This window comes from Chanos chanos, chromosome 14, assembly GCF_902362185.1.
Source record: "Chanos chanos chromosome 14, fChaCha1.1, whole genome shotgun sequence".
Classification (NCBI taxonomy): domain Eukaryota; kingdom Metazoa; phylum Chordata; class Actinopteri; order Gonorynchiformes; family Chanidae; genus Chanos; species Chanos chanos.
In genome coordinates, this window is record NC_044508.1 from 6,976,798 (window position 1) to 7,244,297 (window position 267,500).

The 267,500-nt window shown below is 42.0% G+C and overlaps 22 protein-coding genes across 27 annotated transcripts in view; 12 read left to right on the top strand and 10 right to left on the bottom strand.

The window, feature by feature from the left end:
• The window catches only part of emid1 (EMI domain containing 1), a 44,733-nt gene extending 39,462 nt beyond the window's left edge, over positions 1 to 5,271 (bottom strand). For both annotated transcript variants that reach the window (XM_030791641.1, XM_030791642.1), the window contains exon 1: positions 4,671 to 5,271. In XM_030791641.1, coding sequence (XP_030647501.1) covers positions 4,671 to 4,858 — 188 coding nt within the window. In that variant the 5' untranslated portion in view covers positions 4,859 to 5,271. The remainder of the gene's footprint in view (positions 1 to 4,670) is intronic.
• Positions 5,272 to 9,611: 4,340 nt separating this feature from the next.
• LOC115827567 (N-acylethanolamine-hydrolyzing acid amidase) lies at positions 9,612 to 15,397 on the top strand. Of its 2 annotated transcripts, none has more exons than XM_030791449.1 (11): positions 9,612 to 9,855; positions 10,418 to 10,582; positions 10,823 to 10,946; positions 11,212 to 11,302; positions 11,401 to 11,477; positions 11,732 to 11,904; positions 12,305 to 12,367; positions 12,449 to 12,515; positions 13,108 to 13,136; positions 13,702 to 13,817; positions 15,234 to 15,397. In XM_030791449.1, the coding sequence occupies exons 1-11, from the start codon at positions 9,686 to 9,688 to the stop codon at positions 15,290 to 15,292; spliced, it is 1,134 nt and encodes a 377-aa protein (XP_030647309.1). In that variant the 5' UTR covers positions 9,612 to 9,685; the 3' UTR covers positions 15,293 to 15,397. The 2 variants fall into 2 exon arrangements, with proteins under 2 accessions (XP_030647309.1, XP_030647310.1); XM_030791450.1 differs by lacking the exon at positions 15,234 to 15,397 and adding an exon at positions 14,499 to 15,029 and having other exon boundaries at positions 13,702 to 13,768.
• A 2,676-nt stretch (positions 15,398 to 18,073) lies between these two features.
• Positions 18,074 to 28,404, top strand: ppef2a (protein phosphatase with EF-hand domain 2a). Its single transcript, XM_030791798.1, has 17 exons — positions 18,074 to 18,125; positions 18,782 to 18,790; positions 19,551 to 19,678; positions 20,037 to 20,091; positions 20,179 to 20,354; positions 20,580 to 20,694; positions 20,805 to 20,851; positions 20,973 to 21,139; positions 21,502 to 21,538; positions 22,548 to 22,697; positions 23,209 to 23,586; positions 23,928 to 24,113; positions 24,775 to 24,917; positions 25,361 to 25,467; positions 26,416 to 26,579; positions 27,446 to 27,533; positions 28,094 to 28,404. The coding sequence occupies exons 1-17, from the start codon at positions 18,074 to 18,076 to the stop codon at positions 28,402 to 28,404; spliced, it is 2,313 nt and encodes a 770-aa protein (XP_030647658.1).
• A 2,815-nt stretch (positions 28,405 to 31,219) lies between these two features.
• scarb2a (scavenger receptor class B, member 2a) lies at positions 31,220 to 48,115 on the bottom strand. Its single transcript, XM_030791167.1, has 13 exons — positions 47,633 to 48,115; positions 43,538 to 43,698; positions 42,778 to 42,925; positions 42,067 to 42,261; positions 40,869 to 40,960; positions 40,336 to 40,455; positions 40,027 to 40,205; positions 38,377 to 38,495; positions 37,372 to 37,445; positions 37,212 to 37,263; positions 36,949 to 37,101; positions 36,124 to 36,168; positions 31,220 to 35,673 (listed from the first exon to the last, which is right to left on the bottom strand). The coding sequence occupies exons 1-13, from the start codon at positions 47,753 to 47,755 to the stop codon at positions 35,542 to 35,544; spliced, it is 1,593 nt and encodes a 530-aa protein (XP_030647027.1). The 5' UTR covers positions 47,756 to 48,115; the 3' UTR covers positions 31,220 to 35,541.
• Positions 48,116 to 61,012: 12,897 nt separating this feature from the next.
• On the bottom strand, positions 61,013 to 75,698 carry LOC115827362 (lysosome membrane protein 2). Its single transcript, XM_030791168.1, has 11 exons — positions 75,448 to 75,698; positions 70,517 to 70,677; positions 67,325 to 67,472; positions 66,702 to 66,896; positions 65,498 to 65,589; positions 64,684 to 64,803; positions 64,375 to 64,553; positions 62,953 to 63,071; positions 61,457 to 61,530; positions 61,304 to 61,355; positions 61,013 to 61,180 (listed from the first exon to the last, which is right to left on the bottom strand). Exons 1-11 carry the CDS (start codon positions 75,568 to 75,570, stop codon positions 61,127 to 61,129), a joined length of 1,317 nt encoding a protein of 438 aa, XP_030647028.1. The 5' UTR covers positions 75,571 to 75,698; the 3' UTR covers positions 61,013 to 61,126.
• A 3,151-nt stretch (positions 75,699 to 78,849) lies between these two features.
• On the top strand, positions 78,850 to 81,746 carry fam47e (family with sequence similarity 47 member E). Its single transcript, XM_030791799.1, has 7 exons — positions 78,850 to 79,132; positions 79,276 to 79,430; positions 79,878 to 80,046; positions 80,512 to 80,700; positions 80,928 to 81,050; positions 81,435 to 81,512; positions 81,645 to 81,746. The coding sequence occupies exons 1-7, from the start codon at positions 79,121 to 79,123 to the stop codon at positions 81,744 to 81,746; spliced, it is 828 nt and encodes a 275-aa protein (XP_030647659.1). The 5' UTR covers positions 78,850 to 79,120.
• Positions 81,747 to 82,170: 424 nt separating this feature from the next.
• Positions 82,171 to 95,502, bottom strand: LOC115827899 (coiled-coil domain-containing protein 158-like). The gene is made up of 23 exons (XM_030791800.1): positions 95,483 to 95,502; positions 95,000 to 95,139; positions 94,638 to 94,816; positions 94,101 to 94,210; positions 93,623 to 93,953; positions 93,249 to 93,325; positions 92,888 to 92,998; positions 92,668 to 92,782; positions 92,150 to 92,269; positions 91,547 to 91,744; positions 91,058 to 91,174; positions 89,516 to 89,821; positions 88,810 to 88,978; positions 87,672 to 87,824; positions 86,073 to 86,185; positions 85,686 to 85,844; positions 85,345 to 85,437; positions 84,833 to 84,949; positions 84,513 to 84,646; positions 83,799 to 83,861; positions 82,875 to 82,930; positions 82,470 to 82,574; positions 82,171 to 82,313 (listed from the first exon to the last, which is right to left on the bottom strand). The coding sequence occupies exons 1-23, from the start codon at positions 95,500 to 95,502 to the stop codon at positions 82,237 to 82,239; spliced, it is 3,063 nt and encodes a 1,020-aa protein (XP_030647660.1). The 3' UTR covers positions 82,171 to 82,236.
• A 5,864-nt stretch (positions 95,503 to 101,366) lies between these two features.
• On the top strand, positions 101,367 to 106,079 carry dhfr (dihydrofolate reductase). 2 transcript variants are annotated; one of them, XM_030791881.1, is made up of 6 exons: positions 101,367 to 101,559; positions 102,385 to 102,434; positions 102,713 to 102,818; positions 102,933 to 103,059; positions 104,427 to 104,542; positions 105,881 to 106,079. In XM_030791881.1, exons 1-6 carry the CDS (start codon positions 101,468 to 101,470, stop codon positions 105,960 to 105,962), a joined length of 573 nt encoding a protein of 190 aa, XP_030647741.1. In that variant the 5' UTR covers positions 101,367 to 101,467; the 3' UTR covers positions 105,963 to 106,079. The 2 variants fall into 2 exon arrangements, with proteins under 2 accessions (XP_030647741.1, XP_030647742.1); XM_030791882.1 differs by having other exon boundaries at positions 101,367 to 101,553.
• Positions 106,080 to 111,016: 4,937 nt separating this feature from the next.
• Positions 111,017 to 113,191, top strand: ankrd34bb (ankyrin repeat domain 34Bb). The gene is made up of 2 exons (XM_030791964.1): positions 111,017 to 111,219; positions 111,712 to 113,191. The coding sequence occupies exons 1-2, from the start codon at positions 111,017 to 111,019 to the stop codon at positions 113,189 to 113,191; spliced, it is 1,683 nt and encodes a 560-aa protein (XP_030647824.1).
• Positions 113,192 to 114,097: 906 nt separating this feature from the next.
• fam151b (family with sequence similarity 151 member B) lies at positions 114,098 to 117,087 on the bottom strand. Its single transcript, XM_030791960.1, has 6 exons — positions 116,967 to 117,087; positions 116,633 to 116,758; positions 116,186 to 116,345; positions 115,778 to 115,995; positions 115,357 to 115,492; positions 114,098 to 114,287 (listed from the first exon to the last, which is right to left on the bottom strand). Exons 1-6 carry the CDS (start codon positions 117,085 to 117,087, stop codon positions 114,137 to 114,139), a joined length of 912 nt encoding a protein of 303 aa, XP_030647820.1. The 3' UTR covers positions 114,098 to 114,136.
• Positions 117,088 to 117,627: 540 nt separating this feature from the next.
• On the bottom strand, positions 117,628 to 121,873 carry ccdc125 (coiled-coil domain containing 125). Its single transcript, XM_030791801.1, has 11 exons — positions 121,561 to 121,873; positions 120,833 to 120,891; positions 120,277 to 120,363; positions 119,909 to 119,986; positions 119,707 to 119,792; positions 119,505 to 119,587; positions 119,174 to 119,286; positions 118,966 to 119,073; positions 118,558 to 118,711; positions 118,171 to 118,268; positions 117,628 to 118,041 (listed from the first exon to the last, which is right to left on the bottom strand). Exons 1-11 carry the CDS (start codon positions 121,871 to 121,873, stop codon positions 117,628 to 117,630), a joined length of 1,593 nt encoding a protein of 530 aa, XP_030647661.1.
• Positions 121,874 to 122,905: 1,032 nt separating this feature from the next.
• On the bottom strand, positions 122,906 to 129,332 carry rad17 (RAD17 checkpoint clamp loader component). Its single transcript, XM_030791623.1, has 17 exons — positions 129,217 to 129,332; positions 128,647 to 128,733; positions 128,127 to 128,384; positions 127,616 to 127,699; positions 127,258 to 127,420; positions 126,588 to 126,724; positions 126,375 to 126,427; positions 126,130 to 126,255; positions 125,940 to 126,009; positions 125,696 to 125,807; positions 125,197 to 125,394; positions 124,827 to 124,912; positions 124,554 to 124,700; positions 124,121 to 124,267; positions 123,875 to 123,995; positions 123,505 to 123,562; positions 122,906 to 123,247 (listed from the first exon to the last, which is right to left on the bottom strand). The coding sequence occupies exons 2-17, from the start codon at positions 128,686 to 128,688 to the stop codon at positions 122,977 to 122,979; spliced, it is 2,073 nt and encodes a 690-aa protein (XP_030647483.1). The 5' UTR covers positions 128,689 to 128,733; positions 129,217 to 129,332; the 3' UTR covers positions 122,906 to 122,976.
• A 63-nt stretch (positions 129,333 to 129,395) lies between these two features.
• Positions 129,396 to 131,996, top strand: ak6 (adenylate kinase 6). Its single transcript, XM_030791567.1, has 5 exons — positions 129,396 to 129,610; positions 129,989 to 130,081; positions 130,196 to 130,254; positions 130,463 to 130,608; positions 130,836 to 131,996. Exons 1-5 carry the CDS (start codon positions 129,574 to 129,576, stop codon positions 131,023 to 131,025), a joined length of 525 nt encoding a protein of 174 aa, XP_030647427.1. The 5' UTR covers positions 129,396 to 129,573; the 3' UTR covers positions 131,026 to 131,996.
• A 1,507-nt stretch (positions 131,997 to 133,503) lies between these two features.
• Positions 133,504 to 138,606, top strand: marveld2b (MARVEL domain containing 2b). The gene is made up of 6 exons (XM_030791802.1): positions 133,504 to 134,661; positions 135,005 to 135,040; positions 135,142 to 135,323; positions 135,698 to 135,869; positions 136,781 to 136,831; positions 138,487 to 138,606. Exons 1-6 carry the CDS (start codon positions 133,504 to 133,506, stop codon positions 138,604 to 138,606), a joined length of 1,719 nt encoding a protein of 572 aa, XP_030647662.1.
• A 3,344-nt stretch (positions 138,607 to 141,950) lies between these two features.
• On the top strand, positions 141,951 to 147,040 carry oclnb (occludin b). Its single transcript, XM_030791940.1, has 8 exons — positions 141,951 to 141,997; positions 142,354 to 143,038; positions 143,411 to 143,575; positions 144,730 to 144,848; positions 145,928 to 146,026; positions 146,257 to 146,428; positions 146,609 to 146,650; positions 146,942 to 147,040. Exons 1-8 carry the CDS (start codon positions 141,951 to 141,953, stop codon positions 147,038 to 147,040), a joined length of 1,428 nt encoding a protein of 475 aa, XP_030647800.1.
• Positions 147,041 to 148,112: 1,072 nt separating this feature from the next.
• Positions 148,113 to 152,333, top strand: gtf2h2 (general transcription factor IIH, polypeptide 2). Its single transcript, XM_030791502.1, has 15 exons — positions 148,113 to 148,309; positions 148,477 to 148,554; positions 148,715 to 148,751; positions 148,881 to 148,967; positions 149,249 to 149,299; positions 149,412 to 149,466; positions 149,571 to 149,676; positions 149,926 to 150,016; positions 150,216 to 150,303; positions 150,791 to 150,898; positions 151,076 to 151,139; positions 151,416 to 151,525; positions 151,706 to 151,808; positions 151,897 to 151,936; positions 152,064 to 152,333. Exons 1-15 carry the CDS (start codon positions 148,254 to 148,256, stop codon positions 152,181 to 152,183), a joined length of 1,194 nt encoding a protein of 397 aa, XP_030647362.1. The 5' UTR covers positions 148,113 to 148,253; the 3' UTR covers positions 152,184 to 152,333.
• A 524-nt stretch (positions 152,334 to 152,857) lies between these two features.
• erap1b (endoplasmic reticulum aminopeptidase 1b) lies at positions 152,858 to 160,422 on the bottom strand. Its single transcript, XM_030791347.1, has 18 exons — positions 159,905 to 160,422; positions 159,587 to 159,725; positions 159,017 to 159,151; positions 158,703 to 158,823; positions 158,279 to 158,433; positions 157,687 to 157,800; positions 157,373 to 157,504; positions 157,103 to 157,234; positions 156,865 to 156,948; positions 156,439 to 156,596; positions 156,154 to 156,233; positions 155,601 to 155,784; positions 155,010 to 155,166; positions 154,698 to 154,882; positions 154,370 to 154,531; positions 154,012 to 154,152; positions 153,765 to 153,846; positions 152,858 to 153,576 (listed from the first exon to the last, which is right to left on the bottom strand). Exons 1-18 carry the CDS (start codon positions 160,420 to 160,422, stop codon positions 153,364 to 153,366), a joined length of 2,892 nt encoding a protein of 963 aa, XP_030647207.1. The 3' UTR covers positions 152,858 to 153,363.
• A 1,455-nt stretch (positions 160,423 to 161,877) lies between these two features.
• On the top strand, positions 161,878 to 170,146 carry naaladl1 (N-acetylated alpha-linked acidic dipeptidase like 1). The gene is made up of 19 exons (XM_030791401.1): positions 161,878 to 162,160; positions 162,459 to 162,631; positions 163,065 to 163,186; positions 164,691 to 164,810; positions 165,254 to 165,446; positions 165,829 to 165,922; positions 166,044 to 166,148; positions 166,417 to 166,502; positions 166,792 to 166,911; positions 167,236 to 167,321; positions 167,499 to 167,562; positions 167,853 to 167,920; positions 168,036 to 168,127; positions 168,314 to 168,407; positions 168,544 to 168,625; positions 168,741 to 168,914; positions 169,014 to 169,101; positions 169,219 to 169,311; positions 169,582 to 170,146. Exons 1-19 carry the CDS (start codon positions 161,949 to 161,951, stop codon positions 169,757 to 169,759), a joined length of 2,244 nt encoding a protein of 747 aa, XP_030647261.1. The 5' UTR covers positions 161,878 to 161,948; the 3' UTR covers positions 169,760 to 170,146.
• A 432-nt stretch (positions 170,147 to 170,578) lies between these two features.
• trmt2a (tRNA methyltransferase 2A) lies at positions 170,579 to 177,288 on the top strand. The gene is made up of 12 exons (XM_030791565.1): positions 170,579 to 170,667; positions 171,630 to 172,246; positions 172,394 to 172,502; positions 173,102 to 173,283; positions 173,506 to 173,620; positions 173,736 to 173,851; positions 173,948 to 174,059; positions 174,443 to 174,565; positions 174,774 to 174,849; positions 175,202 to 175,318; positions 175,687 to 175,783; positions 176,717 to 177,288. The coding sequence occupies exons 2-12, from the start codon at positions 171,633 to 171,635 to the stop codon at positions 176,889 to 176,891; spliced, it is 1,836 nt and encodes a 611-aa protein (XP_030647425.1). The 5' UTR covers positions 170,579 to 170,667; positions 171,630 to 171,632; the 3' UTR covers positions 176,892 to 177,288.
• Positions 177,289 to 177,927: 639 nt separating this feature from the next.
• dgcr8 (DGCR8 microprocessor complex subunit) lies at positions 177,928 to 187,095 on the bottom strand. Its single transcript, XM_030791624.1, has 14 exons — positions 187,014 to 187,095; positions 185,343 to 186,374; positions 184,696 to 184,858; positions 183,291 to 183,433; positions 182,628 to 182,952; positions 182,061 to 182,258; positions 181,813 to 181,914; positions 181,580 to 181,678; positions 181,356 to 181,438; positions 181,046 to 181,146; positions 180,846 to 180,952; positions 180,283 to 180,410; positions 180,066 to 180,179; positions 177,928 to 179,832 (listed from the first exon to the last, which is right to left on the bottom strand). The coding sequence occupies exons 2-14, from the start codon at positions 186,045 to 186,047 to the stop codon at positions 179,749 to 179,751; spliced, it is 2,352 nt and encodes a 783-aa protein (XP_030647484.1). The 5' UTR covers positions 186,048 to 186,374; positions 187,014 to 187,095; the 3' UTR covers positions 177,928 to 179,748.
• Positions 187,096 to 187,581: 486 nt separating this feature from the next.
• Positions 187,582 to 201,407, bottom strand: tango2 (transport and golgi organization 2 homolog (Drosophila)). Of its 3 annotated transcripts, none has more exons than XM_030791299.1 (9): positions 201,368 to 201,407; positions 199,845 to 199,990; positions 196,640 to 196,728; positions 195,139 to 195,258; positions 194,642 to 194,756; positions 190,275 to 190,342; positions 189,784 to 189,934; positions 189,131 to 189,238; positions 187,582 to 188,766 (listed from the first exon to the last, which is right to left on the bottom strand). In XM_030791299.1, exons 2-9 carry the CDS (start codon positions 199,898 to 199,900, stop codon positions 188,643 to 188,645), a joined length of 831 nt encoding a protein of 276 aa, XP_030647159.1. In that variant the 5' UTR covers positions 199,901 to 199,990; positions 201,368 to 201,407; the 3' UTR covers positions 187,582 to 188,642. The 3 variants fall into 3 exon arrangements, with proteins under 3 accessions (XP_030647159.1, XP_030647158.1, XP_030647157.1); XM_030791298.1 differs by having other exon boundaries at positions 189,784 to 189,931; positions 201,333 to 201,398; XM_030791297.1 differs by having other exon boundaries at positions 201,333 to 201,398.
• Positions 201,408 to 254,685: 53,278 nt separating this feature from the next.
• Positions 254,686 to 267,500, top strand: part of arvcfb (ARVCF delta catenin family member b) — an 85,839-nt gene continuing 73,024 nt past the window's right edge. The window contains exon 1 of the mRNA XM_030791191.1: positions 254,686 to 254,865. Within this exon, the coding sequence (XP_030647051.1) occupies positions 254,686 to 254,865 (180 nt within the window). The remainder of the gene's footprint in view (positions 254,866 to 267,500) is intronic.

Genomic DNA, 267,500 nt, shown 5'->3' on the forward strand with positions numbered 1-267,500 from the left:
GACAAGAAGCTGGGACAGAAAAGCAGGAAAACCCCAAAAAGTGACCACAGAGGCTCTGCCTTATCCTCCCTCCCCACAGCCGCAGGACCCGGCTGGGCTCTCTCTCTCTCTCGCTCTCTCTCTCTCTTTTTTCGGAGAAATGATTCAAAATATCCTTATGTATCTAACTGATCTGTTTATGTATGCTGTAAATATATCTAAATATATGTGCCGCAAAAGACTCTCACGCCCTGACAGGGACACTTAGGTCCATCCTCGCCGCAGGCGTTTTGGACGGAAAATCCATTACCCGTTTACCAAAGGCGCGGCGACGTGTTTGAAAGCGTTTATGATGGAATCACTCCACGTTTATAACAGCAATAATTGAACCTGCTTCAGTTTACATAGATAATAATTTGTATAAACTGCCTATAACAACAACAACTGTTTATAACGTTCTACCATTTTGAATGTGTTTATAAATGTTTATTACAAATATGGAGCATCATAACAGCGTTAGTGTTTAGTGCTCAATCTTTTTAATAACGAATAAAAAAAAAAACATGCTTATAGCCACACTAGCTTATGTTCATACCTACAGGAATTCATGTTTACTCTGCAGCCAGTGATGATGTCACTGCACTGAGGTCACAATGATGAAATCAAAACGATGAAGTCATGACGATGAGGTCGTAGGTGATTATTGCACAGGTGAACCCCTGCTGAATTTCTAATTGGACTGGGTTTCTCTTAAAAATGACTCAATACCTCTTTGGCTCTTAGAGACCGTTAGAGAATCCAGGCCTGTGGAGCCCCTCCCCGCACTCTGACCCCTACAACACAATGCAGGCTGTGGGGGAACATTCTAGAAATGAAACTCAGCAAGATAAAAATCAAAAAGGGATTTCTTCACATATTTTGGCCATGGAAAAAAAAACCAAAACAATATTTTGTAGAGAACAAATGACAATAGGCAGTTGTGGCAGACAGCCAGAAAATGCAGAGAAAAAGAAAGAGAGAAAGAGAGAGAGAGAGAGAGAGAGAGAGAGAAAGAAGGTTTGACAAAGAATGAAAAGAAAGAGGATGAGAAGAGGGGGGTTAGAAAAGTCATTTTGCTGATGGGGCATGAAGGAAGACTCCCTGAGGGTACACCTGGACAGGGGAAAAGGAGGGTGGATAACCCAATTAGGGTGTGTTCAAAGTCCCCAAGCGAACCGTCACACCAAGAAACGAAAAAGACAAACGAACTTGCTGGAACAAATTTTACAAAGTCAGCTTAAAAAAGGAGAGAGGATGAAAGAATTAGGTGACGCGTATAGGTGAAGGTCATACAACCACAGTCCCAAAGGTTACCAAATAAATATGGCAACTCCAAGATAGAAGCTAATAGGGACGTTCTGGTGTATCTCCAACTCAACCAAGGTCAGAGATCAGGTTAAAGGTCACCCAGAATGCAGCGCTGGGGCAGAGGTCTCTTCCAGGGGTCACGCTGAACGTCTGCTCTCAAAGAAACAAACATCCTTGCAGGCGAAAGAGTGGAAACACTCTAAAACGCCTTTTCATACTCCAAGTGCTTGTGTCAAGTGCTGAGGGAGTTTTTTTTTTTTTTTCTCCATTTTTCTTAAGTGCTCTCTGGACAATGCAAACGGATTACCTTACACAGCACTGCGCAATTCAACAATTTTTCTTTTCTTTTTTTTTTCTTTTGGTAGTTTTCACTCGTTTTTTTGGATGAGTTTCTTATTTCGTGCAGAAAGTGTGTGGTATTGATGATTTATGTTTGGTCCTTCTAACACAGAGCTGCGAGAGTTTTTATGCATTAGTTTTTAAGTACAAAGGTCTAAAGTTACATTAAGAGAAACAAATGGCAAAGCCAACATGATTAAAAAAAAAAAAAAAAACAGAAACAGCTCAGTTCATTTAAAGACCAGCAACCATACAGCGTGAGCTCTCACGAAGCGATTACATTTTTACAACCTTTTCAATCTATAAAACTCTCACGTGTCCAAACAGAACCCAAAAGCATTGATCCATCGGGATGTCAGAAGGCGATGTTTGAGCAGGCAGACTGAGAGGAGGGGAGAGGGGCATTATGGGTGCTCCTCTTGTGGGCTCTGGCTTAGCTAGGACAGGAAATAGTTGCTGTTTTCAACTCAACTCTGCTGGGTTTCCACCAGGCCACACATCCTTAACTCAGAGAGAACTTTCTGCTCAGTTAACTACCAGTCTGAGCCCATTCTTTCTTTTTTGACTCTGAAATAAAGCTTGTGTTCCCAAACAGAAAGACCAGTTTGTGTTCCCAAACAGAAATAACAATCCCGATTTGTTTCACTGATTGATTTGACCTGTTTAAACTTGTGTTACTTGGAGGATGAACTGATAACTGCATGATTTTTTTTTTTTTTTTTTAGTTAGAATAAATCAAGCTTCCAGCTTCAGTTTTGCAAGCTGAATTTCTCTGAGGTTATCAGTTCCTCCTCTGCACTTGTTGTAGGGGATAAGTCTGACACAGACATCTCGAAACCTGACCATTGCTTGAATTGTGTTTCACCATTGAATAACGTTTTTGCTGTCCCGAGGAGTATTCCGCAAAGCAAGTTTTCTGAGTTAGCCAGGAAATGTGAGCCAACACTCCGAGAGAGTCCAAGAGAACAGCTGAAGAGGAATATTCTTAGCTGACAGACTTAACTTTTGAATTAAGCTAACTGCGAAATCCCGCTTTGTGGAATAACCCCCTGGAATTATACGAGAGTCCCTCCCCCCCCCCTCTCCAAAAGGATACCCTCTTCTACTGTACGAGGCGAGAGAGTCTGCTACATTATACTTTTGGCGAGTCCGCAGGATAAAATCGGCCACACCCTTAAAATTTCAGATTTTGGGGGTGTGTGTACTCCACGAAAGATGATTTCTCAATTGGCGAGATAACTTGAGCCAAGAGTCAAAACAACAGCAGAAAAGCTGAGGAGCTTTCCTACTGGATAGTCTTGATTTTTGGCTCGAATGATGCGGTGAAAACTGAGACAGCCTGTTACATGGAACCCCCCCCCCCCCCGTCCAAAAACATCATGGACCCCGCCCCCCCCCCCCTTTTCTAAACACCCAGCGCATACCCTCTTCCTCCACCCTGTAAACTGCTCCAGCTGCCTGTGTTTAGTAAACACGACTGCTGGCCACTGAGGGTGATTGACAGAAGAAAAAAGAGAATAAACCTATAGAAAAAAAAAGATGGGAGCACGCATTTGTAACACCTGCGTTTTACCGAAACAGACCGGTCTCTTGACTTGCTGATCCTCCTCCCCCCCGACACACACACACACACACACACACCCCTCCCCACAAACAGCCCCCCACCCCCCCTCCTCACCCCACCCCTTCTCCCACACAACACTCCAAACAGGATAAATATTTGTGAGATAAGAGTCTGACCACAACCTCAACACTCCAGTCTTACTCAAGCTCCGTCGAGACCACTTTGCCTTTGGTCCTAGACAGAGGTGCCTACGTGCACCATAGACTCACAGAGGCTAGACGGTATTAATAAAAGTTAGTTGTCTGTGAGTCAGAGATGTCCTTCCTCCATACACCCTACACAGGTGTCTAATGAAGATGGGGGAAATGCGTCTGAATGAAGTCATTCGGTTTGTTGGCAGCGTTCAAGGACAGGCTGGGACATATGTTTGGGTTTGAAGCTGAAAAATACACTAATTCCTCCATACCTCCCTCCTTGTCTTCAACCACGCCAGACAGCTCACTACACTAAGACCCTCCTAACGGCAATTAAACCCAGTATAGTTAAACTGTGAAGCTTACATAAGCAATTATAATTACTTATTAATCATATAATAATTTATAATTTGTCAGGTCTGCATAAATATTCAATTTATAGTATTATTGCCAGTGGGAATATAGGTCTTTGGATGCATTACATGTGATCCTTCAAAAGCATTGCGATTGCTTACACAGGACGATAAAGCGAAATAGCAACACTCTTTCACTGAAGTGCTATTGAAGTCTTTTTATTTGCGTCTGGCAGCAGAAACTGATATTGATGAGGACCAGTAAAACTGGGCATGCTGTAGTTCTTCGGTGATAGAACTCGAGATGAGGCCAAAAAGGGGCCACACAAGCGGCGGACCGGACTGAGGATGCGACAGTCCTGTGTGTTTCCTCTACAGGAAAGAGGAAACCAGAGGTCAGCGGTGCAGTTCGATGGATAGGTATAAGAACAGCAGGGTGTGCGCAAAGCTCTCTGGCTGAATGAACGTTTGGCAAGATGACATAGACGGTCCAAACACTGTCAATATTTTTTTTCTTGGTTTTTTTTTTTTTAATTTGCAACCAGCATTCCCTCCCATTTACAGGGGTCAACGGGGATTTAATCCCTGGTTTTATTTGACCCAGTGTGAACTGCAACCCACATGTCGAGAAATTATTTTTATAAGGTGGCTGACAGGTATGAAGATTCGGTATTTTCAGCGTGTGTGGACTGTGCCCCACCAGAACCTCTCTCTCTCTCTCTCTCTCTCTCTCTCTCATATAGGTATTTACTCGCGCTTTTTAAGGACACTAACGAACACAAGCACATACGAACAAAAAACGGTTCTGGCATGCCTATATCTGTGCCATGAATACAGGACTGCAACATGCCGATAGACGCCACATCAGAAAAAAAAAATGTAAGTCGATCATACCTTTTCTGATAAAGAGAGGTTTGCGAGGATCCTGCCGTGTCTTTGTGGAGCTGTATCCCGGTTGAGTATTTAAAAACTCCCGTTCCCCACGTCCCCTGTGTGCCAGAGGTGAGGCAAAGCAATAGCACAGTCCATCGGAAACTTTTTCCGCAAACCGAGGACACACCGTCCCCGTGACACGCTCCCATTTCGGCAGCTTCTTAAGCGGTAATACCCCGGTTCGAGATGAGAGTGGATAAACTGGTCTGTTTTTCAGTTTACGTGCAATGAAAAACTGAAAGAGTACTTTTTGACTTCATCGGGGATAAACATCCACCGCACCAGAAAATAATTCAGATATCGATCCTTAACTTAAACATTTGTTTATTAAATAGCTGTCTAATTTTCCGCTGAAGCTTGAAAAACTGGTTGAAAATGTTGACAGCTGTCTTGACGTAGTAATATCTGAGGAGTCTGTGAAAGGTCAGTTCTTCTCTGATAACTGCGAATAATTCTTCAGCTGATTCTTGCCGAAAGTTTGCTCGGCTGTGTTTTAAAGAGAACGATTGTCGCGGTTAATGACAGGTCCCTCTTGACGCTCCTATTTCTTTCCGTTTCCGACCGCGACTGCACATTTCTTGTTGAGACCCACACAATGAACAAGAAGCCCGCTTTATAGTCTCGTCGACTCTATTCAAAGCGCAGACCGTTGTTTCTTTCTCCCTGCCCATTCCTCGTTTCAACCATTCACTGGTGACAAGGCACACTTACTCGCAGTTCTGGCTTCCTTTATTGGCCAGGAATCAGCTACTACGACAGCCAAACCCGACGTCCTTTTGCAGTTCGACTGGATTAAGGACAAATATGATAGACTGAATATGTGTCACTTTTGTTCAGCAATAGCAAAGACTCGTAGCAGTAAGTATGTGTGCTTTTGCTCAGATCCTGCTTAAATCACACTTGATTAAGTTAATTAAGACCGGAATTAGGTGTGTTTGATTAAGAGTGGAAAACATTCCTGTCGCTCCAGGAGGGGATGCTTGATTAACGACGCTTAAAGTAATCTCGAAGAACTTCCTACAATTATTTTAATCTCAACCATGATTGCTTATCAGGAACGTTATAATCAGAGCAATTTACAACAAAAAGATGATCTGAAGTACGCTGTAAAAAGTATTTTGACTTCAAATTGGATGCCTATGGAACGGGGTGAGGAGGAGGGGGGGTCATATTTTAAAAACCTGCAGTGTATCATGTGGAATCTGATAGTCAAGTTGTTTACAGATATAACATATGTAATATTACAGAACTCACAGAGCTTAAGGTCTGGGTAGTGTTTGGGCAAACTTACAGTGGGAACGGGTTTACACTGTCCTCTCATGTGCCCAGTTACAGACGTGGTCAGAACGGTTTCTGAACAAACATTTCCAAACCGCACAACCATGGGGCAGTTCCAAGCCAAACACCTGGTGCTATGAGCCAGTAATCTATATCTGTGGTCTGGGTGAGCACACGGTTATACTCCTACACACCGGTCCCGTAATCTGGAAACTGTGGTTAGTGGATGACTACACAGCGATGACTCTTGGACACACTGCGGCGATTTGTGTTCCTAGCAAATAGATTGACTATGAAATGACAACGGTGCAATAACCGAAGAGACAAAGCAGAAACGTTTGGTAAAGAGTTCAGTTCGTTTCAGGGCATAAGTGCAGTACATTGACATGTGCTTATGAAACACGTAAAACCATCCAACACCTTGTCCTCAGAGAGCAGTATTTTTTTTTTTTTTTTTTTAAGAACAATTAGTTCTGGCGGCATAACTCCCAGCATTGTTGGAGCAAACCTGCTGCCAAGCTGAGGCTGTTGTGGAGGTGAGTGATGCCGATTCCGTGACAGAGGTGATGTAGTGACAGGCAGACAGAGGAGAAGCGGAACCATTTTTCGGGGTTTCCATGAACGGGCGCCGCTGATCTCGTGTGAGTGACAGGGATGCAGAGTGAGGGCGCAGGAAAAGACCCGCCGGGATCCAGATCTTCTAGATCCTCCAGATACAGCCGTGTGGGACGCGGTCGGGGTTTGGCCGGGCCCCATTGTACCTGATTTAAACGACCAAAGCAAAACAAAACAAAACAAAACAAAACAAAACAAAAAAAAGTCTTCGGGAAGCTTAGAAGAGGTGAGCAGATGAGGGATGAATCGGTAGATTGTGTTTAGTGCCCTCATAACATTCCCAAGTTGTTTAAGAGGGCATGAGCAGCAGGCGCAAAATGATGCCAAACAGAACTTGGGAAAGTTTGAAGTCAACACAAATCTTCCCCAGTTCGTGCCCCCCCCCCTCCTACCAACCAACCCTGCCCACCCCGGGCAGCTGAAAACAATCTGGGTCTCAGAGAGAGAGGAGGAGAAGGAGGTGGGGGTCATTTGTGTTCAGAATACCCTTTTTGTCTTGTTACTGTTTTTTTACTCTCTTTCTCTCTCTCTCTCTCTCTCTCTCTCTCTCTCTCTCTCTCTGTATCTCTCTCTCTCCCTCTTCTACCTTTTCTCCTCCCTCTCCCCTTCATGATGTGATCAAACAGAACAACTACCTCATTTACTGTTTCCCTGATATTCAAGAAATTCCTAAAAAAAAAACAAAAAACACCAGACCTCTCTTTTTCCTCTTTTCCTTCCCAATGCCAACACAGACTTTTTATAACCTTGTCCTGTTTGTGTACCCTCATAAAGCAACACCCCCCCCCCCTCCTCGTTCCACATCCCCTTCAGTACAGCTTCTTTTGTAGTGGAGTTACTGGTGCATGTTCTCTCTCTCTCTCTCTCTCTTTCACAAATCCCTTCTTCACTTTCATTGGCACGCTCTCCAGTCACATTGTTCACAGAAATGGGATTATGCGGTATAGACTTTGTACTAGCGTGACTTGAAACCAGTACAGATCGGGGCAGTAGACGCTATGTGTGCAGTTTCTATAGAGTGTGTGTGTGTGTGTCTGTGTGTGTGTGTGGGTGTGTTAGGTTCAGTAATGCTGTAATTCCTTTGTCCCAAATTTAAACACCACAAAACACCAGTCAAATCCCAGTACTCTAAAAACACTTCCTTTCCTTACAGCCTTACCTTTACTTACACCGATTTGCAAAACGACCAAAGCAGTATACGGAGAACTGTAAAGTACCTTAATCGTATTAAAAGCGGTTCCCAGTCTGAGTCTCTTTGGTGCAGGGAAATAGAACGATAGCGTAGAACACCATTTTAGAATTTTGGAACAAGGCCCCAGATTTTTCAGGCTGAACTTGACTTAGAACAGTTCAGAAAGAGGAGTGAACGTTTCGTTTTTACCTCAGCAAACGCAAGACCTGAGGAATCCCAGGTGGAAAAGTTTTTCAGTGCCCCCATTTGTGCTAATGTCTGACACTGACACATATTTTCCACAGACTCCGAGTTTTCCCAAGACGAACTTCTCAGACTCCCTGGGTAGGAAACATATATCAGGTTCTTCAGAAAATTGGGTCTAGATTTTACGAGTAACCTTTGCGTTATGAATCAAAAAACCTCTAGAACATCAAATTCAAACACAAACACATGGAAATCCTTGCTTTTATGAGAGAAAAAAAAAAATCAAATGTGTGAACATAGCGTAGTATTTCAGACGAGTGGATATCTCAACCACTTTGAAAATCTGTGTTGTTGTTTTTTTTTTTGGTTTGCTTTTGGTTTTTAAGGAATCTTTCTTTCCCAGCACATCTACCAGCACAGTATGTTAAAAAATATACAATCTGTAATTAATAGCATTGGGATTGTGGTTAAATGAATATTGTGTGGAATCCCATTCGCCATTAGCTCTGTTGGTTCTCTCTCTCTGTGTGGTTTGACACAGAATGATACATGCAGAGCAAATTAAATAGATATGCAAGACGATGCATTATGAAATGAAGCAGACAGAAGAATTTATGCAGAGATGCTCAGTAAAGGGTATCTTTGAAATGAATCGGGGGGGGGGGGGGGGGGGTATCTTTTAGAAGGGGCATGAGTTCTTTAAATATCAAATTTCACAAATTAAGGACTGCTGATCTAGGATCAGTTTATGACTGTCATAATCCCAGTGCAATGATACGCGCCAAGGGGGAGCTGAGTTTAGATCAGCAATCTCTCTTTGAGACGTTCAATATATATGGGCTCAGATTACCGGCGTTACACAAGCGCCAGTCACATTCTGCCACCTAGGGTTCATAAATGGATTTACATCCAATGCACACTACGTACAGTAAATTACAACTGACAGCTGTAAAAATGTGGTAGATTTTCCCAAATAAACATGTTGTTCATAAGCAGCCTGTTTTATGTCCCTCAAAAGAACAGTCATGTTAAACTGTGATCTTTCCAGTAACTTATTTGATTTATTTGCTGCAAACTTTCCGATCAAAGTTAACTACACAGTAACTGACTGACTTACGACTCACGTAAGTATAATTCTGTTTTACGAAGCAAATAATATCGTCTGTACACATTAAGCAACTGGATATTGTTATCAGCCTATCTTCTGATAAACATTTGATTGCCTTCCTTCTTCACAGTTTGGCTGATATTAACTACTGAGCTAACAATGACATATAGCAGGCCATAATGTAATAATTATATGATGTAATAATTTCACATTGGTCAAATAATTTCAAATGATCAAGTTTTTCTTTCTAAATATAATTCATGAGGAAGTAACTACCTTGGCAGCGAGAGGAGTTGGGTCCCCAGAGGCACGTTTCAGAATAAAACGTCCCGACATGAATCATGACAACCTCTAGCGGTTGCGCTCGCGTTGAAATCGTATTGTGTCATCCGGTGTACATTAAAATTGAAACACCCCCTTGTGGTTAATTTGCAACCATAGTCATGTGAAAGACTGCCCACCCCCTCCCGGATTGCCTATTGCGGAAGTCATTCAGCATTAGACAGTGTAGCCTAATAATGGAATGAAAAGGTGGAGTGACGTTGGTCAGTTTAACTACTCTGTAACAGAGTTCTTGCAACAATTAGCCGTTCAGCTATGAACATTTACGTGCTATTGTTGTTTGGAGCGGCGACGCTCGGTTCAGCAAATTTTTCTCCGCCCCTGGTAAACATCAGTTTGGATGTGCCCGCGGAACAACGATGGGCTCCGCTGGTAAAATTATATGACGTAGATTTTTTGAAAAAGGCAGCAGCGCAAGTGATCGAGTAAGTTTGTTTAATGATGTCGAATTTTGATTGTCTTTCTTGACTGTCAGACATAGTTTTCAGAGAACTCAAATGCACAAGTGAGCAAATAGGCTATGATTTGAAACAGGGAGTTGTAAACTGCGTCCTTGGCAGTCGAGATATCGCGAAGTGGTATCTTGTTGGCTCGCTGTAAAATCTGTATAATTTTATAGTATGCCTATTACTGTAGTTGTTGCAGGGCCATGAATTGTCTGAAATCAGTGCACAGTGTAGGCCTATGCAGTATGTCCGATATGTTCGAGATGTCACTAACTTGATAGAGTTCCCTGTTTTGGAATGCAGCATTACTTTTCAGCAATGCATTTTTTATTTCAACTTCTTGAGAAAACGTGATTTAATCACTTTACTTGAATATACTGATTTAGTAGGCTACCCCTGGATAAATATTCTGACATTTATTTTCAACTCTTGTAGTTTACAGGTAAACTACCCAAATGACAGCCAGTAGCACACGTTAAGGGTCAGAGCTTGAATTAATCTGACTCGTTTTTATTATCTGTACGTTTTTGTCTGGTGGCAGATCCATCTTGCCAAAATGGGTTCATCGGGCCGTCATCCCCATCGTTCAAAAACTGGGGACACACCTTCCTCAGCCGTATGGAGCGGAGATCCGGGGAATGGCCACTTTCTACGATACAGCGATATCGGACATAATCATGCTGAACTTCGCTTATGAAGTGTCTGCGTATGTATATTTTTTCGCATGTCTTTGCAATGCTTCTGTTTAGTGTTGATAGCAGTTTTGAACATGTATTTTACTCATGTATCCAAATTAAGTGAAAAAATAACAGGAAAACGCTAGAAAAAAAAATAGTCTCGGTTGTCAGAGTCTTCTAGTTATCCGGTGCCGTTTTTGAAACACCCGCTAGGAGTAACTGTGAAATGAACCGAGTATTCAGTGCGTGTGTTCTGTTGTCAAACGCAGATTTTGCACCAGTATCGTGGCTCAGGACGCAAAGGGAAATATCTACCATGGTAGGAATCTGGATTACCCACACGACGTTCTCAGGAACTTGACTATTGACGTCCTCTACACCAAAAACGGAGAAGTAAGCATGAGAACAAATAGATGCCGAGACCTTACCGATCTGACAAGCGAATTATATGAAAGGAATATATTATAATTGGTTAATGTATAATAAATGCAGCGTGGCATCTTCATATCAGTGTAATACTATGCAAATATCCCACTGTATTTTTTCAGACGTCTGTTCATATTAGGTAAATCTTATTCATCTCTTAATAGTTTGGTTTCTTTAGACTTCGCTTCAAGTATAAGAAATACCTTCAAGCTGTACACTAACTCATGTCCAGGTAGCATACAGAGGAACTACATTCGCTGGTTATGTTGGGCTGTGGACTGGGCAGAGCGCAAACAAATTCACAGTATCTGGAGATCAGCGTGGTAGGTCATCCATCCAAAATCACAACTCCACGATTTAAAAAAAAAAAAAAAAATTACGTCACATTGACTGTTAAAACAAAATTATCTCTGTTCCGCAGATAAAGGGCACTTATGGGAGAACATCATTTCTGCTTTTCTGTTTAAAAGTTCTCCAGTGAGCTGGCTTGTGAGAGAGGTTAGTAAGCATCCAGTAAACATCAATCACGCAAATGCAAATTCAGTAAAAGCCATAGAATGACTTTATAGCACCAATAATCACTCGGCACCACAAAAAAATACATGCTGCCACACTGGCTGGCTCAGTTAAACATACAGTGACAAAACTGTTGTCATTTTGAAGCAGTTGTCTTCTCCATAACAGGTTCCTTGAATACAGACTCTTGTGTGCTCCTAATGAACAAGGATTTGTATTTTCTTTTTTCTTCTAAGACGCTGGAGGAAGCTGTGGACTTCCAGGACGCAGTGATGCGACTGGCCAAAGTGCCACTCATTACCGATGTGTACTACATTGTGGGTGGCGTCCGTGCGGGTGAAGGAGTCGTTATCACCAGGGACAGAAGAGGACCCGCTGATATTTGGCCCCTGGATACACTCCATGGAGAGTAAGCAACCAAAAGTCAAATGTCTTCTTCAGTCAATCCTTTTCCAAAGTCGGATGTGTAGGAGTTCTGTTCAACTCTGTTGTCCAATATGGATTTTGTAGGAGTCTTGCAGCCCAAAACAATGAAGATACCATATACAACAACAGACACTCAGATAACTCTCAAAATGTACTTGGGAACCTGCTCAGTGTTGGAAACTTGTTCTGATCTTTCAGCCTTTCGACTGGAGCTTTAAAACTGTGGGCATGAATTGACAGAAATGAAACAGTGCTAGGTTAAAGCTTTCATTCGAGATTAATGCAGGACCCGTTGAAAGATATACATTGCTACGAACACACAGAGGTACAAGTTGTCAAACTTTTGAATGCATGTCTAAATGAGTATTTGCTTGTTATGGCAGGTGGTATCGAGTTGAAACAAATTATGACCACTGGCTTCCCAATCCGTCAAGAGATCCTCGCAGGTGTGTGTATTTTTAATTTTATCAGTTTTTACATGAAAACTTCATCTTCAGATGTGTCACTAACTGTCGTTTATCCTGTAGAGAGGCAGCAATGCAAGCAATGAACAGCACTGGTGAAAATGCTATCAACCTGGATTCCCTCTATAAGGTGACTGGTCCTTTGCTGTTTGTGTATTGCAGGGTAAAACAGACTAGATATGTGGATTGACTGGATATATAATGTGTCTGTCTATGTATGTATGTATGTATGTGTCCCTTTGTAATCAACATAAACTGCTTACTGCTGAAAACGGCTACCCAGAAGGAATTCCATCAAAGGGGATTTCTCACTTAGCTTAGATAACTGGAGCCAAACGTTCACTGACTGTCCAATAGGAATGGACCTTGGTTATTCTCCTAGTTTTGACTTTTGGCTTGAGTTCACTGACTGTTCAATAGGAATGGACCTTGGTTATTCTCCTAGTTTTGACTTTTGGCTTGAGTTATCTGACTGTCCAATAGGAATGGACCTTGGTTATTCTCCTAGTTTTGACTTTTGGCTTGAGTTATCTGACTGTCCAATAGGAATGGACCTTGGTTATTCTCCTAGTTTTGACTTTTGGCTTGAGTTATCTGACTGTCCAATAGGAATGGCCCTTGGTTATTCTCCTAGTTTTGACTTTTTGCTTTGAGTTATCTGACTGCTAGAGATACTCTGCTTTGTGACATACCCTTTCATGTTTGTTTTACTTGTTCCCCAGGTTTTGTCATTGCCCCCAGTATGCAACAGGTGAGTTGACGTCTTTGGAACAATTGTGTTGTCTGGCCTTTTGGGCGGTATGTCTGTCACATGAATCTTTTGCAAGACACCATACAAACTTTCTCTTCCTCTTTTTGTAGGGGAATACATTCAGTGTGACGCAATTAGGGGACAACTGCCATTAAAAAAAAAAAGAAAAAAGAAACTGGTTCTCCTTAAAGAGGGGATTGTGCGTCTCAGTGGCTGACAATGCGTCTGGATGAACAGACAGCAGTTGCAGAGACAAAAACACAGTTGTACGGGTTTTAGTGCCACAAAGCCTCTTGGTTCGAAAAAAAAAAAAAAAAAGAAAGGCCCTCTCAAAGCTTAACTGTGAAATTTAAGAACCTGTGTCATCTCTGATTGCGATACAGTTCATCTGGATTTGCTGCGTCTTTGTGATTGTTACATTTATTAGTAGTACGATTTTTTTCACACGGTTAACTACCGGTGACTGATCTGACACCCTTTATACCCTTTATAACCATTCTGAATAACCAATCTGATATGGAATTTTTTTTTAAAATGGGAATTTTTTTTTTTTTTGGGTTCGTAGGATCACTGTGTACACAACAGTAATGTCTGCTGCAGCGCCTGAGAGATACAGGACAGTGGTCCGAGAGGTAAGACCAGGCAAAGTGGCCCCTAGTCAAATACACCACAGCATTTGCAAACAATAGGCTGGATAATGGTCCTATTGACGTGAACTGTTAAGCATTTCTGGCACGTTCTCTTGCCGCTCACAGCTTGAGGGGTAAATATTACTGTGAGTGTTGCCGTCTGATAAACCTAGAGCCAGGAACTTGATTTTGCAATGAGAGCTGTGTCTGACCTCAGATACAATTCTGAAAATCACGCCCACTGTCCGCTGCATAAACTCCTACAGAGAGTTATTTGGTTCAGCAGTTTTACAGAAAGGTTGAAGGGCTCAAAGGGAAGTGAGTACAATGTGGTTAAGTTAGTTCCCTGTAATATGCAATGGTTCTCCAATTCATCATACCTTATATCGTATGCGATAACAGGATAATAATGAGTCATATACCAGTGACTTTCCAGTCTGCACTCACCCAATATCTGAAGTTATTTCAGAAAACTAAAGTCACAGATGTGTTCCGTCTTGGTAAAATCCCTCTCTCTCTCTGATCACTAAGTTTCATTTATTATTAAGTCTTGGTCTGAGCCCATACTTTGAGAGCTTTTTCGCAGCTCATAGATGGGTCCAGGTCTTTATATATATATATATATATATATATATATATATATATATATATATATATATATATATATATATAAACATAACATAAAGTAACATATTGCCCGGCTTACATAGGTTCATTCTTTTTCTCTTCACAGACATGCATAAATTCCTGAAGTCTGTTCCAGCCCATTCTAAACAGACTTACAATTCAGTTTAGAACCAACCATTCCGCCTTTTGATGTTCACACATATATTTTCTGCAAGAAATTGGAATAATTCCTCATTTTCAACCCTAAATTTGAAGATCATAGGATTGTGACTCATGTACGGTGACATCATGCTGTTGATCATGTGACATGTGACAGTTATATGTGAGGGACTATGCATTTTTTACACTGTGAGCCAACAGAATGATTGTAGTCCACTGATATAAACATGCCTTAAATGTTTGATCATGCTGCTGCTTGAAAGATTTCATTTTAAGACTGTTATGTCACTTTTTTAGGGAATTTTAACTGATCATTTTTTTTAAGTTAGTGGGATGGAAGAATGGGTCAAAAACCACTGTTGATTGTATTAGAAACATGTTTTAATTGCTTTGCTGTGAAGTGCCTACACAGGTAACATAATACAGATTAATGAATGAAAAAGCCATGAAGAACAAACTTAATAAATTTAAACCGTCTCAGCACTGTCTGTTCAGTTTAATCTTTACCATCCTCTGAATGCTTTTTTTTCTGCTGTGGAGCCTCAGCTGAGGGCTTATGTTCATTATCAGGTTCAGAATAATCTCTTAAACACTGATAAGATTGAGTAGGATGTTAATAGCTTCCCTGGTTAAGGATCATAGAGCTTTTTACTCAGGCTGATCAATCTATTGCTTCTGAACTGCCGCGACCAAATGAAAAAGGTTTTACTCTGCCCCCTGGTGGCAGTCAGGGTGAACTGAAAAACTGATTCTCACCCAAAATTAGAAGCCAAACTGCTTCTTCATCCAGTCGTAGAGAAAAACTTGAGACATTAGATTACTTACATTTACAAAAGTAGTCACTGAAACAGCTGAGGTTATTGGAGAAAAAAAACTTGAAAGTATACAAATAAAATAAGATATGTAATGGAGACAATACGTGTTTGTATTTCACTCTGTTCTTCTTCTTAATTATTTGTTTTACATATTATTATTTCGTTTATATGTTGTTATGCATACATTTGTAAACAATTCTATCACAGTTTGAACACTTGTCAAAGAGAGCAATGTTTTCCTTCTCAAAACAACAAAATTTTCTTTCTGACAGTTCTACCAGCTCCTCCTCACCTCACACATACACACATACACACACACACACACACACACACACACACACACACACACGCACAACTGAACTGGCAGTTAAACTGGCAAAAAAAAGAGGAATTCCCAAACTGTGTCAGTCAAAATCTTTCTCGTCTTTTACCACTCACCACGCAAACCACATCACATCTTGCCTTTCCTTTAACACATATATCATACTCATATATTTCATACAACATCCATCATCAGCAATAATAAGTTTAGATTCGGTATAATGGTACGGTCCACCTAGACACAGTTTTCTGCCTCCTGTCCTCAAACTGCACCGGCTCTTCCTATAGAAAGCCAGGTCTAGTCGCATCAAGCTATTACCTTAATCCACTTGAGGCTTGTTTTCCTAATTAAGCAAATGACAGGGTCTGTAGGCCGCCAGTGAAAAGCCGGAAAGCCGTCGCGGAGAACAGAGACAAACACCACACTTGAGGGGAACCAGATTTTGATGTATTTCTTTGTTGGTTGGATGGTTGGTTTGTTTGCTTGTGTTTGCCAGTTTTGAGAGGCAGTGAGTGTCTGAAGAAGATGACATGGATGTGCTGTCTTACATTCGTCCTTCATCAAAACCGACTGAAATTCACTAGTTTGTGTTAATGGATCTGAGGATGCGCAGGGAGAGAGAGGGTGTGGAAATTCCTTCGGATGATACGCTGAGGGAATAACGTGAGAATTTTAGGATTTTTCCTGGAGAGTGGGAACACCCTCAAGGTATGCTGTCCGTCCATCCATCCATCCATCCATCCATCCATCCATCCATCCATCCATCCATCCATCCATCTATCCTTTTTAGTAAACTTTCATATATGAAACACTTTTCATTAAAAAAATGGAAAATTTTAAAATATGATTCGATTTTTTTTTTTTTATAAAGGGACTGAGTGTAAAGGGATGCAGGTTTCTGTTAAGGGCGCTCTGTTATGATGAATCAATGAATCAGGTTCTCTCACAGTTAGTAATGCCACTCAGAGCTGTAAGTGTATAATAATAGAATCAAAGACCAGTATATTGTGCCATTGAGTGCTGAATAACGGCATATTTATGACCATTTCCTCCCCTGGTGCGTTATGTTCGGCTTTCTTTCTCATTTATGTAGTATTTGAATCGATTTTCCATTCTTTTCTTAACGATTTCAACCGATTTCTCTTAGCACCACAACTTTAAATACAATGGTTCATATTTTTCTTTCAGGTCTGCTGACAAATGCTGAATGTCAGACCAATAATAAAAAGTGATTTGTGTTTATAGGAGGAACTCTCTTAAATACTCTTAGAAGACAACATCCCATCTGTTCTTAGCCTAGAGAATTTCACTGAGTCAGCTTTTATTTAACTGATTACCTCAGCTGATCGCACACTGACCGCTGATTTGACCTACAAATTCACAAAAGAGACTCCCACACTCATAGTTTTCATCAATAACATCTGCTAACTTAAGCTGAAACATCATATAACAGGACTATAAACTCTTGACAGCTTTCACGTGTCCATGTTATATATATATATATATCACTCCCTTCTACCTAATAATAATAATAATAGTAATAGTAATCCACGTTTGAATTTCAGCTAAGTCATTTTTTGTAGAGTTTGGTATCTAAGCCTTCACAGAAACACAGGTGTGTGTTGACGTCGTCTGCAGTGTACGGCTGAGGATTTAGGCCAATCAGGAAGGTCAGAGCAGGGCTGGAATGAACAGATTATGGGATGTCTGGATCTCATTAGCCTTGAGGAAGAACATGACGTTTGCTGGGATCCCGTATCGGCGTCATAAGGGAATGTTTTAATAGAAAACATGCATGAAAACGTATAAATAAACTATACTCTCGTACTTTTTCGTGGGTTTTTGATGAGGGGACAAAAAAACTCAGTCGTAAATTAGTAACGTTGATAAACATACGGTGCGCTGTCCTCTTAGGCCATACAGCTCATTCATTCAAATGACCCCCCTGTTGTTGTTCAGGTTCGTGAACTGATATTGTTTATGTAGGAAAAAAATCTGATAGACAGTGATTAAAAGTCATTTAAACCACGTCCCTTCATTTCAGAACTGCTGCCACCCGTCTTTGCTCTAACGTGAACTGACGGATAGAGCTAGGAAAGTGTAATAGCTCTGACTGATACGTTCATGGTTTGAGCAATGAACGCAACTCTTGGACTAAGATGAAAAAAACCTTTGACAGCATCTAACTGATGCAGAGATTAACCCTCAGATTTTAGGGCTTCTGCCTTGCAAAGCGAAACAGCTGAACTGAATCATCATTAGCTCACCACTACTTTTATTTGTGTGTAGACAAGAAATTATATTAGAAACTGAAGAGCCAAAGAAACCTTTCGAGAGGAAACTAAAGCTTCTGAAACGTTTGTGTTTCTCATTTAAGGAAGAGCCATGGGGTGTGGGGTGACAAAGGGGAGTGAATTCAGTAGAAGATGCGAAAAAGGTAAGATTTTTATTAACGTTGACTATGACTAGGACTGTATCAGATGTAAAACGTTACTCACATACATATTTGCTGGAGCAAGCTCTCAAGTGCCACCATGCCTCAAGTCTTGGATTGATGTACATTAGTTGGTGATATATGCAATGTGTGCAAGGTGTAATAATTTTAAAGTCACGAGACTGAAGTCACAGATGTGTTCTGTTTTGGTAAAATCTCTCTCCCTCTCTCTTTCTCTCTCTGTAGAAGGACACATTGCCACAGGTAAGACTGAATTTTAAACACATAAGATAAGAGGACACAGGATCAGTTTACATCAAACAGTGCAGACTTTTAGTTTTTTTTTCATTGTTTGCCTTTGAATGGTTTGACCATAATGCATAAATTTGTGATCATCCATGTGCCTATAGCTCCATTATTCAAGGGAAGAATAATCCTCTTTGTTGGTGAAGAACTGAATATTTGAATAGCTTATTGTTACTCTATGTTTGATTGACAATGTAGCTATTAATATTGAATTTCCTTAGGCTTAATGAACATGTAATTTGTAATTTGTAGCAGTCAAATTCCCTTGAATTTCAGTTTCAACTGGTCTTCATCATGACTGTCTTGATTTTACATTCTTGTTTTCCTTTCCCATCATGCACCACTGAGTACAGCAGCCACAAGTAAGCCAGCTATCTTTACTTTGACTGACAGGTTTCCTGAGTTTTCGATTTTGATACAAAAGTTTAATAGTGCATTCCTGTAGTTAACGAGTTCATTTGATTAAGTATAACAAGCACACTGAAGAAAATCTGTTCATTCACGATCAAAATTTGAAATAATGGGGAAGATCGGCGGTTCATTTTAGACGCTGCTCTCGAAACAAATCAAAACAAAGAGAGAATGATGGGGTAAAAAGCTGACCTACAAATCTCTCAGCATGACTGTGAAACTGTTGGCACAGATGGAGTGTTTTTTGGCAGTCAGCACTGTTAGACAGGCTGCAACGCTTTCCAAGTCTTTAGAGAAATAGGACACAGTGCTAGTGAACCTTGATAGTAGACCCCTAGGTCATGTTTTTGTTTTGGGCCTTTTAAAAAAAAAATGTTGAGTTATTTATTTATGTTTGGCTGTCTGATCCTAATGTTACGCGAGAGGCTGTTATTTGTTATGTGTCCTCGGATGCCCCGTGCAAAAAAATACAATTTCATTTTCGTTTTCCTTTGCTTTTTTTTTTTTTTTTTTTCATCAAATGCCGCAACACCTGTACTGCAATTTCACTGACTCAGATATGTTCAGTTCGTGTGTTATGCCTTAGTTATGCAATAATTCTGACTGCACACACACACACACACAGTCGTTCTACAACAATGACACACAAATGTAACATTTATCATGGTTCTAACGAACAAACGAATGTGCCCGTGCTTTCCCTGTGAAAAGCAATGAGAGCTGCGGTGCTGATCCAGCGCTGGTATCGTCAGTACGTCGCCCGCATGGAGATGAGACGCAGATACACCTGGAATATCTTCCAGTCGATAGAATACGCAGGCCAGCAAGACCAGATCAAAGTAAGAATCCTATATTCTCATTCTATGGATGGATAGATGGATGGATGCATGGATGGATAGTTGATTGGATGGATGGATGGATGGATGGATGGATGGATAGTTGATTGGATGGATGGATGCATGGATGGATAATTGATTGGATGGATGGATGGATGGATGGATGGATGGATGGATCTATTCTGCATTAGTAGATGAACAGACTGATAGACGTTTGAGCAATTAATGGACTCACACTGATAAGATGGAATAGTGCGTAGATTTTAAATTTGCTTTTCAGCTTCTAAGAAATTAAAGCAATTAAGTCAGCCAAATATTTAGGATAATTTCGAGCTGTCATATCTTTCTCTTTTCTAAACAGCTGTATAATTTCCTTGGATATCTCGTGGACAACTTCACACCGTCTAGTAATGAACGTAAGGGCCTTCCATTATTCTTACGGGAATTCAATGTGGGGAATTGACTTTACCTTAGTGGCCAAAAACGTGTTTTCTTCCATCCAGGAAATTTGATTTCACATATCTTCAGAGAAAACGAGGTCTGTCGAGATACCGAGTGGGAGAGATACTTCAGTTACCAGAACATTGATGTACCGGATATTTACTCTGGCCCTCGACTAACATTCCCGCTAACTGCCGACCAAGCTACCGACCTGGTGGAGGCATTCAGGCAAAAAAAAGTATGTGAAAAAGAGCTTTCAACCACGTTTTGTCTTATCTTACTTTTCAGTAAGCCTTAGACTATGGTTTGTCATTGGTTGTAACATACATTTCAAAGAACACCGAGAGCAGCTAATGCACTGAACAAAAAGATGACATTTTTATGCATTTCCCTATAGCCAATTGTCTCTGCTTGTTTCTGATACATCGCTTTAACCACCAGTCTATCTCATTTTTCCCAGTAGCAGCTCCATTCACGCTACGTTCTTCAGCTTCTTCTTGAAACGTGGAAATTGCTCCGAGTTCTGCCAAATATCAACCGAGTCTCCACTTGTCATAGCAAAGAAATCACTGTTTGTGGTAAGTCTTTGGTTATGTTAAGAACCTTTTTAAAGAAAGTTTTGAAACTATAAGTAATATCGATATATCTGATATCCATTTTTAAACTATAATTTTCTGGTAAACTGCAGGCGATTTACATGGACAACTGGAAGATTTACTCTTTATATTCTATAAGGTAATCAACACATCAAATATCCGACATTACATTTTACCCTGAGCACCAAATCCTTCAGTGCTATTCCTCACTGGATTTGTGATTTATTCTCTAATGGAAGCATTATACTCGATCCATTTAGAATGGAATGCCGTCTTTGGAGAGGCCCTATGTGTTCAATGGAGACTTCGTGGACAGAGGCCAAGACTCGATCGAGATTCTCCTCATTCTGTTTGCCTTTCTACTGGTGTACCCTGGTGACATTCACCTGAATCGGGGAAACCATGAAGATCACATCATTAACTTGAGGTACTTCAAGTACCATTTCTGTCTTATATAATTATTTAAACAGTAAAGAAATAGGTTTTAACATTGATAGTAGTCACCAGTTAGCATTTAATCTCAGAAATGGGTAAAGATTAAGCTGCTCAGTTGTTTGTTTTGATGTAGTTCCTAAAGTATTAACAAGGTGTCATAAGTATGTAATGTCTCAGAGTGACTGTACTGATCCAGGAACAGTTAACAGCTGTCATTAATCCTAATTAACAGAGTCATATACACGAGATCAGCTGATCCTAGAACAGCTGATCTCAGAGCTCTGAGACCTTGACGTGTGATGAATACTCAACGTACTGGTGATCATCTGTTTATCTTTCTGTCTCTTTTTTGAGGTATGGCTTCACCAAGGAGGTTTTAAACAAGTACAGGGTATGTCTTCATCTGTCTTTATCCCCTACCAAACTGAGCATTTTGCATTTGCACTGTTTACTATTTGCTGTTACTGTCCTATACACCTTCTGAAACAGAGGAGGGCTAGCCGTCCCATTTTGAGTAATTACGCCTGGTTGGATCTGAGACCACATACTGCCACTGTGATGTGCTTATGTTGCTAGAGGGAGAAACTCTGGTCCCTTCTCTGGTGGTTATTTTCACCGTGAATGGATCAGTCTCCTTTAAGGTTAAGGAGATTACTGGGTCATTAGAACAGAATGGTTTCAGAGAAGTCAATCGGCATTTAGCTCCTCTGTGGGCGGCTGGTGCTTAGCTGTTAAATGAACACATGCTGACATAACTAGCCGCTGAATGGTCTCAGAGTGACCTGTATGCGGTCAAGGTTCGAAAAGCGATGTGGGATTTTGACCTTCTCAAAACTAGATTTGAGCCTTTTTCTGAGGAGTGCATGATTTTTAGTGGATGAAAAAAAACAAAAACTCAAAATGTTACCCCACTAGGTCTTCCCTGCGCTAACAAGCTTTTGATTAAAACCTCCCATTGGTTTGTTCTCATCCACATGACAAACCTGCTATGACTTGGCAGTTGGACAGGCAAGCCAATAAGATGGGCTGTTCCCAATCAGTTGACCAATCGTCTCTGTGCAGTGTGAAAAGCCAAAGAGGAAGTGTCTCCCAGAGTTTATGGTTTCACGCAGTCTAAGAGTATTAAGTGTTTACAAGGGGGTGACCGATTTCCTGTCGGGCAAAGGTCACAAATTACATGTACGTACTGACAGACGCATACTTAATCTCCATTATTTCAGGATTAAGCTCTTTAGCTATTTGAATTTCTCTCCAAATTGATATGTCACAAAAGAACCTGAAAACATTATAATACTTAATAAAAACTTACTACAATATTACTATTATTTTACTAATATTTAATAATAATAGTGTTTGTGTCTCTCTCTCTCTCTCTCTCTGTCTCTTGGAACTCTTTCCAGCTGCATGGTAAGCGCATTTTGAAACTGCTGCAGAAGATCTTCAGCTGGTTGCCCCTGGTTACAGTGATCGATCAGAAGGTTCTGATTGTGCATGGTGGGATATCAAACACGACTGACCTGGCTCTGATTGCTAGAGTGGACAGGCACAGAGTGAGTGTAGCACAAGACGGGCTTTTCCTCTGTCATTTTTCCACAAGTCCAGTTAGTCCAGGAACCGTGTTTGATCACAACGGATAGTGCTCATGACCGTAAAAGCTGAAAAATTTAAATATATAAAATATATTTGAATTTAAACAAAAAAAAAGCTTACCAAACCAAAACTATAAATCTAATATAGCACCCACAGATACCTCCATAGATGAACTGGACTAGTTTCCAAAGTAGTGGTCCATCTAATGTACTTTAAGCACCGGTTTAAATTGGACTCTCCAGATCTGTTCCAAACATGTTGGGCAATATATGAAGCATTACCAGTGCCATGTCATAATCTAGAGCAATACAGATAACATTTCACCCAAAAAACTCACACATATTTAACCACTAATTGTCGTGTCTCAAAAACATAACATCAAAATTTCACTTTAAGTTCAAATTTCATGTGAGAAATCTCATGTTCCACACGTTTTCCTTTTCACAATATTTTATGCGACGTGTCTTTTAGTACGTGTCTGCACTGAGACCACCGAAGAAGAGGGGGAGCACACATGGGGGGCAGTCTTCGCTTGACTCGGACATAGAGGACGACGTGACAAGCGTCAAATCCAGCAGTGCAAATCTTCGGCGGGCTTCTTTTGGGATGGCCTACACCAAACCCAAGCCCTTCGGCGACCGAGACAGCTTCCAACGCCGTTCCCTGCAGGATTTCTCCGCCACCGTCAACCGGACGTTGGAGGACGAGCTGGAGGCGCGTCGCCGACGGGCGGAGTTCGTGTGCGCGGGCTACAACCTGTCGCACAGGAACCTGAATTCGTCGGTGTCCTCAGAGTCAGACCAAAGTTCCACCGAAGCCTTCGATTGTCTCAACGAAGAGTGGAAACAGGTAAAGCGTCGAGTCTTTGTCATATCGCCACGCTGGCCACCGACTTAAATTTTATTTTTAATTTTTTTTTTTTAGAAGGCAGCATATTTATTCTTAATTTATTTTTAATAACAATGTGTGTTTTGTCACAGTAAAGCTTCAGTTCTGTTTTCTTTAACCTTGTTTGTGCGAAACTGTTTATTTACGGATACAAAATTGTCTTGATTTCTGACCAGATTTGACAGTGTGAGAAGAAGAGAAAAATACCAACATGTCTTCACTCTCAGCTCACCCTATATATTTAACTTTTGTTATTACGGAAATACAAGGCCATGGATTCAGTCTGTTTCGTCCATCTGCAGATTTTGGATTTGCTGTGGAGCGACCCCATGGCTCAGGACGGCTGTGTTCCCAACGAGGTTCGGGGTGGGGGCTGTTACTGGGGTCCCGACGTGACGGAGGACTTCCTCAACCGGCACCACCTCCAACTCATCATCCGCTCACACGAGTGTAAACAGGAGGGCTACGAGTTCTGTCACAAGAGAAAGGTGACTCCAAAGACAGGCGGCATAATAAGCTCATTTTAGAGATAAGTCCTTTGAACTATGACTCAAACAGTTCCTCACATTGTCTGTTAAGACACAGGTGGCCAGCCTAGCCCGGCGCGTGTTTCAGGATAAAGGATAATCTCTTATCCTTTTGTTGAATTGCAGATTGAAGATTTATAAATAGAGATCGGTTCCTAGTACACATTTGACAGGACATGCCCATTGCTTGTTGTAGATGAAAATTTTCTACTAAGCGTGGTATCCAAACATATAGTAAGATCTCAGAGTTCTGGAAAGGAAGTTAGTTCCATAGACTGCACAGTACATATGTATGTGTGTGTGTGTGTGTGTGTGTGTGCGTGTGTGTGCGAGTCGGTCTTATATTTCTGTTTTGTGGTCATATTTTACCAGATCTAGTATTTAGCATCCAGAAGCCAACTTTCATTCAGAACTGTTGAACATAAAGCATTTCACTTCTATCTAGTCCAGAGCTATATTCCTATTAAACTGAACCCTGGAGTTTCTTGTGTTAAGTACACAGTTATATTCCTGTTATGGTCAACGTTCCTTACAAACAGAACAAACGGTTTCTCGCTTTTTGCCCATAGTTCTATTCCTGTTATGCTCACACTGCAAACCTAAACCTACATTTTCTCTGTAGGTCCTCACACTGTTTTCTGCCTCTAACTACTACGAGGTGGGCAGTAACAGGGGAGCATTCGTTAGACTGGGACCAGATCTAGTGCCTTATTTCGTCCAGTACCAGGCCAGTGATATGACACGTGAACTGAGCCTTAGACAGAGGTGGGTGTCCCTGATCTGGAATTCCTGTAATCCCCCCCCCTTTTTTTGTCAAATTTCTTGCCTTTAGTTCCCAATTGACACATATGTATGTGACCAATAATCATTTCTTAGCCAGCTTAAGATCTATTGCTTAAGGTGGATCTTCAAAACAGTTTTAATACTGGAGGAACAATAGTGTGAATCTGAAGCATTGTGTTGTGCCAGTAAAGTACACTGGGGGGCACTCTAACAACTTTTTCCAACACACCTCTAACTTCTGACCTCTGATGTTGTCTTAACGGAATCTCATATTCTGAAAAATGGCATTCGTTCATCTGTCACTGCGTTGACCTCGTTTGGGTTCATTTTAACGCAACAAGGCTGTTTTTTCTGGTGTCAGCACACAGTCGCTGATGGCATTTGACTCACGTTGTTTTTTTTTTTCGTGTTGCGTCGACCGACAGCGCGAAGCGGACTGAGCACTCCGCCCTGCGCGTCCTACGAGAGCAACTGTTTTCGCACAAGTCCGACCTCCTCAGTGCCTTCCAGGAGTACGATAAGGAGAACACAGGTACCACTGTCTTTTTGTCTCATTCATACACGGGCTTGATTAATGCAAGCGTGCAGACAAAGACATATATTCAGGTCTGGGATGACTGTGGTAGTCAGTTCTCTTTTTCGGGGATGGATGGCCCGGCGGGAATCGGTCCTGCAGGAGATGTAATCTCAAGCAACTTCCACAGTAATTAAGCAAACACAAACAAACAGCAAACAAACTCAAAAACAACATTCTTAAACTGGCATTTACCGTCAGAACGTTCAAGAAAGAACTGCTGTGTTCACACTGCCAAACAACACATTCATACCGCAAATGAAAGACTTTGTCCTAAATAGCAAAAAAGTCATTAAAAAAAAAGATGTATATCATTCTTAAGCATGTAAGTAGGAGTTTGAATATACAGTTAAGACTGTTTTTGCTTTTTGGTATTTTGTGTGTGATTTTGAAAAACGAAAAAAGGTCATCTTCAAGTCTGTTTGGATAACATTAAGCAAAACATTAAGCTGACAGAGGAAAATATTCAGGGAACATTTTCAAGGGAAATATTCTAAAACAAACACAAGCCATCACAGACTGCTTCTGTTCACATCAACCACAGGCCAAAGTTTGTGCATGTTTGAATCGGTCAGTGTAAAAGTTTCCTTAACACACCCAGTTCTAATATTCAGATGCCAAACAAGTCCTTGAGCAGACAAGTCAGATTTGTTAGTTCAGGATTAGAATAAAAATCACACAAAATCTCTAAATGTCAAGGAGTAGATTTGATTACCACTACCACAGGAGAGGAAGAGCCTTGAGAATAGCGCCCCTAGTGGTGCAAATCATTCATTTGGCTTATTTGTATCTGTTTTAAACACACTTGTGATGGAATGACAGGTTTAGTCAGAAGTGAGGGTCTTTTCCCTTGAGCCACTTTAGACTGTGTGATCCTTTGATCTTATCTTTTGCTGCGGTTTGCAGGTCTCATTTCCTTGCATGACTGGGCCAACGCGGTGGGACAGGTACTCCATCTGGACCTGCCCTGGAGGATGTTACGCTCACAGCTGGTCACCAGGACTTCCAACGGCATGCTGGATTACAACGCTTGGTTCCGTGAGCTTGCCATCACTGAGTCGAGCGTTGAGGTGACAGTCTCTTCCCTATCTAAAATGAAATTAAAAAAAAAACAAAACAAAACCCAAAACAACGAAGCTTATCTGACATTACTATTTTTTCTGCATACTTTTGGTCAATTTAAGACATCAAGGAGTACAGCCTTATTGTTGTATTTTACACTAACACCAATAACTAATAAAGTACCAGTCTGTGAGCTCATTCTGCATGAGAATGACTGGAGTGATGTTGCCTGAAATGGGGGAGACATTTTGTCCAAGCCCTCAGACCCTGGAGAGGAGTAGAGATGGAGTCACTCAGACCAGAGTACTCAGCTGATAAGAGTTTGGTACAAATATGTGTAAGGGAGGAGACTAGCGAGAAATAAACTGTATCTTTTCTGACCAGAGCTCGCCCGAAAGGAATAAACAAAACCGCTCGTCTTTCGTACCCCTCTAAAACGAACTACAGAGAAAATTACTGAACGTTCCGGCACATTCCGGATTTATCTCATCACGTCCTGTCAAAACGTTAAAGGTGGTACGTCTTCCAAAGGAAAAGGTTCATTGATGGATCGCCTTCAGCTCTCAAAGTGTATCGGGAACAGGTTACTCACAAAGATGCTGGGAATGCACAAATGCACTTTTCCTCTTGGACAAGCCTTAGCCCCTTAGCTGTTATTCATTGCACTGTGCAACTCCCTGTACAGCGTGTACGGCACCTCACTGCCATCGTAAATTCACTCAGCTCTCTGTGATTAGAGCTGGTTATATTTCCATTACATCATGTGTCCATCGATGCGCTTCTTGATCTCGAAAAGAAAAAATGTATCGGCGTGGCAACAAACTGACGTGGCGTTTTTTTTAAACAGAGCCTCTTTTCTCTTCTGTTCATTCAGCACATAGAGCAGACGTTGCTGGAGACGCTGTACAGACATCGCTCCACGCTAGAGACCATTTTCCGTATCGTAGACACAGACAATTCAGGTGAGTATGAAAGCATATGCTTCAGCAAAGATTACAAATACAACTTTGCCTATGCCCCAGGGAACACCCATGAAGTGTCTTTGGCATGGGAACCACGCATAGAGCACTAACTAAAAGACTAGAATAGCAATGTGCACTGTAAAAAAACGTGAAGGAAAACAGATCTGTCATTTCTAGCTCTATATAGAGCAAGAGTGTCCAAATGTAGTCCTGAAGGGCCAAAAATCTGCTGCTTTTTGCTTTTACCTTCCAATTTTTACCTGAGAAGCAGGCATGTGCGTTCCTCAGCGAATCAGAGAGCACAGTGGTTGGTATAAAAAAAAAGCAAGAGTTCAGCACCTCCAGGACTGAGTCTTGAAAGCATTTGTGTAGACTAACAGATAAGACTATCACTAAACTTTTAAGACTTGGTTGACTTCTTTAATCTCAAAGTTTTTCTCCAAGTACAACACTGCCTTCATAATGGCCTTCAGGCTTTCTGCAGATCAATTAATGCACCTTTCAAGAGCGAGAGGCAGTCCATTTTCTCAAACCCCTTCATCTTCTCCTTCATGTCCCAGGCCTCATATCCTTTGAGGATTTCCGTCAGACCTGGAAACTGCTTAGTGCCTACCTAAAAATGGAGATTTCCGACGAGGCCATCAACGACTTGATCGTCACCATCGACACAAACAAGGACGGCAGCATCGACATAGACGAGTTTATGGAGGCTTTTCGCCTCGTGGACAAAAAAAGCAGACTGGAGCGCGGTCGCAGCATATTCATGGCCCGGCAAGAGGACGCGCCTCAGGAGGAAGAAACGGCGCAAGTGGAGGAAATCCACATCGAGGACGAGGAGTCGCCCTCTCCTGCCGCTGAAACTGGGGAGTAGGACACTTTCGGAACAAAAAACGCCACATCTCGGCCGCTGAACAGTGAGCTGTGTAAAGCAACCCTCTGAAGGACCGGTTTTTATAGGTACAGACCAAGGGAACGACAGACGAAGTATTGAACGTTGAGGTGACGGTCGGTTCGATTGGCGAGAGGAATTAGCTAATATACAAAAAGAGAATAAGTCAAAAGAGTGAAGGGTAATTTCTTGAAAAGAAAAGGCACAGTGGACAGCAACTGATTATTCTACTTTATGACAAAACAGCTATTGGAGTATGGCCTGAAATTATATGTTTAGACAGAGAGGCTCTGGCCATGCTAAGAATCCAACACAGGGAGCTAACCCAGGCAATTAACTGTTGAAGAACATGATCTGTCTCCAAAGCTAATATTACTCTGTCATCCATTCACAAACAAAATCTGCCCCCAGCCAGAGTATGGGCACAGGCTAAAGAAAGACTCGCAGAATTCAGAGAGCAGCAGGTTTTCCGGTACATTACGCAGAGATACTGGGAGACACTGAGAGCAAAATGAATCAAATGGTTGTGTAGATAATGGACTCTTGTTGACATTACAGTCATGTGTTTCCAGGTCATGGGTTACAGAATTTTATCTTAAACAAACGTGTATTAAAAAAGAAGAAGAAGAAAACCACTGATGAATTGTTTCCTACAGATAAGCATTGGAGTAGGAACTGAATTGCACTAAATTCATAACATTCTGAGTCATAATTTTAAAAAAATCAGTGACCATACTGGGAGGAGCTGTGATGAACTGTATCTTTATCTGTTGACTTATTGTTTTGAAATAACAGTGTGTAAATAATGATAACAATATTATTTTGATTCTGGTTTGACTGAGCCGGGCTAAGTGGGTGCTCTTTAGTTGGTAGGCAGAAATTGATATAATTTCTCCTACAGTTGTGAATGTTAAGGATGAATGTATCATAAATAAAATGTTAGGGTTTATTGTGTTTTCTGTACCAGACTCATCCAATTGATCATGCAGTTTTACTTTTGAAGGGAGGGAGGGTTAACTGAATGATTACGTCCCCCCCAAACAAACAAACAGGTTTTCAATGTTTTACATCCTGTCAGAGAACATAAATGAGCCTGTCAACTCCCAAAAAGAGGTATACAAAGAGGCCTATACATGTCACTATGTGTCTTTATATGTTTTTTATAGTCCAGAGAACATAGCCAAGTAGAATATATCCTTTTCCTAAATGCCTGCCATCATAGTTCAGAGAGTAGGAGACAGTTTTTAATGATCTTAAAAGCAATCACTATAAAAATGCACAACTCTTTAAAAGACAAATCGTTCCGTTTCCGATAGCGTCAGTGTTTTTGTAACAGCTTTTTGTAACAAGCGTTACGCTTTTTGGAGCGAGTTGTTGGATTTGATGCGCGTGATATTTGGCCTCAGCCGCGCATCAATTGATTGCCACAATGAAGTATCATGTGAACTTAAGACGTAACACACTAATTATTACGTAGAGCTTAGTGCAGGGTGGCCTGCAGCCCAACGAGAAGACGCAGGTCAAAGGCTTTGACTCTAGGACAAGCCTTCGTTTATTCAAGCGAAACTATGTCTAAATGGTTAGAAGTCACAAGAGGGTGCTATTGTACAAACTCTTGGCTCTTTTTTCCTTGAGGTTTACGTCAAGTGCATCACGCGGGCCTCCGGCAATTTGAACTTCTCATGTCAAAATTTCGTTCTCAGCGATCCTCACAAGTTTGACTGACCATTTATCACAAAAGATACCATAGTGGATTAAGCATGAAAAAATGCCAATCTATTCCACAGTCCAACTCTCGCCTTCAGAAGTTGCTCCCCTTCATGTCCAAAGTCAATCCGTTAATCATTAATTTTGCAGGATATACAACACCAGGTGGGCCATGTTATTGTTGATAATAAGTTCGCTGGAACGGAGAAAAAAAAAACACAGGTTCTTTCTTTAAATCTTACAATCTCTCAGTGCTATTTGGAGTACCCTCACAATCGCCTCCACAAAACTATCAAAGAAAACCCAAGACTTGATGCCTTTCAATTTTTTTGTGCCAAAGTTCCAACTGAACGAGTTAAAACAGGTTATGTTTTCAGCTGAATTGTCCGTGCGTACTAAAACGTTTCCTGGATGCGCAAAACTGCACACATTTTCTGGTGAGCACCTGCTCAGCGAGGTACAGAGTGTGTAGGTGTGTTAGAAGCGGGAAAGCATAAGACATGTGGGGCCATGTGCGTACAGAAGACGTAGTGGGAAACGCTGCTGTAGGGAAAGAATGTGTGCGCCTCTAAATCTCTTCGGTCATCTTAATCCTGAAGTGATCCAAGGAACACTCGTCTTTTAGGATTAGATATCATCGTGTGGACGGGTAATTAAACTCTTCAGTGTTCTCTCTCTTTCTGTTAAAATATGCGCTTTTAAGATTTGTCAACACAGCGCGTGGGCACGATAAAAAGGTCCAGACAAGTCGATTTATGTAATCTGTTAAAACACGTCCAGGAAGTCACCCCTGACTCATTTAGACGCCTAATCATTTTGACTGCAGCGTTCCAGCTGCCATAATCTGTCGGGTTTTTTTCAAACGTTCACTATGGCAACCATCTTGGCACCTAAGTAAAGAAAGACACAAGGGTTTCGTATAGTAAAAATGGCACTTACCGACTGAAATTGCGATGAAACATTTAGAACTTTAGAAGTTTGTGTCTTTTTAAAATTAGACCCAGAATTACCACTTTATAACTTAATAAAAATAAAATAGTTTAATTAAAATGAGTTAATTAAAACATTTTTAAAAAAATGACGCAAGCAATTTGCAGTGATTGCAACTTCTTTATTTCTTTCTCTTTTTTGCAAATAACACTAAAAATGTTTACAAAAAGCACTGTAGAAACATTTGTGCAGTGTAAATTACCAAAACTGAAACAAAAAATGGCAAAATTACTGGGAAATGATTTTGCACCAAATATGACATAAGGATTGTCACTCTCAGCAGCAGAAAACAAAACAAACAAATAAACAAACAAACAAACAAAACAGGAGTGGGTGTCAGAGCCATCTCAGAGGAACACTTAGTGTTTAAGACCATCCTCTGAGACATTAGAAAATTTGCATGGTGAAAAGAAAAAACATGGAAATGCATGGAGACAAAAGACAGCAGGCGAAAAGAAAAAGGAATATCTACACTGCTTAAATACATTGTTAGATGACAAAAAAAAAGCTAAATCATGTAAACAAGGATGGTATGGCACTAGTCACTCATCCCTGCAAGGAGGGCGTCATTCATCCTGACAGAAATGGTTGATTGCATTTTTAAACTTCCCTTGTACCCAGAATTGGCACGAAAAAAAAACAGCAATCTCCCATAAACACTACAAAGAATACTCAGCCTTCCAACAGTCATTCCAACCGGACAGACCAAAAAAAACAAAACAAAAAACAAAACAAAAACAAACAGTGCATCGGTTCCTTGAGATACTTGTATTAAAGAGATTTGATTTTACGACCATCCTCTTTCTCACTTCACTAAACAAGCACAAGCGACTCTTTCAAGAAGCCACGAACTGACAGTCATACTCACACTGCTTGTGAACAGAGAGCGCCGACGTACGATTACTGTCCTGTTCAATTTAAGGGGCAAAGAAAAAAAAAAAAATCAAACAAATAAATTAACAGCACGTGCCCAGTGACCCCCTCTGACTATTACAAAATAATAATTTTACTTAAGACAAAAAAAAAAACAACAAAATCATGAAATGAACAGGACCAGAAAATAAACAAAGCTTTGAAAATTGATATTATACAGGTCATTATACATATGGATACATAAATATTGTTTGTTGGATTACAAAACAGGTTATTTATAAAAAAACTTCCTCTTTTTTTTTTATTTTACACAATGTCATATTGCTGTGTCAATACATAATACTGAGTTTTTTTCCCTCCCAATAGCACATCATGACAGCGGTTTAAATTGTCAGATGTGTGTGTTACACACTCAATGCATTTACAAACTCACGCAATATACTCATGAAATAGAATACATATCGAATTGATCACTTTTTGCCTTTGCCCTTGTACATATACTTGGATCTTGACACTGCTACAGTAAATGGGGAAAATGAGGCTTGAAAAAGGGGGCAGTGCCAACACAACCTCAATGAAGAGTAAACATGACGGGATAACTGAAAAACGGGGATTATCTTTGGTCAAGCGTACAGGGGCGTGAACAAACATAACAAAACAAAACAAATCGACTGGGCTCCAAAGTGTCTATGATGAAAGGGAGTCAGACAATACAGAAATGGCTCAGATTTTGTGGATTTAATAAATTCAAGTCACTGTAAGTGGCACATACCCCAACAGTGGGGCTGATGTGGTCCAGCAAAGTCGGCAGGTGGCCTTGCGTTGTTTTTCGAGCTTTGCGAAAGGCTACAGGTGGCAAATTGGTTTTACATGTGCTGATCAAAAAAAACAAAAACCAAAAACAAAAAAAAAAAAAAAAAACCCCCACACACGTACAAAGGAGAGACACAAAGCAAGAAATGTCATTGGTCTGTAAAGCCGACAACTTAACACGTTTGAATGAACCTCCCTTCCATTCACACCTTGTTTCTTAACAACAGCATAGAACGTTGTGCAAAAATCTAACTAAACCGTAAAGACACGCAATAGGAAGTGATCTAGATTACCGCGATACTCCACACAATCTGAGGAGGTCATTTCGCAGAGGGAATGAAATCCAACACAACAGGTAACAGAGCTGTTGAGCTAAATGTAACACTTGGATGAAAATGTCTGGCTTTTCTGAAGTTACTGTGAAATATGCAGGAGCTTTTGGCATTATCAGGAGACTTAAGTTTCATAAATAAATTTGATGTATGGTCCCTAGCAAACTGAGCTATAATCGTTTATTGATTACAAAAATACATATTCTTGGGTTATGGCATTTTGTTAGCAGCAATTAAAGGTAAAATACCAATATACGGATACAGGTCATGAAAAGCAAGTTATAAAAATGTCCAAAGGATCCCGCCTCGCCCCCCCCCCCCCCCCAAAAACAACAAAAACCACATCCCACGGTGGGGCACCTGAAAAAACGCAAACTTAATATGGGGGCAGGGGGAGAGGTGGGTAAACCTGTGAAATGCACTGACAGACCCACTAAATTAACACAACACACAAAAACGTCGGGTACTTTCTGTCGTTGTTTCAAAAAGTGCAAAGATCACATTTTTCAAGTAGACTTTTAGTCTGATCACTTTTCACAGGCAACAGCAAAAGGCTTTGAAATGGACGAGGACGAGTGACAGGATAACTGGTAGCCGGAGAGGGTGGCGGGACATGGGGTATTTTTAAAGACTAATTTGTGCCTTGCCTCACGGAATTACATTTGAATGAAAGGTACAACAACGATGAAATGTGTGCAAACTCCAGAGATAACCTCTGACCTCTTCGCCTTGATCTGCTTAGCCCTAATCAGGAAGAAACAAATCACTACGATGCCACAAAAGGATAGATTATGCCGGTGTGGATATTGTGCTTTCTTCCAGTTGTGGACCGGACTGATGTCATGACGTCGTCGTAAACAACAAATGTTCCCACAACTGTGATGCGCGAGCTTTTCACTCTACTGGCTGCGATTGGTCAGAGGTAGTCTTACGATTCCCCCCCCCCCCCCCCCAAAAAAAGAAAAGTCCAGATAACTGATCACACATTAACAGCCTTTACAACTGCATCGTTTTGCATCGAAAAAAAAAAAAAATCCGTGTTTTGAGAATCTGTAAGGCAGAAAGACAATTCTTTCAAGTCTCTTTTGTGAGTTTAGTAAGTATTTTGGGGTTTTTTTCCATGTTGAAAAGAAAGTAAAAAGCTATTGTGATTTCTAGAACAACTCGATACTCATTTAGAAGAGGAGACTGGTCTAATGAAATATGGCCACAAAGGTCCCAAAAAAAAAAAAAAACCAACCATAAGAAATATTATTTAAAAAAAAAAGAAAAAAAAGGCGATTAGGTGGTATGGTGCGGGAATGTGAAGTCACTAGTGTCCGATTCAGGCCCTCGCACTGCATTGGCGCGTGGTCCGCCAAAAGCGGCTTCATAGCAGTGCTACCGGCATGCATACGAGCACAGGCATACATGCGCAGACCCACAACCTTATCCATGGACTAATACACGGGTACACATCCACACATATTTCTGTACACACACACACACACACACTCACATACATACACACACACACACTCACATACATACATACATACATACATACATACATACATATATATAGAAATGAGATTAGTTTTAAGTTCTCTTTTTTGTACACAAGGCAAAAAAATGAAAGAAAGAAAAAAATTGCCCCAAATTACTGAAAAGGATATGACATATAAAGAGCTTTGTTAGTCTCAGTCGGTCTAAACAGAATTTGAGGACAGTAGTGTGGAGATGAACTTCATTCAACACTGTAAGAGCTATAGCTTTCCCTGAAGTCTAGCGAGGAGTGTTTTTTGTTTTGTTGTTGTTTTTTAACGGGACACTTGGTCGGTGGTACCACAGCCTCCACGGTGACCTGAATCCCTCTGGAGCTCATCGAACCCCTGGGCTTAGTGAGTTCAAAGTTCATCACAGATGAGTGAGACCGCAAATGAGTATATATTCCTTTCCCTCCAAAAAATTCCTTTTTCCCATTCCATGTGACAAGTGTCTCTGTAAACTCAGGCAGATGTACATCTGTACTGTACTGGATGTTTAGCGTGTGTTACGTTTTGAAGGGAAAAAAACAAATGCTCCATTTATACATACGTATGGCAACCAAAGGGAGCTCAAGCTCAAAAACTGAGAATGAAAATTCAGCAGGACAGAGACAGAGGAAACCATAATGGTCTCTGTAATACCAGTGGCACCTTGACAGATGTTCTTGTGGTGGTTTCAAGAAGGGCTAGCCCAACCGAGAAAAAAAAAAAAACAAAAAACCCCCCCAGAAACAAACAAACAAACTAGATCACACCGTGTCAAAAGACAGAGTGTGGGTAGGGGGAGGGGAAGCACCACAGGTGGGCTTAACGCTGTGTGTGTGTGTGTGTGTGTGATTCCAGTGTAGCCAACTTCTCACCCTTCCCTCCCCCCCTCATCAACACTTCTGTGCCTCCACTGGAGACATGGCGATGTAAGAGCCGTTTCTCATTGGCTGGTTCGCGTGGTTCTCTGGAGAGTCTTCGGCCTTGTCGCTGACTTGAGTGTAGGCCGTGTCGTCTTTCGTCGTCTGTTGGGGGTGGGGGATGGGGGGGGGGGGGTGAAAAACATGAGGCTGCGGAACTGATAACAGCTAAAATGTCAGAACCCATTTTTTAAATTAGAGAATCTAAAAACAGCTGAAGTTTTTCATCAAATGAAAGTACATACTACTAGCAAGTTGAGATAAGAAGATCCCGCGTTCTGAGCAAATGACTTATTACTAATTAGAAATATTACTAGTGTAATTTTGCATCAATTTGCCTTTTCAAAATATTAAACATGCGGGACTAATGAAATGGTGGTTCGTGTACTCAAACCATGTTGTCATTAAAAAAATCAAAAGTCTTAACTTAAGATGTTAAGCAGTATAGCGTAAAAATGAAACTTTCACAACAAATTGTATTGGGAAACAGCAAATGTTGATAAGAACAAGCAAATCAACCAAGCGATAAAAAAAGAGGGAGAAATTAAGACTTACAGTAAAAGAATGAAAAGCCTCTGAGAAATCAATACGTTTTTCATTCTAAATGGAAACAAATTAAAAAAAAAAAAAAAAGAGGGAGGGAAACATGTTACTGCAAATCAAAAAATAGCAGTGGGTCTTCATGCACCGGGTCTCACAGCTTAGCTTAACATTACATTATACTCATCTGGGCTGAATTTTTTTTTTTTTTTTTACAAACATGCCTCTGTCATACACCTAGACCTTGTCTTAAATCCCAGTAATTAGCCTAATGGGAATTATATTGTTTTGCAAACATAATTTAATTCAAACTCTATAAATATACAGGAAAAAAAACACATTAAGGTTAATAGCTACCATCAAACACCTCTACATTTTTAGAAGCTAAAGTTAGAAACTGGATATTTCTTCTTACAGTTTATTATTATGCAGTGCTAAGCTATCACACAACCTAAAAACTGACTGAACTAAAACAAAGTAATTTCATTCTAAATAAGAACAAAGACACTTAAAGAAAAAAAAAAAATTGTTAAATAATTTTATGCATCTCACGTTCCATGCATAGCTACTACATGCAGGTGGTATGAAATGGTTAAAGTCACAGCATTGATGAGGTGAAAAGATGCTTCAACCACACACTGCTTTTACTCAACTACTGCTTATAAACAATACATGTAGACCTTGATTTTCTCCTCAGACAAATATCCATAGAACACATATGCATTCATCTGCTAAAAAAATACTTATTGCGGAGAATAAAATGTTCAACAAACACTTCATCAAATCATAAATGCATGTTTTGGCCTGTATCATTTGACAGAGCATGACAATGCTACTTACCCTCCTTTGACGAGACCTCAGTATGAGGCACAAGAAGACCACAAGCAAAATGACCCCCAAACCAAGAATAATGACAGGGAAGTTGGACACCAGGGTAACAATCAGGAGGAGACCTCTCATTTGGGCTGCAGAGTCGTCGTCAATGGTGGCCGTCTACAAAGAACAAAGTCAAGGTCAACACGTAGGAAAGGTATGGAGCAGAACTGGCGTACACGCGATCCAAGGTCAAAAGCCGACGTCAGAGGTCAAAAAGAAAGTCTCACCTCGTTCACATACATAATGGGGAAGATGGTCTCGTTGAGGAATTTGGTTTTGCTGGAAAGTAAGAGGTAAGGAAAATTAGATGTGAACATGTTTTAAAGATGTGTGTGATACTGTGTTTGAAATGAACTTTAAGCAGAAGCTGTTTGTGAGGTTACTTACGGGAAACCAGGGACTCTCTTCATGATGACGTTAATCTGGGCACGCTTGCAGGCACGGATAGGAACTCCCGTGGTCTAAAAGAATAATCCATTTTTCAGTGTTAAAAAGCTTCCTGCAAAACATTCACACATCATTCAATGATTTTAACTAATGTGCAGGACAGACCCATGGCTTGTACTTATCCCATTTCTAAAGTGCTGATGTGGGATCAGTTTGTCCTTCATGACCCTTAGATATACAATTACATGGACTTGGTAGCTGATCCTAGATCAGGACTCTGACCCTGGGATGTCTGGCTCACAAATGTGTTCTGAAATAGTGTTTTACTAGATCAAAAACTTCTGCGGATCCAGTAAAACTGATTCAGCTAAAGTGAGATGATCCTAACCGACTCAGTATTAACTGTATACATCTCAATACCGCAGTACAATCCAGACTGACACTGCCAACACAGCAAAACCCCAAAGCAAATCTTTGGTCCCGAGTTAAGGAAACAAAACCATGACATCACATCACCACTATGAGACACAACACATTCACTATCTGATATCCCTCCCACTTCTCACTCACGGCTATAAGTCAGAAGACATGACTCATGCACTTCCCTTATTGTCCTTTTACCTCCAAAACAATGGCATTATGCGAAATAATGGCATTACCCAAGAGTTTGTGGTTTGCCCAAAAAAAATGACAAGTAATTTCCACAATTACTCTGACCTAGAGATCAGTCAGTCAGAGGATTACACAATGCTGGTCATAATGCTATAACCCCAAAGATATGTTTATATCGTTTAAAAAAAAAAAAAAAAGAAGAAGAAAAGAAAGAAAGAGAAAACAAAAACCATTGAAACAACCAAAAATAAAGAAAAAAAACAAACCCGCTATGCAAGGTTAGGAAAGAATGTCCTTCTGTTTAAAGAAAGCAACAACATTGGATGTCTTGTCATGATGCTCAACAGAAAACGTTTTTGACCGAGCCGAGTCGATTTTCTCATCGCTCCTTACCGGGTTCAAGTCAAGATACGTCTCGTGCTCTTCTTTATTAGGGCTGAGCCCGTCTATGGCGTTTATGTACTTCTCATCAGCTTGGTAGAAGTGAGGGAAGGAGACAACAACAGGTGCACCTGTTTAAAAAAAAAATCAAATAAATAAAGACATCTTTTTAAAAAGTGTAGGGTATGAGAAAGTGGAAGCTGAACTGTTGTCTTTTATGGGATTAGCATATAAACGAATGCCAATTCAGAAGCTGTTCACATTGCTTCTAAATATAAATTGAGATTGGAATGGAATTATCTAGAACGTTTACAACTGAAAGATAAAGGAGTAATGGGCAAAGTACTGACTAAGGCGACAAAAACAAAGAGATAACAGAATTTATCTGTATCACAACCTCCGCATACAGACACGATAAAACCTCCCACTTGTGAACAGTTTAGACTCATTCAGACCGGTTTCTGAAGTCAATACACCTCTTCAGATTCCATGTCCTCAGTTACTTTAGACTAACATTTTGTTATTGATCGTTTTGAAAAAACAAAACACCAATTCATTTTATTCAGAGTTCACTAGCTAGAGGGCTTTTCAAGGCTTGATGTCTGGGACCATTAGATGTGGTCCAATATCGGTAGGAACGAGACCCATTGGACCGTAACAGGATTTGGCCTGGTTGGTTAATGTTCTCAATGTACCAGCCCCCAAAGCTGAGTCTGTCAAATTTAGGAGTCTTGTCATGAGAGCGTCCACCCAAGCAGCTTAACGTCAGCGGATCAAAGTAGCGCATTTGCAACATTTCGTTCCTCCTTTTCTAAACAGAAGCTTGCGACGCACTTTCGCAATGCCACGAGACGAGATACGTTCAAAATCACGAGAAACGTAAGGCAAACTATGTCACGGTATCGAATGTTGAACCATCAACGGGTAAGTTCACAGGTTGTAAAAACAATAAATTAGCACCATAGAAATTTACAGAGGAAACGATAAGCAGAGGTCATAAGACAGCAATCTGCTATTGAACGGTTTAGCGAGGGTCAAACCATTAGACTGGAGCCGTGAAGCAGAGTTACTCATTAAACAGGAATGGAGTGAACTCTGATTTCTCTCCTACAGTTCAGGACTAAAACAAACAAAGTTAGGTGTGTTGGAGATGATCCTGCATACAGGGGAGGATGGGTTAGCACATAATGTTCTCCCAATGTAATGATAACATAACTTGAAATAACTATATCGATGTAACTGATATACGGTGTTAAGAGACATCTGTGTATGACTGACTTCAGAGGAGCAAATTTGGCTTTTAGGTGCTGCCCCTTTTTTGAAACGCCAAGTTAAATTCTGAAATTCCTGTCGGTTGCCTTTCAATTAATCCATAACTTGATCACGCCCATTTGCTTCCTGTTACTCAGATTCCCGTAAGGTTGTAAGCACTTTCTTACTCATGCTATAATTCTAATGAAACGTCTTGAAGAGACAAACAGTTTTTCCAAAGCTCTTCAAACCCGGTCCTGGAGAACCAGTATTCCCTCCCCCAGAATCGCCTCATATTTAAAGGCTCATTTTACCCCAAAAGATGGGTGCATTCATCTCCAGAACCAGATTTGAGGACCTTTGCTGTTGTGTGCAAAGAGGAACCAATGGAGAACATGGTGAGTCTCTTACCTTCCCTACACACGCTGACCTTGAGTACCCCTTTCCCCAGGCAGTCACCAGCGGGCACACAGAAACCAGCATTGGCAGGGTTCTCCTCTGGGCTTGCCAGGACGTCCTCTGGCGGGGCGAAGCGAAAGGCCGGGATGCCTTTGACCTCTGTATCCTCTACGTAAGCAAGATGGATAGACCTGGGGTCCAAGGCCGAGACAGGCACGTTTTACACGGGAGTCGTTTGAATGAGCCAGTCAAACTTAGAAACCTAATGACTAATAACACACTTGAAATTTCACAGGGCAGAAAACAAACTTGCGTACATACCTGCAGAGATCAGCAGCAAAAATGTAGAGCAGCTCGTCCCTTGACAGGAACGTGTGAAACACGCTGCCGTCTGTCCCGTTAATCATGTTACTCTGATTGGATGACCACCATGTCATTTGTCTGTGACCAAGAAAATAATTCATAGAAAATGAATGAATTATTAAACACTAATCCTAGCCAGTTAACCCTCTGAATTTAATGTGATTCATATAATGGGAACGTCAACATTGTTACAGAGTTCTAACCTTAGCCTGCCATACATGCAAGTTTCTCACAAACAACATTTTACTTTTTTTGCATAATGCCAGTAGTTCACATGTATTTGAGGATGGTTTAGAACTTTCCAGGCCATTTGAGGGTTTTTGGGGGCATTACGGTTGTTGTCTCATAACCAACAGAGGTCATTCCTTGGACTTTACACTTTTCTCACTGACATTGGGCTGCGCCCCAATGTAAGCATGCAGAATGTTCTAACCCCTACGTCACAAGGTTAAGGCCAAAAAAAGTGGGTTTTACGTAAATTAGTGTCTCACTTTATTCCATTCCAGGTGTCGATTTTTCCATAATCCATGTAGTTTTGTTCACCCGTATGGAAGACAAATTCACCTTCGTGGGTTCCATTTTTCTGCAACGAGAGAAAGTTCATATTAAGCTTTATTCACACAGTGGGAAATTCCCAGAGATCCTCTCAATGATTGAGAGTTAAAGATATGGCTACTGCAAACGGATTATTTGGCTGTTTCATGACCAAAAAAAATCTACTATGATCCCTGAAGATTATGTGGGGGAACTTTTTTTTTTTTTTTTTTTAAATCAGTTTGCCTCAATAAAAGCGCCCATGCCAAGGTAAACTGTTTACTGAATGTCTAAATAGCTAACTAGTGCAAATGGACCTAAAATATGTTCTCATTCTCAAACAACGTTCATAACGTATGTACCAATTCCTACTTAATCCCAAGAAAGGGAGTTCTGAAAATGAACGATCCCACAGAAGCCTGTTAAATCTAGAACAAGTCTGGATGTGTACGAATGTTGCTAGTTTAGCCCTCGTGTACAGTTAATCACAGAGACAACACGACAGATATGAAGTCAATAACCTTGTATCTGTTGCCAAACAAGTGATAGCAAAAGATAACCTCTAGCGGAAGAAAAAAACGAAAAGCTCAGGTGTGGCCCACAACGTGATGAAATTTCTCTGAGAAAACGCTGGTCAAAGGTCTGTTTGTCTCCTGCTCATTTGTCAATCAACCACGCTGAGGACGGCCATTCAGTTATTTGAAACGCATTTGATTGAAAAAGCTTTTCAAAAAAACAAAACCGCTGTGAATAGTGAGCTTTTGATGCGGTTCACATTAAAGACAGAACTACTTTCTGGGCTCTGGTGCCATTTGTGAGTACACTCAATGCCCGACTTACCATCACAATAGTGTCCCTACAACCAGAGCCAGCCGAGTTCAGCTGAGGTGAATCTCTCTCCATATTCTAGAAGCAACCCCCCCCCCCCGCCCCCCCACTTGACAAACTATATTTGTTCATGTCTTTGGTTCAAATCAAACTGTACACCATCCTGTCCTAAGTTCTAGTACTTAATAAAGAACCAGTGGCTTAACGTGAAATAATGAAATATGACAAACACACTATGCAATACCACTTTGGCATTATGGCACTTTGGTATCTGTGGCAGCTGTGGCCAGTCAATAGCTGATTGCTAATCTAGGTGGGAGTGCTTACATTGTACATTAGGCCGAAGTTCTCGTCCACCTCTGGACGCATGGCGTGGATCTTAGACAGCAGAGGGTCTTTGAAACCCCAGAGGATCTCGTTGACCGTACGCGTCATGAAGAGGTCAATACCCAGAGTCCCCATCCACAGAGACACGGCCGTACGCAGGAAGAAGGAGTACGAGTGCATTTCGTTCATCACCGCCTTAAGAGAGAGAAAGACATTCTTCACTTCAGAGAGCTCAAGTCTTTTAGTTTCCACAGGCATCTCTTAGCTACGGAGAAGCTCTCACCTTTCTTTTATCTACCCTTTTCTTACACAGAAAATAATCATACCCGCTCAAAAAAAAAAAAAAAGGTACTCCAACACTACTTGATCCCTAACCTAAGCTTTCAGAACTTACAAAAACAATTAAGTATCAACTCTGAATTCCAACGCTCAAGTCAGGCGGTTACAGACAAGAGGAGCTTCGCACAGGTTCTCTGCTTGAGGGAAAAACTCTGCAAGTACATGAATTAACATGAAGTCTTTCATACACGTGTACGTGTGTCTGGATCAGCGGACATATAGTCAGACATGTGATGATAAACAAGTAAACCCTAATACCCTACACACAAATACCTATGGTGCTTCTGGAACCCATGAAGGAACTAAAAATACACAACGTGCATCAATAACAGACACACTGTTCACATGGAGAAAAGTAAAAAACACACTCACAACGACAGGGATGTTGACAGTCGTCAGCAGGTCGACTTCCGGATTTCCCACAGACATCTCGGGGAGAAAAACAAAGCTCTTGGGATTTGTGGCGAAGATTTTGGTCCCGTTCTCCCGGAAAGTGACGTTCTCCCTTGGTCTGTATTCCCTGATCATAGAAAATATTCCAGTTCTTAAGTAAACAGAAGATTCTCTGCATAAATAGTTGACAGACAGGAGAGCATATGCGTTTCTACACTGGAATGAAGAGTCCAAAAGCTACGCAAAGTTCACATAACTGAAGATTACTAACAGCTAAATTTCAACTGTTACGCTTGGCAAGACCAAAAACATGGTGTGACACTCAAATTCCTCAGGCATGTGTTCTACAGCATCTCTTGGTCACCTGTTTTCAGTTAGACCAAAAAACCTTGTGTATGTAAGGGGATACCGTGAAAACATTATTTTACAACGCATTACAAGCTGACCTCTTTTATATGAAAAATGCAAATTATTCTAGTTTAACATGTTTTCTTTTTTTTTTTTTTTTTTTTTTTTTTTTTTCCATTTCACTCACTCTTGCTCTTTTACTTCCTTAACTGTCTGCGTAACTTCCTGAGTTTTGAAATATGAAGGCATGACAACGGATCATAACATTAAAAGTGTGTTGGTCTCTAAACCAGGTGACATATGTACTGTGTTAATGCAGCCTAACACTCGTGGCTAAAGCATATTCTACCCATATCTTTTGCATCTCATTGGCTTACTGTTACCAACATACCTGTATGTGTATGGACCAATCTGGGTGACGGCAGGTTTCGCTTTTCCAGCCACGAACTCATCAGCGTTGGTGACGTTGAAGAAAAAATACTGCATATAGACAGGTGGGGGTGGATCTATCCAACCTTGCAATACTCGACTGTTTGGCGCTAGCGTGACCTCCTGGGAATCAAAGAAGGGTCAAAACATTAAGAGTGAAAAAACCCAGACACTGTTTACCCATATAGTTTCTTGAAGGAGCTCTCTGTATTTCTTGAGTGAAACACTGTGTTACAAACACCCTAAAGCAACCTTTGTGAGGAACAGCAGTAGTATTTTTTTTTTTTTTTTTTTTTACTTTTTTGGGAGGGGGTTCAGGACAAGGCTGCTGACTTAGATAACATATTTGGTGTGTGTGTGTTTGCTGTACCAAAACTGTTTGTTAAAAATAAACCACACACACACACACACACACACGAGAAGAAAAAAAAAAGATGGCTTAGATAAGGGAAAAGTCAAGGTCAGAGGCCAAGGCCTTCAGATACCAAGGCTGATTCGGGAAACAGGGAAAAACACGACGTCAAAACAGTTACTCTCAGCATCGTCACTCTCAGCACTCTGACCGTCATGTCCATCACAGTTGTCTGGGTGTCAAACAGAGAGAGAGAGAGGGAGACTAGTTTGCTCTACCCTCACACCCAAACATTCTAAGGTGAGCACTTACTTCCCTTAATCCTATCTGCTGAGAACTGAATGGCAAAATTTACCCTCAGTAAAAGTTCACACAGGACTAAAGAAGGCATAGTGTGAATTCAACTAAATACAATTCCCTGAGAAATTCTTAGTCATTTTTTTTCTGTTTAAACTGCCACAGGCGTGGAGTTGCCGACAGGCGAAACGCGACAGATCTCATGGTGTCCTGACAAGATTGAAGATGAGATGTGCATCATGTGACGTCGCCTTAGGACATGTCCATACAGAAGCTGCTTTAAAAGATATAAAATCAAATAGAAACGCCACGTACACCCTCAAGTGCCCTTAGCCTACCTCTTCTGTATAGATATCATGTACCATTTAAAAAAAAAAAAAAGGGGGGGGGGGGTGTCCTAAAATGTGCTGATGATATAGGCACAGGGGTAACATCAGGGTTTGTGTTTTTTGGACACTGTCTTTAGCTGCCTACCAAATTGATCTGTGAAAAAGCATTAAGCTCCTGTCATGAGACAGTCTCATTCCCAGAAACAGAATACAAAGGGGAAAGTGTCTTAAGTTAAAAAGTGACTTTAAAAAAAAAAAATAAAACAGCCCAACAGTATTGTTTTAGATACTAGCCCAGAAACACAAAGTAATGCCTTTGTTCAATTAAACAAAACATTTCTTAAAAACGGAACCTTAACTCATGTGAGAAATTTCTCACTTGTGTGTTTTGAGTGCTCTTGCTTTCATGCATGGTTACTGATTACTTTCTCTATACCATGAGTAAAATAAGGGAAAAGTGAGAAAAAAGAAAAAGTTTAGCTTTCATCAAAAAGCTCACCTCTTTAAGGTGAAAACTTGATGTTCTGCCAAATGTATACAGTACTAGATTACAATACACGAGGCAAATAGCACCACTAATACTTCGACATCTCCTTTAAGGTTTTGTCCAAACAGGACTAGTAATTGTAGGTTTTAGGTGAATGAGTGATTCTGGGTGAGGGCTGCTTCCATTTTGACTATCCATTTCCCAGGGAATCACATTTCTGTAAATCACCGTCAAAGGAATTATGGAAAAGGTTTATCAAAAATATGAGCTGTCAATCCAAAGGTAGAATATTTTTTTTTAATGTGACCAATTTAAATGGGAACCCTTTTAATTTACCACCTATAGTATTGTTGTGAACTATTCCTTTCCATGGAGGTCAGTGTTGGAAATGTAGGGGAATACAGAAATAAAATAACAGCTGCTCCATTACACAAATTCACTGTTCATTCACACAAGGCAAATGAACCTGAAGAGGTTTTCCCAAGAACTCTGAGCTAACACAGGACTCAAACCAAACTTAAAAATGATTAATATGACTAGGATTCCATGTTCCTCCGCAACTAATGCAATGTTCTTTACAAATACTGATGTAAAGCTTTAAGTGAAATTATTTGGTTGCACATGCAGTTGGTTTTCGCAGAGCTATCATAAACCAGTAAATAAGTCAATGACCAGTAAGTCAAAGACCAGTAAGTCACAGATCACCATGGCCGTCGCCGTCTCTCTCAGTGAACGAAATGATTCATCAAAAAGAAAGAGAAAAAAAAAAGAAAAGGAAAAAGGGCCAAAAACTGTTAGTGCAACATTTGAATAATTTCTAAAGTAAATCCCTGCTCTCTTAAACCTTGGGGGGAAAAAACACACAAAAAGAACCCACACACACGCACAGAAACAAGGTCATCAAACGGCCTTCATTTGTCATACGCTATCAGCAACGCAAATGTCACAACCTTGATCTCAAATATAAGGGCAGGACTGCAATAACAATAACTTATTTTGTTTGAATACGATCTTTCCAAACTCCAAATATGGCGATAAGGATGTACATCATCATACAAACATTATCACATCTGAACTAGATCAGACATGTCAAAAATAAAAGCAAAAGCAGACTTTCCGGGTACGGAGAACTGCAGTCAATTGACTAATGTTTGAAAAGGAGGTTGAATGGATCTAAACAAGATATTGTTTGACTGCAGCAGATTCAAAACGGCAGCTGTCAACACAGAATTAGACTTCATGTCACCTAATATTACGTGAACTGTCTGACTACATTGAAAACTGTGCTTAAAACAAAGGAATGCTTCTCCTGTTTGATTAACAAAACATACACACATTTTGGACCGCACAAGAAGACTAACGGTAAAGATTCTAAAAGGTAACCTAAGTCGAAATTTCACCCTTTCAAAAATACTTCCTTCAAGCCACGAGATGATCGGTAACTTCCACACCCTGTAAGAGAGGCATGCAAGTCCTCAGGGCTTAAAATAAAAAGTAGTTCTCGCTGTTATGCCGGTTTAGGCTGCTAGGGTTTGAATGATCCGTTAGTGACTGGTTCGTCTTGAAGCTAGAGGACAACATCGGAAAGAAATGTGTGCTTGGTACCATAATTAGTCACATCAATTTGCGGTGACCATGCATAGTCGGAGACTTCAGCTGGTCTACAGATCGTTAAACAGGTATCAAATGTTAACCTTTGCCCATAATTTTATTCAAACTTCTCATCCTTCCTGGCAAGTGAACGACCTATCTTCACGAGTTCAAGACCCATCTCGTAGACCTTTTCGGGGTCACTATAAATAGCGGAAACCACCCGTAGTTTTACCCTACAATGTTAGGGGATTTCAAGAATCCTAAGTATTTTCGAAGGGAGTACTCCTTTTGCATTTAAAACCCTTCCCCCCACACTAACACACACCTCCCCCAACATTTCATTCTGAAGGAGTGTTACCTTAAGAAAGGCGGACATATAGCCTATATTGTGTTAAAGATAATTAAGAGTAACGGCTTTTTGGCCATGTAACTGCAAAAATACAGACCGAATTTCAAGAAATGGAAAGCTACCGGGCGCTGTTACCGTGGGTGAACGTTAGACTGAGAACGCTGAGCGCGTTGCTAGACAGAATGCCATGTATGAATGAGTAAAGTTTATGCGTTAGCCTAGTGTTAAATAGGATTAAACACTACTACTCATGTCGTACACTTTCACGTGGTGTATCATCCACCGCACTGGTTAAACGCCATCTGGTAAAATTTCAGCTTGAGAGACACCGACCGCCGTTCAAATCTCGAGGTAGCTTACGTAGTATTCGATAGCACATCAAGTTAATCGGACTGTCTTACGCGGTGCTTAGTTTGTCAGAGAGACGTTACGTTAATAGGATTCTGCTTTTAGATCAACTTTATCTTAACTGTGCGACAGGAAAAAAACAGCCGGGCATGACGCTCTTAAACTGAATGCCTAACGATGGAAGGTAGCGTTTTCTGGGTGTAGAACATTCACTCCGTTGGCTCTGTAGATAAAAATAACGTTTGAGAATTTGAGATGAAACTGATACATATCGTTATAAATCACATTTATATTAATCTTACCTTTTTTATCCGGCTCTGAATCATGGTTTGGAAGACTTGAGCCACCAGAAGGACGATCCCCGGAATTAGAAGAAGAGCGCATACAATCCCGGTCGCGTATATTGCCCAAGATCTTCTTGTCATGTTGGCGATAGGCTAGTAGATTAGATTATTACCAAAGTTGAGATAAAACTACAATACTGGCGTAGAACAGTTAAGCTAATACCTCCTATTCCCACTCGCTGCTTCCGTTCAGAAGTAACGGTAGGCTACTTTGTTTCCACTTCGACACACTACGATAAACTGGAATCGTCCTCCTCTTGATATGTACTCGCCGTTTTCACTAATCAAGTTTAACACTGAACCTCGTGCTGCTTTATCACTGGAAAATAATCATACTTTTCCTCGGGCTTAAAGGGAGTGACTGCAGCGGCAGCGCATCAGTTGGCAATGCGGTGTAACGGAGGAGGACCTCGACTCCCTCCCAATCATCAGATTCAAATGAACTCAATCATGCGAGAGCTTACGTTTTTGTGTTTGGGGCGGTGGGTGTGTTAAAGTCTCGCTTGATGCTGAGGTCACCAAAAAAAAAAAAAGAAAACCCGTAGAATGGAATGTCTTAGGAAATAAATATTACTTTTCTCTATGCAAGATATACCACATTTTCATCTACGTCTCTCACTCTACTGTAATAAAGATAATTTGTGATATTTCACAAAATGGTAAACTAGTTATTTCACAACAGATTGCTAATCATGTTAATTTTTTATTGTGATGAAGTCACTCAAATTTAGCCAAAATGAGTGGCAGATGTGCCTATGCGGAAATGGGCGTTGTACTGTTTAGTTCACGGACAAGACAGAATTATTGGTAATATCGTAAGTCAGGACCCTGCCAAAAATAATAATAATCAACTCAGTTCACAAGTTAGTGGAAACACAAGGACACAATAGGACACTATGGCTAGGGACATAGACCGTTACATCTTGTGTTCCGCTATCTTCTTTCATAACTCCTTAAAAAAAATAACCATTGAATGAACATGAATAATGCGCTACTCAGAAGGCAAACGACGATTTTCGTAAACCCTTTGTCCACCCAACTAGCAATTCTATTGGTTATTGTTCCCGGACCACCATCCTAAGACCACCCCTAATGGCATATGATTGGTCGAAGCAAGTTGAGTCCGATACAGAATTTGATCGACTGATTTCGGGGCGGGGCTCCTTTAAAGGGGGAATGGTATCCTGTAACACGTTGTGCATCGCATGTCTACGGTAGTTTGACAGCTGAACATTGTGAGAAGTCTGCTTGTAGGAAAGCCGGTGTTAGTTTTTCTTACTTGTTTGTTCGCTAAAGCTTAATGAGCTCTCTGTCACTGTGGGCGAATGCGGATGGTCCATGACAAATTAGGTTTCTCCCTTTTTCTAGTTATCTATCTAAGTGTATGGTTAAAAGCTAAAAGTTCAACACCCCAGATAAAGCGCTGTTTTAGAATGCATTCATGCGGTTGAAATTATATCGAAACAGAGCGGTTGCATGCATATATTGAGGAGTGATAACAGGCCTCTACAGAAGTGGTTTCCATTTTTGCATGTTGTTCTACTTTACTCTGCAGGGGTATTTTCCTGTACTTCAACAGAAGGCCACGTATTAAAGATTTTTTTTCTTTGAAATATTGCAAGAAGTACTGTTTAGCAACACATTTTTGTGCAAAAGATATGCAGCTATTTAAATTAAATACTAAACATACGACAGGAGGTTATTTTTAACCTCGCACGGATTGTCTTTGTAAATGTAAGTAGCCTAGCTTAACAGCTGAGCCACATAATAAAGGCTAAATAAATTTGAACAGCTAAAGAGAATTATGTTGTGATAATTGTTGCTGTGGCGGTTTCTTTCACCAAATATTGATAAGTCAAACTTAAATGTTCTTGTAGATCTCATATTTTTTTCTGCCTATGTTTCTGTTTCCAACTATTATTATTTACCTCCATAGCCCAGGCTCCCAGTTTCTCAGGCATGTTTAAAGTAAGTATGGTGCTGTTTAAAACAAGGACATTTAGTGGCATACTACTTGGCTGGTTGAAAATCACACCCCCCCCCCCTTTTTGTATGCAAAATATCTAGTACTATAATGTCAACACTATTTACTGTCAACAGATTGCAAGTCATCAGGAAGGGCAGCTGAAAGTCAGGTGCGAGTATGTTGATAACTTGGCCAAGTTGAGAACTTGTAATGACTAATAAATATTGATTATTAAATGTTTGACTTCTAATCCACAGGCCAGCTGCCCACAAAAAAAATCGATTTCAACAACTCTTTAAAACACCTGTGAGAAGCTTATACATTAACATCTACAAACACTGCCTGAAAAACATTCAGATAAGTCCTTCACTTTGGTTAAACAAACACATAAGCCTTCTCACTTCCTTTCTCGTATCTTGTCATTGTTTGTTTGTTATGGTTTCCAATGATCAGACATTTTTAACCAGTTGATGGGTTTATTATTTCAGAAAGGAAAATTTAAAAAAAAAAAAAAAATCTGCCTCACATGTTTTTGACAGTAGATAAAGCAGAATCAACACATCCAGGATGGCACGCAAGTTTTACCATCCTCACCTCACCGGTTGTGATGAAGTGTCTCACTTAAGTTTTAACCACTTTTAATCTATAACACTTTGAGAGCTTTCATTTCTGAAGCGCTGTGAGTCAAATGCGAGTGTGTGTAACTAAATATGATGCAGGACAAGGATCTCGAAGGGGTACCAAGATGCAACGGGGGGAAAAAACATCTGTTCAAACAAGGGAACTGAAAACAATCCAGCAAATGACCCCTGTCACTTTACTGTAGAAAGAAACACTTAAATAATACCACAGCTTCATCTCTGGCGTGCAGAGGTTGTATTGTCATTACAACAAAAAGGTAAAAAAAAAGCACTCGCGTTTTTCTGGTATACTAACAATGAACAAACCACATATGATAGATTAGTATTGGAAACATGCAATATGTGAATTGTGAACGGATGAACAACAGAAAAAAAAAAACTATTCAGAGGAGGGCATGTTTTATGGTTTCTCCTTTCAAAGCACAAACATGGGATGACTGAAAGAGCATACGACAGCTGTTAGTGGCACAATGCCAGCTGATATTAAAGGGCTGGTAGATCCTGCTTCTAAATCCTGGTATATGAAGGAAACAAAACATCGCCTGAAACTGCGATGTGCCTTTTTGATGATGGATTTTTAATATGTCCGGGTGCATGAGGAGGAGCGTGTTGTGCTTATTCTTTGAGTTTCCAATAATACTAAAACTATTTCTGCATACGGTCTGAAGGCTGCGTATCAAGACAGTACCGCACCTGAAAATGAAGAAAAACGGTTTGACACCACAAGAATCTAAAGTCTGTCATCTAATCAATCCTTTTCGCCAAGTTCTCAGAAACTCAGCACATTGAAGGAGATCAAGGGCTTTAGGGAGTGAAAATTCTTCTGAAAACTTTTGTCTGGCCCTAAACCAAATATAGCCTTAACTTTAATTGTTCATGTCATACCACACCTAAGTTTCAACCTTAAACATACCTGCCTTCAGGGTAGATCTCCTCCTAGCCTAAGCTTTCATTCAGTTTAACATCAGTGTGCCCAGGGAGAGGTTTCTGATGCTAAATTCTTATAAAGGTACCAGTGTTAAACTGGTGTAAATACTCTTTTCCTTGCAACAGCAATACTTCTATTTAAAAAAAAGGAGAGAGAAAGAATGCTCTGTCAAGTATCATGCTATTTTGTAAATATTTCCATTTAGAGGGTGTGGCGTTTAAGATCACCAGGCAAAAGGATTGACCAATCAGACTCAGATCCTTACTTGGCTCCATCCTTGTTTACAGAACAGACATGTTCGCTTCTCAGGAGGTTGTACGTCACTTTCTCATTGTCAAAGGAACTACTGTTTTGCAGGAACCATTAAACCTTAATTTTGAGCTTCCTTTGGCTGGAATTTCATGGCACACTCCTATCATGTTCTGTCCACTCTTCCTTTTTTTGCCCTCCTGAGTTTGTTATCTTACAATACACGAAGGTCAAAAATGAATACATCCTCTTCCTGAGAGGGATACCCAAATATTCTTGTCATCTTTTGCTTTTTCGCAAACACTGCTGCATTGCCAAGCAGTTGATATGTTTAAAAGCAAATGGGGTCTCTCCATAAACTTGGAGAGATCTCCTTTGGTTCCTTGTGATATATCTTAAAGTATGAGAGTGAATGCAGTTTCAGGATAGGCCCCATCTTCTTACCAAGGATAAGAAAACTGCATGATACCATTATTTAAGATTCCATTCTGTCCTAGTGAACCTATTGTCTTGTCCAGGAGCGAGTGACGCTGTTAAAATTCCATTCTCCAGAGGGTTCCATGTGTGGCCTCTATATAAACAATGCAATCGGAAATCTCTAAATTAGTCCAAATTCATAATTTTGAATGAACAATTCAACTTAATTAGGCATTGTTCTATAATCTATCGCATAAAACATAAATGAGAAGGTGTTTTTTTTTCTGAGTATATTCAAATGTTAGAGGGTTGTCACAAAATAATGCGATGAAAACAAATCTTGATCTCAATTTTTTTTCAGCGCAAGAGAGAGAGCAAACCTTGATGCTCTCTAAATGAATGTAGTGTGTGAATAATGCATCCATTCAAATGTTACAGAACAAGGAAACTTTTCTTTGGTGGGTAAGTAAGTTTGAATAAGTTCCGCTGATCCGTACGTGTATCTTTTTTTTTTCCCTCACAGATCGCTCATTGTTTTCTGGCAACATTTCTGTCCTGACCGAGAGACTGGGCCTAGAGTTCTTGGTCTACAGCTATGACTTAAGGCACTACAGTGCACCATTTTACCCTGACCGTCACTGAGTCATGCGTTTCCAACTAGGCCACAGTCACCACAATCTTTGCACAATTGCTTATTTCTACAGATACTGTTTTCTTGCATGTCTGTAACAAAGCCAACAATATTTAACATTCGATATATTTATCATAACAGGATTTGATAACTAGGCCATATTTTCAAACCTATTGTGAGAACGTACTGTCTAAAAGGTAAACTACACAAAGGGAAATCCATTGTATGGGTGAATTGTTTACTTTGCAGTAGGTGGAGGAGTCGTCTGTATGCACATGCTTTAAATATATAGGTTGGGGCCGTGAGCTATTAATACCAGCCTGAGGTTGTCATGGTAGTCCAACCAATGTGACTTACGAGGATGAGCGTAACCCCAAGACCGGAGGTCAGCTGAAACCTGTGGAATGTTTTTGGGGCCATAACTAGGGTGGGGTCCATGTGTCTTCTCTTCACATTCCACTAGCTGTAGGAAAGAATGCAGACCATGGTATTGCTGTGTCTGAGTGAATATATGGAGCGTATGTTATACACCTTGAGCGTACACTGTCGAAGAGTCCGGTGTGTTTGTAAAGTAGGTGTCATGCCAATGATATATGTTATCTAAATCTATCATTTGCTTTGCAAATGAGCACCAACCAAAGTGAGTCCAAGAATCATGCATGGCTGAACCCTCCCAAAGCCGGAAGACAATGAGTTCTTCGACAAACTGTCAAAACTCCAACAGAAATTTAACCGAAAAACATGAGTGACTGGTTATACTTTACCCAGCTCTACAGTTCAGTGACGTCTTTTTCAGTCCGCCCTAATTCAGAAATACCTGGTATTCTTTCGTGATTATCGTAACTTTTTTATTTGCCAAACATACATTTGCCTGTGCCTTCTGGGTTAATACTCCTCCATCTTGGCTCAACAGGCTAAAGAAAGCATAAATCATTTTCCAAATGAGATTTCTAACAGGAAGGAATGTAGAGGAACACAACCTAGTACAGAATGTAAGCTACGATGTCTTTCTGGATCTTGGCTTTGGGAGTGAGGGTTAAAGATTGATACCCAGGGGTAATCGTGGGAGTGCTGGTCTGTGAGTCGAGCCAGACCTTTTCACGGGGACGTGATGGATGTAGCCGTGAGAAGTGAGGCACAAAAGGGAGGGAACAACCTCCTGAAATTGTATTTATGGAAGTTCACTCCAAGTTCTCCCGGGAGACACCATGGCACGAAAAGGAAGAACTTTTGCCGGTGGACAGAGAATCTTCCTGAGACACGATGTACATTAGGAAAAACTGAGACCGGTTTGAAAGAATTAAAAAGCAAATGTACGAGGAGGTTTGTTTAAAAGCTGTAAAGATGAATCACAATTCTTTAGGAATATGCCGTGGTGATTCTTTGCAGCTGTGTTGTGATTTATTGGTTCAAAACTCCAGGAATTTTGGTTAGACAAATTAAACCTATCCATATCTTTGTTTGACAAACTAAAGCCATGCCCTCACTGTACTTCATGATTCCAGACATGTCTTATCACATTACACTTTTGTGTGAAACACTGGACTGGGCAAGTCTTTTTTTTCAGTTTTTATGATTGCTCAAGCATGATTTTGAAAACAGGGGTCATTTTGTCAAAACACTACACACAATTCACACAACCACACTCACAAGTAGCAGAACACATCAGATCTTTTGTAAAATGAAACAATTCATTCAAAACTATACAATAATTGATAAAAACTCAATTTTGTCACCGTATGGCACACACATGGTTCATATGATCCGATTCTGTTTGAACCAGTTACACTCTGCTGTGCTCAATCTAAAACACTTTTAACATTTCTACTTTTCTTATGATACAGTCTGGGAGTAAATGATACAGTCTGGGAGTACAAATCATGAATATATTGACCGAACGCAACACACGAGACCAGGACTGCACACTAATGAAAATATTTATTTCTCTCCACATTGAAAATCAGTCAATACATCCATGCTTTTCCAAAGGTTGCATTTTGCACTGAAAATCAGAACAGAACATTCTAAATAGAATGTAGTACATACCCTAAACACAGCAGAAAACATTTGTGATGCCAAAAAAGAAAGCATGAATTAAAAAAAAAAATCCCTGAGCATCATCTCTCATCTGGCCACAGCACTTCATCCACGTCACAGGCTATGTACTCTCTCGCAAGACAGCGAGGGAAGAGCCTTCTTGAGTGACACATCCATCCTTGCATGGACCCTGCATCAATTTGGTCGCAGGCCTCCTCCATGGCTTGAATGAGGGGTATCCTGACGTAGGGCAGGGGGTCGTAAACCCTCCACCGCCATGCTGAAAAAAGCTCCTCGATGGGGTTAAGGAAGGGAGAGTATGGTGGGAGGTATTGGAGTGAAAATTGTGGCTGTTTTGGACCAGAGCAGATCGGTGGAAAGATATGGTGTCCCAGATGACAATGTATCTCATCTGCTCTGTATCCGTTTGGTCTTCTGCTTTGACAACGTTTTGAAGTCTGTCCAAAAGTGTGAGTATGTGGACTGTGTTGTAAGCATCCAAGTTGGCATGGCGTTGAAGGACTCCATTCTGCGTGTTTGCAGTGCACGTTGTGATGTTACTACCTCGTTGGCCTGGGGCATACAGATAGCTCTGTGGCCAATGCTCCATTTTTGCCGAAACACCAGGTAAACTCACCCGTTTCCTTTTTAAAGTGCTTATGCCTGATTAGTGAGCTTACAGTAAAGCACCCAAGAGTCTGTACGCCTGACGGCCATGTTTGATCGGTTGGTTCATAAGTGTGGTATTTTGAGAGGCAGTGCCTTGACATGGCAAAGAAGGGACAAATTATGAACTGGTCACATTCACTGTTCCCAAGCAGCCCATTTCTCCCTCCTTTTTGAACCAAGACCTATGATTGGTAGGGACAAAGGGGTGGAAAGCAGCTCTTATTTTGCAAAAAATTACTGAACAGACCATCCAAAATGCTACTGTGCATGTGGAAATATGTTAGATAGGTTTGTTGTGGGACTGTGAGACTGAATTGGAGTTGAGCTGTATTAATTCGAACCTGTTTTCCTCGGTCATTACAGGAACTGACATGGTGCCAGACAAAAAGAACAGATCTTCACCGTGTTATTGTTTTAAGTCAATTAAAGACTGTCAATGGTTTGAAGGCGAGGAAATGGTGACCCTAAGTTCACGGTCAGAGCAACTGGACCTTTGAGAGGTGCTCCTGTTATTTCCTATAAACAAATACAAGCATTCAAGTTCAGTGTCTAGTCCAAATGTTTCCCTCAATTGTGCCTTCAGTGAAAGATAAAATATCTCTGGGAAAATTTCATTTCATTCTCTGAAGCTGCTTCTACCCTGTTGTTTCCTGAAAATTTCCTAAAACTTTAATAAGACAAAACCTGGAACGTCGGTCAGGCAACCAAAATAGAACACATGCAATCTACTGGAAAATTCCAATCCATGAACACAATTTGAACTCCATATATTTTCAAGATCACTGGTAAACTTTTTTTGTCAAATGTTTCAGCAGAGTTCTCACTTAGCACGAATAAAAGCAGCTACAAACTTCTACAATGCTGAATGCTGAATACAAAACGATGCTGACAGCATAGGTGATGTAATGCACTGAGTACACTCTTAATGACATCTGCTGGTTGCTATGCAACTTAGGTTCCCCTTCTTTTTGGTGGGGGTGGGGGCAGGGGGGGGGGGGGGGGGGGGGCGGTTAGGGTCGTTTTCCTTATACTATTGTCCGCACCCCAGCACAGCCCTGCACACGTGTTGAGGAGGGTGAGTACTATCGCATGTGTATTCTAATACACAAAATGTCAGCAACCACGCCCTATCACCTGTCAGTTTACAAGCATGTCAGTGGTAATGACTGCATGGGGGGGGGCACACCATTTTCCTAGACCAGCATCTCCGCCGGCAGCCCATTGACACTAAAAGTTGCTGAAGAGCCATGGGAGAGAGAGCACCCTGTATGGCTGACCCTCCCTGGTCATGGCCAATTATGGTCTTTGCAATGGAGCAGCCAACCAGTAGTTACACTGTGATTTGAATTCGCAACCTCACTGATGGGGGGGTGCAGCGGTCATTATTGTTGAGCTAGCCTGGCAACTGTGGTTTTCCTTTATGAATACATCTCAAGTGCATAATAGTATGCATTCACAGGCTCCTCAACATGGAAGTTTATAAGGAATAGGACAGACTTCTTTTGTCTTTGGTTCTGATTAGCAAATTGTCCAAATGATGCTGCTCCCAACTCACGCCCAACTGACACATCCCACCTATATTTTACTTTATTGTATGTCAATAATTGCAGGTCATATCCTGAGTTATGATCACTACGTGAGTCAGTGTTCCTCTTATGACACTTATGTTCACCAGGTGTTCTCATAAGCTTGTGTATGTGTATATATTTAAATGAGTATAAACGTGTTTCATGATGTTATGTCATATTAATGTTATTGTTATGCAGTTTGTATGTTATATGTGCAAAAACAAATTTCGTGTAGGGGTAATGAGGCAACCAATCATATTAATCCATTAAGAGAGCCTGCACTGAAATCAGACACCATGAAAACTGTGATAGCCTACTGCTCCTAACTCATATAACCAAATGACTAAGACTCAATTAAGTTTGGAGAACATCATAAACTGGGAAATGAATTTAGAGGCGTCTTCTTGATGAGAGAAGCCTTACAAAGCCTTAAACAGCAAAAGAACTTGAGAGAGAGCAAGAAATTTCAGGCGCGCAAGTTAGCATCAACAAGCTAGCATCGGGCGCGCCACATAAGGAAAAGCAAGTGTAAGAATTCAACAACTGTTACATAAACTATGATACTAAGCAGCCCCTTTGTTCCCTACAAAGAACGGAACAGTGGATAATTTCCCCTTTGGCTAATAGCCGTCTGCTCTGGACAGAAACGTTGCCAATTGTGGTCATGAAAAGGTGAAAGACCAGTTCACAGATGTCTTTCAAGGACTGCCAGAACGAGTTCAAAGATAGCCATTCTGAACGAGGAGGAATAGCAGGGGGTCCTTCAGAGCGGCAGATAACTTGGACGTTGGCCTGATCGTAAGACAGCCGCTCTGTCGGTTTCTACATCTGTGGAGAAGACTCTGGACGCTCGGTGTGGTACGACTGAAGAAAAAGCTCTGAAAGACTCAGTTATTATACTTTTGCAGAAATCGAGAGATTCATTCATCATTAAAAGGCCATCCATGTCTTGTTGGACATATGAGTTAGGGATGTAAACTGGTCATTTTCTACATCCATTTGGTACATGAACAATTTTACTCACAAAGGTCATGAGATGGATATTCTGAATGTTGCAGAAAGCCACTGGGCAATGCTTTGTCACTCAATCAACGAAAGAGGGGTTTCACTTTACGTGACATCAAGTGGCATCAAAGAGATCGAAAGTCCCATCGGAAAAGTTTCCTTTGGAAAAAAACAAAACAAAGAAAACCTAAGAGATAAACAAGCTCAGTGGCAATTTTATTTTTTATTATTTTTTATTTTATATTATTATTTATTTTTGGTAAAATTTTAAAATTCAAGATCCGGTTAACCACCAGTAAAAGAGCAGATACACATAGACATTCGCAGTGCATTCACATGTTCGCATAAACACCTACACCGATTGCTTTATTAAAGGGCTTTTCGATGCATCTAAGGAACGAATGTTGATTAAAAATAGCATAGAGAATTCACCCTCTACCACAAAAGTCCTTGAAAAGCCTTTTCCTGAAACATTACAGTCACGTGACAATAAATCACTTCGAGAAATAAACCGAACGCTTCCAAAAACAAACGAGTAATAACACCAAGAGAACAAATGGAGTAGGTATGTTATAAACAGGATGTATCCAAAGACTCAAAACACGGGTGAGAAGACCAGGGGGTGACGACCTGATAATTTAGCCCAGGCTAATGACGACAGTAGGCTGACTAAATTAAGAGTCCTCCTAAGGAAAAAAATCTGTCAACATCTACGAGAGAAGCGATTCGTTTTTTAAAAAACCGACAGACTATTGTTTGACCGCGCCTTGAAAACTCCACGAACGAGAGGAAGAGGAACAAAGATCTGAAAGATAACACAACACACAACTGTAACACATCTCAAGGACTTGTGTTGGAGGAGTGTACATTCGTGATGCACGTAGGAAAACATTATGCTGCATTCATACTCTGATACTTCAGAAAAGCTCTTTTTTTTTTTTATTCTTTTCACACTGCTTGTGTCAGTTTGGGCCATTGAACTGAAACAATTGATGATAATATGATCATTCTGACACAGTGCTATTGAACTAATCTAGTACACTGGTACAATGTGTAGAGTCAGTATCTGGGTACACTTTGTGGTCTACAAGCTGTTTCAGGACACCTGGGTGTTTTCCAGGGCCTACGCCTTCAGAACACACTCAGACTGTGTGTGTACGAACACACACATGCATACACACACACACACACACCAGGTTTGAGCGTCCTGGTACTTCGTTTGTTTTGGAAGAATACAGTGCAAATACAAACTAATTTACATTCAGTTAACATTTACTCTACTGAACACACCAAAGAGGGATGGCCAGACCGGTGTCAGGCCAATGTGCTGCAAAGCCATGTGAAGTGCATGGGCAGCCTCAAATGGGAGGACTTGATTGAAGCAAAGGCATTTCAGATTGCATTCATATAAAGTTCAGGTAACAGAGTCCACGTAAATGAGTTACTTTCCCCGAAGCTTTACTTAACACTATAGCAACCATTACATAACAATCTGTATTCATTTTAAAGAATTATTTTCAGCTCATTAGATCACATTTAGATAACTGAAGCTGACAAGTCGGTGTATTAATTCAGCAAGCCAGGGCCTTGATTCAAACCCACTGCAACTCTTGTCTCTTCCATCAAAATCCCATGACAGAGTCAGATGTCTCGTTGTCACTGTAGCAGTTTTCTGTTAGTTTGTCTCGGGCATATTCTAAATTGCATCAGTGTAGAGTGACAGTGTTAACACAATGGGGGGAAAAGAAACATTTCGGGAGCATTACTAGCCCCTGTGGATGTGTTAGAGACCTGATCCCTTGGAGGCAGTTTATCGTGATAAAAAAACTTGTGCAGGGACGAGAGGGCGTAGGTTGTCACAGCAACCATTCAGCTTTAAGCAGTGGGGTTTTTTTTCTTCTTTTTCTAGATGACATTACTCCCTCCTTTTCAGCACCTTTAAACTCTGATCAGGCTTGTTACTGAGGCGTGGTTTGTTACTGGGTGTGTGAATGAATTGCATGTGTCTCTAGGCAGTGCTAAAATGGAGTGTATATAACCGGTTTCATTTAAATGTGTTCATAATTCATTCAAAATGTCTGTTCATCATTCTGTAATTGTAAGGACCATCACATTGGGTTGGTCTGATTGCACAACACCACAATAAAATCCACGGCTCCCCACAGCTGAGACTGCAGCAATTAGTTACACATTATGACAGTGCGGATAGAAACTACCATAGTTTGCCTACACTTTTTTGATACGTGTGTTTACCATTTCCTCATTTCTTTTGCATCTTAATGATGTCAACAAACAGGGGAGAAAGACTTTGCATATTACACAAACTCACCTTTACAGAGGTATGAGAGACATTTAACATTACATGGGAACAAGTGTTGCAAACATATTTTTGCAACACATCTGAACACACTATCCACTGAATTCCTTTCCTCCAGGCTTCATGTAAATAAACAGATCCAGGGAGAGAGGGATTTCTAGGTAAACACTGCAGATTTTAAGAACAACATTTCTTTTTCCATTCCAACAAAGAGCCAGAAGTGTAGAAAGTATGACTAACCGTGCGGTTTTACTGATTAAAGGTGTTCCAACGCAAAGACATCACAATGGTTTTAATGGGTTGACGTGGTTGTCCTCGTTCCATGGTCATTACAACATAAAATGGGATAAACTGCACACGGGACACAGTCTTCTCTGTTTCTGCTCACACATCCAAATTTACACTGAGTTAGGCCTCACTGTAAAAGAACCACGTGTAGACAGTGGCTACATCAACGCGATTCCCAAAAGAAGAGTTTCACCGATTTCAATGGTTTGTTGAGTTGTTGATAGATTGTAACGCCATTCATGTATCTTTCGGATGCGATGTTATTATCATTACGTCCTAAAGATAAATGAAAAGCAGACATAGCGCTCCGACACATGATGGGGGAGAAAAAAGACATAATGGAAACGTGTGGCTGTTTAAGGCAACTGGATATTCATTTCTAAGGCGACAGGGTCGGAATTCCGTAAAAAAAAAAAAAAAAAATTGTACTAAAAAGGTTTCATGAAAAAATGTGAATAAGTCTTAGTGAAGTTTGCCAGACTCTGGGTGGCTGATAAAAACAACATGTGCCAACACTAATGCAACAAGTGTTGTAATTATTCACAATTATTTGTGATATATCTCCCTCTAGTGGTAAAACATTATAATAATGATATATATATACACATGAAACCACGAGCACTGGCATCTTTGGGCGAGCTTGTTTAATGCCATGGCAGCCACACTATGCTGCTACATACCAACATAAACTGAGTGCAAATGAAAGCGAGACATGTTTTTCAGAGGAAAAGCATTTTTACAGGAGGAGACCTCTCATTTGGGCCGCAGAGTCATCGTCAATGGTGGCCATCTAGAAAGAACAAAGTCAAGGTCAACACGTAGGAAAGGTACGGAGCAGAACTGGTGTACACACGATCCAAGGTCAAAAACCGACCTCAGAGGTCAAAAAGAAAGGCTTGGAAAGCAGTCTCACCTCGTTCACATACATAATGGGGAAGATGGTCTCATTGAGGAATCTGGTTTTGCTGGAGGTAAGGAAAATTAGATGTGAACATGTTTTTCAAGATGTGTGTGATACTGTGTTTGAAATGAACTTCCAGCAGAAGCTGTTTGCGAAGCTACTTACCGGAAACCAGGGACTTTCTTCATGATGACGTTGATCTGGGTACGCTTGCGGGCACGGAGAGGAACTCCCGTGGTCTAAAAGAATAATCCATTTTTCAGTGTTAAAAAGCGCCCCGCAAAACATTCGAACATCATTCAATGATTTTAACTGATGTTTAACTGATTTTAACTGATGAGAATCAGACCCATGGCTTGTAAAATCCCATTTCTAAAGTGCTGATGTGGGATCAGTTTTTGCCCTTCATAACCCTTAGATATACAATTACATGGAACAGGAACGCAATGTATTGTATGTACTGCTCTCAGCATGGCCCAGCATGTGCAGGGAGAACTACGTTTGCCAACTCGACCGCAAACTTTGAACGTGAAACACTCGTAAATCACAACAGCATGAAGCATAAAGTATGCAGGGACAGATACACTGATTGAATAGCGGCGCCTCTGCCAACAGCATTTAGAAGGCAGGAATCTACTAATCGGTCTGAGGAAGAGGCTGAAATGGCAATAGAATTCAATACAGCCTATCACACTGCAAAGGAAGAGCTGTCATTCACTAAATTCAAGGGTCGTGTACTGACCACATACCATATCTTTACATTTGTAAATTTGGTATTTGGTGTTTATGTTTAAAAAAAGCACCATTTAACTTAATGGGTTTTTTTTTTTTCTCTTGAAGCACTACTTCACTTTGTGACTTTTTCTGTTAAAACAAAACAGCACATTATTTCTGTAAATCGTCTATTTACTACCATACAGTTAAATATGAATGTGTTGTGTTGCGTGTCAATTGAAGTGGCGTGTCAATTTTTGTGCTGGTGCTCCTAAAATTTTCAGTGAGGAGCAACAGTGCTACTAGTGGGAAAAGTTAATCTGGAGCCTTTACTAATATATATATATATATTTATATATATATATATATATATATATATATATATACACACACAGTATATCTCAATACCACAATACAATCCGGACTGACACTGCAAACACAGCAAAACCCCAAAGCAAACCTTTGGTCCCGAGTTAAGGAAATAAAGCCATGACATCACATCACCACTATCTGAGACACAACACATTCACTATCTGATATCCCTCCCACTTTTTACTCACGGCTTTAAGTCAGAAGACATGACTCATGCACTTCCCTTACTGTCCTTTCACCTCCAAACAAATGCTAATGGCATTACCTAGGAGTTGCCCCCCCCCCCCCCCCCAAAAAAAACCCACACAATTACTGTGACCTAGATATCAATCAGTTCAAGGGATTACACATCACAGTGTTGGTCACAAAGCTATGACCCCAAAGACATGTTTATATCGTAAAAAAAAAACAAAAAAACACACCCCTAAAAAGTAAAGAAAAAACAAACCCGCGATGCAAGTTTAGGAAAGAATGTCCTTCTGTTTAAAGAAAGAAACAACATTGGATGTCTTGTCATGATGCTCAACAGAAAACGTTTTTGACCGAGCCGAGTCGATTTTCTCATCGCTCCTTACCGGGTTCAAGTCAAGATACGTCTCGTGCTCTTCTTTATTAGGGCTGAGCCCGTCTATGGCGTTTATGTACTTCTCATCAGCTTGGTAGAAGTGAGGGAAGGAGACAACAAAAGGTGCACCTGTTTAAAAAAATCAAATAAATAAAGACATCTTTTTAAAAAAGTGTAGGGTATGAGAAAGTGGAAGCTGAACTGCTGTCTTTTATGGGACTAGCGTATAAACGAATGCCAATTCAGAAGCTGTTCACATTGCTTCCAATATAACAGGCAAAGTAGTGACTAAGGCGGCAAAAACAAAAGAGATAAAATCTGTTATCTGTATCACAACCTCCACATATAGACACAATAAAACCTCCCACCTCTGAACAGTTTAGACTCATTCAGACCACAGGTTCTGAAGTCAATAAACTTCTTCAGATTCTGTACCCTTACTGATCATTTTGAAAAAGCAAAACATCAATTCATTTTATTTAGGGCTCTCTTGCTGGACGGCATTTCAGGGCTTGGTGTCTGGGAACATAAGACGTGGTCCAGTATCATGTAGGAACGAGACCCATTGGACCGTAATTGGACCCATTTAGCCTGGTTGGTTAATGTTCTCAGTGTACCAGCCCTGAAAGCTGAGTCTGTTAAATTTTCATGAGAGCCTCCACCCAAGCAGCTTAACGTTAGCGGATCAAAGTAGCGCATTTGCAAAATTTCGTTCCTCCTTTTCTAAACAGAAGCTTGCGACGCACTTTCGCAAAGCCACGAGACGAGATACGTTCAAAATCACGAGAAACGTAAGGCAAACGATGTCACGGTATCGAATGTTGAACCATCAACGGGTAAGTTCACAGGTTGTAAAAACAATAAATTAGCACCATAGAAATGAATAGAGGAAATGATAAGTAGAGGTCAAGATAACACAATCTGATATATTGATTTTAACATAACTGATTCATGGTGTTAGAGACATTTATTTATAATTGATTTAAGCTGAGCAAATTTGGCTTTTAGATGCTGCCAGTTTTGTAAAATGCCAAGTTGAATTCTGAAATTCCTGGCAGTTGCCTTTCAACTAATTTATAACTTGATTGCCCCCATCTGCTTCCTGTCATTCATATTGTTGTAACACTGTAAGCACTCTCTTACTCATGCTATAATTCTCCTGAAATATCTTGACGAAGAGACACAAAGAATCCTTCCAAAGCATCTACCATCCAGTGAGAAAACATTAAACAGACGTTTAAAATAAAGAGTTAAAGACGCACCACTCTGGGCTGGTGCAGATCTGGGTTCTTCATACCTAGTACTGGAGAACCACTGGAGAAAGGCTCATTTTACCCTAAGAAATGGGTGCATTCATCTCCAGAACCAGATTTGAGGACCTTTGCTGTTGTGTACAAAGAGGAACCAGTGGAGAACGTAATGAATCTCTTACCTTCCCTACACACGCTGACCTTGAGTACCCCTTTCCCCAGGCAGTCACCAGCGGGCACACAGAAACCAGCATTGGCAGGGTTCTCCTCTGGGCTTGCCAGGACGTCCTCTGGCGGGACAAAGCGGTAGGCCGGGATACCTTTGACCTCTGTATCCTCTACGTAAGCAAGATGGATAGACCTGGGGTCCAAGGCCGAGACAGGCACGTTTTACGTGGGAGTCGTTTGAATGAGCCAGTCAAACATAGAAACTTGATGAATAATAACTCGCTTGAAATTTCGCAGGGTGGAAAACAAACTTGCGTACATACCTGCAGAGATCAGTAGCAAAAATGTAGAGCAGCTCGTCCCTTAACAGGAACGGGTGAAACACGCTGCCATCGGTCCCGTTAATCATGTTACTCTGATTGGATGACCACCATGTCATTTGTCTGTGACAAAGGGCATAACATGAATAATGAAACACTAATCTGAGCCAGGGCGGCACGGTGCTGCAGTTGGTAGCGCTGTCCCCTCATAGCAAGAAGGTCCTGTGTTCCTTTCTGTGTGGAGTTTGCATGTTCTCCCCGTGTCTGCGCGGGTTTCCGCTGGGAGCTCTGGTTTCCTCCCACAGTCCAAAGACATGTAAGTCAGGTGAACTGACAATACTAAATTGCCCCTAGGTGTGAATGTGTGTGTGAGAGTATTTGTCTGTGTATCTGCCCTGCGATGGACTGGCGACCTGTCTAGGATGTTTCCCTGCCTTTCGCCCAATGAGTGCTGGGATAGACTCAAGCACCCAGCACTCATTGGGAACGTCAACATTGTTATAGAGTTCTAACCCTAGCCTGCCATACACACACGTTTCTCACAAACAACATTTTACTTTTGCATGCTTTACTTATTTTGCATAATGCCAGTAGTTCACATGTATTTGAGGATGGTATAAAACCTTCTAGGGCCATTTGAGGGTTTTTGGGGGCATTATGGTTGTTTTCTCATAACCAACAGAGGTCATTCCTTGGACTTTACACTTTTCTCACTGACATTGGGCTGCGCCCCAATGTAAGCATGCAGAATGTTCTAACCCCTACGTCACAAGGTTAAGGCCAAAAAAAGTGGGTTTTACGTAAATGAGTGTCTCACTTTATTCCATTCCAGGTGTCGATTTTTCCATAGTCCATGTAGTTTTGTACACCGGTATGGAAGACAAATTCACCTTCATGGGTTCCATTTTTCTGCAACGAGAGAAAGTTCATACAGTGGGAAATTCCTGGAGATCCTGTTACTCAATGATTTAGAGAGATAAATGTATGGCTACAACGAACAGATTATTTGGCCGTTTCATGACCAAAAAATCTACTCTGATCCCTGAGGAGAGATTAAATCAGAAATTCAGTCAAATGTGCGTGTGGGAGATCTTTTTTTTTTTTTTTTTTTTTAAATCAGTTTGCCTCAATAAAAGCGCCCAGGCCAAGGCCAAGGTAAACTGTTTACTGAATGTCTAAAAAGCTAACTAGTGCAAATAGACCCGAAACATGTTCTCATTCTCAAACAACGTTCATAATATATGTACCAATTCCTACTTAATCCCAAGAAAGGGAGTTCTGAACAATCCCACAGAAGCCTGTCAAATCTAGAACAAGTCTGGATGTGTACGAATGCTGTCACTAGTTTAGCCCTCGTGTACAGTTAATCACAGAGACAACACGAAAGATAGGAAGTCAATAACCTCGTATGGGTTGCCAAACAAGTGATAGCAAAACCTCTAGCGGAATGAAAAAAAGAAAAGCTCAGGTGTGGCCCACAACGTGATGAAATTTCTCTGAGAAAACGCTGGTCAAAGGTCTGTTTGTCTCCTGCTCATTTGTCAGTCAACCACGCTGAGGACGGCCATTCAGTTTTTTGAAACGCATTTGATTGAAAAAGCTTTTCAAAAAAACAAAACCGCTGTGAATAGTGAGCTTTTGATGCGGTTCACATTAAAGACAGAACTACTTTCTGGGCTCTGGTGCCATTTGTGAGTACACTCAATGCCCGACTTACCATCACAATAGTGTCCCTACAACCAGAGCCAGCCGAGTTCAGCTGAGGTGAATCTCTCTCCATATTCTAGAAGCAACCCCCCCCCCCCCCCTCCACTTCACAAACTATATTTGTTCATGTCTTGGGTTCAAATCAAACTGTACACCATCCTGTCCAAAGTTCTAGTATTTAATAAAGAACCAGTGGCTTAACGTGAAATAATTAAATATGACAAACACACTATGCAATACCACTTTGGCATTATGGCACTTTGGTATCTGTGGCCAGTCAATAGCTGATTGCTGATCTAGGTGGGAGTGCTTACATTGTACATTAGGCCGAAGTTCTCGTCCACCTCTGGACGCATGGCGTGGATCTTAGACAGCAGAGGGTCTTTGAAACCCCAGAGGATCTCGTTGACCGTACGCGTCATGAAGAGGTCAATACCCAGAGTCCCCATCCACAGAGACATGACCGTACGCAGGAAGAAGGAGTACGAGTGCATTTCGTTCATCACCGCCTAAAGAGAGAGAAAGACATTCTTCACTTCAGAGAGCTCAAGTCTTTTAGTTTCCGCAGGCATCTCTTAGCTACGGAGAAGCTCTCACCTTTCTTTTATCTACCCTTTTCTTACACAGAAAATAATCATACCGGCTCAAAAAAAAAAAAAAAAGGTACTCCAACACTACTAGAGGAGCTTCGCACAGGTTCTCTGCTTGAGGGAAAAACTCTGCAAGTACATGAATTAACATGAAGTCTTTCATACACGTGTACATGTGTCTGGATCAGCGGACATATAGTCAGACATGTGATGATAAACCAGTAAACCCTAATACCCTACACACAAATACCTATGTGCTTCTATAACACATGTAGGTACTAAAAAACACAATGTGCATCAATAACAGACACACTGTTCACATGGAGAAAAGTAAAAAACACACTCACAATCAAAGGGATGTTGACGGTCGTCAGCAGGTCGACTTCCGGATTTCCCACAGACATCTCGGGGAGAAAAGCAAAGCTCTTGGGATTCGTGACGAAGATTTTGGTCCCGTTCTCCAGGAAAGTGACGTTCTCCCTTCGTCTGTATACCCTAATCATAAAAAATATTCCAGTTCTTAAGTAAACAGAAGATTCTCTGCATAAATAGTTGACAGACAGGAGAGCATATGCATTTCTACACTGGAATGAAAAGAGTCCAAAAGCTACGCAAAGTTCACATAACTGAAGATTACTAACAGCTAAATTTCAACTGTTATACTTGGCAAGACCAAAAACATGGTGTGACACTCATAATTTCTCAGGTATGTGGAATAGGGGAGAGTGGGGTAAGATGAGCCAATTTTTAATTATGTTGTCTTCGACGTAGGGAAAAATGAGACAGAGGTAGAATGAAATGAAATTATCAAACGAAATTATCAGAATGTATCTATGACAAAGCTGCCTGAAAAATGACTTGTGAGGGGTAAGTTGATCCAAGTCAGTGGGTATGTTGAGCCATCCGGGGGTAAACTGACCATCTGAGTTTTTAAGTTTAAACCTGAGCATAATTGTGTTAACAAACAGTTTCACAGTTTTGAACTTGTGAGAAAAAAAGAGAAGTTAGTTTCAAGACCACTGAACAATCAAAACAGCTATTCAATATTCCAGTCTTCAAGGTTCCAGAGAAATATGAACTGCTCCCTCCTTGCAGTTATTCCAGCCTTTTGAGGTTGAGGTAGCTTCTTCAGCACACCACTCATCGGGAAAGATCCTTTTCCTTGAACACAAAGGTGGGTTTCTTTCTGCCAGCGATCCTCCATATTCTTCTGAGAAATCTTGCACGCACTTCGTTGCCCTTAAGGCTCTCAATCAAGCCAATGTAATGGTAGCTCCTGCATTTGGATGCAAAGTTTACTATGACAAAGTCACCAACAAATCTGAGATGTATGGTTCACTTCTCTCATTGTTAGAGCTCTCATGCTCAGACGTGTCATCAAATCGGATGGGGAACATCACGCTTCTCAGAGCTGCTGTACACTGTGATTTTCGTTTTGGTTTGTTTCCTCATCAGTTTTCCTTGCTCTTTGATGGTAGACTGCTTTCCTTTTTCCCTTTCTGTTTATTTTTCCTTTCTTCATGAGCCCTTTTTAATTGCCTTCTTTTCAGTCAGGATTCCTGTCTTCATATGCTTTCTGTTTGTTTGTGTCCTGGGCTGCTGACTTTTGGGTGAGGGTAGAATTTCAGTAGGGCTAAAGGCATTCTTACACTTTTCTTAGCCCCAGGCTAAGGGAGCTGTTAACCCCAGGCTAAGAAAGCTTTCACACTGGCACAATTCTGGCACATTCCAAAGTGGGATAACACTGACTTTAGGGCTTGCTGGCCCTGCTTCGCAGCAGGGTTAGCCCAGAGTTTGTGGGGTTATCCCCTGAAATTCTTCTAAACAGGGGGCTAAAAGGTGACACTGTGAAATAGAGCTAAAGTAAACAAAGGTAGTCACGCATCATTCTAGAAAGTAAACATTAGTTGCGTGTTCCAACGGACATTTAACCCAGGGCTAGTAGAAGTGTGAATCGTATAGCCCTGGGCTTAGGTTAACCCTGGGTTAACAATGTGTGTGTGAAAAGGGGCTAAATGATCCCAGGGTCAACTCTTAGCCCAGGGCTAAGGATAGTCTTGGGCTAAGAATATGCGGTGTGAAAATCCCTAGTAGGACACACACATCCAGTGTTGCTGGAGTGTGAATCTGTGTCACTTGGTGAAGCACATGCATGTGTAGAGCATGGTGAAGGCAGCTCAGCCGGAAAAAAAAAAACGTAATTTCGACCTAAAAGAAATGGGCTATTATTCATTCTATCATGGTACTGTATTAAACTACACAAGATAAGTTTGTCTCCAATAACCTACTGAGTCATCTAATTTCCTGCACCCCCTACCTGTTAAACCCTTCTCTTTCGAGTTGTTGGGGACAGGAATGTCGGTTCCTTCTGCCAATTCCAATGCCAGTTCACAGTATTTCTTTGGAGTAAGAGCGTGGAACTGGTCAGCCAGTTTCTTGATATGGTCTGCCAGCTCCTTCTCTACCTCCTCTGTGAGGACCCTCTTTGCTCTTCCTGTCCCATTGTACCCTACTGTTTTTATGTCCTTTTTTATGTACCTCTGCAGTGTTGACCTGTCAATACTTCTGTCTTTTGCCACTGATCTGATGGATTTTCCACCCTTGACATGAATGGCTGCTCTCTCCATCTCTTCAAGGGGTGATGAGCCCAGTGGGTTTTCATCTTGTAGGTTCTTGGCATGATACATTTTGTACAATGCTTAACATATGACAAACCAAACCAGTTGTGTAACACCCAATCGAAATACCATTTTATACCTCAGAGACTTAACTGAACTTCAGTGCCTTATGGTGGGGTAAGTTGAACCACTGGCTCAGTTTGGAAAAAATGGCCCAGCTCAGCAATTCAACCTAATTTTTAGCAAAGTGATTCACATGGTTTTGTACGTTAGCAAATCACCAACATGTATAAAACATTTTTTTTAGACCTGGATAAATTTGCTTTGACATAACAGTCATCATACCTGACATGAAGAAAATTTACTTTGACAAGCAAAGGGGGGGGGGGGGCTTTCCACTTCTCCCATGTGCTTCTCTCCATCACAGCAAGATAGAAATGATGGGTCCTTCCAGAATTTATGGTCACATGACAAAACATGATGTGCACAGTTGCCTAGATACAGGGGGTGGGTCAACTTTCCCATTGGCTCATCTTACCTCACTCTCCCCTACTGCGTCTTTGTCATCTGACTTCCCAGTTAGACCAATAGGCCTTGTGGATATGAGGGGTTACCGTGAAAACATTATTTTACAACGCATTACAAGCTGACCTCTTTTATATGAAAAATGCAAATTATTCTAGTTTAACATTACCTTTTTTTCCACATTTCACTCATTCTTGCCCTTCTACTTCCTTAACTGTCTGCATAACTTCCTGAGTCTTGAAATATGAAGGCATGACAACGGATCATAACATTAAAAGTGTGTTGGTCTCTAAACCAGGTGACATATGTACTGTGTTAATGCAGCCAAACACTCGTGGCTAAAGCATATTCTACCAATATCTTTCACGTCTCATTGGCTTACTGTTACCAACATACCTGTATGTGTATGGACCAATCTGGGTGACGGCAGGTTTCGCTTTTCCAGCCACGAACTCATCAGCGTTGGTGACGTTGAAGAAAAAATACTGCATATAGACAGGTGGGGGTGGATCTATCCAACCTTGCAATACTCGACTGTTTGGCGCTAGCGTGACCTCCTGGGAATTAAAGAAGGGTCAAAACATTAAGAGTGAAAAAACCCAGACACTGTTTGCCCATATAGTTTCTCAAAAGGGCTCTCTGTATTTCTTGAGTGAAACACTGTGTTACAGCCTTTGTGAGGAACAGCAGTAGTATTTTTTTTTCTTTTTAACAGGGGAGGGGGCTCAGAACACGGCTACTGACTTAGACAGCATATTTGGTGTGTGTGTGCGTTTGCTGTACTGAAACTGTTTGTTAAAAATAAACCGCACGCACAGACAGACACACAAGAACAAAAAAAAAAAAGATGGCTTAGATAAGGGAAAAGTCAAGGTCAGAGGCCAAGGCCTTCAGATACCAAGGCTGATTCGGGAAACAGGAAAAACACGACGTCAAAACAGTTACTCTCAGCATCGTCACTCTCAGCACTCTGACCGTCATGTCCATCACAGTTGTCTGGGTGTCAGAGAGAGAGAGAGTGAGAGAGGGGGACTTGTTTGCTCTACCCTCACACCCAAACATTCTAAGGTCAGCACTTACACTTCCCTTAAAAATCTGCTGAGAGCTGAATAGCAAAATTTACCCTCAGTAAAAATTTTCACAGGACTAATGAAGGCGTACAATGTGGATGAAACTAAATACAATTCCCTGAGAAATTGTTAAAGTCATTTTTTTTCTGTTTAAGCTGCTGAAGGGGTGGAGTTGCCGACAGGCGAAACGCGAACAGATCTCATGGTGTCCCGACAAGATTGGAGATGAGATGTGCATCATGTGACGTCGCCTTAGGACATGTCCATACAGAAGCTGCTTTAAAAGATATAAAATCAAATAGAAACGCCACGTACACCCTCAAGTGCCCTTAGCCTACCTCTTCTGTATAGATATCATGTACCATTTAAAAAAAAAAAAGGGGGGGGGGGTGTCCTAAAATGTGCTGATGATATAGGCACAGGGGTAACATCAGGGTTTGTGTTTTTTGGACACTGTCTTTAGCTGCCTACCAAATTGATCTGTGAAAAAGCATTAAGCTCCTGTCATGAGACAGTCTCATTCCCAGAAACAGAATACAAAGGGGAAAGTGTCTTAAGTTAAAAAGTGACTTTAAAAAAATAGCGCTAAAACAGCCCAACAGTATTGTTTTAGATACTAGCCCAGAAACACAAAGTAATGCCTTTGTTCAATTAAACAAAACATTTCTTAAAAACGGAACCTTAACTCATGTGAGAAATTTCTCACTTGTGTGTTTTGAGTGCTCTTGCTTTCATGCATGGTTACTGATTACTTTCTCTATACCATGAGTAAAATAAGGGAAAGGTGAGAAAAAAGAAAAAGTTTAGCTTTCATCAAAAAGCTCACCTCTTTAAGGTGAAAACTTGATGTTCTGCCAAATGTATACAGTACTAGATTACAATACACGAGGCAAATAGCACCACTAATACTTCAACATCTCCTTTAAGTTTTGTCCAAACAGGACTAGTAATTGTAGGTTTTAGGTGAATGAGTGATTTTGGGTGAGGGCTGCTTCCATTTTGACTATCCATTTCCCAGGGAATCACATTTCTGTAAATCACCGTCAAAGGAATTATGGAAAAGGTTTATCAAAAATATGAGCTGCTCCATTACACAAATTCACTGTTCATTCAAACAAGGCAAATGAACCTGAAGAGGTTTTCCCAAGAACTCTGAGCTAACACAGGACTCAAACCAAACTTAAATGATTAATATGACTAGGATTCCATGTTCCTCCGCAACTAATGCAACGTTCTTTACAAATGCTTTAACTGAAATTATTTGGTTGCACATTTAGTTGGTTTTTGCAGAGCTGCCCACGCGCTGTCATGGACCAGTAAGTAAATCAAAGACCAGTAAGTCAAAGATCACCAGTGCTGTCGCTGCCTCTCTCAATGAACAAAATGATTCATCAAAATGAAAAAAGAAAAAAAGAAAAAAAAGGGCCAAAAATACTGTCCGCGCAACATTTGAATAATTTCCAAAGTAAATCCCTGTTCTCTTAAACCTTGGGAAAAACAAACCACACACACACACACACAAACACAGAAACAAGGTCGTCAAACAGCCTTCATTTGTCATACGCTATCAGCGACGCAAATGTCAAAACCTTGATCTCAAATATAAGGGCAAGTAACCCTGTAAAAAAGGCGTGCACATCCTCAGGGCTTCAAACAAAGTCGTTCTCACTGTTATGCCGGTTATACTCAAACTTCTCATCCTTCCTGGCAGGTGAATGACCTCTCTTCACTAGTTCAAGCCCCACCTCGTAGACCTTTTCGGGTTCACTATAAATAGCGGAAACCACCCGTAGTTTTACCTTACAATGTTAGGGGTTTTCAAGAATCCCAAGTATTTTCGAAGGGAGTACTCCTTTTGCAATGGGCCTTTTCCCCTCGATAGCTATGGTGCCCTTTTTGGCAGGGCGTTGTTTTGTTTGTTTGTTTTTTGTTGTTTTGTTTGTTCTTCTTGATAAGGGCCATGGGCAGGAATTTTAACAATTAATAATATTTAGACTATAAGTTAAAAATCCCCGTCTGGCTGCCATCCATAAGCTGAAGGGTGAGGTTGCCAATAGCCGTGGGTTTGTTACATTATCTGTTTGCCCTTCCCACTCCCTCTTTGAATGAAGGGCCCATTAGCCAATAGAAATTAAGCACACAACCACCAGCTTGTGCATGCCCATGAATTTGAAGAAGCAGCAGTCAGTGATACTGGCAAACAGAAAGGTACGTAATTTCTTGTTCTCCAAAACTGCCAGTTTAAATTAAAATCTAAACCATTACAATATCTGATGTGACACAACAAGTGAGGTATTAGTGCACTTCATGCAGAGATGACTACTCCACGACATTGAGAGATGCTGAGTTAAATCTGTGTTTCAAAGCAGTCGGGTCATCTCTCATCTGTTTGCATGTTGACACGTTATATTTAGGCCTGTAGTATTACACTTCATTGGGAAATCGTGGAGTAGCATAGTAGCCAGCCAGCAATATAGTGGGTCTGATTCTGAAGGTCACATTTTAGGCTAGATAGACAGAGCTCACAGAAAAAAAAGGGAGACATTAAGCCACAGCTCACAGAAAGTGTGCAGGGAACAGAAGCTCAGGAGATGGAGACTAAAGCCAGTGCGAGAGGCCATTCTCTAACCTAGTTAACCTTCAATACCCAACTGATCCCACTCACATATTCAAATTCAGCATAAAGTATGACGAGGCCTTCCTCCAAATGTGCAATAATATTGGACCCTGCCAACCAGTGCTCCCATTTCCAAAGAATGGAGAAGGGCGCTCATTTCAAAAGCACTGGTACGAGAAAAACCCATGGCTGGAGTATTCTCCTAGTGCTGATGCCATGTTACGTTTTAGCGGCCGCCTTTTTTTTTACATGAAGAAAAACACAGGAGGTATGACACCTGGAAAACAGTAGGGTTCAACTGGTGGAGATCTGCCTTAGACAAAATTAAAGAGCGCAGCACCGCGGAGTCTCACGTGAGTAGTACGGTGAGGTAGAATACATTTAAGAGAAGGTCACTGGAGGCAGCTTTTGAAATGGGTGACCTTGAGTTTCAAGCTGCAAAAGAGAGAGAGAGAAGGAGAGGAACAGGGACATTTTGTCTCGTTTGATAGCCATTACACTTTACCTGGCAAGACAAGGTATGTCTTTTAGGGGTGACGATGAAACGTGGTCAGGCCAAAATCAAAGAAATTTCTTAGAGTTGCTGGAGCTGTTCAGCAAGTACGACATTGTAATTAAATTACACCCTGATGCCACTAAAGAGAAGAAACACGGAACTCAAAAAAGACCCCTCGTTTCACCGCTCTCGAACAGAACCCAGAATGTTTTGATCAAAGCTTTGGCTATATCAGTAAGATGTGTCATCCGAACAGAAAAACAAAATTCTTGAATGAAAATGAAAAATAGATGGTACAGTTTAATGCTCATAAAGTGAACCAACTCAGTTTGGACTTGGTGTTGGACACGAGAGGCACTCTCAAACTGTTGGGGATTACTTTGTTTACTTTTGGATTATACATTGATAAACAGGCCTACACTTTATTTTAAATGGTTGACTCAAGTCATGAAATGATTGTCTGTTTGGAATTTTCTCTGTTCTGAGATCTTTTTTTATTAATTATTATTATTGTGGAATGCAGAAGAATGCAAATGTGCAATAGTTTAATGACTTGAGGTGGGTTTTGTTGTTATTATTTGCATATGCAGGATATGACTTTTATGCCTAAAAAACACGTTGAGAATGTTCGTAATGTATATGTTAAAAAAATATATTTTCATAAAGATTAATAACTCTACATTTTTACCTTTACCAGTAGTTGTTTCAGTTTCAGCAGCAGCAGTATGGCAGTGGCAGTAATAGTGGGTTAAGCAAGGGAAGTTAATATAGCGCACTGTATAGCACATTTCATACACGCAGCAGACATTCAAGAAAAAAATTGTGTGATTTGAGTAATGGGGGCCTGTGCCCCAGTACAGCTTTATGTCTAACGCCTCTGTTACGCGGTGATTTTTTTTTTTTTTTTTTTTATCAGTGAGGCGTTACGTTAATAGGATTTTGCTTTTAAATCAACTTTATCTTAAGTGTACGACATAAAAAAAACAGCCGGGCATGACGCTCTTAAACTGAATACCTAATGATGGAAGGTAGCGTTTTCTGGGTGTAGAACATTCACTCCGTTGGCTCTGTAGGTAAGATTAATTTGAGAATTTAAGAAGAAATTGATTCATATTGTTATAAACGACATTTATATTAATCTCACCTTTTTTATCCGACTCTGAATCATGGTCTGGAAGACTGGGGCCACATGTAGGGCGATCCCCAAAATTAGAAGAGGAGCGCATACAATTCCTGTCGCGTAAACCGCACAAGATCTTTTCGTCATGTTGGCGATAGGCTTGTAGATTAGGTGATTACCAACGTTGTGATAAAAGTAAAATACTTGCGTAAGGCAGTTGAGCTAATACCTCCTATGCCCACTCGCTGCTTCAGTTCAGAGGTAATGGCAGGCTACTTTATTTCCACTTTGACACACTATGATAAACTACTGTAGCTGCCCTGTTTGCGGTGTCGTATGAAAACAATCACTGCATGAAGTCTGGAACGGGTGCATCAAGCGACCCATTTTCAAATGAAATACGCCAAATTGTGAGGAAAGTTACTAATCAGTAAAGTGCCTATAGCAACCATTACATAACAATCCATACTCATTTTAAACATTACATTAAATAATTATTTTTAGCTCATTAGATTACATTTACATAACTGAAGCTGACAAGTCGGTGCATTAATTCAGCAAGCCAGGGCCTTGATTCAAACCTACTGCAACTCTGTCTCTTCCATCAAAATCCCATGACAGAGTCAGATGTCTCGTTGTCACTGTAGCAGTTTTCTGTTAGTTTGTCTCGGGCATACTCTAAATTGGATCAATGTAGAGTGACAGTGTTAACACAGTGGGGGAAAAGAAACATTTCAGGACCATTAATAGCCCCTATGGATGTGTTAGAGACCTGATCCCTTGGAGGCAGTTTATCGTGATAAAAAAACTTGTGCAGGGAGGAGAGGGCGTAGGTTGTCACAGCAACCGTTCAGCTTTAAGCAGTGGGCTTTTTTTTCTTCTTTTTCTAGATGACATTACTCCCTCCTTTTCAGCACCTTTAAACTCTGATCAGGCCTGTTACTGAGGCATGGTTTGTTACTGGGTGTGTGAATGAATTGCATGTGTCTCTAGGCAGTGCTAAAATGGAGTGTATATAACCGGTTTCATTTAAATGTGTTCATAATTCATTCAAAATGTGCGTTCATCACTCTAGGGAACATCACATTGGGTTGGTCTGATTGCACAACACCACAATAAAATCCACGGCTCCCCACTGCTGAGGCCGCAGCAATTAGTTACACATTCTGACAGTGCGGATAGAAACTACCATAGTTTGCATACACTTTTTTGATACGTGTGTTTACCATTTCCTCATTTCTTTTGCATCTTATCTTAATGATGTCAACAAACAGGGGAGAAAGACTTTGCATATTACACAAACTCACCTATATAGAGGTATGAGAGACATTTAATATTAAATGGGAACAAATGTTGCAAATATAGCCTATTTTTACAACACATCTGAACACACTATCCAATGCATTCCTTTCCTCCAGTCTTCATGTAAATAAACAGATCCAGGGAGAGAGGGATTTCTAGGTAAACATTGCAGATTTTAAGAACAACATTTCTTTTTCCATTCCAACAAAGAGCCAGAAGTGTAGAAAGTATGACAAACCGTTCGGTTTTACTGATTAAAGGTGTTCCAACCCAAAGACATCACAATGGTTTTAATGGGCTGACGTGGTTGTCCTCGTTCCATGGTCATTACACCATAAAATGGGATAAACTGCACACAAGGACACAGTCTTATGTTTCTACTCACACATCCAAATTTACACTGAGTTAGGCCTCACTGTAAAAGAACCACGTGTAGACAGTGGCAACATCAACGCATTTTCCAAAAGAGGAGTGTCACCGATTTCAATGGTTTGTTGAGTTGTTGATAGATTGTAACGTCATCACTTCCCACCCAAGCTGAGCACTGAGATAATGTTATTATCATTAGGTCCTAAAGATAAATGAAGAGTAAAAGCAGACATAGCGCTCCGACATACTAAGGGGGAGAAAAAACATGTAATGTAAACGTGTCGCTGTTTAAGGCAATTGGATATTCATTTTTGAGTCGACAGCGTCGGACTTCAGCCAAAAAAAAAAAGTACCCAAATTGTTTAATATAAATGTGAATACACCTTAGTGAAGTTTGCCAAGCTCTAGGTGGCTGATGGAAACTTAGACAATGGCTGTGTCCGAAATGGCACACTAGTATACTGCATACTGGCTCAGTATATACTGTGAACTGCACACTACTCCCCACCCTAGTATACAGAATGGTATGCAAGTATGAGAACTGTGTAATGTACTAGACGTTTGCTATCGGTTGGGCTCGCTGTTTTGTTAGAAACGAACAACACACGACTACAACAAATTAATAAAATACACAAGGCATTATAAGCGCAATAACTGAAAATGTAAACGATTTTTATCCGTCGGTGGCCCGAACCGTAAAAGGCGTACACTTACAGAAACGATTTAAAACATGGTACAAGAGGCAAAGAAGGAGATATATAAGCGTAAAAATCCAGCCACAAGAGGAGGTTCAATTACAAATTGAAGAGACCAACAGAATTGGTTATTAAAACATACGGTGATGAATCTCCAATGTTTTAAGGAATCCCTGAAGGGACGGAGTGCGGAGTCACCGGCAGGCCATTGTTCCTGGCAACGGTAAATACAACGCCTCAGACGGTAAAAGTTAGTCTGGGGGTCTTAAATTAGACCGGTCTAAGTTTTTATGCAACTGACTGAAAAAGCCAATATGGGTCTTATAAGAAAATTTTAGACGACTAACTTTTAAGACTAGTCTAAAACAGTTTTAAGCAACCGGCCCCTTGTTGTATGCTGCAAATTTTCGCCGGGTCATCCGCGTAACTGTCGTGTACTGCATACTACTTTCTACTACGTCAAGATCAGTATAAGAGTAGAATGTAGTATGCCATTTCGGACACAGCCAGTATGTGCCACCATTAATGTAACAGGTGTTGACAATCTCCTTCTGGTGGTAAAACATAATAATAATAATAATAATAATAATAATATACACGAAATCACGAGCACTGGCATCTTTGAGCGTGCTTGTTTAATGCCATGGCAACCACACTATGCTGCTACATACCTACAGTGCACCGAGTGCAAACCAAAGCAAGACGTGTTTTTCGTAGGAAAAGCATTTTTACATGGTTCTATAGAACGACAACGTGTTCGAAACTCCAACCCGTAAATTCTAATCAAGTTTACAAAAGAGGGCAGCGAAATGACTGAAAGGAAGTAAGTATCACTTAGACCTGCCGAAAACACTATCTGTGTGTTTCCTTGGTAAGTTGTATTGTGTAGTAACTGCTACCTCAGTCCACTGGCCGATATCCTTCTTACGCTTATTCTCTGCCTTCTTTATTTTTATGCTAGGTGTAAGGAAAGACCACGCATCAGATGTCTTACAGACCCAAACAAGAGTCATCAATTATCTGCATCTCTAGACGGACGTCGTTGGCGGTTTTTAAAACCCGGACTTGACGATTTTAGAAATGGACGTCCAAAATATATTCCCAACCAGGGCATTTTTCTTCAAACTGACGGTGGTACGTCCCCTGTAATTTTCGGAAGGACAAGTAGCGAACGTGCCTCCGTGAAGACACCAAAGAAACGCTTTATTAAACAGCAGGCCTGTCTCTCCAAACTGAACCCCCAGCAACAAGCGCAGCGTCAACATGTTGACGCCGTGGAGCACACATTAACCCAACACCCCCTTGCCCTTTATCCCCATCTGGAGAGCGGTATGTCACCTGAGGTTAGTTTCCTGAAATACCAAAACAAACAAAAACAATTATCGCTACTTTAAAGTAAAAGTTTTATCTAGTGTCAGAGTTTCCATACTCTGGGAAGAATGCATTATTTGTTAATCTCTCTGCGTCTCTCTCTCTCTCTGTGAAGCTGTTTGATGAGGTGTTGTCTGTTCTGGACCCAGATATGTGTATAAAGTCAGAAGAGACTTTGCCACAAAAACCACATGAGGAGGGCCCATTGCCCTGTGAAAGCATAACAGAGCAGTCAGCAGCAGAGAGTGAGAGACTGTCCCTCCATACAACGTAAGCAGGCTGCCTGTAGGTTGTTAGAGTGAGGACTTCTTTGTGTAACATTTGTATTTTTCTTCTGAAGGTCAGATTCAGTCATATTTTCATAAAGGTGTGCATTAAACTCAACTTGCACTGCTGACCTCAGAATGGTTAGAGGTGATATGTTACTATAAGCTTATAGAGCTATTCTGAGTGCTTCTGCTTTCAGACTTTTCTCTTCTCTTCTTTTCTTCTCTGTGAGTGTTTTATATTTATACGTTTATGAAGAGACGAATGACTATGCACAGTTTTATAATGCACTATGAAAGGCCTGTAAAAGAAAAGACATGGTTGTACTTTCCCATGGAACGCATATTCATGGGAAACTCTAACAGTATCTTTTTAGAGTATGAATAGAGCACTCTGGGCTTGATGTTTTAACCTGCTAAGAGTTCTGGGATCCTCGCACTGTGTCTCCAGGATAGAACAAGACAGCCTGAAAACCTGCAGTCAAAAGAATCCTTTCATACTGAAGGAGAATGGAGGGAAAAGTGCCAAAGATGACCAGATAGATGAAGTGGACTCATTGTATGAAGATGAGGATCTTAAGAAGGTTACCAGGCTCTTTTGTGAATGGGCAGCTTCGCTGGTGAGTCACACCCAGCAAAAACTATGACACTAAAGGTTTTATTGAAATACAATTTCCGTGTGGCCTCTGAGCTCTGTTCAGTTCTTTAACATGTAAGTGCTACCTTGTCGTTTTGATTGTTGGGGGTATAAAGTTGAAGAACCACCCTCGTGTTGAATTTTGAGGACTGACAGCACATGAAATCAATATAAATCTTTGTGAGTGTCTTTGTGAGCCTCTGTTCTGAATAAACACTTAACCAAAAGCGTCAGCGACAGGTAAGTTCACCTGTGGTGGGTCAAGTTTGTTTTAGATTAAGACAGTTTAACTGAACTCCTCAAGGCAATTTTAAGATTTAACCTCATAATCTGTCTGCTCTTTCATTTGAAGTGGAGGATGGGATTCTGACCACAGCTTGCCAAACCGTTTCATTCGATAAATGAAAAGTCTTCTGAACAGTCATTTCTCACTTGTGATTCTGATCAGGGTGGAGAGGACAACCTGACAGAATCCAAAATTCTAGGCATGTTCACCAGTGGCCATGAGAGGAAACCACCGCTGTCCTTCCCCATCGAAGTGGTGGAACCCAACCAAATTCCGCCAGAGCTCCGCAGCTCCACTGAGGACATGAGCTCCACGCTTCCCTGCTCTTCGAAGGAGGCCGAGTCAGAGAAGGTATGGGTACAGCCTTAGGGTGCGGCGTGGATTACCAAACCAAGGCTAGTCAAAGCTGGGATTTATAGTGCGATATCTCGAATCTTCAGGGTAAAAGAATATTCTGGATCTGAAGATGAGAAGACTGTGGTTTTGCTTGATTTGCTCTGCTTTCAGCTACTCAAGTGTCTGTTTGAAAAATGACTTACACTGATTAAACAATATCAGTCGATCTGTTAATCTGACAGGTTCACAGATCTACCAAAAAGATGAAATATGGCGTGTGGTACTTGGATCCTAAAACATGGAAGGAGGCGCGTGACCCTCTGAGAGATGATGCTGAGGAGGTCGGCGGGAAGCTCAGTGACAAGGTGAGTTAGAGGGTGTCATATACACCTCCCCAAAGTTTACCATGTCCATATTTGACAAATGTCAGGAACAATACACAAAATACTTTAGATGGCTCAAGACCAAATCACACAGTACTACTGCCAATACACTGAGTCCCAACAACCAGTGGGAGACCTGTATGTTTGGCATTCAAATAAAACGCCTCATTGATCGCGACGAGTAGTTCAACTACATGTGAGACTGAGCCTCACGGTATAACTGAGATTAATATGAGGAACTGTAATGCTCTCTTAGCCAATCAGCATCCTTCTTCTGTTTTTGTTTTTTTTTTAAAAAAAAGCAGAACATTTCAGTTATCCTCACTGCTGCTTTTCTCGATCTTATTCTGTTTGTATGTTGGATAGGATGAGGAACTGAAGCAAATGTATGGGACTCAAGCATTCAAGACATTCCTAACAAACAAGGGGCTGAGATGGCCCGGGGTAAGACCGCTGAGCCTACAGCGCTGAAACAGGCCCGTGTCACGCTACAACCTACATTTTCCTCAGCCTTTTGACCCCAACTATGTTTTTGAATCTGTTTTTCGTTTTTTTTTTTTTTTCCCTCCTCTCCAGTTTCTTAGGTCACTCTTCCCAGAGGAGGAAGAAGTGAAGAGAGCCAGAAAAAACGATACAGCAGGTTCGGCATCGACACACAAAGACACCGTGGTCCTTTAGGCAAGTTTAAAATACAAGTAAATAAATAAATAAATATCTGTGCTATGACACTGGGTTCAGAGAAAAGAATTCCACTGGGTGATGTCAAGACCAACTGATTAGAGAAATAAAGCGCTCACTGTTCACAAACAAAGTTCTTTGTAAAGGCTCTCTCTTTGTAAAGGCTCTCTCTTTGTAGAATTGTGCTAAAAATGTATCAGAACAACAACAACAAATTAAACAGGAATTTGAAAAGCTGAAGAACACAGAAAATTGAATTAAGTGCTGCAATCCTAGACTTGAGGACAACACTGTCAGTGGATGTCCATAGTTTGGGTTCTCCACAGCTTTACACGGTGTAATGTGTTGAAATCTGATGCTTATTTTCCATTTGGTACAATTATCCTTCATATTAAATTCTGAAAAACTCTAAACGAAAGGTCAGTAAAAAATTGTTTACTGGAAAAGCAGTATTATATGGTTCAGGAGAGACACCACCCCAGTGTCAAGCTCATCTGACCACATGTGTTCTTGTGTCTTTGGCCTTCCTCATCTTCCTCTCCCGGTCCCTCATGATTGAAGACATCTCTGTAACAGAGAACCACGGAGCGACCATTCAATAAAAGCAAACAGATAAACATCACCTCACAGAAGGTCTTGATAGTGACCAGTATTAGTAGGTATTACTTGTCAGTTACTGGAAAGCTTAGAGGAAGAGTTAAAAGAAAAAGAAAAAAAAACTACCCTTATTTTTCATCTGAAGGTCTTCGACCAGACACTGTAGGCTGTCTAACTTTCCCTGCAGTTCCTTACAAGTGTTTCCAGTCACCTCCACTTCCTGACTGGCAACTGCCAAGACAAAAGCTAATTAATCTTGGGGTTCCCACTTCTAAAACCTTTTTTTTGTGACTTCAGACATCACAACACAAAAGACAAGTCACATAATTTTAAAATTTGTCCTCTGATCGTTTTTACTGAATTATTATTAATAATTACTAGGCCTACACTTACATTACATTAAAAGAAACCTACCGGACATTAGTTTCCAGCTGTAATCACTGAGCAGTTAAAATTAATAACTGCTGAAAGCTATTTCAGTAACCCTGTCTTGTGTGGTCTAAACCCAATAAAGGATTTTTGTAAACTCACGTGTACGGACATCTGTGTTAGAGCCCATTGAGTCCAGGAGTCTATTGGGTAGCTGTCTGTGGAGGTCAGAGGTCAGAAGAGAATGCACAGGTGACCTTCGTCCAAAGGTCACCACACAAGGAGGGGATGCATAGGAAGGCCCACGTACAGCATTATTGCCTGTCAAAACAGACCTGAGTTTATGAAGTGACACTGAAAGTAAACAAAACATCATGTTGAGGGCCCACAAAGACGAAAAACGAGGGGAAGACTTGACCAGATTTATTTTCACAGCTGTAAACTCAGCTTACTCTAGACGGTGTGTAAGTCATTATGTATAACATAAAGTTGCAGTTTAGAGCCTCTGGGTATGATAACAGCCACACTGTTCAAAGCTTTGCTTGGTTAGTTAGCACAGCAGTGCACAGACTCACTCTCATCAGAGGAAGTGGCTCTGAGATCCAGTTCATTTAGGTCAGTAGTTCTGTGGGGAACGGCCTCACTGCATCACGATAAACACACACACACACACACATAAAACATGCATTAACCTCATTAGAGAGCATGCACCGTGTACATAATCACATGCAAAGTAAAGCACAGGAGCCCTTTGCAGTAGGGTATAAAGTATTAATGCATGACCACAGATTTGAATACACAGCAACAGAAGATGGGAAAGCTGTGTTAAAGGAACAAATGGAAGTTATAGTGCAGGATCAAGATCTAGATTCAGTCTCAAAGCAGACACAGGGCTCCACAGCAAGACTAAACCACGAATAACAGAAGTATTCAACAGTACCCAGGTTTACACAGGAAACACACTAGACTCAGAGAGGCGCTTACCTGTCAAACACACTAGACTCAGACAGGTGCTTACCTGTCAAACACACTAGACTCAGACAGGTGCTTACCTGTCAAACACACTAGACTCAGACAGGTGCTTACCTGTCTCCATATCGTCTCCTGCTGGCTATCCTGGCCTTTTCAATGTCTTTGGTTACTTCATATCTCAGTTGTTCAGAAAAAGAGAAATTTCCTTGTCACACAGATCACCACTTTATATAAATTCACATTTTCTCTTAACTGGTCAGAATTGAAATTTAAATCTAGGAAGAATAAATATATTAAATTTGACAACAGAACCTGAAGCAGAAAGACCTTAAGTTAAAGTCATTGTGAACAATGTTGTAAGATGCCACGATCACTTTAGATGATGAAAGTGTATGACAACAGAGCTGTTTAGAACGTACACACTGTCAGACAACACCTGGACACATCCGTGATGCTTGTCGCCAGGCAACATAATCCTCACATTCGGAACACACTAGAGCTTCTGTTACAGGCAATTTTGACTATTCATAGACACTAATGTGCAACAGTTCCAAAACAGGTGCTTACTGAAGGCTATCATCACTTCTTCTGGTCTCTCTCCTGGCACTTTCAGTGTCTTTGGTTACTTCATGTCTGCATAGTAAAACAAAAAGGGGGGGGGGGGAAAGGAAGTTTACATTACATATCACTTCAGGTAAATTCACCTGCTCATAAAACAGCTGATAGTAAATCTTGGCTAATCGCTGAGTTGGGATGCGGGGGCCGGCAGTGAAATAAATAAATAAGTGGAGTCAAAGCACAGAGAGCGGAGGTGTGGAGGGTTCGTACAGTTGCGGGGTTGGGTCAGATCTCCTGTGTGTGCCGCTGGGTGCTCTGGAGTCCTCATCCATCACACTGCGAAGCTCCCTGACCAAATTTCTCAGCTCCAGGGTGGAGTTTGACCTCACACCACCGGATTTCAACTGAGAAGAAGAGAGACAGAGAGAGACAGAGAGAGAGAGCACATAAAATGGAACATTTTTCTCAGAAAAGCTGAGCTACACTAAAACAGGCTTGCCTCATAAAAAGCTATCCCAGAGAGTTTAAGGTTTTTTTGGGTTGGTTTCTGTCCAGCTGTTTTTTTTTTGTTTGTTTGTTTGTTTTTTTACCTCCATTAATCCGAGAGCACTGGGTTGTGCAAGGGCCAGTTGTGTTATCTGTGTGGGACTGGAGGCTGGAGATCTCACAACACTACCTGTGGCTCGCAGAGTCTGACCCTGCAGCTCCTATATACAAAACATATACAAAACATATACAAAATCAAAGTATTAGCCTGATACTATATCTGAATTTCATCAGAATATTTTAGCATATTTTACATAATTACACATAACAAAAAAAAAAACTGCATCAGATGCAAGTTGAGATATTTGGTCTCAGTCATACATCCAGCTCAGAAGAGCAAATGACCCAGTCTACACGGATGAGGTGCAAAGCCTCCAGAGAGAAAAATGCCAATGAATGGGAAGAGTAAAGAACGCTGTGTTCATTTTAAGTACTACTGGAGGATGCTACAGTACAATGGTACAATGCTTAAGAAATCACTGACAGCAGTCTTTAGAACGAATTTTTTGACCGACGCCGTGCAAACTCGTGCCGTAATACTTGCTGTCAAAGTCACCTTGACATCCAGAGCGTGCTGGAGCTTCAGGCACACAAACTCCTGCTCCTGCTTCTGAATGAAATCTTGGCACTCCGCAAAACTGTCAGACATCTGCAGACAAAGACGGTCATGTCAACGGGATATTCATTCATACGGTACGTGAAACAACGGGAATTTGCCCGTGTTTAGCTTTAAATCTAAAAGGCACCAATTTGTTTGGTTTCTCACAAAAAAGTAACGGTTTGTTGAACAGCCAGCAACTGTTAAAATCGATAAAAATAAACTATGAACCGGTTTATGTATAGCATATATCACCCCCATCAAAAAAAAAAAAAATGTCAGGCGGTCACGACCCTAACCTTGTGTAGCGCTGTCTCTAGTTTGTCTATCTTGTTTCTGAGCTGTTTCTCACAAAGATGGAGGGTCTCGACTTCGGCCTCCAGACGTCTCCTCTTCTCCTTCTCTGAGCTCAGTTCCGCGGCTTGCCGCTCGCTCTCCGCGGCCTGCTGACGCTTCTCCTAAGAACACACATAAAGGAGAGGTTTACCTCAGTGTTCATCCTCGCTTTTTAAAGTTTGCTGTTCTACTTCCCACTGCTGAATTTTTCAACGTGTTGATGCTGAACTGAGCAAAAGGTCAGTTTAGGTCCATGTCAGCATTTCCTGTTGAGTTTATGACAAAATGATCTAAAATGATGAAAAATCTGAAAAGCAGCTGTTGTTTTGTTGTTTATGAAAGACGTTTGCCTGAGTGAGTTTGTCCGTCATCTCCTCCAGCATTTGGACGCGACCCTGTAGGAAGTCAATCTGTTCTCGCTTAGCTGTGATTTGTTTCTGCATCCCCATGGCAACCCTCAGCCCTGTGAAGGGACACAAAACCATATTTCTAAAGACGAGAGATGATATGGGCTATGAAAGTAATCAAAGGGCTACGTAATATAATAAAAAAAACTGTTTAATGACATCAAAAAATAAAAGCGTTAATGAGAGACACTTTCATTTGATTATCATGGAACATTTAAAAAAAAAGAGTAAAAAATAGATTAGGACATAATGCAGGTTTGAATTTTTAGCTCTACGCCCCAATTTAATCTGTTCAGAATGACTATGAGAAATTGTGTTATGCATTATGTATCAGGCTACGAAAAAAAAAGCAGATTTATGCTGAAGCAGAGTGCTGTCTAAAAAACAATGTATTTCTAAATGTGAGTTTCTCAGCTTTACACACCAGCATATTAAATGGGTCTGGAATTCATTCATATGCCTCTGAACTCTCCACGATTTCATGGGAACGACCTTATTAAAACTCAAGTCATTCTTGTGTTCTGCCTCACATGACAGAAACTCCCGCTATTGCTGTTAAGGTATTTCGTCTGGCTCAAAGTCTCTCTGTCCTTTATACAACCAGTGAATTGAAACACGACTAAACTGTAACCACCCACGCGCTCCCAACGTGCCGTCTTTACATTGGAAAGGGCAACACCAGACAAAAGAAACCTCTGAGAGACCTTATGAAAGCTTTGCTAAGTTTGTATTAGTTAACAACCTCTTTCAAACAATGGTTAAAAAATAACAAGAAACAGCAACTTTCTGTTTTACCGAACAATGTAAAAAAAAAATAATGAATGAATGTTACAGGCTTTGTACATGTTAAGGACGTTAATCAGCATGTGTCATGTTAAAAGGCAAGGGGCTGAAATAATAGCAGGAAGCCCGACACTCTACGATCCTCCGAAAGCTAGCATCTCACACGGCATAGCCTTCCTGGAATTCTTCAATCCCTGGAAAAACGGAGGAAAGGGCCACACACTATGATGCTCCTGCGGGGATCTGAATGAATCCAGACCCTGGTATAATTCTCTTCCACTAACACGTCTCTGTGTGTTGTCTTCCTCCCATTATTCTGCTGACACAGGCTAACCTCAATTCATCCACTGTGAGCTGGGCGTTACATGGACTCACTCACACCAAATGTGAACTCAGAGCTATGTGAACATGTGAACTAAATCATTCACTGTAGATGCAAAGTGTAAAGATACACCCATGTTTGAATGTCAAACCGGTGGTTTCGGCACTGAATGCTAATTTGAATGCTTCATATAGTCTGTCTAGCGCTACAGGATTAAATAATTTTTTTATTTCATTCTGTCTTTATCTCATACATTACAGCCAACATTTAATGTATGTATGTGGTCTAAAAATGTTTTATTTACCAGATGACACATGGGCACACAGTGTTTCCTGTGGTCACTATTATTCCTTAGACCAACAAAGACAAGAATGATGCACTGCTCCTGTGTTTGTGTGTGTGTGTGTGTGTATGTGTGTGTGCGCGCGTGCGTGTACCATGTCCGTCAGCTCCCTCCAGTGTTCTCAGAGTACTCTTGGCCTGGTCCAGATCAGTACGTGTGCTCCACAGCTGGTTCTTCAGTTTTGAGTTCTTGGCTTCCAGCTCCTCAGTTCTTTCTCTGTGCTGCTGTTTCAAAGCCTCCTGCTCCTCTAAAACAGAGCAGAGCACATATCACAGGCTGTGTTCCAAATGTCCACTCAGCCTTTGTATAGTGTACTGTACAGTGAATCAGCCATTGTGTAGTGCTGTTCGAAATCTCAGCTGTAAATTTACGACACTATATAGTGCACTAGAAAATTGTCGCAAGGCATGGCAAAATATGGTGTACAGAAGCTGTACCCTACATCAATCGACTTAGACCATCATGCATTGACAAGAGACAAGAATTTACAGACAAATCAGATTCTGGTGTTCTGGTGTTTGTTTATGCGACAGAGATGATAATTACGAATATCCGGCGCATAATTATGTAGCAGTTTCACATCCAAATAGTGTCCGAAATAAATCAACAGCTGTCTGCCCTTATCCCCCAGTGAGTGTTCTATGTAGCAAACACTATACAGTAAGTGAGTGAGTGAGTGAGTGCGTGCGTGAGTAAGTTGGTGAGTGCGTGAGTGAGTGAGTGGACAAGTTGAAATTTCAAACACAGCAACAGATATTACACACAAAGCCTTCACACAGGCCCTCTGCACTGGCTACAGGAATAAACTATAAAGCCTGTGAAAAACAAATACAAATATAAAGCAAATATATAAGTAAACACACACACACACACACACCACACACACACACACACACACACATTTACTATTATCAATTCACCTGCGTACACATTCTGCATTATAGTATGCTACAGCAATAACATGGAGAATTACACAATGTGTAATTACAATATAAATACAAATTTATTAAGAGCACCTGTTATACTGGGGGCCTCTTCAACACTAACCCAACTGTATTATTTTAAAATGACGATGGCATGAACCACACCCTGCTCTCAGTGTCAGTGCTGATGTACAAAAAAACCAAGCTTTGGCCCACAAGACTGCTTTTTCATTTCTCATAATTAGCTTTTTAATAATAATGTTTAAAAACTGGTTTGGTGTTTAAAGCAGGTTTGAGCTGAAGCCTTACCTTTAAGCTGGACAATCAGCATGCGCTGCACCTCCAGCTCGGCGGCCATCTGCTGTTTCTCCAGCGTTAGCTCGTTGGCGACGTGGAGCTTCTCCATCAGGGCAGCCTGCTGCTGGACTCTCTCTGTCTCCAAAGCACTGACCCTCAGCTCACTCTGCTCCAGGGCTACCTGCTCGCCCGTCCCCGTCATTCAGACGAAAGGGAAGAGGTACGAGAATGAAATCAAGTTAAGACACGGGAAAGAAACACACGCTTGCATATGCATAGCACACGTCGTCTAACCTCCACTTTCTTTCTTAACATTATCTTCACTGTATTCCTGACTATTTAGCGCTGGCTTTCTTGACAGTAAATGTCTTGTGAAAAATACCAGGCAAACTACCCACCAGACTTATACTATGTAACTGCTGAGAATGTAATTTTGTGCCCCGGTAAATGTTTTATTCTGAATCACAGCCTCGGGGAAAAAGTGGGAACCCTGAAAACGTGCACCTTCTTAAACTGAAACTTCAACATCACCATTCACATATTTGAAATTGCCGGATTATGTCTCATGCACTGTGGCGAATATGATTCTCTTTTGCTCTACGCTGTAAAGGCTGTGTCTATGATTTGAACACACTGTTGGGCAGTAGTTGAGGCCCCGCCCACAGGCGGAGTCTTCTGCAGATTCAGGGCTGTGTAGTGTGCTTGTCTTCTGACTGACCTTGACTTGCTGGTTGTCGAGTCTGAGCTGATGGAGCTCAGAGATCAGGCTGTTTCTCTCGTCCTGCAGGGCCTCCAGGCTGCGGCCGTGATTGACAGATGTGTGGGCGGCGCTGCTGAGCTGAGTTCTCAGCAGTTCGGCCGTCTTTTCTCTGTCCTCCAGCCTTGCCCGCAGCCCCCGGGTGTGGCTCTGAGCCTCTTCCAACCGGGCCCAGCCCTGCTGCGCCTCCTTCTGACGCTGCTGTAACACTCGCTGAGCCTCCTCCAGCCGAGTCTGCAAATGCTTCACCTCCGCTGCCCTCTCCTCCTAAAACACGAACGGGAGTTTCAAATGAACAACAGATGAATAGACAGAAGAATTTCTGCTGGACTTTTAATTTAAATCTAAGGAATAATATACACTGCTTAGACAATGTGTGTACACACACACACACACACACACGTTATGCATTATAGATACATGGATAGATAAACAGACAGACATGTCATACACATATCATATACATAGCACCATATTTACAGATTCATTTGGAACAGATGTGACACTTATGCATGGATATGCTCTTTGTTCACAAATGCACTGTGGATTTGCCTCCTCACTTGGTGAACTTGAGACAGTTCACAGCCCATTTTTGAGGATTTCATAGCACTGGCTAACAGGATGTGAGTTCTTTGATCTCTGGCCTTATATAATGGCGTATCAACCTTTTATTTCAAATTCAATCTACGACAGTTGGATATGGCAACATTTCAGTCCACGATCACAAGTCCACTCAGCACATCATTTCCACAGCTCAGAACAATCCCATCCTCCCGTCCACTAAGGACCTTTACGCTAACACTGTCAAAGCAAAGCTCTCATCAAACTCAGTGACCCCCCATCACCCCGGTCGTAGCCTGCACACGGGCTCTCCATCCTGCCGCTCAACACCGTGGCATCGGGACACAACCCAGCCGGTCAAGAGACAGCTTCAACCCCCACAAATATTTAAGCAAACCAACGGCCACGATGACACTCGCGCTTCCTGGCCGGCGGGCTATTACTGTACTGTGCGCCGAGCGCACACACGGCCCAGACGTTTCCTGTCTGCTGCCGTCGAGGTTACTGCTCTTAGAAATGTGTTTCTGTCCCAGTGCACTTGTGGTTGCATGACAATTAAGTTGAGTTTTGGAGTGGAGATGAGAGGTCAGCAGTTTGGGATATGACCAGTGGTTGTTGTCGTGTTCTTCTGACAGCTCTTTATTCAGGCCAGAACAATCCAGAACAGTCCAGAACAATCCAGAAAAAGAGTTGTGACTGCATTGTGGTAGGATACAAAAGAAGCCATGGAAAACATCAGGCTACAAAGATGCCGTACACAGCCACACAGACTCATAATAACTCTTATATAACATAAACTCGCATGTATGTATGTATATGTGTGTGTGTGTGTGTGTATATACACACACATCCCCTCCTCCAATTCACTTTGTATTGCTTATTTGTATTGTTTTGATACAAATAAGAAAATGTTGCTTTTTCAATGTCGTTCTTTTTTTTTACCATGAGGTGATCAGTTTCATTCCTGGCCTGTCGTAGCTGACACTGAGTCAGTTCCAGTTCCCCACGTAACTGTCCCATCTCCTCCTGCCAGTCTCGCCGTTCCCTGTCTGTCGAAAGCTGCCGTGTGGATGCAGGTTAGGGAGACGAAAAGAGAAATGGCTCTCAGATATTGCCATTCATTTCTACAGTTCGGCATTTCTCAGCTTGATCTAGTTCTCAGTCCTATGGCCAGCAGCAGCTACAGACAGCATGAGATGTACTATTAAGAGTTTCACCTAAGTTGTATTCATACAAGAACCTTCATAATAGGACTTTTTTCACAGCAGAGTCAAACTATAACCTTACATGTGTCCTCCAAAGCCTGTTTCCCCGAGAGGTTTTCTTTACGTATGTATACATTGTACGTAATATATCTATTCTCGTAATTCATTCTTTCATCTTTCATTTTCAACAAATCAGTGAGACTGTAAACCCTCCACTGCTTTAGACCTGCATGTCCAGGTGAGTTTGACACTCTTCTCTGAGGGAGCCAATCAGAGCCTCCAGCTGCTGAACTCTCAGGCTGCACTGTCCCAGGTCCCGTCTGAGCTCCTCCACGGTAGCGTTTTGGCTCATCTCTCTTTCCAGGAGCTGCTGCCTCTCCTCCCTCTCCAGAGCCGCCTCCCCCCGGGCCTGACGAAGCTCCACCTGTGAAAAGGCCTCCGGGTGAGACAACTAATACGATTTCACTTGATATGTGAAAGGTTTTATTCCAGATGTGGCACAGGTTTCAGATCTGACCATAATGCAATCCACACGCTGTCACTTTATATAAGCATCTCAGAGGAAAATAAGCAAATACAGATTCAGGGTTCTCTTTTATGCTGTGCAATCACTAGCGCTGAAAAAAGTTTTCATAGTCTATCCCACACTCACCGGAATTCATTTAAACCAGGTGAATTTGCAACGTGTATACTATTCTATATCATTTTTCAAAGCACTTCTGACAGGTTCACAAACATTGTGAAGACTCTGACGGCGCATTGCATAACCCTAAACGGTCCGTCCCGTGAAGTGTTAGCTGAGGTGAGGCAGGGTGATTTGGTGCATTACTGTGAGTTGACACAGCTGGGAGCTCAGTTCCTCTGCCTGCTGGATGGACTGCTCTCTCCCTCTCTGGGCCTCCTCCGCTAGAGACTGCGTCAGGGCCAGCTCTTGCTGAAGAGCGGCAACCTTACAAAACAACGTAAAAAAACAATCATTCAACGTTCAATATTCTGGTCATTAATCTACCTACAGACACACTGTGTATTAGACCACTAATGTACACAAATGTGTAGCGTGTTATGTAAGACACAACTTCTCCAAAGTTGGAAACAGAGTCAAAACATCTTGGGGGAAGACAGATCTGACAGGTTGCTCTGTTTGTTTTGCATGATTGTCAAGTATCACTGACAAGTGTTGCAAAAAGTGAATCATAGAATCAATCAAAACTCGATACTGTATCCAAACGATTCCCTTATGCATGTGTGCAAAACTGTACAAAATCATGTGTACACACGCTTACGAACGAGCATGAGAGAAGGAGAGAGACTGAGAGAGTAAGAGAGATTACATTATTTCTTCCCTACCTTGATTTCATGATTCTTTTGCGATTCCTGTAGTTCACATCGCAGAGTGGACAGTGTTGACTCCACGTCACTCATCTGTCTCTGGTGATCTGAGGCCAGACTTTCAGCTTGGTTTCTATTAAAGAACACAAATTAGACAATGACCTTTGACCTTGTCATTTCACACAGATGCCTGTTGGACTCGTAAGGAAAGCTTCATTAGGAAAATCGTGACTCTCACTGCAATAGCTCCACCTGCAGCTGCAAGCTGGCTGCGTTACTCTGCGAGCTGTTCAGTTTCTCAGTCAACATCGCCACCTCCTGGTCATGACTGGTAATGAGCTGTTCCATTCTGAAACAAACATTCATCATCACTGAAAAACCTGCTTACAAGGCCCCTGTCTCTCAAAGCATTTCATATCCATATCACCTTACAGTCCCAATAGGCAAGTAAAAAATAGCACCTTTTGGGCCATAAACAAACTCAGAGCACAGATGACGTGAGGAATACTACTGTAGCTCTTGTTTGGACTTACTTTGAGAAAACAGAGTCAGGTTGGTAGAAACTGTTACTCTTACTTATTTATCACTCAAAGCCTCACCTTTCTCTCTGCTCTTTAATGAGTGATTCTGTTCTGTCTCGACTTTCGACCTCCAGCGCCTCCAACTTCCCTTCCACCTGAACAAACGCCATATTAATCATCATAAATCAGTTTTAATACAACTATTCGACACACATGACTAAGCTTTTGAGGGGAAAAATCTCTGTAGTCACTGTTCAATATACAAAGGTGCTCATCTGAACCAAAGGCTATATGTTTTGAGAACTATTAGTGTTTTGTTGGGGTCAGCATCTCCTCCATACAAGTATAATAAGAATATAAAGTTACGATCAGGTTATGCTATTGAATTCACAAGTTTTTCACATTTTGGCAAATGAGTGTAACATTTTATAAGAGTGTAACACGTGGCCCACCTTCAACAATCTTTCTTGGAGGTTTGAGTTCTCTGAGTCTAATTCCTCGATTACTTTGCCCACAGCATGTCCTAAGGGAATGTGTTCTGAGCTGGGTGTGCCCTCAAAGCCAATACAGCTACTCTTTCCTCTGCGTTTCTCATAGTCAGAGAGTCTGACACACACATCTCTTAGGGTTTGCTCCATGGATTCTGCTCTCAGCCTGAGAGCTTTGCCACTTTCTTCGGTTTCAGCGAGTCTTTGATCTCCGACCAGCTTCAGCTCCTGAAGTTCTAGAAGCTTCTCTTGCATTTTCTGCATCTGTTCAGACTGTTTCTGAGAATCGTTCATTCTTAAAAATAAAAATAAATAAATAAATACACAAAGAAATAAGATAGAAGCACAAACCTGAAAAGACAACACAAGTTTGACCAATATGAATGTTTCCTAAAGTTGGTGACTGCACTCATTCATTTAAAGAACATTATAGCACAGTTACCGGAGATCGATTAAGGCATCTCTCTCCATCTGGGTTTCCTGCAGCTCAGACTGAAGTTTGACAATGGACTGCCGGAAACTAAACTTCTGCTGCAGGTGAAGCTCTCGTGTCTGAAAATTAGCAACGAGCAAGGAGCAGGTAAAGATATCAGTGACAAAAGACACCTCTGAACTTCCATGTGTATGGGCAGACACACAGACAAACACATTCTCACACACATCCACACCTAGGGACAATTTAATATCTCCAATTCACCTTACCTACATGTCTTTGGACTGTGGGAGGAAACCGGAGCTCCCAGAAGAAACCCACGCAGACACGGGGAGAACACACAAACTCCACACAGAAAGGACCTTGGCCTCCTGGCCAGGAATCATAGCCAGGACCTTATTGCTGTGAGGCGACAGCTCTACCCACTGCGCTACCATGCGCTCACATGTTTAAACTCCTAATTTTAATTCTACATTTGTGTTCAACCTAGGTCTTTACATGAAACTGAAAACATTCAACTAAGACTAGAGATACAGTCTAACACACCTCCTGGAGCTGTTTCTGAAGATCTGAGACTTGCTGTGAGTATTCAGAGATGGTGTTTCCTAGAACATCTGTTCCTGGGAAGTTGGTACCCCTCACCATCTCCATATCAAGCTCGTACCCCCGAGGCTGGGTAACAGAGAGCGATGTCCGACACACGCTTTGCTCCTCTGATGGGCTGTCTGATGGACATGAAACATTTCAATCAACTCTTAAAATCCAAAGACGTTTATTAGTCTATAGTCTGTTTTCATTCCAGCAAAATAAACAAGTATCTTGAAACTGAAAATGAAGTCCAAAGCAACAAACGTTACTGCTTTTTAGGTTTTCTTAGAGCCGAACTAAATAATTAAAAAGATGCTCACTTGGTAATATGAGTGTTTTGCTTGCTGTTTTTCCTGTGCCGGAAAAAGAGCGAGAAATCCTCTCCATGGCGAATTTGGTGGCATTTTCAACTTCTTCTTGAAGCCTTTCTGTCTCCCTAGTTCGCTTCTCCAGCTCCTCACTGTAAACCGAAACGCAGAAACACCGGAATGACACCCATCAGGAAACTGTCTCCGCACGAGGTTTAATGTTGATGTTAACAATAATGTTATTTTACTTGTCGGAGTTTTTAAAATCAATTTATCAATTTGACTCTGCTTCAGATGTCGACTTCATTTGACTGAACTTTTTAAAACCATGCAACATATACCAGACATTGAAGCACACTTATCTAGAGATATCAAAGCTACCTGAGTTGGGAACGCTAAATCATTTACAGCTCAAATCTAAGTGCAACCCAGGTCAGTAGTGTTGATATTAACGTTTATTGACGTTAGATACTGTCACCTGCTACGAACACGTACCTCAAAGCGCTCAGACTCATGCTCCGTTTAGCCGGTGCAACACCATCCTCATGCCAGTCAACTGCAAAAATACTTTTGATTAAACAATATCTGATATTGCCTATAAGTAATTCGAAGGTTCTGAAATCCATAAATTGTACTGTTCGAACTAGGCGTTTGACCTTAATGAATTGGTTAGCATGCTTAGCCTAACAGCTAACAGCTCATCATAATTGACCAAAAGCTGTACTCACTTGTTTGAATGGAGTTTTCCCTCCGCGTTACACCATTAAAAGTGCCGCACGTTGTATGATATCTTCCCGATAAAGCCTTATCCTTTTCTATACTACTCTGATAATCAAACGACATTGTACGGAGTTCCAATCATTAATTTCTTTGCAATTTAGACGCGTTTGCCTAACAACCCCTTTTGTCAGAGACTGATTTACCTAGCTAGCTAACTTGCGGTTACTTTTTCAAACTGAGTACCGCGACGCCAGCTTAATCACCATGGCAACCAAATTCGCTACCACCCGCCCGAGAATTACACGATGAGCATCTTCTGATCAGTCTGAAAGGTGCACGCCAAAATAGATCATACACGTTTTGCAGAAAATATAAAAGTGAGTCTAGTGTCACAGCATTGCCGTTTCATATCCCTGTCCTTTTAGAAATTATCCACATCATAAAACCTGTATTCATATTGACTGCTGTATATATGCGCAACTCTGGAATAAATCTGTGAAATTTGTTTTGTAGTAGCATGACTGGCAGTAATTAATTTTACTTATTACACGGCTTTGTTGAAAACTCGATTCTGATTGGTCAATTACGACATTCTATGGTCTGGTATTTCTGAATAGCACACCGCTGCTCTGTTTCGCGTCGGGGTCCTGCATCACCGTGTTGAGGTTTATTTTGCTGTAATAACCGGCTGTACATTATCCCTTACTTATTTCACGGCTTTGTTGAATACTCGATTCCGAGTTCAGTTGGGTTCAGGAACTTGTCCTTCACTTGTTCACATTTTGTGACTTGGATTTATCAAAACTTGGTCAAATCTTACTGGTGCTCATGTTTGTTTAATTGAAAGGATATTTTCACTGGCTGCTTTCCTGTGAGAGTGAACCACCTGTCGGTCAATTCATAGATAGTGTCCAGAAGGAGTTGGGTTTAAAAAGGGGGACAGGTGCATGAGGTAGTTACCTTAGTCGTTAGACTCAGTGGAGGTGATTTACCCATTTGCATTCATTTGAAACCTTCAGTGTTCCTCTTGTAAATTACTTTATAGTCAGTATATTTTGGAATTTCATTGTGTGGGATTGTAACAGAATGTAAATAAGTGCGATGTTTAATATTTTGTCTTTTTAATGTACTGCGTCACTTCTCTTAACTGCACTGATTGACACTGTTTGAACCCACGATGTTGGAAACACCCAATGCACCAACCCCTCTCTCTGTGCACCTCTCTCCTCCAGGCTACACTGTCTCTTTGCAAAGCCCATATCTTCAAAGCCATGTCATTCTCTACATCTCCTACAGTCATGTATGTCTGCCTCCTGGCACTTACTCAGCTGTTGACTGTCCACTGTGCCACACTGTCCTTGACAATTATAAGAGCCTCTAACGTGAGAGATGAACCTACGGGCCGTCCTGATCCGTTTGTCAAGGTTTATGGCCCTGCTGGTTTTATTGGCAGTACCAGTGTCGTTGTGAACGACTCTACCCCTGAATGGAACAAGCAAATGTCTGCAAAAAACATCAATAGTGGCAACGCAATCAGCCTGGAGCTCTGGGACGACGATGTGGTTTTCCCCGACTATATTGGGTCCTGTGGCGTCGCATTGTCCTCTGGAACCAAAAGCGGTTCTTGTGGAATTCGTGGAGCCACTGTTCATTACAGTTACTCCCTGCTTTAGTCCCGTTCCCACAGTCACGAAGAGAGGGGGCACCGGAACCAAATCCACTTCTGCATGTGTCAATCTGAAAATATGACTTTAATAAAAATCTGCTTTCTCGGCACACTCGTGTATAGTTCTGTTTCATTGCGTCATGTGTGTAAACATGCATGCAGCACTTTACTGAAGTAGTCATATCCTAGTACATTTTCCAGTTGTTTATTTCACTAATCTACATAGCGTAGTCAACTTTTCAAAGACATTTTGAGTATTGCGGAAAGAGTCTGTCACGTGTTCAGAGCAGAGATGCGGAGACCACAAGTGTCTGAATTTCTGATGCAGAGACATGAGACCATTCTTCCCGAAACATAATTGGCTGTAATTTGGTAAATTGTTGATGGTGAAGGACACTGCTGGCTCAGGCACCGCTGTAGAGTATCTGACAGGGCGATTTGGAGACTGGGATGACCACGGTATATGATTTAAATCATTTTCATGGTCATCAAACCATTCGGTGGACGATTATGTCTCACAGACAAGGAGACAGTCATCCTGGAAGAGACCACTCATCAGAATGCAAAAAGAAATCCTGAACCACAAGATAAAGACCATCACTAAAGACTGGTTTTATATTTGGTGCTTACTTTGCTCTCTAACTAACTGAGGAGACACAAACCATGCAAGAAATGTACAACCCCCCCCCCCCCCCCATCCCTTCATTGATCCATTTGTTGATCACAGACAAACATTACTTTAGCCACTCTTCCTTGTAGCCACAGTTCCTCACTGACCTAAGCAGTCTTCTTAAGTGATGCCCCAGAAATCACCATTCTTTCAAAGTCACTGTGATCTCTAACTCCAGGCAAAATAAGGAGCAACTTGCCTTTTCCAACATTTTATTGAACAAAAATGTAACAAAGAAATCATTGCTGTTATCATGAATATTATGAATTATAGCAATAAAGGCTCCAGAACGTGGCATGTTGAAGGTGAGAATTACAGAGGTGTGGTGTATATTTCAAGCTTTGATTTCTCAGTGGTGTGTGCTAACAAAGAGCCTTTTCATCAGAAGGCATTCAGTGTACTGTGTCAAACTCATACTGATTCTAAAAGGCAATGTGTCACTGTGTTTCAATGCGTTTGAGGGATCATTACTCTTAATTTGTACAAGCATGGACACTGGGCCTTAACTCTGTTCTTGAGCATTTCCCTGCATAATAATATCAACACTGAGAGAGAAATTGTAAAAAAAAAACTGTGCATGTTGCTGATATATTAAAGCACAGGTGTCAAAATCCAGTCCTTGAGGGCCATGGTCCTGCTGTTTTTCTTGTAGACCAACTAAATAGAATCTCTGATTGGCTGAAGAGTGTCCACACCTGTTTTCAAGGTGAACATCAACAGGTAAATAAGAGGTGAGAACAAAAATCAGCAGGACCCAGGCCCTCCAGGACCGGACTTTGACACCCCTGTATTAACATATACCACCCAGTCTGCTGGGCACTGTACTTTGACATTGTATGCTGATTGAGACATAAGACCCCTGTAATCAGTCCAAAAACAAAAGGCAAAATAACAGTGAAGGTACAGGTAGGGCTAAGACAAAAACAGTAATCAAAAACAGGCAGAGAGTTTGAGGCACGGAGAGGCAGAAAAGCCAGGCAGAGATAGTCAGGGACTAAACAGAACTCACAAGGGGAAAACAGACTCGGTAAAAAACAGGCAGGCAAAAGATCCAGGCAGAAGTACCAAAACACTAGCTCTTTGGTCTAAGCCTGTTTTTTGGATTTGTGACTTTTCGCCCACTATTTTTAAGTTTTATAGTATTTTTATGAAAATACTACAGCGACAGATCCAGGTAGCAGTTTCAAAACACAGGGCAAAAAGTCACAAATCCAAAAACAGGCTAGATCAAAGACCAAAAATGCAAACGACCCAACAATCAGAAAACTTGGCATGACAAGCTGGCAAGCAAGTGGAGAGTCTGGCAGGGCTTAAATGCTGTGGCTGATGAGGTGAGTGGCAGCAGGTGCGCAGGAAACAGGCAAGGCCCAGCGTAAAACATGGACCGGAACAAACTTGGAACAGACAGACAAGGCATGCAAGACAGGACACAAGGGAAACATGGACTACGACGTGAAAGTACTGGGCCTGACCGTGACAATCACAAGTACATGCTGTACCGTCACGCTTTGGAGGGCCTGCATGATCTCTCTCTCTCTCTTTCCCTTTTGATATTATTAGGCAGTGAAGGGCCAGAATAAATGAAACGTCCCCATAAATGAGGGACACAAAGTGAATGGAAAGCTGGTGCTTCCACTCAAGGGTGAATGAATGAATGAATGAATGAATGAATGAATGAATCAATCAATCAATCAATTAAAAATGGTCAGGGTTACAACTGAGTTAATTAACTAATAATGGTCAGGGTTACAACTGAGTTAATTAACTAATAATGGTCAGGATTACGATTAACAATGTTGGGTAGACTATGTCACTCTTTATTTGGCTAGAAGAACAGACCTCAGTGACTTTCAATGAGGGCTATTTTTTTGTAGGAGTCCTTTGGCAGGAGTTTCAATGATGAGCTCATTTGCTGATGGTTCTAGGCTTGGAGGTTTGAGGGAAACACAGTATCGACTGTCATCTGCCATCAAAAGTGTCAAAAAGTGCAGATTGGAACAGCATTTTGTCATAGTCAGCTATAGAAAATAAGGACCAAAATACAAAAGTTTATCAACAATTTCAGTTTATCAGCATTATGAGCTGCACGGTCCAGCAAAATGTGTTATCCCATTTCTTGTTATCACAGTGTGTTATTGCTCTCTATGTGGCATCTATCTGACAATGTTGCATTATGTGACATCACTCCATCATAAAAGTGTTGGACTAAATGTCGGACTGCCACTGATGTGCCATCACCTTGAGGGTTTGTTCCATCATTAGTAGATTCAGGCGTGTTTAGTTAATATCGCACGCATTTCAAAATAAAATATGCATAAATGTTAGTCATTTTTCAGGATGGATGAAACAATCACTGCTTGTAATTATTTTGTTATTATTATTTATAATTGTGGAGTAAACGCATACTCTTTTTCAGATTGTTGGGCAAACACATAAAGATGTGACCATATGCAAGTCATATGATTAATTCACCCTCAGTGGATACAAAAGAGTTTTAGATTTCCTCAGAACCAGGAAGATTTATATTGAGTTAAAGATTTTAAACTCATATCAGTTATCTTATAAAAAAAGAGCATCATAGGAATTACATGTAAATACATGGTGATGCGGCCATGTATTGCTGCCATAAAGAGGGTCGAAGAATTGTCTTCCCATGATGGACAAAAAGTTTAGTGATTAGTCACACAAAGCCAAGAGAGAAAGAATGAGGAGTCGTGTACAATCCAAAGTTTAAGTTTACAGCTGAGGTTATGTTGGGACATGGTCAAATATGTGATGCTTCACCCTGTTCTTCTGGAAATGGATGAGTGAAGGACAGTTGGCATTGTCCTAACATGGTTTATATCTCAGCTCCTTAGAGAGTTAAACACTTTTTCATGTGGTGAAGCATTTTCCTATCTGTTGATGACTGGTCTCTTCCAGGATGACAATGGCCTAATCCATAAGGTGAATGGTTCGCTTACCATGAAAATGATTTAAATGATATACTGTGATCATCTAAGTCATTAGGTTACAGCCCAATTGTATGCGTAAGACATATACTTCAGTGAAAGAGAGCAACGCTCATCACTAGGAACAAAACACCAGATTCTGTTACTTTTCTTTGGACAAATGATGTCAAATCTCTCCAGCACCTTTCCATTCGCGAACATTTCATCATTTCGGGTTCAAAGTTAGATAGGCAGCTGACCTTCATCTACCTTGGCATCAAATTTCAGTCCAGTTGGGGGCGGTAACACGCTTAAGGGTACACAAGGCATACAGAAGAAGTAAAATTTTTTGCGTCATCTCCGTTGCAGTACTACGGACAGTTGTGGCGCGAATCGCAGACGGCTAGCCTGCTGTGCGAATGTTTGTGTATGTAGACTGACGACTACACAGTGTGTTTCAGAAGTTTTGCTCGAGAGTTCTGTTATTACTAATCATGTCTCGTGTACTGAACTGTATTGTTGCTGTTTGCCCTGACATGGGCATTGGGAAAAACGGGACTTTGCCCTGGCATCCAATAAGGTTAAGGTAAGGTAAATAACTTGGTGAAATGTCAGCACACAATGTTTAGAAACACGCTTCGGCTGAGCAGCTACTTATTGTGTATCTCGGTAAATTTTGAAAATCGAGCGTTTGAGTGAATGAATCGGCAGTTCCCATATTAATGCAGATACTTCGTTTTATGATATAATTATGCAACGATTTTGCACCAGTAATGTTTCTGAATAACATTAACACGGGAGAAACGGCTGTCTGCATCTGAAACGAATAAATGCCAAATTACAACCCCGGTGACTAAAATATACGCATATTGAAACGAATTATGATTTTATTATGGTTTCCGACATCAGCTGACTGAATTTCTGTGCAAAGTCAAAGTACATAACTTAAGAGGTGGCTATTACGCCTGCGGTACACGTCGTAATAACAGCATGGTTATCCGAGCTTGTAAAACATTTAAAAGCAATTGCCTTTAAAAGAGAACTACACGTACCCAGCAGTGAAACTCAGGTGCACGTATATTATAACCTTACCCAGTACCACAGTACTGTTTATGATTATAACCTTTAAGGTGAACAGTGTGCACGTGGTTTTACTTGGATGTTGTGTAACAGTTTACCACACAGGTATTTCTAGCTGAGTTTTGAATGCTTTGCACGATGCTTATGTCATGTGCAGTGGAAATCTAGAAAAAGCAATCCTACAAATGATCTTTTAGATGGATCATCTTTCAGTACATGTCATTTCTCTCATGAACTTTCTTCACATTAAATAATTAGAATGTCATCCTCCCACACTGCGCTCCAGTTAATGCCTTTTTTTGTTCAAACACCTATTTTCTTGTTTTCACAGTAATGAATTCAAGCACTTTCAGAGGATGACAATGACTCCTACAGTTGAAGGTAAATAATTAAAGTGCTTAACAATGCTAAGCCATGATCTAATCAGTAATTTTATTAAAAAATGTACCCACATTTAAACAGACCAACTGAATTTTAATGGTGTCTGTATCTTTATGGCAGGGGACACTTAGTGCTATCTAAAACTGTCAGTTTTCTAGTCATGGACTGAGTCAGTTTATTTAAGGGATGTCTTATAATTTGAACACATTTAAGACAGATTTTTAATAATCGGGGCAGATTAGAACATCCATAAAGACGCGTGCTTCCTCTTGCTGCAGGTAAAAAGAATGTGGTTATAATGGGACGGAAAACGTGGTTCTCGATACCCGCCCAAAATCGACCTCTCAAAAACAGGATCAATGTTGTCCTCAGCAGAGAGTTAAAGTAAGACACAGTATCTCTGTTGTTTACATCTGTCATCATGAGGCTACATCCAGTGCAGTTGTCCCTATTGTGAAGTTCAGGTTTGGTAAGAGTGCCTTGCCGGTGTGTCCACAGGACACCACCAGAGGGCGCCCACTATCTCGCGTCAGATTTGAGTTCAGCTCTCCACCTGCTGGACACACCAGATATTACAGCTCAAGCAGATCAAGTCTGGATTATTGGAGGCAGTTCATTGTACAAGGTGAGAAACTCAGCACTGGGTGTCCGACTGTAGAGCTACCGACAACAACAGCAAATATCAGACTGGAGATGCATGCTAGAGAGGTATATAATCATGGTACCGGGTACTGATAAAGAGAGAGGAAAGAAAAGATTTTCATATTTTTTTTTCTACTGATGGCGCCTGTAGAAATAAATTATTACAAAGAGAGAGGCAGAAATCGAAAGCACACACAAAGTACATATAGAGTAAAATTTTTTGTATTTCAGTAAAATTAATTTAATACCCAACACAGCAAACACATACACAGGCAGTAGCCTGATTCTTCTTAAAAAAAAAAAAAAAGGAAAAAATAAAAAATTAAAACCAGAGCAGGAGATATAAAACATATGGGATCTTAGTCGACTAACAGGGCAAATGTAAGACAGGGTTTTCAAACGTGCCACGTCCTCCTTTTCTCCACACCACAAGCACAGAGCTTTTAAAAGCTAATGCACATGTGACTCGCAGGTGTACCAAATCACATGACTGGTCTAGCCAATCAGAGGCCAGTAATTTTTTTTTTTTTTTTTTTTTTTTTTTTACAAATAGAAGCAATACTTTGAAAATGAATTCTGGGCAGGTGTCGATGTCATGATTAAGAAAATGACATAACAGTAAATGAATGTCAAAATGAGGATCTTCCAGTACTGAAAACACTGAGTAAAATTGCTGGAGGTGAAGATGCCTCCGTGTCACACACACACACACATTCTTATATACACAGATGTGAGAAGATAGTACTCCCACTTGAAGACCTTCCCTGTATTTTCTCAACCACATTTTATTTTTTTCAATGTCTTTTTTACATCCATATTTCTCTTTTTACACTCATCCTTTTCAATTTCTGATTTCTCTTTCTGTTCATGGTAATCTGAACACACCTGTCTGGAATCCTCTTGTGCTAATGAGCTGCAGATTTTCAACATAATTATATTATTAATGAGAAAATCTTTGTAGTGGAAATTCACAGAACTGAACTGAAGCAGCAACAGCTGTTAGACCTCTCAAAACACAGACACACACACTCTCACACACACATACACACACACACACACACACACTCTCACTCGCACTCATCAGCCCTGCTTTTCTGCATGACTAAATGATACACGCACGCGGCACACACAAATGCAGACTCACTCTCCACTGACAGTCGCCATGGAGACTATGTCGCTCAAGGACACATTGACAACAGACTTTTCGGCCTCACTTCCTCCCTCCCCACCGGTCAATCTCTCTCTGTCTCTATCTGTACATCTCTCTCATCCTCCCTTGTTCTCTTTAGACCTTTTTATAATCGTGCCTTGTCACCGCTTATTGTCGCACTTCCCATGTGGTTCCAATAGGAGGCGATGGAGAGCCCAGGCCACCGTCGACTGTTTGTGACAAGAATACTGCAGCAGTTTGACTGCGACACTTTCATACCAGACATTAACATGGAGAAGTATCGCCTTCTGCCTGAGTGAGTGGAACACACACCAAACACACTTTAGACCCCTGTGCTCACCTGTGCCGGCACGTTATCGGAGGATGGATCCCCTGTTTTTGTTTGTTTGCATCGTGTTTGCCGATTAAAACAAACCTTGAGAAATGACGGTTTTAGCATTCTCTCCAGTCACGATGGGTGAGTTTCAAGGTTCAACCTCAGCTGTAAACGCAGGGAGTATATGAGGTCAGGGTTTGGCCCTCGGCGGCAATGACGATAATGTAAGCATCTCGAAACTCATCTCTCACAGCTGGTGGAATGCATTAAATCCCATTCAGTAGGCGCACATTAAAGCGAGAACAAAATAGCTTGGACAGGAAAAAAAAAAAAACCCCCAAGTAATTCAGGTCTGACAAAACGAAGAGCTACAGAACACAAAAAATAACTAAAAAAAAAAAAAAATAAGATGGTGTATAATGCACAGAATAACTGCATTTTTTTCAGCCTTAGCCTGTCATTAGCAGAAATACCTCTTCTGACCACTGTTGTTAAGAGTTGAGTTTTACAAATGTCAAATGTAAATATCTGTTTGTGCTTTTATACTGAAGCCTGTGTTCAAAGGAATATGCATAAACAGCCGTGCAGATAAAGAGAGACGCTCTCCCTCTCTCTCTCTTTTTACATTTAAATCTAAATGGTCTTACTGGCAGACGAATAGACAGCTCGTTCCTGCGTTTTACCTTAACGGACTGAAGAACGGCTAAATGAACAAAGAAGAAAGAGGCATGAAAATCTCTGGTTACGTAAAACCGGCCTTTATTTGAAAGTAGTCGTGTTTTCAAATGTCAGGTCAGTCCACTCAATAGTAATTTCAATGGTTTTTTAAAAAGGCTCTTGGACACAAACCACTTGTGTTGGACATTATACAGTGGCGCGATTTCACCAGAGATCACAAGTGCTGGGTATTCTCACACTGCAGTGTTACCACAGAACAGTGACATGCCAGCTTCTTTACGGATCACACACGAAAAAAAAAAACAATTAGAGGGAAATAGAGGTTCATCTGCACAATTCTTACTTTTACTGGTTTTGTGCACGTACATAGACGTATCTTTGACATTGATATCACTGTTTATACAGGGGCTAGTTCATTCACATTTCTGGATGTAAGGTGTGCTGCCACCATGGCTACTCAGCAGGACAGACTGTTCAGTTAACCACCAGCGATTGCAAAAGAAAATGAAACTGAATTTTAGATGTATGGTTATTGCTGGCCATATCTTGGAAACACAGAGTGCAGGCAAAAGTAGTTACGGTTGTCTGTCTCTTTCTCTCTCTGTTTTTCTCTCTCTCTCTTTCTCTCTCTCTCTTTAGCTTCCCTGGAATTCCCACAGGTGTGCAGGAGGAGAACGGTCTTAAGTACCATTTTGAAGTTTACGAGAGTGTTCGCCACTGAACACATTCAAATGAAAGAGTGGAGGAAAACTTTTAAAGACATTTTCATAAATCTGGTGGCTTTTCCTGAAAGAATGAACATATGTCACAGACATACATTGCAATGCACATCAGTGCAGAAGTTTCGAGAAAATATACTTTTTTTTTTTTTTCTTCATTATTTTTCCATTTTGTTCAACATATCAGACTGTATTCTTAGACTCTGATGCTTGATAGGTTAGCATCTACTGTGTTTGGATTTCTGTTTGGGAATTAATGGCAGTTTTGTGACAAACTGTGACATTAAAAACGAATGGTTAATTTCATCTCTTTCCTTGGTCTCATCTTTTGCTTCTTCCTGTCAATACAACATGTGTAAACTGTCTTTAAACAACCGAAAGGTCCACCTTTTCATTGGTTTTGTTTTGTTATCTTCCATTATTTTCCCTTGTGCATGTATACAGATCCCGTGTCTTCTCCGTGTTCAGGACGAGCTGGTTGAAGCCGCGGCAGCTCCGGCTGCCTCGAGCGCTAGCTGACTACTTCGTTCCTGCCGTAATACAAAATGAATATTCATACGCTTCATCTGAAAAGCTAATTAAGGCGCTTCACTTGCTTGTCAACATCGTGGAGTTTCGCGTTTGATATCAGACACCAGAAAGGTTATGTCACACACGCGCACGCACACACACACACACACACACTTGAAGCACTGTTGAAACGGTAGGTGAGGATGTAATCAAAACTAACCTTTGAGTTTGATTGGCTTGAGCCCCGGCAGTGCAGGTGTACGCGGAGCCTAATTTCCTCTTGATTGACACTCCTCTCTGCCCTTCAAGTGGCTCTTTGGATCTAATTTCAGGTGGAACCATTACCCTGTGATTAGTGCGTTCCCAACCACTCTGCCGACCCCGTGTGTTACCCGGGGTTAGCATTAGCATTGCAGATAAAGAGATAAAGAAACTATTGTGATCGAGGAAGGGATGCAGGGCGTTCTCTGGCCAAATTTTCTGTCTCAGAAAGACCGAAGGGCTAGAAAGATAAACAACTGACGGCCGTTTTAATTAATGCCAGTCTTTGCTTCTTCTCTTTGCTTTGCCTATGGTGTGTCATATAATACAGTTTTGATGTTGTAACATTTTCCTAACTAACTTACTGAGATGCAACAGATATTTTAGCGTTGATAATGCCATTCTCTGTGCATTCAAAGCCTTAAAAGAAACACTGAAGTTCTTTTGTTTTGTTTTTTTCCCCATAGTGTGCACTAGCTTGAAAGCCTTCTCCTCTTAGACCCTTTTAAATCTCTCTCTCTCTCTCTCTCTTCCCTGGCCGCCCTGTGTGTTGCATCATCATTGTTTAGTGGTCAGTTACAGTGACTCAGGTCCAATTAAACTAATCAATACCGGATGGTCTGGCTGACTGAAATCACACAGGTGATAACGTAATGCAAGAGTAGTTTCATCTAAACACTGGCGAGAGAGACTGATGACCTCAACGTGATGGCAAAGAAACAGGCAAGCTACCTGCGTAACCAAAAAAAAAAAACTCTCTAAAACTACGAGCTTTCTAACTTCCTCTTTCGCAGGACTGATTGCTGACTGACGTTCGCTGTGCGGAGACTACCGTCACCTTTCTCTATTAAACCTTTTCTGTCTGTCTCTCTCTCACACACACACACTCTACCTCCCTCCCCTCCTCTCTCTCTCTCCTGTGCTCTATAGTGTGAGAGAGACTGCTTGCTGGCAAACCTGAGAGCTTACACACCTGTTTCCCTCTCTCTCTCTCTCTCTCTCTCTCTCTGTCTGTCTGTCTGTCTGTCTGTCTGTCTTTCCCTCTCTCTTTCTGTTTATTCTGTGTGTTAATTCACTCTTCACATAAGTGTCTGCCTCTTGTGCTGGATTACTTGTGTTAGGCAGATATGAGATGCCAGAGGATCAACCTGCAGCTGGTCTGACAGAGAGAAGAAGTGACTCTCACTAACACACAGGTACGTTCATGCTTTTTCATATTCATGTCTCTGAAATGCATTCGTTCACTGTGGACTCTCATTCTTTCTCTGTCTCCATCTCTGTCTCTGTTTCAACATGTTGTGGTCAACTGAGAAAAGCTTGTTTTCTCTTAATCTTGCCTCTTGACTTCTCCCTTTTGTGTGTGTACAGCACTCTCAGTTCCCAATTCTTCTGTCAAGTAAATCTTTTTTGTTTTGCTTTTGGTTCTGTTTAATATAGTTCTGAATATGAAGCTAACAGAATATTGGTGTGGTGAAAATGAGTTGTTGCTTTGTTGTCCTTATGCTGAAATGAACTTTGATGTGGGAGACTTTTTTTCTGTCATATGGCAAAACAGGAGTGTCCATGTTTCATTCTCAGTGCCATAAAAAATGTTTTGGACTCGCAAGAATTACATGTGACTGAAATTACATGCTTCAGATGAATTTAGATGTAGGAGTTTTGCGTCTGAATGCAACGCTATTTGCGGCCAGATGTCTTGATTTCTGATGACTGATACTTGTATGTGCACCAGTAATGTTGGGGTTGATGAAGCCTTTTTTTTTTTTAATCCTTAAGCTTTTGACCATGGTCACAAACAACTGCCTTTGATATGTTATTATGCAAAGATTACATTCAGAATCACCATGCTTCTAAATGCAAATACAAGTGCTACCATCTGAGACTTGCTTAAATTATATTCCACAATACCTGCACACCTCACATAGAGAGAGAGAGAGTGAAAGTGCAAAGCTTTTTACATAATTTTTCTGTGAGGGTCATTATGGCAGCCCTTCGGATTCAACACATGTGAAAAGGAATGCCCGCTTTTATACACACACACACACAGATGCACATAACAGTGAAATCCAAAGCCGCCTATTCTAGAAGAAATGATCTGTGTGAAATATTCATGAAATCTAATTTCTCGTAAAAGCTCTCAACCTTTTGATTTTTTTTTTGTTTGTTTGTTTGGTTGGTTTTTTTGCAATCATAACACCTATATTTTAGTTGGTACCCTGAGTCCCTTTGTCCAGTATCCTATTGGATAATTCAAAACTATCAACAGATCACAGAGACAGGGGGAGTCTCTTTAACAACCTTGAGACAGGTGTTGGGCAATAATAAAACCACAAAGGTCAACACGCAATGGAAATACAGCATTACGTGATTTCTCTTAAATCAACACAGGCGTCATTCTTGATTGCTTTCATGGTAAAAACACACTCCATGCACTGTGCAGTCCATGTTTTCTCTTTGCTCTTTACCATGGGGTTGAACTATCATTAAGTATTCTCTCTGTTTGGAGACCGATTGAAGACCCGGGCAGGGTACACAAAGCGTGAGGGCTGGCATTAAATGCCAACCCGGGGAGTTTCTCAGCTTTAGCCACGAGAGCCGCGATGTCCCGCCGTTAGCATTTGTGCGCGCATGTGTTCTCGGCCAATCAAAAGCACGGTTTCTGTCTGCGCAGCCTGGCAAACACTTTTTTTTTTTTTTTATCTTCAGCTGCTCTAATGGAGCTACTAAAACGCCATTAGTACCTCGGTACAGCATCAAAGGCAGCTGTGGTCCATCGTCGAGCAGTGCTGCTAAAGACTAACTTACAGAGACACGGACAAATTGTGTTGAGAACGCGCAAAAATGTGACTGTTTCGACAGCTATGACAAAACTGCTCTGTAAACTGAGGGGTCAAATAAACCGCTGCTCCAGTGTTTGTGTCTGATGTACAAGTCCTTTAGATCAAGTCCCTGAGAAGCTTTCCCAGGTGCAGACGGTCGCCTTGAGAATGTTAGGCTTTAACTCGCTGTTTTTTCTTTTCCGAAAGAGTGCCTTAACTATTCGTCCTCCTCCTACACACATTAGCCTGCACTTCATCACTGTTTCTCTATTAAATATGTATTTATAAATCTGGCAGACGCAGTAACAGACACACACACTCTCTCTCTCACGCACCTTTCTCCCTCCCTCCCTCTTTTTTTTTTTCCTTTCTCTCTCTATGCCTTGATCGAACTAGAACCTAACATTCCACTTTGCTCTGAAAATGCATAGAGAGATGGGAAAACAAGGCCACAAGTACAATAGCGCTTTTCAACCACGTGTCGTCATTTAGTTCAGCCAAGTGCGGAGGAGTTTGCCAATCTTTTTTTTTTTTTTTTTTTTTTAAAAAAAGAAAACTCTGCAGTACCAAAGCACTTTAGACAACAGACTGACAGCTGCTGGGGCAGGGTTGGAATGAATGAAGCCAAGACTCAACCCTCATTTGAGTCTATTTCTTTTTCTGTGATTAATTTCTGATTAAAATACACACACAGTGAGGTAATGCGCTGACTGTGTTGCATAATTTTCAACATCAAAGGACATTGGATAGTTTGTGGTTAAAGAATGAATAGAATCAAAGAAAGGTGGCTGGGGGGTGGGGAGATCATCTTGTACTCAGGTTGGTTACTGATAAGGAGTGTTATACAATAAGGATTAGATAACCCATTCAGTTCTATTGCATCTTCGCATTAAGTGCCACCTACATAGTCGTCACAACAAACATCTTCAATGCATGACAGAGAGAGAGAGAGAGTGTGTGACATACTGATGAGATGCAGGCACACATGTGTGTTACATTATAAAGTCTATACAATTCCCCTCTTCATATGAATGGAACCTAGAATAGCTCAAACTCCAGCCTGCGAGCACAATGACTGAAAAGCTTCAGGAATTCTTGGGCTATGTGTTGATTTCTGAGTCAGTTCTCATTGTGTTTCTTAAAGGTCAAATGTTAGGATTGGTCAGTTACATGGACGTGGTCTGTGACCTTCCTCCCTCAAAGGCTTTGTTCCTGTGAGACTTTTTCTCAAATCTAATTCAGCTTTACCAGCTCTTGTTAGCTAAACAGGATGCGCTTATTTGGAGTTGCCACCCCCTCAGGGTTAGTCACTCAGATCCAGGGCAAGTGCCAAAGCACCACATCTTCAACCTCCTGTTTCTCACCGTCCTTCCCCACAGGGTCCAGATCAGAGGCCCTTGATGCTTCATTGACCAATGGTCCTGTGATCCTTGGTTGACTCTGTTGGTCAAAAACACCACGAGGTCATGGAGGAGGCCACAGAGGTGCGCACGGATGGCAACTCCCTCCTTAAAGCCGTCTACCTCTGCCGCCTGCGGCTAACGAGGCTACTGCTAGAGGGCGGAGCTTACATTAACGAGAGTAATGAACGCGGAGAGACTCCGCTCATGGTTGCCTGTAAGACACACCACAGCGACGCTCAAAGCGTACCCAAATCGAAGATCGTCAGGTGCGTATCGTTTAAGATGCAGATTAGTGCAAGTCTTTAACTTGTGTGATTTAAAACAGAAGAGTGTTATTCAAACTGAGTGAAGTCTTCAGAGCCAACCAGAAAGCAATGCGCAAGAGTAAACCGTTACTTAACCATGAGAATGATAATTGCAGTAGACAACAACACTGGGCTGACACAAGCTTGAACAGACAACAGTGATATCGAGCTTTCATTCAGCTTCCACATGAGGTTCCGTTGCTTCTTCTGACAATACGACACAGTCCGTTTTTATTCTCCTTGGTACAGGATCAAGTACAAAGACTTTTGAGAAAGGAATCCAAGGTCAGACTTTCAGCTAGTTGTACGGAACTTAAAGTTAAAAAATATATATATTTTTGGGCAGAATATATCCATTGGCCATGAAATAGACCAAAGTAATTTTGTCTTGTCAGCATCACTGGTGTTGGCAGTATCATTAAGCTGATAAATTGCTTGTTTCTGACCTTTTAGGTACTTGCTGGAGAGTGGTGCAGACCCAAACATCCAGGACAAGTCTGGAAAGACAGCTCTTATGCATGCCTGTGTGGAGCGGGCCGGGGAGGAGGTCCTGTCCCTGTTGTTGTCTAGTGGAGCTGATCCAAGTCTGGAGGACCACTCTGGTTCCTCTGCCCTAGTGTATGCGGTCAATGCTGGGGACAAAGACGTCCTGAGAGTCCTTCTGGATGCTTGCAAGGCCAAAGGCAAAGAGGTCATAATCATCACCACCGACAAACTTCCCTCTGGACGACAGATGACCAAACAGTACCTAAATGTGCCTCCTCCTCCAGATCTGGAGGATCGGTTGCACTGCACCTCAGCAGCTTGCATGTCCCCGTCCGAAATCCAACTCTGTACCTCTCACCACCCTACGCCAAGCCCCCCTCCTGAGACCCAGCTCTTCCAGCGGAGAGACGACCAGAGCCTGGGTTCTTCCGCCACGACTACGGCGTCCAAACCCAGTTCGCCAACTCGCGACCCAAGCACGCTACGATCAGTGGGGGTGGCCAAGCTTCTCCACTTGCAGAGGCTCCATTCAGAACCGTGGTTGAAGATTCCTCCATCTCTCCTCCTGCAGCATAGCAAAACCTCGTCCTTGACGGAGGAACTTCAGGACATCACACCCGAGGAGGAACGATTGTTCGGCTTCAACAGGCACTATTTCCCACGACGCGCCATGCCCGTGTCCCGCCACCAGAGCATAGATGTTAAAGATGCTGCGGGGTTGCTGAAGGCTCTGGAGCAGGCGGCTGAGCCTGAGAGAGACGAGGGAACCGACGCCATCGTGGGCGGCCGCAAAATGTCTTGCGAGGGGCTGCCTTTACCGCACTCCTCTTCTCATCACAACCTGGGGGGCGCCGCTGAACCCGCTCCCGTTGAGAAAGATCTGGACTGCCTACCGAACCTGGCCGTGTCCAGCCTGCGAAATGTCGTTCGCCGCAGAAACATAGGCATGGACCACTACAGCTCTGACTCGCAGCTGCCACAGTTCGGAAGCCAGCCTTCGGAAGACCTCAACAAAACTGGAAGTGGAGGTGCAGCGCTGCCTGAGAAACGGAAGCTGGTGTGCAGTCGCTCGTCGACCCTGTCTGGGTCAAGGGAATCGTTGGAAACCGTGGTGCAGAGACGGAGCCCAGCCATGCTGGAGCGAAGGGGTTCCGGCGCTCTCCTCCTTGACCACATTTCACAAACCAGGCCTGGCTACCTGCCGCCTCTAAATCCACACGCGCCCATTCCTGACATCAAAGTCAACACCAACTCCGCCTGCCAAAGCAGCGGGAGCAAGCTGGCAACAGTGCCGACCGGGGGCATTCCAGGGTCGAGGCATTTCATACCCTGCGCCCCAAGCCTGCCCAGGGACCTGAAGACGAAGAACACGCTGCTGCGTAGGCACTCAATGCAAACAGAACAAATCAAACAACTCGTCAACTTTGAGGAGATCTTTGGCCAATGAGAGAGAAACTGAGAGATAGACACGGACAGGAGACAACTGGATACTAGTGAACAACAAAAACCAATGACAATTATGTTGGGGAACAAACACCTTTTGGTTGTTGCCGTTAATCTAAGACGTTCTTGGTTAACACTGAATGCTGAATTCAGCTGATGATTCATAACAACACTGTGTTCTGTTTATTTTTTTCCCCAAGACTCTCTTGCAACAAAATTTAAAATCCAGCTACATTTTAAAACGACACACTAATGTTGAATAAATTACCATATATAATATTCATGTTTGGGTGATGTAATGTTGAGTCACTGAGTTGCATCTTTCTACAAAATTATTATACAAACATGCCAGTATGTTTCCCAGGTCTTCTCTGCAGAGTGTCTCCGTGCTGCTTCTTAATGGCTGAGCATTTTGTTATAAACTGTATTCCGTGTCTTTGCAGAAAATTTCTTTTCTTTCTTCTAGTATTTAACAAAACAAAAACTGCGGCCTTTGTGACTTAAAAATGCTGAATTTATCCAACACTGTGTCACCCATGGAAAATAAATGAATGAGAATATATCATTTTAGTGTTGTGATTTTAATATGCATAGAAAGCACATATGGAACATATACTTAATACTTCTATGACTTCATTAATAGTGTATGTTTCTCCCTTTAATACCTTATGGTTTCACTAAGCAGAAGAATGGTAAGTATAATAAAGCTTTGTGACATATTAAGATACTGAAACATGTTCAGCATTGATTGAGTACAAAAATTGGTCACACAGATGGGGTTTACAGATTGATAGAACCCATCAAACTGAATTACACAAAACACAAATCCAGGACATCGCTAAACTGAATAACTTAAAGCTATACACTCAGACAAGAAGTCATGAAGTTCCTGTAAGGTGTAACAGAGAGTATTAATTCTGTCCATTTCAGAGTGTCAAGGGATCCTCTTTCAGGAGTAGCCTGGCAATCCTTTAAACTGGCTGATCTGTGATTCTAGCAGATCATAGTAGATCCTGGTTCTGCTGAAGTTCTGCCTATAAGGCAAAAGATCTTTCACATCCAAAACGTCACTCTGTCCAGTCCAAATCGTCAAGCTGTACCTGAGAAAAACCCAAAGAGGTGACGTTTAACATCCTCTAACATAGTAGTAACATAAGCGAGCTATGACCATTTACAGAGATCTCTAACAACATCCATAAAACCTACTAAAGAAGACATAACGTTGAGTCAAACATGACACATATATTATTCCCTTAAACACACATACAAACACACACAGAGCCTTTAAAACTTTCTAGTGTATTTTTAACTGATGTAGACTAGTGTTAACTGGCTCCAGAGCTCTGTCACAATCTAAGGTGTCTCACCCTGCCTGTCAGGTAATTCCCAGCAAGAGAACGAAAATAAATGGAATTTGATGTACTCCTTCAGCTTGGAATGAGAGCTACATTAGCTTGCGCAGACACACGCAGAGGATGAATGACAGAAAGGAATGGTGGATTGAAGGAGAACGCAGGTGTGAAGAGGGGGATTAAAAAAAGCCCCTAATGTCTCTGTTTCATCCTCTTCTCTGTTGCCCGAGAGTGTTCTCTGAGGACACGCCAGTAAGACCTGCTCTGCATTGAAACCCCTCTCATGCCCTTCTGTAATCTCTGTCTACCCAACACACCTCAACAGACTCAACAGAATCAGCACCTCTGAAACAAACTTCACGCTTATTACAGAGTTGCTCGTACGACTCATAGTTAGGCTACATTCATAAATAAATATAATATATAAAAACACTATCAACGCTATCATACATATTATAATACCTGTTTTTTGAAACCTTATTTCTGCTTATTTACCTTACATTTACCCAACAGAATGCCAATGTGGCGAGGACCACATTGAAGGCCAATTAGCCACACCCACCAATCAGTGAGTCTCAAGTGTAATACAGCATGTGGTATTAACTCAAAGTGGGGTTGCCACTGATTCCGTAAAACATGGAATTCATGATACTCCCCTGTAACATTCTGCACCCCTTTTATGGAACGACTACAGTGCTACATGGAGTGTCTGATAGCAATTCTAATTCAGACGTGGGCATATTATCCAAGTAATGAGGCCTAAAAAAGGTATGAGTGAAATCTTGCAGGATGAGTGTTAGAGCTGTGAGGTGTCTACCTGTCAGACTGCTGAAGAAGCCACTGTAACTGTGGGAAGGACTGAGCCAGTAAGGAAGCTCGAACTGGGAAGGTGACTGGCTGCTTCAGGGTCTTACACACTGCCTCCATCTGATGTACCATTTCCCAGCTGTACCCTTTTGCCACGCGTGGGGCGAGACACACAGCACAGAGCCAGTGGTCAGTGATTAAGACCCATGAACCAGAATTTTAATTTGTCTTAGCTAGTTTACTAGCATGGCTACATTTTTTGCTAACGCTAATTTGATGCTAGTAAAACACTCATAATACATGTGACCTGTTCCATATTCATACCTGTAGTCATTGGTATCAGCAGCAACCCAAAAAAATTGGTAAAATATTGTAATTAAGAGTTAATATAAGTTAGTTAATTATGAATTTATAATCAAGGCTCTGCCCACCAGGGTTTTCTGTGTCCGGGGTCCAGCCAGTGGTCCATCCTAAGGACAGAACATCACTATCAGACGTTGGACCCACTGCAGCGATGAAGGCCTGGGGGTCTAGAGGAACCGCTTTCCCCCCAGGTCCTGGCAGAATGTCCGCATTAATCCACACCGGTCCTCGCAGCTGAGCGCGGACCTCCTGCAGCAGAGCTATGGATGGACCTACTGCAGCCAGGCTAGTTATGTTGTCATCATGAAACAAAAGTTAATTGACAAATGTAGAGTTAACTGACAAATGGTAGGCAAAATTACTCAGTTATGAAATTAGTCTTACACAAATAAGAGACTTTAACTCAGAGGAAAGGGTGTCTGTATAAACACATTTTATGTTTCAGAAATGAGACAAAACAGTGGTGAGATACACACCTTTTGAAATCTAGTTTTACTCCTTTGTCTGACGTTATGACCTGTGTGAGCCAGTCTCGCAGACTAATATCACTGTCCGTTTGTGGAGGATGTGCCATTATAGGTTCTACAGGATCAAGACCTCTGAGAAGAATATCGGCTTCAATCATATGCGCAGAGCCTTAAAAATACAGAAAAGGGAAATAAGACAAATAAAGAAATGGTGGGGCCGTTTTCAATGAGTTAGAATGATCGCATTATAAAGACAGTAAAATTCGACTTAGATAACAGTTTTAATGCTAAACCCAGAAAGTCCTGTAGTATCTTCCGTTGCCCTTGCAGGTGCTGAGCTGCATCAACCAAATCCTGTTTAGTTCACTTAATCTGGCTAACTGACCGACTCGATAATTGAAAATAATGGATGAACCACGCCATCTTCGTCTAAGAGATTCCATCGAAAACTCTTACTCTCAAGCGCTTCGGAGGTTTTGGATTGGCTGTTGGCAGCGTGGTACCACTCGATTTCTGCCGCATCCTTGTTTTGGATTCTGCCCTTCTGGAGAAAGTAGTCTAAAGTCTGGTCGCTCATTGCTTCTGTGAACAGTGTAACAACATGGAAATTGCTGTGACGAAGTATTCATTTACTCTTCACGAAATAAGTCGATTGTATAGTAAATTGTTATTAGACAAATGCATTCTTGACCTAAAGAGGAAAGGTTCTATATGCACTATAATTAGTGCAGTGCAACTTTTTAAATTAACCCTCCACTAGTATGGACTGCTAACCTTGTGCACAGCTTACCTGCTGAAGTGGACGGCATTCCAAGCTTAGAAAAACAAGCGATCCATATTGTCCACCCGGCAGTAATAATCACAGCACTTAGACAGAACCGATGCAGACTGCGTCTATTATTAACGCCCATCTAGAGTTGAAGTAATCACGAGTCAAGTTTCCTCATAAGGAGAAAAAAAAACAGAAGTTTTGTGGAGAGAAACTTCTGTTTCACACGGAAACATATAGTGACACGCCTCCGGTGTGGTGCAAGATGGGTAATATAGTCATTTAATCCTCTTCGTTACACGCGTCTCTAAGTAGTATATTTAATCTGAGAGCTGAAATGTTTTAACTGGAAGGAACCACTTTTATTACATAATTTTTCTTTATATCTTCAGTTATATACTAAACAATAGCTGGTTAAAATCACAATATAGAAACATCACATAAATTGAACAGCATGATATTTTTGATCATATGACCCAATTTTATTTGATGTTATTAAAGACAAAATTTCAAGATTTCACATACGCTTAAATGCTACAATAAAACATGTAATTGAAAAGCTGACTGACTCTCACAGACATAAAAGCTGACCTTACATACTTTGAAAATACATTCCTTCAAGGAAACCTTGGTGGATTTTTTTCTTTTTTTCTTTTTAAAAATTCATCTTGGCCTTGTTTATTCAGCCCTCTTGTTCATGCTCTGAGATAACCTCCCTTTTCTCATTAGGAGGCTGACTGGAAACACAGTTCTGGCACTTCTGAATGTTCAGGTCTTCTAGAACATTCCCTTGGTCGTTGGAGAGAGACACACGAACAGACTCAGGAGGACCGGGGCTCACACGGTCTGTCTCTGGATCCAAGCTCACGTGGTTAGAGGCAACCGTTCTCGTGTTTGCGCGTGTGTCTTTGTCCGTGCGTTTGTCTGTGACTCCGTTTGGGCTTGCGTCCGCATTTCCTTCTCTACCCGTGTTTTTGTGAACACAGTCTCCGCCGTTCAGTTGTGTCTGCAGCCTTTTCTCCAGCTCCTCTGCGCTGCGGGCCAGCATGTAGCTCACCTTCCGCTGGTGCGCTAGGGCTTCCTCCTTATCGCTAAGCTGAAACGAAAAGTCAGCCAATGAAAATACAAAAGGTCATTAAACCTGTTTAAAAGCAGACCAATCAAAAGCAAGCCAGTCAAACCCTTTCACGCAACCGGGAGTCATTTTGAACGGTGCTGTACAGACCAGGTCAAGCAGCCTCAGCAGAGTATCTTCTGGGATTTTTCCCTCACGAGCCGACGGCAGTAACCCTTTCAGTCTCTGAGCCACACTCCCTTGTTTGCCTAGAAATGATAACAGTACCACAGTTAGAACCGCAGCATAACCTTTAGGCCCACTGCTACAGCTAGATCTAAAACAACTGCTCTCACTGCTACGACTACTACTACTACTACTAATTATAATAATATTCATGTTAATAATGATAATAATAAAATACGGTAAAAAGTATTGTTTTAGCTGAATATAATCAATTAATACCATAGCAGTGAAATGCTGGCAAGATCCTTTTCAATGCTTAAAGTCAGTATTTCTACACCACTCTGGGGTCAGACAGTGACTGTGAAACATTACCGTGTTCTAGACTTTGTGAGTGAGGTCTGTGTCTGTCCGTCTCTGCCAGTCGAAGCACGTTTTCGCTGCCTCTCCTCAGCTGCTGCTCAAAAGCGATACGGAACGCATCCGCCATCACGAATGCCTCCTCCGCTCTCTTCCTCTGAGTGTCCAGCTATCGACACAAAGAGATACACACACACACACACACACACATACATCACATTTAAACAAATAACATTTAGACAAAATCACACACACACACACACACCCACGCGTACAATATTTACGCAAATATCATGACTATAAACATACACACACATGTACTACATTCAGACAACTGACATCAACACAAAGGGACAATAATATATATGTGTACTCAGGCACTCATGATAAATTGATTGCATGTAACACACATACAAACACTACCTCTTGCGTTAATTTGAGGACTTGCTTTCGACTTGCGGCAGCTCTCTGGGCACACGGGCAAGGTTCCCCTACTTTTGGAAAACACTCACAGGCCCCAAACACTGCCAGCTACACAGACGGAGAGAGAGAGAGAGAGAGGGAGAGTAAATGTCAGAAGAAACCTCAGGGTTCTTTTCCTTCCCCTTCTCTCCTTCTCTCTCTCTCTCACCTCCAGTGCTGATCTTTCTCCTCTAGTTGTGTTGGGAGGTTGCGTTCGCTGAAAGTCGGTCCTATCCCGAACACTCAGCATTGCCAAGAGCTCCAAACACTGCCGACTCAGAGCTGTCACACAAATACATAAAGTCACTAAGAGATCGGTTTATACCAGAACAATAATGATCTACTCTCTAACGACTCTGGGATCAAGACCAAATGAGTCTTAATAAGATATGAGTCCACAGAAGTAGTGAGGGTGGGGGGGGGGGGGCACATTTCAATCGGCCTGTAACAGTTTAAAATGATTTATATAATAGATGTAGATGGACTAAAGAGTTGCTCACAGCTGTTTTCTTCTCTAAGTTCCTGCAGCTCCCTTGTTCTTTCCTCCAGAGTTTTAGTCAATGTTTTGTTCTCAGCACAAATTCTGGTTTATAAAGAGACAGACCAATGAGAGGAGCAGCTCAGATATCTTTCAATCAATGCTGTAACAGACAGCATATATCCAAACGCGAGTTCTTCACATACTCCCCTCAGGTAAAGTACCTTTCATAGTTTATCCTCCAGGACTGCTCCACATTCTTAAACTGAACTTGATTAAAGGTAATCTCCCACTGCAAGGCATTCACTTCCTGTATCGCAGCATTGTAAATATGATTATTAATTACATACAAATAAAACCATAACTTTTTTCCACTTTAGAAAAAAACAACAACAACAACAACAAAAAAAACCAAGTCTCCATCACCTTCTCCAAAGCCTTGGTCCTTTCCTCGCTCCTCTGAAGCAGGATTTTGGTATGACTGGTTGCTTTGTCTAAAATAGCCTTCGAAGAAGAGACATAGTAAAAAGAAAAAAAAAGAAGTATACACCTCTGCCCATCTGTGTGTCACGCTGTATTCTCATAGGGAAGAATTTCATCTTAAGTGCTGGGCAGCACTTGTGAGAACAGTTATAACACATTAATAATAAACATAGCTTCTATTCGCTCAGTAATGACAAAATAATTTTTAAAAAAAGTTGTGACATGTCGCATACAGAGTAATGACGTTGTAATTGGGCTGATATGTGAGTTGGACATGAAGGTGATGAAATTGAACCGAAAGGTGTTTGTACTTGTCCCTGTAAGATCCTCAGGGCTTCGTGTTTGCCCTGCAGGTGACGATGCGTGACCTCCAGCTCCGACCGCAGCAGTTCCACCTCCTGAACGGCCGGAACAGAACCACGTTAGTCAGTCAGTGGAGAGTACAAAACCCCCTCCTGAAAAGCTGGAGAGTCTGCAGGTTCTTATAGTCTAACACAGACACACCAGAATCACACCTGAACACCAGAACCCGTTAGAACGTGGAGTGGTCTTAGGGGACAACTCAGTGCCTCTCCAACAGAACAGCTGGCTTGTCTACTATGTTGTATATTCTGAATGAGTTTCATACAAAACTGGTTTTGGTTTTACAAAAAAAGGGTATACCTCTCCTCTCCTTCAGTCCCATTTCACAACACTGATTCATGTATAACAGTATTAATGGTTGAGAGCTGTCTGAAAAGTGATTTCTATTTGAATAAGCATTACTACTAGGCACTAATGTTCTTAAAGAAAAGGAGACAGGGAAGACAAGGAGACAAAGAGAGGACAGTGTCTCTTCTGAGAAATGGGACAGACCCATTGTCTCACCTCCGTCACTTCCTGTAATCTTTTCTGTAGAGCTTCACTTGAGTCGTCTAAGAAACTCTCTGAAAGAAAACACAGAGCCAAAAAATATACAGTTACATAATTTAGGCGTGAAGACACATCACCCGCTATACAGAAAACAGGCCTGAGTTGAAAGAAGATGTAGTGTTAAAGGTTTGAGTCAACATAGTTTAATGAGAATTGAATGGCTTTAAATGAGGCAAGAAAGTTTCATGTGTTGCCCAGGGATTTGATACTCATTAACCTGTTATATTTGGATTGTTCTGAGTAATGGGTAAGTAGGCAAGGAACTGGAAAAGGACGCAAGTATATAGCCATATATGTACATGTGTGTAAGAAACACTTATGATAAAGGCTCCACTTGAACAGAAATAAAACGAACAGGTGCTTAGCTGCTCTTGTTTCTTATGACCTTAACAAACACGCCAAAGTCAACAGAGATGACAAACAGAGCAGGGCTAAAACAGGATTTCAGGATCAGCTCCCGCTCTTGAAATGTATGTACAGTCCCAGATCATAAACTACAGTCTAAGCGGTGCCATTATTCTCCCTTAAAACTAATTCTTCAAGAAATTCATTCTGTTTATCCAAGGGACACAACTTGCTGAAACACAGCAAGCAGAACTGTCAATCACTGATCACTTTCGGGACCCACACAGTAACCAGCAGGTTTTTTTTTTCCAAGTGACATTTCTATATTTCTGCCTCACCCGACTTTCTCCCCACCAAACGAGTTGAGAGCCGCTGTCCGTCCAACTCCTGCCTGAAAACAGCGTACATGCCCCCGCATGACGTCCAGGTGAAAGGCACACTCGCTTCACTTGGTCTCTTGTGGAACACCATTTGGTGTGGCAGCTCCACAAAGTCTCCCTTGCTCCAGATTCGTGATCGTTGTGTCCGGTCGCGATGCTGTGTGGGTCTTCCGCCCATGCCACCATCTCCTAAATCACCCTCACTCATGTCGTCTTCTCGGGGAAATAAAGGTGAACCGTCCGCAGGTGGGTCTCCGTTCCCTTGCATCATCTTGCGGTCAGCGGTATTACAACTACTTTATTAAAACTCCTGTAAAATGCCAACAGCCTGATAGTCGAGAAGGAGGGAGAAGTTAATCATTTCTTCCATGAGACACCGGGAACTTGAGGGGGAAAAAATGTCGAGAACACATTTTAATGAGTACCTCAGTTGATTCCATTCCCAGAGGCATACTCCGAACTATTAGCCGATGTCAAGGATTCTGTAACTACCTATGTAACCCGTGAAGTCTTGAACTTACAAGTGTAGTCTGACGCAGCTTTGCCGAGGTGAGTTCACTCTCGAAGCCTTCGCTGATTATGTACATTCCTCACAAGAGGAAATAAAATGACATTTTTCGTTTGGTCATATTCAGCGGATCATTTCTTCTTCCATGTTGACACACTTGCGTGTCGTGGCTCACCTGAGTGCCGGAAGTCGTATGGTTTTGAATGGGCGTGTCGTTCTTGGTCAACACAATACAGCTTTAACTTTCTAATTAACTTTATCACAGCCAAAATGAAATAATTATACGTTATCGGAAAACGGAGACAAACAAGCGTATGTGTAACACCACACTCCACAATTCATTCAGCTCCGAGACCATTAAGCCTTTTCGATGCCGAGAAAGACAGACACAAAAGTGGCAAAAGGCAACTTTTTTATTTGCAGTGGCTCCTTACTTCAGAAGCCGTAGTATATGACAAACACGTTTAACCATTATCAATCAAAAACACGTTGATAAAAAGCATTTAAACTCCTATAGTTGTATTCTAGTTCAGTTTCAACAGAATAGTGCAGTCCAACCACCGCGAGAAGATTCTTGAAACACATGAAAATGTCTCCAAGATCTCTGACCAAAATTAAACGGTCTATAGTTCCAATCTGTGGTTAATTAACTTGTCAAACCAAATAAATACAATAGACTTATTAACAATAACAATAACAACAACATCAATTATTATTATTATCACCAATACACTAAAAAAAGAAAGCAAAACAAACAAACAAACAAACAAAACAGTGATTCACATATAAGGCAGGCAAATATCCAAAGAAAATCTGAGAAGATGTCAGGAACAAGGGTGGGGCCAGTCTGTTTTGTGATTGGTCAATCAATCACTGTCATACTCCTCAATAATCAGGTCCTCTTCTTCTAGGAGGGCCTCTGTATTGGAAGGGCGGGGCTGACTGGCAGGAAAGTCTCCGCCCACTTCCTGACTGCTGCTGGGGTTGGTGGGCTCTACTGAGGGCTCCGCCTGCTCAGCTGGCTCCTCGGCCGTGGTGCTTGTGCTTGGGTTAGTGGCCAAGTTGCTACTGTCTTCATCTTCACTGTCAAGGTCCAATCCACCAGGGTCTTTATCACCAAGCACTTCAAGTTTCAATCTGACAGGATATCAATACACCATATTAATTCAGGTGACGATTTGTGTACAATTACTCTGCCAACGGCTGGAGGCGATAACTTTTTTGGGCTTGTATCTAAACATCTAAAACCTGTGCATTCCAAAAGGGCCGTGAACTTAAACAAAGTCAGAAGCAGACATAGTTTGGTTGCTAAAATAGCACTGTTTTGAATAAACACATATTTGTACGGCTGTTGTAGCAGCTGAATTACTGACCCATGCTTTAAACTCACATACCTGCCAGGAAACCGTCTGAGGGAAAGATGGCCCACATCCTGTATGAAGGCTATCTGAGCTGAAAGACAGATGGAGAGAGAGAGAGAGAGAGAAACAGTTGTGTTATGCTGTGAAAGTCTGGACACTGTCATTTTTGTTATTCTTTCACAGTTGGGACCAGCTGTCTTGCTTTGAATGTGCTTTGCATGTTGAAACAGCAATGGCAGAAAAACTGTCTGGCTTATGGTACATGCTGACCTTTTCAAATAATGACTCTTTAATGATGACGAAGAGCTTTTTTCTGTTCTGTGCATTACCTCCATTTACCAGGGCTGCATGTGCATGCGTGACTGAGTGAGTGAGAGAGTGTGTGTGTGTGTGTGTGTGTTACCTTGGTTCCTCATGGGGTTGTTGAGCTGGGCGAGGTAGGGCACGAGCTCCGTCAGGAGGCTCACGGGAGGAAGACAGAAACTGACAAACAGTGACTGAGCTGTCAGGCAGTTCTCACGATACTGTGACCCCCCCAAAAACAAACAAACAAACAAACAATCAGAACGGTCAACAACATGTTTGTGTGTGTATGTGTGTGTTTCTTTTAGTTACACGCATTTTGTTTGTAGCGGGCCTTGTTTTTTACCGTCTTGTTGATGTGCAGCCAATGGGGTTTGTGAAGTGGTTTGAAGCCGACAGATGATTGGCTGGTGGCTGACGAGCGGGCAGAATTGGAATGAATGAGGCCCCTGGTGGCCACAGACGATCCATACTCCAACATAGTGGCCCGGGACTATGAGGAGGACAGCAACAGCACAACAACAATCAATCCACTTCTGCCACGATGGTTGAGACGCTGAATAATGTATATTAAAAACTAGCTAGTCTAATTGTTATATCTTTAATCTGCTAAATGTAAATTCTATGGTGTTTTGTGAATGCGCTTCAGATAAAATACAGTATTTTTGAAAACTGTTAGTGCTTTACATGAATGTACTCTGATGGTATGAATATGTGTAATTGTCAAAATGTTAAAAAAAAAAAAAAAAAAAAAAAAAAAAGCAGATGGTTGAAATTACCGTCCAATCAGCAGTGAGGAAGTCGGCAGCTGACAGGTACTCACTGGCTCGAGTCACGTCCTCTATGTCAGAGAAGAAATCCAGGTAATTCTGGTGCAGGTAGAGGCTAAAGAACTCACCGGACATGTGTGAACGCTCTACAACAAGCTGTTAGAGAGAGAGAGAGAGTGATAGACAGAGAGAGAAAGAGATCCCTTTCAATGCAAGTCCCAATGACTGAATCTTTTCGTGTGTGTGTGTGTGTGTGTGTGTGAGTGTGTGTGTGTGTGTTACCTCAGGATCAATGAGCAGTTTATCTCTCTGATGTTCTGACAGGTGTGAGGGAAGCTTTGGTGTTTCAGAGCCTTCATAGGCTTCACCTATACATAGAGACAGAAACAACACACAAAAAAGTTACACACCTTACATTACACGTCAAGAGCAAACTAGAAAACTAAAGAGTGAGTAAATACATATCCATAGAACAACCACGCTGCAGTTGAACGCCTCAACAACACTGCCTTCATAAACATAACATATTTTTCAGTGTGCAAGTAGTGCATAATGAACTAACTATTAAATCAGTACACATAAAAATGTATAGGAGAGTAATACTGCAATTCAGAGCTCGACAGACAAGAAAAGACGGGAGATGCAGACTAACGTTTGCAGTAGAGAATCTTCCCCAGCGCTCTGAATAGGAAGAGAGAGGCGTCTTTTCCTCCGATAGCCTGGCTGTCCTCCGTCATCTCAGTGGCTCTGTGGACCTTGCTCTTCCTTCTCCCCTTAACTGATCCCTTTCTGGATGAAGACGCCGGTTTGCCCTTTTTACCGGCCCATAGCCCCTTTTCCAGAGAATGATCTGTGAATGGTAACGACAAGCCCTAAAGCAAAGCAGTACAGTGCTAACATAAGAAAGCCCTGTTTAGATTTTAGAAAACACAAAACCAATACTACAGGCCAGCGATTGGTCAATGTGTTTCATTTACATCATTCATTGGACGGAATTTCTAACGTTCTGCCCTCCGATTGGCTTGATGTTAAGTTTGGACTTTAACACCCATTTAGCCTCTTTCCGATCTAGTACAACACTCTAGGCAGAGGGGGGAATGGGAAGAGGATTAGGTGGGAGGAGACTGTCATGTGGTCTAGCCTAAACTGACCAGTGAGAGTGGAGAACTGAAGGCTGTTGATGGCACTACGTATATCTCCTGCACTTCCAGAACACAGCAGCTCCAGAGACGCTCTGTCAGGCACCGCGATACGGCCCGAACCCTGAGAGAGAGAGAGAACACAGACAGAAGAGATCAGGAAAGGAAAACCCACAGAGCTACAGATATAGTGCCTTATCAAGTAACAGACTCTACAGTCCATGGCAGAGAAGAGCGAGGTAAAAGACGCGCTTACCTTGCCTGCCTCGAGCGTAACAATGCGGCTAAGAACCTTCATCATGCTGGTGGGAGCCACGGGGTTAAAACTGAAATGAAGAGTGGATGGAACGGGATGGACTGGGATCAAACCGATTTTAATTTGACTGAATCAGACCGCCTTGGGATGGAATGTAACGAATGTGAACAGAACAGAATCAAATTCTCACCTGATGTTGTGGATCCCAAGCTCCTCCTGAACGTCTTTGGGGAAGAGAAGCCTGGAACCCCTGTCGCCACTCAAACTGTCTGAAACGATGAAAACCAGTGGACACCGTCCCGTCCTCACAAAACGCCTGTACAACACAGAATGATATGATGCACTGAGTAGTTTGATTATGATGTATTAACTATGAATCATTAGGTTAAGGTCTTGACAGAGTGACATTAGACCAATATGGAGTGATTCTCTGACCTCAAAATGTCATGGAGACAACTTGGCTGTCTGTAAAACTGGTTTGGAAAGTCCTAGTACATGGGGGGGGGGGGGGGGGGGGGGGGGGGGGGAGAAAGAGAGAGAGAGAGAACATTTCTTTTCACATAAACAGTCTGATAGCCATTTCATTTTATGATCTTCACTACTGTAACCAAGTCTGGGATGCCCATTAGAGCAGACATGTTCTGGTACCTCTATAAGGATGATTTTGTGTTCGGTGGACTGGCTGTCTCCACTCATCTGAAGGCGGCTGTATTTATTGGCCCTGAGCAGGAACTCCTGGAAGGCTCCTGTCTGAGAGCTGCCATGGAAACTGTTAAACCTTGAATCTGTCACAGCAGGACAATAAGCAACCGTCAGCACATTCTCCAAAACACTGACTCACACGCTTATATTCCCATGTCAACAGATAAAAAGAAAAAAAGTGCAAACAAACATTAAACAAAGAAAATCCACAACAATACAAACAAGCGTGAGTAGAGACTAAAACCAAAGTCTTGAAGGTAAATATCATATTCATATAATGCATTTTTGTCTGAGTTGAGCTTTTTTTCCCTACCTTTATTCATGTAGTTTATCTAAACTGACTCAATATTCGTTCAGTATTAGTGGCTACACATCAGGAGTGATATTGACATAGCCATTGTCTTGCTCATAGGCACTGCAGCTGAGAGATGTCAAGCTAAGGGAGTGGGTTCCTTCACCACCATGTCAAAACCACCCATTAAAAGTCAGACTAAAAGGCCATTCTACACTCACAAAGCTGCCTTTGGTCAAAGGCTTTAACAAGGTGAGTAACCTTCTAAACTAATGCATTTTACAATCAGGCTTCCCTCTGAAATATTTTTTTTTCTTGTCTCACCCGGGTCAAAGACCCGTGTGTAGGCGTCATCAGCCCTATAGTCTGAGGTGGTGGATGGATTGGACCACTCCTGGATCTGGCAGCCCAGATCCTGAGCCAGGACCTGGACAGTGGCTGTCTTTCCACAACCTGAGGGGCCTGTGAGTAGGAGAATGGCGCCACCCTGTGGAGAGTTTATATAATTACAGCGAATCCTGCAAGTTCAATGATCTCTCAGCTTCCCTTAATATGACATGACAGTGAGAAATGTATCCAAGGAAGGGCTCCATTTTGAGCACTTTAAGGTGAAAAGCAAAGCAGAAAAAAACTTAACGGGGTTACGAAAGGGAACATACAAAAAAGGAGTGAGTGGACAAACCTGGTTTGCACGTTTTAAGTCCAGGTGAATTCTCAACCAGTTTTCAACCTCCTCAACCTTCTTCTTATGAACTGCCAGTTCCGCCTCGAGTGAAAACAAAGGCATATTCAAAGATAATACATGCACACATATATATCTATATATATATACACACACACCCCCACACACACATATATATATATATGTGACTAAAAGGCCATTATATATACATATATATATGTTACATACATAGATAGCCATGACAAAGATATAGCCATACATTTTGCAAAGATACAATCTACATTTATGGAGCAAATAATCAATCTGGATCGATTACTAAAACATTCCAGCAAATGTTGAGCCAATCCTTATCACAACGTGAACCAATACTGTTGCTATGACGATTGTAATAATGTAAAGATCTGATGCTCATAGAGCAGAGTGTTTCAGAATATGGTAGCTGCACCTGTGAATGCGATCTTGACTCTAGAATTTAAAGAGCATCTGTGTAACAGCTGGAACACTTTGCTACCTGTGAGTTAGGAGCGTGTGTGTCCACCCAGGGTTCATCGCGATCCTCTAATGAAGTTTTGCTGGAGGAAGGAAACTGATGAGCTAAGACATGGGAGTCTGCCTTTCTCTTTTTGGGCTTCTTTTCTGATGGGTCTTCGGCGAATGATCTCGCTTTGCTCAAGCTCTCATTGGAACGTGAGACTTTCTTTAAGCCCAGACTTTTCACTGCAGAGCCTCCCAGAAGGTCACCGAAAGACGGTTCCACCCAGCTGTTTAACTAGGGAGGAAGATGTCCAAAGAATGACTGCTTTGTTGAAGGTTTTTTTTTTTTTTTTTAACCAGAAAATGTTCAGCAAACAGTTATTTGCTATTAAAGACATAAATTCGATCTATTTCTTATATCACAGCACTATATATTTTGATTTCCCAACTCAATCAGTTCAGAGGTCAGAGAGCTAAGCACTTTTTGAAAGTCTGCATTAAACAACAAACAAACAAGCAAACAAATAATACGCGTCATACGTGTCAACATAACTTACTTTAACAGTGGATGTCTTCCTTCCCAGGGACAATTTTGACATTATCAGCGGTGACACTTATCACCCACACAGATACTGGATGCAGTACTATAATATTAAAAAGAACAAAAAGCAGGACAGGGTTTCTTTCAGGTTTTCCGACAGCATTTTTTTTTGCATTAGTCAGTAATTAATTTAATCAGCAACAATCAATTCGCTGTGCTTTTAGATAATACGTCTGTGAAAGGTGTGTCACAAGTAAATTCTGTTGTCAACAAACTTCCATCGTAACTAGCTATGCTAGCAAACTAGCTATTCCAGCTAATCGTCTTGTTGAACTCCGTTATTTTGCTCCTGACTTGTAACTTGGACCGCCGCAAAAGCTTTCTTAGTTGGCTAATATTTGCTGCGGCCCTTTATTTGAACGCGTTAGTTAAATTCATTTTTTTTATCACAGTTCACTTCGCCTGCTGAAGCAGCTACTTGCTGTGCTACCAGCATGCTGATTGCTAACAACAAGCGAGCAAAACTACAAAGTAGCTCCAAATTTGATGGAGGGGAAATTACTTCCTAATGAACTGGCAAACCTACCTCAGTCATGTCCCAAAACTGTGAAGTGCACAGAAAGCAAAGAACTAACTTGTTTAGCTTAGCGTTTATAATTTCAAATTTGACAACAGTTATTTATTAACTATCCCTTTAAAATTTGAAACGGTCCGCCTCTGAATTAGTCGCTTGATGATGACATCACTAACTGCACAAGCCATGAACACGTTTTGAGGAATGTACTATAAACGTAGTTAAAGAACGTTATTCAAAGTAGTGCCACAAAAAAGTACCAACGGAAACTAGGCTGAACAGCATCAGTTTGGATACAAGCTTTTCAGCTTTGAGAAAAAAAAGCCTGCTCTGTTTTACTCATCTCTTCTTCGCGTGTAGGTTTTCTCCATGAGAATCATGAAAAGACCAAATATTCTCTTAACAGGTAAGCTGTCCGCATGGTCATTTTCAGTATAACTGTCACGTTCAGAGAAATTGTATATGGTAATTTCAGCGTCTGTCTGTTGGTTTTAACACTTCTGAAGTGTTTTGTCTGTCATATACTCTCCTCATCTGGAAAACAATACTGCACGTACAACTTACATAACACACAGACCATCGTACTCAGTGTCTCTCTCGTGACTACAACATGCATGTTTTATTCCCGACCCACTCACCCATGCAGATTTTTCCCTGCCTCTTTGTAGTATATCTACAGCATTACTAAAACACACGAAGTTGTGCTCTTTTGGAATAGTCTTAATTTGCAAATAAAGAAATTGTTGTGTATTCTAATCCTGCTCTCATGTTCATTCATATTCAGGGACTCCCGGAGTTGGTAAGACCACACTGGGGAAAGAGTTGGCTCAGAGAACTGGCCTGACCTACATCAACGTTGGTGACCTGGCTCAAGAAGGTACATGTCATCAGTGTAATAACTGGATTAATAGTCTTGAGTAATTATACTGAATGACTAACCAGTGTCATAATGTGTTACATAATCGGTATATTGGCTGTGTTGTCTTTTCAGGGCAGCTCTTTGATGGATTTGATGAGGAGTACCAGTGCCCTGTTTTAGATGAAGATAGGGTAAGCAGGGGTCAACAGGAATAAAAATGTAGCTCTCTGTTACTGGCTAGTCTTTATTTATGACCATCTAAAAATGCCTTTTTGGCCAAATTATGTATTGGTAAAATCTCTGGATTGTAAAGTATGATTGACTGGATCATTTAGGGGTAATTGAGTAGCTCCAGAAATATTTAAATTGACAGGAATACATTTCTGGATTCTTTTTCAGGTTGTGGATGAGTTGGAGGATAAAATGGTGGATGGGGGCGTGATAGTAGATTACCATGGTTGTGATTTCTTCCCGGAACGCTGGTTTCACATCGTTTTCGTCCTCCGAACTGATAACACCAACCTGTACAACCGACTGGAGAGCAGGTAAGCCCAGAATTACTACACAAATAAGTACAAGTTAACTTGCTCTCATCAACTGAGAGACAAAATAGAATTATCAGTCTCGGACGTTTTAACTCTCTATAGCAGAATGCATATTGTTCCATTTGGAATTCAGTTGTTGTCAAACCTACATTCTAGAACTTTCCTCACAAATATTTATTTGCTGGAGTTCCGGTTTAGTTAGTTCTCATGGCACCACTCTCGCACAGGGGCTACACTGGTAAGAAGCTGCAGGACAACGTTCAGTGTGAAATCTTCCAGACCATTTACGAGGAAGCCATGGAAGCTTACAAGGAGGAGATCGTCCATCAGTTGCCCAGCAATGATCCGGAGGATCTGGAGAGGAACATGGAACAGATAGTGCAGTGGATAGAGCAATGGATGAAAGACAACAATTGAGAGCAGGGACAAAAGATGGACTCAAACAATCACATACTTGGTCATCCAGCTACAGATGGAAAGACATCTAGAGATTTTACATGTATATTTCACACATACACACACACACCTCAGGACTTATAACCATACGGTTCTGATGAATTTACCAATGCAGGGTTATTTGGTTGCTGTGTTGAGGATAGCTTGTGTAGCGTTTAGCCATATCGGTGGTGAATTTTTCACTTTGTGTCTTCGGCTGCACAGTTGTTGCAGTAAATCAGCTCCTCATAATCTGACTTTTAAACGAGAATAGATAACTTAGTCGTTGAATTGTTTGGAGTGAGAATTGTACACTTAAAACGGTTTGAAAAAATTCTCATTCCAGACAGCTAAACAAGTATGCGTGCATTTTGCAGTTGAAGTGGAATATGGAATATGCCATAACTTAATTATTAATACTAATATCATTATGTATGAACTAAATATGAACTAAGAAAATAGATTTGATAAGAATAAAAAAAAAAAGCCACAGACCATTCCAAAATGGGTGAAAGAAAAAATTTTATATTTCTCCTCAAAATATCGTTTTGGACTCAGAGATGTATTCTATATTTTGGTTCATTTGTGTTTACTCTTTATGGGGGAGGGGGAGGGTATTTTCATTGGCTCTTCACTGTGTGCACAAGTCTTAGCAGTATTCAGTACTCGTTCACATACATTACAGAGTTATTGAAGTAAAAAAAAAAATGAGAAAAAACGTCATATTTTCTTTGACGATAAAATTAAACACACCTCAGAAATGTCTCTGAAAGCCCAGAGATGCCACTGCACAAGAAATCATGTTTGCAGTAGTAATCAACATAGCTGGAGAGTTCTGTTATGTTGTCTTGTTCTCATGTTTGGCTGTGTTAGTGGGTAGTTGCAGGATGCCCAGACATTTTAGAAATGTAGTGTTTAATGCACTTTGGTATAATGTGAGAGTTGTAATACGAATAAAGCTATACAGTGAAATGAACATTGTATGTGTATTTTTTGATAACAGATGATTACGGGGGAGGGGGGGGGGTGTTAACAGCTCTTTTGGCAGATATGTGAAAGTACAGATTTGAAGGGTGATTGGGATGATCCAATTGATCCAACCAGGTTCAGCTCAAGAGTCAGGCAAACTCTGCAAACCAAATTTACCAGTAATCTACAAACAATCTAAAAGAGGATTTTGATAGAACCATCTTGATGATAAGCGATAACCATTAATCAAAGCAGATGCTAATTCCACTATTACTATATACAGTGGGCGATTTGTAGGGAGATGCTTTGTTAGCAAAATGACCAAAATGCATCCCTCTTGTTCACCCGTCATCCCCCTATATACTCTGTAGAGCAGGGTCAGTGACCATTGGGCCAGCCCCCCTGTTAACAGATAACAAGTCACCTACTGACTATATCGAGCAGCAAAGCATCTGTTTATCCTAAAGCCTATAATGTTTCCTCTTATTGAAAACTTCCGGGCTAAGCTTCTGGTTTGACAAGTTTCTACCTGCCTCATCGAGAGTGACGTCAGGTACTGGGCTGGGTGAGTCACGTGACCGATTCTCACCTGCTGTTCGTGTGGATGGAGATAAGTTGGATTTTAAAAAAACGACAGGTGAATTGTAAATTTCGGCGGATGATTACTTTTGTTAGCATGCTCATTATCTACAGTCAGCTTACTCTGATTCTGGTTTAATATAAATAAGTCTAAAGCAGGGACATTTCCTCTTCACTACAAAACGACGTTACCTTGCTGGAATTTTCGCCGAATCGTAGGACTCAAATATATGATTTGGTAGGTCAGTTTGTCTTTACACAAACACACACCCACACTAACGTTAGTGGCGTACTGTCTTCTAAGTGGATTATAAATTTGCGCGTTACAAATTTGTTATTTGTGATAATTCCTCATTTGCCGATAATTATTTAGTTTAACGCATGTAAGGTTGTTTCTGACAAAAGATACCGAAACGATAATACACTTGGAGACAGTCCGAATACCAAAGCTTCCAAACTGAACTTAGAGTAAAGAATTCAGTCGTTGGTGTTTGTCTCTCCCACAATTACCTTTGTGAGTAAAAGTAGGCTATGGTGACTGTCACTTGTTTTGCTTCATTCCAGAAGCCTTTGTTTGGGAAAACGAATCAAGCATTGCAAACTACAGTGAGGCTATGTAAACTGAGTTTCTCCAACCTTGAGAGGTAGGAGGTATCAAACAGTCTCTTCTTTATCTGCATATAGTTCATGTTTGCTTGCTGAACTATAGATGGGCTTTTTGTTGTTGTTGTTGTTGTTGTTGTTTGAAAACAGCCCTTACATAGAGACTGATTGTGACATAATACAAGTTGTAAAATCCCGATATCAAACTATATTTGACTTGGGCTGCTAACCTGAAAATGAGTCATGACTTGTCCTCCTGACCTTCTGAACTCTTTGTCGTTATTCCTCATAGGTGAGACATTATTCCTCATGTCTGTTGGAAACGGATCGGCATCCCGCTTTGACCGGGTTCGGGAAGCTCCTTACTATGACGAGGTTCCTGTAGGTTCCTTGGCGAGGGATCAGGGCTTCCCTTATCCACTGGTAAACTACACGGACCACGAGCTTGCCTTGAGCGCCGATCCCCTTCCGCCACCGCCTCTCCCCGAAAACCCCCCTGTGGGACCCGAGTTCTACCCCAGCGACACCGAGGAGCACAACGATGACTCCATGGACATCAAACCTGTCCACCGCTTCATCCCAGACTCCGTCAAGAACTTTTTCCGATCTAGCAACCGCTGGTCCATCCCACGATCCACAACGGAAAAGGTCAATGCTACCACTGAGGGCGTGCCTTGTTCCCCCCCGAACTCCCGCCCGCCCTCTCCCAACGATGGATTCGGGGCAGACTACTCCTCCGCTAAGGAAAGAGATGTGATGCCACTGGGAGCAGAGGCGCTGGAGTCGGTCTCGGGGCGTTCGCAACAAACAAGGATGACCTACAGCGAGAAGGTGGAGGACTACAACCAACGTTACGCCTACATGAAGTCGTGGGCGGGGCTGCTGCGCATCCTCGGCTGCATAGAGCTCCTTCTGGGGGCGGTTGTGTTCGCCTGCGTCTGCGCATACATTCACAAGGACAACGAGTGGTTTAACATGTATGGGTACTCCCAAGCAGGGACGTATGGGGGAGGCTTTGGCGGGGGGTTCGGTGGGGGCCAAGCTATGTACGGAACCGGGAGCCAGTACACAGGGCCCAGAACACCGTTCGTGCTGGTGGTCGCAGGATTGGCTTGGCTGGTCACGGTTATACTGGTCGTACTGGGGATGTCCATGTACTATCGGACCATCTTACTGGACTCCAGCTGGTGGCCATTCACGGAGTGCGCGCTGAACCTGGCTCTGGGGATACTTTACATGGCTGCGGGGATTGTGTACGTGAACGACACGAAACGAGGGGGTCTCTGCAACACCCCGTTTTTCAACAGCGGCCCCAACAGCGCGTTCTGCCGTACTGAAGCGGGGCAGACGGCCGCCATAGTCTTCCTTTTCCTCAACATGGTTCTGTACCTCATAGGCGCTGGGGTTTGTCTCAAACTGTGGCGGCACGAAGCTGCCCGGATGCGTCGGGAGGCATGGGCATTTGAGGTGAGACCAGCTCCAGCCCAGCATTTGTGTGTGGAGTGCGTCTCTGTTTATTCGCTGTCTGTCGGCATTCGTGTGTATGTGTCCCAGAGTAACAGAGCTGACCTGGGATCAGCAGGCCTTATATCCATATCGTATGACTATGATGTATGACTAACTGGTGCCATTATCTGTCCAAATTTGTGTCTTTCTCTGCTGTAGAATGACTGCTGTTTGATAACTTATGAAATTAAATTTAGGATTTGTACACACTGTCATAAACATTAAGATGCTTCATTACACTCACTGTACATGCCTCACTACCTATAATTATAATCAATTAACTTCTTTCTCTTATTCCATTCAGATGAAAACTACAGGTTCCTCAGTACCACTACATCTGGTAATGTACTACATTTCTGCTTGAATATGAAATGAAAGGGTTAGGGTATGTACCATGCGTCCGGTGCACTGGATTTTTTATTTTATTTTTTCCCCCCTCAGGTGGGTCCAGGTTCCAGTGTATCGGCACCTACACACAACGCCCCTCTGATGGCTCGTCCAGAGGACACGGACGGTCGCGGGCCGTCTCCTGCCCCGGTGACGATGATGGAGCCTGAGATTCTAAGGGGTCACATTCCTGCTGGACACATCCCCAAACCCGTCGTCATTGCCGACTATGTAGCGTGAGTTCAGCCACACACACACACACACACACACACACACACACATGCATACATACATACATACATACATACATCAGTAAGTCAAAAAGGAAGGAGATTCCGGACGCATTTAATCGTATTTCAGTATTCATAAGACGTCTACTGGTTCCCCTTTTGGTTTTGTCCCCTCATATGAAGAACCAAAGTTCTTGGATCCAGTATGTGGTTCAGTTATGAAAGAGAAAAAAAGAAGACATACACTGTTGAATGATGTTGTGCTTGTGCTATTTACAGTCAAACTGACTTTTTCGGTCTCTAATTTGAGCCATATTTATGTATTAATTTGTCTCTTCTTTATTTGATTTTTTTCTTCTTTCCACCTTTTGCTTTCACAGGAAATATCCTTCTATCCGTACGGATGAGCAGCGAGACCAGTATAAAGCTGTGTTTAATGACCAGTATGAGGAGTATAAGGAACTTCACGCTGAGGTTCAAGCTCTGGCCAAGAAGTTTGAGGAGATGGACAACCTAATGATGAATCTACCCTCCCGCCCCTCCAGCCAAATGGTGCCATATTCCTCACCCTGTCCCTGCTCTTCCCTCTGACTTCTGATTGGTTCACTTTGTTGGCCTGTTAGAGTTTCTAACTTAGATAGATAGGATGTCCTTTAAGGACCTCGTATGCCTGTTTAAAAATTGATTATGGTCATAAAGAATACAAAGACAGGAACTGAAACTCCAGTTAAGCTGTAGTTCCTCAGGCAGCAGTGGAGACTGATGTCTGTCCCTTCCAGAACTGCAAAGTGTGCCAGACATTGCAAGGCCGTATACACGGCCATGACAGCATAGTCATGTTGCCAGCAACGTACTTATTTCTTATGACAGACTCAGTTTTCAGGTTCTGCTTCCCTGTTTATCTTTCTCTCTTTTACAAGTTGTCCTTGATATCATAGGATCCTCGATATTTATCATCCTCTTATTTATGATTAGATTTTATTCCTATTGTATTTGTTCGGCTTCAGAGGCACTACTGGGGGCAGGAGGGGTTTCAGAGAGCGGGTTTAGTGAAAAACTCAGAGTTAGTTAACTCGGAGAAAGTGGTAAACCTATTAGAAGAGCCCTATGGCTTCATTCTCCTAGCAAAACAAAGCCACGGGGCTCTTCTGTTAGGAGGTTTACTACTTTCTCTGAGTTAACTAACTCTGAGTTTTCGCTAAACCCACTTTCTCAAACACCCCCCTGGTGCATTTCCTGTACTTCTCTCCCCATTGTATTTTTTTGCATTTGTTTAGTAGTTTGCTGAGATATTTGTTCTAGAATTCAGTGGAGCAATTTCCAACCGCACTGGTTTTAAAGATTACACTTTTAGGCAAAAGATAAAAAATTGTAAACAGAAGAAACAAATGTAAATGAAAGCACCATGTCTCTCATGATTTTAACTTGCTTTTCGCAGTAATAGTCGTTTTTCTGTCCTACAGGAAGAGGAGCGAATCAATCACATCATCCAAGAGTACAAACGAAAAAAGGCTGTGAGTGACAAATTCAGTATAATCCACCATATAATTTGAATCGTAGACAGTCATAGCTAGAGTTGTAACCTTTCACCCTGCTCACGGTTTGGTTTGTACATTGTTTGTTGGGCCATGGTTTGGTTTATATCATGGTTTGGCTTGAAACAAAACTGAACCAAGCTAGAACAGTTTTTTTTCTGTCTTCTTTACGATACAGTATATTATGCTGTCATTTAAAATCGTTACTCGGTCGACATTGTCATTAAAGCTGTTGTTATCCTCCGCCCAGTTAAAGCAATTCCCATCGCATAAAAAGTGTTTGTGCATATATTTTCTCACGGCGAGAAATGGAGAGAAAGAGTCTGAGGGCTTCAAATAATGATCAACATTATTGTTATTGATCAAAAGCACAAATCAAAGTTGTTTATCCACTGACAATAAGAATACATGTTCCCCTGTGATTTGACATTACGTTAAAAAAACCCCAATCACTTACAAGAGCTGAGACGAAAAAAAAAATCCAGAACCGAGAACCACAGAACTGCAGTTTTCGGTTGCAGTACAAATCCGTTACACTCCTAGTGAAAGTACATACCATAGCAGGATGTTTTCCTGGTAATAGTATATACCATAGCAGAGCATCCAACTCACAGTCACCGTTTCTAGAACGATCTTACTCACGATGACGTTTGCATTTCTTCTTGGATCTGACCTTTTAACCTCACTGGGTTATGAATGTATCTCTCTGTTTAATCATCAGTTACACAACGGGAGATGTTGGTTGACATGAAGTTTTACATTGTCACGTTCTTTTTCCTCCATTTAATCTCGAGGCTGACCTACTGGTCATTTTTGCAAAACTCCAACAATATCTTATTTATTGACCATATCTTTGCTACTAGATGTGATAACGCAATAATTTTTTCTGTTTACCCCAAAAGAAAGCACTAAATTCTGATGTGGAATCCCTGCCATAGTACACAACGCTTGCTGATATGGCTGATGATCTGTTCTATAGCCCCACCCTCCTTTGTCCTTTCTCACATTATTCAAATAGTTTTAGCTCTGTCTCTGTCTGATTGCATACGCGTTCTAGTTTCGGTTTTGCACATTCCGCATAATGGTGACTCTCATTGGGGTTTTTTTTTAGGACAGATTATTTCCTTTTTTTTTTCCTTAACAGAAGGGTCTTCATGTAGTGGAAGAGTTTCAGATTCTTTCATCAGTTCTAAATGTTGTGTCTAAGGAAAATGTTTCATAATTTGACAGTACATCTTTTATAAGTCGTTCAGGCTATCGGGAGCATATGGATCTGGTGCCTCTGAGTTAGAGTGCTGATCTAGGATCAGCTGTCCTTGGTCTCTGTATTTTCCTTTTTTTTTTTCTTTTTTTAAGGATTATGTAAGGCATAAGCTGATATCTCAGTAAATCCTACTGATGCAAGACAAAAATTTTTATAGAAGACTAATGTTCTTACCAGACTATAAGACTAATGTTCTTACCTCAGCTCTGGTAAATCCAAATGCCAAATCACAGGGGACAATGTAATCTTATTATCGGTGGATAAACAACTTTGATTTGTGATTGTGTGTTTGCATGTACACATGTCAGCCGGTGTAATGAATATAACCGTGTGTGTGTGTGTGTGTGTGTGTGTGTTTTCATGTCTGCAGGACCCGACATTCCTGGAGAAGAAAGAACGTTGTGAATACCTTAAGAATAAACTATCCCACATCAAATCGAAAATTCAGGATTATGACAGCAGCACGAACTGGGACGATTATTATTACTAAAACTCTGTCAAACATGTGTACAGATTTTAATACAATGACATCTTGCTCATCAGTCAGTCACAGAGAGCCACTGACTCTGTTGACCATTCTGGAATTATCAAAGATGTAACTTGTTTAGAAAAAAGGTGATTTTTTCCCCCCTGTGTATCAGGTGTCTGAGAGTAAGGGAACTGATCCTGGATCAGCTCCACGTGGTCCATATAATTTTTCTTGTTAAAATTCTGAAAGGTATAAATGAATTCCAGAGCAGCACTCTTACTCTAAACTACCTGATGCACATACACACTGGTGTCTTAAGGTCCAAATGACTTCCTGCCTTGAAATGGTGTTCATTGAATTAATGTCAAACTTTTTTTTTTTTTTTAACTCTGAGGTCAAATTCTGTATGGGCCTCAATCATTAGAGTAATACAGTGACTGACAGAAATGTGTTCAGACCTAATGTACAATCTGACTTTAATATTCATGTCCTGAAGGCAGAACTATTACTCAAACCTTAATTTGTCTCATAAATTACATTTAAAGTACTCATATAATTTTCTAAGATGGAATTTTCCTCCTTGATGATGAGGCCTACATTGGATCTCTTTTGTTTTATGTATTGAAATGTTTTATGTTTTTTTATGTAACAAATAATTATGATCAGTTATGGTTGTAAGCTTTAGGTTTACAGCCACCTTTTGTGTGCTGTGTAGAGGAAATTCCAAAAAGAAATATGTTGTACTCCTTCAGTTTTCACATGATTGTATTTATATTTTATACATCCATCTCTCTGATTTCGTGCCCAATTGTGAGAAAGTGATTTCATATTCTGTCTGTAATCTTTTTTTTAATTCTTAATATTGACACATTTTTTTTTTTTTTTTACATACTGGGAAAATGTATTTTTTAAGAGAGGTTTCTTTCATTGTGACCTGATAGCTGTTTAGATGATGAAGTTTCAACACTGTTTTTTTGTGTGTGTGTGTTTATATTCTACAATGAAAGTAAATGAGGCATTAAGTCAAAGCTGAGGGTGTTTGTTGTTTCCTTTGTAGAGTCACTGAGTCTCTGCTCCAATTTCTTTTTTAACTGCAAAGAGGTTGCAGGTGAAGATTAATGAGAGGATTCACAGTCTGTTTTTGCTTTAAGGATGCTACATCAAATTACCTATCAAATCCTTTCAGATCAGACCCATGATCTGCCTTTGCCATTGACCAAAAACACATATTTCTCTGAGACATCTAAGAGTTGTGATCTTATCTATGAGTGAAGTAATAACAAAGGAACTTTCACATTGAAACCTTTTCGGTGTGTTTTGGTATGTGATTTGGTTTGGCACTGTTTTTATCCTTGTCTGAGCAATCTGTTCCTGTTGATGTAAAATGTTTTAGAATCAAATTCAGCACCTGAGGAATTCTTAGACAAGGATTTAGCCCAGTGCTGGAAATAGTATTCGAAATGCAAAGCAATTTATTTTAACATTTGCTAGTTTAAATTTAGTTCTCATTGTGTCGGAAAATGTTAAAATATTCTGAAAAAACAACATTTATTTATTTATTTATTTATTTTTTACATTTTTGGGGGATAGTGCAATGCTCTCACGGTCACTGAAACAATTTTCCTTTTCAGGTTAGACAAGATGTGGCTGTGGCGATCGTCTTTCAACAACATATCGGTTCCAGGAAGAGATCGTAGCCGGAAGCAAAGCTTTGAGGCTTTCTAAATGTGCTTTGCGAGTGTAATTAAAAGAGTAGTTCTCTCTTTGAATGTGTCATATGTAATCTCGTTATATTTTTTTGACTTTCTACTTTAGCAAGTGGATTTATACATAATTTACAGCCTTGTGTATTTGGAACTATCAATGAGCGTACATTACACTTAAAATAAGTTGTAGCAAAAGAGGTAGCACAACACTCTCAGTAAAACTGCTGTTCGGTAATTTATCCTGTGAGCTTTACATTTATCACAATGTTATGACGTCAAGTCCCATTTGAATTCTCCTTCCTGAGCCTGTAATTTGGCAACAATGTGAGCGCTTTTAAAAAAAGAACACTGAAAACGCCGTTCCGGTGAAGCAGAGTAACGAGTTCGGCCACTTTTTCTCAGCGATCGCCACTTTCAAAGCATCCACTTCACATACACTGCTCTGTTTCGCCTGATAGGGCGCGGTTGGCACCTGTAGGGAAGGGAGGGGAGGCGCACAAAGACAGTAGTAGGCTATGCTTCGGCTCGGGGGCGTTTCACATGTGAGGTAGGCTACTACCTGCAGCTCATTATCATATTTGGCGAATATCCTGTGAGAACAAGAGAGCCAACGCAGAATAACACGAAAACGCTTTGGAACTGTTTCTCACTATTTTCGGGGTGTGGAGGTTTAGAGGTGAGTTAACCCGATGCATCACCTGTATTAAATGATAAAAATATGGGTTATATATGTCACTGAAGTGTTTCCGTCCGAATATATATTAAGAGCTCTAGAATTTGTTTATTATTGTCATGTTTTTGAAGGACTCCAGCCTGTGTGCTGAAGGTGTAAAATTTGAGACTCACCGCGAGATTCAGTCGGTTTATTCTGTGTTACTAATATGTTCTCAGATATAGTCTATATCTTACTGCACTGGCCAACTGGAAATATATTTAAAAATACATTTGAAAAGAAAATCAGGTTAGCTTCTCGACGAGGTACCTTGACATAAACAGCCTATGCGCGCTCATATTCAACAACCAACGTCGTCGCGTGGAGTTAAATGACACAGGTTATCAACTAACACGTAAACAAACAGCAAAAGACATTGATGAGATTTGTGTTTGTAGTAATGGTAAACGTTTTCATTGGGATAAACATTGGGATAAAACGAAAAAGTTCATTACAATATATTTTATGTCTCTGTAGTTAATTGTTTTTAATTCTGTAACACTCGACATAATCGACGCAAACAACTGGAGATGCGATCTTAAAACGGAGAGTTAACATCGAAGGTCGGAATTCTTTTTGATTGATGAAACTGATGGGCGTATGTGTTTTAACAAGGCTCCTCAAAGACCAACCTTGTGACTAAACAATGCTGACATTCACAGAGGGCCATCGGACCTAAAGATTTAAAATATGGACTACTACCTACAAACTCTTAAACAAATACAGACACAGCCAGTGCATATAAACGGGACTTCTCCTCAGTCGAAATTTTTTTTTTTTTTTTATCATAATTTTTTTATTACAGGTTTCTTACTCCATCAAATAGGCCTATATATGTTCTCTGTATCTGCTGCATTTATTATTAATCTGTATGTCTTTGTTTTTGTCCTTTAAGAAAATTGTATGAGGTTTATCAACAAGTTTCAGAATCGATAAGAATATAAAAGATGCCTTCAAGGAAAAGTGAACCACCTCCCTATGGCTCCAACAAACAGTAAGTCAAAATTATACACTGAAAAAAAACCTGCACAAAAAAAAAAGACATCATATGGCCAAAGATTTACAAATTGCTCGAAGTTCTTTGGTCGAGGCTAAGACAATTGTGCAAGCAGATTGAGCAAGCTCAAGTCTGTGTGTGCTCTTGGAAAGATGTACTTCTCTTTGAATTTGGGTTGTTGGAACATCCACTTTTCTCACTATTAATCAAGATTAAATTCAAGTGCGCAACCATTTCTTCGGTTTAACAATTCTTCAGGTTTAACCAGTTCAGCCATCCATCCCATCCTTCTTCTTTGTCCTTTTTTCTGTCCTAATGTTCTTTGATTCATTCCTCTCTCTCTTCGTTTCCAGTCGGAACAGATCTGCCCATACCATCTCATACTACCCCAACGATGAACTCCTGCACTACTATCGTTGGACTTCTCCTCCAGGAATCATTAAAATCATGTCTATCATCATTATCATCATGTGTGTGGCTATCTTTGCCTGCGTGGCCTCAACTCTAGCCTGGGATTATGACATGAACAACTTTGGCTTGGGAGGGCTTGGAGTTGGTGGGTCGTATGGTGGGGGCATTGGAGGTGGTTACGGAGGTGCTTACGGTGGAAGTTACGGTGGAAGTTATGGTGGAATAGGCAGTTCTTACGGTTCCGGCCTGGGAGGTTCCTATGGTTACGGCTATGGAGGGGGAACCCAAATGGACCCTAAGTCGGGCAAAGGCTTCATGATCGCCATAGCGGCCATCACCTTCATCGCCATCCTCATCATTTTCATCCTGGTCATCTCCCGTCAGAGTTCGGCCAAGTCGCCCACTTTCTACTTGGCAGCCATCATCATCAGCGCCATTTTGGCTCTGCTGATGCTCATTGCCACCATTGTCTATCTGGTTGCAGTGAACCCCACGGCTCAAAGCTCAGGATCAATGATGTACAACCAGATACGACAGCTCTGTGCCCAGTACCAGACTCAGACCCAGGCCTCTGGTATCTTCATCAACCAGTACATGTACCACTACTGTGTGGTAGAACCCCAGGAGGTAAGCAGGGGTGAGGTGATGTGTGTGTGTGTGTGTGTGTAAGTAAGAGGATTCTGTATTTCTTACTCTCTTCATATTTACTCACACAATTTTCCTTTCTTTGCCTCATTCTTCCATTGATGGTGCATTGCTATATTGAAACTGTAACAAAAACGTATTGAACAGTCAGCTCCTTTGAGAGTTTACATTTTCATTTCCTTTATGCGTTGGTGCAAATTTTCTAAAGACACAATAAAATGCCAAGAGCTCACTTCAGAATGAACATTTGTTCTTTCAAAACGTACTTAGCGGGTTTTGACGGAGTACCATCCTCCTTGTGCTTGAGGTATCGTCGTAATCCTTAACTCATTCGTAACCGTTTGTTTTCTGCAGGCCATTGCCATTGTTCTTGGCTTTCTGGTCGTGGTGGGACTGATCATCTTGCTGGTGTTTGCGGTGAAAACCCGAAGCAGCATCCGTCGCTACGGTAGAGACCGTGTGCTGTGGGAGGAGGTGAAGATGTTGGGGGATGTTGGTCATCACAGCATTGGAGAATGGGTGAGTGAAGCATTGAGATTCCTCTCTGTTTGGTTCATTGCATAGTAAGACCGCCCACTGCTTTGATAAAGTGGATGGCAACTAAAGCTGAACGATATACTGCTAGCCTAGCACCATGCTGATTTTATATGAGCAGGATCCTTGCATACTATGATCCAGATGAGGTTTAGTCATCAGAGTTGGAGGTTTAGGTCAGGGCTGGTGCAGTCTCACTCAGGTATCCAGCTATGTCTGTCAGGATATCTGTCTCTTCTTCTCAGAAGATGTTTGTGAACCCAAAATCTCTTTTGGAGTTTGGCATAATCCACTAAACGATGTAATGTTTTGCAATACTGGGTTGTCTTACATAAGGAAAAAGACCAATGTGGTTTATCAGACAGCTCATATCCGAGAGTTGGATTTTTCCATGAATGGAACACTGAAGGATATTATCAGAGAGGTGTGCGTGAAGTCAGGTGTGTGTGAAGACAGAGACAGGTGGAGAACTCTCGGTTCTGGTTTCTGGGTGTGTCTTATCATCTTTCATTGAAATCATGAGCAGATTCATAGAATCAACTAAGTTTGTTTGTGAATTCATAACCACATAGCTTCACACAAGAACTACTTCCCTCTCCATTTTCACATAATTTACTATAAATTTAACATGATTCATTCTTCTTGGTGATTTGTAACAAAAAGTCAGCAGCCAGAGAGAGGCAAGCGGGTTTCTGATCTAACATGATGAGCTCACAAAGAATCAGTAGCATTTGGTTCAGCATTGCTGTCTCTCTCTCTGCTGTGTGTTGTAATTGTGTGAGTTTCGCCCCGTGCGTTTGATGGTATCTGTGTATGGTATCTGTCAGGGAAAGTTGACAAACTGGTTCTATCAGGATTGAATGTTTGTCCAGACTATTTACCATACAGAGAAAACTGGAACAACAGAGAGCCAGGAAGCTTCAAAACACACTTTCTGCTTGACCCTTTAAGAACAAATGTAAATGTTAAGTTGGTGAGGTTTTAAAGGGAAAAATAAACAAGATGTTTTTTTAGGTGATAGATTGAATGTGATCCTAATGATACAGTGACACAGTGATCTTGAATATACACAAAGGTTGTTTGAACCACAGAGGTCACCAGAAATTACTTCTGTTGATTGTCCTTCTTTTCTGCTATAGGTCAATAATGTATCAGGGGATCCAGAGGCTTTGGTCAATGACTACAACCCCCATGTTGGGGGTTCGAGAGAATACCTGGATGAGAGCCCCGATGTGGAGAAGCCCATTTATCTACCTGGGTAAATAAAACCCAAAGTTCCTCAAACACACACGATGCATAGAAATAACTACACTGATCTTCAGTGAACTTCAGTGAGCGTGTAAAAATGCTTTGTCACTGTTTACCTTTCAGACCACAAAACTTTCAGAAAAAAAAGAAAGAGAAAAGAGAAACTATTACTCTCATTCAGTTTATCAGTTTGTTGCAAGTCAAACGTGTTGTCTCGTTGGAAGTCTCGGACGTTCTGCTTTGTGTGACGGACATTTTTTCGAATTTGTCGACATCATAAATTCCTGGTAGTTCAGGGCCTTCGTTTGAAGATCAGCAATCTGAAACCGCTGAGAAAATCAGTGAGGTGCAGATACTCCCAACCATCCGAACACTGTTTAGGAAAACAACGTGTCAGACTCGTGACTGGTTTCATGGAAACTGCCGTTTTAAGAAAAACAAGGGAATATCTTCTCATTTCATAATGTGGCTTTGGGGATTTAGGGACAAGTAATAGAAGAAATACTTCAGTGATCAATAACAGAACGAGATGAAAATGTTCTGTATTGGGAGGGGGGGTTTCCACAATGAACATTTACTTTTGTTGTTTAGTTTCAGTTTATACTTTCTACCAGCCCTTTAAAAAGTACCTTGGGTATGGCAGAGCGTGTTGGTATTTTGGGAATGCGAGGGTTGAATGAGAGATGGGGCGAACTATTCGTTGTGTTTAATTTAAACAGGACTAGCCTGCTTCTCAGGAAGGTACGACAAACACACACAAAGAGACCCAGTGATGTTTTGTCATGTTTGTAATGTCATCAGAGACATTTTTCTGCTGTTGTTTGTTTAACATCAGTGTATCAAAAGACTGCTGTAACCTGGCCAGAGTATCGAGTATTTACTGTATCGACAGATGCGACGTCTCAGACCAAGGCGGACTGCAGTAGCTACAAACTTAACTTAATATTTAATTAATCAAACTACACTTAATATTTAATTATCAGAGGAAGGCACCACGGATATCTTTCATTACACACTAAGTAGAAACTCTGAGAGATTTAGTGATCATTAAACTGGATGGTGTTGTACCTGTGTGTTTTGCTTTTGCAGAAGTTCAGATCTGAGCTCCGTGACCGGGCTGAAGGGGAGGTTTAGAGACTATGACACTGCTGACTCTGGAGATGAGCTGGATGACAATGATTTTGACAGGTGAGGGTTTATGCTGACTGAAGGTTATCTGGGGTCAGTGGTGCTTATTTTTCCCCTCTGAGAGTACGATGAATGCTAAGATAAGACAAAAATACACACTGCATTCTTTAGTCAGCATTATAGGTGCAGAAGAATGTTTAATTGTTTATTTTGCTTTTGTTTTGTACTGAATCCCTCCCTTCTTTCTCTCTCTCTTGCTCTCTCTTTCTCTCTCTCTCTCTCTCTCTCAGTGAGTACCCTCCCATAGTGAGCGACGATGAGCGTCTGGACTATAAGCGTGATTTTGACCATGATCACATGGAGTACAAGCGTTTGCAGGCAGAGCTGGACGACATTAACATGGGCCTGTTAGAGGTGGACCGGGAACTGGACAGACTCCAGGAAGGCAGTCCCCAGTATTTGGTATGTATGGGTTTTTTCCTTTTTTTTTTTTTTTTAAAGAATCTGAATACTTTTTTATGAAGTCAAATCAAATCAGTTGCTTTTGTACACTAAGTAACTTGTATGTAGTGGACAAATATAAGGGGAATGATAAAAATAGGCTGACAGCTTTCTGTTGTGTGTTTTTTCCACTTCTAACAGGATGCGATGGATGAATACAATAGACTGAGGAATCTGAAGAAGGTATGCAATGGCCGTCACAAAATAATGTCCTCAGAATAAACAGAGAGAACTCCCATAAATAATCAGTAAACAGAGAGAACTCCCATAAATAATCAGTAAACAACAACAAAAAAGAGTAACATTAGTGATATGAATTTCTTGTATTCTTTTAGGTAAGGGTGAATGATTATAATGGATGTTGAATTATTAATAACAATACATAAGAGTTCATTTATCTGCATTTTTTGGGAGGTACACTGTGTCCTCTTAAGAGTTTTTCTTTTAAAATTTGCCCTCATCTGTCCTTTCCAGTCCCCGGAGTACCAGCTGAAGAAGAGGAGATGTAAATACCTGAAGGCAAAGCTCGCCCACATCAAGAAACGGGTCAGCGACTATGACCGCAGGCCTTGAAGAACATCCATGTGCAGCAAAGCTTTATTTTTATTGGTTCAGGATGGCCTCAGGTCTCTCTTAGAACAGAAGCCAACCAATCAGAATGTCTGTGTTGTATTTTTTCCCCCCTCTTCCATTTGAGCCAGTAACGACTATATCATAAAGTTTGTCTTGTGTTTTAACTTTTTTTTTTTTTTTAAGTTTTAACACCCCCTCCCTTTTTAAAAGTTTAAATTTGTTCCATTCATTTTTTTTTTCCTGATTTTCATATTTTACCATAATGTCTATTTTATTAATTTGTTTCTGAGAATATCTTGTCTTCCTCTGTTCCATGACAGTATATACATGTACCAAACCAATTTTTGGAATGTGATATGGTTTTAATTTTTTAAGGGGGGGGGGTGTCTGTTTTTATTGTGACCGTATTTAAGTTTAAATTTCCAAATGCAGAATAATCTAAGAACACAAGTGAAGTGTTTTTCTCCTCCATTTTATAACTGCTAAAATTGTTGATGTTATTCAGAAATGTACACATTTTCACTTAGCTGGTCATTTTTTATGTCATTTCCTTTGGTTTCTGTTACATAAAAATTAAGCTTTTCGGAATGACGTTTTGCCTGTAGATAAATGTGTGTTTGCTTATTGTATTAGCGTTAGTAAACACCAGTTACTTGGGTGTTTTGCGTGTTGAGTTTCGGATGAACAAACTTGTTGCTGGAAGGGCTAATCCCTTTTATTGAAGTTAACATTTAAACTTTCTTTACTTTTATGTACAGTTTTATGTAGATACCAATTCCAATAAAAATAATTAATTAAATGTGTGCTGCGTTGTATCTGACCTCGTATAAAGCCCCTGCCATTGAAAAGGAACAAAGAAACGCGGAACCAAATTCGCCCGTCTCCCGTTTCCTTAACGATTTGCGGTAGGGCTGCACAGTTTCTGCACACAAGCAAAATAAACGTCCGCACGCAGTGCTCGTTGAAGTATTGTCTGCTCACGTTCTTACAGTAAAGGTTGTCATCGAAGAATTTTTCTCAAATCTTATTTCACAAGATTCTGAAGGTGTGTACTTTGCAATACGTCTTACATCTGAATCCAAGGTTTTACAGTTATTGTTCTTGAATATTAGCTAGTGGCTAATATTAGCTTTCTTGTCAAAGAGGATGCAAGTGAAAGACTCCGCGTTAAGTTAGTAATAGTTGAGAGACGCACATTACCGATCTTAAAACAATGGACGAAGAGCCGGAGAGAGCTAAGCGGTGGGAGGGAGGCTATGAACGGACATGGTAAGACTGGACTTGTTACGATTTCCCTCACGCATTTAAAAAAAACATATAAATCTTAGTTTCATTTAAAGGACTGTCACAGTGATTCCGGCCCTTTTTACCATTGACAACGTCGTTGTAAAGCCCGTCAAACGGTGTCTCAATCACATCTTAACTCTCCATCGCAGGGAAATTCTGAAGGAGGATGAGTCCGGCTCACTCAAAGCCACCGTTGAGGACATCCTTTTCCAGGCCAAACGGAAAAGGTGAGAAATTACGCACACACGTACTCGCACTCACACATCACACTGGCAGGAGTTATGGAGTAGTCAGGTTATAATGAGTAAGAAAATTCGATTTGGATGAATCTTGGCAAGTACTGAGAAAATTATTGACACTTCATTCTCAACTCCTGTCACATCTCAGGGTGTTTGAGAGCCATGGACAAGTACGCCTGGGGATGGTGAGTTTCATTTCTCTCTCCCCCTCCATCCCTCTCCTCCTCCCTCTCTCTCTGTCTGTCTCTCTCTCTCTCTTTCTGTCTTCCTCTCTCATTTCTTATATATTAATCCTGTGTGATGTTGTACCTCAGATGCGGCACCTGTTTGTGGTGATTGATGCATCGCGGACGATGGAGGACCAGGACCTGAAGCCCAACAGACTCACGTCAGCTCTCAAGGTGAACAGTCACATTAGCTCCTCCCACCAACGTGGGCCTGTCCCTGTTCCAGTGTCATGCACAGCAAACAGTTTACCACAAAGCCTCCAAAAGTGAGAGGCCAGTTAGTTTTATTTGAAATTCACCCTGAAGTTGGTCAAATCCACCACACCTTGAGAATTCAGCCTGTGGCCATTCAAGACCAAGGTTATGGAGCTGAGCCACTGATATTAATTTTAAACCATAAACCATAAATGAACTGTATACACTGTACTTTATACTCCTCCTCCTGTGCCCTACAGCTGATGGAGTTTTTCGTGGATGAGTATTTTGATCAGAACCCTATAAGTCAGGTAAGGCTTTCCACTTTGAATGTAATTTAAGATTGTAAGGTTGTATTTGTATGGGTAAATTCCTTCTTTCCCTTTTTCTGATTGTGTTTGGTTGTTTGTTTGTTTTATATAGATAGGAATAATTACCACTAAAAACAAGAGAGCAGAAAGGCTGACTGATCTGGCAGGTATGTTTTGGGTCGTTGGTTTTGTTAAGACGCTCTTTGGTCGCAATGTGTGAAACACACCTGTTGTTTCTGAACACACTGATCGCACTGTTGTGTGTTTTAAGGGAATCCTAAGAAGCACATAGCGGCGTTAAGGAAAGCGGTGGACATGACGTGTGTTGGAGAACCGTCGCTTTATAACGCTCTGAACATGGCCATGCAGACGCTCAAGTACGTCATGTTACACACCACACAGGCCAGAGGCTTCTCATTGGATCAAACCGTAACTTGACCGAATTTTGAGGAGACTGAGTTATATCCTTGTTTTTCTCCCCCTCTCACTCTGTCTGTCTCACCTCTCGTCCCTTTTGTTCTGTTTTTGTTTCTCTCTCTTTCTCTCTCTTTCTTTCACTTTCTTTTTCTCTTTTTTCTTTCTTTCTTTTGGGTTTTTTTTTTTTTTTGCTTTTGTCCTTTCTTCAGGCACATGCCAGGACACACGAGCAGAGAGATCTTGGTCATTTTCAGCAGTCTCACGACTTGTGACCCAGCAAACATATACGACCTCATCAAGGTCAACAGCTCTGTCCATCACACACACCATGCAGACTGCTTGATTAGAGAGCATTTGTCTTGTTCATACCTGACAGAGTGAATACGCTGTGCTGTTTCTTGTTTTGTTTTGTTTCAATTATAATGAAAATGGATCCACTGGAGTTTGACACTTTCTCTATTTTGTCCCTGAAATTTCTCTTTGTTTTTGTGTCTTTCAGACGCTGAAAGCACTTCAGATCCGTGTATCCGTTATTGGTCTGTCTGCTGAAGTTCAAGTGTGTACTGTACTGACAAGAGAAACTGGCGGTAAGGGTCTCACCACATTACATATGCACACACACACACGTACGCACACACACACACGTACACATGTATGGAGTACTAATAATAACCCTCCTCTCCATCATTCCCTAACGGATATTGTTGGTCAAAACCCAATATGTAGTTGTCCATCCATCTATCTGTCTGTCCATCCTATGTGCAATACTGCATAACGTGCAATTTTCCTTGTTTTATTCTCTGTGCAATTTTTTTCAGCTGTCTTACAGGCAATATTGTTGATATATGCTGTTTAAACAATCTCTCTACTCTCGCCTTTAACCGTTCTGTTTAATTTAATTTATGTTGCCTGTCTCAGTTTAAATCATCTTATCCTAAGTTTTCTTTAACTTTCTTTATCCCACTGTATCACATTCAGGGTGTACAGAAAACACAGTTTGGTTGGTTCTTTGTACACAGAGAGAATAAAACTGTTGTGTTTGTGTGTGTGTGTGCGTGTGTGTGTGATCTGTAGGAAACTATAACGTGATCCTGGATGAGAGTCATTTCCGTGAGCTGTTGATGTTCCATGTGAAGCCCCCTCCTGCCAGCTCCTCCTCTGAATGTTCCCTCATCCGCATGGGTGAGTTTACAGCCAATCACAGCCAGTTCCACCGTACGTTCGGCTCTCAGACGCTCTTACGTACGGCTGAGCCGAGCGAGATCAGTGCCGTAGCCTGGCGATTTTCTATGAAGCAACACGACTTTAAATACCTTCTCTGTTGCGCTTATGTAATAAATTTTCTTCTCTCTCCCTCAGGCTTCCCTCAGCACATGGTTGGCTCTCTGTCTGATCAGGATGCCAAACCCTCCTTCAGCATGTCGTGAGTGTGACATCTCCCTCCTGACCAGTGAAGGCAGGGGGTGGTTTAATACACGTGAAAACATCAGTCTAGGCTAAAACCAGGACATTTGTGACTCTTGTTTTGTAAATGATGCGTCTGATGAGGGAACAGTAGGCTGCCTCTCTCAGACCTTGGCATTTCTGCCTCTGTTGTAATTATCATAATAAATGTTTGGCTAACAAATGGAAAAGAGCATGAATAGAAAGGAACTGAAATGGCGTGTGTGTGTGTGTGTGTATGTGTGTGTGTTGACAGGCACCTGGACAGTAGCAGCGCTGATGGTTGTGCTCTCACACTGGGCGGATATTTCTGTCCGCAGTGCCGAGCCAAGTACACAGAGCTGCCTGTGGAGTGCAAAGTGTGTGGTATGTTACAACGTTCATCTGTATGTTGGTACACTGAAAAACCTCAATTACCCTTCGGCTGTTGTCTTCACTGTGTATGAACGTATTTCAGTGCAGGTTTTAAGTTGCCTCTCGTCTTCTATTTCTCTCTCTCTCTCTCTCTCTCTCTCTCTCTCTCTCTCTCCCTCTCTCCCCCCGTAGGTCTGACACTCGTTTCTGCTCCTCATCTGGCCCGTTCCTTCCATCACCTCTTTCCTCTGGATGCCTTTCAGGAGAGCTCTCTGGAGGAGTATGACGGAGAGAGGTGGGGCAAAACTCTCCTCTCGGCCAATCAGATTACTTAAAAAGGTGTCAGTCATATTAACGAAACTCTGATGTCTGATCTCTCATAGGTTCTGTCAGGGTTGCCAAGGAGAGCTCAAAGACAAAAGTGTAAGTCACAAAGTTAAGGCTCTCAAGCATGCTGTTGTCATGGTTTCCACAAACAGGGGCTGAACAGTTATGTTTCTCTCTCTCTCTCTCTTGCTCTGTCTTTCTCACTCTTCCTCCCTCATTGCAGGTGTTCACGTGCCCTGCATGTAAGAGTGTGTTCTGTGTCGAATGTGACGTGTTTATTCATGACACACTGCACTGCTGTCCTGAGTGTATCCACAAACAAGATTCTTCCGGACAGGGCTGATCCCCTCATACATACCTGAAAACTATCAGAGTGACTCAGCACGGTGAAGTATATCTGGAAGGGGAACTCATCTATTATGACATGGCGACACTGAAGTCACAGGGAAGCCTTTGGTGAAAAACAGTGAGGATTTAGCATACAGAAACCACAGAGTTGTGTGATGAACTGCCTGCACGTGGCTGTTTAATCCGCATATGCTCTTGACCTGCAAATGATGTATTTGGAGTGACCCAGTAACCTGAGAATGCTGATGAGCTGTAATGTTTGAGGTGAGGTTATGGTGCCCCCTAGTGGCTGAGTTATGACACAGGACCAAATGGAGTAGTAGCAATAAATGTTTTCAGTTTTTTTTCCCCAACCATTTAAATTTGCGTGTTTTGTCTTCATTCCTTGCAGAGAGTTAATATTGTAGACATACTGTAACTTTAAAATATATAAATCCTAGTTTTATTTTAGTGTCTTGAAAGAATGATTTCATAGATGAGGGTTTGTCAATAAAAAAGATTTAATTTACAGTCCTTGAGTTCAATACAACAACAAGCTTATCTAATTTAAAATCTGGACATGAGGACAACCTCCCAGAATTTCACAAAAGGAAAAAAAAAATCACAACTCATTTCTTTGCATTATTAAAACTAAATCAAGACTCAGTCTAACCTATCAATGTGATTTACGGCAAATGGTAACACCAGGGTCAGCCTGTCCTCTCTCAGGGGAGTTCCCACCCTCCCTCAAGACTGCGTCCGAACTCGAATCTAATCCACCTAATACTCATAGTCTACCAAAGGCCTGGTTTAACTGGACCGGGTGTGTTTATATAAGGCTGGGGGAAAATCCTATGAAAGTACGGGTCTCTCTGAGGAGGATTAGTCAATCTCGTGTCAACAAAAACAACAACAACAAAAAATACACCCAACACAAAACCTATATACATCCAGTGCACCAAAAATACCCACTTCTACAGCCAAAGTCCAACCTAATGAACAAACCAGTTAGACTACAGAACAGATCAAATCTGTCACGTATACTAACTTCCCCATTTTGGTCTGTTCTGTAGACCAAATCTTAACCGCTAGGTTTTGTGAGATTATGTCATTCCATATCCAAATCCAAAAATATTTTTTCCAAACCCGTTACTCAGGGAAATGCAGATGTGTGGAGGCCCATGTTCTGACAGCCGTTATAACTCAGTCCGTTGATGTGGGTTGGGCTGTTGGCTGTACTGGTCATTCAGAGTGTACTGGTTTGGACTGTTGCGATCCAGCCACGCCCGTAGCAAGGGCAAGTTCTTGTCCATCCAGCGTATGTTTTCCTCGATGTTCTCCAAAGCCTGCTGGATGCAACGCAGCTCGGAACCCGTCTCCTTACCGAGAGAACCAAAGAACCCTTTCACCTGGGAAATGGAGAACGTTAGACACACTCCTTTACTCACACATGAAGAAGTCTTTGAACCAGTCTCCAAAACACATTAAACCACATCAAGATATGGTTTGGAAAGTCAGTCAAAACACATGTTAAAATTTTAAGTCGTCTCAGGTCAACAGTAAAACAGTGAAATATATGTCACTAGTGTTTACTCACCTCCTCCAGCATCTCTCTGGTGGAGTACCGACTGGTCACTCCAATAACCATGTGAGAGATGGAGTGTGAGCCAAGGTCAAACCTGCATACAAAGGTCAAATATTCACCTTGAAACAACTGTCAGTCACATTTTCTTCTTTTTTTTTTCATTGTTTCACTGCTTTGGTGGATGAAATGAATGCTGTAGGAGATTTATTTACATGTTTTTTTTTTCTTGTGCAAATGTAACTGTGAGAGTTCAACTCACTTCTTAACAAGCGTGTTCCAGTTAGCTCTCAGGAAATCCCATGCGTGTTTGTAACCTTTAGGGTTCCTATTGACTGAGGATACGACAGAAGGCAAATCCTGAGTCTTCATGACCTCTCCTTCTAAACTCTTATCCATCATCCTGAGAAAAAGACAGGTTAGAGTGAGGGATAAGGAGAAAGAGAGGGAGAAATGGGATTTATCTTTCTCCAGAAGTCGCGCAGAAACATCTTGATAACAAAGGCTAGCGATTAAAATGAAAGAAAACATCTTCTTGCCAAGGCTAGTACTTTAACATGCATTGCATGTATACATGACATTCATTCAAAAGAAATTAATTCGTTTTTTTGTATACACACCATTTCAGCTTGTCCGCTAGCGGGCTAATGGTTAAGGCAGACTTGATTCGGCTTTTGAGAGAACTGTACAGCGATTTGCTGTATTTCTCAAACAGGAACTCAAAACCTTCAGGGGTACGGGCTCCGACTGCAAACACAGCCATGTTAACATCGTTGGGGAGACTAAGGGCAAATGGGGGGAGAGAGAGAGAGAGAGGTTTGTTTGGATAGTAATGTCATTTGCTCAATATTTACAGCTGTTGCACCAATATCTTGCTCTTGCAAGGTGTATCCCCAGGAGGTTGTTGGCAACTGTATAGGTAAAATGACCCTTGACATGAACTCTGACCTCATGTTGCCATCACTCTCCTTCCACTTTTGGAACAGTTTTGTGGCGGTGTAGACACATGGTGGATGGCCCCGCACGCAGGCGAACATGAGCAGGTAGCTGCGTAACATCCTCTCCGAAACGGAACCGTCATCACTCCACGACTGGCGGTCGATCAGCTCATGGAACAGCTGCACGATGTAACCCTGTAACACAGAGACGTTATGTGACGTTACGTTACGTTACGTTACGTCACGTTACGAACACTGTCTGAAACAGGGTCTACATGACTGAAACTTTGGTCGGTATGACGTTTTGTTTGTGGTCACGTACCTTCATCTGGTTGTCGAGGTCTTGCATGTCTCGTTTCTCCATCAGTTTGTAGAGAGGCACCAGCTCACTCAGACCCTGTGTGACCGGCATGATCTCCGTCTCTTTGCTGAGGTACAGAGACAGGTCCAAAGCTTTGTCCAGCGGGAGTTTGCCGACACTGGAAAAATCAGAAGCAAGACTCACTAAACAAAACTCAACAGAGTCTGGATCCAAGCACATTTACCCTTTGGTTCTCTGCTAGAGATGTGATTCTCTTCTGATTGGATAATTTTGTTGTGGACCTACACTAACACACCTGTGTTAAGTTCAAGTCTCTGCAGTTGATTAGTAGAATCTGTTGTTTTACTGTTGGACTCGAATAAAAAGTGTGGAGCTGAAAAACACTTGCTTACCAGTACACTATTATCATTACCAGTAGACTGGTCTATCTATATAGTGAGGCTTTAGTGTTGTTAATCTTTCTGGAAACTTGTTTTCACTGTCAGTAACACAATTATGACCAATGAGATTGCAGGTGTGTTACTAAACTGACCAATTGGGTCACTAGCATGACGCTAACCTGACCAATTGGGTTACTGTTGTGAGACTAACCTGACCAATTGGAAAGCATTGTTGATGAGGCTGGCCCGGTCATTACTGCTGAGAGCTGTGTGGTTGTGCTGGAGGAGGGTGATGAGTTGATCCCAGCCCGAACCCTCGTAGTGGACGATGTAATAACCACTCATGTCCACATTAAACTTGATCCAGTCCACTTCCTCCGACAGGTACAGCACGTCTGAATACAGGTGAAGAACAGGAGGAGTGAGTGAAAAAGTGTTGTTTAGTTAGAGCAATTAAATGGCAATACTTTTCTGAAGACTGAGATGAGAGACTCTTCTACATCTATTACAATTTGTTTACACATGTCCACATCAACAGACACCTGTCTACAATTGTCAACAAACTGTTTATATCTGTCTCTACCTCTCAACAACCTGTTTACACCTGTCCACAACAACATACATCTGTCTACAACCTGATTACCTTTCCACACCCATTCACCTTTCCACACCTGTCAAAATTCTGATTATATCTGTGTACACCTGGCCACACCTGTCATCAGACTCATCCACCTCACATCACAGCAGTCTACAGCAGGACTGACCTGTTTTGGTTTTGAGCAGGAAGCGATGCACTGTCTTTGAAGCACTGGTGATGTAGGTCAATGGAACCTGCCACAGAAACCTGTCAAATGAACCAAAGTCAATGAAAAATCCAGAGGGTTTTCCAGAACATTCCTCGATTAAATGTATTACACATTCTGCTCAGTTTTATATGGGGAGACTGAATCCTGTAACATAATGGCAGTGTATGTGTTTACACTGATGTGTGATGGACCTGTGTATTTGTTTATCGCTGTGTTTGTGTAAGGTGCGATTAATGTATTTACCCAGACGTTTGTGAGGGGTCATCACTCTTTAGGTAACGTTCCTGGCTGAGACGGACCTCACGACCTTTGACCTCTACAGTGATGAGAGGAAACCCCTCCTGCAGTGTCCATGTTTCCATTATCGCCCGAACGTCCAGTTCATCCTCTGAGTGCCACTTCTGTCTCACAAACAAACAAACAAACAAACAGGACAAAACAGACAAAGATTAGGAACATGTACCAAACATAAACAGATGATGTCAAATTTGAGATCTTTAAGAACATCCGCACCAAACTTTTATTACCCAAAATATTACCCAAGAACAAAAACATGCTAGTCTGTTCCATAATCTGCATATTTCTCCCTTAGTATTTTTACCTTATAAATGGTCACACAACGTCCTAACACACTTAAGAAGAGAATGCTTGTGGATGAGTCATACTTACGGCATTTCCAGAATGTGAGTGAGTTCTAGAACAGAACTCATCGCCTTTGAGCCTGCCTTCATCTAGATCATCAGACTGGCAAATCTGACAAACACACACACACAGAGTCAACAGAAATGGCATTCAGTAGGGTAAGCAGTTCTCTGAAGTACCTCTAAAATGCCTATAAGTTCCGTTAGAAGATATGAACACTTTATTTTTTGCATTTCCACTAAAGTATATACGCATACACACTCACATTGGTCAGGCTCTCCCATAAGTGGCTGTTGACCGTGTTCTGGTAGCTGTAACGTTTCAGGTATCGGACTATACCCAGTTTAAAAGCCTCAGGAGTCAAAAAGTCTCTCAGCATATTCAAGATACATGCTCCCTAAAACCACAAACACAAACATCAGCATGATCATACACAGTTTAAAACCAAGACTTTAGATCTTTGGTTAGGTATCTAAGATAACTTCTGGGTATGTACAAATAGAAGAAAACAGTGACACCAGGCTTGTTTTGGTACCTTGTCATAAGAGACATCGTCAAACATTTCTTGAATCTGAGCGGGGTTTTCCACAGGGGTGGAGACAGGATGCGATGAGCTTAGACAGTCCACCTCCATAGCTTCAAAGCATTTCCCCAAGAAATTGTCCTCCTATCAGAACAGAGGGGCGGAGTTACAGGGAAACCTCATTGAAATACCTCTCTATAATGTCAAATTTCATTATGCAAACGATTATTTAAAACATCAGAGCTGCATATATTTTCTTATCAAGTGTCTACACACAGTATGAACTGTCTGGAAAAGGGAAAAAAAGGTTCATTCAAAGTTCTTACCACTTGAAGCTCGGGATTAGTGATGTTAACTGAAACAAACTCCATAAACTTGGCAAAACCCTCGTTGAGCCAGAGATCATTCCACCACTCCATGGTTACTAAGTTACCAAACCACTACACAGGGTAAAGAGAATAATTTTTCTGTCAGATCTGCCTATTCATGCATTTACATACTAAATTCAGTATGCTGCAAATACATACAAACCGTAATGTTATGCGTATATGTACATAGGCCATGAATGCAATGCCCAGAAAATAATTATTATTTGTAATACAGTGTCATGTGGTAACAACATTAAATTGAAGCACTTGTATTACATTCTTATGCTGCTATGCAAGTTATCCTACACTTATGTTAGGTAGTTACTATCTTTTGGGACTCATAATATGAAGTAGGTTTGAGACACTGAATAAATATATAGTCATTATAGTCTAGGATTGACCAGAAACATTCAAAATGCATAAATTTACCTGCCTGTAAATATAGTTTCAGTTTAAAAGCTGGAAAATTAACAAAACAATGAGTGTCTCTGCACACAACATACTGAATGGCTTTTTGAACTAGGACCTACGGTAGGTAGGACAGACCTACCTGATGTGCCAGCTCATGAGCGATGATCATGGTGATGCCTAGTTTGTCTGAAGCGGAGGATTTTTTGGGATCAAAGAGCAGAGCAGTCTCTTGATAAGTCGTCAGGCCCCAGTTTTCCATGGCAGCTGACTGGAAATCCGGGATGGCGGCAAGGTCTGTGAGAACGGATGAGATGTGGTCAGCATAAACTCAAGACAGATAGTCTTATTAATTCCAATGGTCCATGTTCAAACATCTGCCTAATGCAAAAGTACATTTATCAAATGTATCATTCAAACTCCACCAACAAAACAACATGAAGCTACATCTAAGATCAGTCATAGTGACGCTAGGAGTCATAAGAGCCCAAATATGACTGATGGACTGAAATATATACATATATTTCAACAGTTGGAAGAAGATATGATGAATTTGTTTGAATCACCCTGTTTGGGTAAAGGGTAGGGAATGTCAAAGTAATCATCGTAGAAGTCCAGCAGTCGAACAGCAGCGTCTAAGGCAAACTCAGCCTGGTCAATCTTCTCAGGCACTGCATACACTGATATCTGAGACCCCAGCAAGCATGTCAGTAACATATCATAAATCATATACACAAATCATAATTCAGCTGTTTTATTTAACAAAATGGTGGAATGGAATTTTACAGTGCTGTGTAGAACAATCCAGCTTTGGAATAGAATAGAATAGAATAGAATAGAATAGAATAGAATAGAATAGAATAGAATGACTAGTCCTCACCTTAACTCCATGTTGGCTGTTCTTACTGATGGATAGAAAGTCAGACACTATGAAGGCTACCAGATAGGTGCTCATTTTCACTGTCACATCAAACTGATCTTCAAACAAGCCGTTTGGCAACTCCAGAGTCCTCAACTGGAGCAGGAGAACAAAACAAAACAAAACATTTAAGATACAGTTTAATGCTTTGAGCAACAGTACCATATGTGAGTCATCTTCACCTTATCGTTTAAAATGTGGGCACCTGCTCTTTTTCAGGGTTTGTTTAAATGCTCAAGGTCAGCTGCTCAAGGATAATGGACTTTTTTTTTTTCTTTTTGACAGGTGACATAGGGTTCTTCATTAGAAACAGCAGGTTTGATAACAAAATGATCTAATACAAACAGTGCACTGCCCACTGCTCCTGCGCCCAGTGGTTGTGTGTGTTGTGTGTTTGTGCTCACTACTGGTGCGTAAGGATGGGTTAAATGTAGAGGTCAAATTCACTGCTCACAGTGTGTGTGTGTGCGATCACGGAAATTTAATCTTTCATCTTAATCTTAATCCATTCTCGAGAGTGTGCTATGGTACCTTGGGCATGTTGGAAATGGCAATGTGCCTTCCCTCTCGGCGGATCTGAATGGAGAAATTGGCTTTGAAGGCAGGTTCATCAAAACAAGGGAAGGCTGCCCGGGCACTGGTTGGCTCAAACTGGGTGGAGGCCACAACCCTGACAAATCAGCAAAAAGACAGGATTCATAGTCAAGTAAAGTACATTTATACACTAAAATAATGAATAATTCCATCATACACACACTCTTCTAAAATACGTCTAAGGTATCAGATGTGAGCTGACAATGCTAAAAAAATCAATCACAAAACAAGAGAATGTTCTGGAAGGTCTCTCACCTAACCTCTCCCTGAGCAGTGCGGTAGGTGCTTTTGTAAAAGCCATGGAAGCTTTCAGAGAGGTTGGCTGCAAACTCCAGCTGAATGGTGTATATATTACCTCTCTTCAGTAACACATCCTCAGACAGAAGCGCTAGTTGCTGGAACGCTGGATACTCAAGAACCTTCAGACCCCAATTTTGACCCCCAACCTGATTCAGAAGTGTGGCTTTTGATATCAGGAGGTCTTTGCTATGAAGGATGATGGTTCTGGTATCTTCTTTAACCTCAAGTCGGATCTTTACAGACCCTGTGAAGTCCAGGCTCGTCAGGTTAGGGTGGATGAGAAGATCATAGTGGAGCGGTACGGTGGTTCCTGGAAGCCTCATTCGGTTCCAGGGGAACGGTTGGCCGTTGGTTGCTAAGGGCAACGAAACGCCACCCTGTTCATCGCCCCCAGTGACTGCAGCCAGCGTACTTTGAAGAACTGCCAGCAAAACCGCGACGCGAGCGACGTTTGGCATGGTCAGAGAGACCATCTCCAATCGTTGGATAAGCTTTTTTCAAAACAATAAATAGCGAAAGTAGAAAAAAGAGGAAGAAGGAAGAGATTCGAAGAACCAACAAGTATAAATCAATAGTTATAATGTGTAAATATACATGTATAAAATAATAAAACCGAATAAAGGATAATATTTAGGCCTACAATAAATGCACATCCTTATAGTACTATTTAACAATATATGGTGTGAAAATAGTTTCATTTCGATCAAACAAAGGGACGAAAGCATGCTGTGGCCAACATATATGACACTGCAAAACTCCGATCGCTACGGGTAGTGCCGCTGCGGCAGGAAACATCTTAAAGTTTCTCTATGGCTTAAGTGACAGAATAAACAGCCAATAGCTGACTGCACCTACTTTACATTGCTGATAAGTCAAAATTGAACACACTTGGCCTAACCTCGGTTTATTCGTTCCATGCATTGGTACATGCGGTATAAACTTGTTTTACTGCCGTACAAGAATAAGGTTTTTACTTTTGATAGGCAACACAAACTGTTACACCAGAAAAAAAGTATCTTTTCATTCAAACATAATACTCACCGAGTGTTAAACTGGTTTATCTGAGCTAGTGCGCTCACCTAGGAGAGCGAAAGTGAAATTAAAAGCGACCGTTTGCATGATGGGATTGTTCTTAAAAATTAAATTTCACAAATTAATTAAAATGTAAAAACCAAGCTGTCCAACAAATTCTGAATACGGTGTGACAGAATGCCTGTAAGTCGAAAATTAAAACCAAAAACCTTCATTAAAGTCTGACACAGGAACTATTTGTCTTATTTCCCATGCAATACCGACTCAGGGCCACAAGAGGGACTGTTTGGTTGAATTCCAATTTGACAGAAGGCAGCACGAAAATACTCAATAGGCCTACAGTTAAACACATTTTATGCTATTCATAATAAACTATCAAGTAACTGACCGTCGAAAATCTATTTCAGCAACAGTCATGGAATGAAATTAAGTGTTTTTGCGGTCCAATCCTGTCGAAGATGCGAGAAGGACCTTTAATCTTTCAAACCACCATATGGAAATTATGACACAGGGTAAATGATACATGAAACCGAATGATAAATTTGAAGGCACGCGACGACCATAGCCATTTTGGTTTACACAATAAAGTACAATCTTTGTCTTCACATTCTAGGGAGGTCACAACCTCTCTCTGTCTCACAGCCCCAGTCTGTCTGTGAGTGCTTGTGTGTGTGTGGGCGGGTGGGGGTGAGGGGGGCTGTTTAGTAAGAATAGGATACTTTTAAAGGGATGAGCGGCTAAAGTCCGTCGCAACGATTCACATAATCATTAATGAGTAAACTTTATGGCAAGCAGTCCCCCCCCCCCCGACACACACAAACAGACACATTCAAAAAATTCACATGGTCATGACACTCAGGGCACCAATCATCAGCACGACCTCACTGATAAAAGCCCCAGCCATCGGAGTGGTGAAACGTCTTAGCTTTGATCATCCTGGACATCACATCTTTCCAGGACTTCCAAGATGAACTCCTCAGTTCTTAAAAAAGTCCTCTTGTTCGGTCTCTGTGGAGGGCTGGTGCTCGCTGTGGGGATTCTTCTTGGACACTTTGCTATCAAGAAGACAGCAAGCTCTCAACCCAAGTGGGTAGAAGAGGCATTCCGCGATGTGGACGAGAGCTTCATCGAGACATTCATCTCGGAGGTGGATGCTGCTCAGATTGAGGCAAACCTTAGGTGAGTAACCCGAGCATCTTAACTCGGGTGAGGTATCAAGGCAAACTGTTGAGTTATGATCACACAAACAAGTTCTGTGACAGAGATAGAGAATTATGGTCAGATTGCTTGGGTGAGCTAAGGTCAGAAAAGGAGGGAATACAGGGACCTGAGAACAGAAGAGAGGCCAGTAGAGCTGGTAAAATGGCCTCTAAATGGAGTGATCCATTTGGTCACTGTGGTGAGCAACAGATAGATTGTAACAACTGTCCACTAGTTGTCATGGTTACCTGTCCTAAACACCCCATCTGTCCCACAGAGAACTTACCAAGGTCCCTCACATGGCCACCAGCCCGGGGGACGAGGCGACGGTACAGTATGTGTTAAAAAGGTGGAAAGACTCTGAAACTGGCCTGGACGATGCATGGAGAGAGGAATACAAGGTGTTTCTTTCATTTCCAGACAAAACCAACCCCAACAAAGTCACTGTTGGTAAGCCCTGACGTCTCTATCAAAGAGTGCAACTCACGCTCACTCGCTTGTGTTCAAGGACAAGTTTACGCGTCCGCAGTTTTGTTTTGGATGTGGATTAGAAAGGAATGGTCTACTGGGGACATAAATAAAGTCATTTTGTGTTGAGGCAGCAAAAAAAATTTGAGTGTTCAGGAATGCTCTTGTCCTGAACTTAGTGATACAATTTTTAGATTTTAGGCCCAAAGTTGTGTGGATTATCTGACACAGTTTAGTCATTTCTTACTGAATAAGATACTCTGTATTGTGCAATTCTAATAATTCATTTCTTAATGCTATAAAATATACTCCTCTGTCATCATAAGCCCACTGACTGATAAATCAGTTTTAGGAGGTGTTTATTTCGAGAGTTCTTCAGATCAGATTACGACATCATTTGTGCCTCATATTTTAGTAAACCCGTCCAACAACATCCTGTTCACGGTGAGGGAGAAAGAAGAGGCTTACTATGACGATCAGAGGGATCCAGAGGTGGTGCAGCCATACGCAGCTTACTCCCCAGCTGGACACGCAAAGGTTCTCCTCCCATCACCTCCTCACACATTAGCTAAACTACTTCTCTCTCTCTCTCTCTCTCTCTCTCTCTCTCTCTCTCTCCCTCTCCCAACCTTTCACTCACATTGGGAGTTTTCCACCATTTGGTAAACTCCAATCTGGCCAATAAAGTAATGTACAGGCATTCATAAAAGAGTAAAAAATGGTTTAAAAGGATACACAGAGAGAGAATGAGGGTGTGACAGGAAAAGTCCAGAAGCGAGTGCTCAGTGTATATGTATAAGGATAAGATAAAACACAAGATAAGACACAATTAAAGAACGAATGTAAGAGCTCATCCCATTGCACCCTCTACTGCATCTGCTACCTTCAGAGTGTCCGCAAGTCAAACTGACTCTTCCTGTCCATGCCTCAAGGGTTCACGTGTTCCTCATATGTTTACCATGTACCTAAGACACCTGAGATGTACTGAGAACGGGATACAAGGATATACAGAGAGAGAGATGTGAGTGTGTATGAAGTTGTGTGTGTGCATGTACGCGCGTGTGTGTGTGTGTGTGTGTCTGAACATGATTGTGTGTGTGTGTGTGTGTGTGTGTGTGTGTGTGTGTGTGTGTGTGTGCGCGTGACTGAGAGCAAGGTATACCTAACTTAAATACGAACAGTCTGTATGCAGACGGAATTGCACAAAATAAAACGATTTTATAGCATTATTACTGCTAATTCCACTTTCACAGTGGTGTAAAAATGACCTTTTTATTGCTTCCTTGTGATTGGCTACCTCTTCATAAACTTTAGTTGTAAACAAAATAGCCATTTCAATGTATGGAATTGTGGGAAATCTCCACGGGTCTATAGCTCATTCAGCAGTCGTAGTGACTAATGTAACTGGCCAGAGAGGAGGGGGCTATTCAGAGAGAGAGAGAGAGAGAGAGAGAGACCCTATATGACTGGTGGCCAGTGGAGTTCCCTTGAACAGTCTGGCCTTTGTTTCTAACCATTCTTCTTGTGTCTTTTATGGCTCTTATCTAATTTTATGTCGTGGTGTTTCCGGAAGAAACACGTTGATTTGGAATAATGAGTTACCTTCACTGTTACGATATCCTGAGCTCTCATTGATTGTAATGCTGTGTCTCTACCCCAAGATTAACAGATAAGTAAGATGATGAAAGACAATGAGATTATTCAGCGATTGGTATATAGATACTGTATCGGATTCAAAGACAGATAGTGGTTTTTTTTGTTGCAGATAAATGGGGGGGGGGGGGGTGTGTTGAAGTTTTACAGCTCCATCCAAAAAAACTGATAAAACTTTCCCATATCATCTTATCATCTTATCTTATAGGGTTGCACAATGCAGGACTGTTTGACCGTAAATGTCTCTCAGATCACAATCTTGGCCAATCTTGACTCACCGTGTCTCAGATTTTCAGAAAATGAAAATGGATTTTGATCAAAATGGGTCTTAAGTACCCCTGTATTACTGCTAACCGAAATGTTTGTTTCTTTTTTAAATTGTCAAAAGGGGAAGCTTGTGTATGCTAACTACGGATCTATGGATGACTATAAGCATCTCAACAACACAATGAACCTTCAAGGAACCATCGCCATAGTTAAATATGGCACAGTAGGAAGATCGACAAAAGTAAGACTCCACCTCTAAAAAATTCATACTCCTTTCACATGACAATCAAAACTGTTCATAGACACAAAAACGTTGACTTGGTGTTACAGAGAAAAGTCTTGTTTTAAAATCAAATCTTGCCTTACACACATTCCTTAATTGATTTGATCTCTCCCCACTCACAGTATTCTTAGTATTGGGCTATTTTGAAACGATGGATTGAAAAGGGATCCTGAATAAATCAGAGCAATACTTACAGCTTTGATAGACCCGCTAATAGACCCAGTTTCTCATCGTTTACCTTTCATGGTCCATTCTCTAATCCAGCTCAGGAGGGCTTAAGGTCAAGGGAGCAAGCATACAAGAGAAGGGAGCATAATGAATTTAGACCTGTAACAGACCTGTATTTCAGAACCTCTACTGAGACATTAGACCAGACTGTAATAGTGATATCACCAACACAGGCCCTGAATGCAGCCCAGTTTGGAATCGCTGGGATTTTGGTCTACACGGATCCGCTAGACATCAACGATGGAAAAATGTCAGATAAGACTGAGACCTACCCCCACTCGTGGTACCTGCCCCCCACCGGTGTGGAGAGGGGTGCCTACAACATTAAATTTGGAGACCTGTTGACCCCCTACTTAGCAGCCAAAGGTAACCATGACCAGTAGGTGATTTGTTATTTTTTAACAGGGGGGATGCAATTTGGTCACTTTGCTAACAAGGGGCATGGCATCCCTCCTCATCCCCCTACAAATTGCCTGTTGGCCATAACCATTAGCAACGATGATGCTTGAACAGCCAATGAAATTTTTAAAGCTTGAAGGGTTTTTTTTTTGTTTGTTTGTTTTTTTAACAATGGTCTTGCTTTAAAGACAAACCCCGGTGTGAAAAGTGGCAGTTCATACTAATTCAAGTTTCCCTGAGTCTCTTGGGAAGCTTTCATAAACGTCTCTACATATGTTTACATATAAGTTTGTACATGACATGAATGTCTAACTGAATTCCCACCTGATATATCTGTGTTTCTCTTTAGAGGACACTTACAGAATTTCAAAAGACGAAATCACAGACACTCCACCCATTCCAACTCAGCCAATAGGATTTGCCGATGCTTATGCACTGATCTGGTAAGATCTACAGATGTCAGACTTAATCAGCGCACCTTGAATTGGGATTAAATGGATTCACTATGGGACTTTATAGATTTAAATATAATCTGTTATCTACATTTTTTTTTTTAAACGGCAGTGAGCTTGCTGGAGCAGAAGCCCCAGAGAAATGGCAAGGTGGATTCAACTGCACATACAATATAGGTGGACCAGGATTCAAAAGCACATCCCCTTTTGCAAATAGGTAAGGAAGGCTCTGAAATTAGGTGGAAATTAGGTGAAGTTACTATGTATATTTGTATGAAGTGGTAACATGTTAGCGTTTTGACAATGCAGTTTTTTGTGGAATTCATACCATATATTTCAACCTTCACTGAGCTACAACTATTATTGTTACTGTTACAAAGCAGGGCTACACCCCAAGTTTTTTTAAGGTCCCAGAGAACTGAACCATGTGTGTTTTATAAAAACCACCCAATTAAACTGACATTATCTTTCTGTGTCTGAACCAGTGACGTGAAACTGGATATTTACAATTTTGAAGAACTGAGGAACTCTGCGAATGTGATGGGAGTGATTCGGGGGAGTGTAGAGCCAGGTGAGGTCATTTCCTGCACAGGTCATTTGGCGTAATCCCCAGGCGTTTAATATTATGTCTGTATGTATGCATTACAGGAGACCTTCATATGACACATCTCTTATAAATGTTAACTTTCAGTTGTAACTGAAAATGTAGGTGATGTGTAATATCTGTGTCGGCATATGTCATGACATGGTTTCACCATGAGACATGATGTCAATTTGTTGCTGTACACGCACACACATGAGCTGAAGAATGTCCATGAGACTACAGGGTTAATTAGGGGAGTTTTGTGTTGGCTATTCAGACAGGTACATCCTTTATGGAAACCACAGGGACAGCTGGGTGCATGGAGCCATAGACCCCAGCAGTGGAACTGCAGTTATGCTGGAGATAACAAGGGTTCTGGGCAAGATGGTGAAAGAAGGTGAGCTTTGAGGGATGGAATGCCATTTCCATCATCCGTCTCTCTCTCTTTCTCCTTCTCTTTCTCTTTCTCTCTCTCTGTCTCTCTCTCTCTCTCCCTCTGTCTATACGTCCATGTTTGTGTGTATGTTTGCATTCATATATTTTTGCACATTAATGTATTTTTGATATGTGTTATAAGCAGTCAATTGCAGTGTGGCAAATGTGATATGAATACAGTAGGGTACATGACTGATTCATTCACTTGAACTCAGTTGAAGTAAATGGATCAGAAGTCACATACTGTTGGTTCCAGGCTGATGTGTGGACCTTCTTTCCTTGACAGGCAAATGGAGACCTCGGCGCTCGATCATTTTCGGGAGCTGGGGGGCAGAGGAGTTTGGCCTGATTGGGTCAGCAGAATACACAGAGGTGAGTGTTCACACGTACCATGTTGTGTCTGGCTAATGGGTTTGTAATGCTACTGCAAAAAGCAAAAGATATTTCTTCATGCCCACTTCTCTTCTCTTCTCTTCTCTTCTCTTCTCTTCTCTTCTCTTCTCTTCTCTTCTCTCCTCTCCTCCTCTCTCGTGCTATGGTCTTCAATAGGAGTACTTCACCAAACTGAGTGAACGTGCTGTGGCCTACATAAATGTAGACATCGCTGTGTTTGGTAAGAGTGGCGCACCCACAGCATAATGCCTAGGTGCCAGTTTATGAATGAACCTAAATTTCCTCGTTTTCATCATCAGAGTTATCAGGAGACAAATAAGTTTAATTAACAAAAAAGACACATTTATGGAAAGTGTGGGGACTGGGAAAAGTTTCAGAGGTCGGTTTGGTTGATATCAAACTCCTATACATCTTCTACAGGATGTATTTTGTATAAGAATATTTTGTATACAAAATTTGCTGTCCTAAATCTTTGTGTTTTCAGTCACTGTCTCATACATTCCTCCGTAGCCAATGCCACTCTGAGAGCCTCTGCGTCCCCAGCGGCCCAAAACGTCATCTTCACCGCCACCAAACAGGTAAAGGGTTCGGCTGGCCAATCACAATCAAGAACGCACACAACTGATGGGACATAATGTGCTTATCTGGTTGATGACTTCTCTCTTTTTTTCTTTCCTTTTTTTCCATTTTCAGGTTAAGATACCTGCCTCCGACACAGTATCAGTCTACGACAACTGGATGAAATATTACAATAGATCCAGTCCCACGCATGGAATTATTCCAAAGTATGTCCTTTCTGATCGATCATATCTACTGTTCAGCATTAACTATGTTTCTTTCTTTCTTTCTTTCTCTCTCTCTCTCTCTTCCTCCCCAAAACGTGTCATTCTAATGTATCAGTTCCTACTGGTCATGTACTGTAATGAATTCTGTTAGAGGATAATTATTGGTCAACTGGATTTACTTTTCAGTGTGAGATATCTAACTGGAGCAGGAAGTGACTATGCTGCTTTCATGCACTACCTGGGAATAACATCAATGGACATCTCCTATACATATGACAGTGTAGGTGCAAGCTCTTTCTTTCATATACTCTTCATCCAGTCTTTGATTATTATAATCTTTGAGAACCTTCTACTGTTCTGGCATGATATATGAAGACTTTTTATTTTTTTGACTAGCAAACACTCATGTTTTCCAGAGTAAAACCAATGCACGGATATACCCAGCGTATCACACGGCTTATGACACCTTCGATTACGCCTCAAAGTACATCGATCCAGGTATGTCTGAGCTGGCAGCGTCCTCAACTTATCTGCTAAGTTTACGTTTTCCTTTTTTCCTTTTCCATCCATCTCTTCCTTCATGGTTCAATATCAACATTGTTTTCTTACCTAGGATTCACCGGTCATCAGACGGTTGCTAGGACGGCAGGGACCGTGCTGTTGCGACTTGCCGACAGCCTGTTGCTACCATTCAAATGCAGCGACTACGCGGAGAGTCTGGAACTCTATTTAGATGAAAGTTTGAAGAGATACAAAACTCAGCTTGAAAATAAGAAGATCTCTATGGGTTAGTCGGCGGGACAATCATCAATATCCCTCTTCATCAAACTACCGTTAACTACTCTAAAGACCTGGGTTTAAAGAGCATGTGTCTTTTTTTTTTAAGCTCCCTTAGAAAATGCGGTGAAATCGTTCAGGGAGGCAGCCAGTCGTTTGGAGGGCGTCATTCAACAATCGGATTTTGCAAATGAAACGTAAGGGACAGGGCACCTCGGGAGGCTTATAATTTTGCGGAATATGAGTCTTGTCTGTCTATTTTTGTGTGGCTAATTGTCTTTCTTTTTTTCCTTCTTTTTTTGTCTCTCTCTTAGACCTTTCAAGATTCGCAGAATCAATGACCAGCTTATGCTGCTGGACCGAGCCTTCCTTAATCCTCTGGCCTTCCCCGATAAGTATGGATTCAGGTATGATAATCAGTATCAAAGGGGGGGAAAAAACCCCAACATTTTCCACCATTTCTTTTTAATGCCACTGAATATTTTTGCACCAACCGAGAAAGTGAAAATGTGAAAAACTGAAGTGTCACCTCTCTCTCGCTCACATTCTCTTCTCTTCTCTTCTCTTCTCTTCTCTTCTCTTCTCTTCTCTTCTCTTCTCTTCCCTTCCCTTCCCTTCCCTTCCCTTCCCTTCCCTTCTCTTCTCTTCTCTTCTCTTCTCCCTTATCTTGACCCCAGGCATGTGATCTGGGCATCGAGGTCCTCAGGAGTGCCCACTTTCCCTGGGTTAGCGGATGCCTTTGAACAAGCTGACAGCACAGGGCTACAGGACGACTGGAACCAAGTACACAAACACCTCTCCATTGTAGCACAAGCCATCAATGGTGCTGCCCAGACCTTGAATGATGTCATCTAAAGAGAAAACAGTAACCCAAACGCCATGTGGAGTTTTGCAGAACATCTCTTATCTGTTTCTCTTTTCTTTTTTTTTTTGCCTGCTCTATGAGGCAAGCATTAACTGGCTGCTGAGGGCAACTCTATGCACTAAATTAAGCCATATAAGTTAATAAAAGATTTTTTGAGCCTTGTCATTCTCATTTATGAAGTTTAATTATTAAATAGACCTAACCGTTGCCTTGGGCACATGGTGCCACTTTATTGTGTTTTTACTGTAATCTGTGTACACCTTTATGAACAATGAACTGAACTCCTCTTTCAATTAAAAGAATGTTATTGTAAGTGATTTTTTTGTATTGTGTGCATGATTGTTTTACCACCCCCAGAATAAAGATATTTCTCTGTAGTGTGCTGGCTTTATGTTGCACATTGCGTGAGTGTGTGTATATGTGTGTGTACATGTGTGAATGTGTGTGTACACATATATGTATGTGTGCGCGCGCCCGCGCGTTATCACAGCAATTAAACATATAGTCTGCACATTCCCATTCACACACGTGTCCGTACACAGACACATTCGATATAATTTGGTCATGAGGATAGACATATTCCTTTTTTAAAAGAAATATTACGACATATCTTGCTCCAGTTATTTGTTATCTATTTCAGTTAGCAATTCTCAGCGAGTTACCAAATACTGTTTTAGTCTGTCTGATGAGACAGTCTACTGACAATCAGGCTATCAACGATTTTTTTTTAGGTTTAAGCCCTTGATACAGTTCATAGATTGTTATTTTCCCATCATGCATCACTTGAGACACGTGTGGTCGCAACCAATATGGCAGCTTACATGTGTAACTGAGTTGTGATGTTTCAATAGTAAACTGCAACGCTACATGGTTTCCTGAGACCGCGCTGAGAGCAAAGGTAACATAGATATATATTTTTAAATTACGGGAGGTGAAGGACAAAATACGCGGGGCATTGGAACGGTTTTCATGCGGCTAGGAAGAAAAAAGAAGATTGTTATTTTAGCTGTTAGCGACTGCTAGTAAGGCTTACTATATTAGACCCATGGGGGAGATATTATTTGCAACTATACAATACATTTGCAATTTATGTATATATCAGGTTTACAGTAGGCGCTGTTTTGTTTAAAGTGACAGTCAGAAACCATTGTCAGATTATTCTGTTGCTGGCTTCTTTCTGTTTTGCTGGATGTATTCTCTCTTAAACTATGAATTGTTTTAAGCGTTCCTAGCGCTTATACTGCGGCATGCAGAGTTGCTTGTCGCAGGACCAACAATAACTGAACTGTCTATGCACACTCTAATCGAGAAGGCAAACATTGCATTGTACGGACAAATTACTTAACAAAATGCATAACGCCGCCCTAACTCAGGAGTATAATTTCTGTCATCCATAAATTCGCATACCTTTTAATGAGCAGAAGTGATACTGTGGTGAACATGTTTAACTACATTTGTCCTTTAATTGGCCCACAACCAGCAGAATGAGCACTGATTGAATGTTTACGTAGTCGCAACATTTCCGGCCAACACATCTGTCATATTCACATCACCATATATAACTAATAATGAATATGGCATACTGTACATGTTTGCCACAGTGGACTGTATTCTGTGTAGCGTATTATATATTATGGGAACCATTTAAAGAACAAACATGAATAAAAATTCTGGTAGATAGCATAAAAATGGGAAGTTGAATCTTGTATGGTAGTCATAGAGTATTAACAGACAGAAACAGAGACTGGTGCAAGGACTGGCAAAATATATGCGTCTCTTTGACTTTTGGCCGCAATTCTTTTGCAAAGTCATAATCAAATAATATGGAAACTCTTAACTTTAGTACTGTTTGTCTGGCAGATCATGACCGAGACCGTGGACGGCGCGACAGAGGGTGTCTCATCGCTGACTGAAGTGGGAGAGCATGTCACGAAAGATGACAAGACGAACGAGGGAAATCACGCCCCGGAGAAAGACGAGGCTAACATGTACCGCTACATCAAAGACGACCTTTTTACGTCTGAGATTTACAAAGTGGAGATCCAGAACCTGCCCAAGTACATTGGCTTCAATGACCTGAAGAAATTCCTGAACAAGCATAGCCTCAATCCGCACAAGATCAAACTCATGGGGAAGCAGTCGTTCGCGTTTGTCACGTTTAAGAACCAAGAAGAGCGGGACAAAGCCATGAAGGCGGTTCACGGGATGCAGTGGAAGGGTCGAGTGCTTAGCGTGCGACTGGCTAAGCCTAAAGCCGACCCCATTCTTAAGAAGCGTAAGCAGGAAGAGTCCGCGGCAGAGGGCGGGCAGCCGGCCTGTAAGAAACCTGCCGGAGGCCAAGACGAGGAAGAGGAGGACGAAGAACCTCTGAGTATACAGATCGCCAACGCGGTGACGCCGCTGTGGAACGTTCCCTACGAGGAACAGCTGCGTAGAAAAGAACAGGAGGTTGAAGGAGTTCTGCAGAGATTAGCGAGGTAAGATAACGTAGCTCAGCAGGGTTCGTGATTGGACAAGGCTGTAGAAAGCTGACGTGCTGAGTTTGGTTAAGATGAACGTTTTCTCTGAAGAATTCTTTTTTTTTTTTTTTACTCTCACGGCCGCTCTGCTTTTTGCCTTTATAGGGAAATTGGCAATAACAACAAAGCTATGCTTCCATGGCTGTTCATCCAGAAGGAGAAGTGTAATAAAATGTGCTGTCCGCTGGAAGCCATACGCCCGTCCCCTGTCCAGGTACAGCAGTCTCTCTAGTCGCTGGTCACCCACAGGATTTGGTGCTGCTCTCAGACACTGAAGTTTGGACATAGAGGTTCTCTGGTTGCTAGGCGACTTACCGGTTGCTAGGAAAGCCAGGATCCTGACAGGAGTTTTCTTATTCCTTTGCTTGGCCCCTTGTTTATTGAAGTCTCAGGCTGTTAATGTCTTTGTTTTATCTTACTGTAAGAAAAGTAAGTAACCTAGCAACAGGTGATCATTGTTCAAAGAGCTATACTACATGCTCATGCCCATAGACAGATGTATGATGTGAATATGAATATTAATTCTGTGTCAAGACACTCAACCTGAGACAGTGTTTGGTCAGCCTCAGTCTCAGAGAGCTGCAAGATAACACATTTTACTCCAAGTGTGATATCAGCACAACAGAAATATCTATACACAACAGATATGTCAAGACTCGCTTATTAACTGATTAAACTGAACAGAATGAGGTGTGTGTGTGTGTGTGTGTGTTAGACTCACAAGAGCAGTGTGTGTGGTTCTGTGGGCTGCATGACTGTAGTTGAGAAAAGAGTGCTGAATGGGGCTTGTAACGTGTTTGGTTTATTCCACAGACTGAATACAGGAATAAGTGTGAGTTTGTGATTGGCATGGGAGCTGACGGCGAGGATAAGACAGTGGGTTTTCGGCTGGGGAAATATAAAGGGGGCTCGTGTGCTGTGGTGAGTCCCGGTGACACCATCCATGTCCCCGCCCAAGCCAAGAGAGTGGTCCAGGACTTCCAGCAGTACATCAGGTAATCACACACACACACACACACACACACACACACACACACACAGATGGACAAGACAGCCACGTTGCTTTGTAAAATTTTTGTCCTCAGTCTGCCTCAGGTTGACAGTCCAACTCTTTGTAGGGTTTTAAGAACAGCTGTGCCACGGAAATTAACTGTCAAACAAATGCACCGACACTGTCCTGAAGAATTATTTTTCTGTCGCTCTTAATGCTGTGGCAGAACAACTCCGTACTCCGTGTACAGTCCTGAGACGTATGACGGCCACTGGAGACAGCTGACCGTCCGCACAAGCAGGACCAATCAAATTATGGCAATCGTCTTCTTCAACCCACAGGTAACCAATAGGATGTTTCTTTTTCAGGTAGTTTTCAGGTAGTTTTACGCTTTCAGTGAAGTCTGAGTTCAGTGTTAAGTATCTGTGAATATACTGTCTGCCTTTTCTAATCTAGAAACTTCCAGAAGAAGAGATTGAGACCCTGAAGGGCTCGTTAAAACAGTACTTCACAGTCGGAGCAGGGAAAGACAGCGGTGTTACCTCTTTGTACTTTTTAAGGATTGGACAGAGGTAAGAGAGCTACGCACAGTTGTTCACTGTCCAGTTAGATTGTGATTTTAATGGGATTATAATCTGTGCTTTTTTTTTTTTTAAAAACTGAATAAGGACATCTCCAAACACGGAGGACTTGCCGTGCGAACTGGTCGCAGGAGATGAGTGGATTCACGAGGAGCTTCTTGGATTGAAGTTCCGGATTTCTGCTCACTCCTTCTTCCAGGTAAATATTTAAAACGTGTCATGGCTGCATTAATATGCTGCTCTGGAATCAGTGAATTTACTGTAATTGTGTGTTTTTCCTTTGTTCACTTTTATTCTTGGAAGTTTAGTTATGAGAGAGGGCCATTTGTTTACCTGAAGTTACAATGTAGTGATGTCAAGTTGTTATCCCGTTAGAAAGATTGCAGGCGGAGACAACATATGCACAAGAAAAATAAAGGGAAAAGAGCATGTATGATTTTGGTACTGTTCTAGAGCATTCTTAATATGGAGTGTTCCAGAAGGTTCTAGAATCTGGTATTCCCTAAGGTTTTCAACAGAATACTAAAACCATTAACAGAGGTGCTGAATCCGTTTCCATGGTCGTGTCCTTGTGTTTGACAGACAAACACACTTGCGGCAGAGGTTCTTTACTCTGCGGTCGGGGAATGGGCCCAGTTAGATCAAGACAGCACGGTTCTGGATGTGTGCTGCGGTACTGGAACTATCGGAATCTCTTTGGCAAAGGTAAAAAACAAAAACATGTTCAGTGCCTGGCTTTTAAGTTGACCTACTCTACTCACTAGCTATGCTTTTTCATTGATAATGAAACAGCGGGATAATACATAAACTTAGGGATGTGATTCGATAGTTGGAGTTAAGTTACAGGGAAAGCTTTGAAAACGTTATTTTTTGAAACATAGAAATCTGCTGTAATATATTGTGTCATTAACAGAGAGTGAAGAAGGTGATCGGAGTGGAGCTGTGTCAGGCGGCAGTGGAGGATGCCAAGGTCAATGCTGAAGCTAACGGTAAGTGTCTGATTCTGCCTGCTTACGGAGAAACTTTTTTTCTCAACCTGTCCAACATCCTCAAGGAAACTTTTCTGCTGAGAAAGTTGTTTTGTTGAAATATTAATGTCTAGACTTCTACAACTTTTGAGAAATTATTCACAAATGCAAGAACCATGAGGGTATTTCCTTTTAATATTCAGTGAGTTTGTGACGGAAATGGAGGAACTTCAAACCCCAGCATGGCAAAAACACTTATTTTTACATCTCCATGCCCAGCATCCGGAGCAAACTCAAACTCTGCTTCGTAACCAACTTGTGTAACCTCCCGTTGTCAGTTTAAGCTCTGTATGCAACATTGATTTGTTTTCAGGCCTGACCAACGTGGAGTTCCACTGCGGCAAAGCTGAGGATATTTTTCCAACGTTGCTTAATGCCGTGGTGTCCACAAATCTCACAGCTATCGTTGATCCTCCCCGGGCAGGGCTACGTAAGTCCAAGACAATCACATGTCTTTTTTTTTTGTTTTGTTTTGTTTTGTTTTGTTTGTTTGTTTGGTAAAAAACTACGAATTCTCTCCTTCCATTATAAAGTCCCTGAAAGCTTGAAATTTTCAGTTGAACGGTTGAGCATTTTTTTTTAAACACTCTTTGTGCTCCTAACTCCCCGGAGGGTCTGTTAGGTTGTGTAAGGTTGAGTTCTGAGAGAACTGAAGATCCAAACAGCAGTCAATCTGTTCTCTGTTTAAATGTTGCATGAGCTGCCAGGGCTTTGCGTCTCCCTGCAGTTGTTTTTTGAGCAGACTTTTAAAACGATATGTCCTGATTTGTCAAAAAAAAAAAAATCTCCCTCTTACAGATTCCAAAGTTATTCTGGCCATTAGAAGAGCTGAGAACCTCAAGAGGCTTGTGTACGTGGCCTGTAACGCCAAAGCCGCCATGAACAACTTCACTGAGTGAGTATCGCTTTGTGTGCATTCAGTATCTGTAAACTTCAAATTCATCTTTTCGGTTCCACCTTATGTTCAATGGACATTGTTCTTGTGCTTTTAGATACGAATTAATATATAACATAAGCACTGTGTAGGTTTTACATTTATAAGTGAGGCTATAAACATCTGGTAGTGTTTGGGGTCAGGTGGAAGATTATGAGGTATAAGGAGATATATAGGAGATTATGAGACATAAGGGGATATATAGGAGATTATGAGACATAAGGAGATCATGAAACATATGGAGATATGAAGATGTAGGAGGTGTGTCTACGTGCTCTACACAGCCTTACACAGCGGGCAGCCGTGGTCTAAAGGGTAGAGAACCGGGCTTGTGACTGGAGGGTTGCCAGTTCGATTTCCAGGCCCAACATCCACGGCTGTGTGCCCTTGAGCAAGGCACTTAACCCCAATGCTCCCCGGGCGCTCACCAAGGAATGCTGCCCACTGCTCCTGCGTCTGGTGTGTGTTCACTACTGGTGTGTTGGATGGGTTAAATGCAGAGGACAAATTCACTGCTCGCTGTTCACAGTGTGTGTGTGCAATCAATCACTGAAACTTAACTATTATGCATCAATGTGCACCCACAGAGCATTTACATTACATTACACTTACTCAGATACTCATCAGCTACATGTAGCTTGTAGGAATTGTTATTATTAGTAACTGGCTTGTAGAGCTCCGTTCTGTACACATCATTCAGTAACGATATCTTGCTGACAAAATAATTTGACGATATTCTGATCAAAGCACGATTATCGGTTTTCCGACAGTCTGCCTTATTGTACACGCAAGGTATTTTCTGATGTTATGATTCATAACTGACCAAGTCGTACTAGGATGTAGTATCATCTGTGTGGGAATTCATTGCTCGTAATCGTACGCGTCGTTCTCCAGTCTGTGCAGGGCTCCGTCTAATCGGGTCCGAGGGGCTCCGTTCCGTCCTGTGAAAGCCATGGCCGTGGACCTGTTCCCTCAGACCATGCACTGTGAGGCCATCCTACTGTTTGAGCGCGTGGACTACAGCAGTCAAAGCGCCGACGCCGCGGAACAGCAAACTGCAGACGGCTAGAGAACAGCGTTTCCCCGTCCTCTGTTTCCCTCCTCCGCAGAACAGAGACTCTTCCCAGTGCCTCTGACCTGCTCGCTGGATACGCCCTGACAAAGCCGTGTTTGTTCTGTGCCTTTTTTTTTGGTTTGTTTTGGTTTTTTTTGACATGTTCGTGCAGACTTGCGTTAAGTTGAACGTTCTTTTCGTCAGGGAGGGAAACCATCTTTTTTTCTATTGGAGAAAGGAGATTAGCAGTGTTCCTATTGGACAGCCTTGGTTGGTTAGCAGCGTTCCTATTGGGCGGCCTTGATTTGGTTTGTGGATGTTCATTTAAAACACCCTGCCAACTGCTTGGCTCACTTAGCAAGTTGTAACCGGTTCTCAAGCCACATCATAAACTGTCTTAAGTTCACCTACAACTCAACTGTATTTTTGTTTAAATAAAACCAAAAAAAAAAAAATGGCTTTAGTTTATCGTGTCACGCATGCTACAGTGAAAAGAGATTTCACAGAAATAACGGAACATGAGACAGTGGAAACTAGTCATGACAAATTTATTTTGCATAAAGAGAATCACTGCGATTAAATTCAGCGACTGTGAGTCACAGCACAAGACTCTTTGTAGGCAGCATGACTCCTAGCTTAATCGATCCATTGTAAGCCTTCATAAAGTAATGAGTAAATATATATATATATATTTATATATATATATATAAAAACACAAACACACATTTTCTTCATCACACTGGGCAAAAAACATGATGGTAAACTATGGGGTATAAGAGATTTAGGAGGGAAAAAAAAGCACATTCGTAAAGCATTCTACTCAAACACAGCGACGCTCTGCTCAGGTACAACAATAAAGTGTTAGAACAAACGCAATACATATTCAAGAGAGAAGCTCACTTAATGGAGATACCGTATGCAACGACAGGGCATCGCAGTTTACATCTGGATCCAGCAGTTATTGCAATTTTTTTCCTGTGTCTATTTATATATATGTATGTATGTATATATATATATATATATATTTTAAACATATTTACTGCAGCAACCTATAGTATTCTATAAAAATGCATAAGACTGTTTAAGCTTTGGTTCACATGGTTCCTTCATCTGTTGGACTTGGTGATATGATGGGGTTTTGTTTTGTTCGAGGTATGGAGTTGCCGTTGTAGTGGATCGCCTTGAGGGGAAAGATCGCGTCTGCCTATACGTTTCTTCCTCTCTCTCTCTCTCTCTCTCTTTTTTTTTTTTTTTTTTCAAAACTGGATTTATACACAATCAGCTGTCACGACAATAGCAAACGTACATCTAATCGTCCACAAACAGTCAGTTAAGACAATCAAGAAGCGCATGCTTGTAAGAAAAAAAAAAAAAAAAGGCTTTTTTTTTTTCTCTGTAATATCGACAGTAACGGTCAGTGTGTCCTGGGTAGTTCCATGTTAACAGCAGATTCAATGCAAAAAAAACAACAACAACAAAAAACCCCCCAAACAAACAAAAAAACAAAACAAATATAGGGTTTGGCTTTGCTTTTCCCTTTAGACAGCAGAATGGACCCTGAAACACTGGGGTTAACTAAGGCATTGACCAGTCAATTACGTCTGTTTGCAACAGAGGGAGAGAAATGCGTTTGTATGTCTGTGGAATAAAATGAAATGCCAGATCCAAAAGTCACGTTAACAAAAACAAAGAGGAGGAGTAAAACACAGAAACCCTCATACTCCGAGACTACAGTACTTCAAGCCCTTGTGCTTGTGTTTTCTGCAGAGCTGAAAAGAAAAACAAACAAACAAACAAACAAACAAAAAAAAAACCCCACGCAGGATCTTAGCTTAGCGGAACGGTGTCACGAACCGTTCACTGATATGTGTCTGATCCTGTGTTTCTTGAATGGAAAAGGCCATTGAAAAGACTTCAATTCTTTCTTTTTAAACAAGTCTTGCAAAAAGTTACATTCTCAAGTGGACTTTTTTTTTTTTTGTAAAGAGTGTCAGTGTGAGGACACGGACGCGTCTGGTGTCTGCTGTGCTGTAAAACGGTAGGCATTTGAAATCGCATCAGACGTTTTTGTGTTGTTCACCGTGCAAAATCATTTGGTTGCTTGCTTAAAACAACCGTAACCTGTAACTATTAAAATATCCACCTCAACATCGATACATAATTTATGTACAGTGTCAACCCTGTGAATGACCCACACCCATTAAGTTCAGGTTTCACTGTGTACCACAAAAACTCACAAAAATGTACCACCAGAAGGGTAATTCTTAAAGCATATCTATTTAGACACATCTGGTACTGCACTGAGCTTGTGTTAGTGGAATATGTGGAAATACACTGAATTACGCCTTTATTTATTATCTGCATCCGAGGAACACAGTGTAAAGAAATATTTAAAAAGCAAGCTTCGACAAATCCATACCAATCAATAACATACTCTTAACAGGCATTAAACTACAACATGTTCATATATCTTCTCTCTGAATGGTTTTGGGATATTTACTGGTATGCAGAACAAGTAATTCATAATTCTGTGGTTTATTTGCGGTATACAAGTACGGTACAAATAACGCACCCAGAGGTATTCCATGATCTCTTAGCCTTTTCATAGTGCATTCCACAGTTTGACACAAATGACAAAATATTTCAGTCACAAAAGCCCAGGAGACAAAATCTACAGCTCACGTTGGAATGACCACGAAGGTCTTTTCAAGAAAAAAGAAAAAAAAAAGAAGTTGTAACTAGTATTGCCGTTTTTGCACTGCAGGGTAATGCATAACTCACAAATAATGGCGTGATCTTTTGCGTTGCCACTATCGCTATCATTGGTCAGCGCCATGGTAACAGATAGGCTGCGAGAGTTTTTTTTTTTTTTTTAAACGTCTACAGTGCACAAGGGCTCACTTCCCGGCTGCGCAGACTCCACGATCGTCATCTTAGGCTTCTTTCTGGTTTCCTCCTGCAGAGAGAGAGAGAGAGAGAGAGAGAGAGAGAGAGAGAGAGAGAGAGAGAGAGAGAGAGAGAGAGAGAGAGATCAACAGAATTCATTCCTCAAACCAGTCAGTGGAAAACCGGCGGGATCCGAACAGACCAGATTCTAGAGTGACATTCGGGTCAAAGTTTAAAGGAGTATTTTAAAAAGTGCTTTTACATTTTAAAAGGATTTTAAATATACGGTAAAAGGCCGGTTACCCTTTCACTGGCCAGTTTTCTCATCTCCTCTTGCAGTCTGTTCAAGATGTGCAGGTTTGGCTTGTTCTTTTTGGCAAACTGTTGGAGCTCGATCACGCTTTTGTCTGAATTCTCCTGGAGAGAGAAACTGCAGTTAGCCCGGCCGTTTTAAGAGAAATGACCTGCAGTAGCCCCCGATCAGTGTGGGTTTGGTTTTTTTTTTGGGGGGGGCGCGTACCTTTTTGACCATCTTACTGCTCTCTCGCCCGTACATGCGCAGCAGGGAGCCCCAGTTTTTAACGTGAGGGTGAAGCATCTGCAGGATCTTTTGAGAAGCCAGCTGTTTCCCCACTCGCTTATTCTTACCTACAAAACACAGGAGGAGACAATTCGCAAATCAACAGTCTCCAATGGGGAAGAGAACCCAAACAAAGGCGGAGGGGGGGGGGGGGGGAAACAAAAAAACCCCACCCCAGAGTTAGGCTGCTGACCCGGGATCAGTTTTTGCCTCTCAAAATCCTGGTGAATACAACCACGCACCAATAATATAGCTGATCCTGGACTGATATACACGTGTGTGCCCAGAGGGTATGAGCGCGTCCCGCAAAGTCGCTGCAATTTTTACTTTTTTTTTCTTTTCTTTTTAATATCCATTCCACGTTTAGAGCTATAATCTCGCAAAAGGGCGCGCGTTACAAGAAGATGCTATTTGAGAAGTTAAAGTGGAACAGAGCCAGCGTGCGGTTTCTGTTAAGCGTGACATTCCTACCCGTACCACAGCGTTAAAGAGTCGAGACTTACACCAGCCTCGCACGGTGTGTTTCCCGCACGTCATCACATATTCGCTCTTCTGGTTCTTTCCGGGAATCACCTCAAACTTAATGCTGGTGTCGCCCATGCCGTGGTTTCTGTGAGGGACGCAGAGAAAGGCGTCAGGACGCAGGGCCACGTTAAGGGCGTTCAGATACTTTAGACGGAGATCTAGACTTTAGGGTTTTCACCTTTTAAGGCACTCATGAAGAATCTGATACGGAGACAGTAAACCTGCTTTGTTGGTCAGTTCGTACACTCTCGAATCTTCAATACTGATATGATTAAAATACTGAAAAAAAGAAAGAGACAGACAGGAAGTGAAATTTAAAAAAAAAAAAAAAAATTTTTTGCAGGGTTTCAGTGATTTGGAAACCATGTGTGGGCATATCTGTTTGTGTATACATCTAAATGCCTGTTTTCATATACCAGTGATCATAAAAAAAAATATGAGATTGATTCAGTCAGTTGACTTCAGTAATGACTATCTAGGGAGGGCACCTCCAGTTCATCGCCTTCTATTGGCTTCTCCTCAGACGTCTGCTTAACAAAGTCAGGAATGAGGATCTCCAGTGTAGCTCGAGCTGAGAGAGAGAGAGAGAGAGAGAGAGAGACAGAGAGAGAGAGAGAGGGAGAGGGAGAGAATGAGTTCATGGTGCTGGAGACACAGTTTGTCCAGAGGTAATACACAGTGATTATGGGAATGATTATAGGAGTGCAGGTACCAGCTTTATTCTTGGCGAGTTTTTTACTACTTGCTGTCCCTGTGCCATAAGTTACTCCATCTATTATAACAGAAGCTCCGAAAGGTTCGCTCGGGTTTTCTGCAGAGAGAAGAGAGAAAAAGGAGAGAATTGTACAGCTTACCAAAACACACGAAAGATCACACAAAGGTGAATATTCTTGGGATGGGTGGTGTGTGTGTGTGTGTCTGTGTATGGGTGGGTGGGTCACTTACCACATTCAAAGAAATTGTAAACAGGTCGGACTTTGAGAACTCGTTGCATGTATTCATGAAGGATGCACACTTCTGATTTCCCATTGGGGTTAATGACAAATTCTGAAGGAAACAAGAGAGTGTGAGTAGAGCTCCAGGAACGGGTCAGAACCCGCTGTCCATTCCCACTCTTAAAAAGGGGGATGCTTTCATTCAGACACACAGAGATACACAGCAGTGGAGTCTTGCCACCTCTCTCACTAACCTACCTTTCTTCGTGGGCGCGTCTTGTACGGAGAGGGTGATGAGTTTCTGATTGGCCGGCAGGATGGGCCTCTCGGACTCCGCCTGCTTCCTCTTCATGTCTCTGTTGAACTGCCTGCGTTCTGCCCACGTGCGAAACTTTTTCACCGTGACCTGCTCAAAGTCGAAGCATTTCTCCAGGTAGCTGCGAAACTCCTCAATATCTGCACATATTCATCAGAAACCAGACAGAGAACTTGAACGAAAGTGCAAGTTTGCTTCTTCGTGACAGGAACGAAGTTCTCTCTGAAATATGCGCATTAATATTTCAGAAGCGATGAATAATTAATTTTAGTCATGTCTAAGAAACATTATCAGTCTCCTTTGATACAATTGAAGAAAAATCCTTCACAGCTCAAGAGATTTCATATACATTACATCATTTATGGAATAAACAAAACAAACATGTACTTATTTGTCTTTAGCTTTCATATACATTACATCATTCATGGACTAAAGAAAACAAACAAACAAACAAACAAACCAATATTTATTTCTCTTTAAAATGATCTAGTCATTAGTTTTGCTCTTACCCACAGATTCGTCTTTGCACACTTCCACTTTGGCCTTGACCTGACCCAGAGCCCCCTGGGCCGAATCCCCGGGCTGCCCCTCTTTGACCTCCCCCTGGGGTTCCGCCGACGCCTGACCGGCGTCCTCCGCGGCCCGGGCCGCGCTCTCCTCCGGGGCGGTGGAGTCCGGCTCGTCCGCCCGCTCCAGCGAATCGGACTCCTCCGTCGGCTTGGCCGGCGACACCTCCGAATTCGGCGTCACCTCTCCGTTTTGCTCCCTTTCTTCCTGTTCCTTCATTTTCTTATAGTGCAAACAGGGAATGCTACTGGTGGGCGGGTCGTGTTTCTGGGAGAGGATTTAAACATCAGACAAAGTCAGATAACAGTTTTCACCTCACAAACAAATTCTGGCTCCCTACTGGTGCTCTACACTAAATGTTGTCATGATTAAAAAAAAAAAAAAAAAAAGTGCCAGATATTAAAGCTCTTTAACTGTTGGAACCGCTCAGAAAACACACAGATAAGAACAAAGGGGCCCCATAACTCCAAGGCCTGACTTTGTCCCTCTGCATAATGCTCATCTTCCACATTAACAGTATGAAACCTCCGTGTTGCAGAAAGCTACTGATGGAAGCAGCTGTGTGTGTGTGTGTGATACAGTCGATTAGGACTGTGTGTTTTTACCCGGATGCTTCCCGTGCCAAGGAAGTAGGGTCTGGACCAGGTGACCACACGGGTTTCACGATGGAGGTAAACCGGAATCCCTGAATTATGGAATGTCATGATCCACCCATCAGGAAGTGGTTCAGTGGGTGGCCGCCCGCGACCTAAGCACACACACACACGCACCACTGTTGACATAAACAAGCACTTCCCTAACCACTCAGTGTCTATTCTTACATACTGCATACAAGCCCTGTCTTTCTAAAATAACATCCACCACTTCAGAGCTTTAAATATCACAAACAGTTGACTTGACTGGGTTTGTTAAAGTTAGCTAAAACCTAGCTGAAAAACATTTACAACGGGCTTGTCCAACCAGTCTGGAGGGAGAGAGAGAGAGAAAAAAAAAAGAGTTAATAAATGGTAATCAAATGCCTCTGTAATGAAACAAATATTGTCATGTCACTGAGTCAGACTTTTAAATTGCCAAACTATTTCCAGAATGACTGTCATGTCTGACACACTTTCACTGCTACTGTTTCACTGTTTTTTTTTTTTCCTGGTGGTTGCTGTGGTTTTTGTCCTCACACTGACTCAGTTACCCATGTCTCTGGCTAAGCGTGTGTGTGTGTGTGTGTGTGTGTGTGTGTGTGTGTGTGCGCTCCGTCTGAGACAGTGCTCCTGTGAATGGGCACGTATGCGAATGATGCAAGAGCCTCTCTGTGCTTTGTGATTGGTTGTTTGTGTTGAAAAATTGGACACACACACACAAATCCTTTTCTTGAAAATGTATCTAAAACATCTTTTTACCGTTATTATCGCCATCTATTTCACGAAAACAATCGGTTTGTGTTACAGCCCAGACCTGATCTACAGGCATCTCCCCTGACTTCATTACATCAGCAAAACTGCTATAACCAGTCTACCAGTCAGATCCTTTCTTTGACTTTAGGTGAGCTGCTGTTGGTATGGAGTGAGGCACAATGTAAAAGTGAACTGGCAGTTGCACTGCAGAAATGGAGCTGAGAGTGCATGACTCATCAAACTTCGATGCATTAATAATTAACAGAACATCAGACCTGATAGCATTCAACAAACCAGGATAACTCAGGTAGCAGAACAACATCAAGGACTGAAAATGATCCATCCTGTCTACATAACTCAGACTGAAGTAAGGGACAACAGTCTTTCTATGGTGCTTACACCAATGCCCTACTCACTTAGATCTGATGGTCTGCTGTGGTCTGTTTGGTTGTATCATATCATTGTATTGCCTAAGACTTCCCAGTCAGAGAAAAAAATTGCAAAAAAAAAAAAAAATTCCTATTAAAACAGTCTTGACTTTCTAACTTGACGTTTATAAATGACCTGAGAAATCTGACTTTGTGGCATTAGATGCCCAAACCTCCGATTAACTCTGACTCACTCTTTAAAACAGTCTTGATTTTGGTCATCATAGGCTGGACTCCGCCCTCTCCGTCCGATTGGTGGTCGCTGTCTCCAGTGTACTTGTCCTCGGCCAGTCGCATCTTTTTAGGCACAGGCATGCCCTCCTCTAACAGAGCGTCTACGTCGTTGTCAAAGTCCTCCTGGTGGACAGGACGGTTTAGAGAGGTGCAGACATGATTAGACGATCGGCTTGACGAGAAGAGTTTGACCAAAGTCAGACATGACTAGATGATCAACCATGATGATGGCATTTTAAACCAGGGGGCTAAACTATTTGATGCAAGCTTTGAGCCTGAACCAAAACCACATCTGGAGTAGCTGTTACATCAAGGTTCACCTTTGATGACCACCTCCAAATGTTGCTGATTTTGTCATGACAGCTCATGGCGAGTGATTGTTGGTGGCAGTGTGTGGTTTGAACTTTGTGAGCTGGGATTTTGAATATTTTGAGTTGCCATTGGGAGCAGATTGCTGTTTGCAGGGGTAAGAAAATCTAACTCTTTAGTGAGCAAAGAAACAAAACAAAACAAAAAAATTCAATCCTTTTCAGACTAAGCACAAAAATGAAAACTCCATGCATCCATTTTGAACGTCTATGGATGAAATGGATGTTTGATTACACACCTCATAGGAGTAGCTCAGGTCCTCCTCATGCACTCCGTGTTCTTGCTGAGCTATGACCTCTGACCTAAACCCGCTGGTCTCCCCGTCGTCCGTATCCAGAAAGTTCTCGCTGAAGTCCTCCAGTTCGTCCAGCACAGCAAACTCCACTTTGTTCTCTTGTTCCGTTTCCAAGTCTTCGCTCTTTCTCTCGGCCGCTGTGGCCGCTCCGTTTCCCGGCCTCGAGCGACCGTGGGGGCAGCCTTCCTCCTCGCCCACCTCCTCCTGCACCTCCCCGTTCAGACTCTCTAAACTGCTCCCTTCTTGCTCCTCTCCTGTATACAATACCTTTCTGTCCTTGCTCTTGCTACTGTCTGTGAAGCTTACACTAATTTTCACATCTTTCAGTAGTTTCAGGTTAGGGAGAAACTTAGTTACGGGGGGGGCGTGACGGGCCGTACGGGGGCACGCGCCGCCCGGGTGGGTGTGGGAGACGTCGAGCGGGTGACTGCGGAGGCCCGTGGAACCCCTAGTGAGGAGCTCCTGAGCTATGGTACCCTCTATGGGAGGTAGCGGGGGTCCATCACCACCAGAGCTAACGTCCATTTCCTCTGCGTCACTGGACGTTTGCAGGGGAGGTGGTGGAGGGGCAAAACTATTACAGCTCCCCAATTCGACTAAATCAGGGGGCTCAAGAGGGAGAGGGGGTGAAACACCATCGTTCTCCATTTTCAGTTTTAAATATATAGATAAAGCAAGAGGGAGAGTAAAATATTTAGAAAGAGGGGAAAAATGCTTAATCTTAGTTTTTTAAAGCAAACAGCTAAATCTTATTAAGCTCAAACACATGCATGTGAAGATTTAGATGGAGAGAAAAATGCTTTGTGAATAGATCATGTGTTGAACATGCTAAGCTGACTACATTGTTCTTTTCATTAATGTAGACAGCTTTTTAGAAATCACTGTCTCAATTATTGGAAATCACAATGCATTCAGCTTGAACGGTGCCAACATAAAGGCACTGGTCATCGTCCACTGCCGAGTCTTCCGTCAGGGCTGCAAAAGACCAAATAGAAACAATGAACGTCACAATTTATTTCTAAGGCGGGCAAGATAAAAGTGGAATGCACGAACAACAACAACAAATAATAATTCTGAAATATTAAAAAGACCATAGTTTTTTTTCTTCTTCTGGGGACTGACGTTGTATTAAACTTATATGACCGAATTAGTTTAAATGAAACACACACATATCTAGAGGGACGAATGTGACAACTTCAGAAAATGTAGAAAAATAGTGCAGAAAATATTAAAAGCTTAATTATATCTAAACTCATGCATTGGCTAAGAGACATAAAACTAGCGGTCTGCATGCGATAGCCAGATGGTTGGTTATATTGCACGCTAGTGTCGCCAATTAGCAAGCTAGTTATCGACTTAAACACCACTTAGATTCCTTTTCGAACCGCGCAAGCAATATTTGATAGGTTACGCTTAAAAAGAAATACAGTTCCTCAGGCGAACAAATTTATTATCTAAACCCCAAACTAGATAAAAGGAGCTAACAGTGGCTAACGACGGTAGCCGACTCTCATCAGTATGAATGATGTCACCGCCCGACAGACGTGCTCGTTTCAGCACGAACTGTCCGAAATACAATATCGCGTTGAATGTCACATCTATGACGTTACTTACCAACATCAGCCAGATACATGCAATATCTTTATTAAATCCCAGTATATTTCTCAACAAGACTCATTCGACTCCCCTCAACCTCCGCCATCTTTATCGCAGTGGCAAGAGTGGTGATAGGAAACGCTCTCGCCTATGCCGGCATCTTCAAATATGATTGGCTATTCATCTATCACTACAAATTTGTGTGCCGTCGAGCCAATCAGAAATTAAGTACAAAAACATACGTATGTCCTCACGCAAGACTGCGGGAACGCAACCACCAATCAGGTAATGGAAGAGACCATGTTCAACCAATTCTGTAATAACTTATTAGCTGCAACTGCAGCGTTCTCCGATAGAGGGCGGTTATATTAATATATGTCGATGAGTACAGGAACAGGCTAGGAAAAAAAAAAAGATAAAACGTGATTATGAACTAAGCTAAAGGTGGGATCTGATATCTTCTCGGTTCAGGTAATAAGTATTTCAACTGGACAAAGTCATTTCTCTAGTTTCGTGACAGTTTCAGTGGTGCTCACATAGCTTTGCTATAACTTAAATTTAAAACAGATCAGCGTTGCATTTGATATGCATTTGGTGATTTTATTCATGGCTTGTATGAGACATTCAAAACAAAAATACATATTTCTGCCTGACAGGTTACTTCTGAGTTTTGAGACAAAATCCCTTATTGTCGCTGAGATTTTTCATCGCTATATTCGACTAGTTGTTCTGTCCTTAATAGGATAACAAAACTATGGCTGTGTTGCGTCGTGGTCAACGTGTAACACTGCGTGAGAATGATAATACAAGACCTTGATTCCTGTCATTTCAGAGGTGAGAATTCCAAAACAAAACACTTCACTTACGAGAGAAGACACTAAAAAGCCAACGTTTAAGCTCACTGACGAGATCTGGTCAAAGGTTTGACTAACATACTGCAATATGTTCCAGGACCTTTATTATCTTATGACAGAATCATATATTTTTTTTTCCTGAGTTACAGATTAGCCAATCGTCAAAGCTGAGGCATAGATCTGCCACAAGTTCTATTCAAAATCCTGTTTCATAAACCCATCATCCAGTGGTTTAATTTTGTTCGATACTTCGTTAAAAAGGTTTTTCATTTTCACTTAATTTAAAAACATAATTGCTTTTTTACAGTAAAGGTTATGTACTTTGTTCTCCAAACTACTCCATCCTTCAAAAAATATTTTCCATATTTCTCATGATAAATATCGAACTTTTTTTTTTTTATCGACATATTATATAGCTTAAATAACTTCCATTGCACGATACACAAATCCAGACTGCCTAAGTGTTTCAGTATAATTAGCAGGAAAAAAAATGAGAAAAAAAAAATAAAAAAATTAAAGAATCACTCTTCTTAAACCACAAAGAAGAAAACTGCTTTCAGAAGTGCAATCAGTCTTTCTCCGGGGAGAGAGAGAGAGTGGTAATTTAAAAAGAGTAGTCTCCCGTTCCATTTTAGCGATGAAAATTCAAGTCTTCCAAATGATTTGGTGGTTGAGAGCAGAGGCTAGTGGAGAGAGAGAGAGAGAGAGAGAGAACTGAACGAAAATAGAGGAATATGGGGGGAAAAGGCACAGAATGGTATTTCTTTCTTTTCCTCTGCTGGGTGGCCAGGCCTCAGGAATCGTGGATTTTGAAGTGGAAAGAGTTTGTGCTCCATTGGCTGACGTTACAGTTGAGCATGGTGCGTTCTGTGAAGGTCACGTGACCTTCTGTGTCTACGAGGATAACTGTATTGGTCCTGAAATTCACAAATAAAACAAGTCATTTTTTTTCTGGAAGAATTCCTCATTCCTCATTCCTTTTTTTTTTTTTTTTTTTTTTAACTTAAGTGAAAAATCCCTGGTATGTTGCCAGCGTATCTGATGATCAGATGTATCTGGCTCCAAACAGTGTAATAATCAGAACATGGATGAATAAAATATGACCAAAATGCATCATAATTTCATTTTGTTTAGGTGTTGTAGATGTATACAAGAGATTCATTAGTACTTCAGGTGTAAGAGGGATTTTAGGCATGTTAAGTAGATGAGTGTCAGTCATTTGTGTGTGTGTGTGTGTGTGTGTTAAATGCATGAACTAATTAGCGCCCGCGGGACTCTGACCTTGTGCCATACCCTGGGGACCGGACACACACAGCAGACAGTGCACGGAGCATGGACTTGCTGTAATGGCCTTCTCCCTGGCTCTCCTGCAACGGGTCAGGAGTGTTTCTGTGTGTGTGTGTGTGAGAGAGAGAGAGAGAAAGAAAGAAATGGAATAAGTCATTGAGAGAGGGACTCTTTAAAACTTTGTTTAACTATGTCAAACCTCAACAAAAATTGAGGGAGAGTGTTTCTTTCAAATGTCCAAAATCATTAAAAATGTGTCTGGAACAAACGTGAGGTTAAAATGTTCACCTCGTAAAACCTCGGAATCCGTGAAAGTCTATTAAAAAAAGCTTTCTAATAAATTCTTATGTTCTGTTCTTCAAAGACTCTACTGACACAACTTTCCAAAATACGCCCCAGATCTCTGCTTCAAATAGCTTGGAAAAGATCAAAGAAGGTGCTGGTTTGATTGAGTGAGAGAGATAGTGAAGGGATGACAAGAGTTACAGAGAGAAGAGTGGGAGAGAGAGTGTAACAGAGACAGAAGAAAGACATTAAGAAAGAGTGGAGAGAGAGAGAGAGAAAGTGACAGTAAAAGCCACAAAAGATAGAAAGAAAAGTTCTCTGTGGGTATATGTATGTGTGTGTGTGTGTGAATATAGACTCACAGTTCTTCATTGTTGAGGATGTGTAGCAGTTCCTGGACCAGACCATCAGGGGGCAGTGCTTTGCTAAGCACACTGGTGAAGAGACTCTTCCCGTACTGCAGTTTCCTCCATGGTGTCTCGAGCAGAGAGTTGCTCAGTCCATAGATTCCTGCTGAAACAGACCCCACCATCAAACTGAGTGGATCCTGTTACATTTCTTAAACCAGACACTATCCAACCAGACAATTCCAAACAATGAGAATGGGTTTACAGTAGAAAATAACTCTCCCTGACTAAACTGTTGAGTTTGACATGTTTTCTAATGTTTGTGTTATTCCTGACAGTGCGGTTTCCTATTCTGATAGACACATATTTATTTAATAATATGAGGAGCTGCAGATATATGACAGGACGTGACGAACGTGTATCATTCTACTCTGATGTGCTTGAAGGATAAACTGCACATACAGTGAGTGTTGTTTGAGCTCTTACGCGCAGAGAAACAGCCAAACCTGGTTTTAGACGGATGGGCTCTGGACTGCCCTTGTTTCCATAGTAACAAAGCATGTCTTCATTGGTCCTGTAGGAGACAAAACGAGGAGAGAGAGCGAGAGAGAGAGAGAGAGAGAGAGAGAGAGAAAGCAGGTTAGCGCAGACAAGCATAATTAAAACGTAATTATGCTAGCTTTGCCTGTACGCTGCCCCTTCCTACACAACTACAATCCACACAAGGAACAAAACAAATATGACTCATGAAATAAAAATCAAACAAAGAATTTATTAATTATTATTATTATTATTATTATTATTTTACCACACCGACAGCTTTAGAAGGGCAACAAAAAAAGTTTGTCTACCTGTGCACCTCTACAGAACACAAACAAAACATTTTTCATAACCCAGTGTCTGCCTTTGTAAAACCCTTGTGGTAAATACACTGTCATTACATAGCAACAAACAATTTATATGATCCATACTGTAGAAAAGGACGAAATCTCAACGAAACAGAGATGCTAGATCCCGTACATAATTAACGACACGCTTTAGACGCTTTACTGTCGTTCTATCCGAGGTTTTAATATAACGAGACATCTAAGGGATGAGGTTTATTAGCTCTGTGTGGCAGTTCGTTTAAAAACACTTTTTTTGATGAAAACGTCTATAAATAGACGAAGATGAGGGGAACGGGCCGGATTAAATTAGGATGACATACTGTTTTTCTTCCCGCTCTATATGTTTACTCTCCTCCAGCTAATTAGGAGCAAATCTGCTGGCGAAGGCTTGTGCATTTGTTTATGCCACAGTAGATCATTAGCGGCGGCGGCGGCGGCGGCCAGTGCTTCTGTACATTGAGTGTCTCGCTGTAGGTCCAAGCCAGCAAGCACCAGCTTGTGTTAACTTTCCAAAACGAGGGTCGAGAATCATTGCAGAAGGACAAAAAAAAAGAAAAAAAAAAGGAGGGAACATGAGATGAAGGGTGGTTGGGGAGAGGACTGGATTAAAAAAAAAAAGAGAAAAATAGAGAATGACATGAAAAGGAGTCCGAAAAGTAAACCAAGGGTTTTTCTATTTTCTTTTTCTCTTCTCCCTGTTTGATCGAATCAGAAAAAGCAAGAAAAGAAAAGACAAAAAAAAAAAAAAAAAAAGCATTCATCTAGTGATTAAAAGAAGAAAAGATCTTTGTCAGCGTACATGAAGACAGTGTTTAACTGTGAACTTCTAAAATACACATCAGAGCTGATGTTGACTCACAGTTTATTACACTCATTCCCAATACTGTGGAGCAATGGGCTTGGCAGCTAATGGATAACTGCTAGGGAATACAGGCCTGTTTTCCAATCTCTCTCTCTCTCTCTCACACACACACACACACACACACACACACACACACACACACACACACATACACACACACACCCATCAGCATGCTAAAGAGCGCACCGGATGTGAGACTCGGTTGCGTTTGATTTCAGAGGCTGCGGTAACCTCCTGCAGGAGTACGGCGCTCTTGGAAGAAAATTGCCTAAGCCGTGTTTTAAGACAGATCTCCTAATCCATAAAAAACACCAAGGGATTTAGTGTGTGTGGGAGAGCATATTCAATTACATAGGGACAAAATGATTTTGGTTGAGCGCTCTTTGAGTTTCATAGTTTTCACCCAGTGGGGAGATGGGTTGGACGTCTGTCTGTGCTTTGTGGTAACTGGGCCTGTGTTCGGTAAAAGGGATATTATCAGAGGTAGAGGTGGATATTTTTTTGATACCCAGAAATCTCGGGTGAGAGAGAGAAATCTACATGAGATGGTCTTGAAGGAGCTTTTCTGGCATTAAATCGGGATGAATCTCAGGAGGTAAACTTGGGCGACGACAGAGAGAGAGAGAGAGAGAGAGAAAGAAAGAGAGAGAGAGAGAGAAAGAGAGAGAGAGAACGCTTCTCTGAGCACTTAAAAAAAAGAAAAACAGTACTTTGAAGCTCGGCAAGAAAGATACGATCAGTATGCCAAAAAAGCAGACGAATACTTTCAGCAAGTCAGAGTTCTTCCAACATCTTTAAGCCAGTGTCTGCTCGTAGCATTTGTTACTATGGTGTGCTGTTTGATACCTACTAGATTACACATTACACTAGACTGAGAATGAACTGAGAGGGGTAAAGTGTCAATAAAGACAACACATCTTAAATATGCCTAAAAAGGTTTTTTTTTTGCTTACGTCAGGTTACGGGTTTCTGGTTGCGCTGGGTTGTTGCAATAAGCAAGATGAATAAAATTTAAAACTGTAAGTTCACAATTAATTCATCAATATTTCGATATAGACATTAGCCATTCCTCAATATGTGTTCTTCTCTGTACTTGCATTCTCATGGACTTGTGAAACATCGTCACGGTCGAAGTACTGTTCCAATTAAAGGTTCGCATCTAGCCAAGTACAGATCAAATACCCGGATGTGTTCTTGATTCGTGGGTTTTATCAAGGATGCATCAGTAAGTGACTTGTGTGGACATGGGTGGTCAAGTTTCCCAGAATGCATTTCACACAAAGTCTGGACTCCTGAGCTGAACTCAGCGAGTCCGAACTCTCAAGAATGGGAGTCCGTACTTGACGTACTCCGTATTGTGAAACGGCTATTGTCTGATCTCAAAGACCGTGGTGATATGAAATCACAAAGCTGGATGGTTGCTGTGGCAACAGGCAAACACTTAAAGAGAAGCCTTGTATCATCCTAAGCCATGCGTATAGTACGGTCAGAACCGTGGTAATAATAGTTAACCTTGATATCAGTGGATCCACATGACAATACCCAAGAAAAGCGTGACTTCTCTGTAAATACCTGTTCGTGCACTTGCAGTCTGGGTTTAGCACCTGCACGTCAAATCTAAATTCAAATCCTCAGAGTCCTGGAGGGCCACAGTCTTGCTAATTTTCCAATCAACCAACCACTGTTTTCTCCGACCGGCCGAAGAATTTCGCATGCACCTGTCTCCCAGGTAAAAATCAGCCTGTAATTAAGAGGTGATGAAAAAAACAAAAACAAAAAAAGAAAAAAAACAGTGGGACTACGACCCGGCAGGATTTTGGCAGCACCTGGTCTCACTCGACGATTTCAGCTCGTTGCATAGGGGTTGGTAAATTGTAAATAATTGTACAATATGAGTAATATCCACAGGGAGATGAAAGAAAAATCTCTAATTGTGATGGAAAGCTCTGAGCTCTTCTCGGGATGCAGATACCAATTTGCAACTTAAGTATCCACTGCATGTCCTCGGGTTTTACTCGACAGACTTTTCATTTTTATTTCAATATATGCTGGGAACAGACTAATATTTCGAGAATGAGCGCCTTTATTAAGAGGATAAACAAATCAATTGGCCCTCACAGCTGCTTTTCTGGCCCTTATTACAGTGGCTCCACTTTCTCACGACAGGCGTCATATGTCATCATCTATAAACCTCGCCAAGTATGAGAGAGAGAGAGAGAGAGAGAAAGAGAGAGAGAGACAGAGAAAGAGGGAGAGAGTGAGAGTGAGACGCATGACACTTTGTTTTTTTCTTTTAGTCAAGATTTCCCTAAACATCGCCAGATGGGATTTTTTTTCCCCCCCAACTGTCACTTCTGGTCTTTTTTTGGAGGCAGACTTTCATCATGTATGCCACATCCTTAGATGAATCATCGCAGAAATTAATTTGGTGAAATGAAACATCTCATAGAATTCCCATGTTGAAGAAAAAAAAAAGGTATAAACCATGATGAGGATGGGAAGGGAAGGCAGGACTGCGCGGAGAGACAAACGGTGGGTTTTGAAGAGAGGAGACGGAGGGAACAGAGCAGGTGTTATTCCTGCATTTCGTCTGAAGGACTTTGGAGATCAGACAACATCACGTCATCACATTACAACGACGTCCCAAAAAAAACCCCCAAAAAAACGGACAAGACCGACAGAGAAAAGCAGAATAATGGAAACTCTTGGATGGTTCAGCCCTTACAGATAACTGAATTAAAGCGTTCAAAGAAACAAAATTTAAGAAAGAGTGAACAGACAAGGCAAACAATGAAAGCGGAGAAGACTCAAACATTGAATCGGACGCGAAGCTTTCACAAAGTTACTGACTTAAAACTCTCGAACAACTATCTCAACCGCTTTTTTCAAAAGAGTGTTAAGATACATTGGAGGAGTCGGTAGAAAGTTTAGTCACCATACAGACGATTATTCTAATCGAAATGCATGACCTTCAAATATAGATACAGGAGAATATCTGTGGGGGTAATGTGTGTGCTGACATTTCAAACTCTGCGTGTTGAATATTCATCTGAACAAATGAATATTCATGCTGATTAATTTTTCCATTGGGTCAGTATCAGGTCAAACTCGAGTCATGACTTACTTAAAGTCAGCTGCGAGAAGGTTGAACCCGTTGTAGAGGTGTCCCTCCGAGGACACCTTACGCAGATATGAGTAGCTGTCCAGGTTATCCGTTAAAAAATTGGACACTAAGAATCCTAAAAAATTAAACAAAGTTAAATCAAGTTTAATGTTCACTGCACCTTTGGTTCCCAGTTGTACTTTTGAAACATATATTTGGCCACTGGCTATAGAGAGGAAAGGTGTGTATGTTTGTGTGTGCACATGCAACGCTAACATTACATAATTTGCATCAGCACAACTATTTGCAACAAAGCCCTTGAAAGAAGCAAATATATATTTAACAGGTTAGATTCCACCCCCCACCCCCCAACCAATTTGTTTGCCTTGGGCTCAGACACAGCTGTAGCAGACAGCTGTGTGACGGCTCAGAACGGGCTTGTGGATGTGGCAAACCAACCAGAAACCATCTAAACAAACATTCTAAAGGGCTCTGATTGGTCAGTTGGAGAACTTCACCTCTGCCCAAGGCCTCTGGGTTGGGTTTTCCCTCCATGTAGTTGGTCAGTGCTGCCAGTTTGCCGCGTTTACTGATTCCCAGCCACGATCCTCCCTCTTTCCCTTCCTCCAGATCCAGACCTGAGCACCGAGACAGACAACACAAGGCTCATTAAAGCAGGATAAACACGATACAGATGCACTGGGTTGTTTTGGACGCAGCTGGGCCCAATGATACCGATTCACAGAGTGTTGAAAAATGTCCAAAGATAATAGGTAATTGCCCGGTCTTGGCAACAAGGCAAATTAATACATAAACAAACTAAAACTGAAACTAAATACATAAATGAAAAAAAACAAAACATTTGAAAAAAAACGACGAGTGATCAATTCACAAATGAAATAACGTTTTTTTTGTGAGGACTATAAAAGTGTAGTTTTGAAGATGTTTCTGAATGATGTCATCTTCGGTGCAGGTTTGATAATGACTACGTTTGCATCAGGAGAAGAAAATGTGCCAAAAAAAAACCCTTTTTAAAAGTCTCCTTTGTGGCCTAACCCAAACACCCACCTCCTACGCTGCGGTTCAATGCAATCACTCCTTATCCTTACGGACAAAGAAGAGCTTCTGCATTAGTGAAGGAATTTAGTCCTGTCAGACCATATAAAGGTGGCCATCAATTATCTACTGACAATTGCTGTCTGACCCCATGATAACACAGAGAGGGAGGGAGGGAGGGAGAGAGAGAGAAAGATCTTCAGATGGAAAGGAAGTGATTGATTTCAGTGTTGCGCTGTATTGTGTGGTGGTCTAGGTGCGTGTGTGTGTGTTGGGTGTCATCAGTCAATTAAAGGCAGTTTAGCTTTTGCTCCAGCTGCTTCTTGTGTGCATGCACTTAGTCAATACCGTTAAATGCCACAGGGAACAGAGCACGCATGATAAACAAACATGAAATCATAATTGTATAAAATCGGCAGTATTTTTATAGGGTGGGAATTCTGCCTACATAGCAAAATCCTATAGAGCAAGGGATATATTTTTCAACCACAACAAATGAAATCAATTTGAAAGAAATATACAAGACATAATACATTTTCAGCAGAGAGACCAAATGTTCAGTGTATTTTATTTAAACAAGACAGACAGAGGGACAGAGCTAAAGATCCAAAATAATTATTTTCCCGTTCCAGATATTATGAAGTACGTCGGTTCCTTCCAAATGAGGTCTGTTGACATGGAAACCGTCCCCCCCCCCCCCTATTTTGTATGCAGTTGCAGTGACAGGAAACACACAAATGTCTAAGAAAGAGAGAGGGAAGTCTTGTGTTTTTGCTTTTAAACCTAACTCAACACAAAAAAAAAAACTCATCGTTCCAGTTCTAAAACTTTTTTTATTAAACTTAGAACTCAATATCTAAACATAGGGTTCCAGTTCTTAAACTTTAAGCATCTTCGCGAGTACACATGCCGCTGAACACGGTTCCAGTTCTAGAACCTTGGGATGAAATGTCGAGAACTTACCGCTGAGAATTTCATTGCTGCTCCCCCAGAAATCAGCAGCCTTGGAGGGTCTGTTATAGATCTCGTCTCTGTTTGCTGCCAAAATAAGCCTGGAGAAGAGAGAAATACATACAAATCAAAACACACCAAGGGCGTAAACTGCCGCAAAATACTGCTGAGGCGTTTACGTAGCCGCGGTAACTGTCTATCATCTTAAATGACACCGCAGAAGGGTCATCCCCCTCTTTTTCTCCCTCTTGACTCTTGCTGAAATAGAAATGATGGGAAGGGGAACTGAAGTGAAAAGAGAGAGAGAGAGAGAAAAAAAAAAAAGAGAGAGAGAGAGAGAGAGATACACGCTTTGCTAGAAGCTAACAAAATGAATCTCTGCTCGTGCCGCACGTGTCTCCTTCCTGACGGCTAACTCGGCAGAATCACCTCCGCCGGCGAGAGCTTCCCCATTACAGAGCACTTTCAGTGAGGCAATGTCAATTACGCCAGCCCTTGGACAAAGAAATTACCCTCTCAGTCAACCCAAATGAAGACATATATAACCCCCCTCTCCAAAAAAAAAAAAGCCCAAAAAGGGAAAAATGAGAGGTGAGAGGGAGAGAGAGAGATGAGCGTTCAGAAAGAGAGAAGAATGCTGAGAAAGGACGGAGAGAAAATGGAGAGAAGGAAAGGGGGGGGGGGGGGGGGGGGGGTAAGGAAAAAAGATGAGTGTATATCTCATACTTATTGTTTCTCACATGGGTAATTATTCCCTCCTGAAACATAGACAGGCTCTCATTATGATAATGAATTGGCTAATGCACTCAAATTGATGACCTATTCTGCTGGCTGGCAGTGGGAATTAGTGTATTAATCCTCTGAATTTTTATTCCCCCATCTCTGCATAAGAGAAAAGAGATACACACAGGAGTCTTTAGTTAATGACCTTCCTCTTTGGAGGCCATGGTATTCTGTTATCAGCAAAAGTAACCAAAATTTTTTTTTTTTTCCGACTAAGCACATTTTGTAGGCTTGGCTCATGTGCCTCAACATGAGAAACTGTGAAAAAAAAAAAAGAAAAAAAAAGAAAGAGTTTTAGGTTTAACTTCAGTGCAGCATTAAATTGCAGTCTGAATGAACTCAAAATGCAATTACGTGAAGAACTAGTCTTAATCTTTGTCGGAGAGAATGGCCCTGAAGGTTTAAATTGAGCCCATTAATTCACCTGGACCCTTTAAAGGTGATTTAAACAAAACAAGTGGTGCCAACTAAAGCCCCCCCCCCCCCACCCCCCACCCATCTCCCCATAAAGACTAAACGGTCCAGTCGTCCAAGCCAGAAACTTTACGACTGCTGTTTGTAACGCTGCCTTTGACGTTAATCTCCGATGACTTTTTTTCTACTAGCACTGCACTACTGTCACTCATTTAGCAGAGCAACAGAGCAAGACACTGTGACTTCACATTAATACTACTGACAGTGAAAGACTGGCGGCAGGACACACATACGCACACACATACACAGTCACACTCGCGCATACACAGTCACACTCGTGCACACACACACACACACACACACACACATAAACAAACGTCTGCATTTCATGGTTAGGTCGAGTCAGCAGAAAAATTCAGCCAAAGATCCTTATGGGCGTAGCATGAGACAACCTCATGCATCATCAGTAGTGGCTCGTCATCTTACTAAAGGCTACAAAGCCTTCGGTGGTATTGATGGTATGAATGTACTGGCTACTGGCCGAAAGTACAGATGAGGGGAAAAAAAAGGGAGAGAATTACAACAACTGACGGTCAGTTCCAACAGTCCGAATCTTTTTGTCTGCGCGTAACATATGTCTCTTTCGAGCTGACGGAAAAAGTTTCGTTTGAGATTTGTTTGCCTCTCCTGGAAACTCCTCATTAGCGCTACATCCACGCTGTTATTTCACTTTTACTAGGCTTTCCATGCTAACCCCCCCCCCCCCCCCAAAAAACCCAAAACAAACAAACAAACAAACAAAAGCAAGGCATGCTTAATACACTCGCACGTCTTGCTCAAAAGGATAACAGGCCAGCTAGCACGGGGCGCGAGGTCCAAGGTCAAAGAGATGAAGATTAAGTGGTTTCCGAGCACACAACAAGTGGGCACGAAGGGAATTAAAGCTTTCTGAACTATAACGACCTTCACAATAACCGTGGCTTTCTTCTGGGTACTGTGGCTTCCGTCCATTATTAATCTTGCTGTGAGAGGTGTTGGTTTTTACATACAAATAAACACAAACGAGAAGATCGGGGCCTGCGCCGTGGCACGAGAGGTTAATGATACAAAGCTGTTTCTAATGATACCTGCCCCAAGAGCCTAGACTGTTCCAGAACAACAGAGAGCCAACTCTAATCACTTCAGCAGAATGGTAATTAAGAGTTATGGAAAACATGGCATTGCATGATGGAAGGCACACGGTTTAGCCCATCCATACCGACTTCGTCGCAGTCCTCCCGACAGCTTCAATACAAACTGTCCTCACAAAGTCGCATGGCATAATCCAAATTGTTTTCGTTTTGGAGCCTTGCAGGACAAGCGGTCTTCAATTACCCAATAAGCCGTCTGTGACGAACGTGATCAGCCGAATATGTTTCAGGTAATTGAGTTACATAACCAATTAATGTAAGACGTACGGCTAAAAGATATGCTGACGCATCTGAATTGTTAAAGCAATGAGAGTCACGTAGATATTCTGAAGTTAAAAACAGACCTGAGACACAAGAGAATGAACCTAACAGACATCTATAGCCCACTATGTTTGGAAATACTGCAGAGGCCCAAGGCAGAGATGTGGAACTGTGTAACCTGGTGTTTCTCAGCACATAGGCATGTCAACCAACCCAGGTCAACCAACCCATGTCAACCAAGCCATGAACCGCAACCCTTCTTGACTTCCTATGCCTGCGTCAGATAAACCAGTTTTTAAATTTATAGAACTAGCGCAGCGGTAATTGCAAATCTATATTCAATGTATCTATGGAGAAATCAATTTTTCCACGCAGTGCTCTCCCAAAGGTCAAAAAAAGGGCGCTATCGGTCAGAATACCAAACCAGTGTGGTTAACCAGGAGGGGTTACTGACTGTTTGTGGACTAAAAGTGGGTGACGTTAACTCGTTGCAAGCTTCTTGGGACTCCTAAAACTAACTGACTCATCGAAATGATTTCAGGTGGTAGAGAAGGCCCAAAGGGTCTTACCTATAGGCATTTTTGGTTGCAGGCCTCGGGTCAAACTTGAAAAAGATGATACACATGGAGATGTCTGAGTGGTGAGGGCTTTCTTCTTTTTTTTTTTTTTTAACACAGTGGCTGTTTAAGTCAAAGCTGGGACATGCTGAAAGGATCTGCAAGAAAACAGACAAACTGTTAAGGTCAGAGTTAGGCCACATTGCATAAAACTCTCTGTCACACAGCTAATCAACTCCTATGATACACTCACTGATTTGTTAATAATAACACACTGATATTTCAAATAATATACTTCAGACTCTAAGCACTGTTTCTTAACTGCTTTTCAAACAAACTGGCCCGACTGTGATTATGAAAATGAAGAATGGAGCTTTCACAACTAGAGGACAAGAGTCAAGCAAATATTGTGAAACAGAGTGCAGAAGAGAGGAACCAAGTGAAACTGAACTGAGAATTTTGGGAGGTTCTTTATTTAGTTTAACCAGGGCTGAGGGGAAAATGATGAGACAATTCAACCTCATCACTCAGGTCTTATTATGCCAAGATTAACAACACACCCTCATCTCATCTAAAAGACCAAGCGTTTTTTTTATAGACCAGCAGGCAGCGGTGGTTGCGTCCTGTGGTTTTTTTTACGCACCTCATCATGATAAAAACGCCTGCAGTTACCATGAAAATATCTGTGCTAATACAGACCGTTAAGGACATCGGACTCAATCAATTTGATTACGCAACTCATACAAATTGAAACTACCGCACTGCCACGCAGTAGATCCGATAAACATGACTGGCTGTCAAAGTAATAAATATTCTGACATACGTCAAGAAACATGGAAGAACGTGCAGTCACCCGCGTCATCATTAACAGTGACATTATTAGAGCAAAGTTACAATACAGCTGTTCATTACTTATGATGTAACTGCAGGTCGAGGAGGCAGTAAGCAATAGGTGTGTACACTTCACCCAGGACCTCCACGACTTACTTTCGCATTCATTCAGCATAACATTTGCTATCTTAGCTAAACTGAGCTAAGACAAACAAGTTAGTTTATTCATTACCTTAATTTACATAATCTTTATATAAATGGGTTTGTGAGCGCGTCTTAGAGTATTTAGCTGAGGTAGCTAACTGATGTTGGAGCTCATTGAGTTACTGTATAAAGAGTTCAGTTGAAAGGCTAACTGCTTCACTGTAGCCGAGATTCAAGCGAACAACAAAATCGCCACACCACTTGTTCAGAACATCATTACAGATTCACAAAGGCTAATATTATATAAGATTAGTAGGTCTGAAGACATTATTCTGTTTATGAGCCATGCTAACCTATCAACTAGTTAGCAAGTATGCTACCAATGCCATGAATAGGATTGTCATTTTACTCTGAACAGTCCAATGCTAAGCTGTCTCAAAACCGTATGGTGATGCGATGTGTGCCGATATGACACTGGATTTAAATTTAACCTGACTTAGAAAAAATGTTTATCGAGTTACTCACAGATCCATTTGAGTTTAATGATCAATACATTGTACCTGCAAAGCAAGTCTAGCCTGGTTTCCAAACTCAAAGCTATGCCCTCAGTCAGGTTGACCCCGTTTTGGGATGTCAGTCAATAAACTTTGTGCTCTGATTGGTCACTGCTGTGTCTCAATGATGAAGAAGGCGGGTCCGCCCAACCCACTCTCAGGCATAGTCCCGCCTCTTTCCTCACAAGAAAATAAGTAGCGGTTCATGGTTTTTATTTACATAAAACATTCTAGACAACGTTTGAACTGTATATAGAAGGATTAACACATTACCAATACACACTTTGGAATACAATCACCATAGAATCATTATTTTAAATAGCTGTCACCACTTTGTTCACTTGTTTTGTTCATGTAAAAACTTTAGCACGTTCAAAGCTTCTTTTTACGTTATGTTTTCCGCCCATGTTTATATCCAGAATTTGTCATCTCAGCAAACTGACCGAATTAAATTAATAAGGAGATATCGGCTACAGATTAACTCAGGTAGGTAACCAGCACACGAGTTACCTACAGGACGTCCCTCACTGACTGACAGTTGTCTAACCAATAAAATCGGGCACACATGCTGTCATCTGGATCAAGACAATAAATCATCCAATCAATTCGGCCAATCTTGGTTCCTGGAAGGCTTGGACGGCTTGTGGGCGGGAGTATTCAGACATTTGCTGTGATAGATTTTCTTTTGCTCTGCGTGCTTTGTTATAAGCTTGGGGACACCGTCCGTCAATTAGGCGAGTGACCGTCACGCTTTTTAGAGATTCGTGGAATTTACTGGGAACACTTTCCAAGAAAAGAGGTCCTGCATCCTTGCTACTTGCTGTCTATCAGAGGGAATTACCAGAGGTTGGCACTCTCCAAATGGATATCTGACGAACACCTGACACCGAGTTAACACTTTTTGTGTTTTAATTCGATTCAGGTACGGTTACAGATACAGGAGAAAATATTTTTAAGGGTAACTTCCACAGCAGCTTTGGAATGTAATTGTTTATAATGTGAAATCTTATCTGAAGATACAATTCAACCGGGTGTCTATGTATTTGAATACAAATATAGCTTCAGAAAAGGGTGTTTCTTGATGCAAAGTCTTTGCCAGTATAACAGTACAATTGTTTGTGAAGCATGGACAGACGATCAGTTAACTTCAGTACAATAACTATGAGGATTTATTGAGAAAAAATAACTATGCCTGAAAGTATAATGTTGTACTCTTGTCTAAGGGGAAAGTGTTTATTTAGACTCGCTGTCTGAACCGTAAAAATGACAAAGAAAATTTTGCAGAGGTGAGTTCAGCACCGTGGACTAACTGGTGATACGAATGGCAAGTTTACGCAGCCTTCCTCTTGCGCGCGTGCTATCCTTAACTCCAGTCGAAGGGAGGAGGTAGGGAGTGCTTATTGTAGTGCGACGTGTACTATTTACATTATTGTGTGATTTACTGTGTTTTGGTTTTAACAGTTCCAATGTTTATTGGAAGACCGCAATTTTTTAAAAATAGGATGTGATAGAGAACCGTGTAGTAGACCAGCTACTTGGTATTCAAGCGCTTATTTTACGCCAGTGGTGTACGATACGATTGGCATGGAGACTAGTGGGGATTTAACATGCCAAAGGGAGGTGTTGCCGGATTTTGTAGGGACTGTTTGTCCGTTTTGTGTCTAAATCAATGTATCGTCCAATTTAAACAACATTTTAAAAACTCTGATCGAAAATCAGTACAATACTGAGTCAGTACATTTCTCATGGGCTACTGCGCTTTGGTGTAACGTGTGTACTATGGTTCAGTAGTTTGACGTTTCCCTTCTCTGTTATGTTGAATATTATTGTGATTCTTCATAGCGTTGTAAAGCGGCGTTAAGACAGTATAAGCAAATATTACTGCATGGTAGTTGCCCTGTAGTTGTTACTGTGCACAGTGGTTACTTTGTATGCAGCTGAGCTGCGCATAGCTGCGTATTCTTACAATTATTAAGATTCTACTCGTAGTAGATCACTGTAATCACGGTGTATGCAAACCGCCGCAAGACGGAGGGGAAATACCTTGCCATCAGGTATAGCATTGACTCTATGAAAATGGTTGCACTGAAAATCCAGAATCTGCACTTCGCTTGCACCGTAATCCACGCTTGAAGTTCTCTCACGGTTCAGTTCGTATGTATTTCAGTAATTCGACTGTGTTCATTTTAGAACGCTAGTCGTTAACCCCTGAATAATTTCTACCTGAGGGCCCAGGTATCACTAATGATATTTGTTCACATTGCTTTGTCACGGTCGGTTTCTGACACAGAATGTTGCTGTTGTTGGAAGTGTTTTGTTGTTACACCTGCGCATCTTGTTTGGAGACCATTTGCTCGGTTTGACTGTGTCATTTTGAATATCGTTATTTAGTGGCTGTGTAGTTTTAGATTTGTATTGAAAAGTGATAGAATTTTAAAAAAAAATCATGTTACTTTAACTTTGATTTTAATTAAAGCAACTGTACACTCTTTTTATTAGACTTTTTACACATGTTTTATTCTCACTGTTCATTGCTTCCTTTTAAAGTTCTCGCACAGGTTTAAGGCTACTTGTCAATGACGCTACATACTGGCAACTGGGTGTTCAGTTGGCTGTTGGCTGTATGAAAAAATAGATGCTCTAGAACTGACATGCATACGCAGTGTAGTGTGAATGAATATAAATAGCTCCAGCCATCAGTCATAAGGTCATGGCTATGGAAGGATTCAGTGGGCTACTGAGCTTGTGCTCTGAGGGCTTTTCCCCTCACGCCCAACACGCACACTCTCAGAAGTTTAAAGATTCTGAATTCCATGTTCCGAATTCCAAAAAATGGAACAGTGGGATATTATTGCCTAAAATGTTTCATTCCATTCAATTTGACCACACAGCTGTGAGAGGAAAGCGTTTGGTTACACTTGGCGAAATCTTGTCTGCATTCACTCATAATAATGAACGTGTTTGAGTCAAGCTCAAGCAGACAGAGGTGGTTCTGGCTGGTTCTAATGGATTGTAAACATATGGTCGGTTGATTCAGTTTTGGGTTTTTTTTGTGGGTGGGGGGTTGGGGGTGTTTTTAATTCCTGACATATTTGTACTAATCGGTCTTCATTGAGAAGGACGTGCTGGCCCACAAAACTGTGTTCAGTCATGTGGCCTAATTGGTGAACATGAGCCATGTGTCCTGTATTTGAATCAGTTAGTGACTGACGGTTGACATTCCCCTTGGGCAAAAACCAAGTGGTTTCTAGGTCTGAAAATAATCAAGCCCCTAGTATGTGAATCGCAGCAGAAATCAAAACCAACACCGACACTGGACGCTCATGGTTCAGCTGTCAATGCAGAAGGTTTAGACAATGAGTTTGTCATGTATCAATAGTCAGGAGACAGTGTCAGGGAAAGTAGCTCTTTTATGAAACTAATCAGATTTTTTTTTCACTGCTTGACTTTGGCCTCACAGGGCAAATGAAGTGGGTGAGAAATGCATCACTGACAAAAGCTCAGTAACTTTTATTTATTTATTTGACATTTTTCAGTGAATGCTTTCAGTATTTATGTGACATATTCTTTCAAAACATACTTTCAGCCTAACGCCGAAAGTCAATGCTGGCTGGTTCAGATGTTTCGAATGGCCGTTCTAGGTGCTGTCATTTTAAACGTGGCGTGACAACGGCCAATCAAACTGTGGACAATAGACCTCCTTCTATTTAACTGTGTTTTGCTCTGAGTTGTCCGGCAGAGTGGTGAAATATGAGCTTATCTGGCTATTGATACATTTGATTGTGCTATTATTGGACTCATCCTAACACTAGTGGGCATTTTGAGAATGCAAAGAGGATGAATGGAATACGTCTCATCCAGCTATGAGAGAGGAAGAGAGAGAGAGAGAGAGAGAGAGAGAAAACGAGAGAGAGATAGAGAGAGCGTGAATGGACCTTTGTGAGCAAGCACCTGCTGTACGGTTCTGTCGGGTCTCTCCCGAGCCTGTTTGGTATGCGGCGAAAATCCATCCGCGGGCGCATCCTGGCAGGGTCCAAGGCACCTGCTCGGTGTCTACCCTCCTGCGAAAGATGCGGTCGACTCTGTCTGCCCCCGCCAGCGCCGTGGAGCAGAAACACTGCTCTAATTCTGTATAGATCGCTGCGGTTTTGTCTGAGCTTTGGTGTAGAAGATCATTAATCACCTTTAAGCGTTTGTCTTTAATTCGCACAAGCTGGATATTAGTATGCTGTGCCATGCAGTTGTTGGTTTTTTTTTTTTTTTTGCTGTTGTTGTTGTTGTTGTTTTTTGTTTTGGTGATATGTGTGGTGTTTAGATACATTTCAGAGTTCTGTATAAGCTATATTTGGATATGATTTGCTTTTTTATTGCACATGTAAACTATTTATTTACTTGGTTTATTTCATGGTAAAGTGTTAACAGAGACATTTATGTTTATTTCATAGGCATTTACACACCGTGTGAATATAAGACAGGAAGAAATCTTTTACAAGGAAGAGATTTGGAGGGAGGGAGGACTCTCTCTCTCTCTCTCTCTCTCGCCCCCCCCCCCCTCTCTGTCTTTATAGAAGAGTGGCTCTGAGCTTCCTGCTGGCATTTGGAATATGAACTTTAGTGTCACAGTGATCAAAACTTTATCCTTAGATTTATGGGTCAGTCTTGTGTGTGTTTGGGTTGCTGTCTGTGGCCTGACTCACTATGAGTTCTATGTCATTGCTGGTTTTTAACAACATTTCACTGCATTATTTGTGAATTTTAAAGGACGCGAGCGCTGTTATGAAATAAATAAGTACGTAAGCAAACAAACAACATTCTGTCATGTGTTAACTAAAAGTTAATCCATTTTTTTGTTTCCCTCCCCCACTAACGTATTCTAACCCACAAATGCAACACAATTAAAACCAAAATCCTTCTACAAAGCCCACTGAAGAGGATGTAAAAATACCAGCATTTTCTCCATTTGATGCTTTTGACCCTTGACTGTGGATAACAGCGGCTAACAGCTTGAGATAGCCAGTGACACTGAGCAGCAGCAGTCCTCTCTCTCTCTCTCTTTCTCTCCCTCTCCCCGCTTCAGTACAAAAAAAAAAAAAAAAAAAGCCATGGCAGTCTGACTCCGGATATTAAAATGTGTTGCGTAAAGAGTGTAGCTTTATCTCCAGGTTTCTGGATCTGTGTTTGGGAGTAATGCACATCTACGACCCGCTGCTCAATTAACATTTAAAGCACTCGACAGTTGGCGCTATCTCCTTTGGCCTGAGTGCACCTGAATAAACTCCTTTCTGCTTATCCAGGTATTATTATAATGTGTGTGATTTTTGGCCGCATAATATGAACTTTACCGGTGTAAACAGCGTACATGGTCATTTTTACTCGTTAAACTCCCCGCCTTGACGCATCTTCCGCCTTTTTTTTTTTTTTTGTTAATGAGAGAGTAATCCTAAGCATTGTCTCTGTTTAGCATTCACTCTTTCCTCTGACTATAACTGACTTGTAATACTCTACAGTGCTTAAGGGGTAATTGAGAGCATGAAACAAAATGGAAAAGCTATAGAAAGAGACAGTGGCAGAGGAACAGAAATCTGCACCAAAATGTCCCCATCCTCTCATGTATGTGCGGGATAATAGCTTAACTCTAGTGTTTTGGACAGTGAAGCCTTAAGCCTCTTTCCTCAATCCAGAAGCTTCCGTCTGTGTGGTAAGGTACTGCTGCTGCTGCTGCTGCTGAAAATGTGGAACAGACCTCATTTATGAAAAATATGATTTTTGGTTTTTTGGGCAGAAACTTCTGGACTGTTTTTGGTTTTTTTTCAATACCATACACTTAATTATTTTCCTCCTTTGAGCCCGGTCCTGAGTGTTTGGCATGTTCTCCGAGCTTTCGGTCGGTGGAGGAGGTGGAAGTGGAGGTGTTTTGTGTGACGGTGGCAGTGTTGCCCAAACTGCCCGATGGTGCCGGTCTCTGGAGTCTTGGTGACAGGATTAACCTTGCCTGGGCTCGCTCTGGCTTGACTGTGTCCAGAGATTAGAGCTGCTTAATTGTAATTACAGGGCTATCCTGGGAGAGTAAACACTGGTGTGTGTGTGTGTGTGTGTGTGTGTGTGTGTGTGTGTGTGTATGTGTGTGCATGCGCTTGTTTGAGGTTTGTGTGTGTGTGTGAGGTTTCAGTGATGCTAAATTGAAAAAGCTACTGTACCTGACAGTGAGGGGGAGACAGACAGACAGACACACAGACAGACAGATCTCATTGTCATTCATTCCCACTTGAAAAAAGAAGACTCTAGTAGCCAAGATGCTTCATTCACAAATGTGATATTATTGTTTCTGTGGGATTTGATGTTTTTTGCCGTCTTTTATTAGATCTGTATTATGTCTGTTAACTTGTTTTGTGTGTGCATGAGTGTGTGCGTGTGTGGGCGCACGCGTGCGTGCGTGCGTGCATGTGCTTGTGCGTCTGTTTGTCTGTGTGTGAGAAGTAGAGAGAGAGCGTGTGTGCTGTACATCTGTGTGTATGTTGAAGTACATGTATTTGACAGACTTGGCTGCCTTAGGCCTTAGCTGTGCATTTGACTGTTTTCTCTCTGTGAGAGGGACCGTGGGAAAGGCTGGTTTTAATGAACTCTTTTAGGCTGGGAGCTACTGGCAGTGCTTGACCTCTGACCTCTGGAGAGCAGGCCTGATCTGTGCTCTACCCTGACACTGGCATCCCTACTTTGAACCAAGAGAAGCACCCCCCCCCCACCCCCCACCCCTCACACCCTCTTCCCGAACACCAACCCCAACCCCCACCGCAGAGCCGCTGCCTGCCGGATTGTATTCGCTCCGTAATTGAATACATTCAAATGGCCGCCGAGAGCCCGTTTCGCTGAATCAGGTGTTTTGTATCGTCCTTGTGTTTTTGTATTTCCTTCCTCCCGTCCCTTTCCGTCGCGCGTCGGAGTGAAACCGCACAAGCATAAACTGTAGCTCTCTGTAGAGCCGCGCCGCCAAACTCTTTGTTTTAACTTGGCGTGGAGGACGGATGAGAGGAAGGAGGGGAAAAAAAAAAAAAAAAACACTGTAGTGTCACATTGTCCCACTCAGCGCTCCCACAGTGTGACTGCTTCAGCTTCTCAAATCTACGTTTTTCTTCTTCTTCATCTTCTTCTTTTTTTTTGCCTTAGCCGGCCTCTTCCATTTCCTCGGCCTCTAATTATTCAGAGGTCGTTCGTCTAATGTATTGGAAGTTATTACTCGGTGAGAAATTGGTTTTTGGAAAAAAAATAGAGAGAGAAAGAGAGAGAGAGAGAAAAGTTCTCGTAATTAGTTGGGACATGGCGCACTCTCTCTGGCGATGGTGTTTTGTGTGTTGGTCTCTCTCCAGTGCTGCATTGGCGGAGTTGTGGCTGGATTAACTCGGCTTAGATGAGTGTGCTTTTGAATATATTTCAAACGCTCTCCAAAAAACAAGTGGGTAAAAAGGAAAAAAAAAAATGATAATGAAGTTTAGAGCAAGAGCTTTTGTGAGTCATTCTCCGTAGTCCATATGAAGATAAAACCATTAAACATTTCACAAAAAACAAAACAAACAAACAAAAAACACGTTTTAACTGCAGAAATACTTAACTGTTTCTGAGAAAACTGTTTTATTTGCTTGTGAACTCTGTTTATCTTGAAGATGTAATTATCTTTGAATTGTGCTCTTTCTGAGCAGAAAATCCATGGCAAATGCATAGAATATATTTACTGAACAACAAAAAAAACATTTTTTCTTGTTTTCCCTAGTGAAACTAAAGTGTTTCTCTTTTTTCACTGAATCAAACTCCGCAGTGAGGCTGGATGCACTGATGGTAGCAAAGCCTCCAAAAGTAGTAAAACCCAAAAGCAAAAATGTACACAGTAAATAAACTTTATGCAATGGGTAGTTAAAAAACGACGTGAACTTTTAAAATTCATCCATAAAAAAAACCCTCCCATATCTGTAGAATCTTACACAAGCGTTTGCTTCATGGATCCCCCGTTGGTTTATAGCCTTTGGCTGTGGTTTATATGCAGCTTAAGGGTTTTACAGTGTTAGGCAGGAGTCTGCCCGTAAAGGATGTGCCGGTCCAATCTCCGGGCAGGAACGCGCACATGACGGAGCTGTCAGATTAAAAACGTGTCTTTTAAAGAGCTGGCAGGGAAGGAAAGGGGACACTGTGTCGGAACACGGCGGAGCCAAAAAAGATGGCAGCGTTTCGTTCAACGCAGCTTGACATGTAGGAGGCCTCTTCTTTTTTTGGGGGGGGGGGGGGGGGGGGGGGGGGGGGTTGCTGAGACGTCCCGACCAGCTGGAAGGCAACGTCGGTGGACACACGCTGTCGCCTCAGCCTCCCCCCTCCTCCTCCCCACGTTTAAGGTCGCCGAGCGTTTCCGCCCTCTGCTCAAAAGGCGGCGAAAGAGAGGAAGGGGCGAAAGGGCGGCTCATTGGTCAGGTAGTGAGAGGAAATCGTTCCCTCTTTGTGTGGCGCGCACGATTTTACACACCTCTCTGAGCCCGGATGCTGTTCCCTTTGTGGACTGCCACAGTTCATGGAAACATCTGATGTCCCAGCACTTCAGGTGACGTGCATGTTTGTGCCTTGTGTAATTACAGTGTAATAAATTAGGCTATTACTCCATATTACAATCAAAGTCTTAGTAAGCGTAAGTCTTGTCTTGACAGGAACCTTTGCTATGTTTCGTTTACACTTATGTTTTGTGTACATTGTCTTGCTTCTGAATAAAAATGTCATTTATGAGCATGTAGAAATGCAAAGATTTGGGGGGGGGGGGGGGTGCTCGGGGTGTATATATAGGAGTGTTGTACTGTGAACGTGTGCGTGTGTGTTAAGGTGCATATGTGAAAAGTTCACGTGTTTGAACCATGAAACCTAATCTGCTGCGTGAGCATTCAGAAGGTTACGTATGGTTATGGAAATGTGCTTACACACACACGCATGCACGCACGCACACATACAGTCATGTAAACACATAGATTTGTGAACAGGCACTGCGTGGAGGTGAGAAGAATGTTAACAGCAACTCAACAGAACAGCACTCTCTGATTCATCTTAAAATAAGTGTTGATTTTCAGACCGACGTGTTGTACCTGTTGAAATTTGCTTAACTGTTGAGATACGAGAACATGTTAAAAGAATTTGACTGTGTCGGTGCAGGAACAAACGCATGTTTGAACGAAAACAAAGAAAAATGAGCATAGTTCGGACAAAAGTGCTGCTTTGGCAACTTTCTGCTTTACTTCAAAATCTGATGTAGAACACTGTTGGCTGATGCTAAAACAAAGTGTTCAGTTTAGTTTATCGCTTCCTGTTTGCGTGGCGTTACTGACCAAAGCAAATCTTCAGCCATATCTCAGCTTTGCATTTTTTTTCTTTAACTTAACAGATTTATATTGATTTATTTATTTATTGCTCCCCCCCCCCCCCCCCCCCCCAGTGGTTTTGTTTCCACGCTGAAATTGCTGAAAGCAGGAATTCATAGTGGCACAGAGAGAGAGAGAGAGAGAGAGAGAGAGATCGTCATTCAACAGTCTGTCGTGTTTCTTTGTGCCGTGCGGTGGGAGTTAGTTAGATTCTGTCTGAATGAATACGGCTGTTTTGAACGCCCAGTGTGTGTGAGAGAAAGGCGGGCGGATTTGCCCGACCGCGCTCCCTCGCTCGCATCCTCTCGACGAGGAGGATGCGTCACGCTCGGGTTCCTTTGGGAGCGACGCGCGACGTTCAAGCCCGCGAGTCCACGCGTAACGAAACAGCGCGGGCACAACGGGGTTAATGCTAGGGTACAAACAGTGTGAGTCTCTGCCTTTTTCCAGCCTCTCTGTTTTCAACCCTACTGCATCTGTGGAATCAGATGTCAGATTGGGGATCCAGTTGTTCTGTAATTTTTAACAATTTTTTTTTTTTGATGGAGAGAGAATGTATGTATGTGTGTGTATGTTTCTGTGTGTGTGTGCATGCGTGTGTGTGTGTGTGTGCTTGTATGTGTATGTGTAAATGTGTGTGTGTGTGTATGTGTGCATGCGTGTGTGTGTGTGTGTGCTTGTATGTGTATGTGTAAATGTGTGTGTGTGTGTGTGTGTGTGTGTGTATGTGTATGTGTAAATGTGTGTGTGTGTATGCATGCATGTGTGTGTGTGTGCTTGTATGTGTATGTGTAAATGTGTGTGTGTGTGTGTGTGTGTGTGTGTGTGTGTGTGTATGTGTAAATGTGTGTGTGTGTGTGTATGTGTGCATGCGCAGGAAGGGTGGAAACCCCTTTGCTCTGTGGTTCTCTCAACCAGTAGGATGCCCAGAGAGAGACAGAGAGAGAGAGAGAGCACGTGAGAGAGAACGAGAGAGAGAGAGAGAGAGAGAGGAGTGCACACATGCAGGGGGCAGGGAGATAGACAGAAAAAAGGAATGATGGGGAGCTAGAGAGAGGAAAAGAGAGAGAAGCTGTGGAGAGTAGGGAGAGGAAAAGGGGGTGGGAGTAATGGGCAAGAGAGACAGAGAGATGGAGAGAGAGAGAGAGATGGAGAGAGAGAGAGAGAGAGATGGAGAGGGAGAGAGAGAGAGATGGAGAGAGAGAAGTACGGGAAAGGAGGGGGTAGTGGTGTCATGGGGAGGGGGATTGATTTCATCATGTAAGTACGGGGGGGGGGGGGGGGGGGGGGGGGGGGCAGTGAGGGAGGGGAGCAATATGTCTCTTTAAGGGACTGAGGGGGCTACATGCTTAACTATTCAAGGGCAAGTGCACCATCTCTTCCCTGAATTGCTTTACCACTCCTTTCCATAGCAGGCCATGCACACATCTCTTATTCTCCTCCTATAAGATACTCATCCCTCCATCTCAGTATGGGAAAAGCCAATATACACATGTATTCACATACCGATTTTCTATGTCTCTGGTGTTCAAAGCCTCCTCTGTGTGTGTGTGTGTGTGTGGGTGTGTGTGTGGGTGTGTGTGTGTGTGTGTGTGTGTTTAAAGCCATAGGCTTGCCAACTGCTCTGCATTCTAATTACTGCTGTGCAGCCCTGTTTTCTCCCCCTGTGCCCCCCCCCCCCAGCCCCGACCCACAGAGAGAATAGAATGAAGGAGAGACTGTGATGTCACAGAGGAGGTTATGGAACCTTCCATGGTAGAGTCAATGGAATGTTTAGTTTCATTGGAATTGGTGGAATCTTGGGTTCCTTGTGCGGCAGTGGATTCCTTTAGAATCTCGGTATGTGCGTTCCTTGAGCTATAATGTTCTTAGCAACCCCCCTCCTCTCTCTCTCTCTCTCAACTAACAGATGGTGTCATGGTTAGTGAATGGACTTTGTGGGATAAGCGGGGGCAAAAATGCAGCCATTGTAGGAATGCGTGTCCAAACGCTTGGAGGGCTGACCTAACCGGACTGCATCACAAGTGACCCCCCCCCCCCACCCCCACCCCACGCTTTCCCCGTCACAGTACAAACCATTATCGGCTTCTCTCGCTCTCCCTCAGGGAGTTGGTCCTGCCTAAGTCTGCTGTGTCTTTAACCTGTGACATAAGCCTGAATAATGTTAAGGCTTCCAGTAACAGCGTGTGAGGTCTATGGTGTGTGGTGGCATGCTTTCGTGCTCTTGTCCCCCCCCCACAAGCCTCGTTTTTGGGGAATAGCGAGAGGCGTTGGGATGTCGGAGCGTGACGGACCAACGCCGCGGTATCACGGCCACCGCGCGGCCTGAACGGTGCCTGCGCCCCGACACTCGCGGTTTCTCACGTCCCTCTGCAAGAGCGAGCTTCTTTTTTTTTTTTAACGAATGCCTTTCTAATGTTTCAAGGGCATCGCCTCTCCTAAGCATACACGTGGCTTTGAGTCGTTTGTTACCTTCTGATGTGCGATACGAAACGTTAAGTGTCACCAGCTGAAAGCCCGAGATCTAATATCAAAAGCCGTGGACAATTCATAAGTATCTCACCCGTATGAATTCCAAGTGTCTATACAGCTCGCATAGAATAAGAAGTGAGCCTTGAAGCTGCCTGACAAAACATGCAGTATTATTTTATATAGTATATAGCAAACCTTCCACTCAAGTTCATCATGCATTCCGTATCAAAGCGAACCTTTCATCTATTTTAAGTCTAAAAGTTTGCTATGCAGTTGAATTCCAGAACAATTTGCTCCCGTTAGAGAAAAAGTTCGTTGAAAATATTTCCAAAAATCTAAATTCTGCTTGGCTGACACTGTTATTTTTTCCAAGTTATTCTCTCTCTCTCTGCCTCTTTCCATAAAAACTTCTTCAAAAGAATATTCGACAAGAAAGTGTAAAAAGAGGCAACTGTAAATTTCTACACTTTCTTTTTTTTTTCTCTCCATTAGATTCCCCTTTTTTTTCTATTCCTTTAGATTATCTTCCCTGGAATCTCCCGATTTGACGTTTGAAAGCTTTACAGAGCCAAGAGAGCTGAATAATAACAACAATAATAACAATTAAAAAAAGAGGGAAAGCATAAATTTCATTTGAATACCCGGTTGTTTGACCTTGGAGGAGCGGTATTGATTTAACAGTCTCACAGAACTTCTGTATCTCTTCTGTTCCCTGTATCTCTCTTTCTCTCTCTCTCTCTCACACACCCATCACACATTAACATCACACACACACACACATACACATCACGCAGACACATACACACACACACCCTCCCCAGATGTCCCATTACTGGCATTGTTTAATATGCAGGAAGTGAATCAGAGAATAATTAAACTCTACGACATGTGACGTGACCCCAATTACCTCTTGATGTTAATGGCAGTGACACGTCTGACAAGATGAGGAGGCAAGGAGGGGGAGGGGGAGAAGACACGCCGCAAGGCCCGAACTTAACCCGCATTGTTTTATTAGAGTGGAACACATCTGGAACTAAGGACCTGTTTATATGTTCCCAACCGACAAAGCGTGGGAAAGTCCTTCACCTTCAGCTCGGTGTGTGTGTGGGCCTCCCGCCCCTTAGCGTTGATTTTTCTGTAGGATCCAGTCGCCCGTTTCTCGCACGTGCTCTGTTTTTAGTTTGCCACAGTTCAAACGTGGCGACATTTGCGATGACAGCGGTTTCGCGGTTTACGCGTCAGTCTCCGAGTCCTCAAGGCCTGACCTACAAAGTGAAGATTTGACACTCAATGATTTACCTTTCACAGTACTGAGAAGTGCTTTTCTCTCTCTCTCTCTCTCTGTCTCTCTCTTTCTCAAAGAGGCTATTAATGGAAGGGTTCATTTCAGTTTTTCATGATGGCAAGTACAAATTCAAGACGCCTCAGTCCCATTCCAGAGGGCTCCAGTTTGCTACGTACTTGTTGTGTGAAGACATTAATACCCTTTGTTGTTAGCATAAACCAAGCCTTCCATCCTATCTTAGCTCAACAGTTACGCTAGTGGCTATTTTCCCGTCTTTGAAATCTCCATCCTCCCTCTCCATTCCACACCCCCCCCCCCTCCCTCTACATAAATCTCTGTGTTGGGGTTTCATCCTGAGGCTGGAATCAGAAAGCCCACCACGCCTAGAAGAAGGAAAGATACAAGCAGATTAAAGAATCTCATCCCTCCTTTGAGGAATCTGACACGTCTGTTCCCTCTGAGCGTTTTCTCCGTCTTTCATGTTCCTGGAACGGACCGAGAGAAAACGGTTCCATAAGACGTTCACGTATCGCTATGGTGACCGACAGTTTAGTTCAAACTGGACGATTCTAGGGGTGGTAGCCATTCTAACTCGAGTATTTCTATTTGCGGTCACTGGCTTTTCGGTCTAAAAGCACCAGGGATGAAGGGAAATGCTAAATGAAGAAAATGACCGTTCTCTCGGATCCTTAAGGAAGGAAACTAGTGAGATGGAGAAGTCTCTCCCGTCGATGTCAACGGGGCTAAACGTTTTTCTGGCTCTTGTCGAAATTCCACAGTTTTTTCTTTGATGCGACTGTCATTTTTGTAACGAATTTCTCTTAGGTAACGAGATGGAACCAGTGTCAGTTAAATTTATCCCCAATGCTCTGAAGCATTAGGATATGTATTTGCTTAATGGCATAGCTGTATGGTCATATATAAAGGTGCTCTGAAGCCCAAATTAGCGGGTGAGATATATTGAAAGATGAAATGGGTTTCTATCGGAAGGGCTTCTCTCACGGGAGGTCCTGCCATCTTTCATTAGGCACAGGGTAATTTTACAGCAGGAGTGAGTCTTAAGAGTCAGGATCCCACGGAGAGTGGACATCCTACAAATTGCCCTCTATGACAGAAGAGAAATCCTCCCTCTCTTCTCCCTCTCTCTCTCTCTCTCTCTTTCTCTCTCTCTCGCCCTCCCTTTCCTCCTACAGTACATTATGCGCTGTATTGCATTTTGGGTTGGTTTTTAAAATGGTTTTCGCGTGGGATTCTCCAAACAATGCAGGGATTTATATACAATGGTATCCCCATATACTGCGCACAAAGTGCTTTATTGCTCATGTTTGAATGCGGATTAGAGAAAAATGTGTCCACGTGGTTATGGGAACTGTAGTCACACTTTGCCTCCGCTCACTGCTGCACTGCATCAGGAGCTTTCCCGTGTCTCCTCGTTCACGGGTGGATTAAAAGTCAGATAATTCTGTCTCTCCGCTGTAGGAGAGCTTCATCTCCGTACGTCTCCTGATTGGCAGACACATTTGGGATTCACAAAGGCATTGATTTTGCCCTCTGTGTTCTTAATCATTAAGCGCTGCAGTCCTCTAAAATCTGCAAGGATATATCCAGTGGAAGTGAATATCTAATGCGTTGGAGCAAATATGTGTGTGTGTGTGTGTGTGTGTGTGTGTCCGAGAGAGAGAGAGAGAGAGAAAGAGAGAGAGAGAGGAAAAAGAGAGAAAGATCATTCGTTTTTCTATTATGGACTCTTCTATTCTTACTGGGAGCGTTTGTGTGTGTGTGTGTATGTGTGTGTGTGTGTGTACATATACGTGTGTGCGTGTGCGGGTATGATCATTTCTCCCTGTGGATTTGACCACTGTGCTAGCCGTACTCTATGTCCTAGTTAGAGGACTTCATTGTGTCTGATGCAGTAGGTAAGAGAGGTTACTGAGCTCTTGACCCTCCAGTACTTTCCATTTTAACCCCGCCCCCACTGTGCCTGTTGCTCCTGACAACCAGAGCTTTCCCAGTCATCGTTACACTGAGAGCAGAAACACATTAGTGGATATTACAGTATCCTAAGCTCACCTCCATCGGTCTCACTGGCTAATTGCGCCAGACGTCCAAATCTACCTGTTTTACCCTTTTCTTCCGCGCTAATGAGGGGAGCACAAAAGCTACTGCGTAACGCTAAGTTCAGTTGGTATTTGTGAAGAGATCACACAGAGCGTCATTAAAAAGTATTTGCTGCTGCTAAACTGAATGGTTCATGTTGGATTATAACACAAAATGCCAGTTGAAAAGAAATCAGATCGAATGGGTTCCTGCAGGGAACCGCCCTAGTTTTAGCTCGTGACTGACATTAGCAGCAGTCGCGGCGTCTCGTTCCCGCCAACTCACGTCCTCGTAATCTCTGCCGTTCGCTTTTGTGACGTGACATAGTTTTTTTTTTTTCTTTCTTTTTTTTTTCTTTTGAAGTTACACGCAGAGATTGGCGAGATTGTGAAATGTATATTTGAATTGCTTTAGAGTACGTTGTCGTTGGTCTTAGAGAGATCTGAAAAGATGAAAAGTTATTTGCAGCCGCTCAAAAGCCACGTAAATGAGGCTGATGAAAGAGCGTAAGAGTCAGAGAGGTAAACTGCGTACAGGGTCTGTAACGGTGAGGAAACTTACTGTGCACATCTGTCCTTGTCTGTGGACCTGCCTTCGTCTGAGTTAATCAGCCGGTATTGAAATATTTAAAGTGTTACTGAACATTTCATTAGATCTGACACATTTGAGAGCCGGCTCTAATGGTCTCCAGCGTAGTCATGTCCTACATTTTTTTTTTCTTTTTTTACATTTACATTGACATTTTTTTTTTACATTTATTTTTGATTTAACATATTGTCGTTTGGTTAATGTTTGTTCGCAAATCTTTTTCTAGGAAAAAATGTTTTTTTGGGTTTTTTTCTTTGTATCTTAGAAATACCAATAGGCAATCGCTGTCAATAATCACAGTTATGTATTTTAGTATTTTAATTGTTCGTTTAGGCCCATATGTGGAGAGGATACTGTTAACGTCACGCATTTTGATTTATTTCTGCCCATCCCTGAGTATGTACCATGATACAACAGCGTCAGAGTTTAGAACAAAACGGCTATTTGCTCATTTCCGCCGTAAAGGCTTGATAATAAGTGTCAGTTTGGGAGATGCACTGTCCTCCTGTTTTACTGAAGTTCTCTGTAAGATCTGGGGACATGAGAGGAGAAGTTAAAGGGACCCAATTAGTGGCATATCAGAGTCAGTTTCCGCTTAAAGCAGCAAGCCTGAGTCCATGGAGATGTTTTCGTGGGCAGAGTCGCACGACTTCTCAGATCAAGAGGAAAAGGGTGATTAGAGGGTGCTACCACTTTTTTTTTTTTTTTGCTCTGCTATCAGAACCCTGGGACAAGAAGACCACAGAGGATGTAACCTTCTCACTCGTATCTCTCTCTCTCTCTCTCTCTCTCTCTGTGTCTGACTCTCCATCTCTGTCTCTCTCTCTCTCTCTCTGACTCCCTCTATCTCTGTGTTTGTCTCTCTCTCTCTCTCTCTCTCTGTCTGTATGTGACTCTCTATCTGTGTCTCTCTGTCTGACTCTCTCTGTCTCTCTGTCTGACTCTCTTTATCTCTGTATCTGTCTCTCTCTCTCTCTGTCTGACTCTCTCTGTCTGTCTGTGTGTGTGTCTCTCTCTCTCTTTTTCTCCTGTTAGTGAGTTCTTTTGAGAAAAGTCTGAGAAACAGAGCTTGGGGGGCAATGTGAGCACCAAAAAGGATTCAGCAGTGCAAAGCTCAGTAGTTTGGTTTATGAGATGTTAGAATTTTTTATTTATTAATTTGCCCCATACTTCATCTTGGGTCACAAATACTGATTAACTGTGTGTGTGTGTGTGTGTGTGCGTGTGAGTGTGTGTGCGTGTGTGCATGCCCAAGCTGGGTTTTGTAATGTAAGTGGAGCATGCATCATAGAATCTGATATGTCATTTAGAACCTATGGAAAATATCAGAGTGTGTCTGTGTGTGTATGACAGGGAGAGAGAGAGAGAGAGAGAGAGAGAGAGAGTCAGATTAATCGGGTTACTGAAGAGAGCTAATTATAGCAGTGGGCAAACCGCACGCTCTGTCCTCAGTATGTGCACACCGACGCTCTCCTCCATATAGGTACACACACACAACGCACAGTGTATCACTCTACATGTCCACAGCAGCACACACACACACACACGCACACACACAAAAGCATGCACACTCACTGTCACAAACATTTCTAGCCAATCAGAGATGAGATTTCAAACACATCCTAAACACTCTGGAGCCCCCTGTGAGGCATGAGCCTAACGAACGACCAGATGCTCTGTCTGCTTCTCTCTCTCTCTCTCTCCCCCTCCCCCGGCCGGATGTAATCAGAGGTTTATTATTGATTTTTCTGACTTGTTTTGCCCCACCTTTCCTGCCTCTGTCTCTGACACTGTACCAAAAATGACGTCATTCATAGAATCATCAACTTGTCGTCGTTTTTTTATTTATTTACTCATTTTTAAAAACTTCCTTCCACTTTTAGTCATAAAAACCCCTTCGCCGCCTTTGAAAAACTGCCTTCCTGCTTAATTACGTCGGATCAAAGGGGGCATGGGTGTGGGGTTCAATAAACAAACAACAATAAACAAAAACCGAAAAACCTCTGACCCGACGCCCGTGGATAAAGCGGTACGGGGCGTTCCCATTGAGACAGCGTTTAGTTTCTCCAATATTTCCTTCGTGCTCTCTCCTCTCTGTTTACAGCACAAAAAGTTTTTAGTATTCATGCCGCAAGACAGAAGAATTTACAACCCGGCCAAACCTTATTGGGAATAGATTGCTCCTCGGTGTCGCCAGCTCCCGCCCGACATACAACAGAAGTAATAACGATAATCAGCAACGGCGGCAAGTCCGCAAAATAAAATAAAATACAAAAAACATGTACATGATTATAAAACAACAACAACAAATACATATATTCACATAAAATATTACAAGGCTGTCAGGGCGTTTATGTCTCCGTGCGCAAACCTTTTGTTCGACTCGTCTGTCTGAGTTTGAGTCGGACGCCCCTTTCTCAAGGTCGAAGGTCGTTATCCCGACGCAAGCCGACCGCTCCGCCTCGTCGGGGCGCCGCCACGCCGTTTCGCTCCCGAAGACTCGTCGAAGAGACGTTCCCTCGTCCCTCTTTTTTTTTTTTTTTAAGCAAATATCCTTTCTGTGTTTGCTTTGTAATCTGTCCATATTGTTGATAGAGTGGACTAGTAACACAGAGGTCACGCAAAGGCCTGGGCGTGAGGGATGAACCGGACCGTGACCCACATTTGGGCCGCGACGGGTCAGAGAGCGGCCGGGTCGTTCCATCAGCTCCCCGTCTCTCTGCTCTCACTTTACTAAGACTCAAATAAAACTCACGTCACATCCTTTCACTGTCGTTCCTCAGTATGTATGCAGTGGCTGTTCAGTGGTAAGTAGCTCAGAGTTGGAAAGGAGATTTGACCCTCGCACAATACGGTTTGACAGCGAGCACATGTCGCGTAGAAACGGAGCAGATCATGCGAAGGGGCTTTACACACGCACGCACGCACGCGCGCGCACACACACACACGTAAAGGCAGATCAGCTTTGTCTTTGTTGTAACATTATCTACCTCCTCGCTCTGATCTGAAAGCTCCTCGCATCGTCTGTGACCTTGTGACCTCTGACATGTTCTTGTCTTTTACATAGCTTTTAAATCAGCTTATTTCACTCTGTCTCTCTCTCTCTCTCCATCCCTCTGTCCCCCTCTGTCTCTCTCGCTCTCTCTCTCTCTCTCTCCATCCCTCTGTCCCCCTCTGTCTCTCTCGCTCTCTCTCTCTCTCTCTCTCCATCCCTCTGTCCTCCTCTGTCTCTCTCGCTCTCTCTCTCTCTCCATCCCTCTGTCCCCCTCTGTCTCTCTCGCTCTCTCTCTCTCTCTCTCCATCCCTCTGTCCCCCTCTGTCTCTCTCGCTCTCTCTCTCTCTCCGTCCCTCTGTCCCCCTCTCTCTCGCTCTCTCTCTCTCTCCATCCCTCTGTCTCTCTCGCTCTCTCTCTCTCTCTCCATCCCTCTGTCCCCCTCTGTCTCTCTCGCTCTCTCTCTCTCTCCGTCCCTCTGTCCCCCTCTGTCTCTCTCGCTCTCTCTCTCTCTCCATCCCTCTGTCCCCCTCTGTCTCTCTCGCTCTCTCTCTCTCTCCATCCCTCTGTCCCCCTCTGTCTCTCTCGCTCTCTCTCTCTCGCTCCATCCCTCTGTCCCCCTCTGTCTCTCTCGCTCTCTCTCTCTCTCCATCCCTCTGTCCCCCTCTGTCTCTCTCGCTCTCTCTCTCTCCATCCCTCTGTCCCCCTCTGTCTCTCTCGCTCTCTCTCTCTCTCTCCATCCCTCTGTCCCCCTCTGTCTCTCTCGCTCTCTCTCTCTCTCTCCATCCCTCTGTCTCTCTCGCTCTCTCTCTCACTCCGTCCCTCTGTCCCCCTCTGTCTCTCTCGCTCTCTCTCTCTCTCTCCGTCCCTCTGTCCCCCTCTGTCTCTCTCGCTCTCTCTCTCACTCCGTCCCTCTGTCCCCCTCCGTCTGTCTCTCCCTCTCTTTCTCTCTCTGTCTTTCACATGCTATATCTCTCATTTTTCTCCTGTTCTTCATAAATCTCTTATGCAGTTTTCCACAGCAGGGCGTGTGTGTCTGTGTGTGTGTGTGTGTCTGACTTGAAGTTTTATTTATTTATTTTCCCCTCCTTTTTAAGGGATTGAGTAACTGTTCCCCTATGTAGGCTAACACATTAATGTCACGTTTGATAAACTGTGAATGAAAATCTCTTCATCTCCTCTCGCTCTTCTCTTTGTGCATTAATAGGCCATTGACTCTCAGGTTATCACCCCAACAAAAGGCCACAAATTAATACTTGTCACAGAACGCCACATTTCAGATTTTCATAGGATGCCACATAATAGTTAAACGTCCATCCATTCTATTATCCTTTAGCTGCTATGATCTCTGTAACAACATCCCAAGAAGTTTATTGATGATGTGGTCGATCTCTCTCTCTTTCTTTTTCTCTCCCTCGTTCTCTGTCTCTCTCTCTCTCTCTATCACATTCTCTCTCTCTGAGTCTTCAGTGTAAGCGATGAATTTCACTTTAATACAACATTAGAGGGGTTGAACACTCTCTCTCTCTCTTTCTGTTTGTGTGTGTTCTCTCAGCTGTTACCATAGACACAGTGTTACCCAGAGTCATTCAACATGCATTGTGTGAGCCATACAGAAAGCTTGTTTCATTCTCTTGCCATTTAAATATAATCTTTCCTTTTTTTTTTTTTGAAGCTGAAACAGTGGGCGATATTCCATCCCTTTTTATACACTTCTTCTCCTTGCCTCTTTTTCACTTTAAAGGTCAATTTAATGTGTCTATAAATATTTGATCCCGTTGCTTAAAAGCCTGTTTAGAAATGTTTAATCTTTCTTCAGAGTCCGGTTTGATGTCTGGATCATCCTTCAAAAGTCATGGTTTTTTTTCTGGATTTAAAAGTTTTAAGTCAGTTTGCGGTTTGGTTATTTCTTGAGCTGAATGTGGTGAGATGGATGGATGGGTGGGTGGGTGGGTGGATGGGTTGGGTTTGGGGGGGGGGTGGGGTCATGTTGTTTCAAAGCCTTCCCCTTAAGCTCTCTTTTCAAAAAGCATCACCGGCAGAAGAATAAACACTCTCCCCGTCGTTTGAAGCCGGTTTTTCACGAGCTACGAGTTGGCTGGAGAACTGAAAAAAAGAAAAAAAAAAATTCCAGTTCTGGGCCGTAGGAACAGGTGGAGGAACGGGGGGACCTAGCTGGAGTTAATTTGGATTAACGTCCTGGCACTCGATTTGAGGCGTTTTCATGGCACTTTAGTCTCTAAACAATTATTCACGCGTTTTCTTCTTCTTCTTCTTTTTTTTCTCTCCCCCGTTTCCATATGAAACACTGTAGGCACGCAGCCCTCGATGAGTTCCCCCTCACTGCCAATAGGAAGAGCGTAGTCACGGGAACGAGGAACAGGCAGGCGGGGAGAGAGGGAGGGGCTGAGGCGTTTTATCTATTCACCTCACAAATGAGAAAAAAAAAACCCAGATGTAAACTCTTCTGTTTTTTTTTTTTTTTTTAATTCTATCTTGCAAATCTATTGACGCATCCATGGTTGTGATAGTCATTTGTCTCCTTGTCTCACGCACGCATTACATTCATGCCAGGCACAAACTGAAAACTCACCAAAGCCTTGGCGCTGAGGTAAACCCACAGTAGGACATCGTGGGTTGAATGTTGCATTATCCACACCAATAGGTCTGCCCCTTCTCCTTTTCCAAACCAACTAGGGCTCGATTTCCAGTTTAAAGGGACGCTGACAAGCCTCTCAGAGTTTGATACCGATTACTTGTCGACATGGAATCTTATTTTTTGATATTTGATATGAATTGCATTTGCCCCCCCCCTGTTTTCAGCCTGTCTTTCTGACAGTGGTACGTTGGTTCTATAATAGAATCTCTAGAGCCGGACGCTCTCTTTTCTGTAACTGTGTGTGTGTGAACAGAAAGAAAAGAGGACAGACTTTTGGCCTTTTCTAAGACTGCCGTAATGTGACCCCTCCCGTGCTGATCAACACAACTTTTGTTTATGTAAAGAAAATACCCACACCACATCTGAATCATCCCCCTCCCCCCCCCCCCGCTTTTTTTTTTTTGCGGGTTAAAAAGCAGACAAGCGATTTCTTACCCCTGACCTGACTTAGTGCAAATTAGGACAATACATACCCTTGTCTAGTGCCCTTTTGGTTTATTCATGTAGATTTTTGATTTCCTAGAATTCTTAGCAGGCCTAGCCTAACCACACGCGGCTTTCGAACGATACGTACGAGTTATCATTGTTATTTTTAAAACGATTTTCCGGAAAAGCCAAGCATCATTTCTTTAAGAGAAACCGATCAAACTGCATTCTTGCCTAAAACCCAGAGGACGGACGGGGTTTTAAACGCGGACGGCCGTGCGGTCAGAGTCCGTGTTTTCTGTGCGAGGGTAAATTTCTTCTTTTATTTTGGTTAGCTTAGTGGCCGGGGGAGAGGAATTTCACCCGGAGGAACGTCCGTTTGCTTATATTGGGTAACCGAGCCTCAGACAAGGGGGCTTCACGAAGTAGATTCATATTTTCCACTGCGAGGTTGTCATGCCCTCTAAACCGCTGTTCTTTTCTTCTTTTACAACTTTGTCTACGTCTCTTTGGGGCTTTTTTAAAAACTGGACACAGTATGTTTGTTATTCATCAAAAACAACTTGAAATATCCTTTTTTTTTTTTTTTTTTAATGCTACGCCCTTTACACGAGATTTGTTTGGCTGTTCCAGTAGGGATTGCATGTTTATATTGAGAACGATGTGTCGTGTGGAGTAAAAATAGCTTCTTTTTTTTTTTTGTTGTTGTGGTTGTTATATTATCACTGGTTTTCTCAGGTCTTGAGAGAGAATGCTCACCATGTGATCCAACTTTATCAAAACAATTTACAACATCAGAGCTTATTATTCTGGGGTTTGTGGTGAACTTTAGTGAATTCTTTGCTGAAGTTGTAAGCAAAGGATAGAAAAACGTGTGTGTGTGTGTGGGTTATCTGATCTGTGTGTGTGTGTGTGTGTGATCTGATATGTGCGTGTGTGTGTGCGTGTGTGTGTGATCTGATATGTTTGTGTGTGTGTGTGTGTGTGTGGAGATGGAGGCAGATGCTGAACATGCCCCACTGCCTCATTGCTGCTGATCCTCTCTAGACAGTTTTACTTTGAGTGTGCCTGTGCGTGTGCGTGTGTGTGTCTGTGTGTGTGTGTGTGTGTGTGTGTGTGTGTGTGTGGTTGAGTGTGTGCGTGCATGCACATGTGTATGTGTGCAGCGAAACGTATATCAACAAATCACATTTAAATGTTGTTCCATTAACCAGAGAGAATGAGGTGAAAATGTGAAGTCTTCCGTGTCCATGTCTCACTTTGGCTTGTTTTCTGATGACTACAGTACACGATTCTGTCTGTGCGTGTGTGCATGTTTATGTGTGTGTGGGCACGCGCGTGTGTGTGTGACTGGGACTCAATTAGCTGTGTAATTAGTGCTTTGCACCTGTGTCTCAGTCCACTGTGGTTCTGTTCTGAACGTTCTGAAACCCAAAGCAATATTTAGTGAATTGATTTATTTCCACCCATAGGGGGCAGATGCACACTCTCTAACTCTCTCTCATCCTCTCTCTCACTCTCTCTCTCCCTCTTTCACTCCAGTCTAACAAGACACACTACTGGGCGCCCCGATGACTCCCTGGTTACCGTTGGCGACAGCATATGTTTAGTGTCATGCCTGGACGCTGTGTCGCTCGTGTAGTAGTACAGTACGTCTCTGTAGGATTGTCGTTCTGGAGAAATGAAGGCATTGGAAATTACCCCTAATGATGCTCAACATCTGGCACGGCCAGTGGAACAGACCCGCTTTACGTACCTCACAAATACAATGATCGCTCGTAGGCATTCACAATGAACTCAATCTCCCTCTCCTGCTCCCTCTCTCTCTCTCTCTCTCTCTCTCTCTCTCTCTCTCTCTGTATTCCTCATTCTCCCTGCTTCTCTCTCTCTTTACCTCTCTCACTGACATTGAAGGGCATCTGTGAATGCAGCTTATACACGAGGGTGAACTTCTACGTCAATAATGCATTTGATTATTTTATGAAGTATGGTTGTGCTTGCTTTGTGTGGTCACTCTTTAATGGTGGCCTTTAGCATTGGTCATGTTGGTGCACTGTTGTGTTGGGTGAGAGCTCGTTTTTAATCTTTTAGGTGTTGCTGTGTCTGGAGAGAGAGAGAGAGACAGACAGACAGACAGAGGGAGAGAGCGAGAGAGAGAGAGAGAGAGACAGACAGACAGACAGACAGAGGGAGAGAGCGAGAGAGAGAATATGAACAGTGTGTCTAAGGGAAGGTCTGGCTGGATTAGTTGTTCACTAGGGATAGAGAGACAGACAGACAGAAAGAGAGAGAGAGAGAGAATGAGAGAGGAAGAGAATATGAGCGGTGTGTGTTAAGGCAGCTCTAGTTGGGTTAATTGTTCAGTAACTCACAGGAGATAGATTCCTGAGTACTTAACACACTGTATAGTGAGTATAGTAATGAAAACCTTCACTGGAGAAAGAGAAATTACTGTAATATGGATTCAGCAGAAACCAGAGAAGTAACATTACCTCTGAGATATTCAGTCTTCAATAATAATAATAATAATGATAATAATAATAATAATAATGATGGATAGCAGTTGTTGACATGTACTTTTCATCATCTGTATCCTGCAGTTAGCTTTTGTTCATCTCTCTGTCTGCTTCTCTCTGTCTTTCTCTCTCTGTCTCTGTTTTTTTTTTTGTCTCTCTGCCCCCCCCCCCCCCCCTTCCTCTCCCTTTCTTACCCCCCCTCTTTCCGTTTCTCTCTCCCTCCAGTAGTTGGAGTTGTGTACAGTTTGTGGCACAGTGTTGCTGGTGAATAAAAGAGAATCTCATTTGCATCTCATATAGAGACTCCTCTTGACGCGTTTGCACCCTCCGTCTCTGCCACTTCAGAAATATGGATTTGCAATTGTGTAGCGCTTACTTTAATATAAACGCTTTCCTGCTCTGCGTGTCTGCCGTGGAGCTGTCAGAATGTGAGGGAGGAACACTGTGAATGTGAATTCCTCGTCGCTGTGCTGAGGGGCGGGGGGGGGGGGGGGGGGGGGGGGGGCGGGGGGTGCACGGACACTCTCGGCTGGAGGGAGTCCAGAGTCAGTGGCCTGTGGATTATAGTGTAAAGAGATGTCAAAAAAAAAAGGGGCACTGATTCTCAGGAGGAGGGGCTTGCGGGAAGACTGACACTTTGAAAAACCTCTCGCCACATGACTGCATGACTCAACTTCACCCCCCCCCCCCCCCAACTTTTTGGAAGCAATGGGACATTGGTGAGACGCTGTGTTGTTGTAGTTAAATTCTGTGTGAATTAACTGATGAACTTGGTGGACTCACAGTTGTGTGTCGCAGAGTTTTGTCCATATTGGTGTGGCTTTTTTAGCCTGGGAGCATACACATTGAAGAAGAGGGTATTGTAACATTCTTTTAGAATCTAACATTCTTTTAGAATCAGGAGTTGCTTTGGAAGATGACTCTTCTATTGTTTTCAGTGAGGCTGAACATTCTGTTAGCTCTTATTGGAAGGGTGCATTTGCCATGATTATGACATCATCACTTTATTCATGAGGTTTTGTTGCCTGGCTGTGTGTGTATGTGGGGCTTTCTTTGCATGACTGGTTCTCAGGTGCTCACCAGACTGTGACATTTGGATGGGAGTATGCAGCTTTGTGAATAATGCCTGTGTGTGTGTGTGTGTGTGTGTGTGTGTGTGTGGGTTTTCACTGCACAAAAAGATCTCACACATCGGAAATGAATGTGAAACCACATTCTTCCTTACTTAGCACAAAGCCTGGGTCAAGACAGGACAATGTATCTTGCTTTTGTGTGTGTGTGTGTGTGTGTGTGTGTGTGTCTGCATGTGTGTGTGTATGTGAGTGTTTGTGTAAGAAAAGAATAGAATTAATCTCAGAAAACTCCCAGTCCTGCTGTGCTCCCCAAAAAACAGCAGCGACAGCTATAGAGAAGCCAAACAAATGCTATTTACTGTCTGATGGGTCAGAGTGAAACCCCAGTTTCCTGTACAGAGGAATCTTCAAATGACAGCCATTTGGCCCAGTTCTACTCCCAAATTGACCCTTAACAGAAAGCCAAATTACTACATTCAATGACAAAAGAGGAAACCAGTGGTGTGTAAGGCCAAATGGGATGTGCTCAAATGGCAAAGTTTTCTTCTTACTTTTCTCATTTCAGCATTTCTTTTTGTTTGTTTAAAAAAAAAGAGAGAGAGAAAGAAAAAGAAAGAGAAATCCAGTCCGGGTTTGCAGAAGCAGGACACTTGGCTGCCGCAGCAGTGAAACCACTTAACGATAGCGTTTGGATGTCACAGACATTTTTGCTTGTTTGTTTTTACAGATTTAGTTCTAAACAGAAGACCTCAGTTTTGCTGCTGTTTGCTGGTATTGGCAACGTTAGGTTAATGCTGAACACTGAAACAGGCAGTTATTACATCTCAGGTCACCTCTGCTACTCAGATAGTTTTCACAGCTCTCACAGGGCCTGTAAATGTCGTCGCGTTTTAAACAACGAAGGCTGTTTTTTTGGGGGGGGGGGGGGGGGGGGGGGGGGGGGGGGGGGGGGGGTTTGCCTTCTACTGCAAATGAGATTTTGGTTCTCTCGCTCTCTCTCTCTCTCTCTGTGTGCAGTGCTCTATGGCTTTGCTTTCATTACTTTTCTCATTTGGCACCCAGGGAACTGAAAACTAGGTGTGAAGTGATTAAGGTGTTATTTTCTTGGTTCAGGAGAATACTACACTTTGTTTTAACAGTTTTAGACAGACACATTTGAGATACTTTACGGATGCGGGGGTTACGAGCGTCTCTCTTACCCTCTTTCTTTCGTGACCCCTGTCGTCCTGCCTGTGTTTACATGTGAGGCGAATACCTCTAAGTCACACCCCCCCCCCCCCCACGTTACATTTACTGGATACCATGTAGCATGTAGCCCCGCCCACAGATGCCTCCCCCAATAACTCACTGGCCCATTCGCTCTGCGTGTCCTTAATGGAGTTTGTGGCTGTATGGAGTTTGTGAAGATTGATGGTCACAGAACAGAACATAGAACAAAGGTCAGCTGCCAAGTCCATGACACACACAGTTAGTGGGTGGTCATCCCCTCTCCCTCGACTCCCCCCCAGGCTTTACTGAAGTACTGCTTGTGTGTGTGTGTGTGCGTGTGCGTGTGTGTGTGTGTGTGTGTGTGTGTGTGTGTGTGTGTTTGCGTGTGTGCGTGGGTGTGAGTGTATCTATGAGAGTGACTCATGAATGTCGGGCACTCACTTCTCAGAAGTCTGATTCATTCAGAGATTTCTTCCCAGAGGGCACCATGCACCATTTGGGCTTACAGGGAATTTTTTTTTTTTTTTAAATTTGTACTTGATTGTGTTTTCGAGTAATCTCATGTAAAATCAGTCATGCAGTATCATGACTTTAAAACCTTCAGCCTCTTCCACAGAAAACAAAACCCATCTTGGGCAGTGTATCACTCCCTCCCTAAACGTATTAACGTCGCTAAGCCCAGCTCTGTTGTGTTACAGGTGTGGCCGACCTCGTCTTCTGTGACCCTCGGCAAATGGTGCCTCTCACACTCTGAATGTGTATATGGGTCTGTGCATACTAACCAAGGTCAGTGCGTTTTTACTCATTTATGTATTTTAACCACACACTCATGGACAAAGACAGTCACATCTGCAGTTCTCTAGTCCTCAGTCAACACACCCAAAGTCCTGGGACTGCTGACATGTTTCCCTTAGGCACTGGACCTCCCCTACTCTACAATGCCATTCCTGTATTTCATAATAGGCATAACCATATGGCCCTGTTTCAGAGGCAATGGGCCAAACCTTTATTGACATTCCTGGCTGTAGATGAGAATTTATGTACATTAACGTAGCGAGAATGATCACGGGTCAATGGGACGATCGACGGTCGCTCAGCGCCACGCGGAAGCTGCGGAGGAGAGGGACTCGGTTACACGATAAACATCTTTTTATACGTTATGAACACGCAGTATGATTTCTATCTCGACCGTTTGAATTAGAATTGGCGGAGAGACGGGCGTTACAACGACGTGTGATCGGTTCGGAGACAGCACTTGGCAAAAAAAAAAAAAAAAAAAATCGATTCGCGCTCTTAACTGAATCTGTTTATAATAACCGCACTCAGCCGTCCTGCCTTGCGAAGTGGACGGGGATGGATCGTCGAATGGAGTCCATCTGTTTCTGAACCGTCGCAATTTAATTCCAAAAAACGGGCCTTTTCGTTTCATAAAATTACAGATGAATCTTAATCCTTCCCTGAAACTTTCGCGAGCATGAAACACTATTGCTGAGTGTACTTTCGCTGGTGCTCCGTAATCTGCCCCTACCTAGAGGGTTTTAAAGACTTTTTTTATCCCGTGAAAAATAAGGATTGGATGGAATGTATTATTTTTAAAGTAAGCTCTTAAATGGTATTAGTCTGGAACATTTCTCAAATATGAATTTGAATTTGGTTCCTCCAACTTCAATTACTCGACGTAATTTGAATACGACGTGGGGAAACATAATCTGGAATGCTAGAGTCAGAAGGGTAAATTTCTAAATTAACACATTTTTCATGTTTCTAACGTTACATTGGCCATGCAGCCCCAAACACCAGTTTTATTACAGATTCGTCTTAATTATTTAAAGAAATGATTAAAGTTGCTCTTTAGCTAAAGTTAAATTTGCCTGAGCTTTTTCTCCCAGATCTAAAAATCCTGTATTTTTTTTCTCTCTCTCTCTCTTGGTGATGTAGTATCGGATCTTTTAGCACCTGAATGAGGTGGTACACAAAACATACTGTCTGGATGCAATAAAAGTTTGTCCCGGGTTTTGGCATCGGATCGCTGTTCGGTTGGTTCCGTTGGCCGCAGCTGAATAAAGAGGCTGTGTGAAAGGGCAGAGGAAAGAAAGAAAGGATGAAAGAAAGGCAAGAAAAGAGGATAGAAATCAGAAGTCTCTTCATCTTGTCCTTAGAGACCCTCAGCTGTGTCTCTGTGCTGCTCTGGCAGATAGGGACTCATTCTACCCAAAGAGATCCTGGGAGATTCAGCACAAGGTTGTTTGTGTGTGTGTATATGTGTGTGTGTTTGTGTCTGTGTGTGTATTTTTCAAGGTCTGCTGTCCTTATGACAAACACATCCTTACTTAGTTTACTTTAGAACTTTGTTGTATCTTTTTTTCCCCCCGGCACTCAATTAACGCTCAAAGTGGAGCTCCAAATGGACATTTTTTTTGTTGTTAATGCATTGAATGAATAGCTATACCTGTTATGTTTTAAAAGCACCTCTGCAAACAACATAAAGACATTTTTTCTAATGGCTGAACATTTTGTCCTCTTAACTAGTTCACCCAGACCCCAGATAACCGTACCTGTGAGATTATGCAACTTTCCCATTAAATAGCACCTGTCTTTCTTTCTTTCTGTCTTTCTTTCTTTCTGAATTTAACCAGTTCTTATTCACCTCAGTGCCTTTTTGTTCAAAGGTTTTTTTATACATGATAAAGAATCTACGTTTTCATAAAGAATGGAGCCTTAGAGAGACAGACATTAAATTATTAAGAGCCTTTACTTGAACTTTTGATACACAGCTGGTGAATTAGATGGTAGCTCATTGCAAATATGCAAGTGAAAGTTCAGCTTCTTATCCGGCATTCTTTTACGATCAAGGTAGTTCTTTTGGAACAAAGCAATTTGAGACTTTCCAGAGATTTCGCCTTCCACATTCACATTCAGACTCACATTCACACATGTGCGTGCTTGCGCACACACACATGCAAACACACACACACACGCACACGCACACACAAGGTCACTCAGACCTTAATTGCATCTCAAGCATCTGAATGCATGAAGTGGATTTAATAGGCAGTGTGGAGATGCTTATTAATCCATCAGCTCTGGGCTAGTTGTAATAGCAAGTCATCTCTCTCTCTCTCTCTCTCTCTCACTTATTCACTCACTCTCTTCCTTTTTTGCCCAAAGACTCTTTCTTCCATCTCAAAGACTACCATAACAAACTCCTTCAGGTTTTCTGTCGATGAGCTTTATGAACCCCTTTCTCTACCGATGTTGATGTTCACTTTTTGGATGGAACCTTTCCGCTGTTCAGTGACAACCACACGCACAAGGACACTGCTGTTTGTTTCCTACACATGAGTCAACCAGTTGAATGTTTTATGCTCTGAAGTCTTTGACTAATCATAAAACGCAACAAAACCATTACCTTTGACGACATAGTCTCCTGTAGGCGTTGCTTTGCGTGTTGCTGGGTTTGCTTGTTTTTTTCATTCACTAAGTGCCATCTCTATGGTTTGGTGAAGGTTATAACCTAAATTTGCTTTAAAGCCCCCCCCCCCCTTTTTTGTTTAATGGTGTTTTATCTCTGTGTCTGAAACGCTCTGAGAAATTGCTGGGGAACTGAATACAGAACAGTTCACTGGAGCTTAATTTAAATCTAGCTTTTATGTTTCAAGTGATGCTTCCACCATTAAAAAGGGAGAAAAGGGTGTTTTTTTAAGGTCTAAGGACGTGTGTGTGTGTGTGTGTGTGTGTGTGTGGGGTTGGATACAGGCTGTAAACTTGAATGCAGAGTGTTTCCAAGGCTTCTTTCTATGTCGCATTATCTACAGAGCTTGGTTTTGCCTGAGTGACTTCTTTGTTGATTGAGAGAAGCATCCAGGCTAAACACGATAATACGAGGTGTAAAAATTCTCGAAGCAGCCGCACATAACGGCATCGTTATTCTCAGTTCATCCCTTCGCTCAATCCAACCCCATGACAGTTTTCTAACGTCTTCCCCTCCGACGTTTGTGACACACGTTTAACAATGCAAGTTCTTTAACTTATCGGTTATGACTTGTGGCTTTATGACACACGCACACACACTCTCTCTCTCTCTCTTTCTCTCTTTCGCTCTTTCTCTCTAAACTCTCTCTCTCCCTCTCCCAATCTCTCTCCATCTCGGCGGATTAAAAATAGATGAAGCCAGTGAAGGCTCATTGTATATTCTGTGTAACACATTACAGACTTCTTCAGGTGATCTTCAAACACGTTCGAGTGCAAAAGGCACCAGGGTTTTGACCCTCTAAAGCTCACAGCTTCTCTCCATTCATCTACATACGACTCCCCGCTTCAAATCCGCATGACTCACATAAGCGCATTCGTCTAAAGAGACAGGATCTCTCACGAGCCTCCCATACAATGGGAACAGCATAGCAGCTGTGTGTATGGACGTCAATGGAATTTTAATTCTTTTTTTTTTTTTAACCGTTGATTTGCCGGGTTGCCCACCGGTTTGCAAACACATGTCGACTCTCAAATGACACTCTTCAGTTTGAAAAAAGTGTCAAGATCTTGTTCTGTCCCGTTTGTTGTATGGAAGCACCATATTGGGTTTTTTTTTGTGTGTGTTTGTGTGTGTGTGTTTTCATGCTCTCTCAACTCCAGGATTGTGTTGAGTGTAATATTCTCACTCAACAGTGATGGGACCGGTGTCTGAAAATTAATTTACGCTATATTCGCCCGCCTTCTTGTTTGAACGCTGTGAAACGCTCTTGCCATGTTTTGTTTCATGTAAGAACAGTAACAGCATAATGTGGTCTGTAATCTCTGTGGTACATGTAGATCTATATTTATCACGGCCCGATGTAGTTCTAGAATCCTAATGTTCCAGAACGTCCCAAATTCTCAGAGGTACGCGTAGACTTCGTGTTTGTGGTGATTCAGTTTGTATGCCCCTCTTTACAGTGATGTTCTTGTTAGTGTGGTCTCAGAGGTGTATGTAGAAATATACAGTATATCACCCCTACTCAGTTGGCAGCATTGCTTTGTTGCAATGCGTCGTGGGTGTTGTAGTCTTGGGGGGGGGGGGTTATACTTGTGTGTACCATGGCACACTTTTCTTCCCAGCTCTAGAGCAAGCCTAGTTTGTAGTCTTGGAGGTATATATAGACACGTTTAATCTCAGCTCCCAATTTGTGGCATAGCTCTATTGTGATGGGGTGTCATGATGTGTGTCCTGCCCTTGTTTATGTATGTGTGTGTGTGCGTAGTAGAATTTTAATTCAAGACAATGTTTTGTGTGTGTGTGTGTGTGTGTGTAGTAGAATTTTAATTCAAGACAATGTTTTGTGTGTGTGTGTGTGTGTGTGTGTGTGTGTGTGAGTGTGTGGCATAAGAGGCAGGGTACCGATAAGCGTGACTAATCCCGGGATCTCTTGTGTATGTGTATTGGTTGTGTGTATGTGTGTTTTTTGTCGGGGCTGTCCTTCACGCCCGACTGATGCTGCTACGCGCTCTCTACTTGAAATTCATCCGTGGAGAAACACAGGAGAGTAGGAGCAACCTGCTACAGCACTGGGTGTCAAAGTAATGTCAAAGTCTGGCATTCAGAATCTCCAAATGAAATGTCGAAGTTGGGGTGAAAAAATGTAAGCTGTATCTTAACTGATCGTGGATATAACACATGCTTGGAAATAATCCTGGCACATGTATTGTAACCAAACTCAGTGGCCCAGTAAATGAACGTGTTTCATCTGGGATTATTTCCTCTGGAATACCTTGTGATGTTTCTGTGTTTCTTTTTTCTCCTTCTGTACTGGGGAAAATCAGAACTCTAGACCATCTTTTTGGTGGCCGTCTTTTTCAAAATCCTGCTTAACTTTTACAGTGAATATAGGACAATAAATAACAGACCCTTCCCGAAAAATAGTTATGCATATGCAAGAGTGCCTTTGTGTTTGAGTGAGTATGCTCAGTTCAAAGTGTATGTCCTTCTTCCCAATAAACAGTGGTGTTGAGTCTGTGAGACGTTTGTAGACAGTTGTGTTGAGTCTGTGAGATGTTTGTAGACAGTTGTGTTGAGTCTGTGAGTTGTTTGTAAATAGTGGTGTTGAGTCTGTGAGATGTTTGAACACAGTGGTGTTGACTCTGTGAGATGTTTGTAGACAGTTGTGTTGAGTCTGTGAGTTGTTTGTAAATAGTGGTGTTGAGTCTGTGAGATGTTTGAACACAGTGGTGTTGACTCTGTGAGATGTTTGAAGACAGTGGTGTCGACTCTGTGAGATGACCATTTGGGTCATGCAGATGTTGAAGGATCGGTATGAAAACCAGTCCCGATTCTACATCTCTATTACCACAAAAAACTGAAAACATGATATTTACTTATATATTCCGATATTTACTATATTTCATAAAAATAAAGTAAATATCACATTTTCAGTCTCATAACAATTATTAACTAAATTCAGGTCATTTTATGCGCTTAAATTCAGTTTTTTTTTCAAACGTGTTGCAAACTCCTAGCGTGTTTAACTGTGCTGAGTTGAGTGCTATGGGGGATCTTTAAGGCAGAATTGGAGTGCTGAGGAACAGACTGATGGTCGTAATGAATCCTGCGTTGTGAACGGGTCGGCCCGGGGCTCAAAAAAAATACACGGCCCTCTTATTTGTGCATGCGCTAATGAAACGCGCCAATCGATACCTCTCCTCTGATGTGGCTGGAGGCCTGGATTAAGCTAATATATATTTCACCTCCATGAAGGAGTTTGAGAGAACCATTTTCTTTCCATTCTATCTTAAGCCATTTACTGTTGTAATGTTTTTTTTTTAAGATACCGAACAGAAAAGCCTTCTTCATTCGTGTGAGAGCAGGGAAAATTTCAATTTCTAAATGTGAAAATGTTTAGAAGAGTGTTTTTGTTCTTGATTAAAAGCATTTGCAAGATTTTTGCCACCTCCTCAGAGTGAGTGCCTGTCAGATTTAGTTGTTCCTGTGTTTGGTATTGTCACGGGTATGGCAATGTATTAATTGGCAGTGTGTGTGTGTATTTGTGTGTGAGTGTAATAGGAGGAACTGGATTGCATTTACAATTAAAATTGTTAATATATGAAAACATTCTCACAAAAGCAGATTGAAATGCAGACTAATTAGTTTTCATGGTATATTTACTGTAATTTGTAGGCTTTTTTTAATTGAGAAAGACGCAGCAAGAGAGAGAGAGAGGGAGAGAGAGGAGTAGAGGAGAGGGGGGGAAGGTGAGATAGAGACAGATAGAGAAAGGTGTAGGAGAGAGAGAGAAAGAGAAAGAAAGAAGAAGAGAAGGAGGGAAGGAAGAGTGGAGAAAAAGAGAGAGGGGCAGAGAAGAAAAAAGGGTGGGCGGAGGAAAGGGAGGTGGAGTGAGAGAGGAGGAGATAGTTGGAAGGAGAAAAAAGAGAGAGATTCACAGCATCCGTTTTCTGCATTATAGATTATAGCCAAAGTTTTGTCACCGAGCTTGCAAAGAGTAACTTACGCTGGGTTAAATATAGTCTTTTTTTTTTTGTTATGCTTTGGTTGTCATGGTGTTGGCTTTCGTTGGATCTGTTTCTCTGTTCTCTCTCCCCATATCTCTCCCTTGTCAGAGACAGATGCCTGCCAAAAAATATGATCAGAGGAGAGCGTATTTTTATGGCTGCATGCATCGCTAAATAACGTCTAAAAACGTTTTCACTTTATTATCTCATTGTTCTGCATCAGAGAGAGAGAGAGAGAGAGAGCGAGAGAGAGATAACGATACAGAAAGACTCTCCTATTCTCAGACAGTACGAATAAGTGTATCGGAATGTTAATTGGCGCAATGAGGTTTGGCTCGTAGATAAGAGCAAGGCCGACAGTTTAAAAAGCCCACTCAGGGCTTTCTTTTAATAGACACGAGATCACAAACGACCCAGCGTGCCCCAGCACCGCCGTGAAAGGGAGGGTCACAAAGTCAAGCCCCATCCAAAAAAAACTAGGTCACCGGTCCAGTCCCGCGGAACTGCCATGGAAACCACACTGACGATCCGACGGTCTCCATCGCTCCACCAAGGTCAAAGCCACTGCAGTCCCTCTGCCAGGATGGAAAGATTGTGGGATAGATCAACGGAGGGATGTGGAAGGCGTAACAACCTGTATTTTCAGTCATCCCTCAATCCCTCACACTTAATAGGGCCATTGAGTGAAAAGAGGAGCGAGCGAGCGAGAGAGAGAGAGAGAGAGAGAAGGAGAGAGAGAGGGCCAAGGTGAATGAGCAGCGTAAGATAGCTGACACCTTTTGAAGGGAAAGTGACTCAGAGATTATATGGCTTGTAGGTAACACCATATGTACCATCAGTCTAATTACTGTCATTTCTCTCTCTCTCTCTCTCTCTCTCTTTTCGCAGACACACTGCGCACAGACACACGCTCAGTCATTGCGGCGTTCCGTCATAGCTTGCGCTGCGAGAAGGCAAACTGTCAGGCTGTAAACAAACAAATGCGGGCAGTCGTGTCGTTGACGCGTTACAGCTCTCTCAGTGAGCTGGAGTTTTTGACTCAATAAAGCAGCATTAGCAGAGGATGTCTGGAACCTGAGTGTGTCTATTGGTGATTGATATTGATTTGTGTGGAGGTCTGTTTACAGTAGAAAACATTCAGGATGGATTCGTAGGAAGTAAATAGGGAGAAGTGAATTGGTTGAAGTTAATGAGAAATAGTTGCAGATAATCTCTCCAAGAAATTTGAGTTTTAAACTGTAATATGGCTGGAAGAATCAATATTTTAATGATCTTATATTTTTACATTTTGAGGAGAGCTGAAGTTTTCATTTTGAAGAGGCATTTCATTACTATGTTTGTGTGTGGTGTGTATTAACATATCCACATCACTGTGTGTGTATATATCTATATCTATGACTACATCTCTATGTGTATTGGTATAATATAAAATCTGTGTGTGTGTGTGTGTGTGTGTGCGCGCGCATGTTTGTGAGACAGAGAGAGAGGGAGCGAGGGAGAGAGAAACACAGTGTATAAGCGTACAAAACATACAATGATGAAAGCACAATTAGGAGTACGATTAGTTATGTGGCTTTCAGCTTTCAGACTCTGTTAACATTTTGATAAATGACTAATGAAACACAAGGAAGTGCTACACTCATATTCTCAAGCATCTGACACATCTTACACTCATCTCTCATTTTGCCAAGGAGATAACCCAACACGGGGAGTTGAAACCTCCGTACTGTCTGATTCCAGTGTGTCCAGCTAAAAATCTCAAATATTAGAATCCTAAAACTCAGGCCTCTCAGTCGGGAAGCAGAATACATCTAGACCTCATCGACAGAGTCATTTTAAGGTAAAAAGAGGAAAATTGGTTTTTCTAATGACTTTCAACACGTTAAGGCAGTCGTTGCCGTACCATTGGCGAACGACACGCTGATTTCTGTCAGCTCACGTTTATTAATACCGGTTATGAAGGAAATAATGATAAGATTTAAACTCTAAACAGATCACAGAGATGTGACTAACTGCCTGCTTTAACTGAGTCAGTGAGGATTTGAATGAAAGTAATTTCTTCCTCCACTGAGTCACACTTGGGGCCCTCCACTGGCCCACCCATTCAGCATAAGGAGGACAATGTGAGGAGAGAGATTTTGTGTGTGTGTGTGTAACATACACCCCTCCTGGGCACTCATCCTTATCATTGTGTTTTTGAGCCAACCTGTGGTGGAGCATTCAGCCTTTGATATCTTTGACTCTTTAGAACTCTCTTCATCTGACCGCTCTCTCGCCGCCCCCCCCCCAGATTTTTGAACCTTCTAGAAGACCTCCAACTAACTGACTTTCTGCCTTGATCTGAACAGCTTTTTTCTCCCTCACGCTCTCTCTCTTATTCCCTCTCCTTCTTACTCTTTCTGTCTTTTTGACTGACCTCTAACCTTTGGTTATGTCCCTCTCTTTTCCACAGAAGCAGTCCGCGAGCGCAGAGAAAAAGAACAGAGAAACGGGGAGGTGTGGAAGGGGAGAGAGGAATGACTGATAGCATGTGGATTATCTCTGTATTCAGAGCTAAAGGCAGCATAGAGGAATGGGCTCCACTTTTAATGATAAGTGTGAGGATTTAAGACTAGGGGAAAGGTAGTGAATATGTCGAGCACTGACTAATCTCTCTCTCTCTCTCTCTCTCTCTCTGTTTCTCTCTTTTCTTTTTGTAGCCATTGTGGGGCTGTTGTTGCTTGAGCTGTGTCTTTCCCTTTCGAAGGGATTAGGAAGTGTTAGTGTAGCTTCCCTCCTCTCGGGTTACAGGGGCGAATCGATACTTTTTCATTAACCTGTCCTCTCCTGTGTGGAGTGCTGGGAAGAGCCTCAGGTCAGGCTGAGAGTTCACCGCCCTGTCAAACTTCCTAACTGTCACTCAGCTCTTAATGCTAACACCGCTCCTTTAGGCTTCTAAAGCTAACTCCATCCCCAAAGATGGAACTTTTAAGATGAAAACCGCACAGTCTGTAGGAAAATTTCTCTCAAGATAGTATAAATATTACGTAAGCCGCTTAATGAAAAGGGGCCTCTGCTCTCTTTGCACGAGGCTAACTATTTCAGCGTAGCCAACAGCATTGCTAATTAGCTATTAAGTTCCATAACGGCGGTTATAGATACATTACGTGGGCCGCTGTTCTAATGAAAATGATGAAAATAACTGGCAGTAATGACCATTCACATTAATTTGTTACAGCTCACACAAGTTTTATATGACATGAATCACTTAAGATGCAGTGGTTCACCACTGACTGTGTTTTTGGAATGGATAACCATGTTTCAAAACTGAGGCAAAGTTATGATTGTCTGTTAGAACAGCTGCTTTGCTCTTCATTGGTTGTTTGGCTGTTACCATAAATGTCACTTCTCAGAAATTCAGTTACAGGTGAAAAGAATAGGAAACAGCTAACAATTGAATAGAAAATATCCACTGAAATTTGGAATGTGGCAGTTGTTTTGAATGTGAATTTAAATGCATTTTTTTTTTTTAATCCCATAAATGCGTAGACGGCCTACAACAAAGATCTGGGACAGCTAGCTGCTATATTTAGCACTTTCAATGCTTTGTGGGTTGCTCCTTAAAAAACTGCAGGTAGGTTTTAGTCGCTGTAACTTGAAAAAAGTTGAACTTGGTCACACACATATACACACACACACACACACACACACACCTCCTCTCTGCTTGTCTACTGATACGTTACGGTGCATTGAGCTAACAAAAGAGACCCTCTTTTCGACTCAGTCAGGAACTGTGACGGTGAAGAAATGCCCCATCCTCCTCCGTGGAGGATGGGGGGGAATTCTCTCAGAGGACAAGCACAGCAGGAAGGGTGCGGGGGGGGGGGGGGGGGGGGGGGGGTGCTCTTTTAGCTTTCAGGGATAAAAAGAAGGATTTAAACACCAGGAATCGTATTAATGGGAATAATATTCAGACCCCGGAGGCTCTGCGGAATGTGACGGCATTAATATGTGAATTCCATGGCTTAGCACGTTCTGGGTAGGCTATGACTGTAGAGACACTGCAGACAAAAAAAAAAACAAAAACAACAACAAAAAAAAACGGAACTCGGCCATCGTTCAGTGAATAAAAGACCTTGCGTGAAACGAAGATACTTTGACAAGCCGTAACAATGGAGCCGGAAAATTCTCCCCAAAAAAAACCCAAACATTTTTTTCCCTTTTCTTTTTAGGAATGAGGCAATTGTAAGGCAATGTAGCTTTGTTATGGAAAAAAAATCGCAGCATTTTCAGAAATGCTTGGAATGCAAAGACATATTTGTGTGTTTCTCTGTGTGTGTGTGTGTGTGTGTGTGTGTGTGTGTGTTTCCTTTGAAGTTTTTTTTCCCATTATTATCATTTCCAGATATTCTTGAAGGTATTTGGAGTTTTTGCTAATTACCTGTCCCTGAATGGTATTACGATTTCATTTCATACACAGCTTGATTTCCGACGAGTGTCTGCCAGGAATGATTAATATTTGAGTGTGACAAAACAGGTGCAAATGACTTGAACCAATATCCCGATTTTTTTTTTTTTTTGTCTATGATGCACATGCCTGATTAGCTCCTTGGAACCAAAATATCAATACAGAATGCGATCAGATCAGACATATTTCAACCCAGCTGAGTGCAGTGTGCTTCGATTACACACAATGTCAGGGAAGAGCCACACAGCACATGATTAACACAGACTGTATCTTTTTTTCTCTGATTGATGACCCCCCCCCCCCCCCCCCCCCCCCCCACTTGTATGTGTTAACCTGGGACATGCCTCCTCAGTCATCTCTGACACCTCGCAATCACCTCATTAAAATCATTTCATTCAGTTTGAATGTTGGGTATACTAGGGATCACTCCATTAGGCCTAATCATTCTGTGGTGTATTCTGCTGTACTACACTGTGTTTTCTTGGGAGTCTAAATTCTGTGTGTGTGTGTGCGCGCTTGTTTGTTTTCGCTAGATCAGGAAGACAGTTTACTAAAAGCACGGCATTCTACTGGGGTGAGCTTGTCAAACTGGTGTCAAAATCACTAGTCCCCATGATTAAAAAAAATGTACAAGTACTTTTTTCTAAAAGATGTTTTTATTATTGGTAAAACTTAACATGTGAAAGAGTTTTTTTTGGTTAAAGTTATGGTTAGAGTTAGGGTTAGGTTGTTATTTTTTTACTTTCTTATTTGGAGGTTAGTGGAGAGTTCCCAGAATCTAGCAAACAAAGTGTGTGTTTGTGTGTGAGAGACAGAGAGTGTGTGCTATGCGTAAAATACTTGAATTTGTGTGTGTCTATGTATGTATGTAAATGTGTGTGTGATATGCATACAAAAACAATACTTGAATCTTGTGTACACTCTGTGTTTGTGTGTCTGTGTGTGTGTGTGTGTGTGTGTGTGTGTTCACTGATGTGTGTGCTTATCCCTGTATCTCCACCATATATTCTCATAGTCTTGGCTATGTGCTACCACTGCTGAAATATTAATGACTTCATCTGAGCCAGTTTTTCTCTCTCACTCCCTCTCTCTGTTCCCAGTGCGACTGGAGGGCTGGTGTCAAATCTTCCAGCTATCAAACAGAAATCCCCCCCCTCCTAGCTTTAACTACACCAGGATGTGGAGTAATTACTCTGGGAGATGTATTTTGCCCCACTTTGGCTGAAAAATAGCTTCAGCACTTCTCCCTGTTTAATCTCTTAGAGGATTTGCAATGTGTATTTTCCGAGGTTTTGACTTAGTGGGTTTGTATATAACTTCATTTTAGCAAACTAGGCTATTGGTATTTTCCCTGTGCTGTGATTACTCACGAGGTTTGAGGAGTGGCAGTTGTTAGCTACTGTTTAGCTGAACATTTTTTCCCTTTCTTTCTTTCTTTCTTTCTTTCTTTCTTTCTGTCTTTCTTTCTTTTTTTTGCTTTGTCAGTATCAAGAAAAGCATTTTGTCAGAGTAGTCCAACCTGCTACTGTTCAAGGTCGGTGACGAAACGGTATTTGTCAAGAAATCCTGTTTGGAAAACAGAGGCTCTTTCTTTTCTGGCTTTTTGGATATTTTAGATCCTTTTCCTATGCATATTCTGGATCAAGCCTGAATAACTCTAAAAATTGACAAAGTCTTTATGTGTTTTGCGCTTGCAGACGGCTCTTTTGTGACCTTTTTCAAGAAATTGTTCAAACGCTTTTTGTATTTTTCAGTGCAACTGAGGGCAGAGCTGTGCTTCCTTTGGTTAACCATGCTATTCTGTGGACAATCAAACTACTGCTGAATAAAAGGACTTTGACATCGCTTTTTTCAAACTGAACGTATTCTTGATTTGTGTTGTGTCACAGAAAATGCCTCGTAACGTCATTAGAATAAGACTAACTGTTCCTGTGTGTGTGTGAAAAACTTACCGTCGCAAATGAAAGCATTGATTCAAGCGCGAGACAGTGCATGCAACAGGACCAGTGAATGATTTTTGCCAGAGAACAAGGTTTTGATTGTTTCTGTCCTGGCTGTTTCACACTCGCTCCACCACTTGCAATAAATTGTTCCTGTGAAAAAAAACCAAAACAAAAACTGTCGCTAAATAACTTTTGACAGCGTCTGTACCATTCAGCGCTGCCTCTGTAGCTCTGTTTAATAAAGGAATGATGAAATTGCACTAGCCCCTGAGTTGGTAGTAGATGGACAGAGAAGTTGTGTGTGTGTGTGTGTGTGAGAGAGAGACCTTCTTCCCCTAAAAAAAAAAAAAAGAACACACCTTCCCCCGGCTCAAACAAAACCGCAGCGCCTCACAGAATCGTGAATGCAATATTAATGACCCTCATCTTACCTTCTCTTTCAACCTTTCCCACCGTCCCGTCGGCATCAAAGCCCCGTGTCCTCTGTGTCTGTCACTCATCGCCCTTTTGGCGAACGGGTTTGCACTTTTTGGCTATGCTGATCTTACATTAGCTGTCTAGAATGAGTCGGGATGTTTTTTCAGCGTAAACACTGAAAGCAGCAGTTTCTTGAGCTTTGATGTCGAAGTCGTCCCAACTTGCATCTCTTTTGGGTGTTTGCATTTAACGTTAGCCCTGTTTTCCGTGCAAGGCAGGATTCACCTACCTTCATTCTGACCTGACTTAGCGTAGCGGTTGTTCTATGAGCGCTGACTAACCTGTATAGTATACCAAGAGATTCTTCTTCAGTTGGTCGTCTGTATTTCTGGATGTGCACCACCCCCCCCCCCCCCCATGACAGGATGTGTTTCGGAGTTACGTCAAGGAAAAAGGGGTGTCATCGCAGGTAATTGTGTTCGAGTTATCTGAGAATAGGGCAGAATGAATTCTATTAAAGCTGCGATTTCTTTTGAACTTGCCTTCCAAAGCCGAATTTCATCACCGGCGTTTGGGCTCGCGCTCCGAATGGAAAGCTAGAACTCAAATAATTGAAAGTGAGATGACCTGAATTTTGCATGCACTGCGCTTATTTTAATAAAGGAAAGAGTTTGAGTGTGAAGAACAGGGGGCTTCACCTCTGCGTTCTTGAAACTTCAAATCTCCACTCTCTCTCTCTTTTTTTTTTTTTCCTTTCCCTGCGACTGTTGGCTTTTTTGGAGCCGCGCTGAGACGCACGTCTCGGCCAGCTGTCTGCCTGTGCCCCATGCGCAGGAAATGGGTGACTCGGCTGTGCTATAAATAGCCTTTTCTTACCGTAAAGAAAAAGAAAACAGTGGACAATTACAGCGGGCAGAGACGTTTTCCAGGCCTGAGGGCCAAATGTAATGTGTTTTTAAAGCGTGGAGTCAATCCCGTTTGGGCCTGTGAATGTCATGAAAGACAAAATACGTGTTGATAATTGCTTTTCTTCTTTCATACGGGAGACTACGGAACTCTCAGGACTTTTTGGTGGAAGCAGAGAACATATTTGCCATATGGAATCAAACTGCTGAACCGTTTTGTTACTTGTTGCAGATGTCCATGGTCAAAAGGCTAGCAGACTGGACAAACTGAACCGTTATGTTTACGCTGCTTTTTCAACAACATACTGGGTTGACCTGGCCGTTGTTGACACGTTCTCATGTTGTTGGCATGGCATGTCCGTCTTCCCATCTTTAGTTAGGTGGGAACAAATTACTTTAGCTGTCGTCTCCGTCAGGCCGTTGAATATTATTGCATTATTAAAATGTTGTGTGCATTTTTAACGTATCCGGTCAAACAAGTTGTTCATTCATAACCCTTCAGTCAATGTGAGAGAGACTCTTAATGACAACTTTCTCTTCTTTTCAGAAGTGAGAACTTCTCTCTCTGCCTAGATTCCTCTGAGGGGTTTTTCCATAATTGACGAGTGCATTGCTTTAGCGGCGACACAACTCCCCAAATCGTCCCTACCACAGCGCCCATCTTCTTTTAAGTCTTTCGACCGTTTCAAAGCTCTCCTGTATGAGCGGAGCCGGAGCTCCATCAGTGTGAGCCTGATGAAGCAGCTCCCTCTGTTCCAGACTCCACTGTCGCTACGGTTACTGAATGCTTAAACAGATACACAGGGTTGGAGTTCTCACTGGTCTCCTCAATGCTGTGTGTGTGTGTGTGTGTGTACGACCACACACTATCAGTTTCGTCCTCATATACCTTAACAGCCAAGGTTAAAATCTCTCATTGCTTTGCCATTAATGAACTGTCAGACCGATCGATACTATTTTTCCCTTCTTTTCTTTCTCTGTTTCTGGCTTTCGTTCGACGGTCGAAACGATTCTTTCTGTGTGAAATTAGTCTTTAAAGTCCTACTCACCAAGCAGAAGCACTCATTAAGTCATATTGAGTCTCTGAGACGTTGTTCATTTCGTTTTTCTTTTTTTTTTTCCATGAGCCGTATTGATGTTGGCGGTTGAGAAAAAAGGCGGGTTAAGAATGCGTCCATGTGTACGTGCGATGGAAGTTTCTGGAGAAACTCTGCGATCCCCCGCGTCTGTAACCCACCTGCAGTGATCAGATTCTCAGAGAGTGAGTGAGCGTGCGCCTAGTGGTTGTTAATCAGAGAAGAGGGTCTCCAACGCTGGACAGCTTCTCTTTAGGACCACAGAAGGCCCCTTTTCGCTGTGGTCTGACAACATGAGGAAAGTTTCATTCCCTTTCATCCCTGATACTGTCTGACTGTGTCTCCATGGCTTTGAATCTATTGCTGGGTGTAGAAGGTATGTAAGTAAATGAAAAGATGGAGTTTTGGGAGGCTTTCTTACTGCTCCTACTGCTGTATGCTGCCCCAGTTTATAATGTGTTGGTGGAGAAAACTTGAACTTGATGGAGGATGGTGGACAACTGCTGAACGTTGTTTTTTTTTTTTTTTTTAGCCATTGTAGGTTAATTTGTGTTGATGCGTAACCACCTCTGTTTAAATGATTACACTTACATAGAGTGAATTCATTCGAGAGTTTTTTTTTTTTTTTACAAAGTGTGTTCAGACCTGCTCTTGAGGGACCAGTGTGTACTTGCTTTACCTGTCGACCTGTACTTGTAGACTGGCTTTATTATCATTTCAACCATATGCAGCTAGTACACAGTAAGATGAAGAACAGCCCTCCAGGACCAGATTTGAACAGCCCATTTTCAAAGAATTAAGGAAACCGGAGACAAAATGGCAGTTACATTCATATAACTGTCAATTAATGAGACATTTTTTATGGTATTATCATGCTTGTAATAAACAATTTTTATAATATTGTCATATTAGTTGCAATAGAACATTCACATAAATGTTTGAACTAGACTATTCAGGAAAATGGCAGATCTGAGTAAACTTTTATTCTGAGTGAGAAGGAAGATTTAGATTTAGAAGATGATAACCCTTCTATGTTTTAGTTCATTTTCAAAATAAATGATAAAGTAAATACTTGGATTGAGGTTGCTATATCAGTCATTCTAAAAGCTTATTTCTTGTCATTTTGCTTATGCCAGGATTTTACATTTTACAAGTATGAGAAATAATTTCATCATTCTTTTTCATTTTTACGCATAAACCAGTATCTTAAACACGTCACATATTCAGCGTACTTCTGAAGAAAACCCTTTTAATCGGCAAAAATTCTCTCAGATCTTTCAGCCAAAATATTCGGCATGCAGATCTATTTACTGATTTGTATTTCCCAGGCTTTTGGGGGGGGGGGGGGGGGGGGGACCAGTCGGCTCTGATAAAAAATGACACGCGCAGAGACACAGTCCGCACCCTACCGGATAGTCAAAGGGATGATGAAACTGCCAGAGCTGTTCTTCCCCCCTCTCCCAGACCCACACTGGGCTTATGGGCCTCTCACAGGGCTTATCGATACTTTTTCTCTAGAAGTGTTTTTTTTATTTTTTTGGTTTGTATGCTTTGACACTTTGTTTTGGTTTCAGAGCCTCTCTCTTTTTTTTATCTCCAGGATGTTTTTGATCAATCTGGTTCAGCCTTTTCTGGAGAAAAAAAGATAAGTTACTGAAAGTTGACTGAGCTGCAAGATATACAGGATTCCTCCCCCCACCTTCTTTTTTTCTTCGTTTCTTCTGGGGTTTTTTTGGGGTGGGGGGGGGGCGGGGGGCTGAGGAAAAGGTCAGACAGGTCCGAGTACTTTATGCTCACAAATTGAACCACTTCTGCTGACCCGTGCGTCAGAAGACAAGCCCGGAGTTGAAGGGCGGTAATTTTCAGAAGGAATTCTCAATTATCCGCCTCGGCTCTGCTCCAACACGATGGACGGAAAAGAAAGGGCATTTGTCGGAACGACGCCCGAGCCTTGACGCTTTCGATCAGAGAGAGGAAAAAAAAAGTGGCCGGCGGATTACCTCTCAACGAAAAGCAGCCTTTTGCTTTTGCTTTACTTTCGACTGAACTTTCGACAAAGCCTTACAAGTTATTTCAGGATCCATGGGCTCAAAATGTCATTTTGTCTTCATGCTTATTGAATACTACTTTTGATTTTGGCTGGGGTGTGTGTGTGTGTGTGTAGTGTGTGTGTGTGTTGGGTAGGACGGGAGGGTGTGTGTTAGCATTTTGAGGAGAATTACGTCCAGAAGTTCAGAGGTGCTTGCTTAGGTTTCTTGATTGTTTTTTGTCAAAATCTTGGAAATTCAGTTGGGGGTTAGCAAAAACTGTGCTGCCCGGGCAGAATTTCTGACGTTCACCCCTGCCAAGCATGTCGTTGTGAAACTGGCAAAGAGCAGCATGAAGAACTCTTTGTTGAAGGATTTGCGAAGGTTACCCAGTGTTAATTAGAGATCGTTATCGTCATTAGCAAGTGTCCAACTTTGGCAGGCGATGCCAATTACGCCTGACGACCTGAAGCTCCAAACCAAAGAGTGTTAGTGCAGTTTTTTTTCCCTTTTTTCCATCCGTTCTGCAAACCTTCTTGGCTAATTTGTCCTTGTCAGAGTCCTTGTTGGAACACTGAGCATTTTAGAGACAGTAGGGTCAAAACGAATTGACTCGCAAGTTGATTTTTGCACTAAATGTCAAGAACTATAGTTCAGAGTTGTTTTTTGGGTGGACTGATTTCTGAAATTTTCTGCTACAGTGAATTTTTAACATGTTGTCTTAAATCTGGATGCTTGTCTTGTTCTATCAGAGAGGGATCCAGGCTAAACCAACCTCTGTGGGTGATGTGCAGAAGAACTAAGCTAAAGTAGCATCTGCTTTCTGGCTTCTTGTATATTGCCTGTCACTGCCTGAACACACACAAACACACACAACTTCTGTAGCTGGATCTGGTTGAAGTAATGTTGTCACCCTAGCGCTGCTATTGTGATTCTGCAATGACTCATACCCTAAGAGAAAACTGGGAACCCAGCTGTCATTCTGCCCCCTAATTAAGACTCCTCTCTGAGCCCTGAACCACACGCACACACACACACACACACACACACACACACACACTCACAAACACGTCTATATAAACCACAAAACTTAACATTCCGGCCACATAGCACATAGATAAAATTTTTATTTCTGCCTAAAAAAAAATCATGTTTACAGTTGTACGTCTGTCTTTCTTATCTTGTTTATTTATGTGACTGACTTGACACTTGTAGAATGCCAGCGCAGCGTTCGAAGCCTTTGTGGTTGTGGGGTTTTTTTTTTTGTTTTTTTTTTGCCATCTCCGAGCGCAGGCGTAGCGCGCGTAATCGTTATTCCGTGCCCGTCTGTGCCGCGGTGCAGCAGACGAAAGCTGTGTGATAGCTAACGTTGCCTGGCTTAGCTTCACCTTTTTGATGTTCACTCCTGATATCCAGCGGCACTTTAAACTCATCTGTCCTTGAAGTAAAAGGAACGAAAGAATCCCTGATGTGAAAGGATATTACAGTCTCAGGTGGACCGAGAAAGTTTTTAAGAAAGTTGAGTTCGACAAATTAACCTTGGACTGTTGACAGTAGCATCGAAATAAACAAATTAAATTCCACCATTATCGGGTCTTATAATGGAGCTTCCTTTTCTCTAGGGTCTTTGGGTTCTCGTAGTTAACACTACCTCCAAAAGAACCAATTTTGATTTTTTCTTATTTATTTATTTATTTGTTTGTTTGTTTGTTTGTTTGTTTATTGATGGATGATGCAACAGTGAAAAATCAAATTGTTGGCTCTTTATCTGTGCCACACAACACTGGGCTATGAGCGTAGCTTCACAGTTAGGCTTCTACTGGCACGGATCATGCAAAATTAGCCATGTAAATTGTTTCTAAATCGCAAGATGAAAATTGCAGTTTTCTCACAATTCTGGTGTTGTTCAAGAAACTAGAATACCGCATCATGTGGAATCTTCTGGAAAGGGTGACTGGTGATAAATAGGAAAGGAAGCAGATCTGGACCAATTCTTTCAAAAAGCATTACTGTATTATGAGTGTATGCTGGTAGCAGTGTAGCAACATTATGTGAAAAATCACTCCAGTTTCAGGCTCAGTGTCTGTTTGTAGAAGTAGACACAGAATTCACTGCAGTTCTGACACATTTTGACTGTCTCTTTTTCTTTCTGTCTGTCTTTTTCTTTTTTTTTTCTCCTTTCTTTTCTTTTCTTTTCTCACAACCAGCTGCTTTGTTGGGCTGATTTGACAGGGAGGACAGCCAAAGACCGTCTGCTCGAACCCTGAACCCCCCCTCCCCTCCCCTCTCCCACAGTCAACAGGAACTACCAGCATCAAAGGTATCTTTTCTCCCTCCTGTTTGTTCTTCAGTCAAATAATTAGTGCATCTCAGATACACTGATGTGTTTATTTATCCTATTTAAAATGCCTGATGTAACATGTCAGCGTCAGGGTGAGGGAGACGGTTTTCGTGATGGCAGTGTGTGTGTGTGTGTGACAGAACTAACGTGTTTTTCTCTAATACAATTACACTTTTAGAGGCTTGCGCTCACAGGAGAGTGCCACTATAGAAATGCTTAATGAGACCGAATAAGCTGATGAGTTTACTCCTGGATCAAGCTCTTATTAAAATAGTTTTTTCTTGTTTTGGTTTTTTTTTTTTTTTTTTTTTTAATTCTGAATGCAGATGACTGAATACTCATTGCTGTATTTTCATTAAAAATTAAACATGTTGAATTTAAACTGTTTGGATCTAACAGAAAATTACTTAATCTTTCAAACTCCTTTAAGAGACTATGATGTCATCGTTCAAACTACTTCATCTCTAAAGATCTCCAGCAGAATTTGTCCAATCCTGAATCCCTTCAGCACGATCAAATTAGACATTTAACCTGTCCTTTTGTGTTATGAAAATTTGAATATAATGTGAATGTGATTCGCTGACATCTTTGAAATCACTTTTTAAAAAAAAAAAAAATACATGAGACATCTCTCGTTTTTGATTAAATGAAATTTTATCACAATGAAAAGTACAGTGAGAAATCGTTTGATCTTTGTTGAATGAGGGCCAAGGACAGAACTTTCCAGCAACTGACAAGTTTCTCATAGCAACAAGCATATGGGCTCCATACTCTCTGCTAAAGTGTGAGAATTCTGACTCTGTGTGTGTGTGTGTGTGTGTATTTGCATGTATGCGTGTGAACCGCATGAGTGAGACTCAAACTGTCTGGTAGTTTCTTCACCGTGAAGCACTTCAAAGAAAACCAAGGAAAAAAAAGGGAAGACAAAGACGAACCGTAAACAAAAGCGTCTCTTCTCCTCTTTCTTCTTTTTTTTTTTTCTGTAAACTTATCAGCATTTGGTTCCTCATTCCATCCTAGGCTTTTATTTATCCTGCTATCTCTCTGCTTTAGCCTGTAGCGGATTAACGTTTCCTTTAATATTGCAGGCAGGACAACGCTTTGAATCCTAAATTGGAGGCAAGATCGACTGTTTGGTGGCAGCTTGTTTCTTTCTTTTCATTCATTTTTTTTTTGTTTGTTTGTTTGTTTTGGTTTAACGATAGAGCAGATCTTCAAAGGCAGTCGGGATGACTTGTCCGGTTACACCTATTTAAAAATACACTGGGAGGTTTTAGCCTTTGTTTTCTTTTCTTTTCTTTTTTTTTTTTTACATTTTAATTTCTGTCATTTTGACAGATCCTCAGCTCCTCTTTGCAGCCTGATGGGGTGTTTATTAGATTTTGACAGTCTTGTCTCTCTGTTTCCCAAACCACTGCCCGTTAATGGCTTAAGACAGCAGAGACGTCTAATGGTTACGGATGTCAGACTCATCCGCTAATGAAGCTCTCCCTGCCACCAGGAGTCGTCTTGTTTTTGTTGTTTCTGTTGTTGTTGCTGTTGTTTTTTCTCTTCCTCACTGCAGTAACCTGCTGGGTGTGAAGTAGACAGGCTGATCTTTCTGTGGGGTACTGATTTGAGATGATCACCCCCAAATGTACCTCTCTTCCCCTTCCCTCTGTCCTTTTTGATGCTTCACATTTGAGTTTTTTTGTGTTTCCAATTCTCAATACTCTCAATACACACACACACTCAAACACGCACACACGCATGCACGCAAACACAGAGTTATACCCAGTTAAATTCAGCGATTCCTTTGTTTCCTTCGAAAACATTACAAAACAAAACAAAAAAAACCTAAACCTAGAAGATGGACCTCTTAAGTGTTCTCCGGCTGTGTGGAACTGGGATGCTGTGATGTTTAAAAACTTCCCAGACTATTTATTCCATGTGCTGCTGTGTGCACGGTAAGGAAACAGATTTAATGCATTTCATAGTCTGATCCTGGAATAACGCTGCACAATGTCTCTTATATGGGACATTTATTGTGTAAATGTCTTATGGATGAGCAGGTGCACAGAAAGGGAACAGAGAAATGCTCTTTCTAATCTTTTCAGAGGGACGCAGGTGTCTTTTAAAAGCGCTTTGCCGCTGTGATTAGGACCCCCATACAGCCCCCCCCCCCTTCCCGTCCCATAAGGGGTATCAGGTGGATTTAGACAGGAGATTGATTTGACTAGTTACTGCTCTCAGTGGGGCTGATCAGAATTAGCAGGGGATTGGCTGGAGGTTAATGAAATGGAACCAGAGTCTAATTTGAGGGGTTGGCTGGGACGTGTCTCTGTGACCAATTATCTGTCTAGCCGCCATCTCCAAGCCCTCCCTCCCCGAGAACAGACTCCATCAGATCTCATTCCTGGGCCCATTTGTATCAAGCATGACAGAGTAAGAGTAGGATCAGCTTCCGCTGGTCCATAACACATTCTCTATTGTGAGTATGAAAGGCCAAAACTGATCCCAGGTCAGTAATCTAACACTGACACGCTTGATGCGTACGACCCTTCCTCTCCAGTGAGTTCAAGATGTAGGAACCTCATGAAACATGTGAGTGTCTCCTCATACAAAATCACGCTGGAACATTTTCAGTGTCTTAAGAGTCTCGACTGTGCCACTCATCTGCCGTTCCACAATTCGCCCGAATTGATTTTGCACACCAAACCTCCTCACATATGCTCCGTGACGCTTTCAGGCCAACTGAGGGAACCACATTCTCCGTTTTCCAGGAAACGTTTTATGCATGTATGCTTAGGTAATGTGGAGCTTGAATGGGATTGTGTTCCAGTTGCTATTCTGAGAGTTCTGCACTGTGGTCCGCCATTAAATTCATTGAAACCGCAGGCAGTTCTGCTTTCTTCTCAATAAAAAAAAAAAAAAAGAAGGAAAAGAAGTAAAAAAAGAAAAGTCAGAAAGAAAAAGGAAAAGAACTGGAGAAGAGTGAGACTTACGTGTGGCCATGTAGGGGTTTCCCCAAGGTCTGATGAGGAAGCTGCGGAGAATTCATCATTGAGTTTTTTTTTTTTTTTTCGCAACAGAGGAGCATTTGAAGGTAACTACTACTGCAGCGTTTCATCTCCAGAGCCAAAGCCGAAAACGTACGGCAGGGTCCGTGCGCGCGTCTGTAAATTTATTACCGGGCTATTTTTAGCAACGCTGGCTTGCGCTTGCCATACATTTATCACGAAGGAAAAGCCCACGCGTTCACGCACGGATCCCGGGGCTCATTAAGTTACCGCATTCGCCTAATGCAGAAACACAGGCATATATTACTGTCTCTGGTAAACAATGTTTACCTTTTTACTCAAAAAAAAAACCTTTCAATGCCTTATTGTTGCTCTTCATTTCATTTCAGTGTATAGCTGGTCTCCATAATAACTCTGTATTTCACAAATTCAACTGCGAGAAGAGGTTGTGTGGAATATATTAGCGTGGAAAGCTATGCTGCGTTAAAGTAACGCATACAATTGAGTAACAACCAGACAGAAAACATCAGAAGTAATACGGGAGAACACTGTAACAAATGTAACAATAAAATACCACAGAGCCCGGGTGCTTTGCAAATGTCGCTGCAATATTAATACCCAAAATGTGAGCAAGAGATTTGGAGCTATTTTTAATATAAGATATATGGCACATAAATATTTTGTCGGTGAGGAAACTATCTAAGCACAAACCACGGTGTTGCCTGTGAGAATATTTTTAATATTATTTTTCATATATTTCTAACGTTGTACGCGAATGCGCCGGTCCCGCTTGAGCAGAAGGTTAAAGAGCTCTTCTTCTGACATTTTCCTCCGCAGATTCCAGACTATTAGCAAACATTTGGTGCCCTAATGCCTTCACCCAGGCCTCTATGGTGGAGCCGAAATTCTTCAGATCCATTTCTTAGTCTATTTTGAGAGCAGTCCAGGAGTCAGCGGTGAGGACAAGAGAAGCAGGCATAGCTAAAATGCTTTCCATGCTCTCTGCTTTGGGTCAGGCTAACGGTAGGGACTATAACTGTCCTCCTTATCGCTATACTGCATCAGAACCGTGGGAACAAGCGCCAGAGAACTTAAGTGGACTTAACGGACAAGCTTACAGATAAGGGAAACGTCTGTTGGCGCTACAAATGTAGCTCTCTGTGTATATCTCAAGAAATTATTTTTTTAACCGCCAAAACGAAACAGTCTCCTCAGGGTCATGTTTCCTTAAGTACAGGTTACAGTAAATCCATTAAATGATGGGTTTTTAAGACTGATTGTAGTTCTTATAATGTGTGTTAACTGATACCACGTAATGGCAAGTAACAGCTTATTGTAACAATGCCATGCAATATGATTTAAGACTACAGGAGGGAAGCTCTAGAACAGGAGGGAAGTTCTAGAACAGGAGAGAAGCTCTAGAACAGGAGGGAAGTTCCAGGCCACTCCAACTTTGTCCCCCATAAGTATTTCATTGTTTCTTAATACTAGCACTACACTGCTGCTATGCGTTTAAAAAAAAAAATGCAGATTTTGGGTTACAATATGCTCTTTCTTGGGTAAGTTATCCGTCAAAGGCAAACAACAGTATGTTATGCAATGGTTTTGACTACGGGTGGTGTGTTTTCTCTTTAAAGGGCAAAGCCAAAAAGAGAAGGAGTAGGGTGATAGCCCCAAAAATTCAACGTTTGAGACTCCAGACTCCAGGGTAGGAGGTATTTACTGCCATACCTCACAATGGGCGTCGTGTCGGAGCTGCGTTCAAGATAAATAAATGATCAGCTAGAAACAAACATCAAAGGCGACTGCTCGGCTTCAAAGAGAACCGAGCTTTTTTTCCCCCCTGCAGTTCCTCTGGAGAACGGCGCGGGAGTGTGTGTGTGCGCGTGCGTGTGCATGCGTGTGTGTGTGTGCGTGTGAGTGTGTGTGTGTGTGTGTGTGTGTGTGTGTGTGTGTGTGCTTTGGAATACGCCACCACTCACAACCTGCTTATGAAATCAAATCTATTAATCTACATTATGATTCTGCCATAAACCTACCCCTTCATATCCTCATTCAAACCTTTATTCTCTGTCTCTCTCTCTCTCTCTCTCTCTCTCTCTCTCTCCCTCAGGTTTAACTTGTGTCTTATGTGCAGTCTGCTTTGGGTCCTTGAGCAGGGTTCTGATACTAGCTGTGGTGGTGTCTTTCTCCAGCGCTTTTATTTTCCTGTCAGTGTTCCGGGGGAATGGAGGAGTGCATTTCTGTTTTGTTTGAAGCCGAGTCTTAACTAACCCTTTTCTCTCTCTCTCTCTCTCTCTCTCTCTCTCTCCCTCACTCACTCTATTTCTCTCTCTCTCTCTCTCTCTCTCTCTCTCTCTGTGTCTCTGCAGCGTCTCTGCTTTGCTGTAGCTGTTGGGCATCTCCTCTCTCTCTGTTTCCGCTGGGGGATGTCTAAAGTCTAACTTCCTTATCACTCCTCTAACCGTTAGGTGTGTATGAATGCTTGTGAACTCTAACTCAACTTTCACCTCCATTTTTCCTCTTTAATTCTGTCACTCCTGTTCCCTCTTTCTCCCATTTGGTTACAAAGTAGGAGTTGGGAGACTTGTGTCTGCATAAGCAATACTGTCCTTATAATTCAGTGTGTAGTCTGACGGCGTGTGAACTGTGGCAGTGCTTTGGTTTTGGGTTGGATTGCAGCTGTACAAGCGTTACTCTTAATAGATGTGTCAGAGTGGAGGAATTTTACTTTTTACGTAAATTCTTAGGCTAAAAAATATAATGTCAGTTTCAGTGATTGAGGGTGTAAACAGCTCTGTTTACATTGCAGATTAGATTTTAAACCCTCTCGGTTACATCCGTGTATCGATGTATAACTTCAGATTTAAGGTCCAATCTGTGCTGATAATGAGTTGATTGTTCTCTTGACCCAACTGATGACCCCTCTCTCTATCTCCTGCTGAACCCCTGCCCCAACAATCAGTACACCCCAAAAATCGGGCACTGCCATGGACGACTATGACATGAGGTCAGCGGCCAGTATCCTGGCCTCGGTGAAGGAACAGGAGGCCCGTTTCGAGCGTCTGACTCGTGCCCTTGAGGAGGAACGCCGAAACGTCTCCCTCCAGCTGGGCGGGGCTAAGCTGGGTGCCAGCCAGCCGTTGCCGTGGCAACAGGTGGTCATGCAGGTAAATGTCGTTACCAGCACAAGCCGGTCCTCCCGCTTCGCCCGACTGCCTTGCCTGTTCCGACCCCCCTGCTCCCGCTTGATTTGATTGGATATTTAGCATTGTCATTCATCTCCATCTGTGTTTGGACCGGTTGTGGATCTGGCAAAGTGTTTGGTGCTAGTGCTTTGTAGCTTCACACAACCTCCTCATATTGGCTTGCTCAACCTCGTTGTGCTGTGGTTGGTGACTCCAGTTGTTGTGTTGTGATTCATCATCTGTGAATTTTTTTTTTTTGTATTTGAGGATGCTCTTTCTTCCTCTTCCTCTCATCCTCTTATCCTCTCAAACCAATCAGCCAATCCCATTTGTCTCCGCCCAGTGCATCATTCTCTCACCTTACACAACTGATTTGTTTCACTTCTACTGATATTCACTTCTACTGATATTCAATATTTTTGGCTCATCTCTCTTGGAGGTATGTACGTGTCAGACCAAGCATATGTAATTCTCCAAAAATACCAGCGGCCTTCATTGCACATTGATTTACAATCTAAAGCCCTCGTCGCCAATGGCAACACCGCAGCATTCTTCTCAGCTGTCAGTGCCTGCTAATGTCAGGTGTCAGACGGTCTAGATAACCATATGACTCTATCTCTCTCCTGAGGTTTCTTGAGTTTGTCAGCTGTTAACCAGATGCCCCCCCTCCCTCCCTCCCTCCCAACACACACTCCAGCCTCATGCATAGCTCTTGGTTTAGCTGAATGAAATAAACTGAATGCCGTCTACAATCAGCCAGTAAAGGATGGGTTCTGCTTCCGAGTTTGGGTATTGTCAAGATTTTCTTCATTGTTTCCAACACTGCTTCTTTCACTCAAGGGTCCTGCAATGCTGTATTGTGGCTATGCCCTTCATAAAAAGGACTATACACATAAAACCAAACTGAACCTTGCTATTGTATGCTATGTACGCATTATTCTTACTTAAGGTCTTGGTAATGTGACGTCTTTATTCATTCATTTACTGCTTCTTATCTCTCTCTTACTTTTTTTTATGCCGAGTGTATTTTCGCAGCTCTGGAATTTTCTCTCTCTTTTTCACGCCTCCGCACATCATAGTCATGCACCTAACACATGTCTGGCTTCAAGGTCTCCTCAAACACCATCAAAAAGACCACCATGCATCTGATGTCGATTTTGACCGGAACAGGGGGCAAATCTATCACTTAACATCCGTTCGCATCGCGGGCAATACACAGATGTGATCATAAATGAAGACGCAAAATTGGACCTGAGGGCCCCGACGCAATTACCTAATGGATTTTTAGAAGGGGAGAAATGTGTTGATGGAGCTGAGTCGGCTGACTGCAGAAGGCACTCACGTTCTTGCCTTTCACGCGTTCCTTTGAGCGTAGTAATTGAAGGGAAGGGCGTCAGAAGACTCTCAAAGAAGGTAACGAGCGGCCTGGGAACTGAAATTCGAACCGGTTCGAAATAAATAAATAAAAAAAATAAAAATAAAACACCAGAACGTGCTTTTGATTCCGGCAGGAGGTTCTGGAAGCTTCCTCTCCTTCCGCCTCTGCTCATAAGTGTGATGTGGGAAATATTAGCGTGAGATTTTTTTTTTTTTTTCGGCGAGAGAGCTCGCCGGCTTTCGTGTAAGACCTAATCTTTCACGTGATGATTGAGCGAGAAGGCCCCCTTAATTCGCAGGCTCTGAAATGTAGGTAGGTACTCACTGGTTTGGTTCGCTCTGCTATTTAAAGTATAGCTTCAAGACCTGGTCCATTTTGTGATTAATGGAATAGCAAGTTCCCACTAAGTAAAAGTGATGTGCCACTTTTTCAGACAGTGGCCCCGTTTGCCTCTAAAATAAAGACGTTCTGCCTCATTGGCTCAAGCTTTCAGGAAGTCTGTCGGTTCACTCATTTTCTTTTTTTCATCCCTCTTTCTGCCCTGACCCTGTACATCCTTCTACCACCACCTCTGTCTTTTCTTTTTCTCTCCGTTTTTTTTTTTTTTTTTTTTTTTTTTTTTACAAATACCAGCTTTATAAGTTGGATTATCCATTGACAAAGGTCATGTTTATTTCAGCTCTTCATATTTTCTGTCTCTTTGCTTGAACGTAATTGATTTTTTTTTTTCATTCGCCTTTATAATTCTCCTTAAGAAAAAGGTCACACGTTGACAGATTGCCACACGGGAACTGAATCGACTCTATGACCTTGTCTTAGTACAAGATTGCCCTCTCCTCTCAAACACGCCACATTTAACGGCCCACTTCTGTTCAACACGTTTTTTTTTCTTTTTCTTTTTCTTTTTCTTTTTTAAACATCCAAATGCCATTGGCTGAATGCACACAGATTACCCGGTTCACTATCTTATCATTTCGACCTTATATGGAATTCAGATGGTATAGTCAGAGACTCACAGTCTGGAATAAGCGTCTGTACGGATTTGGTGAATACGTCTTTTTTAAGAGATGGATGCAGATCACAGGCTTGGTTTGGAACGGTAGACAACCGTAGGTTAAATGTCTATTTAAATTACCTTGCGTAACGTTTTGGCAGTCGTGCTGCTGTGCTAAGGGAAACCGTACATCAGACCTCGTAACTGGAACGTTCCAGATCGAACCCCAAACACCTGAATAAGAGACTTAACCCAGGGGTTTCTCCGTAAGCCCATGACCTTTGGCATAAAAACTAGGAACTGTGCGTCACTCTGGAGAAAATCATCAGCGGAATGCATAAATGGAGATGTGATACAAACTTTGTAAAAAAGGATTTGAGGAGAGGTCAAAGCAGCCGTGAAAAGGGGGGGGGGGGGGGGGCTTGCTGTTTTCTAAGAGGTGAGTAATTGCAGAGATTGTGTGTGTGGTGAGGAAAAGTTCAGAAGGACTGTGAGTCATAGAATAACAGAAGAATCTGTAATCTGTTTGTCTGCAGTGACATGCGTGAGCTGGCCTTGTGACTGTAATAGAAAACTTTAACCCCTGTCCTCGCATGCCTGCAGTGGATACAAAGACCCCCCCCCCCCCCACACACACACCCCAATCTCTCTCTCTCTCTCTCTCTCTCTCTCTCAGGGAGCTCAAGCGTCTCGTAAATCACCTGATAACAATGCAAGTCGCCCCCACCCGCCCCCCCACACTCAGTCACACACACCTCCCGTCCAACCCTACACTCCCACGACTGCCCCCCCCCCCCCAATCCCTACCCCGCACCACCTAGGCCTCCCAGCGGCATTTAGGAAAATTCTCACCTCCACTAAACATATAATTACCATGGTGTGAAAACAGCTCACATTGTTTATTGACCCTCCCTCCCTCTCTCTCTGCCTTTCTTTTCTCCTCCTTTGTCTTTCTCACAGCTTTCTCTCTTTTAATTCTCTCTAGTTCTCTCTCTCTCTCCCTCTCCCTCTCGTTCTCTCTCTCACACTCACACACACACACACACACACACACACGCAGAAAGACGATTCAAATTTTCAACTGTCACACCTCCTTAAACGAAGGAAAGTCTCTCGAGAATCCTTCAGCGTAAATTGGGTTTGTTTTACCTCCCAGAATGTTCGAGCGTGACTTCTCTTTAAATGGAATTTTTCCAAAACACACGCAGAGATCTGCCAAAGTCGCATCTTTCAAAAAAGAAAGGAGGAGAAACAACCCCCCCCCCCACCCCGCAATGAACCGTCTTTAACCCAGTGTAGCAATGACCCTGTCTACACAATAAATGCCCTGATGCAAAGTCGGGGAGTCACTCCTCAGCCTAGTCCCCTGTGACTGTGTGTTTTCTCTTTGAATCTTTACGATGACTCTGACGGTCTGTGGAGGCCTCTGAAGCTCCTCCGTATTGCTTCACTCAGTTCACCGCTCGGCCGGCGTAGAGGAACAACAGGAATACGTTCTCGTAGGGGTCGAGAAAAAGACGCGTTCCTCTCCTTTTTTTTTTTTTTTTTTTTTTTTTTTTTTTCAAGCTGGGTGAGGAAGGGGATCCATCTTTTGCGTTTTCGCTCCGTTAGCATTCCCGCGAGACGGCTCAAACGCGGCCGACCCTCGCGTTTGCTTACCCTGCGGCCGTCTGGCCGTCGCCCACGTCTCGGTTTTAATCACGGCCCATTAAAATCATTAAACGCTCTCGAAAAGTCTGAAAGTTGTCTGAAAACCCTTGCTTTTTTTCGTTTTCTGTATGGAGCTCTGAGGCCGGAGATTGAAAGCGTACGTAGACATGTCTCATCTGTCTGGATGTGATTATCAGCCAATAAAATGCTTTGTCCAAATGTCAAAACTAGCAGGTGGGAAATGTTCTCTTTGATGAACAGAATGGGAATCTATTATCCAGGGGCCTCCACAGGGTCTTGATTAGATGAATCAGATTTGTGTGTGTGTGTGTTTGTGCATTGCCCACCGCTGATAGAAGCAGTTGCCTTGTGTGAGAGACACTGTCACACCCTGAACGGGTCATATGTTTAAAATAAGGGTGCCCCGGTTTTACTAGACCCCTCTGCGACTTGAGGAATTTGACCTTTTGACCCCCCGTGTACATATATAACCAGGCCATGTGTGTGTTTGTGTGGGAGCGAGAGAGTGTGTGTCGTCTCTCAAGTTTGGGACTCAAATTGAAAACAGTTGGAATTCCAAAAATCCGTCAGACATGAAAAGAAGCGCCCGCGTCAGCTTCAAAGACAAAGTTTTATCGTGCTCGTACGTTACAGCGAAGAGTGTCGTGGTTTTACGAGGTGTGTCTGTTAAAAACCAAATGAGAGTCTAACACAAAATGTGTCACTAATTATCATTTAAAAATACACTTATTATTTCAGTTACTTCTCAGTATTGTTATTCTACTAACCTTTTTAGAACATTTAAATGTGACCCTTTCAGGAAGTACAGCGTATGGCGTTTACTGCCAACTCTTATCTTATTTTCCCCCCTGCTGCGCATTTGCGTGACCCATAACACCGGCCCCCCCTCCCCCTAGGTATGCGTTCGTTTTTATTTGCGTCACCTTTGACCTCGTTGTCTTCTTTGCCGCATTCTGCTGAAGTTTGCATCGCTCTTTGTGAGACTGTAAAGCGTGGTCAGATTTACAGTGCATTCCTTCAATCCGCTTCAACGTTTTTCACAAATATGTAACAATGTAACGACTCATCGTTCGCGTCTGGCCTCTGCCGCGTTGATAAACATTGGCCGTCTGCATGGCGCAGGACAAAGGAAGCCTGTCTGGGTCCGCGTTTTTGTCGGCCTCTAGACTGGCACCAGACGGGTTTGGACCAATCGACTTCTCTCGCTGGCTCCTACGGCTCTGAACGCTTTAGTACGTCTGCCGTCTCATATCAAAACTCTCGGCGGACCTGAGGCGGAGAACAGGATGATTTGAAGGAGGAACACGATAACCGAAGGAGAGGATGTTCCCATATTCTGGAAGATGTCGACAGTTATTCTGAGAAATGACACGGCTGTCGGTTTAAATGAGGCTAATGATTCTAAGCTTCTGATGTTGTCTTCATGACATCACCATAATCTCCTGTATTCTGTTCTACTAGAACTGAACGAACCTCATTTTTCACCTCTGCTGACTGACAGTCATTGTTCTTAGAGGAATATACAAAGCAGAGTCTGTTCATATGTGTTTCACATATACTGTAGCTCCTGGTGAATCTTTATCTCTCTCTCTCTTTCTCTCTTTTTGTGGATGAATTTGTTGGTGCACATTTTCCGTCATTTCTTGGCACGTAACTGTTCATGGTATGTCGACTATGTAAATTGTAGATAAGCTGAATTGAGAGAAATATATGTGGGAAGTTTCTATATTTACTGTTAGTGGTGTGTATTCTTGGATGCGATGTATATAAACTTCTTATCTTGCTGAATTGCTTCTTTTCAGCAGAGGAAAACTTGTAATGAGGAAAGTCATTAGATGTGGTTTGTGTGAGAGTGCTGCAGTGCTTGGCTGAATGGATTCTCTTACATAACATGCTCCACAAGCATTGTATATGTATATGCATATGTATTTATGCATAAACAGCCTACTGTATGTGATGAGTGCCTCTCTCTCTCCGCCTTTCCCTCTCTCTCTCTCCCTCTCTCTCTGGCCCTCTTTCTCTCTCTCTTGCTCTCTCTCTCTCTCCCTCTCTCTCTCTTTCATTCTCTCTCTCTCTCCCTTGCTTTCTCTCTCTCTTCCCATCATTTCTCTTTTATTTCTCACCTCACCTGTCTCTTTGACTTTCTTCATTCCTTTCTTTCTTTCTTTCTTTCTCTCTCTTTGTCTGTCTGTCTCTCTCTCTCTCTCACTCCCATGATTTAGACAGATTGCAGTTTGGCGGAAGATTCCGGTCTGTCAGACAGTATGATGCTACATTACATTTGAACCTGTCTCACCGTCTGTTGCCTTGGTGTTGGCTGACAGAGCACAAATGACAAATGGCTCTGATTACTTTTGATTCATTATTTATCCCTCCGTTTTTAAACGCGGTAATGCCACTTGGCAAAGCCCATAGAGTGCTCAGCACTGGCAGCAGTAGTAAAAAGAGCTGTGTTATCAATGAAGTATGCAGAGTGACAACTGAAGAGTTGAAATCTGTTAGTATCTTTTTCTTTTTTTTTTCATAGAGAGAGTCTATAGAGAAGCATCTGAGAGGCTCAATTCTAGGTGAAAGCTTGTTACCAGCACACGGGGAACTGAGGCCAAACTTATTTACTGAGCTCTGTGTGGAGCTGTACTCTTGTGCTGTTGCACTGTGTCTAGATATTTTTAGCTCTATTATGGTTCAGAAAAAGCTCTCTCGACTGGGGCCTCTCTGCCTCCCCCAATGAAAAGTGGCCATTCCAGCAGTACCCCCCCAAACACAGACACACATACACACGCACACATACACACGCGCACACACACACACACACACACACACACACCCCTCTTTGTGTTTTTAAGGATATTCACAAAATTAGATTAGAATTCTTTTGCACTGCTGCTCAGAGAATAATGTCTGAAAATCTTTTCCTTTTTTCACATCCTTCTCCTTTTTTTCGTTTTTTTCCCCCCTGTCTCATATTTAGCAGACTTGGAGGACAAAAGGACAAAAGATAGAGCAGAATGGAGAGAGGAGAGAATGTGTGTACAAAAAAAAAGAAAAAAGTTTTGGGGGGCCAGTGTCCACCCCCCCCTCCTTTTGGGCCGTCCTTCTTCAGTTTGCCGGGAGGGCGGGGCCAAGGCATGCTTTCTGTGCTCCAGCTGCGTCTGTCTATCAGACCCCTCCCCTGACCGGGGCCTCATTTGCATAGATGCTGCGTGAGGAGTTACAGAGAGAGAGAGGGAGAGGGGGAACCGAGAGAAAGAGAGAGAAGAACGCCGCTTCACTGACAACACCAGGCAACGGCCGTCTGTCTGCAAGGATTCTATTCACACGCACACACACACACACGCTCATTCTCACTCAAACACACTCACCCCCCCCTCACTCCCTTACACACCACCCTTGTTCTCTCTCTCTCTCTCTCTCTCTCTCTCCCCCCGACACGACCCCTGAAGGTTTTGTTTGCCTCGTCGGGTAACTTTTTTTTTTTTTCACTCACTCACTGTCTGTGTGTATGTGCAGGGGTTTTTTTGCACTCCCTCTCTCTCTCTCCTTCTGGTCTCTTTCGGGATACTCGCGACACTAAAGGATTTGGGTTCTACTGTTGGACTGTCTGGAGCTGCTTTTTTTTTTTTCTCAAATCCTTCTGCCGGACAATTCCACCGTTACGTTTCTCAGCATCTCCGCTCATCAGACGTGGAGGCGGTTGTTTTTTCCTCTCTCTCTCTCTGCGAGAGGATTTAGAGCATGTGAGAAAGCAAGACAGAGAGAGAGAGAGAGTGTGAGCAAGAGAGAGAGAGGAGAGGAATACGTGAATGTATGCGTCTGCAGGGAAAGATGGCTTTCACACACTGAGCTGCCTCGGTGCCACTGTTTTAACAGAAGCTGCTCGAATACCTAAGTAACGCAAAAAAAAAAAAAAAAGATTAAAGAAACAGAGAAGAAAAAAAAGAGAACACCCGAACTTTTCGTTAAGCAGGAGGAGATTATTCTTGTCATTTTTCCTGCCCCCCCCCCTTTCCATTTTTTCTTCTAACGGAGGATTGAAGATAAGATTACGGCGATGCCTGCTGAAGTGAAACAGGTCAGTGTTGAGGTTCGTGCCGTCTCCTCTCCTCTTTCAGTGCACTCCGTTTCTCTCTCTGTCTCCCTCCGTTTATTTTTTAATGTTTTCTCTCTATACCTGTGCCTGTTTGTTTATTTAGGGTCTCCGTTTGTTTCCTGGCTTGCCTTTTACTTGATTTGTCCGTTCATCGGCTTGTCCTGTGGGATGTGCAATGCAGAGGTGACGGCACTTGACCTTAATATGTAGCTTAAAATCCTGGAAGATCAAGACGCATTCCCTCTCCCGAACTCTTTGGTCACGAACATGCGCGTCACACGTTGCCTCACGTAGTCTCACGTTACTTTCTGATTCGGGGCGATGTGACGGACGGGGTTCAAAGTGACAGGCAAGTTCCCAGGTGTGTAGTGTGTAACCAGTGTTTACCTCAGTAGCAAGTAACTTTTCTCCAACAGCACTGACGGTGTTCGATTCCGTAACCCGTAGAGCGCACAGCTCTACTTTCCATATAAGCTCATCAACATAATAATTCATATCCTGTCTATCTACGCAGCGAGAACTGACACCTGCTAATAGCATACCGATCATAACTGGCGGAGAGGATGCTCGCGTGGAATGTTCCAGAAGATCCGTCGTCCATACAGAGACATAGGATCGCGTTTAGAATATTGGAGATGATGTGTTGAAAGTTCCTTCTTAAGAATCGGTTATCTGAGAGGGGGGAGATGGTTGTGTGTGTGTGATGTGGTGTGTGTATGTGTGTTTGGGGGTGGTAGTGGGGGTGGTGGTGGGGGGTGTCAAAAAAATGAAGATTTACTGCAGCTGAAACAACTGTCCACCCCCCCCCCCCCTTTTTTTTTTCTCGCCTCCCCAATGCTTGTAAGATCAGTGATCACAAACCCCAAGGCATTTGATCCCATTGTTTTCTGACTTGGCTCATTGCTTGGCAAAGCCGTTCGGATATCAAAGGAATGTGGCCTTTTATAGGTGCGCTTGTCTTTTGTGGACGTGCCAGGGTCCGTGTGTGTGTTTGTGTGTGTCTGAGAGGGAGAAAGAGAGAGAGCGCATGTGTATATGTGTGTTGTATTTGAGTGCTGTTTCCCCGCCAAGCTTACTGCAGTATTGCCCTGGAAGTCAAGAGTGTACCCTATTGGTGTGCTGTTGCACTCAAAATAATCTTTTTTTTAAAACTATACTTGACATATATATGAAACATATTTAAGACAGCCAACAACTGTTTTCGGGTCGCCCCACCTGACCTGAGCTCACGGATTTTAGTTGTCATGTTGCTGGCACAGAGAAACATTCTGACACATTTTCACTCGACTCTGTTAATCTTTTAACCGTTAACGCAGTGCTCCTCGAGAATGGACAGAGGCTCTCCTTCTCCACTTTTCTTCTCTTTCGTGACTGCTCTCCCACCTGTCGTAACCGTTGGCGTGTCTTCACGTGTAAACATCAAATCTTTTTTCTCGAACCTAAACCTGACACCTTTAGGGTTACGCCGCTGTGACACTGCGACTTAGCCTGCCCCTAAAATGGAGATGGAGGGTGTGGAATGTGTGCTGACCCTGTTAAAGACTCACTCGCCACGGAGATTCCTTGAATACCCCGGGGGTTCGATCGCGCTCACCAAAACTCTACGGCACCTCTGCAGACCTCTCCTCAAACTCCACAGGGGATGGCAGGGGCCAGCGGTGGGCACCTGCTCTGGTTGGGCTGTTCCTCTCCCACTTCGCATTGGGGTGGGTGTAAGCCCCCGGAGTCATTTGTAATAGTGTGGAAATTTATGGAGAGATTTTTCCTTTGATTGATATGTTTTTGGATTTGCGGTGCCTCTGGAGCTAAGACTGAGAGATCTCGCTCGCCGTTCGTTGTTGTTGCTCTTATTCTTTTAGTGTCATTCATATAGTTTCTGATTTTTTTTTTTTTTTTTTAATCGTTGCCTTTGGGGCTTAGACTAACAGTTTTCACTTATTGCGGTTGCTGTTGTTGTTGTTCGTAATTGGCTTCTGGTCTTTGATTGTTGGTTGAATGCTGGTTCCAAAGGGTTGATTCTGACAGACTTGCTAGCGCTCTACGTGTTTCCGGCAATGTTGCTTGTCCTGCTTTGACTTTCTGTCTTAAAGCGGAAACTGAAATCATGCAAACGCTTTTGACACAAGACAGTGAAGGAAATGTTATATGTGGACCTACATCGTTTTTTCCTTGTATGGTGATGGTTGGCCACTGATTAGCTTTAAAATTGTTCCAAACCCCAAAAAGGAATTGCTTCCCAACCCACAATTACTGCGCCCGAATCCGTCTGTCCGTGTCTGGGTTAAATATAAACTTTTGATACTTCAGTCCTGGCCTTCTCTTCGGTCAGAGGCCGACTCCCTAAACACACCCTACCTTGGGTAAGAACAGATTCTGTGGAATGTAGTTACTGCTGAAGACGTCTAGCAAAAATCAAAACCACCAATGATCTCCTCCTCAAATACCAAGCAAGACTGCTCGTCAATGGAAGGATTTGTGGAAAAAAGAAAAAAAGTTACAAAATTATGTTTCCATCAAAAAAAATTGCGTTCATGTATCACTTAGATGGCCGTTCTCTCGGTCCGTCTTAGGCTCATTTACTGGGATTTGAAAACATATCAAGGCTTGTAGCTTTTAGTCTACTGCCTGCCCTTGATCTTTTTGTTGTATATAAAGCCGGTCTTTCAAAACTCAGACGTCGCCCCAGTTCCTCTGTGTTTGTATCCTCTCCTCCCCACTCATTGCCCCACCCCCCCACCCCATACCACCAATCCACTGCCCCACCACCCCAATCACATCTGTCAAGGTCTGCGACTCCTTTGTGGTGTTACAAATGCTCTGCCCAACATCACTCAGAATCAATACTGAGAACATGTGGAGCATAAGAAGCTGGATTGTGTGGATGAATCATACAGAAATGCCAGTGACCTGTAAGAACACTCAGAATACTACTGATGTGTTGGCTGTACAATGTCTCAATCTCTTTTTGGGAGGGAGAGAGGGAGGGAGGGATGGAGGGTGTTGGCATGCAGGGGAAGTTGGGGAAGTTGGGGAAGTTGGGGGTGGGGGTGATTGGGCTGTAGTTTTGGGTGGAGGCCCTCAGTGGCACAGAGGGCAAAGGAAGAGTCTGGAAGTCGGTAGCTCCAGATGCTTCAGTGTCTTATGGCTGTCTTCCATTTCTCATTTGTTTACAAGGGAAATTCACTTGGGCTTTGAGCTCGAATTTTTCATCACGACCGACTGCCTTTTGAATCTGGCCGTCGACGGAAAAAAGACACAAGGAAAGATAGTGATAGGGAGTTGGAGCTTGGCCAATCATTCAGAAACAATTTGAAAGATCCGTGACCTAGATGCGGCTCGTCCACTCCCGTGCCCGCCGGACTTCCATGAGTCTTCATCACCTTATAGCCCAGAGACTGGTGCCCAGAGCTCCTGAAATACAAGAAGGAATTATGGGTAACAGCTGCGGCCACGTCACCCCTCCCATCCCTCCTCTTCCCTTTTTCCCCTGCCAACCTCTCTCGTTAAACCAAAGACCACTCAGTCTTCATGGGCGGTGTTGCCTCACCCCCGTCGTGTTCCAGTACCGTGTTGCGTTGGGGGTATCCGTGTCGCGCTGGAACGTGTGGCATTCCGAACAGTCCGAAAATGGTACTGGAGGGGGGCCCTGTCACAGAGAGCCAGTGAGGGACTCTGGGTTTTTTTTTCCCTCTTTTTTTTTATTAACGAGTAACACATTATATTGTAATTGTATATAAATCACAAATGTAACATGTGTTAAGCCCACACAAAAACACATATGAGCCCCTTCTCATGAACATGGGCGCAAGAAGATCACAAACTTGTAAACACAGTCTTGGCCCCTGAGATTGGGACTTTTGTAAGTCCAATACCAGTCCATACAGCCGTTGCTATGTGTCCATGGTATCACTGTGGGGCTAATCTGATATCTGACAGAGGGAAATACGTCTCTTAGCAGCAACATGAAGGACATTTGAAGAGCTTGGTCAAGTTGGAATTGATATTTTTTCGCTTGTTGGTACCCAGAACGTAAGAGAAAAATGCTCATTTGGCAAGCGGACAGAAAGACCACCACTGAAGTTTCCCCAAAAGTCCAAAGGCTACCAATAGGGCACATCACAGCTCCTGTCAGATAGTCTCTCTCAGAGTTGCTGTGTTGGTGAATCTGGTCATTGGTTATCGCTCCATGTTTCTCTTGAAGGCAAGAACAGGAAATACCAGCTGCGGCCACAGATGTATGTCATGTACGCATGTGAAGAATTCATGGTGTGGCTATTTGCGGGTTGGCCTTTCTAGCATTATGCTAACAGCTAACCATCTGGGGGAAGACACTAATGAGATTTGTATGATTCCCTCTCTCTCTTTCTCTTTCTCCTTCTCTCTCTCTCGCTCGCGCGTTCGCTCGCACGCTCGCTTCAATCAGCATGCTGGGCACTTTCCCATACTGTGTTTGTTTACTTACCGTGTGTCTACATTTCAGTGCT

What these genes read in the sequence shown, in the direction of transcription:
- trmt2a (XM_030791565.1), top strand. Translation starts at nt 171,633, where the DNA reads ATGACCGAGACCGTGGACGGCGCGACAGAGGGTGTCTCATCGCTGACT. An exon ending in TCGTCTTCTTCAACCCACAG is followed by an intron (nt 173,621 to 173,735) that starts GTAACCAATAGG and finishes TTTCTAATCTAG; the next exon opens with AAACTTCCAGAAGAAGAGAT. An exon ending in GGTCAATGCTGAAGCTAACG is followed by an intron (nt 174,850 to 175,201) that starts GTAAGTGTCTGA and finishes ATTTGTTTTCAG; the next exon opens with GCCTGACCAACGTGGAGTTC.
- LOC115827567 (XM_030791449.1), top strand. Translation starts at nt 9,686, where the DNA reads ATGAACATTTACGTGCTATTGTTGTTTGGAGCGGCGACGCTCGGTTCA. An exon ending in TTGCCCCCAGTATGCAACAG is followed by an intron (nt 13,137 to 13,701) that starts GTGAGTTGACGT and finishes TTGGGTTCGTAG; the next exon opens with GATCACTGTGTACACAACAG. An exon ending in AATACACCACAGCATTTGCA is followed by an intron (nt 13,818 to 15,233) that starts AACAATAGGCTG and finishes TGCTTCTGAACT; the next exon opens with GCCGCGACCAAATGAAAAAG.
- LOC115827362 (XM_030791168.1), bottom strand. Translation starts at nt 75,570, where the DNA reads ATGACGAAAAGATCTTGTGCGGTTTACGCGACAGGAATTGTATGCGCT. An exon ending in GGTCAGCGTGTGTAGGGAAG is followed by an intron (nt 63,072 to 64,374) that starts GTAAGAGATTCA and finishes TTTTTTAAACAG; the next exon opens with GTGCACCTTTTGTTGTCTCC. An exon ending in CCATTATGTATGTGAACGAG is followed by an intron (nt 61,181 to 61,303) that starts GTGAGACTGCTT and finishes TGTTCTTTCTAG; the next exon opens with ATGGCCACCATTGACGATGA.
- naaladl1 (XM_030791401.1), top strand. Translation starts at nt 161,949, where the DNA reads ATGAACTCCTCAGTTCTTAAAAAAGTCCTCTTGTTCGGTCTCTGTGGA. An exon ending in TCGGGGGAGTGTAGAGCCAG is followed by an intron (nt 166,503 to 166,791) that starts GTGAGGTCATTT and finishes TTGGCTATTCAG; the next exon opens with ACAGGTACATCCTTTATGGA. An exon ending in TCGGATTTTGCAAATGAAAC is followed by an intron (nt 169,102 to 169,218) that starts GTAAGGGACAGG and finishes TCTCTCTCTTAG; the next exon opens with ACCTTTCAAGATTCGCAGAA.
- LOC115827899 (XM_030791800.1), bottom strand. Translation starts at nt 95,502, where the DNA reads ATGAGTCTGAGCGCTTTGAG. An exon ending in TCCAAGAAAGATTGTTGAAG is followed by an intron (nt 93,326 to 93,622) that starts GTGGGCCACGTG and finishes GCGTTTGTTCAG; the next exon opens with GTGGAAGGGAAGTTGGAGGC. An exon ending in TCTGACCCAACCCCGCAACT is followed by an intron (nt 83,862 to 84,512) that starts GTACGAACCCTC and finishes TGAACAACTGAG; the next exon opens with ATATGAAGTAACCAAAGACA.
- ankrd34bb (XM_030791964.1), top strand. Translation starts at nt 111,017, where the DNA reads ATGGAGGAGGCCACAGAGGTGCGCACGGATGGCAACTCCCTCCTTAAA. An exon ending in CCCAAATCGAAGATCGTCAG is followed by an intron (nt 111,220 to 111,711) that starts GTGCGTATCGTT and finishes CTGACCTTTTAG; the next exon opens with GTACTTGCTGGAGAGTGGTG.
- gtf2h2 (XM_030791502.1), top strand. Translation starts at nt 148,254, where the DNA reads ATGGACGAAGAGCCGGAGAGAGCTAAGCGGTGGGAGGGAGGCTATGAA. An exon ending in GGAGGCTATGAACGGACATG is followed by an intron (nt 148,310 to 148,476) that starts GTAAGACTGGAC and finishes TCTCCATCGCAG; the next exon opens with GGAAATTCTGAAGGAGGATG. An exon ending in ATGGCCATGCAGACGCTCAA is followed by an intron (nt 149,677 to 149,925) that starts GTACGTCATGTT and finishes TCCTTTCTTCAG; the next exon opens with GCACATGCCAGGACACACGA.
- fam151b (XM_030791960.1), bottom strand. Translation starts at nt 117,087, where the DNA reads ATGGGCGTTAATAATAGACGCAGTCTGCATCGGTTCTGTCTAAGTGCT. An exon ending in AATGCCGTCCACTTCAGCAG is followed by an intron (nt 116,759 to 116,966) that starts GTAAGCTGTGCA and finishes CACTGTTCACAG; the next exon opens with AAGCAATGAGCGACCAGACT. An exon ending in GTAAAACTAGATTTCAAAAG is followed by an intron (nt 115,996 to 116,185) that starts GTGTGTATCTCA and finishes CAACATAACTAG; the next exon opens with CCTGGCTGCAGTAGGTCCAT.
- ppef2a (XM_030791798.1), top strand. Translation starts at nt 18,074, where the DNA reads ATGGGGTGTGGGGTGACAAAGGGGAGTGAATTCAGTAGAAGATGCGAA. An exon ending in AGGTTTTAAACAAGTACAGG is followed by an intron (nt 21,539 to 22,547) that starts GTATGTCTTCAT and finishes AACTCTTTCCAG; the next exon opens with CTGCATGGTAAGCGCATTTT. An exon ending in GTACGATAAGGAGAACACAG is followed by an intron (nt 25,468 to 26,415) that starts GTACCACTGTCT and finishes TGCGGTTTGCAG; the next exon opens with GTCTCATTTCCTTGCATGAC.
- oclnb (XM_030791940.1), top strand. Translation starts at nt 141,951, where the DNA reads ATGCCTTCAAGGAAAAGTGAACCACCTCCCTATGGCTCCAACAAACA. An exon ending in GTGTGGTAGAACCCCAGGAG is followed by an intron (nt 143,039 to 143,410) that starts GTAAGCAGGGGT and finishes TGTTTTCTGCAG; the next exon opens with GCCATTGCCATTGTTCTTGG. An exon ending in AAGCCCATTTATCTACCTGG is followed by an intron (nt 144,849 to 145,927) that starts GTAAATAAAACC and finishes TTGCTTTTGCAG; the next exon opens with AAGTTCAGATCTGAGCTCCG.
- ccdc125 (XM_030791801.1), bottom strand. Translation starts at nt 121,873, where the DNA reads ATGATGCAAGGGAACGGAGACCCACCTGCGGACGGTTCACCTTTATTT. An exon ending in TGGAGGATAAACTATGAAAG is followed by an intron (nt 119,588 to 119,706) that starts GTACTTTACCTG and finishes TTTATAAACCAG; the next exon opens with AATTTGTGCTGAGAACAAAA. An exon ending in TGCTGAGGCTGCTTGACCTG is followed by an intron (nt 118,042 to 118,170) that starts GTCTGTACAGCA and finishes TTTTCGTTTCAG; the next exon opens with CTTAGCGATAAGGAGGAAGC.
- dhfr (XM_030791881.1), top strand. Translation starts at nt 101,468, where the DNA reads ATGTCTCGTGTACTGAACTGTATTGTTGCTGTTTGCCCTGACATGGGC. An exon ending in TGGCATCCAATAAGGTTAAG is followed by an intron (nt 101,560 to 102,384) that starts GTAAGGTAAATA and finishes TTGTTTTCACAG; the next exon opens with TAATGAATTCAAGCACTTTC. An exon ending in GTCCTCAGCAGAGAGTTAAA is followed by an intron (nt 102,819 to 102,932) that starts GTAAGACACAGT and finishes GTGTGTCCACAG; the next exon opens with GACACCACCAGAGGGCGCCC.
- rad17 (XM_030791623.1), bottom strand. Translation starts at nt 128,688, where the DNA reads ATGTCAAAATTGTCCCTGGGAAGGAAGACATCCACTGTTAAA. An exon ending in CACACGCTCCTAACTCACAG is followed by an intron (nt 127,700 to 128,126) that starts GTAGCAAAGTGT and finishes TTTTCACTCGAG; the next exon opens with GCGGAACTGGCAGTTCATAA. An exon ending in CAACCCCATGAGGAACCAAG is followed by an intron (nt 123,563 to 123,874) that starts GTAACACACACA and finishes TCTGTCTTTCAG; the next exon opens with CTCAGATAGCCTTCATACAG.
- scarb2a (XM_030791167.1), bottom strand. Translation starts at nt 47,755, where the DNA reads ATGACAAGAAGATCTTGGGCAATATACGCGACCGGGATTGTATGCGCT. An exon ending in AAGAGAGTCCCTGGTTTCCC is followed by an intron (nt 37,264 to 37,371) that starts GTAAGTAACCTC and finishes CTTACTTTCCAG; the next exon opens with CAAAACCAAATTCCTCAACG. An exon ending in TGAGGTCTCGTCAAAGGAGG is followed by an intron (nt 36,169 to 36,948) that starts GTAAGTAGCATT and finishes GTTTCCATTTAG; the next exon opens with AATGAAAAACGTATTGATTT.
- marveld2b (XM_030791802.1), top strand. Translation starts at nt 133,504, where the DNA reads ATGTCTGTTGGAAACGGATCGGCATCCCGCTTTGACCGGGTTCGGGAA. An exon ending in GGGAGGCATGGGCATTTGAG is followed by an intron (nt 134,662 to 135,004) that starts GTGAGACCAGCT and finishes TATTCCATTCAG; the next exon opens with ATGAAAACTACAGGTTCCTC. An exon ending in CCCGCCCCTCCAGCCAAATG is followed by an intron (nt 135,870 to 136,780) that starts GTGCCATATTCC and finishes TCTGTCCTACAG; the next exon opens with GAAGAGGAGCGAATCAATCA.
- ak6 (XM_030791567.1), top strand. Translation starts at nt 129,574, where the DNA reads ATGAGAATCATGAAAAGACCAAATATTCTCTTAACAG. An exon ending in TGGTGACCTGGCTCAAGAAG is followed by an intron (nt 130,082 to 130,195) that starts GTACATGTCATC and finishes TTGTCTTTTCAG; the next exon opens with GGCAGCTCTTTGATGGATTT. An exon ending in TACAACCGACTGGAGAGCAG is followed by an intron (nt 130,609 to 130,835) that starts GTAAGCCCAGAA and finishes ACTCTCGCACAG; the next exon opens with GGGCTACACTGGTAAGAAGC.
- fam47e (XM_030791799.1), top strand. An exon ending in GCGGGAAGCTCAGTGACAAG is followed by an intron (nt 81,051 to 81,434) that starts GTGAGTTAGAGG and finishes TATGTTGGATAG; the next exon opens with GATGAGGAACTGAAGCAAAT. An exon ending in AGGGGCTGAGATGGCCCGGG is followed by an intron (nt 81,513 to 81,644) that starts GTAAGACCGCTG and finishes CCTCCTCTCCAG; the next exon opens with TTTCTTAGGTCACTCTTCCC.
- dgcr8 (XM_030791624.1), bottom strand. Translation starts at nt 186,047, where the DNA reads ATGGAGAACGATGGTGTTTCACCCCCTCTCCCTCTTGAGCCCCCTGAT. An exon ending in CTTCATGAGTGCCTTAAAAG is followed by an intron (nt 180,953 to 181,045) that starts GTGAAAACCCTA and finishes CGTCCCTCACAG; the next exon opens with AAACCACGGCATGGGCGACA. An exon ending in GAAAACTGGCCAGTGAAAGG is followed by an intron (nt 179,833 to 180,065) that starts GTAACCGGCCTT and finishes CTCTCTCTGCAG; the next exon opens with GAGGAAACCAGAAAGAAGCC.
- tango2 (XM_030791299.1), bottom strand. Translation starts at nt 199,900, where the DNA reads ATGTGTATCATCTTTTTCAAGTTTGACCCGAGGCCTGCAACCAAAAAT. An exon ending in CAGCAATGAAATTCTCAGCG is followed by an intron (nt 195,259 to 196,639) that starts GTAAGTTCTCGA and finishes CTCGGTGCTCAG; the next exon opens with GTCTGGATCTGGAGGAAGGG. An exon ending in TCCCCAGGGTATGGCACAAG is followed by an intron (nt 188,767 to 189,130) that starts GTCAGAGTCCCG and finishes TGTGAATTTCAG; the next exon opens with GACCAATACAGTTATCCTCG.
- erap1b (XM_030791347.1), bottom strand. Translation starts at nt 160,422, where the DNA reads ATGGTCTCTCTGACCATGCCAAACGTCGCTCGCGTCGCGGTTTTGCTG. An exon ending in CCATTTCCAACATGCCCAAG is followed by an intron (nt 159,152 to 159,586) that starts GTACCATAGCAC and finishes CTCCTGCTCCAG; the next exon opens with TTGAGGACTCTGGAGTTGCC. An exon ending in ACGATGTCTCTTATGACAAG is followed by an intron (nt 157,235 to 157,372) that starts GTACCAAAACAA and finishes TTGTGGTTTTAG; the next exon opens with GGAGCATGTATCTTGAATAT.